The 288,358-nt window shown below is 48.6% G+C and overlaps 1 protein-coding gene across 1 annotated transcript; it reads left to right on the top strand.

Moving 5' to 3' along the window:
• Nucleotides 1-69,054: 69,054 nt before the first annotated feature.
• On the top strand, nt 69,055-191,750 carry GRIK3 (glutamate ionotropic receptor kainate type subunit 3). Its single transcript, XM_062594334.1, has 16 exons — nt 69,055-69,169; nt 131,703-131,879; nt 132,882-133,139; nt 134,446-134,627; nt 138,969-139,022; nt 143,537-143,710; nt 146,395-146,538; nt 150,001-150,108; nt 154,607-154,720; nt 159,426-159,629; nt 170,761-170,984; nt 177,924-178,042; nt 181,047-181,264; nt 189,720-189,942; nt 190,169-190,419; nt 191,556-191,750. The coding sequence occupies exons 1-16, from the start codon at nt 69,055-69,057 to the stop codon at nt 191,748-191,750; spliced, it is 2,760 nt and encodes a 919-aa protein (XP_062450318.1).
• The last annotated feature ends 96,608 nt before the right edge of the window (nt 191,751-288,358 follow it).

Raw genomic sequence — 288,358 nt, 5'->3', positions numbered from 1 at the left:
TCTGCTTCGGACTCCAGGCGCCAGCGGGATGCAAGCAGGAGACAAAACCCTTCGGTGCCTCGGTCCGCGGGGCAGACAGACCCTGGTGACCTCCCGGAAAGCCGTGGGTCTCCCCGCACTCCCGCAGCTCCCCGTGCTGCCGGGCAGCGAGCCCACCCTCGGCGGGAGCCGCGCGCCGGTCCTCCCGGACGGAGGGTGGTCCCCAGGAGGGTCCCCAGCGCCCTCGGGCCCTGCCCTGGCCGCGGGCGGTTGCCGAGCCCTTCCTGCGGCGCGAGCCTGCTCCTCGGGGTTAAAGCCCACAGCGACCGGCATCGCTTCGGTCACTCTCTGGCCGTGCGTTGGAAGCCCCGTCTTAGAGACGGTCCGCGCAGTCCTGCAGGAACACGTCCGTTCACACGCCGTCTCAGCGAGCCTCGCAAGCGGCAGCTGATTTACTTATTAGCATTAAAACGAAATAATGCCTCGTATTTCCCAAAGCATGTAATACAACTGTGTAAAAGCAATACGCAATTAATGTAGTGTAGGATGAAATCCGGCTCTGCCTGGATCATAAAAACGACGATTGAGTCCGTGCTTTAAGGAAGGTTGTTCTTCCCCTGGCTCCTGCTCCCGGGGCCACGCGTTCGCGCCGCGCAAACTGCCAGCGACGCCTCCGTAAACGCCGCCGCGGTGTTCGGGGTGCTGCTGCCGGGCAGGGGAGGCCGTGCCGCGCCGTGCCGCCCCGCCACCGCTCCGGTGGCTGCAGCACCGCAAGGAACCGCAGCTCCCGGGGCAGGCTGAGCTCGGCGGGGCGCACGGGCCCCGCGCCCCCAGCTCCCCCGCCCGCGGGGCCGCGAGGACCGAGGTGCGTCGCCGAGGCCGGATTTTCAGCGAGCCGAGTGACAGGGTACGATTTAATCAGCAGGTCTGTCGTGAATAACGTTCCGACCCGCGGAGTCGCAGCTCCCCTACCCTCAATAAGCCGATCTCGAATATGAAGTGCAAACCTTCTAATTTAGCATCATATCAAATAATAACATCTTATTTAAACTGTCGCTAGTATTAGTCAAACAATGATAGATAAGAGCCAGAGGTGCCTCGGCTCTCTTGCTGCCACATTCCTGCAATTAATATTTATAAAGTAGGAGGGGATTTTTTTAAAGGGAATTTAAAGTCGTCCTTCGTATTTTCAGACACAGGCTGCAACAGTTATAGGCTCTCCTTCACCTTCATTCTCAGAGGCCTACGCTTTTCATCTGACATATTTATAATTCTAGCCTGTAGGGACAGACATGAAGCAAAACCACAACCAGTGATTTCAGAAAGCTTGAGAGGAAAAGGGGAGAAACCAGCCTCCGCCCAGATCCCTGCCTCGGATGATGTGCTTTCCCAGGAGAGGCAGGTTATTCCTCTCTCTTCCTGGATTGTACTCGGCCACAGAAAAAGCAGGCAGAGAGCTCATCTTTTTGATATCGATTGCTTGCCAGCAGCTCTCACCAACGTCTACGACTTTGCTGTTTTGCCGTAATGCATTTCAAAGGTCAGGTCAGCGCTGGACGGACGGAGGGGCCCGGAGCAGCGCCCTGCCGCGCCGTGGTGCTGCACCCACCAGGGCACCCTGCTGCGCCGTGCCAAGGTCCTGCACCCACATGCTGAAGCCTTGTCCTTTACTCATCAATCTAATTCGGATCCCTTTGGTAAAAACTTTGGTAATTGGCCATTGCTTTATTTGGAGTCTTTATAATTATTTATTCATAATACTCCTGAACATCTCATTGTGAAGCTAAAATTAAAATATCCCAACAGGCTATGGTAGAAACCTTTGCATAAACCTGATATGATCTGCCCACAGTAATAAGTCCCCAAGGTAAAACAAAGTACAGAAGAAAATGCTTCAAAATAACCTGTTCCCAATTAAAACTTCACCCAAGGTTTGCAGTCCATGAGTGGTCTTTTTCTTCAACACAATAAGCATAAATGTGACACATGGTGGTAAATTGAGTAATTTATTCACGGTGCCTGTTTAAAACCTGGGCCCCGGGACATGGGCTGCTCTGCCTCGGCTGCACGGGTTGCACAAGTGCGTGCGCACGTCATGCCTTGCTCGCAGCCTCCCCGTGCTGCGCACACGTGCACAGCGCACACGCGAGCAGAGGTGCGCGCACACCAAGACGCACGCTCCAGCCGCGCGTACTCCTGGACGCACCAACACGCCTGCGCCGCGGAGCCGGTCCCCACTTCGGGTGTAGGATAAGGAATTATTTGCAAACTCCCAGTCCCCAAGGAAAGTGCCAGATTTAACAGTGACATAAAATGTCTGCGCTTCCGGCTATGTTCTTGGGCGAGGAAAGCAAACGGGAAGGAAGGAAATGGGAAGAGTGAAGCTTAACCATCTTTTCGATGCCGTCTGGATTCAGTGGCAGGCACGGCCATTCTCTTCCTCCTCGCCGTGCTCCCAAAGCCCGGCTAGCCCAGGGATGGCTGCTCAGGTGCAGGGGCAGAGCAGCCGGCGCTGCGCCTCCGCGTCGCGAAGCCCGGCCGCGGGCCGCAGCGGCGCCGCGCTCCTCGGGGCGCCCGGCTCGGCAGGGAGCTGCAACGCCTGCGCTCCCGCCCCACGCTGCTCACTTCATTACTCTTTTTCATGTTTTAATTAATTTCAATAAAAGATGCATTAGAATTGCAGAAATCATGGAAATGTCAAACATCTCTCACTCTCCTCGGGTAAGAACTTTGTTAAGTGCCGAATGCAAATGTGCAGCTGGTGTCTTTGACATTTTGGTTCCTTCATTGGCACGGGCTAATCAATTCAGTTTCTATTTTTAATTTTATCAGCAGCAAATCTGTTAGATTTCTGGGGCTCTGATGCAGGCCAATTAATTTCTAATCGAACTCCCTATGCCTGCTAGGTTTTCCCGGGCGCTCTCCAGCGTGGCCCCGGTGCCCCGGGGGACCGTCCCCGCCGGTTCTGCCCCGACCGGAGCTGGGAGCCCTGGCGTCCGCCAGACGTGGGCACCCGCAGACGCGGTCGGGGGCCCAAGGAAGCAGACACCACGCACATGTCCAGCAGGCACGTGCTGTTTAACTGGGACAGCTTTTCGATGATGGAAAAAAACATTGAGTTTTTTAAAATATTACAGTAGAATAGAGAATAGAATGGGGAAAAATGTGGCTCATCTCCATTTCAGCTAATTTGCCGTTTATTAGAGTAGAAGCTGTTTTTTTTTTTTTTTTTTTTTTTTAATGTTAGGAAATGTACAGCAGGCGCTTGTATTTATTGCCATTTTAATTCTTTAAGCTCTTTTTATTTTTGCCCACAAGTCTGTTTGACGAAGGGTGTTATTAGTGCTGCAATTAACAAACCCTGCTATCAAACTTGTGCACTGCAGCATTAAAGCAATCTCAGAATTGATTGCTTTCCAGTTTTGAACTGATGTGTGTGTGTGTGTGTACATATATATATATATATATATATACTCATCTATATATGTGAATATGTGTGTCTGCTTGATTGTCAAGTGAGAATGAATCACAGCTAAAGCTTGATTTTGCTCAAAGATCCCTTTAAAAAGAAACATTCTTTCAAATTAGAGCATTAAAAATGAACGTTAGAGTTCATTTTTAAGAAGTATTTCCCAGAAAAAAAAGCTTTGTTTCCAAAGCAAGGACGGCGTGGGTGGTGCGGCAGCCTGCACCGCGGCACGGCAGGCGGCCACGGGCCCTGTCCGGGCAGCGGAGCCGCCGCGCAGCCGAGCGCCCGCTCGAGGGCAACTTCTGCTGGGCGCAGAGGCAGCGGCGCCTTGCAGCACGGACCCGCAGCCCCGCTCCACGCGGCCCGGTGCCGCGGCCCACTCACCCCCGTCCCGGGGAGGCGCTGCCAACGGCAGCAGCACGGGCAATACCCTGGCTGTGCTGGCGATGCCTCCGTGCATGGCGATGTCCTGGCCGTGCCGGCGATGCCTCGGTGCCTGCCGATGCCCTGGCCGTGCTGGTGATGCCTCGGTGCCTGGCGATGCCCTGGCCGTGCCGGCGATGCCTCGGTGCCTGCCGATGCCCTGGCCGTGCTGGTGATGCCTCGGTGCCCGGCGATGCCCTGGCTGTGCCGGCGATGCCTCCATGCATGGCAATGCCCTGGCCGTGCCGGCGATGCCTCGGTGCATGGCGATGCCCTGGCTGTGCCGGCGATGCTTCGGTGCCTGGTGATGCCCTGGCTGTGCCGGCGATGCCTCGGTGCCCGGCGATGCCCTGGCTGTGCCCGCGATGCCTCCATGCATGGTGATGCCCTGGCCGTGCCGGCAATGCCTCGGTGCATGGCAATGCCCTGGCTGTGCCGGCGATGCCTCGGTGCATGGCGATGCCCTGGCTGTGCCGGCGATGCTTCCATGCATGGTGATGCCCTGGCTGTGCCGGCGATGCCTCGGTGCCCGGCGATGCCCTGGCTGTGCCGGCGATGCCTCCATGCATGGTGATGCCCTGGCTGTGCCGGCGATGCCTCGGTGCATGGCGATGCCCTGGCTGTGCCGGCGATGCCCCTGTGCCCAGCACCTGTCCACCATCTCCCCATCCCCGCTCGCCTCTGCTGGAGAACATGCCACGAGAGGTTTTCCCCGAGCTTCACAGGCTGAATCCAGCTGTGCAGGAGATTTTCTCCCTTAACAGGGAATAATTTCGAGGGAGCATGTTCAGGCCCATTGCTTGATGAGCCACAACAGCCACAGCACGGTTGTTTGTTGCCTGATGGGCTGAAATCCCGACCGCTCTTCGTGCATAGCACTTCGCTGCCGGGGTCACGTACATTAGTAACACAGGATATTTTCTCTGAAATTGGCTTATTCCATTTCCCACCGCACATCTTCTCTCCACTCGTGAGGAGGCCAACAGCCCGCACTGCTGCAGAGCTGCTACTACTGATGAGATTACTGATTTCAGTGCTCACAAGCTAGAAAACCACCGAGCCCGAGTCCGAAGGCACTGATCAAGGGCTGGTGGCATTTACCTCCCACGACAGCATCCGGAGGGTCGCTCCGGCTGGGAGTGTTTGACTGTTGGCATAGCTCTTCCAAGGAGTGTGGGTTTTCCCATGAGGCTAACTCTTCAAAACCAGGCACTTAAATGACACGGGCAAGGTTAAGTGTGCATTGCTGCAGTCATACATGCATGTCTGTTCCCACGTGCATGTGCAAAAGGGGATGCTCGGCTGAGCCGAGCAGCGAGCGGGGTTAGCAATCCGCCGATGTGGGATAGGGAGCGGGATCCTCCCGGGGGAGGAGGAGGACTGGCCACGGACACCCTCCGACGCGGCAAACCGCAGAGACCCCCGAGCAACCCGGCTGCTCCCCGGTCAATCGGCCGCGGCCACAGCCCAGGAACGGCTCATAGCGGACATCAGCGAGATCTGCCCACTGCAAAAGCCATCGCCTTGGAAAATCGGCACCGTGTTCTCCATCGACAGAGCGCTGGTGCAGGAGACAGTAGCCTGGACTGGCCACTGCTAGCTCTCCCACTGCCACTGTCTCAGTGGCAAGAACACCCTTGGTCTTCAACTAATTATAATTAACTCAGCAAAAACGCAGGAGTCACATCTCGTACCCGCCTGCAAAGCTCCCCTCTGTCACTTCACCAGCTTTCGTCAGCTTTACAAGAAGTCACCAGGCTCCACGTCCCCCCTCCAGCTTGTTCCAGCTGTGCTGCACTTCTCTGCTGCATCATTCGGTGAAAACACCTGAAGTCTAGTCTCTGGTTCACTGCTCCTCATCCTCGGCGACAACCTCTCTGATGGCGCCAATCACTGGAGCTAACGGAGGGAGACAGCAGGAGTGATGGATCCAGAGCAGGTCAGAGGGTGAGACTGGTGGCCCCGAGGTGCATAAATTATCACTGTTAAGCAGCTGTAATCCTGTTAACTGGCACCGTCTCCTGGGGAGGAAACGTCTCCCTTGAAAAGTGCCAGAGTGCAAATACACTGAACCGGGAAAGCCCTGAAAGCCATCTGCAGGGTAGCGCGCTGCAGCGCTCTCCTGGGCTCTCCTCCCGGCCGGGCCTCTCCGAGAGCAACACGGGAGACGATGCTTGGGTTCGTTTTCAGCATCCGGGATGACGGTGCCGTTATCCTTCCCAGACTCGCAGGGGTCCTGCAATGCTCCCATGCACGATGCTCCTCTCAGGGAAGGCGCGGGAGCACGCTCGCACTCCTCACCAAGAGCTGTGCCAGCCCATCTTCGTTCGCATTACGGCCAGCGGAGCTTTTCTTCCTCACTCTTGTTATTAGTTAGTATTAATAATCCCCCCTGCACCCAGAGGCAGAAGGACGCACGAGCAAAGTCCTCCTGCAAGGGCACCTGGATCTCCACGACTGGCTGGGGCCTCCCTGCCATGCAAGACTGAAGCTTGCACCAGGCTGGTGCTGCTGAGCCCCGAGGAAGGGGCGCTCCCAGGAACGGAAGGATTTCAACTGCTACAAAAGAAAGACCCAGAGAGGGAAGGAAATGCAGAGGCTGGTTGATTTGCATCACCTGCAGCCAGAAAGGAAGCTGTTGGCCGTGCAGAGCCAGTAATGTTTCTGCATGAGCCAACCTCTCAGTCCTGAGATATACCTGTTTCCCACCCTGCCTTTGCTGTGCGTTTTCCCCCTTCTTGATGAAAAGAAGCTCTTTTTCTGATTGAACTAATTATGCTGATTGAATTTCCTCCCTCTCTCTGTCTCTGAGTGTGAAAGGTTTCCTTAATTTGATGGGGGTAATTGTTATGCACACACTGTCAGATGTTAATGCAATTCCTTGATTGACAGGTAATCAGCACATCAGTTGCACAAAAAGAGTGAATAAGTCTGTAATTTTATTTCCCCTGATTCCACTGTGTGGGATGGCAGGAAAATCTAAATTAGCAATCGGAGAGCAACCCTGCTCCGGAGCGAGCTGTTAGCAGTTCGCGCAGAGGGCTGGGGCTGCAAGCGCAGGGTCTCGCTCCGGCGCGCCGGCCCTACCTGCAAGCAGGGCGGTCCCAGCGGCACCGTGCACGGGGCTCCCCGCGGCGCTCGGGGGAGATTGCACTCGCTGCAGCCCCGCGCCTCCGGCGAGAGCGCGGAGCACGGGAGATGTCCGCGTGCGCCTCTGGAAGCCGCAGTACCCCGAAGTCCCCGAGGACCCCGCGAGCGCTGCAATGCCGTGCAGGCGTTGCCGAGTCGAAGCTGCTCGAGGGAGCGCTGCGCTCGGCTCGCCCAGGCCATGCCAGTGCAAGAAGGGAGCACACGCTGCTAACAGCTACCTCTAATAAACAAAGCAGCAAAATAGAAGTGCTGTTGATGACTTAATTGCTGGCTGGGTGCTCTCCTAGACTTCCCACCGCAGCAGTTACAAGTGACAGGGAGCAGGTGAATTTTTATGCTTTGCACCGTCTATTAAGACTGGAGGAGCTGAGTGACAGAGGAAGAACAAGTCCTGGCTCTCTCTCGAAACAGCTGAAAACATCTGCCCATTTTATTTGCTCCTTGTCAGCTGCTGACAAGTCCCAGACAGGCTGGAGGTGAAATACCAAAATAAGTTTCTCCAGAGTATTTTTTCCAAGACTAGTTATATTTTTGCTTTTCTTTCTTTACGAAGACCCTGAGGAAGTTCCTTGCCTTCTCCCCTGGTTTTCAATCCCACTCTATTTGCACAGCAGAACTGACTTCAAATGCAGGCCAGAAACATCTGCTCCCAGCATGATTTGCCCTTGCTGTAAACATCAGGGACCAAGGCTCGTGCCTGCACAAACGCTCTGGGTGCAGCTTTTGTGTGTGCAAGCAGAGCTGCAGAGGAGCACACGAGCACATGAAGATTTGCACCGCGCCGGCTGCTCACCTGCTCTGCCCGCGCTGCCTGCCACCAGCCAGCCTGGCATCCCCAGGAGCCAGGAGAGGGAATGCAGAGTAAGGAAACCAAGCACCTTTTGCAATATCCCAGATAAACCATCTAGTTTCTCCCTTTTCTCCCCTTCTGCTAGGACGGGCCCAAGGAAGAGGCTGCTCCCGTGCCCGAGGAGCTGGCGCAGCCTGCCCTGCTCCCGTGGCTCCTCGCCTGCCCCGGGCCCCACAGGCAAATGCCCTCCTTGGCCGCCCTGCCTGAATACAAGGGCAGAGACCTGCAACCACAGGGCAAGGTGTGTGACAACGCCAAGCGTCCCAGCGATGTGGCATTGCAAGGCTCGCACAACGGCTGATTGGGACCCTAGGAGGAAATGGAGAGGCTGAAAGAGGATTGTCAACAGCATCAAACGAGCAATTAACATAATAAAAGGTCAAATCCCATGTATAAAGTGCTGGCTGTGAACAGCCTGATTTACCATTAGTAAGTTCTATCTGAAATATTTAAAATCCCGTTTGGAAGGATTTTATTCTTTCGGTGAGCTTGGCTCTCTTCCCCAGAGCATGCATGAAACAGGCTATTCAGGGAAAAGAAAATCCGTGCTGATTCGGATGCACAGCACTGCCCTGGACTTCAATAGCATTGAGCAGGGCATAAGCCAGCGAGGAACTCTACCCGTAACGGAGATGATACAGGAGACTGGAGGAGCTTAGTGGTTCTTAGGGAAAGAAATAGGGTGTGAGAAGAGGAGATTAGAGTACGCCCTCTCTGTCACTATAAATCCCAAAGAAAGGAAGGGACTGCTAGGCTAGAGGAGCTAGTACCATATTTTAGAACACAAAAATGCTATCTCCAGCTAAAAGATGCTTGACACTGGAGAAAATCAGATAGATTTTCTTTATCTGCTCTAAGTCGCATGCAAAATAAATTGCAAAGGGCAGAAGCAGGAGCAGCTGGTAAAGACCGATTAAAATCAGGTTTAGACAAGCATCTTTAGGGAAAAAGAGATGCTTAGGGCTAAGCTGCTAATTTCTAGTCACTGATAGGGATAGGGCTGCCTGGGATCCACATCTCCTGGGCAGTGAAATCAGGCCATAGGGAGAGCAGCACGCACTGCATGCACTGCACCCACCGAGGGCTTTGCAGGGCGGGGGCAGCCCAGGGGAGCGTGCGGCTGCTGGGGGCCACGGTCGTGTCTTCCCGTGCTTGAAGAGATACTGTAAATGTCTCCTCTATCCTCGGTGCTGTGTGCAGAAATAAAACCCAGCACATGCATTAGGTTTCTTTTACTGCATGTAGTGAAAGACCAAATACTAACTAAGCCAAGGTCTGCAGCGGGTTAGGTGGCTGGGTGCTGGGTTCAAGGTGATGTAGATACTTCTGAGCAATAGAGATGCACCTAACATTTTCCCCTATGAAGAAGATAATTTCCACTTCAGCACAGCCTTCAATTGTTTTTTTTATGATCTGAATCAGCAATTTTTCTGCTGATTTGTGCCTCAAATACCCTGGAATATTTGTGAATTGATTGGGGTCAGGACACATTAAACAAATCTACTCTAACTCTCCCATTTCATTCCTCTCCAGACCTTGGCAGCCCAGGCCAGTGCGACGCATTAGCACCTGCAGCGACACGCAGGCGCCCGGCCGAGGCTCGGCTGGATCTCTGCGGCGAAAGCGGGCAGCCCTGAGCGCGGTGGGGCTCGGTGTCTCTGCACTCTGCTGTACCCAGAGCAAACGTGCTCCACGCACAGGTCAAACGAGCCCTTTCTGCTTTAACCATCAGCATCACAAAAGCTACTTGGGCTGCTACAATCAAAATCAATGCGAATAATGAATAATAACGGAGCGGCAGCAGCTCGGGGCCCCGGAGGAGCGCAGGTTCGCTTGCTTTTGCGGATTCATGGGCACATCCCGATTCGAGGAGCAGCGGGGGCTCGAGCGCGGGATGCTCCCTGCTGCCGAAGGAGAAGTGCAGGAGCAGGGACTGTAGGTGGCAATCGCATCTTGCCGAGAAGGAGGGAGGCTGGAGCCGGCCCGGAGAAGGCGCTTGGCTCCCGGTGCCGAGGGCGCAGCCGTGCGCGGGGCCATGCGCACGGGACAGCGGCTCTCCGGGGCTGCGCCGCTGCCCGGGCCCCCTGCGCTTCCCGAGCCCCCGGTGAACTTGGAGAGAGCCGAAAAGAAAGCGAAAGCTGGGAAAGCAGGTGCCTGCCCGCAGCAATGCCGGCACATTGCTGAGCGTATGTTAAGTGATCCTATGCCCTCCTTCCGCCTCCCGTCCTGCAGCCAGCTGCCCAGAAAGCCCCGGGAGAGAAGGAGCCGGCAGCCCGGCAGCTGGGCTCACTCGAGATGGTCTGCGGGCGGTGGGGGACACGACTGAGCGGCTGCAAGGCTTGCCCCGTGCTTCTGCATCAGTGTGTGTCGTGCAGTCCTCTTAAAAATATGTGCAAAATGGAACAGCCCCCAACACACACAACTCTCGTGCAAGGAAATAAAATATGGAGGGAACAAAACATAGTAATGAATTACATTATTATTTACCAGATACGCCGTAATTGAAGTGAACTAAGATGTTAAAGCAAAAGCTAAGTGTGAAAAACGAGGCATTGCTGTTGCTGGAGTCATGCTGATGGCACAGATAAATAAGTATCATTCACCCCCTGGGTGCTAAGCCATACATCATCGCTCGGTGCTTCCAAGGCAGCTGCGGAGGGGTAGCCATGGAGCAGGCACCCCGGGCCTCCCCCCCCGCCCTCCTCGGGGCGCTTCGCCCACCGAGCGCCGGGTAAGTCAGAGGGGAGACGCGGTGCTAATAAAAGGCAGGCAGCCGGGAGGAGGCAGCGCCCGCGGCGCCCGCGGTCTCCCGCGGCCCCGGCTGCTGCTCGTGGCAGGGCGCGGGCGATGCCCGGCCGGGCGCCGGGGCCACGGGCACCGGAGCCGCTCTCGCCGCCGCCGCGGAGCTGAACCAGCCGCGAGCAAACCGCTCGGTACCCACGCGCCTTCCCTCAGGGCTCGTCGGGAGAAACTGAGCTTTCGGAAACAAAAATTCCTGGAAATTGTCTTCCTTCCTCCAAATATTTAGTATTTTTGTCCAAGAAAGGCTGGCAGCACCCAAACGGATCCTTCTGGACCGGCTTCTCTCTCTCGGCGGTTTTCAGCAAGCGCTTTTCAGGGGCTTTTGGCAGAGTCTCTGCGTTTTGACAGTTGTGCTTTTCCTGAGGAAAAGCTGACACGTTCCGCTAACATTTTCTAGAAGACTTTGGGGCTTTAGCTGTTGAGATTTGACTCATGAAAAAGTCTCCAATCCCTACACAGCCCGCAGGAGCAGGAGCGGGGCCAGCGGCGCCGGCGGGCAGCACGGCGCCAAGCTCGCGCCCGCGACGCCCCACCGCTCCTGCTGCCCCGTGCCCGCGTTGCGCAGCGCGCGGCTGCCCGCCTCCCGGGACCCGGCCGCCCCGCGCGCGGAGCTGCAGAGCTAATGTGGCCCTGACAGCGCTTCTTACAATTTATTGTATGCAGATGGACTCTGGAAGTGTAGTTGTTTTAATTACAGCGAAACGCTAGACAAGATTGGTTATGCAAGTCAATAAATCACTCGACTGCGCTGATTAAACAGGAGTAATATTTTGAATAAGTGACTGTCTCAGGAATGATCATTACTATATTACATTATCATTCTCCTCTACACAAATATTGCAAACAAAATTAAATGAAGATGTCAAGTTGCATCAGAGACGAGGCACTAATTAAACGCGCGCTGCTAGGTCCTGCTCTCCGCTTTCCGGAGAGGCGGCAGCACGAGCGGGAGCTGCAGCAGCCGCCCACCACCCCGAGCGGCCGGCCAGCCACGGAGGTCCCCCTGCTGTGCCTCGGCTCAGCTCCGTCCCCCGCCAGCCTCGCTGTCTGCCCCCTCCTCCTCCGCACGCAGCCCGCAGGGACCCGGCTGGGAGGCCCCGGGCCGGAGCACGCGCGGCTCTGCCCCGGTTCGCGCCTCCTCGCCTGCGCTCTTCTCCGGACCGAGACGCTCCTGAAACGCTTCTCGCGCTCCAGGAATAGGTTTCATTTTATGCCGGAGGCGTCTGAGCTGAGATGGAGCAGAATGCTTCTGGCAAATATCAAGTTGCATAATCAATAAAAAGAGGGGTTTGATTAATAATTTGCCAAACATTTGCCCTCTGGAATGAGAAATGCCCTATGGACTATTAGCAGAAGAGGTGAGACGCTCTTGCAGAGCCAGGAAAGCAGTGCGTAACTGCAGGTTAAAGAGCCTCCGCCTCCGCCACACTCATTAACATTTAGGGAATTTGGGAGGTTATTTCTATGTCATTCATGTTAACTTTGGATCGTGTCTCATTTTTCTTGAAATAGCATTCAGATATATCTCAATTTTTGAAAATGTTAAGATTTTTAAAGTTCATTCCCATCCAATCTTCTTTTTTCATTTTTTTTCTTTTTTTTGCTCTTCCGTGCGGGGCTGGGAAAGAGCCAGCAGCTTCTCCTCTGTGCGACAAACTGGGTTTGCTGCAGCCAAGGATGCTCCTTGTCAGCACTGTTCCATCTGCCCTAAAGCCCTGGCATTTACTTCTGCAAAATTTGCACCTGCAAACAGGGATTTTGCACGTCAGGTACGTTTTGACGCTGCCGTGAGCACAGCAAGAGGCGGTAAAGCTGGTTTCTCGCGCAGAAGCGCAGGCGCTGCCGACACCACCCCGCCACCGGGCTACCCTGACCACGGAGATCATCGAGGGAGAGCCTTGAATTTACTGCTGATGTGAGGGTGCATGTGCACAAGCAAATGAATCATTCGGGGTCAATAAAGATCCACAAGCTTAACGACGAACGCAGAGCTGGCAGGAGGGCAGAGGTGCGGGGTAAACAAGCTCCCACGGGACGAAGAGGAGGAAATCGCAGCGATGCAGCCGGCGAGCGGCTCGTTCAGAGCTCGGCTGGAGGGAGACGCGGCAGCGCGGCACGCCGCACGGCGCGGAGAGCCCCGGCCGGGCTCCGTGGGCGGAGGTGCTCGCGGAGGCGCTGACGGCCTTCGGACCGGCCGGTGGATCGGCGCAGGGGCTGCGGCCGCGGCGCCCGGGCGCAGGGCTCATCCCCGCGCCGGCCCCGGGGACGCGCTCCAGCGAGCCGCCGCGGCCCCGCCGCCGCAGCCCCGTGACGGCAGGACGGAGAGGCTGCACGAAATAAATGCCTTTTTATTGCTTCCATATTTAATAGAGATTGGCTTACAGACGCTTGTTCTCTTCTTAATTGGCTTTTGGGGCTTATTGCTGATTATGCTAATCTCTTCAGGAAAGGCTGTTTTCTAGCCCATTTGTGCACTTACACCAAAGAGCCCTTGGCAGGGCCGGACGAGACAGGAGCGTCGCAGCAGCCGGGGTGACAGGTCGTGCTTGCACGCGGCGGGTGATGGAGAAACCAGCTCCCGGTGCCTGTGGGACGTGTGCAGCCTGGCTGAGACCTGGCCAAGGATGTCTCCAAAGGCCACCACGATCCCAGGAGCTCACGGCTTCCCCGTAGTTACAGTTATTTCAGCATCAAAGAGAGATGCAAGCAGGAGAGTTCGGATGTGTCCTCCCCTCTCCCTCTTTCCCTCCTGCTGCTTCCTCCTGCACCTACCCTCCTCCCTCTGTCTCCGGCTTCAGCTCTTCAATAGTTAAAATACAGATACTGCCTTTCTGCTCAGTGAACCAAGTGATAGGATTGCAGTTAATGGTAATTTGAACATGTTTGGTCAACTAGAAATACATAACTAGATTGAAACATGAAAATGCCCTATGAATTTATACAACTGATGTATTTGGACGCAGTCAGCTGTTAACTTTATTGCAAGAAGGATGGTAGAAATAATTTGCAACAACCCACACATTTTTTATTGAACCTTTGCAAATAGGACTAGTGTATCAGATGTACCTGTATGTCTGCTCTACACCCACATGCGGCATCGCTGCTCCATTATTGGAAAGCTGCGAAGTTGGGGGTCAGGCGTTCCAGCTGCGGAAGACGGCTCTCTCGCAGGTGCACCCGCGTCGGCCGCCCTCCGCAGGGGTCTGTGCCCCGGGCGAGCGCGTGGGACCGCCCGGCACAGCGACCGGCGGGCGGCTCTGCCCCTCGGCCCCGTCACTTAGAGACGACTTTGCTGGTGTCGCGAGCCCACGCAGCACAACCTGTGCCAAGCCCTCTCCAACCCTGCAGCTACCAAAGCTGCTGGCCAGGATATTACTTGTTTTTCTGCATGAGAAAATGTAAGCTGCAGCGGCTTATTCCCCAGGTTTAATGAAAGCAGGTGGGAACAGACCTAGCTGGGAGTGCCCAGGCATAGAGGGGCTCCTGCGCAGAGCTGGGCTCGCTGGGCGTTTCGGCCGGGCTCTGCTCCCGACTGGAGTGGCCAAGCCCCATCCCATCCCAAGGGGTCTCGGCTCCTCCACGGGGTCTCCTCCGTACGTCCTCCAAGATGGGGACAAAGCTCTCGGCAAACCTGCCCTTGCCTCTCAGATGCTGCAGCCCAATGGATTTTTAATACTCTGGTTTTCCTTATTTACACTTCATTATTTTCTCTTCTCATCTTGTTAAAGGAGGTAATTTATATTGTGTGCGTCCATTTATCAGTCATTATATCCCAAATGAAAGAAGAGACAAAACATATTCTCTATTTAAAGCTTCCAAAATAGGCCTGATTAATATGTCCAATTGATCGTTCAGCTGTTCTACGTAGTAATCTGCAAAAACTAATTAGGCAAGTGGGAAACCAAAATACTGGGTCATTTCCATAATGTGCTAATGAATGTTCTTCAGTTTAGCAAATGTTTTGTTTCTGCCACAGAACAAGATTAACATTGGAGCTAGCTCTGGCTGCTGCATGGGGAAGGCTGGGCTGCGACTCAGATCCACAGCTGACAGGTCTGGGTAGACTGGCCAGGAAAAAAATATGTATTGACTCAATATGAAGCCTATGTTTTGGGGTAGACTCCAAACTAGCTTTGTGGGTTGAATCAATTCAAGCAAGGTTGCACTTTAATCAGATCCCCAAGATAATGGTTCTTCTTTCCCTCTCACATCACACTCTAAGTAATAGCGCCTTTTGCCAAAAGGCTTTTCTCAAAGTGTTCTTGAAGGCTTTTAGATCTTCTGGATTGTTTCCTACAACTTTCCATTTGCACTTTGCTGCTGAATAAGTAGTTTTGCTCTTGGTGTTTCAATTTTGGAGCATCTCCACAATCATGTGCTTAATTACCCCAATACCTAACCAAGCTGGTGGGAGCTGCGTGACCTCAGGCCTTTGCATCCTCAAAACAGGCACCTAAAACATGGACATTGAAACTGGACTCCTCTGAGTTCTACCTACAAGGCAGAGAAAGAGAAAACTGGGCCAGATCTGGGGAGGAATCTGCAACCCAACGGCAATGAGAAGTCAAGTGCTCAGGCTCTGTTTCATTAAGCTAAGGAGAGTTAGTTGAGATGCAAATATATGCACTTTGTAAACAAGCCTTTCTACTGTAGGTTAAAAGCCAGCTTCTAGAATCATATTCAGTGGAGACAATTAAAGCAGCTCCTAGCCTGTGACTTGCATGAGATCAGCACATGCATCACAGACTCGCTCCGAGAATTCAGAGCCCTTCCTTGATCAGCGCTACCCGCTCGTGTTTGATTTGGAACTTACTTACACAATGAATATCTAATGCCAGCGCACTCAGTACCTGCAACTCCTTAAAACCGAGTAACCGATTCCATTAACAGGGCATTAGCACTGTACTCTTATAATTAATCTCCTCAAGAGAACTAATAGTTCAAAAGACTTGCATGGAGGAAGGACATTTTACATCACAGTGCTCATTTATCCTAATTGGCTAATTTAAAACAATCTCTAGAGCAGAGTTTTGTGACACAGAACCTTTTCACCCCACATATGGGAAAAATAAATAGCTATCAGCTACCAGCTGAACCACGTTTCCTGAGTCCTGGGAAAGTGAAGCACACGCGTAATGCACAGGCAGGCGAGAGAAAGGCTTCCAGGGACTCTCAGCCGCGCTGGAGCGACCGCGCACGGGGACAGTTCACACCAGCAGCTGCTTCCTTTTGCTGTGCAGCTCGTCTGCTTCCCCCGATGTCCGTGGGGAGCACGTCAAAGCAGACAGCACATCCACAGCACCCACGCTGGCCGCCTTGCCCCTCACGCGCAGGTGTCCGAGCGTCGCGGCTCCTTCCTCGCACGCAGCCCCGCCAGGCGCCGAGACCGGCCGCGGCAAGGGGAGGACGGGAAGGGGACCCTAAGCCGTGCCGTCCCCGTCGCGGGCCGGGCCGTGCGGAGGGAGCGGCAGCCAGCACGGCCAGGCGCCCCGGGACGCGGGAAGGGCAGCGGGGCCGGCGGGCACCACGGCGCCGCCGGGACGGCTGCTGCCGGCACCCGGCGCTGTGGGAATCCTCCCGACGCTCCCGGCGCCTCGGCGGCGAATGCCGGTTATTCCGGTGCCATCTTGACGCGCTCCCAGAGCCTTGCAGGAGAGAACTTTTATCACGAACCGTGTAGCTGATTATATCAATTACTTTTCAGAACATGGTTTTGATCCCAACGCTGCTTCACTGGATCAGTAAATAGAAAGTGCTTGGAGAGAAAAATGGCCCTTTTTTATAACTGTCAAAACGCAATTGCTGCTGATGAGAGAAACCACCCAGAGAGAGTGGTGTAGCACATATGATACATAACTAACCAGAAGTATCAGCTGCTAAATTGAAACTGCAGTATTTGCTGCTAGAGGTGAACGTTAGCGTGGTGTTCTGCTGCGGTAACGCTCCTGGGGGTGCTTGCTTAGCCGGATGTCGCCATCTCCTACAAGTTATTCGATTAAATTCTTATAACTGCAATTAAGAAATGAGCAGTTTTATTACAGAGCAGTGCTACAGGCACGGGGGAAGCAACAAAAGCAGAAGCGGGAGCGAGTCCCCGCCGCGGCGCGGTTCCTGGCGGGGCTCGGAGGGGGCCCGGGAGGGGGCCCCGCTCCTGTCCTCCAGGTTCAGAGAAGCCACCACCGACGCCGGGCGCCCGCTGCGCCGTGGCCGTGCGCGGCTCCGGCAGCCCGCGCCCCCCGGCGCCGCTCCTCTGCCCAAGAGCGAGCGAGCCCGCCCGGCGGCAGGGAGCGTGGGGCCTGGGACGCGCGGCCGGCGGGGGCTCGGGCGCCGCGGCACCGCGACGGCTGCGGGGCCGGACGCCGCGGGTGCGCAGCGGGACGCGCCGGCGCTCCAGGCGAAGCCCCGCGGCGCTGCCGGGCGCTCCGCCGGCACCGGGTTCTCCGCCGCGCTCCGCGTCACCGGTACGCCGCGCCCTGCTGACAGCGGTGCCTACAAGAATGGGCCGTCTTTAACAGCTTGCTTCAAACGCCGCTTAATGATTTTCAGTTATTTAATTCTGCGAGAGGTTTGATAGCTTTCCGTAAGTCAGAGTTTATTTGCCTTCTCTTGAATGTCACCCATAATTCATGCGGAAATGTTTATTTGCCTAATGCAACTTTTAGTGTCCAGATTATTTATTCCTCCTATTTGTCAGCTAAAAAGAAAGCTACCTTTAGCCTCAAGCCTGATTACTTAAAGTAATACAGTTGCTCAGAGCCTTTCATCTTCTCAGTGTGACTGAAATGCATTTACTGCTGAATGGCTTATCACAAAAAAAAATCTAATTTTAAAAAGTACAGTACATTTTAATACACTTTGCATTGGATAGAAATAATCCACTAACTAAAACCTGATCAGAAACATCTATTTTGTTAACTGTGAGGATTAACTGATACAGAGGACAGAGACAGGGGAAAGCTGAGCGCAGGAAGCACCAGTGCGTCGTCGCGCCCGTGCGTGCGCCGAGTGCCGCCGTGGCCCCGGTCACCGGCCCTGCGCCGTGCCCGCGCCGCAGCCCGCGGCCGCCCCGAGCCGGGAGCCGCTTTCCCGCGTGGGCCGGCCCGGCTGGCTGCTGCCCGGGAGCCACCGCTGCCCGGCCCTGCCTGCCGCCTCCCCGCGGCGCTGTGTGGGCGCTCAGCGCTGCGTGGGTGCTCGGTGCTGCGCGGGCGCTCGGCGGTGCAGGGGCGCTCGGCGCTGCGCGGGTGCTTGGTGCTGCACAGGCGCTCACGCTGCGTGGGCGCTCAGCGCTGCGTGGGTGCTCGGCGGTGCAGGGGCGCTCGGCGCTGCGTGGGCGCTCAGCGCTGCGTGGGTGCTCGGCGGTGCAGGGGCGCTCGGCGCTGCGTGGGTGCTTGGTGCTGCGCGGGCGCTCGGCGGTGCAGGGCGCTCGGCGCTGCGTGGGTGCTTGGTGCTGCACAGGCGCTCACGCTGCGTGGGCGCTCAGCGCTGCATGGGTGCTCGGCGGTGCAGGGGCGCTCGGCGCTGCGTGGGTGCTCGGTGCTGCACAGGCGCTCACGCTGCGTGGGCGCTCAGCGCTGCGCGGGTGCTTGGCAGTGCAGGGGAGCTTGGCACTGTGTGGGCGCTCGGTGCTGCGCGGGCGCTCAGCGCTGCGTGGGTGCTCGGCGGTGCACGGGCGCTCGGCGGTGCACGGGCGCTCGGCGGTGCGCGGGCACTCGGCGCTGCAGGGGAGCTCGGTGCTGCGCGGGCGCTCGGCGGTGCAGGGGAGCTCGGTGGTGCAGGGGAGTTCGGCGCTGCAGGGGAGTTCGGCGCTGCAGAGGCGCTTGGTGCTGCGTGGGCGCTCAGCGCTGTGTGGGTGCTCGGCGGTGCACGGGCGCTCGGCGCTGCAGGGGCGCTCGGCGGTGCAGGGGCGCTCGGCGGTGCGCGGGCACTCGGCGCTGCAGGGGAGCTCGGCGGTGCAGGGGCGCTCGGTGGTGCAGGGGAGTTCGGCGCTGCAGAGGCGCTCGGTGCTGCGCGGGCGCTCGGCGGTGCACGGGCGCTCGGCGCTGCAGGGGCGCTCGGCGGTGCGCGGGCGCTCGGCGCTGCAGGGGAGCTTGGTGCTGCGCGGGCGCTCGGTGGTGCAGGGGAGTTCGGCGCTGCAGGGGAGTTCGGCGCTGCAGAGGCGCTCGGTGCTGCGCGGGCGCTCAGCACTGCGTGGGTGCTCGGCGCTGCGCGGGCGCTCGGTGGTGCAGGGGAGCTCGGTGGTACACGGGCGCTCAGCGCTGCGCGGGCTCTCAGCGGTGCAGGGGCGCTCGGCGCTGCGTGGGCGCTCGGCGCTGCGTGGCGTCCCGAGCCTCCCGGCGGGCCGGGGCACGGGCCAGCCGGCTCCACGGCCCTGCCGCCCAGCCAGGCTCATTCCCCGCCGAGCAGCTGCCTTTGCTAGCGGGGAAATAGGCCTTGTCCCGCTTGGCAGCCTCTCGGGCGCTCTCCTCGCCCTCCCACAGCTCCCAGTCTAGCAGTTCCAAGATAATCCGCTTTTCGCTGTTTTTCCATTTAAAACCTCTCTGGCTCTAGACAATGTGACTTCGAAGTTCAGATCCCACGTGAAAACTCCGAGCTGTGCCTGAGCGCGGAGAGGGCCTGGCAAGGCGACTCTGCTGCCGACCGTTGCTCCTGCCCTGACACCACGGGGTGGGTCACCAGCTGACATCCCAGAACACCCAGCAGCTCATCAGCTTCCAAAACACAGATTGGGTAAAAAAAAAAAATCTGCTAGAAGAAATTACTATATGTCAAAAATAATACTTTGCCCCTGGACTTTCTGCTCCCACTGACAATGAATCATCCTTCAGCATTAAACAGCCACAGCTTTATTATTAACAATCAATATAATTAAAATGCACCTAAAACTTAACTAAATGCAATTAGGGCACATCAAAGCATCAAAGCGTACTACTGCTTAGGCAGTTTCAAAGCCTGCTTAGCGGTGAACTGAAATCCCAAGCCATCACCCGCTGCGTGGGAGACCTTGCAGACCCAACGCTAATGTGGGGACCTTGAGGACTCAATGCTCATGTAGGGAGCTTGCAGACCAAAACACTTGTGCAGGGACCTTGCAGACCTGACGCTCACATGGAGACTTTGCAGATCTGATGCTTGTGGGAGGACTTTTTGCAGACCTAGTGCTCACATGGAGACCTTGCAGACCCAGGGCCTGCATGGGGACCTTGCAGACCTGATGCTCACGTGGAGACCTTGCACACCCAGGGCCTGCATGGGGACCTTGCAGACCTGATGCTCACGTGGCGACCTTGCACACCCAGGGCCTGCATGGGGACCTTGCAGACCTGATGCTCACGTGGAGACCTTGCACACCCAGGGCCTGCATGGGGACCTTGCAGACCTGATGCTCACGTGGAGACCTTGCACACCCAGGGCCTGCATGGGGACCTTGCAGACCTGATGCTCACGTGGAGACCTTGCACACCCAGGGCCTGCATGGGGACCTTGCAGACCTGATGCTCACGTGGCGACCTTGCACACCCAGGGCCTGCATGGGGACCTTGCAGACCTGATGCTCACGAGGGGACCTTGCACACCCAGGGCCTGGCGCAAGGGTCGCGCATGCATGGGTGAAGGTGCGCAGCACCAGCCCCGCATCTCGGGATTGCTCCCGACACATGCAGGGAAGGCAGTGCTCCGTTACCACGGCAATGCTGGGACAGGGGACCGGGGTGCGCGGATGCCGAGGCAAGCGCGCGTCTAGGGAACCAGGGGGTCAGCAGGATTGCTGCCGGCCTGCAGGAAGCCCTGCTCCTGCGGCACGGCCATGGCACACCGCTCCGGCTGGCCCCGGCCCCTGCAACGCCGATGGGCGCTGACCCCACGGGCACTGGGAGCTTGGTTTAGACACAGCGCTGCAGAAACAATGCGTGCAGTGCAAAACAGCAATTAGCATCACAATTCTTCCTGTAATTAAGTAGAAAGGGCTCTGTCCAAGAGGAAATTGCAAAGGGAGGTCTCCTCCCCTTGCTGCCTTGGCACACCAGCTGCTCGAGGGATTTGGCCAGCGCTTTTGTATGGTGCTCCTTTTCCACTCCCGCATCCAGAAAAGGGTGTTTTGGGGATGGGGACAGATTCTTCTGTCTGTAGATTATTTTGATGTGTTATTTGTGCATACATTAAAAACGCTGCTTTGTGCACAGTGTGAGAATGAATTAGACTTTGCAGGCAAGCTGTCACCTGCTCCGAGAGGTGTGAAAAAATTATGAGCTGTATTGTACTGGAAACTACAAGTAGTGCTTACTCCTCGAAGTAAACACATACATTTGAGCTATGAAGTCAAAATTAAATTGTACAAAGAATGTAGATTTATTTGGTGGATTTGCAAGGAATTGGCATATTATAGTTTCACCCACGAAAATCAAGGTTCCTGCCTATCATTCATAAAAATAATCACATCTATTACCCTCCTTCTCCCCAGGTATTTGTAAATCTAGCCCTTTCCGCCAGTTCGGGACTGCGAATGACCAGCGGGCCCCACCGCCTCAGGGGGTTTCCCGCGCAGCAGTCCCACGGGTCCGACCCCTTCGTCCGCCAGCCCTCGGGGCCGAGCGGCCGCCGCTCTGCCCCTGGGGCCATGGAGAGGGGCCGGTTCCCGCGCTCCCCACCTCGGCCGCAGACAGCGCTGGTTTGCGCCCAGCTTGCGTTTCGTGCTCCTAATGCAAGCAGAGCAGATGGGGAAATGTTACCTATTTCTAGCCGCTCATGCTGTGCGCAGGATCTTCCTTGGGACGCGAGCATCAGGCCACCTCGCGCCGCGGCGCCGGGCCGGGCCGGCACGCTCCGGGCGCGGGGGACGCGTAGCACCCACGAGCTCCCGGAGGGGAGGCTCCGGCAGGGAACTTCAAGAGGAATGATAAATTCCCCTGCCAGCAAAGTGGCCGGTTTCTCCCCCGGTTCCAGGCAGCTGATTTTCTGCGCTGCCATCCCCATTTGCTGCAGTAAGAGCTATTTCTGCAGGGAAAGAAAAGGCAGAAGGGAATGTGCGAAGCCTCTGAAGACTGACTAGTCATTCCACAGAAACCCGAATACTTTCTTCTAGCTGCCTGGTTTTTCTTTTTCTTTCTTTTTTTTTTTTTTCCCCAGAAAAAACAGTAACATTTTTGTCTGGAGCAAAAGGGAGAGGGCGGCTGCCGGCGAGCGCGCCGGCGTGCGGCTCCTGGGAGCCCCGGCCCCTCCTCAGTGGCCGCTCCGGCGCGACCCGGCCCCACCAGCAAAACGGCCCATTCGAAGGATCCGCTGCTTCGAACAGACGCCCGACTGCTCTGGTCGCTGCAGGAGCAGCGATGCCTCAGCACCTGGGATCTGTGCAAACAGCGGATGCAAAATCCCTCTCCTTCGAACGGACTTTCAAACGGAGTAGGGAACTTGCTTTACATTTTGCATACGTCCAAACATTTGGAGGTAAACACCATGGGAGAGGTGACGCTGAACACAGCAAAGAGAGAAGAAGCAAGGCCAGAGGAAGCGTCTCAATTACTTCTTACCAAAGGCATAACAAAGAGAATCCATTTGTAGAAAACTCATTATTTTGATTTAAAATATTTCTTCACAGCTGGTCATGAAAGAATGTTTAAGATTATTTTAAAAACCTGAGTTGCTTTTCTCATACTGCAAACATGCAAGGAATAGATGATTATGAACATTCTAGTTTAGCTATAATAGCTAACTGCTGAAATCAACCGGCCAATTGCAAATGTGTGCATCCAGGAGTGATCTCAAGGTTGCCAAATACAAAGCATTATTATTTTTAAAATAATTGTTAAAAAATGAAGCACCTTAAGCATTAAAACTGCTTCTGTTAAAACACATCTTGTTGACATGTTTCAATATTGAGGGTTATTTTTTCTTATGAATCCATATGAGCCTGGAGCAAGAACTGCTGGGGGTTTGTATCATGCAATTAGGATCAGAGTAGAGGCAGGGGGCGGAAATATTGTGCATTCAGACAATTTGAAAATCACAAGATAGAATAAACCCATGAGAGCTGCCAGCCTGAAGGGATCAAAGTATGAATATGCACTGCCATCCTTGGGGTCTGTTGCACAAAGACAAATCTGGAAATTAATTTTCTCACATGCATTTTCCCAGTTTCACAGGCTTCACTGGACTGGAAACATCGAGGAATACTGGGGAGCTACAGAACAGCGATTTTTGGAAAAATCTGTACCTTTTCATGGGGGGAAAGGTTTTTACAGCCAGCATCAGACGCCCCAATGGCAGGGCCGGCATGCCGGGGCTGCCCGCAAGCCCGGCGCCGCGAGCAGGGCGCTCCCCGAAATACGGGCACCGAATTTAACACAGCCCCGACTCCGCCGGTGAGGGGACGTGCTGATGGCCTGACTATTTTAAAACATCAAATTACCAACAAGGGCGAGGAGGAAGGAAGCTGCGGATTTGCCAAGGGGCTACTATGTAATTAATCTTTATACATTAAAAACCACAATTATAACTTTCTTATTGAAAACAGGCATTTAAGAGCTCGCAGTCCTGGAAGCATCTCACGAGCAATGGCAGCTACTCATTAAAGCCGGCAGAGGAAGCGCGGGTCCTAATTTGTCTGTTAGTCAACTGTCGAAGGCTGCGGCGCCGGTTAGAAACGCCAGCCAAGTAATGAAGAAATTAAGGGGGTTCTAAAATTAACCCAAATGATTTTACCTCTGTTGCATGACGTTGACCTAAATGTAAATAGAAGGGAGAACCTATGCTACTTTCTAAAGCATTACGAAGTCCTAAGAATCAATCCTTGCCCTTCATTTTCTAACTGTTATTAAATAATTTCCTTCCACTAAAATGACCAAAATGCTGAACAATTTGTTTCTCTTCCCCAGCTTTTATTATTTTGCTAGAAGTATTATTTGATTTAAATAGAGACCTAAATTTGTGTTCCCCAAAAATGCATTTCGTTGCCAAAAGAGGCCAGCAAAATGGTGCCGCTTGTCGTTTTTCTTTTAAAAAACCCCTCTCCCCCCCAACACGCTGCTGAGTTCCTGACGGACTCGGGAGCCAGGGCAAAGCTCGCGGGCAGCCCCAGCCGGCCCGCGGGCTGAGGAGCGCAGGGAGCCGGCGGGGTCTGCGGGGGAGCAGGCTCTCCCTGGTTAAGCTGACGCGCTCCGCACGGGGCCCTGGGCGCAAAGCGATGCAACGTCCTGACGAGCTTCTGCACACAAGTGGACGGGGCAGCCAGCCCAGCACGATGGGGAGGAGGTGAGACGCCTGCGGACAGCCTTGGAAAAAGGCTGGTAGCGCGGAAAACCACGGAAACCGTCCACCTCTTGGGAGCTAATGCGGGGCTGCGATCAAAGAGAGGCGTCTCGAAGGATTTGGGGCTAGCCCCTAACGGCTTGGCAGGCTGCAAATGTCGGAGGGCAGAAGACGCCGCCGGCCGCTGAGCCGGGCACGAGGAGCTGCTTTAAACGGCTTCGCCGCGGGCTCGTGCCCTCGGGGCCGAGCGCGCCGCTCGGCACCCCGGGGCACGCTTTTGAAATCTGTAAGCCTTAAACAGGCCTGTATGGATTTTCTATTTCCTTTGCATGTCAGGATGGAGATTACACGCTCATTTCGCAGGAGCCGAGGAGCCGCGCACAAAAGCCTTAACAACGTCTATTGTCGGCGAGAAAAACACCCCCACCCGGCTCGATCAGCCTCATCCAGGCCCTCTGACGGGCGAGCACGCTCCCGCGTGCGAGGGCCGCGGGACGGCGGCGGAGGCGCCGCGGACGGGAGCAGCGGGCGAGCATTTCATTGCGGTAAAAGCACACGATTTTGCCTGCAAAAATCGGAGCGCTGCTCTCCCGCCACGGGCAGCCCCCGGGGTGCAGGCGGCTCCGCGGGCGCAGGCAGCGCGGAGGAGCTCGTTTCGTCTCCCGGCCAGCGGGGCCGCGGGCCGCGGGCGGGCAGCGGGTTTGCCGCTGGCTGGGCGGCTGGCCCCCGCTGCTGCCCTGGTCGTTGTGCAGCGACCTACAGCGTGCCTTGCTGCCTGCCGTAATGACACCTTTCATTCGCATTAATGCCGCGTTGATTCTTCACTACTAGCATCCGGAGATTTAATGATTGGCTACTTATTTTAAAATAATTATTTTAATTGTCAGTCGTATAAATCTAGTGAGATAATGAAGCGCCAAGTGATTAGGCAATTGCTGCTAATAAAACACACCACACAGGCAACAACAACACAAACAAAGATGGGGAAGCAATAAAACACGTGACAACTTATTTCTGCGCTTAGCGCAGTGACCTTCCCGGCTCCCTCGCGAGTTTCAGAACGGCTTATTTCCTTCAGCCGCGTAGATAAACCGCGCCGCGACCATCGCTCCGGCCTCCGGCCGAGCGGCGACGCTGGCGCGGGCGCAGGGCCGCCGCACGAGGCCGCGTCTCCGCCGGGGAGGAGGGCGCCGAGGAGACGGTTTTGCCCGCCGGCGGCGCCGGCAGCTCCGCGCAGCCCGTGCCGGAGGGCGCCCGGCTCCCAGCGCCGGAGCCACGCCGGCTCTGCTCCCTCTCCACGTGCCACGTCTGCGTAAAATTTAATTATCTCGGTAAATGACCAGAAAATGGGAAGGGATTAGAAAGCCGAACCGAACCGACCTGCTCTTGGAGGCTTCCCTGAATATCCCTCCCCCGGCGGCGGCAGCGGCCGCGAGGCCCAGCGCTGGTACAGGAAAATGGTTTAACTTGGAATTTAATGACAAACCAGAAACTCTCCTTAGTTAGCATCGTTCATTCACTATTCAGCTCAACCCGTATACAGGAAAATCAGCTGCAAGATTCATTTTCTCCTGGAATGTCAGCTCAGATCTCCTGCCCATTTCTGGGAAACAATTTTATCCCCAACTATGCCGGTTAAAGGAAGCAGGAGAGCGTCATCCCCGGAGAACAAGACGACAGGCCTTTCTGTGGATCACGTTAGCAGCGCTCGCTGTAACCACAGAGGAGGCCGTAGTAAGCTCGTCTGGAGGATAAATCCGGCTCTGAGCGGGTGAGCGGCGGCGGGGCCGCGCGGTTCTGCCGGGTCCTGGCAGGTGCCGCCCGGCGCCGCGCTGTGCGCAGCCACGTGCCACCCGCCGCCGCTCCGCTTCCCAAACCGCCCTGACCCGTTACAGCCCCGGCATCCTTAAAACAGCCCTCTCGTCCAACGAGAACGGGTTCGCGGCGAGGAGCCTGACACCCCCACCGTCCCCTGCACGGCGTGAGGAATCACGGACCCCTGCAGTGAAACGTCTAAAATCACTGGTGGCTGGTTTGGTGCCAGATTATTAGAACCAAATTTCCGTTTGGTGATTAATTGAACCCCAGTGAATGGCTCCATCGTCCGCTTTCGGGGAATTGATGAAACAGGGGAGTTCAGTGCTTTCTGACTTAAGTTCTTGAAAAGCAAATTTCGGGCACAGAGCCAAAGTATAATTTAATTACAAAATTAAGTTGGTATGTACTGGAAGAAGCAGGACTTCTTTAAAAACGTCAGGAGACAACCCATGGGCAAGAGTACAGCACTGAAAGCGTCGAACACAGTGAGAAACGTGTGAGCATTCAGCAAAGCTCAAGTATGTTCCTACTACTTACTCATCAGCTTAAGATGACTGGGCAAAGGAGTAAATGATCAGATTGCTCTCAGAAGTCTGTGCAGAGGAAAGCTTTAGTTTGCTGGGTAAGCCGTACCCCACAAACTGTGGCCCTGCTGTGTTTATCTGTAGCTTAGCGTTGCTTTCATGCCTTAGCCGTGATGAGAGAGCGGGTGCCGCAGGCAGCACCTACTCGCGCCCGGAGGCAGCAGCACGTTGGGTTGCTCCGTTCCCAGCTCCGCTGCGGCTCCCTCGCCTCTGCCCGCACAACGTCACTCCTGGTAGTCAACCTCTGCCCAAGGAGACAGTGATTTCTGACTCTGTCACCTGGTTTCTAAAAACAGCTCCTGCACCGGTGTCAGAAGACCACATCCTCAGCGCGGCGGAGCTGGTGATTAGACTCATCATCGCTAAATGCCAATGTTCCTCCCAGTTCACTCCTAAATCTCATTTTCAAGCCTTTCACTTTATGGCAGCCTCTTGACTTGCAGTGACATTTCCAGCTCTCCACAGTCTCATGTCTCCATTACATACACATTCATTTTGGTGGTTTGAGATAATCAGCCCTAGGATTTACTAGTTTTCCCCATGGCAGAAGAAGGGATCGAGAAGGGGTGCTGGGGACGAGCTCCCCTCTTTCTCCACTGCGAAGCTTGTCGCTGGAGCTCGGTCAGTGAGACCACCTGGGAAACGTGGGCTCAAATAATTAGCAAATCATCACAACACAGACTGGGACTTTTTTAAATAGTTGCCTGTGGTTTTGCAAGGTCTCAGAAGGCTGCGGGGCGCTGCCGAGGGCAGAGGCACGCTGACGGTGCCGCGGGCGCTCAGCACCTCTCGGCACGGCGCAGCGCGCCGCTGCGGTGCCGACGGGACCGCCGTGGTGCAGCCGTGGTCAGACTTGACGGCACCCTGATGAGACGCCTACGAACGTCCACGCATCACTGTATCGGTCTTGTTTTATAGAAAGTCATATCCCCCGCATTCTTATTAATATGATTAATAATTAGGGAAGAACACACCTCAGCTTGGGATAAAATAAATATGTGAAGAAAAGACAGATCTAATAAACCTGGTTAGAATTTATGATGTGCTCCGACATCGCTTTGCGAGAGATAATGTTGCACAGTAATGTTGATTTGCTGGATGAGAACCATATAATTTATCCTGTCAGTGTATATAAGAAATCTTATCTATGCAGGGAGTGACTGATGGTCTCATGAAAACTGGCAGGGAAGCAAATAAAATAATTTCATCCTTTAAAAAATATCTAATTATCATGTCCTTATTTATGACAATGCATGAGGGTGAGGACTGTGTCAATACCTGCAATATGGATTTCTGCTTCATGCTGAAACTTTCTTTTCAGTTCAACCATTTTAAAGTTTCAGAAATTTTAAAACTAATAATTATAGCTGTTAGCTCTTTGCTCTGGCGTAGGCTTTTCTTCAGCAAGAACAACTCCGATACCCGAACTGACACAGCTTTCCTCAGGCAGAGCCGCGGCTAATTTTCCCGAGTAAAAAGCTCACGCTCAGGCCAGCCCCCCACCAGCGCGCTCCCCAAGAGCCCGCGACGGTCCCGGCCGGCCCGGGGACGCCGCCTGGGCGGTTTCTCTCCTGCGCACGTGCAATTACCCGCACCCAGGGAAGCAGGCGCCGGGCTGCAGAGCATGATTCTTGCCCGTGTGGGAAACCGCACCGGATTTATGACTGATACGGTTTGCTCCCTGCATTCAGCTTTTACGGTGGAGCCCGGAGCAGGCAGCAAGGGCGCTGCGGAGCCGCCTGCCCCGGCCCCGCGTCCCACCGCCCCGCTCTGCCTGCCCGCAGCGCATTTCCTCCCCGCCGGTCAAAATGCAGAGCTGATCGACGTTTGTCCCTGCAAAAAACTGCGCCCAGTCTAAAGCAACCTCCTCCATAACAAAGCACTGCTTTGGATTAAAGTCTGAGAGCCTTGGCAGAAATTAACATTTTCCTTTGCTTTTGTTTTTCAGGGAAACAAATCTGTAAGTTGGTATTGCTCTCCCCAGATTTCCCCTCTGTTGGCTATTCAATGAGTACTCTGTAATGAGTAAGAGTAAAGAGAGAAAACAGAGGATTCCCATCACATATTTTCTACAATAATAGAAATTTAGAAATAATAGAGTAGGGGAAGAAAGCAAGGAAAAGCATTTATTCCTTTTATGTCAGACTTTGGGAAGAGAGGGAAAACTTCATCAAGAAAATCCTGATAAACCTTAAAATAAAAGTGCTGGGTTTTTTTTTGACTTTCTGAAATTAGAACAATTTTTAAATTACAAATGGCCTTCCATGTGGTAACATTTCTGTTTCTCAGCTAGTGCAAATGGATTGTGGCGAGTTCCCATTGCAGACAAAACCACCAAATGCCAGTGGATTTGGATCTCGAGTGCACTCCTGCTCGTTTTGGTTAAGCCTGGAAGAATACATATCTGACCCTGCTGCATCCGACCAGCGCTGCCTCCCAGCAGGCACAAACACCCCCAGTTTACCCAGTGCCCCCAGTGAGTCACTGAACCACTGAAACGGGTGGCCTCAAGCCCCCCTCCTGGCTCTGCACCCTGCTTGTTTCAACCTGGGGCTGATGCTGAGGTTTGTCCTGTTCCAAGACTTGGCACAGGCTGCACAGCGCCGGCTGATCCGTACGCCGGCAGGGGATTATCCAGATCGCGTGCGGATGCGAAGCGCCTGGCAGCGCTCCGGGGAGCCGGGAAGGAGGGCTGCCAGGAGATGCTCCGTGTGTTCCCAAAGCTGGTCTTAGAATAGCTTCCTGCAACAGGGAGAGTAAAACTAAAGCAAACAGCATCTGAAAAGTTGAAAAGCAATATGCCAACGAGAAGAGCTATAAAAATCACTGTTTGCTGAAACTCTGGGATGAGCAAGAGAAAATACTCCTATATCTTAAAATGACTGCAGCTGAGAGCTTGAAAGGTCACAGGGTTTGCATTTTTCTTGGTACTGCAATGTCTGCTAATCGCTGTTTAAGCAGGGTTCATCAGTGAAGAATGGTTTCAGTGGCAGAGCTCATTCCTCGCCCAGAGCAGGAGAGCCAGGCTAATAACACCTTATTTAGCAGAAAATTCCACTTCACTGGAGCATGTTTGAGAAGAACTTTGATTTGAATGAGGATTGATATCAGTCCTGTAAAGCAGGGCAACTAAAAGAGCAACAAAATGAAGCATTTATAACCCAACCTCTGGGCTGTGTGTTAAACTGTAAACTTATCAGCCAGGCTGATTAGTTTGCAATAATCTGAAGAAAAAGGCTTGTGCTTCTCTGCCCAGCACAGATGCATCACTGGGTCATAAAGTCTTCCTGGATGTGGAGCTAATTGGTGCAATTATCTCTGATGGATGGCTCGCGTGGGCTGGAGCAGCCGCGGGGCGCAGGGACGCCGGGTGTCCGGGCGTCCCCCGCACCCTTGCCAAGAGCTGGCGTGCCATTTGCAAAGCACACACGTGTGCACAAGGGGCGTTGGCATCTTTATTTATTTATTTATTTTCTTACCTCCATATGGAAGCGGAGAATGACACGAACGTACTTTATTGTCCTCACTTAAAGGACACGACAGGATCAGAAGTGGCAGGTGCATCGAGGTGAAATGTCAGGAAGAAAAATTGAAAATAATAAACAGGTACAACGGTGTGATAAATAAAGGGGATTAAAGCAGAGCAGAGTCAGGTGACATTTGTGCAGAGCATCTTCTTTGAAGATTACTCATGTAAAAAAATACGCCCATATCATCACACACCTCACTGTGGCTCCACGATTAGATAATACTCATGCAAATGACTATTATATTTCTGCTTTACATGTTCCAGAAGTGAATAATCCTGTTTGGCTCCAGAAGCCTCTCTGCCTGCAGCAGAGATAGCTGTGGGCACGGAGGCTGCGTGCCGGCGCGCGTGGGCTCACTGCTGGGGCGAGAGCCAAACCGCAGCCCTAAGATCGGCCCTTCCCCGCAGGGCGGCACGATGAAAAGTGGTGGGTTGGGTTGTGTCCTTCGGTTCAAGGACAACCAGGAGCAGTGACTCCCTAAAAACCACATCTGCGTTATGGCTGTCCTTACCTCTGTCCCCCAAGCCTCCCGCCACCTCGCTGCATCATGGTGTAAGCTGAGAGCAAGGCTTTCCGGGCAGCACAGCTTTTCCTTATGCTTGCATAGCTCTAGGAGGCTGGAGCCTAAGCAACGTCTTCAAGCACCACCACGGCGCTGAGAACCGTGGCGGGAGGGAGCAGTAACATCACGTGTCACCCCTGTGTGAGCCGCAGTGAGGCGGTCAGGGCTGTTCTCGGGAAGCCCTGTGCACAGCGTAGTTTGTGAGCGGTAAGGGCCAATACCTTGTTTTACGTCCCCCGTGCCAGCTTCGGCTCACGCTCCGTGCGGCTCTGTGCCGCTTCGGCAGCGACGTGCTCCGGCCGCCCCGGAGCCGGCCGAGCCGCGCTCGTGCGGGAGGCGCGCTCCCTCTGGCCTGCCGGGAGCGGAAGCACAGATTTCCCTACCGTTGAAACTCGGCTAAATAAAAACCAGGTTAAAAACAGAAGGAAACACAGCTAGCTATTCGCTGCATGTTAAATAATTATTTCCTTATTAGGACAGTATTACTAGTCTGCATTTACACGCTCAGACAACAACTTTTTCACAGGACTCCGGGAAGAACAACTTCTGGAAGAGATGTTGAGGGCCCAGCTAATCAGATGAGCAATTTAATTCTCATGAAATGTCACGTGTGTTCTTCAGAGAAAAAAAGAAGACAGCAAAGCCCTAGGAAAGCATCTAAAATTCCCCTCCCACTTCAACCCAAGATTATTTACCTTGTCCAGACTTTGTCCAGCACTGGGTTTCCTCGTTTAACTTTCTCCTTCACTTAAACTGCCTTTACCCCTTTTGGAGGCTTTAAATTCTTTCAACTGAAAATTTACATTCAATAAAGCCTGTGCTAATGAGCTGAGGTCCTTCATTTCACCCATGAAAAGATTAGTTATTGACAATAATCAAAGAGCAAATCTTTAGCTGTGTAAGTTGAGTTAATCTGTTACACAGAAGAGCATTGATTTGTTGTCACAGAGCATCTGTTAACCAAAAGGTGTCTGCAAGCTGAAAAGGGAAGGGTAAAAAAAAACAGCTGAAGTTTAAAGCTCTTGCAAATGAGGCAAACTTTGTTTCCAAGTGTACTTGGAAAAGTACACTTATTCCAAGGGAGAGACAGCCAGAGACCGAACCCTTTGCTCCCCGCAGTGAGATGCTGGGCTCCAGTGCGAACACCAGCCAGCACTGCGCGTGGTGGATTTTTCTCTCCTATCTTTGCAAAAATCATCACAAGCGTCCACCTACCCATGTAGGTTTTGTACTGCGGTAATTTTAATGGCATCTGCATGCCATAGAAATGCTGATATTCCACTACTAATGATCCCTCCTAATACAGGTTCCCTTTTCTATTCCTGTGCATTGCTCCAGACTCAGAATAGACCAAACTGCTGGGGCAGCCTGCGCCAAAGCAGCTTCTCTCAGGCAGCGAACTTGGCAGTGCCCCAAGGGAGGGCAAGTCCCCTTGCAGAGCAGCCAGAGGGCAAAGGCACCTTAGCATCTCTCCAGCTCCGGGGCAAGAGGAGCAGGAGCCACCGCCGGGACCTGCAGCCGCAGAGGAGTCGCAGGGAGCAGAAGGCAACGCTTCCTCCCGAGCAGCCCCATGCTCCCCTTGCCAGGTGTTCTGCAGAGAAGTTAGTTTTGCTTTTAAGTTACATTTATTTAAATGTAAAATCCTCAGCTTAAATTGCAGCAGGTTTTGTGATATTTAATATCCAAAGCTAGGAAAGGTCATGTCTGTCTGAAAATAAAATGAGGTTTAATCTGCAGATTGTGTGTGGCAGGTTTTATATGAAAATTTGGTTTAGAAATAGATCTTAAATCCATAAGGTCACCAAGAGGAACATTTTTCTTTCTCAGAGACTTATCATTCCCATATCTCAGAGGAACAGGGGATATTTCAGAGGAGAAGAAAACAAAATTCTGTGTCTTCCCTTCTGTTCACTTCTGTACCTGCACCCAGACTGCTTTCTTCAATATCCATTAGTCATGCTCCTCTTCTTCTATTTATTTGAATACTTGCATTCAAGGTGTATCAGATAAGGTACTTGTGTTGTAGTCCTCCAACATTTTAACACGATTATTCAGTATCTTTAGGTTAAGTTCTTGACAATGGCTGTTTTCAGTGACCCTCTTAAATAATCTTTCAGAAACTGCTCTAGCTGAGCCTGGGAACTTCATCTCTCCCAATAAAATCTTCATTTTGCATCCTGTGCTGTGGGCAGCACAGAAAGAGACCTTACTCCCCAAGAGATTTCAAAATCATCTGAAACATTTCAAAATCTCGTAATTCCTTCCTGCTCTGAACAAGAGCAGAAAGCCAATGGGCTGGAATGGGTGAGACAGAGTCACGGATCACCTCACGTCAGCGATGGGAGTACGAAATCCCAAGCAGAGCCCAAGCCCGCGGGCCGCCCGCGGCGCGCGCGGGGCAGGACGTCCTCCTCCCGCCCGCGCAGCAGCAGCGCCCGCGACCCTCTGCAAGCGGCGGCAGCTAATGCTTGGAGGCGAACGCAGGGTCGATCCCAGACGCACGCCTCCAGGGCACTTCTGCCCGCGCCGGCCGCGGTGGTGGCGTCCCTGAAGGACCGGTCCACCGTGGGTCCTCTGCCCGGGCACCTCGCAGCAGCAGCCGCCCCTTTGCAAGGGGAGCACAGCGCTGACTCTGCCAGAAGGGGAACATACCGCAAAGCGGTCCGAAGAGTATCATAGAAGAGTTTTTTCCTAAAAACCTAAATGTGTAGCTTAGCTCTTTGTCCTTAATAGATCAACAGATCTTTAGATCCTCCTGCCTAATGCCCCTCTGCAGCAGTATCTGTGCTCAGCTAATCAGACATTCTGGATGCAGCCATGGCAAAAAATACCCCTTTTTAGCATTGCTTCTTCTGAGCTCCTCTACCTGCACATGCTGAATTCCCCTGCCAACTCTTCTTGCCTTTCTGACTAACACTGAGCTCCATACATTTCATCATTCATGCAGTTAGCATTAGAGCCGGGGAATCACACATAGAGCAAGGCTAAATTACACAACGTGATAGCGTCCTACTTGCGGATGCAGCAGTTTGAATAACTGTTCAGTGCAGATCAGCTGCCAACCCCCGTTACACTGCAGATGAGTTGTATCATGCCTAAATATCATTACTCTGTTATCCTTGCATTTACTCTGAGCAGCCTTATGTCTGTTCATTTACTTGACCTGTTTTATCTTACACAGGCGTGCAGAGCTCAAACACAACCTACAGAACCACGCTGAGAAGGAGAGCATCCAGTTCTTGCTCCACTAAACTCAACGAGCCCGTCACCAGCCAGATGGGCGCCCAAGGCGGCCCAGCCTGGGGTCTTCCCGGTGCTGACGCGAGGGGTCCGCACACCACGGCGGTGGTTTTCCCTCATCCAGAGCATCTGCTCAAGTAAGTGCGCATTTTATTAAACCTTTCACTGATTCTCCTGACATTCTGTTTGATCTGATCAGAGGAAGCGTTTACATCCTTAACCTTGCTCTGCGAAACTGTAGGTGCAGATAAAGCCACCGCAGGCAACATACACTATGGCGTGAACGCAAAGCAAGAGAGAGAGGAACGGCACGTGATCTTCGGTGCCTGACCGAAGACACCACTAAAGGAGCTGCAGAACTGTCTAAAACTGCAGCTGCTCCAAGGCGGCAAGAGACCAACTCTCAAGGACTTTTTCTGGAAATTCCAGTCAATTCCAGAGACCTGATGTCCTGAGAAAGGAAGAGCCTACAGAAATGGAGAGATCTTCAGCTAGAGCTGACAGGAGTCTCAGACCGTGAGACACTTGCTCGGGGGGAACTGCTTTCGTACGTAACAAGCGGAAGGGCTCCAGGCAATGCACGCTTTTCCCAGATGCGATGAAAAGCGCTCCACGGTAAGGCAGTAAGTAAGAAAAATATATCCCTTTTTGTAGCCTTGGCTGCCATGTCCCCCTCTGTGCTGGGTTTAGGAGGGAGTCAGCAGGCAATCAGAGTGTTCAGATGTCCATCCGCGAGGTGCAGAGGCCACAGCCATGGGTGTCTCCCTTGAAAACCAAGCCAAACCCCACGGCCGTAGTTTTACACCTGTTCCCGCTCCCCGGGGCTGAGGGCCGGGCGGACCCCGCGGCGAGAGCCGGCGGCGCCCGCTGCGCCGGGCAGCCCGGCACGCGCCAAGCCCGGCGGTCCGGGGGAAATGTGACACCTGGATATTGCACTGTGTAATGGAACCAGCCAAGTGGCAAATGTAGCTTTTAAATAGGTTTTGTGTTGCCCATTAGCTGAGGTGACGCTGATTAGCTGTGACAAGCGAGAAAGGGCTGGTCAGCAGCTCTTCCCGCTGCGCCGCTCGCGCTCCCGGGAAGCGGGCAGGGCGGCACGGCAGCCCCCATGCAGCCGGGACGCGCCGGGCGGGATGCGGGGGATGTGGCGGGATGGGACAGGACGGGATGGGATGGGATGGGATGGGACAGGATGTGATGGGACAGGATGGGATGCACTAGGACAGGACGGGATGCGATGGGACAGGACGGGATGCGATGGGACAGAATGGGGTGGGCTGGGACAGAATGCTGTTGCCTAACACAGACCTCGCAACACAAAACCTGTCTGCTGGCACCCTAAGCCCATCTGTTCTCCTTATTTTTACACATTCTGGAAAGATCATCTGCCTAACTAATATCTCCTTAAGAATCTGGTTTATTTGTTGCCTCCCCCCCCACCCCCCTTGTTTCCAGCATTTCTCACGTATCCAGCGCGTTCTCCCCTCTACCTGGGAGGAACCGCTCACCCCGAGACCCGAAGAGCCGCAGCCTGGCAGAGAACCAGCACGTGGAGGTCACTGCCGTCTACCCCAGTATCTGCCACACAAATGAGTATTTTCATGGGTTTAGCTAGTGCTGTTACCCTGCCTTCTTTTTCAGCCAGACAAGGTTTGTGAAAAGGTTTTATCTTCTCTCATAGTCTCTCATTAGAACAGAGCTTAGATATCTTCATTGCATTGCTTTGCTTTTTACTATGAGCTTTTCAGTATTTAACAGATTTTCACAGCTATGCAGCAACTGCCTTTATTCTTTTCACTTGGAGTTACTGCTCTCATGTTTTCCCAGGATAAAGCTTATTTAAATGCACAGAGAATAGAGGCTTGTGTAGAAATAAGCGCTAAGGAAATTTTCTAGTTAATCGGAATTTGGAAGGAGTTATACTATCACAGGTTTAAAATCTAAACCAGACTTCCAACTCCAAGCTGGTTAGATTTGCTTTGGCCCAAAATCTGGTTTTAGGAAAAGTATTTAACGGAAGTGTTAAAGGAAATAACAAGTTTGAGTTTCTTAAAATTCTGCACTAAAGAGATTCTAAACAAAAGAGCCATTCTGATTCAGCATTTCTAACTTTCACCCTAAATATTGCCAGTATAAATCTTTTTCCCACCCAGCCTTAACCAGAAGAGATGTTTACAGCGACCACCACCAAACTGTTACCGGTTTTGAGAAGAGCAAGCGGCCACGTTTTCAGCTGTGCCAGCCTTCACTACGTCAAACTGCTGTCCTTGAAGAGTTAGAGCAACCAAATGAGAGTAATATCAAACTGCATTATTTCCTTCTCTCTGCAAATAGTGCACAGTTTTTGGTAAAATTAAGTTAAATTTTGTATTTTAATTATACCATAAGATCTTTCATAAGCAATCACAGAAATCACAAACTTATTTCCTTTTTAAATGAGAATGAGTAGGGAAAAGTGCCCTCTTTGCCTAGCATGACATTGAGAAAAAAATATTGCTTTTTACCAAAGTAATTACTGCTATTTCTGTAAACACCAACCTATTACTGGTTTGCTTGGAATTATCACTGTCTGTTTACGAGCTTTGGAGCCTACAGTCTTGCCCGCTCGGTCTCTGGGGGTCTCTGGCTGGGGTGAAGCAGGGTTCCGGTGTGTGTGCCTCAAAAGCACACAGAGATCAAGTGGTCCATCAGCTCCAGCTGTATGCTATATATAAAATACCACTGGCACAGCTCTGGGAATGGAAAAATTGTTCAACAAATATGCTACACTTTTCTTTTTTACATGTAGCTGCCTATTATTTTCCTCATCTTCTACATCTGAGCTTGAGGCTTGGCTGAGAGTTTCCGTGCTCTGTCCCTCGGACACGCGCCGCGTTCCCAATCCCCCTGCACCAAGCAGCCCCCTGGAAGACCTGGGAGGCCAGACGTGCCTGAGTGCTGTTTTGTACATGGGTTTGGGGGTCTGTTTTCAGTCGTGTGAAGCACCAGTTAGGGTGCTAAAAGGCAGCCGAAATATGCTAACATAGCAAATCCTAAGTGTTGCCTATAAAAGTCATAAATGTAATGTTGATGCAAGGAGTTCTGTTTTTAGCCAAATTGCTCCACTCCTTACCGCCTCTCCTAAAAACCCAAACCCAAATTTTAAAGCAATTATTCCAGCAGCTTGTAATAATGCAGAGAAGAAATCAGAGGGACTTTTCTAGGCAGCACGGCAGCCAGGAAACAAGGGCATCCAGGGGAACAAAACCCAAATCCTTCTTCACAGGCTCTAGCTAAACTGCCTTAAGGGTCTTAAATAATCAATAAAATATCACTGCAGATGTGTCTAAGCTGGAGCCTTCTTTGCCTTTGCTTTGCATTTCAGGCAGTATTTTTGATGTGTTTCTAGCCAGCGCAGTGTTTCTCTGGATTTCTGGCTGGTGCCTGGCACCATGCTGTCACGATCCTCCCCACGCTTGCTCTGTCGGAGTGGTGTTTTTTTTCCCTGAGCCTGTACAGTCTCTTTTAAGTGTCCCTTAAAAATAAAATGCAACCAGGGCTGCAAGCCTGGAGAGAGGCAGATCCACCTCAAGCTGGGCGGCGCGCGGTGCCCGGCTGCGCTCCGGCTTGGCTCGGCGCCGGCACACCTGGCCGCGGTGCCGGCCCCACGCTCGCCGCAGGCGCGGGGCTGACGAGCCCCGCCAGCACCAGCCACCAGTGCATGCACGGGAAAACACCAGGCGCCATGGCTGAACTATTAACTATGGAGCCCTTCTATCCTGATTTCTTCCTTCCAGTAAGATAATAAATAAAATGCTCTCTGGCCCTTACTCCCCCAGGCACTTTGGAAGTGCGGGAACACCACTCTGGTCCGGGACCCGCAGGTCCGAGCGACGTATGGGGCTGGGAGCTTTCCGCAAACGCGTCAGTGTCTGCAGGGCAGCACGGGGGCTTGGCTGCGTGCTGCCTCTGCTCTTCGAATCGATCTGTTCTTCCACTTCACTGCAGCCGGCTCTTCCCCCTCCAAAAGCCCTCGCTGCCGAGGGAGCATCAGCAGTCATTCAGCCCCTGTCTCAGCCTGCCAATAGCCAAGTCCCTGATCCACTGCTCTGCTGCTTTTGCTGGTTTTAACCTTCATTTAGAGAAAAGATGATGCTCAGATGAGCATGCATGTGCCTGGAAAGCGAGCGCAAGGTCGGGGCCGCAGCGGGAGGCGCAAGGGAGTGCTGGCGCCGACAGCCCCGAGCCCCAGGGGAGGCTCGTACAGCCCCTTGAGCCGTGACACGGGGATTTCATAAAATGTGGTGGCCAGCCCTACCAGTAATGGGTACAAAAGAAAGCCCCAAAGAAAAAAAAGCAGTGCCAGAAACTGCAGTTCCTCCTTCCCTCGGCTGGCAGAGCACAAAACTGCAGCAGCTGCACTCGCCCCGGCACGACGCGCGGGAAGCGCCCAGCTCTCTCCTCGGCTTGGGCTGTATTTCTTCTCCCCCGTGCTGGCAGGACAGTTAGATAGAAACATCCAATTTTGGTACTGCAGCTACCTTTTATTAGGCTCACAGAAAAACGACCCTCTAAAGCTCCTGGACCTTAAAGGTCATTTAGTCAAGTACAGGGACACGGCAAAGTGATAAAACACCTCTCCAGCGGCAGGGCTTTACCGGCCGAGCACCGGTGTTTGCGCCGGTGCCGGGGGACGTAGCTCCACGGGGACTGCTGTCACTCACAGGCACGCAGCAAAGTTGGGAAACGTTTGCTGTCCAGCGAGCGCCCACTGCAACGCGGAACGTGTGCCCGGGGCTCCGCCGCGCGGCTCGCTGCCTCGTCCATCCACCGTCCTTCCGCCTGAAGAAGGCAGATGTGCAAAGCATTGTGTGGCTTCAAACTATCATGCATTTTATCCCACTGCCCTCGCCATGTAAAACGTCAGGGGAACTAAGAACAAATATTCAAAGAGTTTTTTCTTTTAGCTTTTCTACCAGTGGTTGGATATAGCCAGAACTCCTGGGATGCAGATGCAAATTTTTGCTCTTCTGTCCTGTAATTTTGCTGCAAGTAGGGAGCATCCAGACTAGCTAACACCCCAGAAAGCATCTCCTACTCACAGGGAAGCATTCAATTTTTTTAAAGGAGAACAAAAGCAGAGAAGAAAAGGAAATGTTGAACCTATATTTTTGTTCAGTCTAGTACAAAATGAACAAATTCCAGTGAAATAACACTGGAAGGAAATAACACTGGAAGGCAGGCTCTTCTCAGTTTTGTTGCTGGAGTATTTATTTTCCTGAAGTCACGAGAACTGCCATAAATGAATCAGCCCTTGGGGCAGAGAGGAAATGCATGGTTTGGCTAAATGCCCTAGAAGCAGAGTAGTGAACCTCAGGGACACGCTGCTGTCCGCAGAGCCCCTTGGGCAGCGCACGGCGGTGCAGAACGGCCCCGGCCCCATCCCCGTCCCCGTCCCCGTCCCTGCCCTGCTCCCGGCGGAGCGGAGCCCTCCACGCTCGGGTGCTGGCCTCAGCTCCCCGGCTGCCTTGCAGACGTGCGGAAAGCCTGGTCACCCTCCAGGGAGGAGGGATCTCGGCCGCCTGCGTCCAAGCGGCCGAGCCTGCGGGACCCTCCTGCCCGCGCTGCAAGCGACAAACGCGAAACGTTTCGCGGGACGGGCTGATGCCTCAGGGCAAAGCAAAACCTGGGGGGCCCTCCCAGGCCACGCGACCCTCGAGGACGTGGGCTCCGAGGCTGCCGGCCGGCAGCGGCGCCCGCGCACAGGGCCGGACAGACAGACCGGCCTCTGCCTGGGGGCGGATGCTCCAGCACAGCTGCCAGTTTTCAGTCTTCCTTTAAGGGGAATAAAAAAAACAAACCTGAAGGGGTTCCCTAGTTTTACAAAATTCTGTCTTCCTAACATGTTTATATTAACAACAAATTGGCTGATTTCCTCTAGCGTGACAGAAATTACACTAACATGGCACATTTGGCTGAGACTTTATGCTCTTGAAATCCGGAATTGCGAGTTTTGGTTCCCACAGCAACCACAGGTAGCAATTATCCGGGTTCTGTACATTTCTAGAACAGAAGGATTTCTGTTTTTTGCAGCCTTCTTCTAAAAGTGCACCAAGGAATGTGTGCATGTGCAAGGAAGTGAATGTATGTTTTCTTTTTCTCTGCTTGTATCTTCTGTTGCACTGTAGAAACCTCTTTTTTATCAACATTTTTTGACATTTTTCCCCTGCTACAGAATATAGAATCTCCTAAAATACATCATGCTTAATTTATTTCCATTTAGCTCTACTCTTTGCAACAAATATAATTCACTGCACTTGCTGCATCACCCTTTCTCTCTGTATATCACACGTAATGAATATCACTACAATAAAATTCATAGTTTGTGACACTGCCTATTAATACCAGCTTCTCACGGAAAAGAAAGATTACTGTGGCCATTATGAATTTATACGGATCTTGCTTTTCCTATTAGAAGACATATAGTGATGTACACTGCTTGTAAAAGGAAAAAAATGAAAGCCCCTTTCATGTCCGCAGCTGGAATGGATGCGGAGGACAGAAACACACGAGCGCAGCCCTGTGCCTGCTATTCCTGCGGCGGGGAGCAAGTGCCCGTCCTTATTTTCAGCAGATTAACGCACACCAAATGCCCCGTTCTCAATAAAGCAACGAGAGCGGAAGAGCGGCGAAGGCTTGCACTAGGATTTTTAAGAAACTCCACGGCTGCCTGAACCATCCCCAGCACATTGCTGTGACTAACGGAGCAGCAGTTTGCTGGGGGATTTGTGCTTCATTTTTTCTTTAATTAGCCAAGCTCTGCCTATTAGTAGTCCTTTAACTCCAGGCCCTGATCTCCTGAACGCAGATCAATTGTAGGAAATGCTGAACAGAAACCACGCTGCTGCCCGGCCTCGTTCGAGACGGCTGCTCCGTCGGCGGAGCTGGGCAGCGCGGCAGCGGCCCGGGAAGCGCCGCTCCGGCCGGACACGCGCTGCCACGCTCGCTCTGCCTCTGCGGTCACCGCTGCTGCCTTCCTGCCCCTCCTGCACCACTGGCCAAATCACAAGGGTTCACGTCTGCTCCCCGGTCTAATCCTGCGTGCTGGGGGTGCGTGAGTTAGCTGGGGCTCCGATCTTGGGCCACCAGTTAAACCAGTTTGTGTCTGTCCAGATCTGGCGTGGGGAGAATCAGCATTAAACAATTCCAACATCCTCTTCCAGATCCTAATGCAAGAGCTCATTTCAGCTCTTCCTCCATGCGGTTCAGCTTGTTGGGAGAGAATGAATAATTAAAGTCTGTAGCTCAGTAGCTTGCCTATATTTAAATTGTATTAGCGTTACAAACTGTCCCGATCAGTACATACATTCATTATGTACTCGGGCCTCCCAGAGCCAAGATACAGCTCCTGATTTAAATTTTTGCTGTCAATGTGATTAAAAATTAAGTTGAACACAGTTGTAGGGAAATTAAATTAACATTCTTTTTGAACAATACCATGTAATTTAATGTAACAATTAATACAATTGAGTCATACAACTGCTAATATATGTTTAATGGCAGCCTGGGGTTGGAAGCAGTGGGAAACCTCGTGATTTTAAACTCCGAAGGAGTTCAGAAGCAGCCAGGCAGAGGCAGGGGCACAAGCAAGGGGACTCGCTGGGATCTCAGCACCCCAAAATGCAGCATACAAAATACAGCAGATGTGGGGCTGGTGCCGAGTTCCCTCGCGAGGAGGCAGGTCTCGTTGGGCACTCCCTCCTTGCAAGAGGAGCAGCCAATTCGCACCCTTACTTTTATATTAAGGCTTTTGGAGAACATTCCCAGAGTCAGCGGAACAACATTTGTGTCCAGAGTTTCCTTATAACCCAACCCCAGCTGGTATGACCTTGCTCCTCCTTTTCCCTGCCTTGCACACACTCCTTCCAGCAGACCATGCAGCACAGCTGCAGGACCGTTATGCAATCTAAAAGGGAGTAAGAATAAAGTGAGTTGTTTCCCCTCACACCAAACAAATATCCAGTGGCTTCACCTACATCTGCAGCAACTGCAACGAAGCACGTCTTGACCGAGTCCCCAGAGCTGCTCATTCTGCTTAAATACAACAGGATCGATGTCCAACTTTTAGCTCTGAGCACACTGGGATGATCGAAAAGCCATCGTGCACCCGCGCAGGAGAGACGGTGGGTGCAGATACGTGTCCCTACAGGATGCCTCAAGCCAGCGTATGAACCTTTTTTGGAAGAGAGAGTCCGATTTTGCCACTCACTGCTAATGAACGAGGGCCTCCCTGTAGCAGTGCCTGCCGCACAGGACTCGGGGTCCAGGCCGGCAGAGCGCTGGCGGCAGCGTGCAAGGAAGGAGCTCTGCGTCCTGCTCGGAGCCGCCAGCGCGGCTCACCCTCCCGCCGGCGCTGGGACGGGGACGGGCTGCACGGCTGCGGCCCCAGCACCTCCCTGGCCTCGCCGGCAGGACAAACAAAACACGCAAAACAAGTACCTCCGCACAGCAAAAATTTAAGCAACTCTTCTCCCAAGTTGCTGCTGGAACCTTTTTGGACTCATATATCCCGTGCACAAAGAAATGGCCAAGAAGAACCGTGATCAAGTAAGACAAAGCGCCGGAGCCTGTTTCCCGCGTAACGCTAGCAAACGCCCCCGGGACGCGCAAGCTGCGGCCACGTAGCTCAGCGCGTAGCAGGCCGGTCCAGCCGTCCTGCCCCGCCGGCCCTTACGGCCCAGGAGCTCGTGGAGCGAACAGGCAGCCCGAGCCGGTCCCCGTTTCCCAGGTCGGGGCCTGACACACAGAGCAGTAAAATAAAACTAAATCACCCGGGGCCGGACGTGCCCGTGATGGAGCCGGAACGGAAGCGCGATACCCTCAGCCCCAATCTCACCAGGAGCCGGGAAACCACACCTGGGCACCAAGGCGCAGCTAAACCCTCCCTCGAGAAAGCGTCCCCTCTCCCCATCGGCCGAAGACGCCGGGACCGTTTCGAGTTTCCAGGTGAACGGAAAGAGCTTATGCATGAGCCTTTCACTACAAGGGCCTTTTAGGGTTGAAAAACACTGATGTGTTTACACACAAAACGGGAGCGTTTCACAAAATCTCTTTCACTCTCTCTTCAAGAATTGTTGTCCTTATTACACTGCAACAGCAGACAACTCGCTGCCTCGCTACGGTAAGCGCGATCAGTTCTCCTGTCATTTTGCAAAAGGGAAGTGGAGAACGGGAGTTGACCTGGAACCTGCGCCGCGAGCCGGAGGATGCCGCGGCGAGCCGGGGCCCTCGGCCCAGCCGCCCCCCGCTCAGGCGGGAGCGCTGCAGAGGGGGCGCGATCGGGAGGCCGCCGTCGGCCGAACTCGCGGGCGCAGCCCCCACGCTGGCAGGACGGATGATTCATTCTGTGACAGGGACTGCCCTAAACATGGCAGCAATTTTCTGCCATTAGCAGCATTCTGCAAATGTCATTCAAACTGCTCACGTTCATTGCCATAACTCGGGGTATCTATTTATAGCCACATCCAGACGGGCAGAGAAAGGTCTGGTTTTACAGACAGCCGTGAATTAAGACGACACCAGTCAGCAGGCTTCCTAGTTCGACCCTCCACTTATTTTCACAGGCTTTCTATAAAGCAGCTTATTTTGGGCATCCCGAGACATCAGCCTGGAGGAGACACCCTGGCTTCGCTGCAGCTTGACAGGACAGACGCTCCGAAACGGAGCTGGGAGCGCTGGATCCTACTCTCCCGTCGCCGGCGCGCGACGCACCTGCGCAGCCCTGCTGCTCTTGCAGCCCTTCGCCCCCTCCCGCGGGCGGCAGGCGAAGGGACGAAGGGCTCGGAGGTGCCGGAAAACTTCAGACCGCTCCCGCTTACTCCGTGAGTTAGTCACGTGCTCCTGCTTGCTTTCTCTCTACCATAGCACGTCCCAGCAGTTGCACCAAATTCCCTCCCACAGTGCAGCCATACTGGGCACTTTAAATCCATTTTATGTGAACTAGAGAAGTCTATACTGAAAAATGCATCTGGGGCTTGCTAGCAAGCTGCTGCTGTGGGCTTCTCTGCCCTTCGCACGTTCGTTCATGGAGCAGGTCGGCAGTGCCAGTCACAAGACTTCCACACTTCAGACTTCCATTGCTATGCGCCAGCCGTTTTGAGATGATAGTCCTTAAGAAGCAAAAGACTCAATATCCTGCTATATTACCTGCTCGGGTGTGCAGCCAGCTAGTGAAACTGCATGACTTTCTAAGCGCCTTGTTAGATTTTATTAATTCTTTTCTAGAAGGTGCTGCCAAAATAGATGTTGTGCAATTAGCTGCAGACATAGCTGTCACCCAGAATAAACAGCTGCAAAGAGGCCTATTAAGAACAACCCTCCTCCCTTTGGAAACACTCGGTCATGAGAACACACAGCAAAAGCAGTGGATGTAGTGAGAGGGCTGCTGCAGGACGGGCAGGACCGGTGCCCTGTGTCCAGAGCAAACCGGAGCAGCGAGACGGGTGGTGGTGGTACGCGGCGCCCCGCCGGCAGGCTCCTGTCTCCGCGGACTGCAGCTGCGCGCTGGACAGAGCAGAAGGGGAGAGTTACAGTACTTATAGACCCTACACAGGCAGACAAACTGCACTCCTCACACTCTACAGCTGGATTTCAATGGGCATTTCTCCAAAGCAAGGCTGAGATGGGCCAAGGCTGGCTGGTCACCTCTTACAGAGAATATTTCACGCTTCCTACTAGGCAGCCCCAGCCGTTTGCCTCGGCTGTTCCCCAGCCCGCAGACTGAAAGGCTTTCGAGCAAGAGGCGGCACATTCCGCATCCAGAAACGGGCGAGACAACGTGGCTGCGCGAACCACCCGGACCCGGCTGCGGCTCGGCCCGGGGGCAGCGGTGCCCGGGCAGCCGCGGCGCGCAGCCTGCCCCTGCCCGCGTCTCGGGGGCCGCCGAGGGCCCCGTCGCTCGTGCCCCAGCCGGCACGCCGGGAGCGGCGCCGACGTTCAGGGTACGCGGCTGGAGAGCGCCGTCGCAGGACGGCGCTGCTACCCCACTGCAGCTCCTGTCACGAGCCCTGGCGATGCCGAGGCAGCAGCCCTGCCTTTTCCAGGGAAAAGTTTCTGTTGTGCAAGCGCGAGCAGTAAAGCAGCTCTGTCTCTCGCTGTAACGGGCATTATCCATTTATTGCTTAGCAGAGGTGCTCAAATTCTTCATCCCTAAAATTAATGCTTGGCTCTTTGAATCTTCTTCAAGGTGTCTTACCCTGTCTCCCTTTGCTCCTTTCAGTGTCTCTGCTCCAGAATATACCAGCTGAACATTTTTGCCTTAGGTCTTTAATATGAGGAGTTTTGCCATAGCTTATTATTGCTAGAATTAAATGTCACCTTGGGTTTTCCTTGCTCACTTTAGCACACTCTGCTGCTGTCTGCTACATCTATAAAAGGAAACTTTATGGCTCTTGCTCTCCGCTTCTTAAAAATTGCATGCAAAGAGAAAAATATCATTTTTTTCCTTCTTTTAAAAAATATGCAGAAATGGTTTGTGCAGTTGCATGTTCATTGCCTAGCGACCTTCGGAGGAAACTGCACAACTGTGCAGTATGATTGATTCAAACTAGGTTTTACAATTGGAAGAAAAAGACAGGGGAGAATAAAGATTCCTCATTGATTTTCCGGACCTCCGGGACTTGATCCGCTAGTTCATAAATGAAGGCACTGTTAACCTGCAGAGCACTTCCCCCAACCTGCTTTTACTGCCTTAGCCCTAAAATTAAGGCACGTTTGTCGACTGCTGGTGAGGCAAAGAGATTCCAGAGATAACTGGTTAGACCTGTATGACATGGGGATATTGCCAGACAAGTATTTCAGAACTAGGAAATTTAAACTCAGATTCCTTAACTGCTTTCCAGTGAGAAGAGTCTCATCCCACAAGACTGCCTGTTGAATTAACCCCCTTGAAACCTCCCGTTTCCTGAGGTTTTGCTGGAGAAAGAGGTGCCATGGAAATCAGTGGCCCTGCTCTTGCTCAGATCCAACAGGGGCACGATGCTTCCACACCCAGGAAGAAAAACCTAATGCAGGAACACAGAGAATTAAAGTAACAATAACTTAGTACAGAAATTAGTGTTTTGTTCTCCTTCTTCAAGGCTCTTTCAATTCCAAAGAGACACGGATTTCAATGGCATAACACAGACTCTCCATAGATACCACTTGGATTCCCTTATCTCTAATCATTAGTTTCATTTCTGCAACTGTACTTAAAAACATAAAAACTATTGAGCTACGTCAGAGCAAGAGCCCTAGCACTCCTCTTTGCAACAGTGGCTGAAACGGATGTGTACAGAAAGCGTGTAAAGGGGCCACGCACAGAGGGACTTTTCCCACTCTACAGCCTTCTAGCCGTGGCAACCAGAGACTCAGGATTCCCGGCTGCGCGAGGGGAATCTCGGTGTCAGCACTCACCAGCGGCCCTACCCTCCACCCCCATTTGCACTCTTAGCTCTACAGCAGCCAGTGGCAATGATTTCCACGCCTGAATACGTACTGCGTGAACAAGCACTTCCCCTCGTGTCACAGCAGCAAGGCAGCGACTGCCCGGACGCCCCGTCGTGGGAGCACCAGCGGTCCAGCCCGCGCGCTCCCGCTGCCCTAAGGCACCGCACGGAGCCCTGCGCCTCCCCGCGCTCTCCCCGCAGGAACAGCCAGGCCCGCGGGCAGCTGCACCGCCACTCGTCTACGGCATCTCCACCATCTGCAGCCAGCATTTTACTGCTTCATTTTACAGAGGATCCGTAAGCAGCCTCCCGTTCACGGGTGACCAGTCCTTCCTTTCAGCTGCTCCCAAATGGACTTTCATCCTAAGAGAACGCAGCTCCTTTACCCGCAAATATCTGGGATACTTTTGAAGTTGTTTTGCCAGCATCCAGATTCAGCTAGGTTCATTTTTAATGACAGCCTTATGCTCCTGTTACTTGGCTACTCAGACTGTTGCAATACTTCAAGAATATTTTACTCACTAGTCAAAATAAAGTACTGGGAATTAAATAAAAACTACCCCTGAATACAGCAATCAGTTATCATTAACACGAACACGTGCTGCAGGATACGATCTAGACAGACTTCCCAATTAGCTATGATATGCCTTGTGCAGGAGCCAACTGCACAAGACATTGGGCTATTAATTAATTACAGCAGTTTTCTTCAGCTGTTGTCAGCTGCTAAATGACTTTTTCTCTAAGCTACAGGATGTTTGTATAAAACAGAGAGCAGCTGAGGAAAACAGGTAGCACTTCCTTACCCTAGAGCCGAAAGCATCAGTAGGGCTCATGTCTGTAATAAAACAGCGTGCCTGAGTTACCTGCTGATGGATCGCAGGCACGCGGAGGCTGCTGCTTTCCGTTTCCCACCCTTGTCCCTGCGCTAAGCATAAAAACTTAGCCAGGTACTTCAGATTATTTGAATGTAAACCCCATGAGCTGGTTTCATGCCGCCAAAATTTCCAAAAGGTTTCATACAAAGTTGCTCGAAGCAAGATGCGGAAGGCACCTTGCGCATCCTGACCCTTCTGGGAAACGGCCTAAGGGGTGGGATGGGGACGCGAGCGCTCGGCTGAAGTCAAGAGCTTCCCCCCGGGCTCCCCAGCTCTGCGCCGGCCCCGGACCCAGAGCGGCAGCGGTCTCTGCTCGGGGACCCGCGGGGCGGCGCGAGCCCCCGCTCGCCTGCACAAGGCGCCGAGCTGCCTCCCGAGCAGGACCCCCCTTCGGTGGGGCGCCTGCCCAGCCGAACCCCGGCAGAGCTGTCCCGCTAACCGAGCGTAAGGAGAACTGCGATAATGAGAACTGAAGCAAGACACCCAGTTTGTAAAGGAATGCCGAGCAGCACTCAGATCCTGAGGATTTGGGGTCATTACTAGCCTCGTGCACCAACAGCCCAGCACCTGAAAGGTGGAGAACACCACGTTCTTCCTGCATCTCTGCAAAGCTAGGCTAGGCTATCTTACACTAGTTTTTATTATTGTTTTTGCTGAAATGCATATGAATTAGTTCTCTAGGGGCTTTGCACAATTTTTTATTTTGCTAAGCTGGATTTTCTTTCCCAGAAACCTTATTTTGATGTAAATCTTGCAAACAAGGGACTAGTTCGTTCAAATGCTGAACACAAAAGCTATTCCAAAGAAGTAGATCAAAAGTCTGCAGTTGGCTTAATGAAAGATAGTCTGACAATTAGATTGAGAAATTCTGAATGGATTGTGGGGGGAAAGACTGATCTAAGGGTTTTATTAATTGCCTCACTGCATGGGGAAGGACAGATACAAGACAGCAAGAAAGGGCATGGGGGAAGATCCCTTCTTCACTTCCATTACCATAAACGCCCTCCATGTAAAACGTCCGTTGTTAAAGCTGGTACAAAATGGCTGTACAAACACTAAGTGCTGAGGCAAATGGAAAATTTAGACCTTTAGAAAAAATGTTCAATATTTAAAGTGTTTTCTTTGCAATCAGGTGTACCCATTTTCATTTCTTTTCAAGTTGCTCACCATTCCTGAAACGACTACTAGGGGATAATTACAGTACTTTTCACAAATGAAGTACAGAAGATACAAGAAAAGAAGCCAAGCTGTCAATATCACGGCAACGATGCACAGACATCGTCTTGGCTTGACACCGAAAGCATTGATCCTCCCCGCGCTGCGACTCCCAGCATAAAAGGCAAACTAGCCGAGGAGGCTCCCGCTGCCCTGACGCGGCTGCTCGTCGCAGGGAAGGGCGGGCTCTTCGCGCGCACAGGCAGGCAGAGCAGCCGAGCCTCCGGCTGAGGTTTGATCGTTCCCGAAAGCTGGGGTCTGCTTGGTTTTGGGCTCTGAGTGGATCAGTCATTTCCTTTCAGGGAGAAAAGCAGGCAGCCGCACTACTGCTTTTCTGCTGGGCACTAGCAAAGTGCGCTCGCACACCGGCGTACTCGATCGTCTCTCCGTGCAAGCTCTTGGGCGGCAGCGGGTCGTCCGTCAGGCGGACGGATGTGCGGGGAGCCTGACCCCGCTTGGCCAAGGACACTGCCAACGGTGAAGGCTCGTCAGGCAAGTTTAGCTCTATTCCTGCCATACGAACAGAAAGGTGTTCTGCAACGTCTGAGCGCAAGTTTAACCCAACTAATTGCCACTTGAGACCAATCAGCAGAAACCTGGCAACAAATTGTTGCTACCTGAAACATTCTGCCAGGAAATGTACAGTTACTGCATTTTAGCAGTACCAACAACCCAGAGGCGGTCACTGAAGTGAGAACAGATTCACTAACAACACGAGTGCTTTCCGTGAGTTTCTGGACGTAAGACTGCCCCACTGTTAATAACAACATAAATTAAGAATGGGAATATTTTTCAACACGATGAATGTGAACCTCACAGCAAGATTATACCAGTTTTAGAAAGGCAGTTACTGCCTTTTTGGAGTCTGAACAGTAACAATGTGCCTGGTGAAACAAATGGACTTTTGCAGATGATGGGCATAGTGCAACTCAGCTTTGTGCAGAGGGCTCATCTGCATTAAATGTGATCAAATAAAAAGTTTTAGATAAAAACAAGCAAGAGCTATCCACTCAGGCTGCACTTGGTTGGCTGCTCTGCTTGGGAAGCTGGGAAAGGCTGGCATGGGCAGCAGCTGCAGCCAGGTGCTGCATCCCTGGCCCTGCCAAGGCACCTGCACCACGCTCCCAGTCCGGCTCAGCTGTGCCAAACCGAAGAGCAATACCTCAGTGCTCACGCATATTCAACTATAAGCAGCTCAAAGCAGCAAAATCCAAAAGGTTTGATCTGGAATTGAAGCCTAGAGCCAACAGCAAAGTCCTGTCCATTAAGCTCTGGGACCTCATCTCTGGGTTAGGACAAGAAGGAAAATAGTTAACATTGGAAAGGGAAAAAAAAGATCCTGCTTGTGCTTTTATCTAATCTTGGCTGGACACAGCATATTATGCAGAATACCAAGACAAGTAGTATATGCAAGATCCTTTAGTACTTGAAGGTATCCGTGTTATCTTAAACATAAATCACGCTGCCTATTGCCCCTTTGAAATTCTGTTACTATTTTTAATCATGGAGTTGGGACTTGGCTCTTTAGGTGAATTCATTGGTAATTTATCCTAACAGATTTCTGCGCTAGTGCTGTACGCACATCTCCATATCTCTCTAGGTGCCATGGCCATGATAACCACAGGAATATTAACACGTTCACCATAAAACCGTAAGACTGCAGCACCGCTGCTCTCCCATTCCCAAGCGGGACCCAGGGCTGCAGTGCGTCTGCGGCACGTACACTGGGTCCGTCCCGCCCCCCACACGTGCTGGCTCAACTTCATAGAAGTCCTTCCCAGAGCCAAAAACATTGCATAAATGCTTGGAAAAACTAGAGATTTTTCTTATTCCTCCGACAGCTCCGTGAGACCGTGCCTTTCTGTAAGAAGAGCGCGTCGGTGATGCAGCCCCGGAGCAGCCAAAGGGCCGTTTCTTCAGCCGTAGCTGCTCTCCCTAAACCCGCGGCACTGAAGCCGCCTCTGTCACACTCTCCACCCCACTTACAGCCTCATGTAAGAACAGCACTATTTTCTTTATTGACACATAAAAGAACTCCCTATAAAATGTATTAAAGTTATGATGCTGAAAGGAGAACATTTCAGCAAAACCTCTTTGCAAAATAGAACAGCGCAAACTAGCAGCAAGGCGCGTTTGCACAGCTATCCCACGGGCTGCGCGGAGGGGCCCAAGGCGCTCTCTCCCCTCCCCTCCTCTCCCCTCCCGCTGCGGAGGCGGCCAGCTCCCATCGCCACGCTTCGTCTCCTCCGAAGGGCAAGGCCGGCCCGAGGCCGAGGCCGAGGCGGGGGACGTAAGGGGCTGGCTCTGCCACGCACGGGTAGGCGACGTCCTTTCCCGGCGTGGCGGAGGCCCCCGGGCACGACCAGAACCAGCTACAGCTTTCACGTCACGGCGCGATTCCTGTAGACGAAACAACAGGCTGCTGCCTCCGATCACCCACAGATGCAGTGCTGCGAACGGTTCCAGTATTACTGCAGGATTCATTGCCCCCTCTTCTGTCCCACTGCCCTTGGTTTCCCAGCTGCATCCGCTTAGCGGGAGCAGGCAGCAGCTCCACAGCCTTTCCTGCTCTTCGGAGGTATATATTATCCCTCTGTCTGTACAACTATTTCATCCAGATCAAATCTATCCAAATCCAAACACATACGTTTAAAGAGGTATTTAACTGCCACATTTGTGACAGGCAGTGACAATGAAGTGACATTCATGAAAAATCAACAAAAATGTTATTTGCTTATTTTTTGAATGACAAAGGTAAATGCAGGCTTCAGGCTCAAGTCACACGCATCAAAATTTATATTAATCAAACCCAGACACACTTGGTTGACCTTAAAGCCTATAAATGAAGAGCTCTCTACATTTGATATCAGCACACAGGGATCAAAAACTTATTTGCTTTTGCCTGCATAAATCATGATACCTAATCTTTGTTCTATAACGACCGTTGCATATTCATGCCCAAGGAGGCTGCAGAAGTTGTACCAGCAGACCCCAGCCATCTGCTCCTGTATGACTAAGAGCAGCGATAAAAGGAGCTTGATTGTCCTCTGCTGCTTCCCTGGGTCAGAAGTTAAACCAAAAAACCACAAGAATCTCCCTCTTTGCTTTTCTTTCTCTGGCTCAAGATAACAGTCTGACATCTTGACTTTTTTTTCTTTTTTAATATCCATAAGAGCATCACCTCCAGGTGTTTTTCAGCTTTCACTGTCACTGGAATGTCACTGCCAGCAAACGAGGATGTTCCTCTCTCGTAATTGCCCTGGCACTTGGCCTTGGTATATTCAAGGATCATTTCTGTCAGGAGCATAACAAGCTAATCTGTTTAGCTGGAATTATTTAGCCAGATGATATATGTAAATCTGACCATCTTGCAGCAGCTTCAGGCCTTGAAATGTCTGTGAATCATTTTGATCCTGCAATAATTTTGCAGTTTTGGATCTTTACTGCTAACTTAACGCGAGGCTGCGGATAACGGAGCCGCGAGAACCAGTGCGCTGAACGGAAGCCAGCTTCGCCGAAGGGCTCAGGGCTGAAGCACATCTGGTCTGTGCTTTGAGAAAATGGGAAGAGGTGGATGTTGTTCCAGCTTCTCCTATCACTTGGAAGGCGGCAATCCCGGCCGGCCTCCGCGGGGACAGGGGACGGGCCCCGAGGGTGCCGCCGCGTCCCGGACACCCCGGCCGCAGCGAGCGGCCCGTTCCCAGCGCCGCCCCTGCTTCTTAACCCCTCTGAATGCGTAACGCTGTTTCTTGCTCTCTGATCTGCTTTCCAGAGCCCTTCTCAGAGCACACCGACGACTGCGGCGCTGCCAGGAACTGCCCGAGCACCGCACTGCTACAGGAGATGCTGACCGAAAACTATTTTCTTAACAAAATTCACACACTTACAGGGTTCTTGACAATTAACAATAAACATAGAGAGTGTTCTCAGAAAAAGTTTCACAATTCCAAGCAGGAATGATTCTTCATTTTTTTTGACTATTTCTTTTTTGAAAGTGCTTAAATGAAAGAAAATTTTAAAGATGATTGCAAGGTCAAATTGTGCTTCAAGTTGCAAGGACACAAATATGGAACAACTCTCCCAAAGCCGCTGAAGCTATTCTTGGTTTATACCAGTTTTGCACAGAACAGAACTGGGTCTTATTTTACGTTCCTGTGAAAACTGCCTTCCCAGCCCTTTGCAGGCTAATCACATCCAAAGGCAAAGCACGACACTGGGCTGGAGCAGCTTCAGGTGATATCTGCATAACATTAAAATGTTCTGTATTAAGACTACAGCTCCTATTTGGAGATAGCGGGGGGAAGAGCCTTTCTGGCAGTGTGGAATTTGGCCCCTTCAAAGTTCAGCCCAGCTAAGTCTGCAATAAATGCAGAATGGGATTGCATGAGGGACGGTGGCAGGGGAAGGAGAAACAGCCGGAGCTTTTGGTTTTGGCTGCCTGTAAGCAAGAGGCGCCCGGGAGAGGCGCTGGCCTGTGCCCAAGCTGGGCAGTGACTGATCGTTGCTGGCCTGCGAGGCTGAGGTTTCCTTCTCGTGCGGCCCCCAGGCCAGCACAGCTCCGCCAGCATCAGCGCTCGCCCTCCAAGGGCTGCTCAGGAGCAGGCTGTTCGCGGTGCTGGCGCCACGTCGGCTTGCGTGCCCACGTCCCTGCCCACCAGACCTGCACAGCCACGGGCTCTCGTACCCATCAGCTGCTTGGGGTGGTCCAGGATGGGGCAGGTCTGACTGAATTCATATCCTGCACTAAGCATATCCAGGCAAACCCATCCCGCGTGCAGCACAGCTGGCATCATGGGGAGCATGCAGGTGTTTCTGCTGCAGGACAGTGCGCTGGCCACTTCGATTCCCACTTGTGCCAGCTTCCCGCCATAACCTTGCCGGCTCCAGCACACATCGTCTGGAGCTAGGGAGCTGGGTCTCAAACCTGCAAAGCCAGCGGAGCGAGGCTTTCCATTAACCGCAGCAGGCTGTGAAGTTCCTGCAAACCCCAGTGTCTGCTCCTCTTGCTAACCTCTACTCTACCCATTTGTCTCACGTGACAAGATTATACAAACGACTGGTTAAATCATTTCTGGAAAATTGCTATTCATTTCTGCAGGGTTCTCTTATGTGTCCTCAAAGAAATAATTTCAGTAGATATAAGTGAGGAATCACTTCCACAGTCTGGGGATCTGTGCCTCTGTGATGGCCCTGCCTGTGAGCATCCCACACAAACTGTCCTGCACGAGCATGCGGGCACGGGGCAGCAGGGCTTGCTTCCTCCTACCTGCCTTCTCCTTTTAACAGCAGGCACTAAAAATTTGAACTGAACCAGTTTAATGCAGAATAATGTGAAATGAATCCCCGCAGAATATCTCACCCGTGAAGGGTGATTACACCTCTTTCACATGTAAGAAGGACCTTAAATAACATTAGGTCTTACAGGCTTTGCTTATGGTGGTAGGAGGAAGAATAGATGCGCATCCTTCATGGATGAGGGGCTGTGTATTTATTATCCGGCTATAGAGGGATGGAGAGCAAATAGATCTGTTTGTAAGAAAGGCATGTGAAACGAATCAGACCCAAATGGAAGCAATAACAATATTATCAGAGGCCAGGCGCTGGGGAGGGCAAGCAGAGCACGGCTGCAGAGCAGCCCCAGCTCGGACGGCTCCCTCGAGGTGCCCAGCTGGCTTCCTCCCGGCAGGAATCGCCCCGCTGCCCGCTGTGAGCGACGGCGGGCCAGAGCGATGCCTTCCTTGGGGGTCTGCACCCCTTTCACACCCAAATTCAAACCCTGCAGAAGGAACGAGGTTTGAACTTGGATTTTCTAAGCTCCGCTCAGAGCTTCATCCATGAACACCACAAACATTTCCTATTGAGCAGGACACCTTTTCAAACACAACACTGTCCATTAGCTAGTGAGATCGCAGGTCTTCTGGATGCTGGTAAAGCGAAGCCTAAATTCTTATTTCACCAAGCTTGCCAGCTTGTCCTCGTTGAGACAGGACATGCCCACTCTGCCCAGGACCTGATGAAAAGCCTGGAAATCTTCCCTTCTGCACACTAATAATAATCATTTAGGAACCATACTTTAACCCCCATGTTTGGAAATAGCGGTTAATATTTCAGGCTGAAAAGGCTTAATGATAATAACTTTGATGTAGAGGAAGGGCAGTGAGTGAGAGTCTGATTATATTGTGGGAAAAATGAACCTGGTGGCAGGACACCTTGAGCATCTGCCAGAAACAGTAGTATCTGCTCTGTAAAATATATATTGGACTCTGGGTTTTCTTTTGCCCTCCAGAGAATCTGGGAAGTGCCAATTTCAAAGGAGCTGTCACCTTTTGGCATAAACTTTCCCCAAGTTTCAGTTCAGTTTCTATGCCTCTCAGCCTCTCCTACAGTCACAGACAAGTGGCAGAGAAAGAAAAGGCATTAATAAATCCTAAATTAAAATCAGATCTCAAATTCTACTGGATGTTGTTCAAAAGGAAAGAGAATCAATTGCAACCTGTTCCCAGTTCTTTAAGGCAGTCTTATATTGTTTCTAACGAAACAAAATCAATAAGAAATGCTTCTTACGGTTCATTTTTTTAAGCTCAATACCAACTATGCAATTTGGTTGACAATTATGAATGATCTGTTATGTCATCCAGCCCTTTTTTGCTATCCAGCTTGCCAAAGCCTGCAATCTTGTATTATTGCTTGCAGGTACATCTTTAAATATTGGTTTGCTTTCCACTTTTCTACAATGATCATTCAGAAATAAACTGAATTGGCTGATCAATTCCATTGACTTGAAAGCAACAGTTATTAATGCCTTCAGTCTGATGCCGATTTCTACACTTTTCCAATCCATTAGTTATGAAACCTCATTGATTAAAAACATACATCTTCATAGCATTGTTTTTTCAAGGAAAAAACAAAGAGCTTTTTAGAGTCACTTTTCTCTAGGAGGCACTACTTGGTTTTTAAAATCAGCACGAGAAGATAATACAATTTCACCACAATAACTTCCTTTGTAGGTAAAAACGACATAGCTATTTTTGAAGCCCTTCATTAAAGATGATTTCATTTTGTTTCCACATCATGCAGTCTTCTATTTAGTCTGCTGTTTTGCTTTTTGCTAGGTCTATTCCCTCCAGTCTGGAAGCGGATGGATCTACAGCTACACAAACACAGAAGGTTTCCTGGTGGCTTTGTGCAGCACTTGCAGGTAGGAAGTTTGCTTGCTGTGAAGGTCCCAGTGGACACGGTGAGGACTAGCAGGCCCAAAGGCTCTTCCATGTACCCACATGCTCAGACAAGACTTGTCTAGAGCCAGACACCCCTGACCCAAACCAGCTCAGGCCCCCGTGGGAGGACTTCTCTCCACGCCAGTGGCTGTGGTGTGCACAAGAGAAGAGATGGCCTCAGCGGCAAGGGGTTGCTGTCTACTAAATCTGAAGCTCTGGAAATGACCTGCCAGGTATCAAAGTGCTTCAGTCAGAACACTTTTCACATGTGGACTATTTTATATTAAGATTTCTTTTCCTGCAAATGTCTCCAGATCACTTTCATATAAATAATTTTTTAAAAAATAAAAGCAACATTTTGTTCCTTTGGTTTTCCCCTTTGTACCATATCCTCTACCCCCCAATAAATCTGAAACAATTTTTTTTTCAGGTCAATAAGACGACTAGAATATATTAACTTTGGACCAACATGTAATCAAATACTATGTGTCCCCACTGAAAATCATCAATGACCACACTCCTACTTCTGCCTCGGAGTATGACACAGGAGACATTACTCCTTCCTGTTCAGGAGAGAACCCTGTCACTATTAAACATACTTTTCCTGTGGCTTTGCCCCAGCTACACATTACTGGGTTTATTTTTTTCTTAAAGGAAGATTGCATTCAAATGGCAGCATACTTATCTGGAGAGCTATTCTGTGCATCAGCGCAGAATCACGGGGTAGAAGCACCTAGACTCTGCTCGGAAGTAGGTCATCGTAATTGTCACAGAATTCCTTTAAACCTGTTAAATAGCTAATAAATCTAAGGGGAAAGACTCATAGAAATATATCTAATTTGAAAACCACATTGGCTGGATTCAATTTTGCAAATCATTTAAGTATGTTCTTAACTTGAAGCAAACGAATCAACTTACTGAAATCAAAAGATACTTAGAGGTCTTTGAAGATCAAATCTAAAGTGCTCAGGCATCTTGCAAGATCAAATCCTTCAAGAGGTCAAGTTAGTCACAGTCACTCATACAGATGTTAATGGAAATCACACAAGCACGTTGCACAGACAGCATGTACATCCCCACAAGCCATTCCAGCAAAGTATCTCAAAGCTTACTGTGGGCTAATTCAGAAATAACAATTTCTAAATCTCCAAATTACAAAATTTAACCATTTTCAGAGCAATTTACAGATCATTTTGTCTCATTCGGTGAAAAAGAAAAAAAAAACTTCATAATTCTCTGGCAGCTAAACGTCCGTAAGTATATCTACTCATGCCTGTGAAATCCCATGCTCAGAGCAAGTCTAACACTAGTTGCTGTTCCTTTCAGCTGAAGACATCCCTAAGCATGTCCTGTTGCTCCTGGGAGTCGTTCGTTCTCCCCGCAGGCTGAGCTGGAGAGACCCGACTTGCTGACGCAAATGGGAAACGTGCAGCGAGCGAGGGCCAAGCTGCCTCGGCCGGCCGCGCCTCGGAGCAACCCACCCAACTCCCTGCCCCGCGCCAGAGGCCACGGTGAGGGCTCACTGCCAGTCCTGCCGCCCTGCAACAGCCCCCACGGAGAAGGACCATCAGGGAGGAGAGGTTTCCTTCGGAGGTGCAAAAAGAGACGAGGATCCGGACACGAAGTGGCGGTGGTGCCTGGCAGAGGGGAACACTGATCAAACTCTGCTTACGTGGCTGGTAATTTTAAAAAATTTGACAAGGTGCACAGAAGTTGTGCCATGTACGTTTTGTTTTACAAGCTGAGAAAAAAAAATTTCAAACTTTGACCTGAATAAGAGAGAAAGAATCTAGCCCTTGAGACTGTCTCCAGGAACACCTTCCACTGCTAAAAATAAAATCAACATGAAACACAGCACAGTCGCATAAAGGGGTAAGAAGGGAGAGTGCTTAAATTACCAGGAAGCATGAGAGACACCTCACCGAAGCAGGACACGGAGAATCGAAGCGGAAAGCCGAGACGCTGTGCTACCTCCCCGGCAGCCTAGGGACGGAGTGGGAGAGGCACGAGACGCGGCACTTGAACTCCAAACAACCCTCCTCTTTCTGGTTGAAAGCCACCCTTGACACACCGAACAGGCATCTATTTCCTTGTCACCGTTTGTGCACAACCTGTCCTGCCTATTGCTTTTGTGAACTTCAGAGAAGATGAACCATTATGAAAAAGCAAACAATTTTTTTTGAGAAGTTAGAGCCTCAATACTTTTCCTCATTAACAGCTTGTGATCTGGAGCATGCAATGCGTGCATTTGATAGTGGGCTGGCCAAGGAGGAATGAGGGAAAGAAAAATCCCCTGTAGCCCTTTCCACTCATTCTCTTTCTTGCTTTTTGAGCATCCTTGGGGATTGTCCTTCCCATGGATGAGTACGGTTTGGAGGAGAAAGAGGGTGACACTTTCTCAGTGAGGTTATTTACAAGTGCTCTTTTGCTAGAGATCAATGTGTTGAGCCCAGTGAAGAATGATTTCCATTTTGCCTTTAAAACCTGGATCAAACAACGCTGACAACGCAAACTTCCCTGCCATCCAGAGATTAAACTTGTTGTGCTGTTTTTAATAGGGGGGCTGAGTGCATTCCTTGCCAGCAGGCTCTCAGCGCTGTGCTATTCGTCTTTAAGCAGGTTCTGAGAGCTCATTACAGAAATAACCGATCTGTGTCTACATATTGCTCGAGATGCTTCTGACACATCAGAACGGTGTTGCACCTGGGAGTGCCCTGCACGACAGAACGGAAGAAACATTCTGAAAAACGGGAAAAGTGGGTGTGCGAACATAGAACAAAATTACGGAGGCCAATCTGGATTTAGTTCTGAATTGCTACAGGCCTTTGTTAGGACCTTGAACAATTCACGTAGCGATTGAGGGCACGATGGCAGTGTAAGGACACAGGTGTCTAGGGCAGTGTTTGAGTATAAGAGGTCTATATTCAAACATCCAAAGCAATTTATAGCAAGAACTAGCCTTGGCATACAGTATCTCCAAAGCAATTTATAGCAAGAGGTACCTTGGCATAGAGCATCCCCTGGGAAATGACTGTCTGGCTGAGGTTGATCACCCTTGACTTCACCTAGAGTTGTTTATTCTCCAAGCCAGCAATTAATCCCACTATATTCCCCAAGTCTCAGTTATTAAAGTGTACATCCAATAAAAGCAATAGGGAGCTGCCGACGTGAATGACATCTGTTATCTAGCGGGTAGCTGCACCTGCTTCGGTAAGCCCCGTTTTCCCATCTAGGCAATGCAGGGCAATGCAACGGACCAGGAAAAATCCCAGGGATGCGACACTTCAGTAACTGCAGAATCCACTTCAGCTGCCAACTAGCAATGACACCACTGAAACCCATCACGTCCCTGACACAGCTCATTGCCCAGGCAGAACCAGGTCGAACCTCTGGCCCATTCTGTTAAGTGTCTTCCAGTCGCGTTGCTGAGGCGCACGAGCAGGGGCAGGCTTTGCCAGGGCCTTTGCGATCTTTTCTTTCTGAAGAGTAAATATGCTCCTGCTGTTTATTCCTTATCTAAAGGACAGAGCATCATCCTCTTCCAGGATTAGATTATACTATTTTTGGTTTGCTATGAAAAGATGGTCCATGGCCCAGAAACATCCTCCGTCTAAGCTAACAAGCTAGAACTCTGAAAGGAAGTTCTCTCTCTTGCCTTATTCCCTTGCGGCCAGCTGTAAGCGCTGCCAGCACCGCGTACGGGGTGCTCGAGCCCTGGTCTCCGATGGGGCACACGCCCGTTACTGCAATGCAAATAACGAGCAACGACGCACAAGCAACGCTCCAAGCTCTTCCCCTCGCTCACAAACGCCGACAGCACTTTTCCGCTCCTGGCTGAGCTCAGCGTGGGCGGCAGGGAGCCCCTTCGCCGCCCTCCGTCCCTGCTGACCAGCGCGGCAGCGGGCTGCTTTGCTTTGCTCTCTGCTTGCTCTTCGTTTAGCCTCTGGATGTAGAGTGCTATTAAACGCGTCCTCAGCCGCTTCGGACCGGCAGCGAGGCTGCCGCGCGTTCCCCGCGGTTGATTTGTTAGTCAGGTCTGTAAGACTAATCTTACTCGGAGGGCTTTTCCTTTTTTCTAATTCACAAATGAGCAGCTTCACGCTCAATCTCCAGCGAAAGTGCTCCTTGCTCGAGCCTCAGAGCGCCAAGACGAGGGCGGGCGGCCGCGGGCCCGGCGCTTCCCTCGCTTGCAGCCTCCCCGCTAGCGCCGCGACTGCTCTCCGGCCTCAGATCTACACCCGCTTCCCAGCGGACCGGGACGGCACCCGACTTCCCTGCTGCCCCAGCTACCGCGGGGCGGCAGACGCTCGCTGACGGATTTCACGGGATTTTGGCCTTCGTCTCTGCAAAGCAGCAGCGGGGAGCAGCACGCCGCGCGCGAGGGCGGCCGGACCCAGACCGGCACAGTCTGACAGGCACCCACGCGCCTCGGGTTTTAAAAAAATAAATAAATAAAACGTTGACCAAATTAAAAATGGCGCAGAATGCATAATTTTGTTAAGACATTACTTTTCTGCCCAACAAATGCTTATCAAACAAAAATACAGTTATCCAAAATGATCTGCTTTCTTCTTTTACATTTAAAAAAAGCCCTATCATAACATATTCCTACACAAAAGTAAGTTTTATTTTTAATGTTTACTGGACACAGTTCTTGTTTCTTCTTTTACATTTGAAAAAGAACAAAAGTTTCCCATAGAAAATAAAGAAAATGAAATATAAAGAAATGCTAATTATTTTTTCACAGGATTTTTCATAAGCTTTCAATATGCAAGTCATGTTCCCGTCATGAGAAGAATGGTGGTGCAAAGCACAGATACAATATATATTGGGGGCTGGCGTGAGAGAGGAACCGGACTCAGGCAACCCAGGAAACAGAAAATTCCCAGCACGTTTCACGACGTTCTTCTCTTTCCCACTTGAATTTCTGGGGTTCTGTTAGCTGAACTAGGGTTAAAAAAGAACAAACTAAATCAAAACTGGCCACCCACAAAATCTCACCAGCCCTTCCTGCCTGTACTGAATAGCAGACATCCTAGGGTTATTGATAAATAAAGGAGATGAATTCTATCTTAAAATAAATAGTTCTGCTGCCAAAGGAAAGGTGTTGCAGCATTCGCGCCGTGACCTGACACGTACGGCAATTCCTAGAAGTCACCGGAGCAACTCAGAGGAATTAGGAAAATTGGAGAGAATCTTACAAGTTCAACTCCAAAAACCAATTAGTTTTCTCTCTTTTGAAATTCATTTTCTCTGTTTTCTTAACACCTTTACAATACCAAATAAATATCAGATAAAAAAAGATAATAGAGAAGCATTTCTCTCTTCTCTGTGAATAGAGCCACAATGCATGCAGGAAGCCTCCTACACGCCGGCTTTCAATCCGCAAATACTACATGCTGCACAATTCTTTTTCAACAGGATAAAACATGAAATTATTTATTGCTAGCTAAGCTGAAAAGCACTCAAATTAACCTCATGCCCAGGCACTGACAGGCATGAATAACAAGTATTTATGTGGTGCAGCGGCCTGGTTTAGCACCAGTTTTAACGGATTCGTGTATGAGCTTAAAATAAGGCCATCTGAAATCTTTGCTAGAGAGGCTGGTGCAGACGGCTCTCCTTGCGGCTCCTGATCCAAGGCGCGAGGCAAGTGCTGCTGACAGCAGCTGACAGAGGTTTCCCCTCTCTGATCGCCTGGATCTGTGCAATCATGTTTTGAGACAGGCGCCTTGATTTTCAGCAGTGCCGAGAGCGCTGCCCGGGTGCCTGCAGCCGCTCGGCGCCCAGCACCCTTGGAAAGGCAGCCCGGGGCAGTCTCGGCCTCGCTCAGGCGCTGAGCGCGGCCCCAGCACCCCGAGGGCCCTGCAGCCCCTGGCAGCTGCGGACGGGATACGACCAGGACAACCTATCGATTCGGGAATTGCTGCTAACGCGGCATGCAGGGACGATGCCTTGGGAAGGTTTTGCTTGCAAGCGTTTCATTTTCTGCCAGGAGCCCACACCAAGCCAAGGTGCTTGAACGGGAGGGATCCAGGCAAAGCAGCGCGTGCTGCGGGACCGCAGCGCGGCGGTTCCTGGGAAGCTCCCTGCTGGAGAGCTGCTTTCCCTCGGGCACCCTGTGCCATGCCACGACCTTCCTGAGGAAGGCACCTGCCGATGCCCCCAAACATCAGATTTTCATCATAAAGCAATGCCTCGTCATGCCTTTATTTCATTTTATTTTTAAATAGGTAAGGCCAAATCTGGCCCCAGCTTCCCCATCCAACACTGAAACTTTCTCCGAGTGTGCTGGAACAAGTGAGAGATTTACTGTGAATTGGAAATAGGCCTGAGTTTGCAAGAGGATTGGAAAGACAGACTGGCTGCAGCTGGCCAAATTAATTCCCAGTATAATTTCACTGAAGTCTGATCTTACCAAGCATTTGAAATAACATGCTCTTTTCTTGCCCTTTGCATGCAAGGGAAAAAAAGAAAAGGCATTAAAGACTCATTCCAAATCTTTGCATGGGTAATTAGACACGTGGGCAGTAAACTGCCCTGTGCACCCGCAGGCTGGCAGGTGACCAACCTTCTGCCCAGCCATTTGGTGTACTTCCATAGGAGAAAAGGATAGCCTTCCTGCATTTCACACAATGGACCACACTTCGGAGCTGACAGGTCAAAAATAAATCACTTGAGAATATATTAGAAAGCCAAGGAGCATACCAAATAGTTTTTGTAAACTGGTTCCATGTAAAGATAATTGCAAGCAGAGTCTAATTCTGCAGTCTCTAATTTTCTTGTCTGACTAAGCAGGCATAATTTACACCCATCAGTTGCAAATGGCTTCTCCCACCAATCCTAAAGATAGAGTGTTTTTCTTTTCTAAGAGAAAAAAAAATGATTTTCTACCTCTGCAGAAAGAGGATGAAAAATGCATTGAAAGACTGTCTGATACGAATACGTATTTCCACTCAGCCTAGTTCAAAAGATTATACTGTAGCACAGCAAAGGGAACACTTGATGCAACCAACTGGCCAAAACAGCTTCTTCTTGTCAGGTGACAAACATGTAGTGTGATAAAGATAATAATTTAAACTGATCCTACTTATTCATTTGTTCCCTGTTGCCCTTTCCAGGGTATAAGACAGGCTACAATTTTATGAAGTGGCCTGCTCAGCTGACCGGCAGCTGCTATGCTGGTCGAGCGCGATGCTTTAGCCCTCCAGGTGCCGCGATGACTTGTCCCGTGCTCACCAGCCCGGCACGTCGCATGCACGGGAGGCCGGACCCATCTGAGCATCTCCCAAGCTTCTGCTGCTTCGACTTCGCTGGAGCAAGTGAGGACTACAGCCCTGGGGAGCCAGGCAGCTTGCAGAGAGCACGGGGACGGGGTTCCCAAGCGAGGCACAGCCCCCTCTGCTCTGCACAGCCCCACGTGGCTCTTGCCCCAGGCCCCCACAACCCACATTTCTGCTGTCTCTTCCCAGGCGAAGGCAAACAGGCTCCTAAGCACCAGGCGGGTTGCACGCCGGCGAGCACAGGGCCACGCGCAGTGCGCCAGGGCCACGGCTGGTCCCAAACCCAGCCTGACTCTTCCCGCTTGCTTTATGCGGGTGCGAGCCAGAAAGTGACCCTAGAAGAGGCCAAACGTGGCATACTAGCACAGCCCTTGTTTGCAGCTCCGCTCCACGCCGGCTGCGGAGCCGACCGGAAAGCCGATGCTGCCGAGATGCGAGCTGGTTCCTGCACCTCTGCCAACCTCAGGGCATGTGGGGCCAAAACTTCCCATGTGCTCCTAGGAGCCTTCCTTGCAGAGACACTCCAGCTGCCCGGGAACAGCCCCGACCCGGAGCAGGAGCACAGCAGCCTCCTCAGCGCCCGTCGTGGCACCCGGGCCGTGAGCAGCGCCTGGCTGCGCAGTGGCTCGCACAAAGGCAGCTAATGCCAACCACTTCCCAGAGCCAAGACAGAGAAAGCTTTTGATCTGTTTAGATGCACCAGCCACACACCAGGCTCTGACAGCAGCTTTCCCTGTAGCACTGGCCCCCTGCAAACACCCATGCAAAATTAACGGCTATACAGCAGCAGGTATCAACTCCCCTCCTAGCTTTCACAGTTTCTGCAGAAGAATTTCTGATCTCTGGTTTGACAGGAACTTGCATTCTCCCAGTGTGCTTGCCTGACTTCCACGATAATATATTCAGCAGAACTGGATGCATTTCAAGCCAACGATTACACCGCTGTATGTTCCAACACAAATATATGCAGTGTAGTGCAGCAACAGTTCTTCCAGGGGTATTATTCTGTAACAGACTGCAGAAAACATATATTTTCCTCCCTGTTCCCATGTCCACTCTGCCTGCCTGCACAGCAGCGACCGTGCCGAGCAGATGCACTGCAAGACACACTTTCCTGGCAAACGCAGCAGGAGGAGGGAGAATAAACTGACAAGCACCTGAGGTGTGGGAAAGCTGCAGCCCATCAAAGGATGCTGCCCTTGGGACACTTCCACGGTCCTGCGGCCTCGAACACCGCATGCAAGAGTTTTCTGGTATTTTCTGAAGTCCTCAGCTCCGTGGGGTGGGGGAAAACAGAATTGTTGGTGAAGCAGCAGCAGCTGAGTGTTGCCTCTTCCACGCTGTGCAGAGAGCGTGGTATCACTGTGGTTAACCAGCAGGAGAGAAGCCCCTGCTCACACTGCTGCCAAAACACGAGCAGCAAAGTGTTTTCCCGTTTGCAAATGAAGTGCTGAGTAGGAGGTCGTGTTTTTGTCTCTGAGCACAGGAAGTGTAACATGCACAGAATTGCTCTATAGGCTCATGGAGGACACAACCGTTCCTGGCTGTTTGCTCTTACTGTGCTTCCACAACATGGGTAGCGCCATCAGGTAACCCTGGCTGTTTGCAAAGAGTTAGTTATGTTTATGGTAATGAAGCACTAGAACAGATTGTAAGCTTTTGGGGGGCAAAGCATGCGTCTTCCTATGGGTGTCAACAGCGTCTAGCATAACGGAGCCCTTGGCACCAATCGGTGCAATTACAGCTCCCCAGATGATCATTTCAAAAGCAATCCTGAGTGCATCCAAACGCAACGTGTTTCTTAAAAAAACAACAACCCACTGTGGCACATACAGGGCTACAGGACATGTCAGAATTAAGATTAGAGAGTTAAACGAAGAGAAGGGAGAAGAAAAGAACATGAGACAAGGCAGGAGAGGACAGACAGACAGAAGGCATTTTTCATAATGGGTGAACCTGTAAGCTGCAGGAGTAAATTTAATTTAGCAAGCTATCAATCAAGCTGCTAGGTGTCAAACTTAAGGGAGAGCTGATAACGTTTCAGTAGAGGGCACTCAAGTCCTAGAAACATCTGCCAGGCCCTGCATATTTGCTCGCTGGTATTTTAGAAGACTTTAGCACATGAATCTCAGTAATGTGAGCTCTGGGCCTCATAACTCACACTGATTGTACTTATATTACACTTGATGCATATAAATCTAAACAAAATACATGTGGATGTAGCTAATTCAAATAAACCAGTTCAGATACCATTAAGAAAAAAGCCTCTTTTTCTTCATTAGCATGGAAAAATGTAGCCATAGAAAGGCTTATAACATCTTTTTTTTGTGGGGTCATCCCTCATCTGTTGTTCTGAACATGAATCTTGTTTGAAGTTGTCCTTAGACAATCAGTATTTTTCCCTAGATATTAATGAAGTAATTTCAACATTTTTTTCATTTTTGTAAGCAGTCCCCTTTTATACTTGAAAAGCCTTGCATTAAAATTCATAGCCTCTAGAACTTTCATAAATCCACATCTTTATTTGTGGATGACAGAACTGAGATTTTTATGTATATAAAAAATGTAAAATGTACATGAGTGTCAAAGTCCTATCTGTGTAATAAATGGAGCTCTAAATACCATGTGTAGTCCCTGAACAAAAATGTAGTAAGAAAATCTAACATATCTGAATAGCCTCATAATAAAATAGGAGTAACCAAATGACTTCTTAATTCATAAATGGCATTCTATGTTCATAAACTGTTAACACAGCACAGAAATTGCACAAATTGATCACAGATATACTGCAAAATGATAAATTACTGCAGTAAAACTATTTTCACAGTGGTTGTGAATGGGGCACACACACTATTTTTAGAACCACTGTAGTAAATCCCTGAAGAACTCCCAGGTCCTTCTGCAATGTTGGATTGTCCTTCAACAGGACAACAGCAGTCTCAAACATCTGAAAAAGGTCTGAATAACTCACACCAATGTAAGTTCACCCTCTCCTGAGCCTCCCAGAGAAATCTGCACTGCCCACGTACTGAGGCAATGAGTATGTGCACCTGTGCATTTCGTACAGCACCCTACACATAGCAGAACTGAATGAATAATAGTGGTACTAAGATGGAGTTCTGCTCCTAAGAGGTGCTCCATTAATTTTGCAAATACTTTCTCATTTTTCCAGTCATTTTGTCATTGCCATAATTATAGGATAATGATGTAGCTCAACCACAGCTGATGGAGAACTTTGGCCTAATTGATGAAACCGTCTGTCACAGATGTGGAGATCACACAGCCAGAGCAGTATATGAATATGAAACACACCAAGTCAAATACTCTTCCTGAAAAAAAAAAATGAGGCAAATACGATGCAACATCTGAGATTAGTTTCTAAGGCATGTCATTTGTTAGTCATGACATGGCACAAGCCTGGAACCCCTGTCAAGCAGGGCAGGATCACTGCCAAGGCACACACAGGAGACAAGGCCCGGGAGATGCGTGGGAACTGGAGACCGTGGAGGAAGACCAGACAGGAAACCCGGCAGAGGCTCGCTGTTCTGCTGCACATGGCTCTTGGATGTCGTAGAGAAGGAAAGAACAGGCAAACCCGGAGAAGGGCCACCTCTGCCCTGTGTCTGAACGTGCTTATCCTGCTTGGTACCTGCTGTTGTGAACGATCACCTCCTGCCTGGTTTTTTTAAGAGCGCAGGTTGCCCTCTTCAGCCTGCAGAGCCAGCACCATCCACGACCTCCGCACACCCATCCAGTACTAATCAAACACAACAGTGATAAATGAGCTATTTCTGCTGTTATTACTGCAGGAGCCATTCAGAGACCGAAACACAGACTAGAGCCTTATTTGTGCCTAGTGCCAAGAAGAAGCAGTATCTTCTTCCTAATGAACTAACCGACTACATCATGCTAGCTGCTACTCTACTAATGTAGAGAGTTTACAAAATCAGAACCTCCTGTCCCGAGTTACTGAAAAGCAACCTTCTCTGCATGCTACAGAGCCTGAAAACAGTAAGAAAAAACAGCCAGAGCAGAAACAGCCCCCTCTACTCACATCCTCCCAAGAGATTTTCTTTCTCTCCAGGTGCCGAGGATCCCCAGCTTGTGCCATTTATTTTTATAATAAATTCACATCAACAGCTGTCCTTCATTTAAGCAACAAGAAAATTTCTACCATGCCCTTTAGCTGAATATTAACCATTTAGGTGCCATGACAGATAAAAATATCCTTAGCATGAGACATCCTTTTGTACACCCCTATCTCTGACACTGGCAAGAAGGTCTCTGCCTCAAAGTCAGGATTTCAGTCTGTTCACAATAAAGAATAACGAAGGAATTCCTCTGTGATTTAACATTTGCACAGTGCTCTGAAGATGTTACTTTGTGACCTTGCCTCTCTCACTTGACTCTTAGGTAGAAGTAAGGAAAAGTCTCCTCCATCATGAAATAATGCTCTGAGTCAAGGCCATCCTCAGCAGAAACTTCCCACTGCCTCAAGTGAAGCACCAGAGAGCTAAGTCTGGGCACTGACTGCCTGGGGAGGTATCACTCAAGATTTTAGGAGGAGTTACACCAGGACCTTCAGGAAGGGCTGGGGACAGCTGGTCCTGCCCTGGGACAGAGCCCAGGATCTTCCAGCTCTTTCCTAAGATGCTGCGAGGATAACAGAGTATTGGCTATCCTGCCCGAGGCAGACTCTGTTCCTGCTGCACGGGAACGGGCAGAGGGACACCACCGAGATGGGCACACAGGGATCCCGCCCCGGCTCTGCCGTACTGCAGCAGTGCACTTGCCGACTTCTGTCAGATGCAAAGTCTGGGAACTTTCCCTTGACTTTTAGGCAGGTAGCAATTTGTGTACATCCTCTCCAGCAGTTCTTCGAGAGGTATTACATTTCGGACACCCTGCCCTAGTCTGGGATGAGTTGCTTGCAGACAGGACAGGGAGTAGCAACTCTGACAGCGTGTAGCCTGGTGGGCTGCTGCACAGGAAAAACACAACGAAAATTAACACGATAAACAGATACGAGCTAAGAGTATGTTTGTAAGAAAATTAAAGATTTGCTCTTCGGATGTTCCAGGCAATGTAGTTAGCAGACAGCTGGCAAATGGGAGCGACTGGAAATGATGGAATAGATCAAATTATTCAAATGAGAAAAAATAAATTCACTCTAGCCTAGCCCAGCAAGTTGACAAAGCAGCCTACTTATCTGGGGCACTTGCAGCGCTCTGTCTCTGTCACCGAGGTCATTAAACTCCCCCAAGCGCCGCGCTCCTGGCTGGGCGCCGGGCCCGCAGCCGCCCCCCGGGCGGCCGCTCCCGGTACCGAAACACCGGCGGCGCCGGATCCCGGTCCCGGTGCCAGTCCCGATCCCGGCCCAGACCGCCCCGGCCGCGGCCGAGACCGACCTCGGGCACGGGACGGTCCCCAAACGCGAGCGGGGCCGCCCGCACCTCGCCTTGCACCAGCGGCGGGGACCCGCCACCGCGGGCCGCCGGCGACACAGGGGACCCGGCAGCGCCGGGGACACCGGGGCCGCCGGGGCCGCCGGGGGGCGGCGGTGCCTGCGCGCCGCGGGGAGGGCGGGAGGCAGGAGGAGGGGGGAGGCCGCTCCTGCGCTCGCTGCGCGCACGGGGCAGAGCATCTCCCGCGCCCCGCGCCGCCCCGCGCCCGCGGAGCCCGGCTGCGCGCTGCCTGCGCTGCCTGCGCTGCTGCGCACTGCCCCGCGCCCGCGGAGCCCGGCTGCGCGCTGCCCCGCGCCCGCGGAGAGCGGCGGCGGTGGGGCCGTGCGCGGGGCGCGGCTGCCCCCGCGAAGCCGCTGCCGCCCGGCGCGGGGCGGCCCTGCCCCGGCCCCCCGGGGTGCGGGGCGGGTGCGTGTGAGTGTGAGTGTGAGTGCGTGAGTGTGAGTGCAGGACTCCACTCCGGGGCTTTGTGCGAGCCGCGCGCATCAGCGGTAGGAGGGGACAGAGCCGCTCCTGCGGGCTGCACCGGCAGCCCCAGCTCCGCAGGTGCCGCCCGCCCGACCGGCGCGGCTCGGCTCGGCTCGGCTCGGCGTGGTTCAGCTCGGCGCGGCTTGGCTCGGCCCGGCCCGGCCCGGCCCAGCCCGGCTCGACTTGGCTCGGCGCGGCTCGGCTCGGCGCGGCGCGGCGCGGCTCGGCTGGACTCGGCGCGGCAGCGCTCCGCACAGCTTCCACGGGACGTGGGACGGCGCGGGCTGCGGATCCCAGTAAGATGTGCCATGAGCGCTCCGGCCTCGGCGCCGACCGGCAGCTCCGCCTAGCCCCCGGGCAGCAGCCCGCTCCCCGGCTACCCCTGGGGCCGTAGAGCCGCCCGGCGCCGCCGCCCTCCCCAGCGATGACCCCGCTCTGGCCGGCGCTCCGCCGTGTGCTCTGGGAATACTGGGCAGCGCTCCTGGTCGGCGGCCTCTGGGGCCCCGGCGCGCATGGGATGCCGCATGTCATCCGGATCGGTAAGCACCGCGCCCCGACGGCCGCGCGTGGGGGACAGCGCCGCGCGTGGGGGAGAGCGCGGGGCGAGCAGCGGGGCTGCACCGCCGGGAGGGTGCTGCGCTCGCACGGGGGGTGCTGCGCGGGTCCAGGGAGAGGTGCTGTGCCCGGTGCAAGGGGGGTGCTGTGCAGTTGCAAGGAGCGATGCTGTGTGCGGGGCGAGGCGAGAAGCTGCGTGCGGTGCCGGGGGATGCTGCGCCGGTACGAGGGGGGATGCTCTGCCGGTACGAGGGGGGATGCTCTGCCGGTACGAGGGGGGATGCTGCGCCGGTACGAGGGGGGATGCTCTGCTGGTACGAGGGGGGATGCTGCGCCGGTACGAGGGGGGATGCTGTGCCTAGTGCAAGCAGGGCAGCTGTGTCGGTACAGGGAGGGATGCTGTGCCCCTCGCGAAGAAGGATGTGGTGCCGGTACAGTCGAGGTGCCCTGACTCTGACCTGGGAGAGGCTCCCGCCCGGGATGGCTGGACCTGCTCTGGGACCCGGGCGCTGGGCAGAAGGGCCGGGCGCCGTGGAGAGCCCGAGGCACCGAGCCCTGGTGCCCGGAGGGTGCCAGCGGGCTGGCTACGTGGCAGCCGCTGCTGGAGCCCAGGCATGTTTCATTAAATAGCTGAGGTTCTGGGGAAAATTAATTTTTAATAATGTTACATAAAGTAATTGCACAGAAAATGAATTGGGAAAGAGTCTATGATTTTTCCTTCTGTAATTAAAAAAGATGCTTGTTTTAAGTATGTCACATAAAGAAAGTCTCTGTTTTCCTGTTATATCCCATGTACCTTGCTATTGGTACCCACTTCCAGGGATTTGCTGTCTGCCTAGTAAAAATTGCAAGGACAGGTTTATCTGCTTTTCAGAGAACAAATTCTAACCCAGAGAAAACAGTATAGATTTGCATGCATCTTTTAGTGAAAAAAAACCAGATCTTATTAATGCCAATGCAACGACACAGCAGCAGTGTGAAAGCCAGTAAGAGAAAAATGCTCGTCCTGAGCGATAGCTGCTTTCTGGAGTGAAGCGCTGCCGCCTCTGCAAGGCTTTCAGGCGGCGGCGAAGCCCAGAGCGTCTCAGGGACGCGGGCTCGGTCCTGCAGGGAGAATCTGCCCTCGCGCAGTCTTCCCGAGCAAGCAGCTGCGGGCGGACGCAGCCCTGCGCGTGCGAGCGGCAGCTTGGCGCACAGCTCGGCGGGACTTGCCTGCAGGGTTGGGGCCCTGGCGACTTCTCAGCTTTCCCTAGAGCTTTTCCATCGGCTAAACGTGTCTCAGCCACGGCCTTGGACCGCCGGACGTATTTTGTGCTACAGAAAAACCCACCCCCAGACAAGCTGCTGCTGGTACTGGTGGGGCAGCCCAGGGCTTCCCTAGCAGCAGTGCGCAGCCCCATACTGCACCGCACTGCACTGCACAGCCCTGCACCACACAGCAGTGCACTGCACTGCACAGCCCCATACCACACAGCACGGCACTGCACTGCACTGCACAGCCCTGCACCACACAGCAGTGCAGTGCACTGCACAGCACCACACAGCACCGCACTGCACTGCACAGCACCACACAGCACTGCACAGCTCTGCACCACACAGCAGTGCACTGCACAGCCCCATACCGCACAGCACTGCACCGCACAGCAGTGCAGTGCACTGCACAGCACCACACAGCACAGCACTGCACCGCACAGCACGGCACAGCCCTGCACAGCTCTGCACCACACAGCAGTGCACTGCACAGCCCCATACCGCACAGCACTGCACCGCACAGCACTGCACAGCCCTGCACCGCATAGCAGTGCAGTGCACTGCACAGCACCACACAGCACAGCACTGCACCGCACAGCACGGCACAGCCCTGCACAGCTCTGCACCACACAGCAGTGCACTGCACAGCCCCATACCGCACAGCACTGCACCGCATAGCACTGCACAGCCCTGCACCGCATAGCAGTGCAGTGCACTGCACAGCACCACACGGCACAGCACAGCACCGCACAGCACTGCACAGCCCCATACCGCACAGCAGTGCACTGCACAGCACAGCACAGCACAACACTGCACTGCACCGCACTGCACTGCACAGCAGTGCACTGCACAGCTCTGCACAGCATAGCTCAGCACAGCACAAAACTGCCGTGCCACACAGCACAGGACTAAACCACGTCACCGCCCAGCACCGTCCAGCACCGTGCCGTGGGCTGCTGGGGCCTGCACCGAGCTGGCCGTGCTCTGCCAGCTCCATGCAGCCGCTTGCGGGGCAACACGTTGTGGTCACTGGGGGTGGAGATGTTTAGCCTCAAGTCCAGGTGGCCTCCATCATCCTGAAAATGGATTTTCTAGACCGGGCTTCAAGCGGTAGCACAAAGGGCTACAAGATGCTTCAGCACAGGGCAAAAACTGCAACACTTTCACCTCTTTTTCAGTTCATGGGAAGATCACACCGTCCCCCCCCCCCCCCCCCGCATTAATTTGGGCAAAGCTGTATTGGCTTTCAAGTAATGCTTCAAATTAATAGGTTATGCCAAAAGTGAAGAACACCTAAATGAGTATTAGTTTTAAACTGAAATTCAAATTGGAAAGAAAACAAGTAACTTTTCAAAGCTATCTTTTTTTTTTTTTTCATATGAAACTGTTAACATAAACACAGTTTTATTTCTCTAGGGCAAATATCTACAAAAGGAAAGAAAGAGCCAAAAGCACTTTTTCTCTCACAAGTAAAATATAAATATTTCATCTACACATATAAACATAATCTACACATATATATGTATAAAGAAAATCTGTGCCTCATTGCTGGGTTTCTTTTATTAAGTAGGAGTTCGTATCTGCAGCTCATTCAGCAGCTGTTTGGTTATTATGCAGTCCGTTAAATCCTCGAAAATATCATGTCAGAAAACACCACCTAGCTCTGCTGCACGCTCAGGGTGTTCGACAGAGCCGGACCGCGGCGAGCGGCGTCCCCGGGGCTGGGAGCAGGGTCCGCGATACGCCAGCCCTGGCTGCCGCCGCGGTCGCGAGGTTGCACCCGCCGCCCAGGGAGCGTTGGCAGGATCGTGCCCCCGGCCCAGGGTCCGAGCAGCCCGAGGACGCTGCTGGGGAGCCTGCGTGTCCGCGGACGAGGACGCGCCGGCAGCTCGCCTAAAGGGAGCATTTGCTGGGCAGTGCTTTTGTTGGCATTCAAGTGCTTTTCGGAGCTGACTACAAAGCCTGCGACTGACGGCAGCGGGGTCAGCGCCGCGCCGTGCCGCGCTGTGCCGCGCCGTGCCGTGCCGCGCCGTGCCGCGCCGTGCCACTGCAGGGGAGCAGCGCGGGGGCCTGGGCCGGGACCATCCCAGCCCGATCTCCCGAACACCCCCGGGCCCTTCCTCCGCGGGGAGCCCCCGCCTGGAAGAGGCTCGTGTGGACTTCTAAATTTATGAAAAGATTTACCTTCGTGTCTGGATTTTTGCCCTTTTCTAAAAAAATTCAGATTGTATTCCTTTTTTTTTTGTTTGTGACAACAGACTGTTATACTTCAAATGTTTTGGAAAATCCCAGTCCTGTGTTCCTGAAGTTGCTGTGAACGGGATTGGGCTCCAACTAAGCTTTTAAACAAACAGTCTTGCAGGAAGGATTTTATTGGATTTTATTTGTTGTAGTCTCTTTTTAAACTGTGTTTGCCAAGAGAAGGGGTCAGGGCATCGATTGCTTGTGTGATTTGCAAATAACACATACAAGAGACGCAAATTGGATTGGAGACTGGGTGAAAAAAATCATTGATTATTTTATATAAATATATAGAAAACAAATTCTGTGGATAATTATCTGCCTTCGTATGACTAGCTTTTCTGGGGCTTATTATGTCTGTCTTGTATTTTGTTTTAAAACCACCTTCCCATACTCTGCAAACTAAGTTTTACAGAAAAAAAAGAGAAAATTTTCTAGGCTGAAAAAAGCTGTGTTGAAAGGGCTGGGAACTGCATGGCTGTGCGGTCCGTGGGCGCTGCAGAAGGTAATTCTGGAAAAGGCAGGTCAGGTACACGGGACGCGCAGTGGGCCGGCGGCGCGGTGCGTCAGCGCAGCCCAACGCGCCCGAACGCTCCCCTCCGAGTTTGGGAGTCACTGAGCGTAAAACGAGGAGAAATTTCTATCGGTGCCTGGTGAGGCGATGAGACATCGCGGGCAGGAGCAGCGAGAAATTGAACTTAGATCAATATGTTTCTTCTCCCCCCAGAAGCAAATAGCTTTAGACAAGTGGCTTCACACCACCTGAGGCCAGCACAGCGACGCAGAAAACATCAATTTGAGGCCCCTTCCCTTCCGGCCGGCGCGACTGCACAGCTCTCCTGAACGGAGAGAAACGGGCCGCGGGGGCGGCCCGGCCCGCGCCGCGCCGCGGCTGCCTGACCGGCAAAGGGACGTTGGCGTGGCTTCGCTCTATTCGTGTCGCCGGGGCCGAGCCCCGGGACGCCCCGGCTCCTCGCGGGCCGGGCGCTGGGGCAGAGCTCTGCCCGGCTGCCTTTGCCCGGCTGCACGTCAGGGGCTGTCTGTCGTTCCAGGTTTTCCTGTTCCTAAACCCCACTATTGCCTCTGTGGTTTCTTCTGCATTTCCATTTGTATTTCGGCGACCACACACCCATTGCTCAAGCATTTTATGGCGGATAAAGTTATTTCGGGTCATGAGAGGCTTTGTGTGTCACATATCGTATTCTAGTAATTTCAGCGGGACGTAAGGATGGCAGTGCAAATTGTTCGGTGGTAAATTAATTCGGAATACATTTGAATAACAATGTTACCTCTTTATCTCAGAAAAGTCTAATTATTTGATCTCAGCATCCTCTTGAGAACCTCATACAGGAAATTAAGATCAAACTGCAAACAGAAAAAAACAGGCCCTCACTCATCACGGGGGAAAGAGCAGAGCCGACACAAACAGACCTGCTCAGTGCGGCGGCCGCTGCCGCCGCGGGACGGACGGACAGACGGACGGACTCGTGCTGCCGCCCGTGCGGGGGCTGCAGCCCAGGAGCTCTGTGCGCTGCCGTGGTGGCCGCCTCCTGCTTTATCACCAGCGGGGCCCAATCCGCTGCTGCTACTGTAAACTTAATTTCTCCATGTCTGGATATTTTTATAGACAGATCTAAATGAAGGTTGATACTATGAAAAGATCTTTTAAAGCCTTCATGACGCAGCCATGCGCAGAACAGTACCAAGGATAATCCACCCCCAAAGAAAGTCGGGGCTCGTCCTGGTCAGTGAGGTGCTGCGTCGGTACGAGCACTGTTAAGTGCAGTACAGCTGCCCTGCTCCAGCGCTCCGCCGCTGCCGCGGCGCTCGTCCCCTCGTCCCCTGGGGCAGCAGAGGGCAGTGTTTTTCATGGACTGCTCCGAGGTGTGCGGAAAAACCCATTTCTGGGCACCTTTCTCCTGCCAGTCACTGACCGCTGCTTTCTTGTATTAGCTCTCATCGCTATTCCCCGGCATCTGCGTGGAAGAGCTCTGCCAGCGGAGCTGCAGCGCTGGGGTCGCTCACGGAGGCACCACATCAAATAAACCCCGCCGCTGCACAGCCTGTGTGTAGCGAGCTTTAAGCCTCATAATCCCGTGTACTGCACCTCTCCAGTTATGCTGCACAATCTTCTTTCCCTCTTTTTGGCTAGCGGTTTAATGCGGTGCTGTCTAGACTTTTTCTCTGCATTCTTTGGCTGGTGGAAGTCTCTGGGTAAGGCAGATAACAAGCTGAAAGCACGAGAGCTCAGTGGGGGACGGAGGGGGAGAGAGACGCCGCCGGGGCGGAGGGACGGAGGGCTGGCTGCGAGGCTAAAAGCTGCACTGCCGCCAGTGCTGCCAACGGAATGAAGGTGGGTCGAGGAGCGCCGGCTGTCTTAAAGCAATTCGAGTTACGGTGACTCTGCGTCCTGCTTGCACTGCCTGCACTGACAATCTACCATTGAATATTGTAGGCTTCTGTGGCTCTTAAAAATTCAGGAGTGTTGTTTTGGGGGCAGAGATTGCCTTATCTTGCACTGATGCAGCGGGGGTTCAGACGTGTTGTGGTTTCAAGGCACTACTACAGTTGTGCATCAGTAATAAAAATAGCGATAATCCCGTGCTCGTGTTTATTACTCACAATAAAGCCTAAAATAGATGCAGATCATTACCAAGGAGCTCTTAATGCAGGTGAGAGGCTCAGTTCACTGCCTCATTCCTGCTTCTAAGTGCTGTTCTGTTGCCTCTCGCCGGCCTCCCGTACCACAGCCCGCGCAGCAGGGACCGTCCCCTTGCACCACCGTGTCCTCTCTTGGGTTCGCACTAGGGACGCGCGACATGTCGAGCGTGACCCGGGCGGTCTGCAGCGCCGCTTCGCGTGCGCTAAACCCGCAGTAAGAGGCTGGGCGTAAACACAGCCCGAGGGCCTGGGCTGTTCTGTTCCTGGAGAGAAGGTGACGAGCAAAATGCCGTGCTGCTGCAAACACCATTTACGGCGCAACCATGCCGTCAGTGCACAACGCTGCTCTGAACCGCGCCGTGCACAAGCCAGCTCGCTCAGCCTCAGAAACAGCGTCGATAAGGACAGACCAACAAGTTATTCCACTTCACGAGGCCGGGGCTGCGGACAGGCGGGCGGCGCGCGGGAGCTACGGGGAGCGCTGCCGGGAGCCGGGCTCCGAGTGTCCCCCCGTGCGGTCACCACCGAGGTTAAGATAGCAAGATGAAGACGATGCTTGAGGAGGGGGAGGATAAATCCGATGCCGCTGGCACAACGCTTCCGAGCGCCAACGGGAAAGAGAAGGCAAAAGGACAGAGAAGACGTCTGGCTTCCCGACCGGAGGCGGCCTAAAGGGAGAGCGCGCATCGGGCGCGCGGAGGGGCCGCCGCTCCGCGGGACGCGCGGCGCACGGCGCGGGGCCGGGCAGAGGAGGTGCGGGCCGAGGGGCTGGCGGTGCTGGGCCAGCGCCTGGGGCGGGAGGGAGCCCGCCTGGGAAACGGGATGTCTCCCAAACATGAACTCGGTAACACGAAGGGAACGAAACGAAGACTTGAAGTTCCATGAACGTTCAGACGAATTCCTGAAGGCAGGACTCGGGCTTTGCTCGGCGCAGGGGAAACCGCCCGCAGAGGGACCACCGCGAAGGGCAGGCGGGTTCCCTGGCACCGCAGCGCCGAGCCCGTTACGGAGGCCTTGGAGACCGATTGATTTAAGTTATCCATCCATCCCTGACTTCTGCAGAGAGCGGCCTCGGGAGCGTTCATGACAGCCACCGCCGCGGTTCGGTTGCAGCGGAGGCTCGTGACGTCCCGCGCGCAGGGGGCCGAGGCTCTTGCCTGCTCTCGCGTAGGCCACTGGATACTCGTTAGCTGCTAATGACACTTGATTGCTACAGCGTGTCCTTCGTTCGGACGAGGGGCTTCGAGGTGAGAAGCGCAGCTCGTCCAACCCAGGAGCAGCCGGGTGGACACCAGCGCCAGCCGCTCTTCAGTAACAGAGCTGGTACGGCAAAATCCCGTTCAATTAAAAATGTGGAAGTGTACGGCGAGGGAACCCGAGCGAGCTGTGGGCGGCTTTTCCCCCGGTTTAATGAATAGACGCTGTCATCTCTTACTTATCTCTCAGGATGAAACAGTAAATAAAATCTGGTATAGCCCACAAATTTAGCTGAGTTATGACTGTCTAATGGGACTGAAGTGTTAGACTTGTTGGGTAGTTTTGTGGTGGATTCAAAGCACACAGAAGCAAGTCTCAGCAGTAATTTTAAAATCCACCCCCTGCTTGTAAAATAGGAGCTTCTCTGCTAGATACAGCAGCTGTTTGGGTACACAGGCTTACGTAATTTTTCCACTGGCTGCAGCAGAAGTTGTACATTAAAAACCAGGCTGATTTTGTTATGAATGGGGTAAATGCTTACAGCACATGCTTAGCATAGGATTTGAGAATTAATTTTCCCAAGAAGGAAGGACCAGCCTTTGCTTTCAGAGCTGCACATTACACCTGCAAGCATCTGCAGATACATTTTTGCATTCCAGGTACAAATGAGCTTTGCCTGCCTGAGCAGTGCCTCAGGACTGCACGCTGCAAACGTGTTGAAAAGATGGTTTTAAGCTGTCAATAAAGAATAATGTGTGTGCATCTCTGCAGTGATCAGAGTCTGAAAAAAAGATAGCTGTTTTCATCGCCTTTATAAATAAAGTTTAAATAAATCAGGCACTGTTAGGTCTGAAGATCTTTGATTCATATCTCACCTTAGATGAATTATTCATCCTATATATTCTGTGTAAAGATGGCTGGTATATTTTCTAGTAAAAATTGGAGCAGATCAAAACCATTTCCTAATGGTTTCTAAACCCATTCACATTTTTATACAAATTAAAAGGGTTATGACAATGTAACAGGACTTCTTTTTTAAGGCTGACAATCTAACCACAGCTCTGGTAGCAAAAGGTTCTTGATCCTCTGTGTTGGAGAATGGAAGAGGCAGAGCAGGGCACAGCATCAGCTAGTGTCTCCTCGCCTTCTTTGCCTTCTACTTCACAGTGTAACTAGCAGAATTTCTTCGTCAAGAATCCAGTTTCCCAGAGAATTCACGGAGGAGCCTTCTGGGGCAGTGTCAGACCCTGCTGTAGGACACCAGGCAAACAAGATCTCCCGGCCGTTTCCGTCGCTGCCCACACGTGCCTGGGAGCTGTCGCTCTCGTCGCTGCCCTGGGCCCTGAGGCACCGCGCTGGGACCCGGAGAGCTGCAGAAACACCTAAGATCTGTAACATGCTCCTGAGTGGCAGAAATACGTGCGTTCCTTCGCTGGACTCTGGTTCCAGGAGGTTTATCGCAGACCATTTCTGATGCTTTTCCCCGGAGAAGGCACCCAGTTGTTGGGCATTTCCTTCCTAAAATGCGTCGGTTACCTTAGCTTTTGCTGGTATTTACCAATCCTGCTGTAAAGCTTTTCAATGCATACGTTCTTTGCTTGACTTTTTACAAATTCTGTCACCTCACCTATCTCCTATTTCTTTCCTTTGGGAAGCAGAAGTCAGCTCACTATTGACCTACAGACCTAGGGCACAAAAGAAACATGAGACAAACCTGCCAAGCACAGGCTGAGAAAAATTACTGGGTGGCTCCCCGGGATGACAGTGTGGTGCGTGTTTTTTCTGAGACCTGTGTATTCCATTTTTCGTTTTAGTTTTCCTTTATTCTCCTTTTTTGCGCGTGTTCTTGCTTCCTCCGCTCCTCCTGCCCCCGGACCGCGCTGGTCGCTCGAGGCCGGTCGCTCGGCGGAGGAAGCGCCGGGGCTCCGGGCTGCTCTCCGTATCCTGCCCCTTCCCGGCGCACTGCTCTCTGGCCCTGCGCCTGACGGCTGCCGGCGGCAGTACGGGCCGCTTCCTGGGGCGCTTTGGGAAGGCAAATTGGTAATCTAATACCGCAGAAATCCAAGGTGTTTTTCTTTCATTGGACGTAGCAAAAGGCACATAATGATTAACCTTAAAAGTGTAAGCTTTTCTTTGCCTGCGCAAGATAGATTTATCATATTTTCTCTTTCTTTTTTAATACTGGATTCTTAGTGCAGGCAATGATTTATTGAATAATCAATTTCCTTATCTACCTAATACATTGAAGTGATCCATCAGTGCCAGATAATCAATCCAGCTTGTGATTTTAAGTGTGCGAGAGTGTATGTGTGTGTACTTGTATATATATTTTCATCCTGAATCACAGCATATCATTGTCAGGCTAAATAAAGTCTCCCTTTTCCTTCCGTCTTCAGCGAGGCTTGTTTATGGTGTATAAAAGGAAATCATGATGTTATATTACACCTTGTAAGTTTTACGGTACTTGAGAGGTTTATGCGGTATGAATGTAAAGGGCAATGCAATAATACAAAGGGCAGTGAGACATTTTTAAGCACAGAAGGATACACAGGGAGCTGCAGAGATAAATCTGGGTGGATAATCATTCCAGAGCGTCGCTCCTATTTACGAGAGAAAAAGACATTCGCCGCAAATCATGCCTCAGGTCACTCCTGCCCTGCTCCCTGCCTCTGCTTTGCATTATAGCCAGTTAAATTGCTCTTTGTCTAATTCGTGGTCCCTGCGCTCGCACACAGCCCGTTCTCCGCTGCGCCCTGCGCCCAGGACAGGCCGACTCGCCCCGCAGGAGGAGGACCTAATTTCCCAGCACTTAAGCAGCATGTTGGTCTTGGCCAGTTCAAGGACTTCCGTAAATAAGAGATCATTGCGCTGTCCTCTGTGAATTAGGAGAGGCTTCATCTAGAGGCTTAACCATGGCAGAAAGCAAAAGGAAGGAAAATTTCTAAGACTGGGGCTCCTAGAGAGTTCAGATGAGGAAGAGGAGCCTGGGTTCAAAATCGCTTCCCGCTGGGGGTGTTTGCGTCCAGGAGCCTGACCAGTCCGCGCCGAGGAGAGAACCGTGCCCATGAAAGCGGGTCGGGGAATTTTAGGAAATTGCCTGTCTGTATTAAGAGATAAATGTCATAGCATCTTGCTGGTATTAAAATTTTTAAATAAACAATCAATGAATTCTTCTCTAATTTGAATATTCAAAATTCTGCTTGTCTAATTATAAGCTGAATTGGGGAGAAAATGTCATTACATTCGGAGGTCAAGCTAAGCTTTGTACGTGGGTCACTGTGCCATGTGCTTCATTCAAAATCTAATTTGTTTTGTGGGCTTACAATGGCAGAAACACTGATTTTTATGCTATCCCCACATGTTCACTACTTTCTGTTGCAGGAGAAGATTTTGCATTAATTACTTTCAATTTTAACTCTCTGGCACACAGACAATATTTTCATCATTTGAACCATCGCATTGGACGCTGAGAACTTAAATGGAGACTGGAAAGCTAGAGAGGCAGAAGAGCAAACTGGCGTTTCCCAAGCTGCAGAACGGGCCAAGGCCAGCACCTTGTTTCCCACCCGTTTCAGCAGCAGCTAGACTGTTTTCCTGCAAGACTTTAAAGGCTGCACAAGACAGCTCAAATGCAAGGCATCTTTGGCAGTCTGCATCCTGGGGAGGGGAAATCTCCTCCCCCCCCCGCCCCCCTGCTCCTGGAGCTCAGGGCCAGAGGACCTGCAGCCTCCTCCGCGCTCGGCCCAAACGGCTTCACCGTCTGCTTCTGGATGCAATCACTGGTCAGTTCTTCTTGGCTGTAATGCTACTGCAGTTTTAAGCAGTAACAGGGACCTTTCAAAAGGAGGTTTTTGGTTTGAATTTCGACTCTATAAATTCTTAAAGATCCGTTGTTCTTTTATAGGGAAAGAAAACCACTTTCTTCCTCATTTTATACACTTTTCTTCTTACAAATTTTTATTTCTGCTAGATCAGTTTTTGTCATCTTTACTTGGAAGAAATTCAAAATGGACATTTAGCTTCAGGGCGGAATCTCGATTTAGCTCATAATATTTGAACAGAAATAGGATCTTTAGTTTCTTTTCTCATTCATCCGCATCATGGGGAATGGGTTACTCAGAAAGTGTGTTTCATGATCTTAGATGAAGCTGATAATGTTTTTTAAGATGCAGAGCTTGTCTTTACACAGCTCTCAACTTAATTTAAGATTAAAGTTATCAATAAAATGTTAAATGTAAAAACTCTGTGTTCTTTTAGCAGATACTTTCAATCCCAGTGACATTCCAGTAGGCAGAATGGTTCTGCACATGTGCACATCTGTTTATAAAATGATCAGTAAAAAATTTGTTATATCCCTATTTACTTCATTTTCTTATATATTAATGCAGTGGTAGTTATTTGAGGTTTGAGGAGGAACACGAAATATTTTCCTTTCTGCAGCGTGATTTTATATGTTAAGTATGGCAATTTCAGTAGCTGGATCCATTTCTTCCAATTAGAAGAAGAGCAATGGCGTACTAAAACCTGAAACCCAGCCTGATTTGCATATCATTATCTTTACATTATGAATTCACATTTAATTTTAGCACTTTTTGGAGGCAATTCTAACCTAATTAAATTTCCCTTTTCCCCTCTCTCTCTTACTCCAAGAGTCTGACACTTCCCGCCCTCTTTGACAGCTGAACCACAGAGAAGAACCCCAAGAAGACCACATGACACTTGTTCAGCTTTAACCTTGGCAGATGCGACTTGTCATTTAGTCTTGCTTAAATAATAGCCCCAATTCCCTTTCAGTGTAGCTCCCTTGAGGCCATCTTCATTCAACATTTGGATGTGAGCTCCACTCCTCGACCTCACGCCCCAAAAGTGGAGGGAAGAAATTAATATAGCTTAAGTCCTGGACAAGCTGTTCTTTCTCCTATTTTAAGAATAAGTTGTGTTCACAGGCTTCCTTAGCAGCTGGTTGGGATTTTTGATTAGTGCCAGCACTTGGAAATAAAACGTTCGGCACGTTCCCTCGCATCCTAAAGGTCCTGAAAGGTGCCATCACTGTGGGCGAGAGCACAGCTTTTCAAAGTATGCCGCAGTACAAAATACACCTCCCTGCCGTTCCACTAAGTTCCCGTGGGATTTTCCCCCCAGCCATGTGACCAGCTATATTTAGTACTGGCCCATGAGCCTGATATATGTTTTTTGACTGCATTATTAAGGTCACGCTATGTGGCTACATGGCTTTTTGTGCTTGGTGAGTGTTGGTGGGAAAACCTATTTCCATATGAATTATGAAAGTTTATGCCAACAGGACTGTAATTCGTAAATTGTTATGACAGCTGCATTTTGAAAGAAAACACAGAGAAACCAGGGTAATAAAACTTGTCATCAAGGGAGTGGACTTGTGAGTCCTGGAAAGAATTCTTGCCCAGGGATTATTTATGATCATTACCTAACAAAATGTGTTTTTGCATTTCTGTTGGTAGCAAATTACTTGTAAACCCACTAGGGAACTAATGATTTTTCCTTTGTGGCCATGCTACTTTGATTTGTTTTTTCATATATACCTCTTTATGATTAGTTCAAGCTATCACAGTTGATTTATAATAACGATGATCATTTCTAAGTAGACAGCATGTTAAAGGGTTAACCACCTCTCATGTCAGCTGACAAAAACTAGACCCTGACGATAACAGATTTCACAAGGGTAACGGTTAGTGGTCTGTGTACAGCCTCTCTGGATTGCTGCGACTGGTGCTAACTGCCTTTAATGGAGAGCACTGGTGATTTGTGTTCTTCAGTAGGTCTTATTAATCTGGGGGTTGAACATTACTGACTTCTTGTTTTCTTTACTAGCGTTGTGTGTTCAACAAGGCAGAGTAATGGCAATGCCTTGTTTCTGAACACCTTCTGCTCCTCTTTCTGTTCAGAATGGCGCAAGTGCTTCCATGTCAGCCGTGACGGGAGAGCCGGGCAGAGCGAGCTCCCCACCCCAAAATATCACATTTTGTGTGTTGCCACAAACGGAATTTCTATTACAGTGCTTGCGTGAATCACACATGGTGGCAATCTCCCAGAAATAATTACGCATGTCGTAGAAAAGTATATGTTAACGTGGTGCCCTACAAAGCTCCCTTAGATACTTCTTTACAGGAGGAGAGAGGGAATACGAAAGCTATAGGCAGCTCCAATAAGAAAGTGGGAGCATGAGCATGATTTTAGAGACTATCTAATCTTCACGCCCAGCTGAGTACTGTCAGCACCTTGTTGCTTAAACCACCTTGACCACAAAACATACGGTGGCTTTTCCAGCCCAGCTTTTTAGCAAAGGATCCCTGTTCACACTGCTACAACCACCTCTGTCCACTACCCATGCGCAGATGTGTGCTCGCACTCTTTTCTCCTCCAAGCACTGAAACATTCAGTCTGCACCAAAGATGCAGGTTTTGGAGTAGCAGCAATTCACCCAATTACTCCTTAGGATACATGGATAATTCACTGTAATAACACCATCGTTGCAGAAAGCAGCAGGAAGCTCAGTTCAACCTTAATATGAAGGTTAAATGATTCCTAAATTATTCATTGCCATGGTTACCTCGATGATTACACCTGTTGTTTCTAACATGCTATCTTAAAAAGACCCTCCCGGTAAGGCGCAAGTGAGAGCTGCCTGTCAGGAGAATCAGAGCTCGATGGTGGTCCACAGAGTTACTGTCCTTCCGAGAGCCCTTGACTCCGTTCTTGCGCTCTCTGGACACGAGCAGCAAGTGCGCTGTAGCAGTCACTAGTTTTGGAGAATCATGAGACCTTTGTATATCCATTACTAGTGTCATTGACTAAAACAGCATATGACTAATTGTGTTGTTTAATAATATTATAGCAATTTGTTAGACTTGCATTGCCTTTACAGGCTTTCAAAGCTCCTGTTCCGCTCTGTAACAGACCCCCTGTATGGCGTTGAACAAATGACTTCAATCTTCTGTGCCTTAATTTCTTACCCATAAAATGAGGCTAAGAGAGCTCCTTGCTTCTCTGGGATATTGCAGTGGTGAGGGGTTTAAAGGCTGATGTGGGCATGTAAAAGGCTGAGACTTAACACAGGGTCTGCGAGGCACAGGCAGTGTGCGAGCAGGCACAGCCCTGTTAAACCAGTGAAATGCTGAGATTACAACCCAGGACTCTGACTTGAATCATTCTGAAAACCCTAAATATGCTTAACTGCTTATTTAATGTAGATTTTTAAAGTTATTTATTGAAATTTAATGACTATTTACTCAATATGGGACTGTAAAGCCTTAAAAATACACTCTTAATAATCCCTTGGTATTTAACTAACATACAGTAGTGTGTGCTATTACATCCCAATTAAATCCCTATTTGAGACACTTAATTGAAAAGAAGACTATAATAAGCTCCTGATCGTTTGACTCCCTAGTCAGATCCATACGATCAGGGACTCTGCGCGTCAGTCAGTGCCAAGCGCGTCCTGCCGCAGCCGGTGCCTGCGTGTTCGGCTGCGCTGCAGCTGGCTCTGCCGTCGGGGCGGCTGCGCTCTGCTGCGGGGAGGGGACTGGCCTGCACCGGGCACCGGTGGGAGGCCGTCTGGCGAGATGGTGACTGTGGTTTCTCCCAGGGCTTGGGAGGCAGCACCTTCAGCTGTTGGGTGGAGGAGACCCGAGGCGCAGTGGGACGCACGCTGCTCCGTGGCCCCGATACGCTCTCCGGAGGCCAGAGCCCTCCAGGGCCAGGAGTCTCCCTGGGCTTCACTAGGGTCAAGGATGCTCTGCAGAGGCAGCAGCCCACAACAGCAACTCTGGCTTGATCGCTGCAATGGGAAAGAGCAGGAGGCCATTCCCTGGTGGGAGATGTCCACCAGCTTTGCAGCGTCTTTGTACCAGAAGCTGTGGTGTGAAGGGGCTTCATCCAAGGCCAAAGTATGGTGTGGCACCTTGCATGGGCACCTTGGACACCCTGCACTGCCGCCTCCCCTCTGGGCATCTGAACAGCGTGCTGCCCTGATCGCTTCTGCAGTTGGTAATAATGGACTGGGAAACAGTGACGTCCCTGTATCATCATCCTGTCCTGTGCCAGCCTTTCGCGGGCAGCCTGCGTTAGAAGGAGCCCTCAGGACATCCGTGTGAAGCCAGCTGCTTGCCATCCAGCTGAGTGACTTCTCGCTGTCTCTCTTAAAAAAGCCCAGGCCCCTCTAATTCAAGCATGTTTGAAACAGAAAGTGACAGTAGCTTTGTGCTAGCTCCACAGCATGACGTGATGTTAATTTGTATAAGTGAATTTTTCCTGTTTTTAATTATCAGCCTGAGATTCAAAAGTAAGGAATATGGGGACCCCATGAGGCATGCTTTACTGTTTCAAAAATGAAATGTGTTTGTTTTTTCAGTGCTTAAATATAGCTCTTAATTGTGTAGCTGATACTGCAGTACAATGCAAAAAAGGGGAAGGATATGAGATTGGGATCCAGGCGCCTCAGGTTCAAGTCCCAGCTCTGCCATAGAGCCCACAGATAGTCTTAGGCCAAATACTTAAAGAAAACGGCATTCCCGTTTTGCAGATGGTGGGAAATGCTACTGAATGACAAGGAAAGTGTTCCCTTGACTTGGAGTGGTGTGTAACTACCTGTTCCCTCTCACCCCAAGTACAAAGTCTTTTCCAGAGACTCAAGGTCTCATGGCTTTGTAAGATGCATGTTGCACCAGGAGCGCTCGTCCACCGGCCTGGTAAGGTCTCAAAGGTGGTGACGCTGCACTGGAATGACGGAGGAGAGATGGGGACAGACAGTTTCCCACAGCAGATCTGCCCCTCTGCTCTCAGCCGCCAATACCCCAGTGCTGCTGGGGTCGATCTGCTGCAGCAGCTCAGTGCTACCGAACTACAGAGCAAACCAAATGGATTTACAGCTGCGGTGTCATTTCTCCTAGAGAGAATTGATGCTCCTGTTTCCTTTTGTAGGCAGATAAAATAAGTACTGACAGATCTGCGATGTGGCAGCTAGTTGGATTTTGCAGAGGATTTGAGGCAAGCCATGGTTTATGAGCAGCCCATTAACAGAGTGCATACTGTGTCTCATAAAAATCCTGTTTTCCCCATTTCAGCTCTACAGTAGTATTTCATTTGCAGTCTAAATCTAATAAGAGGATCAGCAGAGATTTTGGCAGGGGAACTGCTCCTGTCCTGGGAGTACTGATGGAAGCAGCAGCGTCCCTTCAGCGCAACGGCGCGAGGCTGCGGGGACGCAAGAGGGAAATGTACCCTTGCAGCCCGAGCTGCCGGCCCCGGGCGAGGGGGACCAGAGCAAGCTCGCAGGAAAACGACACTTTGGTTAGGAGAGAAAAAAGCTTCAAAGTGAAAAAGAAGTACAAACAGCCACTCCTTTTTTCTTCATCTCAACCCCTTTAAAATAATGTTTAGATTTCTCGTATTGCTAATTACATACGCTAGTATTCTGTATTATTTAATGCCAGCAAGTGATGGATGCTCTATCATCTTCTACAAGAGCAAGCACATTTGTTTTCTAAGGCTAACTGCACACAATCTGTTCTTGTGCAACGGTGAATACTTTGAGGGTTGGTGTCTCTCGGTGTTGAGCATAAAAGCCAGGCCTCCCCGACAGTAACCTCCATTAATCAGCCTTCCCCGGGCTGCGCGCGCTGGAGACCGTCGTGTCGTCTTTGTGTGTCAAAGCTTGCTAGGATTACTCCTTGAAAAGGCTCCTGCTGATCTTCCATTCTTTTATTTTTCTTTATTTGACTTAAGTGGGAAAATTCCCTCCCAGTGCAACTACCATCATTTCATTTTATCTCCAATTTGGTAGAATTTCTATTTCTTTTAAACTTACAGACAGCTTAAAGGAAGGGAGGGAAAAGCAGCTGCAACTTGATGTGAGAGCATGAACGTCACTTAAAGAAAATTCAGCTTTTTTTTTTGTTTTGTTTTTCACAAGAGTTGGTGAGTGTTCTGAGCTCTAAAAAAATATGGCCACTTATTCAGATACCTGAAACACAGATTTAGGGGAGAGATGTTTCTGAAGGCTTTCAAGAGATTTAGATGCACAAGTGAAGGTCATACAGAGTTGTGCTAGCACGCACTCAAGTACTTTGACAAACTCCGACAGGAACCTAAATTTTGGTGCTTCAGCTTAGGTTTTCATAGCTTTCTTGGAGCCCATAGCTGTATTTTCAGCTGTATCCCAAACTCACTAACTCCTCTAAGCACATGAAATTACAGTACTAGGATCACTGGAAGATGAGTCTGCTCCTATTTAGGTGCCTAAATATGTAAGGGGCTTTCAGTATATCAAGGCATTTTTCTCATGCCTCATTTTTGCAACAGAGAAATTCTCAAAGGGCAGCACATCAGGGACATCAAGGCAGAAATAATGTTTTAGGTAAGGTCTTTATAATCTGGCTATCAAGTAATGATTTGGGAAATAGCTGCAAATTCCGTACTCTCAGTCCCTTTGTTGTTAATGGTGTTACCGCACAGGGCTACGCCAGGAGGACGAGGATATGAACAAGAGTATTTTTCTCTGCCTGATAAGAAATGGGAAAGGTGCTGGAGAAGACAGTGTAACTGAGTGCTGGGGAAGGACGCGTTAGTCACTAGGCTGGGAAAATGAGTTTGAGGAGGCCCCAAATTTATCTCCATGGGTGCAACCTCTGTCGGGCCACTTTGCCCTTGATTCTTTCCACGTGTTTCTGGTCTTCTTTTTTACTTTTATTTGTTTCATCAGGGCACCTTGAGAATACTCCTACTAGGTAAACTGCGCGTGAATGGCAAAGGGAATGGGGTGCAAACTCGGCAACTTCAGAGCGGGCGTGCACAAGCTTTGCAAACGCAGCGCACAGCTGAACTACTGCCCCTTGGCTAGACTGCAGGCGCCCAAGGGACAGGGAGGGACATTTCACTGCCTTCCTTAAGCAGAAGGACTTGCCACGTTGACTTAAAGCAATAAAAAGCAAACAACCAGACTCTGACTGCAGCCAAACACTTGGCCAGTTTCTCAGCTCGACCTCCTCGGGGCCCTCCTTGGCCCCTGGGAGTCGGTCTCGGAGGTCCCTGCCTGTTCTGGACAGGCAGCTTCTCAACGCAGACCTCCTAGCAGCTAGCCAAAATGAAAGTAATTATTAGATTGTGCCTCAGCAACTCACAAAGTTGCTACTAATAACTATCTCATGCCACTACAACCAGCGCAATTTTAGCCGTAGTTGCTAAAATTTTGCTAAAATATTGCTTTAGAAAGACCGGTAGTCTTCCTGCACAGTTGCTCTCCCAGGTTTCAGGACGCAGTGAAAGTTTTGCGTTTTTTTTTTTCTTTTTTGCACTGTACGTTTTCAAATGCTTCATTGTCAAACCAGTTAAAAGCCCTTATTTATAAAATGTGTGCGTCTCTTTCAGCTTAACTGAAAAGGCATTAAAATAACTGCAGCTGTGGAAAGAATAATTACTGCGAGATTTTGTCAAGGACTCTCTTGTCTGATGTTGCCATCTGTGACATGGTGAATGCAAAGATCATTTTAAACATAGGCGGTTAATGTAGAGAATAATTTGAGAGTTTTAGATATTTATGGTAAATTATTTAACTTTATAGTTTGGTTTTATAGCCTCATTATTCCACGTAGTAAGTATTTCTGCATTTTCTGTTGCTCTGTGCTTTGATTTTCACTTTGTGACAGAAAAGTAAGCTGCAGTAGAAGTAACACTTCACCCGTTCCAGAAATGTTTGAGGGAGACATCGTATTAATCGGACTGTTTTCATGCTGTTCAATATCACCGTTAATTCTTTTTTAAGAAAATCTTTAGAGGAAGATGCGGATCGTTGGCAGGTGTCGGTAGCCGGGACAGGGACGGGCTCTCGCCAACACCGCATTTTCGCAGTAGTTGGCTGCTGCCCCCGTCGCTGTTTGCTGCGGGCTGCCCCGGGAGGACACGGCTGCGCGGCTGCCGCTGGCGAGCCCCGGGCTGCCGCGCTGGGAGAGAGGAACCGGCCGCCGCGAACGGAGCCAAAGGGGACCCGGCAGGGCTTCACCGAGGGTCGCCGCTCCGCAAGCGAGGTCGAACGCGCTTCTCCGTCGAGGGAGGGCAGGAGCAGGCAGCGGGGACGGGCTGGGCGCGCCGCTGCCCCGGGCTCGAGCCCTGGCCGCCTGCCCGGGGCTTCTGCCCGCCGGCCCGGGGCAGCGGGCGTCACGGGAGGGTTCCCCGCGCTGCGGCTGCAGCGGTGATTCCTTGGCTCGCAGCTCTCTGCGAGGAGGTTACCTGCAGGAGGAGCGCGGGCGGCGGAGGAGCGCGGTGCCCTGGGGATGGTGCGTGCATCCTTGCACCTTCTGCACGCGTTCCCCTCCGCAGCTCCTCAGGATCAAACAAGCAACCAGCTTTTCATAGGCAATTTCGAAGATGTTTCTGCTTACAGAGGATGAGGTTTGTACCTTGTGGGAAGCTTAAAGCAGCAACACCTGAAGAACGCCCAACAGGATTTCCCTCCGTGGCAGCGCACAGCACATCCCTAAGCCTGCCCCGAAACGCAGCAGCTGCCCCTGCTCGCCCTGCCAGTCCGGGCTCGTACAGCACTTCTGCAGCCCCGAGGATAGCCAGGACGACACTGAAGAAGTGTTCTGCGGGGTGTGAGCGTTACAGTGGCGTTCACATCGTCTCTCCGACGGCTGAAGGCCACAGCACAGTTGCGCGGCTGGAGTCCTTGCTCGGCCACCTCGGGAACAGGCGAACGTAAATGGGAAGCGAAGAGGAATCGCCCGCTCGCCCCTACGGACAAGGCGACAAGGCCCCTACGCCGCCCGCCGCCCTCTGCGTCCTGGGGCTGCAGCTGCCGACGGCCGGAGCTCCTTGGGGTCCCGTGCGGCCGGGCCCCGGGCCCCCAGCCCGTGCCGGGCGCCGTGCCCAGGCCGCGGGCACCAGGAGAGCGAGCCCGGGAGCCCCTCGGCACGCCTGCGCTTCTCCTGCACCCCTCCACGGGTGCCAGGGCAGGGAGGTCGCCCGTCGCCCGCAGGCAGCTTCCGTGGGGCCGCTAGCAACGGGGCCGGCAGCTACCTCCACGGACGGCCGGGGAAGCCGGCGGCCGGCCCTCGTGCCTCGGTTTGAGGGCTAGTTTGTGCAGCCTCGTAGTTTCTGGGCGTTGAGTAAAAGTGACGACGTGATTGCTTTGGCCGTGCGGGGTGGAGGAGCGGGCTGCGGCGGGCAGCGCCGGCTCCGGGCGCCGAGGCCGGAAACCTCCCTGCTCTCTCCCTGGCGCACCGCGAGCCGAGATCTGCGCACAGCCGCTGTCTCAGCCCGTGCAGTGCACGTATCACTGCAGCTTTTTGACTAAATGCAGTTAAAAGACCAGTCATGTAGGAGAGAAACCTTTTTTGCAAGAGCCCCAGCTGCCGGCGCGCGGGGCAGCTGCTTTTGTCCGTGCGTTTCCTCTGGCCGCGCAGAGGCGCAGACGGCCGGGCGCTGGCGGCGGGCGCGACGGGGAGGAGGAGCGCGGGGCTGGCCAGCGCCGCCGCCGCCGCGACGGCACAAACTCCACCCGTCGGCGCGGGTGAAGTCCCGCCGTTGACCTAGACAGCGGTTTTTCTGCTTGGCTCAGCTACGGCGTAAAGGTGTGTAAATAGATATTTGTGTGTACGACAAAGCTAACACACGTCTGAGAGCTGCAAAGCATGTTAACCAGGTCCTTGTGCCGGAAAGCTTTGACCTCAAAACCAGATACACGGGAAGACTCCCGTGGTCCCGCTCCCAGCGTGTGCGTTGGCTCTGCTGCGACTGCCTACACGAGCACTGAGGAATTTAGGGGAGCTTTAGCTTCTTTGAACGTGACTTAGCAGCTGAAAGCACGGGAGACGGGGCAACGCCACGAGACCCGAGCGCTCTCGGCGCGTGCCTCGCCGTCCGCAGGGGCGGCCCCACCTCCGTCTCAGATCACCGTGGGGCAGGCCAGGGGCTCCCGGCAGCGCACGTGGTCGCTGACGGCACGAACGCGTGGGACCAGCGGTGCAGGACCTCCTGCTCCAACCCGTCGCCACTGCAGCCTGCTGCGAACCCTCCCAGGTACCAGCCTGGATTTTCCAACGCTATAGTGAAGTCAAAGAATTGATCCCAGTAAAGACTTTCGCTCACTGGCCCAGTTACTAACAGGAATAGGCAGAAAAAGACCCAGCTCCTGTTCAGGAGAAGTTAGGAGTCCTCACGCTCCTCGGCTTCTTTTCCTCTAGCTATTGTACTCGTTAACTCAGATTAACATTCATAATGCAAAATCTCTTGGAACATGCCTTCCGGACCCACAGACATTTTTGTTATGGTCAGGATTAATCACAAGGGATAATTAGAGTATTAAATGAAATAATTATAACATTATGACTCTGCTAACCAAATTCATGGATATTAGCTTCTGAGAAAAGACAAATACAGGAACCAGGCAAGTCTTGACAGATACCTCTAGCTGCATCTATTTTTCTATTTAAAAAATCTCTAACAACTGCCATGCTGAAAGAGCGCACCTTAGCCTGAAAGGTGCTGGGGAGTTTTCTGCACTGCTGATACATGCACAGCTTCTTTCCAATATTCTGTCTCATGCTCAGAGGAATAAATCAGTTCATTGATGTATTATGCAACTGTGAATGTTTAAAAATACCAGCTATATACATTTATGTAAGCGTACATAAGAGTATATAAACGCTCTGTAATTTGCCGCTACGTGCATCTTACGTGCACTTAGGCAATGGCATGCAAAACACAGAACCTGGAAAGCAAACCTAAATGCTTGCACGTATTTTGCACAGAGCAAATCCCAGCACAGTTAGTATGGTAAAAATGCAATGAAATTCAGAGTACTCAGACTAAATAATTTCTTCTTTTCAGTATAAAATATTAATTCTAGATAATAAATAAGGATTTTTATCATATCATTCTTCAGTGACTTACGAATACAGCCAAATTCATACTAATATTGAATACTTCCTCTATCAGGCAACAAAAAAGATAGTGCCTTTTGGTATCTGGAAGCAGTACCTGAAATCTATGAAAGGAATCATCTCAGTGTGAACTATTAATATTCTGTACTCTGCATATAGCCTAGTATCTCTGTTTGCAGCCTATATATGCTAGTGAAAGTTTTGGTATCACTTAGTTCCAGAAAAAGGATATAATTTAGTGAGCAGCTACGTATGATAACATGCATTTACATATACTGGGCCGTAGGGACATACAGTACCCTTTCTGTACTGCATGCCATCACGTTCACGCACAAGTTGGCTCAGTGCAAAGCCATGCAACAGCTATTTGCTTTGCGTTTAGGTGCCACTCTTGAGTTCACTGCATGGAGAATATATTACACCGCTTTAGTTCCTGAATTTCTTCATAATATTAAATGATAAAAAAATTTTTTGCATAGTTCTGACAAAGCAGTCAAAATCCAGTTGCAAATGCTATACTGCTTATTGATAGCTCCATAATACAGGCAAGGTAGGTTGCCAGACAGCTGCATTTCCTGGCATTTAAAAAGAATTCACTGTAATGTATTGTAATATATTAGCATAATAATTGGTAAGCATTCGCAGATGAATAGTTTACTGACTGATAGATTTTGTATAGAAACTGTGAAGGTTACATGGAGGGTGAAAACATTTCACTGTGTCAATGAACATACTTAATTTTTCTGGAAGTGCTATTGAAATTGTGCAGTGCTAGGACATTAGCATAACAAAGACATAATGCATTAGTTTATGCTATAATGGGGAACACTGCCCTATCGTTGCTTAATCAGGCGACCCGTAAAAGATGGGGGGTCGGCGCCTTCCCATCCCCGGCTGTGGAAACACGGAGGGAATCTTGCGACTCCGCAGTAGCGGGACGGCTGCCCCGTCCCCAGCGTGCCCCCGTCCTCCCGGCGCGCGCGGCCCTGCGGCTGCCCGCGGGCTCTCCCGGGCGAGCTCCTCAGCTCTCCTCCCCTGCCCGCTGTTATCTCAAATCGAGATAATTCGGCAAGGTCTGACTCTACTCCAAGTTTTCTCCGGCTCTGCTCTGAGTCCCCTCTGGATACACGTAACATCCTGACTAATTTACACCCTTTGGCGTCTGCCTCGTTCTTCCCTAGCCTCCGTTTTTACAGCCGACTGTCAGTGACAACTTTGCAATTAACTTGGAGAAAACTGAAAAGCTAATTGAAAGAGACAGAGCTGAATCTTTTGGAAAGAGTGTCTGAAGGCATTTTAAGTGAGATTTTTGCTTGCCATTATTTATGTTAATTCCATTATCATTCGGAATAAATTGGGGAAAACAGATGTGAGGAGGAATGAAATATTCATGCGCTCGAGAAGACAAAGCTTTTAACTCCCCTGTGACCAAATGGGAGAGGATCAGACGCACGCCAAGACTTTCCTGCTAAAGGATCACAGTTCATTTTGTCATGTGGTTACCCCTCACCTCCTATCAGAAATATATAAAAAAGAACCCAAACAACCCCCAAAACCACAGACCAAAAGCACTTTCTTTCAGCACAACTACTGGACCTGCAGTTTCTGTCAGAACTGTACAGCTTTTAAGTGTTTCCAGATTGCATCTGAAAGCTTTACCTGCAGCAAACTCGGAGTTCAATGCATTCTCCCCCAGAATGATGGCAGAAGGAGTCAAATCTCATTTACAGAGATCTTTCAATCTTCTTGCCATTTGTGGCTTTCAGTTTTCTTTTTCAGCAAGTCGTTAGGGGGTAAAGAGGGTAGGTGCCGACAGGATTTATGCTTATCTTCAACACTGTGAGAAACAAGATCTCCGTAGAGGGCTAAAACCACCGTGCGGCAGGCAGCACGCGGGACGGGAATCGGAGATCAGGGGACCTCCCGCGCGGCAGCGCTGAGCACCGCGCGCCGGGGCCGGGGCCGGGGCCGGGGCCGGGGCAGGGGCCGGGGCCGGGGCCGGGGCAGGGGCAGGGGCAGGGGCCGGGGCAGGGGCAGGGGCAGGGGCAGGGGCCGGGGCAGGGGCAGGGGCAGGGGCCGGGGCCGGGGCCGGGGCAGGGGCCGGGGCCGGGGCAGGGGCAGGGGCAGGGGCCGGGGCCGGGGCCGGGGCAGGGGCAGGGGCCGGGGCAGGGGCCGGGGCCGGGGCAGGGGCAGGGGCCGGGGCCGGGGCCGGGGCCGGGGCAGGGGCAGGGGCCGGGGCCGGGGCCGGGGCCGGGGCCGGGGCCGGGGCAGGGGCAGGGGCAGGGGCCGGGGCCGGGGCCGGGGCCGGGGCCGGGGCAGGGGCAGGGGCAGGGGCAGGGGCCGGGGCCGGGGCCGGGGCCGGGGCCGGGGCAGGGGCCGGGGCAGGGGCCGGGGCCGGGGCAGGGGCAGGGGCCGGGGCCGGGGCCGGGGCCGGGGCCGGGGCCGGGGCAGGGGCCGGGGCCGGGGGCCGGGGGCCGGGGCCGGGGCCGGGGCAGGGGCCGGGGCAGGGGCCGGGGCCGGGGCAGGGGCCGGGGCCGGGGCAGGGGCCGGGGCAGGGGCCGGGGCCGGGGCAGGGGCCGGGGCAGGGGCCGGGGCCGGGGCCGGGGCCGGGGCAGGGGCCGGGGCAGGGGCAGGGGCAGGGGCAGGGGCCGGGGCCGGGGCCGGGGCCGGGGCAGGGGCAGGGGCAGGGGCCGGGGCCGGGGCAGGGGCAGGGGCAGGGGCAGGGGCCGGGGCAGGGGCCGGGGCCGGGGCAGGGGCCGGGGCCGGGGCAGGGGCCGGGGCCGGGGCCGGGGCCGGGGCAGGGGCCGGGGCCGGGGCCGGGGCCGGGGCAGGGGCCGGGGCAGGGGCCGGGGCCGGGGCAGCTCTCACTCTCGCTCTCGCGAGCCGAACTGCGCGAGCTCGTTTCTGACAAGCGACATACAAACGTGACCTGTTCGACTCTCTTAGTCTAATTGGTAACAAGGAAATTGAAATGTGATTTGTAGTAACAGATTTCTCCCGGCTTTTACAGTCACAAAGTGTTTCATTAACGCTTCTGCAGCAATTTACAGTATTAGGAATATATTTGCTTCCAGTAATAAGAGATAAAATTTAACAATATGGAGCATAATTATAGGGTCAACACAACACGTTTCAGCAGTGTTGTAACATGCCAGGTTTCCAAGAGGAACCTGATGAGCTGGAGTGGTGCTAGGCCTCCTCTAAGAAATTATATTACTGGTACATTTTGTTTGTGTTACTGTACTCTCTAGAAGCCCTAGATAAGGGCAAAAACCTTCCTGAGTACAGGCGCTCGCTCGAGGCACACAGAACTGGCGTGTAATACGAGAGATAACGACTGGCCCTGCAGGCAAAAGTTTCACCTCCCGCTAGTCTCAGCACAGATTTCAGAGTCTGGCTCTTTCTCTGAAAACTGCCCACGTTTCTAGGAGTGCATCAATAAGTACATCACAGAGGCAGCAGGGTTTTTCGTGTTCTTTCCTCCACAAAACACCATTTCCTAGAACTGTAATGTAACGTTGTTATTCCGTCATTTATCATTTTCTTCCGCTTCATAACTTCAGTACAATTTTTAAGTGTGAGGAAAAAACCAGCAAGCTCTGCCCACAGGTTCTCTAGAGGGAGGACTGTCCCGCGTCTGGCCCGTCTCCGACTGCCGCGCTCGAGACCGGAAAAGCTACTTCTCATTCTCCCAAAGCCCTTCTTGGATTTTTTAGTATCAGAGAAATCTCAGCCTCCTTGTGCTAAATAAAGATTTCTGGAGAGTTTAGAGCCGTTCAGAAAACAACAGTGGGAATTGCGCCAGTACCGAGCTAGAGTTTTCCTGCGTATCTGTGTCAGTATCGTTTTCAGCTCTCGGCTAAGGCTACGCAATGTAAATCAGGGAAGTTTACTTAACGCCCCAAATCGCACTTTAAGGGCACCGCACCGGGAGACCCTCTCTGAACGCCGGCCCCACGCCGCCCTCTTTCCCGAGGAGCCCTTCCAGCGAAGGCGCGAAGCTCGCTTGCGAAGGAGTGAAGCCGTGCGGGTCCGGACTCCCGCCGGCCGCGGCGGCGTGGGCTCGAGCGGAGCCGGCGGCCCGGACCGTGCCCGGGAGCCCAGGCGCGAGCCCGGCGCGATCCCACCGCCGAGCGACGGCGGTCAGGGCAGCTCCGGCAGCCGCGAGGTGAGGCGGGAACGGGAAGGGGGCCGCTAATGCCTTGTCCCGTAGCAACCCCCTTGGGCTCCTGCGTGGCATCAGGAGGGACCCGTGCTCCCTCCGAAGAGCCCGTGACAAGGGAAGGGGCCGCTCGGCGGGCGGCTTGGCGGACGGACCGAGCATTTCTGAAGATGCAGCCTGCCTCGGGGCAGCTCTACGTCTTGTGTTTTGTCCGAGAACAGTTATAAAAAACCAACGCATTTATAGCTGAGGACTGGGTTTGAGGGAGAGCGTGATTACTAATGAGAGGGAACAAAAGCAAACGATTGCCAAAAACAAGCACGTATGGAGGAAAAGTGTCAGGAAGAACAGTTGCGAAAGCAAGAGGGCCGGCGAAGTTCAGAACTCCAACACTTCACTGCCAGTGGGAAATACTGCCTGCAAGTCAGGATGTATTCAGGCTCCTTCCACTTCTAGGGAAAAAACACACCAAAACACCACACACTCATTAAATTTTACTTCTACTTCTTTAAAACAAATCTATTATTTATATCTATTCAGATATGTTTAATAATTAGTCTGAAAGAGAAATCTAGCAGCAGATGGGGACATTCCTGGGGAAAATTTCAGTGCTGAATATGTCATTATGTACAACTCGCAGCCCTTTGCTTTAGACAGAATGTGGTTTGCAGACAATTTGGGAGGCTGCAAATGAAAAAAATATCTGTAGTTTGTTTAATAATAAATTGGGCTTATTAAGAACATGGGTTTTTAAGTAGTCCTGAGGAGCATGTTAAAATTCATGTTAACATCTTAATGTTATCCTCCAGATGACAACAGACCTCTTCTGCAAATGAAAATGATGTTAATCCCTTGATTATGTAGGAAAAATCCGGAATAATGAGTGTGGTGCCCATGACTGCAGTAGTCTCCCTTTGCAAGGAATCTCAGCGATTTCAGAATTGTTGGCCATTCTACTCATTTTAAACATGAAGCTCGTAATATTTTGGGTTCAAGCTAAAACCACAAGTGGAGGTGCTCTCTATTCAAGGGACAACCTTGTCTTTCTTCAAAAAAGAAATACAGTTCTAGTCATTTTTATTAATCTAGACCTTATATGGTCAAATCTCAGTGAAGATGCAAAAACAGTCTGAAAATTTACGAAGTTGAAAATCTCATGACTTTCAATCCAGTCTTGTCATCTTTGTAAGCCTGCCCCCTGACTCAAAAACACCCTGGTCCTTTGGTTCATTACGTGGAAAGCTTGAAAATGCGGGAGGGCTTGACAACAGGCTGCGCCAGCGCAATCCCAGATCCCTCCTGTCCCCCCGAGCAAGCGCCCTCCTGAGCTTCTGAAAGTGGCTGAGCTGAAGAAATGACGCAGAGAGGAGGGTCTGCCCTGGCATGACGGAAGCAAGGCAATCCCTGCTCTGATGTGCCTGTGCTTCACTGCAGCACGGCGAACGGCATCGCCGCCGGACCCGCTTCCCAGCTCCATGGGCAGAGCTGCAGAATGGTCACCCTGCTTCTTCCGCGCTCTCTTGGGAAGCTTCTTTGGTTCAATACACGTCTGGAGTGAGGAGGAAATTCCTAGGGATAATTGTGATTTTGCGAAAAGAAAGGGAGACATTTGCTGTGATATTAATCTTGCTACCTCTTCAAGACCAGCGGGGCATGTGAGCCGCATCTGACTGCAGACAGGGATTAATTAGTTTCTATCCCAAGGGAAGAAAATTGAAAAGTCTCATTCTTGCTTTTGTTACTTGGGGTGAATCACGCTATTGCTCAAATTGTCAACTGTCAAATAATAATCAGAAAATGATAATGTGCCTGTGCAGCGGCTTCACAGAGCCAATTGCAACTGTTTGTGGAACAAATCTTGTTTTTTCGTGATTAGAGAACTGGTGCTACTGAAGAGCGGGCCAAAGCAGCAGAGCCAGGACCTGGCTGAACCCCTACTACAGGCTTTCCTACTGTAGCAGCTCATTTATACACTGATCCTGGTGCTTAAAATACCCATCCGGATATAAGTCCAAGTTTCACCACTTCTTTAGAGCATACTTTTATACAAAAATGTATGGTTTTCATCCTCAAAATTCAACAAACCTCCATCTCTTCCCTTGTGTTGTTAAAAATCCCCAGAAAATTGTGTTTTTAAAAGTTAAATTGTGGCATACTGTGTTGCAAATACACTTGAATTTGCCAAAATTATTGATAGTCTGCAACTGCAAACTATACAAACATTGAACATTAGATTAGTGAAAGAACAATACTTCCCCCCCACAGGTTATTATCTGGATATCAAGGATTGCTTCTCAAAACAAGTCCATTTTCCCCTAGTGGCTTTTCTATGAGCTCTCAGTAAGTGCTCGGTTGCTGGGGATCCATACATCTCGTCCTAGCGAGGGCTGTGTCATTGATTTAGTGACCTCAAAGCCTGGATGCCATGTCCTGTGTTCCAGGCATTTATCACAGTGTATTTTGTACAGGAAAGTGGGACATATATCATCTGTTTGGAAAAGAAAATAAACCAAATACAGTATCATCTCTAACTTATGTTCATCAGCGTTCTCGCGAAGTCTCTTTCCAGTTCTAGAATGACACGAGGGCAAAGGCACACAGAGTAAAGGCATCGCGCGGATGCCTCCTGTAACGCAGTGACCGCCAGCGCTGCTGGCGCGCGAGGGAAGCAGGTTTCGAGCCTGCTGAGGAGGGGCAGATGCTGATAAAGGTGAGGGAGCTGCTGTCAGCGGCCTCGTTTCACGGCCCTGTGGCAATGTGCCTGCCTTACTCGCGTCGCAGCCGTGGGTGCTTCACGGGCACGTGTAACAGCGTGAGTGAGTGCATGCTGGCTGTGGTGCTCAGAAGAATGATGAAATGTTAAATGAAGAAGAATGATGGCATGTTAGACTGTATCTAAGGTTACATCGTCAAGGCATTTTCACGAGGCTTGGATTTCATTTGAGAAATATAAAGAGAAAAGGGAGAGTGCTGATAGAGTTTTGAAATGTCTATAGCGTTCTTCCTTGAATGCCGTTTCTCTTCCTGGGTATATGAAGTGCCACGAGCACTCTTGATGGAATGCTTCAGATTACCTCTTCGGGGGGAGAGACATCCTGACGTCTCGCAGCTGGGAGCAAGCCAAGCCTGGGCATCGTGCGTCATGCATGTATCGGGATGGAGGAGGGAAGGAGAAGCTAAACCCTCACGAGCTGGGAGAGGCAAAGTCTCCCGAGAGCCACCTGCATCCTGTGCCTCTGCAAAGTCTTTTCTGCCCTGTCTTGCATCCCCCTCCGAGGGTGGTGGGCTTAGCTGCTGCCTTGGGCAGCTGCAGCCCAGAAAGGCAGCTGCAAAGCAAAGCCAGGAGCAGGGGCCCGTGGCCGGCTCTGCGGCCGAGCGGCTCCGACCCCCGGGCGTCCCTGCGGCGTCTGGAGCACCGGGCGGGCCAGCCGAAGCTCCGCGCGCTCCCGGTGGCGAGAAAAATGGGCCCGGGATACTCCAGTGTCAAGTGGCTGGTACTAGAAGTGGGAACTAAGTGTTGTCCGTTCCAGGCTGCAGACAGGCTTTCTGGGCGGCACTGTCCCATTTTTAACCCTGCAGCAACCTCTTTGCAACGCACCCGAATCCGCCTAGCCCAGGCCCTCGCTGCGCTCCTGCAGCTGCCAGCTGGGAACAAATTAGTGCACCCAGGACTGAGAACAATGCAGAAATGAATAGTTCGGTGGTATGTATGTCGTAAAGTTGTATTCTGATATTAGATGCTTTGTGTGCACAACACACTAGGCTGCCCCCATATATATTGGATAATAAATGCCCCTTTAGTAGAGGAAGACAGTATTTCATTGCAAAAGTAAAAAATAATAAGAGGGGAAAGTGCTATCTCAGCTTGCTGCATAAACAGCTAAAATAAGCAATATGCAGGCATATCATTTGGAACACAGATTAATAATTTCTGTTCTGAGTAGTGGTAGCTAGTTTGTTTTATTATGGTGATGGTATTATGGTCCCAGACTTTATTGTCCTTTAAATTATACTGCAGTCTATACACAAGGCAGACAGGGCTCTAAATCAAGTATTATTGCCTGTAAATTTGAAAACAAATAGTAGTTTTCCCACCTTTAAATCACTGAGTTTGTGGGTTTTATAAGGTGAATGTTACGACTTTTTATGTGATCGAAGTTTTTCTTTCTCTAGTTAGCTTTTCTCACCTTATAGAATCCATCCGTTCGCTCCGTTCCCTCTCCCCCCTCTCCCCCCGTTCTCTGCTGTCTTTACAGTCTCTGCATTACAACAACTTTCTCCAGTTTTCTGTGGGGCAAGAATGGTTGAGGAATTGTACTTCTTCAAGATTTTTGCATAAAGGAGATGGTTTCTAACTGGCTCAAAGCCCTGCACATTATCTAAGTCCATGCACATTATCCGGTCCAACAAACATTGGACTTGTCAGTCCAGTGTTTCACTGTGGCTCCCTTTCCGTATGCAAACACCACGGAAGCAATCTTTGCGAGCCCGTGTATCGGTGTTAATTTTGCATAAGGCAGCCAGAGCCCGCTGCAGGGGGAAAGGCCCTTTGCTGCTTGCAGGGCGCAGCTCCTGCCCGCCCGGTACTCGGGGCGCCAGCCCGGGTGAGCCCGGCAGGTGCAGCGCGGCAGGCAGAGCCGCACGCCGGAGCCAGCGGCGCGAGGCGAAGGCAGCGAGGTCTCCCTCGCCCTTCGTGCGAGAGCAGCACAATGAGTAGCGCCAAGGGGCCCGAAGGAGCGCTTAGAAACCCTCTCGGCTGGTCTTTATTCCCCACCTTCCTCGAGGAGAGGGACAGCGCTGGCCTTTCAGCCGCTTTCTGTAAGGGGCTGGGACTTGCGTGCTGTCTCTGTGAGTCTGCTTCTCAGCAGGTAACTGAAAAGACGGTAATAGGAGCTGTCACGCTGCCCGTCAGCTCCTCTCGCCTGGCTCCTGAATTGCAATTCATTTACAGGCACTAGCGTGCTGTTTATGTTTTTGTCATCTTATACCCGCACGCCTGGATCAGACTCTCTATTTTTGCCTTGCCCTTTATATTGCTCAGTGTACTTGCAGCCTCCCCGTCCGCTTTCCGCTTTGATTGCCCCGAGCAGCAGGGCTCGCAGCCCTCCCCGCTAGCGCCGGCAGCGCAGGGCAGAGGCGCGGGTGGGAAGCGCAGAGCCGGCGTGCGGCGCGCTCCGTGCGGCGGCTCCGGCGGCAGCGAGCCGGAGCTCCCGGCCCCGCACGCTTGCCAGGGCTGCCGCGGCCGCGCCGGGAGGCCGGCGGCAAGGCGCCCTGCCGCGAGGGGCCTCCCCGACACGCGGCACAAGGCGGTCGGCTGGGAATGGCTCGTATGCCGAAAGCCGAGCAAGACGAAGGAGGGGAGGAGGGAGGGAAGGGTCCGAGCCCACGGCGCGGACTGGGGTACAACAGAACGTGCAATACGACGGCAAAGCCAGACCTGGGGAACGGGGACCCGCCTCCGTTCCCGGCTTCCCGGCACGTAGGGCTTTAGCTGTCGGTGCAGCAGACGGGACGGGGCAGATCTACTCCTTAGGGCCCCAAGGAGCCCTTAGGGTGGCCAAGGCGACACTGTGGCCCTCTGCTCTGTCCGGCGTAACGCATTTGCTCGTGCAAAACCGGGGGAGCTGCTGCGCTCGAGCCTGGAGCACCGACGCGGGCCCTAGGCGCCGCCGGCCTTCCCGCCCTGCCCGGTTATCCCGGCGCCGCTAACCGCGGGCTCGCCGCGGGTCCCGCGCTGCTGGAGCAGCAGCACCCCTGGCCCAACGCTGAGGGGGCTGCGGAGAGCCGAGCGAGAAGGGGGTCGGCACGCTAGCCTGTCTGCTTGCCGTGCGCGCCGGCCGCGGTGCCTGGCCGATCGCCGCGCTCTCGGCGTGTCCGGGCTGCGCTCGCCCGGCAGCTCTCGGCGCGGCGGCCGGCGCAGCCCTGCCACCGGCGCCCTGGCACGCGGGAGCGATCGCGGTTTGGTGATAAGCGAAGACGTTGCCGGGCTGGGAAGGGGAAGCAGGGCGGAGGGATGGGATTCCCGTCCTCGCGGCCTTGGCCCAACCTTGGGTCTCAAAGCGGCCCGAGGTCGCCAGGGAGCGACTGCACAGGGACGAAAATCCATCTCTTTCATTCATTCACTGTCATCGCACTATTTTTATTCTAATGAAAAGCTTTTCAATCATGCTGTCTCCCATTCAATATAGTATAAAACAAAGGACTACATGTAAATAAACACAAGAAAACTTGTATTATCACATAACGCACTTTTTAGTGGAGCAAAAGCTTGAGTTATGTGCAGCATGAAATGGGCTTTAACTGGAACAAGTAGGCTAAAATCCAGATCAGCAACCTTTGCTGGTTTAAGTGCATGGTGCCCTCACAGGGGAGAAGCAACTATGTTATTTTAATACTCAAAGTTTCTGAAATTTCTTTTAGTATTCATTATTCCCCCCCTGCTTTTAGGCAGTTCAGCTTTAACAGTTTTCTGGCTAGCGCTGTGCATTAGCCTAGGAGAGCCCCCGGGCGCAGCCGAGCAGCGGCAGCGCAGGCAGAGGCACTTGACCTGCTTTGTTGTTCTGCTACACGCTGAAGTAGTGCTCTGCACTCGAGATGCAAGAAAAAGGTGTAAAATACAGCCATTTTGAGGTAGAAGTGTCTTAAACTGCCCTTGCACAGGAAAGACAGACGATAAGAGGCCCCAAGCCTTGGAGAATTGAATGTTTTTCTGCTACCCTTTTCTTCTTTATTCAGTCACTCACAGGTATGACACAAACACAGGCAAGGCTGATCTTAAATTAACTGAGCTGAATGCTGAGCTCCTGCTTTTTGAGTGGGTTCGTAATTTAGGCATCACGTGATTTTTTTTTCTTTTGTGATCTATAAAAAGCAGAGTGAAAAGTGCTCCAGCAGGGCATCAACACCAGAATGTCACCACTGTGAAAGCAATTTCCCTCTGGCTCCTATTTTTACACAACCTCTTGGAGTCCATTCTGCCCATGCTCGGGTGAAAGCTCTCCAAAGCTTAACAGCTTTGACATTTTCATTTCTGTTTTCCTCGAAATCCCCAACATCATCTGATTGAGTATTACAGCTTGTTTGTGTCCTAAGCCTGCAAATATATATCGCAAGCCCTAACACCAGAAACACAAGGCGATGAGGCTGTGACAGAGACATCCCAATTATGTGAATGATCGCAGATTAGCCGCGGCCGAGCACCCCATCTTTGAGCTGCGCTCTCCTCCCTTCCTTCCCATCAATGATTTGATTTCTGGCTAATGGCTTCTGGCACGTGGCGCAAGAGGCACGTTTCTATTTCCTGAGCGCTGCTGTGCTCCGCCGTGCCGGTAGCACAACTTTGCACTTCCCTCCCGCCAACTGCAGCTGCAGCAAGCGTGCGACGGCACCGAGTGAGCTACTCACCGTTACGCCGCGGTGTCCCGCACGTCTGCTGCGGTCAGCCTGGAGAGCGATGCCGCCTCCGCAAAGGCAGCGTTGCCCTTGGCTGCACAGCGGTGCTGCTGTGTCAGTAGATGGAGCTCATTTCAACCAGTTTTACTGCTGGGCGCTCTCTAGATAAAGAGCTGTTGTTGGAGACATCATCCCTGTATCAACACTTTACATAGCTACACACCCCTCACTGCTCTCCTCAGTTCTTCTCCCGCATCTCTGATCCCCAGTGTCGTCCGGGCCTCTGGATGTGCAAAGACCCTCTCCCCGGGGCGAGGGAGAGGAGCAGGATGAAGGCCCGGCGGCTGTGTGCGCCTGGTCCTGCTGGCCGCAGCGGTCGCCCAAGCTGCAGAGCGCCGCGTACCCCAGCGCCGCGCCGGTGCGTTCCCGGTTCACGTCCGGCCAGGCTCTACGGCTGCCTCCAAAGACACCCGGAGGGGCAGGAATATGCTGCCTTCAGAGCTGCACCTCTGACTCCACAACTTACCATCCCCATAAAGCTGATTTTCCTGTCCCTTTGCCTTTGGCTTCAGCAAATCCATTACAGATAAAGTGAGGCTACAAATTCCCTGCCGTTCCAGAAGCTTTTCCAAGTCCTTTCTTGCTAACATGCCTGACATCATGTGGTCCTTGTGTCCCTTCCATGGAATAGCAACTAATTCTGCCAAAATTGATATTATGACTGTCATAGTTTCAGTGCGGTGGGTTTCTCACGTGAAGTGACAGTATGGCAAAGAGTGGCAGACGACAATATATCCCCAGGGACATGCCAGTGTCCCCTTCACAGGACGCAAGTTCTCTGTATTAGCACATTTAAGAGATTCATTCACCTTTGATCTCTTTTCTTTAAATTTCTCATCGGCAGAGATTCAGATCTGGATGCGGGCCCAGGCTCTTCCCTCGAGGCCCTAGCTTCCTCTCTCCAGCAGAGACGGCACCTATATAGCTGTGCTCACTTCTGCTTTCCTTTACTCGCCGGGGGGGGGGGCAAAGCACTGCGGGGTTCAAAGAACCCCTGGCAATGCAACCACATGCTATCATCTCTGGAAGCAAGATTATAGCTAGTACTGAAAATTGCACAAAATACCTCCCCAATGATGAAGATTGCAGAGAGGCTGGGAAAACTACCTTTTTCATTATGTCTTAAAAATACTGCAATCTCAGCCTGTGCCTCAGATGCTAGCAAGGGCTATGCTACTCAGAATAGCACTGCTGGAGCAGGCTTGCAGAGAGAGCAAAGAAAATGGAGCCTTCTCTCAGTCAGACACATCAGGACCCCCGAGAGTGCTGGTTTTAAATCCCAGTACTTTGAATTTACCAGCATTGCTGAACAGCTCCCTACAGCTCCCACTAAACAGCAGTAGATGCTCTAGACATCATGGAGGAGCTTTAGAAGCGGAGAAAATGGACCACGGCAGAAGCTTTTCCAGGATCTCAGAGGGCGCTTTGCAGTGTCTGAGATTCCCAGACCCCTCCACTAACCCAGGAGCAGCTCTGGAGAGGTTGTGAACACCAGAGAGTCCCGCGCAGGCTAGTGCAGAGAAGAGCACCGATAATTCCCATTAGCAAAAAACAGCGTATGCTAACTGGCAGAAAGACGTGTGCTGAGGTGTGAGTGCCGAGGTTGCCAGCCAGTGCTGTGCACACCACCCTGGCTACCGTCCGTAAAGATCTGCCAGCAGCTCTGGCAGCCTCCTTCCCCCGCTTTACAGAGAGCCTGCGCTGCATGCTGCTTCCCCGGGACAGCTGGGGCAAATGCACCGCGCAACGGAAGCGCAGGCAAAGGCAGAACTTGGAGCCAGGCGGTCAGGGCACCTGCAAGGGGTTGGATACAGGCTGGCTCAGCGCAGCTCTTACCTGGCTAGAAAAGAAAACTTACTCATAAGTATATGGATCAGGTCCTTTACAATCACAAAAGTGGCTCTTTATAACAGCAAAGCAGCATCTTTTTACTCCTCTGAGCTGTGTTTGGGCTCTGCAGTGAAGGACAGTCACACAAGGAGAAGACCTTGCCCAAAAGGAGCTGGAAGCCCCCTTCATGGCAGTGCAGCATCTGGGATTCTGCCCGCTTAACATACAGCTGTCTCACAGCTGACGCGCCAGGTCGTGCGAGTGCAACGCACCGCGGCATCTCGTACTTCCACGTAACTTCCCGTTCTGGGCGTCTGGGCGTCTTACGCGGCACTGGCGCTGGAGTCCCAGCAGGCAGCCCTCGCGAATCTCAGGGACTCTCGTTCGAGCAGGAAGAGCACATCTGCAGCAAGTGACGTATCGACCTGGTGCTCTAAGAGCACTACTTCTTTCCTCCAGATCTTAGGGAAAATTTAGAAGGACTGTGCATGAAATCTGGGAGTTCTGGAGAACTGCCTAGAATATGGAAATACATTTTCTTTGGCACACCAGAGAAGAAGATAGCTCTGGCTAGGAGCCTGTCCTAGATTATTGCTGAACTGAAGCCAGTAAATTAAAAAACAGAAAGAAAACAGCAAAGGCATAAAGAAATGGAAAATTATGAAATTGGTAACAATAAAGATAAATTAGAAGCTATGCAATGTAGAAAACTTAGAATGTGATATAATCATTAACCATGCAAAAGTAATACACAGAAAGGTTTAATAAACATTTGCGATCTCTGTATGAAAAGAAGGATGGCTTCTTGTACCAAAGGGGGACGATGAAGATCATTTCTCTCCATTAGTTACTAAGGGGGAACCTGGACTGCTGTTAAAAGGAAAGACTTTTACAAAATATCAGCACACCCAGAAAAGCTCCCCCTAGGATCCTGAGGAGGTGGCTGAGGATTGCTCTGCTTAATCAAGGCCAAATTTTAACAAAACGTGTAACAGCAGGGAAGTTCCAGAAGTCTAGAAGACTGTTACAAAAGGGAAAGTGGGATAAACCAGTTCATTTAAGCTTGGCAGAGCTGACATAAGAGTCAATTAAGGAAGCCCTTAAAAATAGTACTAATTTAATGCCTGTCAATGCATTTTTATTGAAAACAGTTGTCAAATAAATCTGACTCATTCGTTGATGAGATCTGGGGTCTGTGTGATACAGCCCTCTCTGTAACTCAGTGTTGGATTTTACTTCTAGCATGAAGGGGGGTACACCACTGTGCAGAGCCTAAAGAGAAAGCTTGGCAAAAACTAATACAAGAAGTCATTACAGAGGATGGTAAAAAGACACAAAAGTTGGTAAGGGGGGTGTGCAGGGGCTTGCATGGCTCAGGTCATGGTTACTAAGGAGGAGTCAGGCATTTCTTGTATTCTAATCAAATTTTAGAAGAAGTCACTCTAAGAGTAACTCTGAAACCTCCCTAGAGAAGACATCACCTTGGAGAGCTACACAAGTTGAGATTTCATACAATTTTAAGAGCAAGGGATGAAGGTTTCTGTATTTTTACATTTGATATCTGAAAATTTCTGCTTCTTCACTTCTTTTCTTTAAATCATTCTTTTTTCCCCCTCACCCCTCCCCATCTCTGGGAAGTAACACACCCTGTGTTTCCTGGAATGAAGAACTCTAAAGGATGTGCCATCTTTAGCTAACTGCAAATAAAACAGAAGCCAGCACATTTTTAAAGCTGCTAATGGTTCTGCTATAAACAGAAGTTTATGTAAAACGTAGTGGTGTGTGGCAGAGCTGTTCGGGTTACTGCTGCGCTGCTCCATACATGCTTCCCATGCTTGGATCAATTTCTTGTGTCATTTTTATCATCTAGTGAATCTTACTTCTTGAAACAGTATAATGGCAGGGTGCTAAATAATTTTATTAGGGTAGGTGAGAACAGATACATCTCATTTTAAAAAGCATTTTTTCCAATTGAATCAGCCAGGCGAATTCACTCTCAGGTAGTCTGTGCAATAGGGACACTTAATAATAAAGATTCCTCTTCTTTACTTGCTTTTGTAGGGTACAAATCTAATATATGACTTCCAAACTCAGATTCCTATTGAATTTGCACTGACTTTTTTCCTGACTATCAAAAGCAAGAAAAGTGGCTGCAGCCTCTCAGATAATTTGGGGCTATTTGGAGAAGTCAAGGAAATCCCCCCTCCAACCCAGATGTTTCTGGGCACCAAGAATCCAGCTGTTTCCCATGAGTTGTGCTTGGAGATGACAGCAGATCTGCATACCATTTAAACCAGAGATAGAAAACCTGTCACTCAGAGATCAAATATAACTAGCAGCTTCATTTCAAAAGGCTTGTAGATGTGTTACTTTCCATGTTATTACTGGAGATACAGTACAGTGCATATTAATTTGTAGTCCACCAGATATATTTGAAAGACTCCTTCACAAGAAGGTAAAACTATTTGTTGGACCTGATTTAAATCCATGAAGCACACCTAACGTTGCCTGATAATAATGTCATCACTTAATTGCTACTTTTTCAGTTTAAACTAGCATTAGGTAAAAATATCATCCGCTCCCCTGAAACTTGCAACTAGTATTTTCCCAAACAAAATGTAGTTTTGCTGTTCTAAATGTCTTCCAAAAAGTGGCTTGAGATTGTTATTTTTCAGGGGGAAAAAATGAAAGCAAATAAATCGGTTAATGTTTTCTCCTCTTGGAAAACCTATGTATTTAATTGTTAAAATTTGCCACTACTAAATGTTTGAGTGTTTCAACTACCATACCCCTAACGGTGTTGTTCAGAGAGCACAGTGTAGCTTTCACACTATTAAAACCAGAAAGGCTTTTCTGCACAGAGAGGCCCTGGTCCCTCTGGGTAGGTTGGTGAATATCAGTATAGATTAATTGAAAAGGAGTCCTCTCCCCATGAAGCATTAGATTAAGAAAGATGCACATCAGAGAGCTGCTCTGTTGCCATCTGACCCTTATGCATTTGGTCTGTCTTTTTTTGTTGCACAACTATAAGAACAAATTACATGCCAGATTGGTTTCCAAATAACCGCATTTACTAATGCTGCACAGGCGTGCACTGTCAGATACATTCATATTGCCACGGATTGATCTTTGGCTGCTTCCCAAGCGTGGGATGCAGAGGACTACAAGAGGTCGCGCAGACCTGCTGAGGAGAGGCGGTCCGGAGGGCTCCTGCACATCACGGGACCAAAGGAGCGCACTGAGTACCGGGGCGGGAGGCCCTCAGCACCCGGCTTGCAAGGCGAATCTGTGCTCTCTTTCTTTGCTTGCTATTTTAGAAGAATGGATGATCGACAGGTGAAATTAAGAGCGTTTGAGCAGCTGCCAACATTAGCCTCAATAACAATTTAAATAAGCCTTTCCCCCTCAAATCCCGGCCATGTCCCTACTCTGCAGCAAACCCCCGTGCATCCTCCCAGCCGCAGCCTGAGTTACAGCTCTGCTCTCCAGCCAACCCTCCTCCTGGCTCGGGAACCCACTGGAAATGGGCCCAGCTCCCTAAATCTCACATCACCCTGCCCCAACCCTGCGGCAGAACTCAGTGAGGAAAGACTTCTGATGAGCTCCCTGCCCTCCGCACCACAGCTCCCAGCACAAACATGAGAAAAGCCCCTGCAGCATTTCCATTTGGTTTATAAAACCGAGCTCTTTTCCGACCAAAGGAGAGAAACAAAGTGGATGATTGCTACAAGACCTCGTGAAGGATGAAGGTCATGGCTCAGATACGGGAATGACCCAACAGCTGGCTGATGGCTTGAAAGGACTTTGCAAAATATTCAACTGTGTCATCCTGAGGAAGAGACTGTAAACAATACTACTACAGTTGTTAAGGACAGTACGAGAGCTCTGACTCCTACAGACTGATGTCTGGAAGTGTTAATTCCATGCACAGTTAATTAGAAGGCCTGGAACAAATTGAGATGCAAGAGAGGTTCCCAAAGTACCTCCGAATTTTATTTATGCAGCCCCTCGTTCATCCCCACCTTATCCGCCCTTCCCTGTCCCTTGCTTACTGCACCACACTTGCATAATAGATTCAAAGCCTTGCAGGGCATGACCTTGTCTAGCAATTTGCCCCGTGGAGTCTCTGAAGCACAGTTCAAAATGATGAATAATAAATGTAATCATAAAATGTAGAAAATCACTAATGGAGAAGAAAAGAATAGGAAGTACACACAGCCTAGCTGAGAAGTAAGGGCCGGGTTCACCAGTGGTGGAAGCGGTCTGCTTCCCAGTGGTTACCTGGCCTTCCTCTCAGCACCAACAAAATCAGTGTGTAACACAGGCTTAGAGATCTGCAAAGATTTGTGGCATAGATTATTGATAGATAGTTGGGTTAGGGTTATGAACAAAGCAATACATTTAAAATTAATAATAATAGCAATATCATGTACTGTGGAAGAGTTTTGCAACCTGTTTATCAGGTTCCCAACGGTGCAACTGTTTCTGCTCTGGTTCCTCATTCCCGTGTGTCATTCCCGCAGCTGACCAGTGCCCATCGATGCTCACTAGATTTTCCATTTTGACTTCTGCTTGTTACGGCCAATTGTAGTCTCGTACAAGACAAAGTGTTTTCTCTTCCTTGCTCTTATTTCCAGACTTAACCAAATACTCTCTGTTTGCCAAAACGTACCAGCAAAGAGGCACGTATCGTACTAATACGTGAGAAAGCTGCTTCTGTGCTCCTGTCAGCAGGATATGCTTACCCGTGATTACGTATTCTCATTAGATTTTGGTGTTAATTGAAAATGTTGTTAGAAGCCGTGCAGTGTTGCTGTGATGTAGCATAAGTGACCTCAGTGAGATACAAAAAAAGGAGCTTTTTCCTTTGAAGAACTAAGGAAGAGATGTCTATGACCAAGATGCTTAGATACTTCGCTGTGTTTTTCATTATTTTAGAAGGAAAACAAACCTAGATTTTGCATCATCAACACCAAGTGTCTGGCGTAGGTCAACGTTTCGTGTTTGTGCCTTGTCCCTCCAGCACAGAGCATGTGCGCTGCGGGTCTGCAAGCTCAGGTGAAGCCTACAGGCAGGATCGCAGGTCAGACTGTGCCGGTAAACTCCCTCCTTAAGACAAAAAAATAAAAAAACCCAAGCGTCTTCCTGGCCCAGAGGATCCTCTCTTGCACCACAAAAATATTTGTAATTACCAAACGGCATCCAAACTCTCTGGGAACAGTTAGTGTCTTTCCCTTAGTGCCCACTGGAAATGCAGGAGCAGTGATTTGAGGCTGGCCTGGACTGTTTCGAGCACATAGCGTTTCCCTCTTATTTGCTTGGCATAATAAACACAAAAAAATACTTGACAGTAAGTCAGACGTAGAGTTTCATGAAGAAATCAGGTAAAAGTGTCGTATAATTTTTCTCTGGTGGGAGGCAAATATAGACTAATTTTGGCTGAGTTTTCCTTTAATATTTTTCAAAAATTAAACTGGAAATGACAGGGAGCATGAGAAGAGAAAAATTGTTCATACTTCTCTCTGGAAACCGAAACTGCTGAGTATTGCAGAGAGTCACCAAATCCCCTTAGTCAGGCCATGCTTGGGCAGCATCGTCAGGCGGCGCCGGGGTGGGATTTGAAAATGTCACCAAGGGAACCACGAGCAGGCAGGGACTCTTCCCCACCCGGTGTGTGCGCAACGCCGTGGTTAGGCAGAGTGTTCCTATACAGAAATTTGACTTTGAAAAACGAATCCGTTTTTGCCATTTGTGCGTACTCTTTCTGTATATTCCTACAAGAGGTAATGTTTTACAGGCAAGAATGTTTGAGGCAAGCTAATTCTGCAGTCGCATGAACTCATATATTGACAGAAAACTGGCATTTGAACAAAACTAAGAGCATACAGGCACCATAGGTATTTAGTCTATCTCCCTGTGGAGCAGAGAACATGTACTCAGCAACTTCCTAAGCGTTCGTGGCTTTTTATGTCTTGTGAGATGGGATGATAAGGGGGAGTGACCACCACCTCATCTTATCTGCATGTTGTCTAGAAGACCGCCAGACTCGGTGAGCCAGGGTTCACTCCAGCACAGCGAAGCTTCTCACTCAGTTCTGCGAGGGAAGGCTATGATACGTACCTGCATGCTTTCTTGGGCCTAGCTCTTGGCTGGATCTGGTTTTTTGATGAGATTAATAACAAAGCTCCTCTGCCCTTGGGTCACTGCTTGATACACCATCCTCCCTCAAGCCTGCGCTGCAGAAGAAGGTTGTGCTAACACACAACAGGCAGTAGGCACCTGTCAGGCGTTCCTAGAGGGTGTGCTTTAGAAAGGACACGAGAGAGTGCCTCCAGATCTGGAACACCACGTACCATGTACATGTCCGTGGGTTTAGAGAACAGGCTCCATGAACAATGGAGCATCTGTCTGCAAAAAGCAGACAAAGCCAATAATCAGGCCTGTGCTTATTTTTATATCATAATTCACTGCTGCAGTGTGCATGTTTGTGGCTTGATTCCTGATAAGCTGCAGACAGACAGAAACGTGGGTCCCAGCTGTTGCTGCTGGCACCACCGCCAGCACTGCAGCACAGCCAGAGCTCTGCCAGGGTGGGAGCATGGGGGAAGAGGTTGAAGTGCATGAAGAAAACATTTGCAATTCTGCCCCGCATGTAGGAAGGGGGCGAGCGGCTGAGCTTTGCTCCTGATGTGCGGGTTTACTCAGGACCCCTTGTTGGCTGCGGCAGCTGGGGTGGTGCGAGCAGGCTGCAGACGTGCGCAAGCTGCGTCCAGGGGCCGGGCATGCTCTGCTCTGGAAGTTGGTATTGGGAAAGGCACTAAAGATTCAAGAGCTAGAAGAACAAAGTATTGGCACAGAGAAGAAAAACGATCCAAATACAAGTGACAAGCAGTGTTTGAATACGAAACAGTGTCTTGCTGAACCCTGCACATAAAACAAGTGGAGAGAGTGGAAAATGTCTAAAGCAATTTGAGGACGTTTATTGAATTCCCACAGGGAGCTCCAGATGGTTTGTGGCTAGCACGGCTCTTGTTGCTCACGCAAAAGCTGCCCTGAGTTCTCAGTAACATTTGTGGTAATACCGGTGTTTGCTTCTCTCTCCCCTCCTCCACGGGTGCTGGGATTTCCCTGCTCTCGCTGCCGGCGCCCCGGCAGGCAGGTCCCGCTCTCTGCTGCCCGGTGCCGACGCCAGGCCAGGCTCGGTCGAGGGCTGAGTGTCCTCCCGCTCGGCACGGCAGCCTGCCTTCCCCTCTGCTGCTGCCCGTGGGAGTTAGAGACTCGTGCTCAGATCCGCACTTCTGGTTTACATGCTGCTTCCACGTGTTTTTGTGGCCTCTAATTGAGCAACCTCTGGTCGCTGAGCTGTGAGTTCCTTCACTGGTTTTACTAAGGTTACTGCTGGGCAGAGGACTTCCTCGGGCGGGCATCGCCGCGCAGGCTGAGGGCAGTCTGCCCGCTCGGACCTTGCGCCACGGCTTCCTCTGCAGATGCTGCCACAGGCAGAGCCTCCGCCCTGTCCCTCCAGCGCCAGCTCCCAAGAGCTTAAATGCGCTGGGTTTAATGCTCTGCCTATATATTCCCACACAGTTCTCTTCTGCCTAGTGCAGACATCCCTGGAGATGGAGTCCCCTGCACAGCCTGGAAAAAGACACAGCGCAGGCGAGGCAGCGTCTCCGGGGCTCCGCTTCTCATGGTGGCTCAGCCTGGAGCCGGAGCATCAGAGCCAGGCGTGTAACTGGTGTAAAGCAAATAAATCATCTAAGTCTACTGCAGTCGGTAGCTCTGGAGCAGACTGTGACTTTGCAGGTTGTCTCAGAGGCAGAGGAGTCTTTAATCCCTTACACATTCAAGCTATTCATTTCTTGCAGTTCCCAATGGCTCGTTTCCCTCCAGACATGCTATATTCTCACTGTATTCTACCTACAGTGAGAAGTAGGGAGAAAACTAGTTGAGAATTTTTCCCTAAGTCGTGCATTTTTAATTGGACTATAAATTCCACTTTATTGTGTTTTAGAATGTTATTTTTATTTTCCAACAGAACTGTCTCTTCTTTGATGAGGGCAGAGATTTATTACCCAATTTCCAGTTTTATGTTTCCCCTTTGGTGTGTAGTTTTAGTTGTTTCCTGGTTATACAGATACCTCCTCTCTTCCAATTTTTTTCTAGGTGAATTTCCTCAAATCCTTATTTCTGTGCAACCCATTAATGTTCATTTTTTTATCCACTCTCCTAGGGATTCATCTTGGATCCATCCATAAAGCTGTATTTTCATTTTATATCTTCTTATGGATGTCTCTGAGACTTCCATAATTAGAGAATATACTGTCATCGAGCTGTGCAATGTTACAATGATTTTACAGTCGTGTTTCTGCTCTGGTCCTTGGCCCTTCGCACAATGCCTGCACAGAAATCCTGAAAGGACAGGTTATGTGTTTATTTTTGTACATCCACGGAGACCATAATACTGTGACCTTCAACCCAGCTTGTGGTTATTAATCAGGAGGTGAAGTCACTGTCGCTTACTAGAGAAATTGTTAGATGCCTGCACTACTGAGCGGTGTTTTAACGAAGTTTGTGTCATGGGAGGAGAATGGAGACGCAGTTAATTTAGGCACAGATATCTTGTAACCTGGCAATTAAACTGGCTCCCAAGTGCTCTGCCCTAAAATGCCTCCTCATTAATCGGCGTAGGCAGCACCCCTGCAGCCTGGCACAAGTAGGACAGAAGGTACGCGGGGTGGAGCAGGGTGTCTCGGCCGGGGAAACGGCGTCCCGTGCCCGTCCACGCTGGGTTAGCCAAGCAGATGTCCAGCGAGACCTTGAGTATTTGTTCCGCACACTTGGTTAGCAGAAGGAGCCAAGCGCCGTGAAGCGGAGCTGTGCGCTAGCCCTGCGGCACGGGCACGGAGCAGAACAGCAGTCGCTGCTCCGCCGGGGTGAAGCCCGGGACGCGTCGCCTGCCGTCCCAGCTGTGACCGTGGCACGGCCGGGCCCCCAGCTTGCTAGGGCACGTCAGGCATGGTAGGCAGCCCTGGCGGGATGGGGAACCTGAATACCGGCATCCTCTGCCAGCGGCTGGGAAAGAGGGACTCAGAGGCAGAACCATCCCGGGTCAGGTGGACTCGCGCAGCGTGCGGGCGCTCGGGGCGCAAGGCGGTTCCCGCAGACCGGGCTCCCGGGAGGAACCCCTCAGTCCTCTGTGAGCACGGGCCCCCGGGGAACTGCCGGGACCAAGTGCTCCGGGGAGCCGGTGGCAGGTTGACCGTAATAACCAGAGCGAGAACAAAATGTTTTCGGGCTTTTTGTAGAGCTCGTGTGAGTGCTGGGGAGCACGACCTGCGCCGGTCTCAGCTCCAGGACCGGTGCGCACAGCCCTGCCCAAGAAGACAAACTGCACGTGGATATGAAGGCACCATCGACCTCCCCGCGACCAAACTGAAAAGAGCCACAAACACTCGCAGAGCACGGCATTCGTCCTGCCAGACGTTACGAAGACCTCAGCCCCCACTCCCCACCCTGGGGGTCGGCTGTCCCGAGATAACCACAGAGGGGCTTCGCAGGCACAAAGATGAGGACAAGCAGACTCCACACGGACACAGTGGGGGACACCTCCAAGAGGACTGTACCCATCACAGCTATGTTCAGGCTTCAAAACCCATTGGGTTTTAAATACCAAGCTCTTAGTGTTGGCTATGTGACTCAGGTTGCTGACCTTTCTGCAGACACTTGTTGTATTTGTTTAAGAAAAGCCTTTTTTTTGTTACTAAACTGAAGAAACACCTTCATCCTTCAATATTGTTTTAGTCTTTTTACACGAATTGCATCTCAGTGCAGAATTCAAAGGTCACAGGAAAACTCTGGAAGTTAATTGGCCCCACTGTTTCCAATGCAACATTTGACATAGGGAGAGTTCCTTGTTATTAAACTTGGAAAAGCCTTTGTTATTAGTATTTGATCCTTCTTTTTTAAAAAAATGAAAATTTGCAGATAGAGGTTCAGAACATGTAGCTCTTAAGCACAGCAGGGATTTTTTTTTTCCCTGTGGAATAGGTTGCATTACTTCCTCTGGTGGTGGGTGAGCATCCAGAGGATGAAAGAGAAAGTCAAGAAAGGCATTAGTGTTTATCCCCTTAGCTCCATATGCAACCTGCGTATGTTCTCCCTGTGACCTTTAGTTGATGCTTCTCCTGCAGAAATAGGGCTTTATGTATCTTTGTTTTGGTACTTAACAAGCAAAGATCATTTGAAGAGCTCTTTGGAAAAAAAAAAAAAGAAAGAAAGAAACGTTTCTCATTCTTATCGGGTATACTGTCCTGGTGTGCATATGCTTCAATTTGCTAGCAAGGTGCGTTTGAAAGAAATCAAAAATACATGCTTGTATGAGTTCTGGACAGGGAGCTAAAAATGGCATTATTAACAGTAAGATCTGCAACGAAGGAGAAAGCAATGCTTAAGCACACCCGTCACCCCACGCAGCTCTGCAGCACATGCTCAGCAGCTGACGCCTGAGCACCAGGGTGGTTCGGTGCCCAGCAGCGGGGCTGAGCCAGCAGCCGGTGGGGGCAGATGCTCGCGGTGCCGCTCGGAGAGCAGCTGCCCAGCGCCGCGTGCCGCAGCCGAAGCGAGGTGTCCCGGCTGAGCCAAGCCAGGGCGTACGAGAGAGGGGCCGAACCCATTTTCTGCATGTGCTGAACACAACAGCAAACCCTGCCGGCTGCTGGCTCTGCCGGGAGCTGCCCTCCTGCAGCCCCCGAACGCGGCGAAGGAGCCCGCAGAACCACCCAGGCAGCTGCCACTACATCACGTTTGTTCTGAAATCAGGCAAATTGGCTGGAAGTGCCCACCACGAGAAACGCAGCCCACTTAAACCTGAGCATTAGAGCAACGCTCTTTGGTTCTTTGATTGAGGCAGAGTTACGACGGCAGTGCGTTGCTGCAGGCAGCGATTCCTCAGCATTCTGGGCTATCTGCTTAGCCATGGCGAGTTTGGCTGCACGGGTGAATGATCCGTCCCGCTGGCGAGCCCCCGAGGGACCCGTGCTCGCTGCACGCACCACCGCACCCGGCCAGAGCAGTCCCAGCTGTCGGTAGCACACACGCACCGTGCGGGACAGCACCATCACGTCGCCGGCAGCGCCGGCGCAGCCATCGGGGCAAGTACCCCGGGCTGCTGACCACACTAGCAAGGTGATTCCCCAAATCAGGGAGTACTCATGAGCTATGATTAAGGATTAAGGGATTAAAAAAAGAAATAAAGCTAAGTGTTTCTGCTGCCCAGGCCAGCGATTTCCCCCTTCCAGTGGATTCCACTGCCCAGCTGCAATTGCTGGAGAGATTAACCTGGCCACTCCTAGGGTTTGCATCTTTGCATCGGATGACTCCGCATGTCCTCGCACAGGTGGGGGAAAATAAAAAGAACAAAGCTGTGTTTCACACCTATTCACCGGTTTTAGCAACACATTAATGAATTAAGTTCAGACAAGCTCTTGTGAGCTCAAAGTCTCAGCAGGAATAAACAGTTCAGCATGCTAATCCAGTTAAGGTTTCCATATTCATCTCTGAGAGGGTAGTGCAATATCATTATTGCATTAAGGCTCAGCTGCACAAAACAGACAGAGCAGAGGTTGAACCAGTGGGATTTTTTGTTTCATTGAGCCTGCCGTCTCTCTGAGATAACGCATCATTTTCATCTCCATTTGAAAGCATTAATAAGAATTAGTTAGTTCAACATGAATGCTTTAGGAAGTGCCTCCCTAATCCAAAAAACTGAACACAGAGCTTGAATCCACCCAAATTAATTCATGTTTATTGTGGAAGTAAGCACTTTATTACTACAATATGGAGAAGGATTATGGCAATTAGAAGTCTTATAGAGAGCATGGAAGGGTACAATCACAGAGATGCCACAGGTTTTGCAGAGGAAGATTTGCAAGTTATTTATTGTGCTTAAGTCTGGAGGAGGAAAAGGGGCAGCAGGTCTCCTGGGAGCTTATCACATGCAAACTGCCAGCCTGCAGAGACTTGTCTGCGCACCAGGAGCCACTCTACAAAGCTCAGGTTTGGGCAAAAGGCTCACCTTGGCTAAATGGAGATGGATTACATGACATTAAACTGCGAGCCTTCACTCTGCTTTCCTCTAGGTCTTCAAAAGACAGTTCTCTCCTGCTAGGAGGTCCTAGTGTTAGCCTCAGCATGTCTAAAGCAGTCAAGAAAGAGTAAGTAAGTACAGCTTCTACAATCCTCTGCGTTTCTCCTGGATCACAGAGCTCAGCATTGCAGTTTGGATTAAGTCGCAGAAGTTATGATGCATTTGCTAACACTTTTAGTTACAGAAACAGTCACTTTCTGGATCATCATGCTGCCATCTAGTTACCTGTTCTGCAAAGCATCTATCATTAGAGGATCTTGTCAGGATGCACATGCATCTGAAAGGATTGCACAGGCATGGCCAAACAGTGTTTGAGAGGAAAGAAGCCATCCAGTATCAAAGTCCAGGCAGCACTCAGCAAGAGCTCCCTTTTGCCCACCTTGTAGATGGTTTCCCCATCTTATCATAGCTTACTGCCTTCAATCACCCTTCCACAGGAAATGCCCTCTGAAACGAGCTGCTAATGTCAAGCACAGCTTCCCTTTCCCCATTTGACTCCATGCTCTTCAAGGGTAAGAAATGCCCGCAGAGCACTAAGCCACTGGAGAAAGCTGTTGTCTAAAGCTAAAAGCATGAGCGAGCGGGGGGCCGAGCAGAGCATCTCCTTCGGCTGCGGCTTTCCTGTGGGAACGCAGACGCGCTGAAAGCTTTTCCCTTACAGCCCGGGGAAAGCCCCTTGCAACGTCTCCGTCTGCATTTCAGGAGTGAGACAGGATTTCCCCCCAGCTGCTGAATATGCTAACATGGCACCAATCTTCTTCCCAGTTCACATTGCTATTTCATCTGAGAAAAGCAATTACAGCTGAGAAATTCTCCACATCGCTGTGCCTGTCATCCTGGGGAAAGGTTTCCTTACATTCCCCCCCCCCCCCCCCCCGCTGTACTGCTGTAACTTGCTAATGAAGGTGCTTCATCTCCAGCCAAATAACTAGAGCAAAACCCTCTCCAGAGGCCACCTCCAGCAAGCCCCACTCAGCCGGGCTGGCGGGCACACCCGTGCTACCTTGCATCTTCAGTCACTGCTGGCAGGACCACAGGAAAAGCAAGGAAGGGAGCTCTAAATTTACGAATATGGATGATTGGAGCCAATTTCTGCCCTGGGAATATTTGTCCTTTCTGCGAGTGTAGCTTTCAGTGTCCTAAAGTTTCTCGTATTAACTCAAAAGCAACATAAAATCCCGGGTTCCTGCGGAGTACACATGAGATTTTTCTCCCAGTGATTTTCCAAGTGCCTTGCTGGGTGGCAAAGCATCATGTCATAACATCACATTTTAAGACAGAGAAGGACCTGTTTGTTCCACTTACTCTGCAACATTTCAGGAGGGCATTTTACAGTACAGTTCCTATCTTTCAAAATGTAAAAGTTTGGGGTTTCTTTCACTGTGAAGTGACAGGCTGCTTTTTAAGAGAGGCACTCCCGCCCCCAACAGCCCTCCTAGCTGCCCCCGCGGGCTGAGGAGCTGTCGTGACAGCCAGCAGCGTGACAGACAGACACATGGCACGGCGCAGGAGGAAACCAGGGGAGCGAAGGTAAAAAGCAAGAGCTGCTAGTCCGACTGTGCACTATCCGTCTGGCAGGGATCTGTCTGCAGCCTCCGTAATTACCAGGGAGTTTTCAGCTGGTGATGATACAGGATGCAACACGAGCAGAGCGGGCTGCCGGTAAGAGCAGGGCGCAGAGGGACGCTGCACTTCAGTGAACCCGCCGCTGGCTCGGGCAGGGGCCGGGACAGGGACAGGGACGGGCGCTGCGGCCCCGCGTGCCAGGAGCCCCGGGGCCGCCCGCCAGCACAGACACCAAACGGGAAGGGGCCACGAGGGCGGGTGGCTCAAAAGCGTGGGAAGAGAGGGAGAGAGAAAGGTCTGAGCTGGATCTCCGAGGGAGGAGAGGATGCTGAGGAAGAAGAGGAGGCAGTTCTTCAGACATCACAGCAGGTCCCCGACTTTGTGACTGAGACTATTCAATGTAGCCAGCTTGGCTGTTACGTTAATCCTCTTTCACAGTCAGTTTAAAGACAGGGAATTGAGCAAGCTGATTTATTTAATAGAAGTGGAGCGTCTGATGCACCTGAGATGAGTTTTCCGTGAGCCCAGGAGGTCGCCTGGTCTACAAGGAATAGCAGGACTTTGCCAGCCTGCAGATACCTTGTTCCTCTGACCTTCCTATGCAGCTCTCATGAAATGAAAGACTAAATAAGCATTTCGCCACACACCCATTGCGGTTTGGGGTTGTCCATCACCTGAAAACAGGCTTGCCTGGCTGCAGCGGTGCCCGGTAGCCTGATTTATCCTGCCCAGTCGCTGGCAGGACGCTGCTGAGGACAGGGGCTCAGGACACAGCAGAAGAGGCGACACCAGGAAGACCCCATCCCAAGCAGCTGTGCTTTCAGTCTTCTGGCTTGTGGCAAGGAAGCTCTTCCTGAAGCTGAAGTTCCCGAATCTTCCTGAAATTTCCATCTGATCTCTGCTATCTCAGCGCACCCCTCTGGGACCTGTACACCGAAGAGCTGATGCCCTCGAAACACTTAGAGGCAGTGGTCACAGGTCGACTCAGTGGCCGCCCGGCCGGGCTCAGCCCTGCCCTCCTCGGGCAGCGGGGAGGGCCCCCGGGCGACGTGCCGCGCGGCTCCCGCGGGCCGCTGCCCTCGGCTGCTCCGCTCGTGCCGCGCGGCGGGCGCCTGGAGCCGCTTTGCTCCGGCACGGGGAGGACGGGCAGGATGCCCAGCGCCCCCGGCCAGCAGCGCTGGGGAGCAGCAGCCCCGCAGCGCGGAGCAGGACCCGGCGCGCCGGGCGGGAACGCTGCCGGGGCCGGGGGTCTCCCGGCGGGCTGCCACGGCCGCTGCCAGGACCGGGCGGCTCGCGGCCGTCCCGCGGCTGGGCGCCGGGTCGGGCCTGAGCTTCTGCTGTGAGCAAACGCTCACCTGCCCGCGCCGCGATTCTGCCTCGGCAGAACAGGTCTTACAGACCGTTTCCTTCCCCCGGCTTCTCTCTGGCGGCCGTTTTCCTCCGTATCCTACGGGCTGAGCGGAATACCGCCCCGCGGGGCTCCCCTGCCTGGCGAGGGGCGACCGCGGCCGGCCCCGTAGGCAGCACCGAAGCACTGAAACCTGAACCCTGAAGGGGACCTGAGCAACGCGGGGCGAGCCGCGTGCCCCCCGCTCAGGGGGCCGCGGGGGCCCCGGCACGGCCGAGAGCACCGCTGGCCGTCGCCTCTCCCGCTCCCGGAGGCCTCTGCCGGGGCCGGGGCCGGCGGAAGGTCTGTGCCGGCCCCGCTCGGCGCCCCGGGCTGCGGCCCGGCGCGGCCGCGTGCTCCGGGCCCCTCGCTGGGGGACAAGCTGGGGCCACGGTCCCAGGTGCAGACCCACGGCCCCGTCCTCCAGCCCAGGCTCGTCGCACGTGCCGCAGGAGCAGGAGGAGGAGGAGGAGGAGGAGGAGGGTTGCACTGCCCAGCTCTGCGTAGTTTCCCCACAGGCAATCTGGATCCTGCAGACACGTTGCGGAGAGGAGCAGGAACATCAGCTAGCGTTCGGCGGTTTATAAACAGGGCGGTAAACGGAAAACCTTCGCTCCTCAGCTTTCCTGTCTGTCAGAAATCTTTTTCTTGAATACTCATTCTAATTAAGGTCAAACTCAGCTCAGCTGCATTTTAAGCTCCATTTGCATTTATTTTTACAAGTATCAGAGTTTTCTGAACTTCCATCATCAAATCATTTTTTTCACTGAATTCACACTGCTCAGTTTATAGCTCCCAGATTACTTGACACGACAGAGCCTTTACACCGGAGATACTGATGCACTGAAAACGGAGGAAATTCCAGAAACAACCAATTCCACAAAAGAGCAAGAAAGTACAGTTATTTAATGTCTCGTGGGAAGCCGTTAATTCTCCTCTCACAGTCACATCCGCAGCTTCCTTCCTTGCGTCCTCTCCCGGTTAGACCCTGGGCTAAGGTAGTTACACGGCAGGACAGAGATCTCCGTCTGGGTCTGAACTCTCCAAACTCTGCTTTTGACACCAGCGAGCTCCTGCTCCCAGCAGCAGAGCAAGAGCCCAGCTTGGAGGTACAGTCCCAGCCTTTACTAAGCGCCTGGACCAAACCCAGCCCCTACGGAGACTGCTTATCACTGCCGAATCCCTAATCCTTGGTACAGTTCGTAAAGCCGTAGTGGAGGAAATGGTGCCCTTCGCATTAAAGCAGCAGTCATCGCTACGATAACTCTTAGAACTACCACAAAATCCCGAAGCTTCTTCGGGCCATGCGTGGACGATTAAGTGTTTAGGTCACTGCTGAGCGCAAAAGTAGCGCAGTTAAATCTATCGTCATTTATGACAAAGGTGTGAAGTGTTATACAATGACTAACACTTGTTTTAATTGGGTTTGAATCTATTAATGAACTTTTCCCATTCCACCTCCTCTATAATTGGAACGTTCTTGAAATTTCCCCTTTTTCTGAGCTAGCAAACTAATAATTTACCCACTTTGATTTGTGATTCACTTAGTTTGTTTATTCACAGTAATGAATATTCAGCTTCATTAGCACATATTTGGTTCAATTCATACTTAAACGTATTGAGCTCTGTCAACGTGACAGTTGGATCGCGGCAAAGAAGCGGCTCCCGGCTCCCCGCGGCGTCGTGCTCGTGGCGGCCGTGGCGGCTGCCTCAGGCGCGGCGGCGGCGGCGGCGGCGGGGGCTCGCGGGCGCCCGCCCGGGCAGAGCGCCGGGCGCTCGCTGGTGCAGACGCCCCAGCGCCGGCGCTGGGCGAAAGCCCCGAGAGCGGCCGCCGCGGCCAGCGCCACGCCGAGACCCGCGAGAGCAGCGAGTCGTGCTGAGCGCGGATTGTAGCCCCGCGCTAGCTGCTCTTTCATGTGCAGCCTTCCTTTAAGAGACAGCAAAGATTTTTAATAGCTGGATTTGATAATTCAGGTGAACTTAAAATTCTTACTCTCGTGTTTCAGTCATGCTGCTGGGCAGTTTTCAGCACGTCCCTCTGCATTCCCTGCTCTCTGTCGAGCTGTTTGTAAATACAGGTGACAGGAAAATAGTGAAAGCCTTTTTGTTTTCAGTTTAACTACATTAAAATAGCAGGTAGAGAGGCTGAGGGAGGCAACGAGATCTCCCAGGTGCATCTTGCGCCTGCCCCGGGGGCCCGCGGCACGGAGCAGCGCCCGCCGCAGCCCCGGGGTCTCTCCCTGCACGGAGGTTTTCCGTAGAGAGTAGAGGGGATTATGCAGAAACAATTTTTCCACAGAACTTTTTTGATTTTTTTTTTCCTTTCTCTCCTTGTTTTCTGTTAAAAAAGAGGGGGAACGAAAGACAAGATGCTAACAGACAAGACCCTGACAGGCTTCAGGACTGCCAGCTCCTGAAAGGAATCCATTTTGTCAATCACGGTGCGGCGTCGGTTTGAAAATTCAGCATCTATCAGGAGCAAATTCACAGCATGTGGCATAAAAATCTCATAAAACTGAACTGTTAAATATTTAGGGCAGATGACAAACAATATGTCATAATATTTGCAGAATTGCATTTGCTATTCAATGCATCATCTCTCTTAGAGCCCTGATTTTTGGAGGCATCAACATAAGAATGAGAAACAATCAGTTGCTGCCGGTATTTGGTTACATTGTAAATGAAGTGTAGGATTTAATTTAGATTTCTTAAGTCGAGTATTGTATGCTATATGCCAGGTGGATATTAACTTTTATTAGCTGGGGCTTAGCAATAAATAATTACATAGAATTTAATTAACACACGCTAATTTTAATTTACCTTGGGTGGAATTTTTGGGACTTCATTTCTGAGACTTGGCGACTTCATTTCGGTACAGGATAGCTTCTATTTCTTTTTTGTACCGGGTTTTAGCTGCGAAACGGCAGGTAATAAAACAGCAGAAAGCTTCAGCAAGCCTCGGCGCTTTGCCAGCTGCCAGCGCCTGGCGCTACCGGGGCAAACGCGTGCCGAGCGGCGGCAGGCGACGGGGGCATCAGGCCACGTCAGGCCCCTGCTTCCCACCAAACGTATCCCGTAGCCTAAGAGATGTTAGGGGTTAACGAGGGTGCAGAGCAGCCCGGCTCCGGCGGGCGCCGGCAACTCAAGCCCGGCTAGCGCGCGCGCGGAGGACGCGGGTCCGGGGGGAACCGCCTCTCGCGCCCGCCGCAGACGGGAGGCGTTTTCCCGTGCCGGGTTTGCTCTGTGCAGAAACCCGACCACAGCTACAGCTGCGTTGCCTAAAACCCGTGTTATAGATCCTTAATAATTTTAAGCCTTCAAACATTTTTTTCTCCCGTACATTACAGCTTAAAATGTGCTTATAGCCCAAAACATGACTATAAAAACGACATCCGAGCATGCCTGATTTATTCTGTTATCAGTGGTTACCAGGACAAATTTGCCGAGTTTACACAGTCAGAATAAAACTTGGGGAGCGATTTTCCCCCTCATGTGCCGCCGCTCTGGGCACCTGGCGAAGATTACGAAGGGCTCAAACGCCACTGGCCCGGCGGGGAAGCAGCCTAACGTGGCCCGAGCACGATCGCATCCAGCCGGTTTTCCCCAGCCGCGGGAGGCAGCTCAAAGCAGAGGCAAGAGCAAATTCTGTGGTTTAGCTACGCCAGCGGCAACCGTGCAAAACCCAGGTCTGAGTCGCTAATTCATCACAGTAAGTCGCGGCATTTGGTTAGCTATCTGTAAGCACGACTTGAGCGTGAGCAGCAAAGCTTGCGAGATCGCGTTTTGCAGAGAAACCGGCCAGTTGAAAGGGCGCTGGCAGAGCCTGCGGGCGCCCGCCGGCCCTCGGGGCGCCCCGGCCGGCGCCGGCGGCCACAGCTGCACGCCGCCGTCACTGTGGAGAGCTGAGCTAGCCTGCGATCCGTTTCTCTGGCAAACTCAGTTTCTTGGCATTTTCATTGCCGTTATCTTGACGAGAATCTACTCCTAGGAGATTACGATGCGGCTCTTTTTTTAATTAATTGATGCTGCTTAAAAAGTAAAAATGCCTATTTCATTTTAATCATGTATTATGCAAATTATAAATGTAAATATCATTAACAAATCTGTTGCTAACTTAATTTATTTCTGTTGTAGCACTGCTGAAGGCCTTTGATCTCAGATTAGCGCTTTGATCCGCTCCCTCGGTCAGGGTTACGCGTTGCCGCTGCGGTAAATGCTCTTTCTCAGATGTAAAACATGCAACAGGAGAAGGGCTGGTTCAAAGCAGAGGCAGAGCAGACGCTGCCGGTTAGAGCCCGCACGGAGCCCTCCCAGACTAGCAGAAGTTTGTTCCCAGAAGCTGCGAACAGCGCGCGCCCCTGCACGCACGCCCAGTCCCGGGTGCCGCCCGGCCGAGCCGCTGCCGGGCGAGCGCTGCCGACACGGCGGCTCCCGCGGCCCCCGCAGGCGCCGGTGCGGCCGGTCGTGGGGCCCGGCACAGCCGGACACAGGCACGGCACAGCCGGTTAGATGCAGAGCACGGCACAGCCGGATGCAGGGCACGGCACAGCCAGATGCAGGGTATGGCACAGCCAGACACAGCACGGCACAGCCAGATGCGGCACGGCACAGCCAGATGCAGGGTATGGCACAGCCAGACACAGCACGGCACAGCCGGACGCAGGGCATGGCACAGCCAGACGCAGGGCACGGCACAGCCGGACGCGGCACAGCACAGCCGGACGCAGGGCATGGCACAGCCAGACGCAGGGCACGGCACAGCCAGACGTGGCACGGCACAGCCGAATGCAGGACACGGCACAGCCGGACGCAGGGCATGGCACAGCCGGACGCGGCACGGCACAGCCGGACGTGGCACGGCACAGCCGAATGCAGGACACGGCACAGCCAGACGCAGGACACGGCACAGCCAGACACAGCACAGCACAGCCGGACGCAGGGCATGGCACAGCTAGATGCAGGGCATGGCACAGCCGGATGCAGGGCACGGCACAGCCAGACGCAGGGCACGGCACAGCCGGACGCGGCACAGCACAGCCGGACGCAGGGCATGGCACAGCCAGACGCAGGGCACGGCACAGCCGGATGCAGGGCACGGCACAGCCAGACGCAGGGCACGGCACAGCCGGACGCGGCACAGCACAGCCGGACGCAGGGCATGGCACAGCCAGACGCAGGGCACGGCACAGCCGGACGCGGCACGGCACAGCACGGGTCCCTGCGAGGAGGTTCCCAGTGCAGCCTTGCCCCATCCCTGTGCCTCGGACATGCGCGGAAGCAAATCTGTGCCGTTTGCTGAACAGTCCCGAGGAGGCACCAAGGCTGACGTGTGCCACAGACCTACACTACCGTTTCTGCTAAAGGTGTTGTACCCTTTTAGACCATCCCACTTTTCATTAAAAAACAAGCCGCCTTATTCCATTAATTTCTCATTTACTGCAACTAAAGTGCTGATACGTACATTTTACCTACAGTGCTTTTAATCAGTTAATTTAACCAGAAACATTAATAATGTATTTCTTTGCCACTTGACTGCTCATCTGTTAAAGAGCTTATACATAGACGAGAACGTCACCCTTGTGACATGAAGTACCTAATACAGTGCAAATGAAATAAGATTTTGCATATTTAATGTCAAAATGAAAAAAGAGAGAGAGGCTGTCTCTTGGGAACACACGCTTTGGAGTGGATCAACCTACACTTGAACCTTCTGTCCTGGCAAACAAGAAATTTCATCCTTAAAGAACACACACATTTTGCATATCTGATTTTCTGCTTCAGTTCATTTTCTTGGCATCATTCAGCAAATACCCAGTCTTTCATTATGCTGCAGAACAGGGTTAAATCTAAGGCTCTGGGAACGCCAGTCCCAGCTCGGCAGCTTCACCCTTAGCTGTGCTGATGGCCGCGAAAGCTCGCGGAGCAGCGAGAGGGCTGCAGGGAGCCGTGCCGCCCCCGCCGCCGCCACGACGGGAACGGGAACGGGAACGGGAACGGCCTCTCTGACGCAGCCGGGAACGCCAGGACTCCCCCTCGGGAATCAGGATTTTCCCCTTCGCTTTCCGGCAGTACCAGGAGGGCGAACAGGGAAGCTGCCGGCTGCCCCAGGACCAGCCATCCCTCCCTCTGAGTGCACGAGGAGGTTCGAAGCAGAGCTGGAGCTGCAGCTCCTGCCCTCCCACTGCCACCTCTTGCCTCTTTTGAAGGCTGTTAGGAAATAAATTCAGCCACACCGGCCGGAGCAGCCAAGAGCCACCCGGCGGCAGGGCAGCAGACCACGGCAGGGCTGCAGCAGGTATGGTGTATGCGGAGGAGATTTCCAGCTGGCCACGAACATCAAGGTCTTCAGTCTGTGGCTGCAAGGCTCTTGCTCTGGAGCACTCAGAAAATACCACGTACACATAAGCCGAAGAAACTGCTGAAGGAGAGCAACGTCAGACTGTCCCGGGACCAGCCCAATTCCTGTTTAATTCTTGTAAAGCAAAAGGATAATGAATACAGGCAAGGTATAATGAGCCCAGACGCACTAGCTTCGAGGTGAATCCAGAGCCCCCTCCTGCGTGTTGTCACTCGGCACGGGCGGGGAGCGCAGCCTCCCCGGGCACGGCGAGCCTGCGCCGGGGGGCAGCGGGCAGCGGGTTCCTGCAGAAGGCCTCTCCCGCGCGCTGCGGGCTGGGGAGGCCGGAGAGGCCCCGGACACGCGGCTGTGCTGCACCACATTAAGCAGCGCCGCTCTGAAGTGACAAGGCTGATGCATGATCAGCAGCAGTTTAAGAGGACACAGATTCAGATCCTTGTTTTCCGTTGTTCTGTCAAAACCAGAAACCGACTGCCATTCCTAAGAAATCATTTCCACTCCCAGGTTACGGTTATGGCTAGGGAAGGTGCTGCAGCTCGACCCTGCGCTTCCGGCACTCGGAGTCAGGCGGGAGATCGCGAAGGATCGGGGGAGAGGGACCGGGGATGTCGGTGGGGTGCCGGCCCCCCGCGGGCGGCACCCGGGCCCTGGGCTGAAGCGGGGCCGGAGGGCGGCGGGTCGCTGCGTGCCGGCTTCCCGCAGCCAGTCCACCCGGGAGCTGCTTCTGGAGCAGCACCCCGGGGGCACGGCTGCTGGGCGCAGCGGCCACGCGGCACCTGCCCCAGCGCGGGACCCGTCCATCTTCAGCGGCATTTAGCTTGAGGCTCTTCCCACAGCAGCTCCTGGAGGGAAAATAGATTTTTTTTTTTTTGTGAACAAATTAGTTACTGCTTTTCCTCCTTTTTTTTCTGGGTGATTTTATTCCTTCTGGATTTTGCTGCTTCCCTGGCAGTCCGTACGATAACATTGGAGCCGGCCTTTGCCAGGCTGAACGGGCCATCATCTCGGGGCTTCCGCTCGTTCCCCGGGGCGCTGGCCCCGTGCAGGGACAGCTCTCCTCTACCTCCTGCCTGCGTTAACTCGCCACAGGCACCGGCCCTCGAGCAGACCCGGACCGTCGTGGTGACATTCAGCCCACTGGATAAGGAGCAGCACGGCTTCCCGCAGCCTTGCCCCGGAGCGCGGCTGGGGGCTCTCCGAGCATCGCCCGGGAGGACGAGGCGCTCACTAACACCGCCCGGTCCGGACTCGTGCAGAAGAGGACAAACCGTCGTGCTGCAGCCGCCCCCGCGGGCCCAGACGCGACGTTTCGTGACCTCAGAGGTGCACTGAATGCAGACCGTGGGCGTGCGAAACCCAGGAGACTGCGGTGGGACCGCTCGGTTCCTCCTCCGGAGCCTTGGGAGCAACTCGGGCTGCCTGTACCTCGGTAAAAGCTATTTCCAAACAAGCATTTCTTCCAGGATGTCGCATGGAAAGTGACTGTCAGAAAGCTGTCTAAATGTGTTAACAACACTGTCAGCGGGGGAGAGAAAAGTGTTATCAGAAATAGTTCTTCAAAGCTAAATAACTCCGTGATTTTATAAGGAGTAAAAGATAAGAGATCACACCTCTAACCGAGTGCTGTTGAGATTTTCTTCTGAGAACGAAGCTGTTTGTTTTGTTAAACAGGGGAAGGGGAGAGAAAGTAAAAACCTAAAATACCTTGCAAAGCTAAAAATAATTCTGTCTGCATTCAGGCTGAGCAGTGCAGCCAGGGATAAGCTCAAGCACGAGGACAGGACTCCCGTCCCAGCCACTGAGGCTTCCTTTTGGTTCACTCACGGAGCCATTTCAAAGGTCTTTTTCCAGCACCATCGCCTCAAGAGTGGCAGCTATATAGCGGATCTTGGCTAGATGCAAGCCTAGATGGCCTAGACCTGGGACAGGTCTGATTGACATCGGTGGGATTTTTGCTCTTTCATGGGATCTGGATTTTACCCCAACTAATTTTCTGCTGCTCTGGCAGAGTGAGATCCTCCTGCGTCTTGCAGCTGTATCTCCCTTCACGTGCAGCTCCCTTTCATTCCCAGTGGCATGGCCATATGATTACTTTTCTGATTTGAGATCTAAAGGTAGTTTCAGACATTCACTTTGGATTTTCATTTTGAATTTTAAGAAATCTCCACGGCTCTGTCCGGCAGCCAGCGGCACACTGCACCCGGGGCAGTGCGCTTCCCGGCCAGCGCGATCCGCATTAGTGCCACCGTCCGAAGATGCTCACTGTCACTTTGGGGAACAGCCGTCTTTGGAAGCTTCCTGGCTGCTTCACTCAGCAGCATTTCACCATGTCCAGTGCTGATGGAAGGGAGTTAGAAATGGTGATTCACCAATAACTACCTAATGTTGTTTACTGCCAAAAATAGCAGGTATCCAGTGTCTTTTATTTCAAGGAAAAACAGTTTTCTACCTGGAAATAAAAAGGCCTATTTATCTACTTAAAAAACCAAATCCAAAACAAGGGCAGGAATCGAAAAGTCTTGGCTTTGCAACGGGCTCATGAGTGTCTGGTTTCTCACCGCTGGCAAGGAACAGCTTTTCTTATCAACACAACCTGGGGAAATGTTTGCTTTGGAGCAGTAGCAGGGTATTCGTTTTGAGGACGAATGAACAATTTCAGGAGTTGTGCTGACCGCGCTGCGTTGCGAACTGAAACGGCGCGGGAGGTTTGCTGGCCTGAGCGCTTTGCAGCAGACCGCCAGCTCTCATCGCTTCGTTTCCAGCCGTGTTTTCCCGGTTGCCAGGCTGGCGCGGGGCCGTCTGGGGCCGCAGCTCTCATTCTCTCAACAGCGCAAGCTGATAGTCTCCATTTCGCTAACATGGAAAAGCTGCAACAATTGTTTTCATAATTAGCTGGCTTTTCAAATTAATGCCGGCTATGGCATGTAAGCACGATGGAGACGATACATTAATCAGTTGTTTCAAGCTGGTTATTAGGCTCTTTAACTAATGATTGAAACAAACTTGTCTGAAGGAGAGCGGCACCGCTAAGAGAAAAGCAGCGAGCGCCGGCCGGAGACGGCAGGCAGCGCTGCCAGGCGCCGTCGCCTTGCTCTTCCCAGCGCGTCCGGGCGCGAGGGAGAGCCCTGCCAGCAGCCGCCTGCCTTCCTCCAGAGCCTCGCGGGATGCGGTGGCTTCTCTTCAGCACCACGGCAACGGCAGGAGGCTTCGCACCATCCCAGGGTGTTCAGCAGATGCCTTATTTGAGCCTGTCTGCTTGCACATTGCCTGGCATCAAACTCAAGTCAATGGGTGGTTGAACAGAAAACCCTTTTCTGTCAAGAAACTTGCTATATCCAGAAGGGTGTCTGGAACATTAATTTATTTGGGATTGAACATCAATAGTCCGCAATAGTCCTTCCACTAGATCATAACAAGAGATGCTCAAGAGCAGCCCCGAAGGCTCTGAGCAAAGAGAAACCGTAAGGTCAGCTGCTTGACAGTCCAGGCAACGTGAACCCAGGTGTTTCAGCATGATGCTGGAAAACAAAAATTCTTTTGCTAAAATGTTTTGCGCAGTAACCCTTTGAGCAGAAGGACAAGGGTGAATCTTGTGTTCACTTTAGTTCCGTTCATTGTTTCTGGTGTAATATTGTGTACGAACTTTCCCTGCCCTATGAAACTTAGATTGTGGCACGAGACCGTGCAAACTTTTAAGAGGAATAATTTTCCTTGCAGTGGTCAATAACTGAGTATTTTGGCATGATCCACTGAGAATCAGGCACTTCAACAATTTTGCTAGGCTCTTGTCTACATTTTTAAGCAGTCTAGATTGAAAATCTGGTCACAAGTGATTTGCTGAAAATTACAAGAGATTGAACTACATCTCCAGAATGAGCATTCAGTGCCCTTTTCTCCCCCCCACCGCTTTTACCCATGTTAGCACTGAGATGAGTAATATTTTTTTCTCCCAGAGACATGCAGTGAATAATTCAAATGTTTACTTGGATTTTAGCTTGGTTTTTTTTTCGTTTGGACATTTATGAATGTGAATTAATTACTACACTCGGTTTACAACTGGAGATAAAGATGCATGAAGTTTGCAAGAAAAGAGGAGAGAAGTGACTGGCCAAGATTGGGGGGAGTAGAAAAGTCAGAAGCAGGGCTATGTCCCAGTGCTTTTAACACTGTCTAGTGTTATTTCACTCAGCCTTGGACAAGAGGCTGGAAGTACATCTGATCCCTCTACTGCCACGTCACTGAATAAAGTGAGAGCGATGGAGGAGGATTCATGCAGTTGCTTAAAAAGTAGGAGGGCTGACTAGACATCTGTTGTCTATAACAAAACATTTTAGGGCTACCTTAAATTGAGGAGGAAGATTTTCTTTCTGCTAATGAACCCAGAGACCATCTGTTACCAATTGCACTTGCTTATCTCACTTATCCATTAATTTTCAGTTGCTTTTTAATAAGATAAAACAAGGTTTATGTGTCTTTCCATATTCTGCAAGGGGCACAAGATCGTTCCCACATCTCAGAAACAAGAATATACAATTACATAATTTACGTGTGCACTGAGTCACTTCAATTAGAGAGACTGCCAGTGGGGAACTGAGGACAAGACTTACAGATACAGAGCCAAGAACGCTAGCGATACCGTGACACGAGCTCGTTGCCCTTGGGGAGGTGTAATGGCATTAACAACTTCTGAACGCTGGGAAGCATGCATTCAAGATGTGCATTATTGAGCAGATAAGCTGTAGGGCAGGCAAATTCAGAAGTCTCTGCTGGTCTGAATTAAGAACTTGGATAAGTGAACATGAGGAACTATAAAAGACGAGAAAGGCCCTAAAAGCGGCACTAAAAATAGCGATCAGCATTGCTGCACTGCCTGCGTCCTCTGCGAGGATTCGGAGATGGACGGACACGGCAGGGAAGTGCCACAGCACGGCCCCGACGGGAGTGCAGGGCAGCAGGAGCCTTACCTGCGGGAACTCCACCCAGTGCAGACCTGGAGCTTCTCTTCACAGTGATAGTGCTCAGCTCTAAAGATCTGGTCCTAAAGTTTTATGGGATGCCACTTTTCTGTTTGTTCTGTTCTGAATATTTCAAGATTTCAATTTTTTTCCCATTGTGCCCTGAAAAGTTAACATTCTGAATGCTTTTATGAACCTCCGTGTTACAAAAAGGATCAGCTTAACCAAATGTTTCGTGCCTTTATGTTGGTCGAGGAATGCCCTGGGAGCGAGCCTTGTTTACCTTGCAAATGTCACAGATCTGTCCAAAAATCTTTTCTGGTCCTTGTTGCGCAAAATTATGAACCAACCTTTGCAAAGTTTAATTGTGTTTCGGTCTCATCTTGTCTTTCAGGAGGAATCTTTGAGTACGCAGATGGCCCCAATGCCCAGGTTATGAGTGCTGAAGAGCAAGCCTTTAGATTTTCTGCCAATATTATTAACAGAAATAGAACTTTGTTGCCTAACACAACATTAACCTATGACATTCAGAGGATACACTTCCACGACAGCTTTGAAGCAACTAAGAAAGGTAAGAGCATATCACACGTTACCAGATTTGTGGTCATTTGCTCAGCAAAAAACAATTGCATGGGTCGGCGTGCGACGCGGCAGCCCATTCCGTGCAGCCGCGTTCAGTGATCCGGGCCGCCAGTCCGCCAGGAGCTGACCTTCCGGAGCACGCGAACGCTCGCGAACAGGGACGCTTTTCCTCTGCAAACCTCACACAACTCCTCTGAGCGTTTGCTTCTCATCCTGAGCAAAGGTCCGCAGGCCATGCCTCTGATTGACTGTACCCCCAGCAATTCCTCGTGTGCAAATCCCCCTCTCTTCCTAACACACCAGCATGTTTTATTATCGGGTAACAGCCCATTTGAATCACTTGTGAGCGAAGCCCTGAAGGGGAGGACACAGCCCTCATGGCTGTTCCAACCGGGCAGGCTCTGCCCGTAGTCACATCGAGCAGCAGTTGCTCTCTGGAGCATCCTCAGTTAAGATCAACGGAAATGCAGCCCAAGTGCTGCTGAGGGCCGGTGAAAGGGGCCGTGTCAGGCCCCGGAGAACGTTTCATCCCTGCAGCCTCGGTTATCGGCCCCGCAAGTTGCTCAGTCCTTCCCCAGCACATCTGGGGGCTCAGCGTTAAATCAGCCCTGGCTGAAGAGCTGCCCAGAACACGAATGCACAGGCAGCTTTCTGAATGCAAATTCACGACGGAGAGGTATTTCCTCCGCATTGCTGGAGGCTCAACCGTCTCTAGCAGGCTGTGGCCGTCATTCCCCGACCTAGAAACTCACCCCGTGCCTCTCGCCATCGTCGGCCACACTCCTCTCCCTGCCTCCCGTCGTTACTGCAGCGTCCAGTACCCGTCCCGCCGGCAGTGCCCGGAGGCTTGTCCGTGCCAGCCCCGCTCCACGCTCCGGGCGAGGCTGAGGCGCTGCCGCTCGTGCAGTCCCCGGGCGAGGAGGTGCCCCGGGCTCTCCGCTCCACACGTTGTCCTTCCCTTCGCTGACCGCTCGCTCCCTTCCCTTTCCAGCCTGCGACCAGCTTGCTCTTGGGGTTGTAGCAATATTTGGACCTTCACAAGGCTCCTGTACCAACGCCGTCCAGTCTATTTGCAACGCGCTGGAGGTCCCCCACATCCAGCTTCGATGGAAGCACCATCCCCTGGATAACAAGGACACTTTCTATGTCAACCTGTACCCCGACTACGCCTCTCTGAGCCACGCCATTCTGGACCTGGTGCAGTATTTGAAATGGAGGTCAGCCACCGTGGTTTACGACGACAGCACGGGTAGGCACCGGAGCCGGGGGAATCGGGGAGGTTCTTCACCATGGTCCCATTTAGCACAGGAGCAGAGGGCCTCACGCAGAGCTGGCAGGGCACGGCCGCGGGCGGCGGGGGCCCCCGCCCCCGGGCCAGCGCTGCAGGAGGCCCCTGGGACTCTTCCTAAAGCATTTCTTCCATAAACTCTTTAAAAACCGGGTAACCGCGAGCACCACCGCAGCCAACAGCGCGTCGGGGGGATTAATTGTCCACCGGCGAAACCCGGCTCAGCTCTCTGCTGTCTGGCACTGCAGCGGCGTCTGCGCATGCAAAGGACTTGCTCCGGGGCTGCCATTTAGGATGCAGTTTCCCAGCTAAAAGCAAAAGCCGTTCAGGAAAGTTTATTGTTTCCTGGCTAATTCTATAAAACATAGCTGACAAAGTTTTTCACATAAAGAATACTGTTGACAGTGAAACAAAGCAAAGCACTGCACAGCGCTATAGATTTAAAAAAGCCCCAAAACAAAAGACGTATTGGGTATCCTGTCCAACCCAATTCCACAGAACCAAGTGGTTTCTTTAGGGGAGGGCTGATGAAAATGCAGCTTGACACTCCTGTTTTGCAAATGTGGGTCACAGTATGTTCCCTTCATGGCATATTCTAATGCACTTTTTCTACTATGCACAGGGACACGCTGCAGTCTCTGTTCCTCCTTGCACTAGGCTTCTTCCCGCAATGTTAGACCCAGTAACTCCTCCTCAGCTGCATCCAGCATAGCTTTGCACCTTGTGCACAGAACAGAAATGAATTCTAAGGGGAGCAGGAAAATTGCAAGTGCTGATTAAGGGACCATTACACACTCTGCTATTCACAGATCTAAGCAAATTTTGATTCTTTTCCTTTGCTGTTGTGCACGGTAAATACTGTAGATTTAAATTTATAGCTGGTTAGCACATTCTATCCTTTTCTATGGGCACATTTTCTTATGAAAATATGCCATGACCCCTGAGATGTCAGAGATTAGGACTCCTCCTAAGAAGTGCAGGGACCTGAGCTCTACTTTAGCTGGATGCAGGGCCAGTAGGGAAGTGCCAAGAAAAGCCATTCTGCCTGAGGAGAACCGTTCTCAAAATAGCGGGTTTTTTAAGTGATTTACAGATGACAGCTTTGCTTTGATATATCTTTAAGAATGTTCATTTGAGGGAAGGAGGGAGAGCTTGATTGCATTCCATTAAAAAAATCCAAAAGCAATAGTTTATCCTGACCCCGCCTGCATGGCAAAGGCAGACTTTCCCGTAATGCGGTGGGTTTGTCTCTGTGCAATGCCCGAAGGCCTTATACGGCTGCAAGAGCTCATCATGGCCCCGTCGCGGTACAATATCCGGCTGAAAATCCGCCAGCTCCCGCTGGACACCGATGACGCCAGGCCTCTGCTCAAGGAGATGAAGCGGGGCAGGGAATTTCGCATCATCTTCGACTGCAGCCACGTGATGGCGGCTCAGATCCTCAAGCAGGTGAGCTGGCGGGGGTGACGGGGACGAAGGGCGCCGGGGAGAGTCCTGCCCTGGGTCCATCGGGAGACGGGCAGACCTGCAGCTTTCTGGCAGCCTTCCACAGCTACGCTACACGTACAACGTGTAAATTTAGTTTTAGATCTAATGACGCAGTTTTTGAAACAAAGGGCCATCTTAGAAAAATGTGAATGTGGCACCATTAAGTACTGAGAAAACACCAAAGTCAAGATCACGCTGCAGCTCAACATTACCACCGAGAAACACCCCCTGCTCCCCAGTCACAAACATTCTGATATTTTCCTTTTTCAGCAGCGTTAGCTGAAACACAGATACACAGGTAGCAATAAAGGCGAGGAAATAAACCTGTCTACACTGTTTAGTCAAAACTTGCAATTTTCACTGAATTTAATTTTTTAAGGATGCTACTGGATTTCTGCAGAAAATGTAGCCATCATTAGAGAACGGGAAGTAGCAAAACGCAACTGTCCATAAGAGCAGACAAAACCGCTGTGGGAGGAGAAGGCGCGTCCAGCAGCTGTGCGCGCGGTGCGGCGCTGCGGCGGGCCGGCGGCTCCCGGCGCACCGCCGCGGCCGTTCCCGCGCCCGGCCTCCTGCCGCCCCGCGGCCCCAGCCGCCCGGAGCAGCCTCTGCTCTCTCTTCTGCCAACAGCAGATCAGGGAAAATTCTGCCCCGGGCCACTTCTGTCACTGCTCATTTAGCCTTCTACCGGCTTTTGATGCTTGCTGATTTTAAATATCTTTTTTCCCTTCCGTGCTGCTTCAGCCCCCAGGTTTGGGAATACATGAGCCTGCAGAGGGCATTGGCTCAAACGCTTCGTTTGGGCTTGATATCACCCGAGTTACGCCCATACGCATGTGTCTTGATGCAAGAAACCACAGATTTGGGCAGAACGGAGAGTGACTGCATTCTGTGCCCGTTTACGAGCGCTGTGTGTAATTCTTGGACTTCAAGCCAGATGTCAGTGATTTTCCATTGATTGGCCTCTTTTCTTTCTGCCTTAGTTCCTCCACTGGCATCTTTCACATACCAGAAGGTCTGAGGCTCACCTCCTCATATCTATGTGCCGTTACGGTTCAGGGTCAGCACGAGACAGAGGAAAATGCTCTCGCAAGGAACTCTAAAAAGCAGCCAGTAGAAGTGTTGCTCATATCAGCCAGCAAGAGACTACCAGATAGATTAAACGTGTCCCCTGAAGGGCTGCAAAAGCGAGCGCAGAGAAAGAGGCTTCTCTTGCAACCTGCTTGATGCAGAGTGAAGGAAAGCGCTCAGAGGAATGGGAAAGCCTAGGAGGGGTTATTAAACAAAGCAATATGAAGGACTCGTTGCCTCCTGCCTATTATTTTAACATGCTGGCTGTGTTTGGTGCTGTTCACTTATTACGCAGTTTATTATAGTTTATTGTGCCATCTGCTCTGCTCATCACTGCGAGTACAGAACGAGGGAAGACAGGAGAGGGGGGACTAGAGGGAAAGAGGTTTTCCTGAGTCCTTCTGGCTGTGTTTCTGTGCATGTGGCTTTTTTCAGGACTCAAACCAGGGATTTCTGTTTTGCAATATTATACAGTATACTTTTGCTCAGGAAAAAATATTAAATGTCTTCAGAGTTTGGGAAGATGTAGAAACCCGAATCACACGCTGGCTGGCTTCTCTGCCTATCTGTATGCATTATGGTTTAACCCTGCCACAGCTCGGAGCGGAGTCGACCCTCCTGTCTCAGTCACTCTTGGCATTCATATTTGCTGAAGGATTAGCACATTCAGAAACTTCGTTTTTTCCTAACTTTTCTCTCTGGAGTGAGGAATGCACATCTGCAGCAGCTGTCCTCACTTGTGAAACAGCTTTTGTCTTTTCCATAGGATGGACTAGAAAAACATGCCTCAAATGCTCTCCTTATGCTGCAATTTGGATGCTCAAAGTCAGAGCTGAGTAAACCCAAAAGTTTCTGCACAGACCAGAGCAGTTTTGCATTTGCTTTGCACTGCTGGAAGAACAACAGCACACAGAAAACCTGAGCCGTGAAGGCAGTAGGGAAAGAGGCCCCATATTTTGTTTGTCTGGAATTAATACTTCACGGGCCTGAATCCTCTCTGAAACACTAACAGTTATGTATTTTTATTATTCTTGTTACTTGCCCTTTGCAGCATTTTAGTAAATACATCAGTTAAATATACAAACATTTGACCTCTAGTGTTTCCTCTTAGCAGGCAAGACCTGCAGCTTTTTTACCGCACTGCCAGCCCTAATGCAGCACCGGTGACAAAAAAATTCTCCCATGGCTTGCACTCAGATTTCCAACACGTCCTGTTGTTTATAACTGTCAGTCTTTAGGCAACACAAAATGGCCAGACAGTTGCTGCCGTTATGGTAGCTCAGGCTAAGCGCACAGCCTCAAGGCTGTCCAGATCTTGCTCGCACTTTATTTAATGCAACACTCTCCCAAAAGACAGGAGGAGCACGGCCGTTCGCAGATAACCTGGGCAGTATTTTGAAACACGAGTAATCCATGAATCGTGACACAACAGCTTCCATGGCACCAAGGGGTACAAGTGAGAGTGCCACTTGTTTAGCAAGTCTGATTTTCTTGGAATGACAGAGATATCAAACTATTCCTTATTTTACCTTCTTGGACAAACAAATCATTTCAGAAAACTCTTAAAAGTGTTAAGCCTGTTCATAAGACCTTCCTACATTATCCAAGTTTTTCTGGCCTTGCTCATTTTTGGTCACTTTTTAATGATTTACATCTGTTCCCTAGATTCCCAGCTTCTCTCTTCTTCCTGGCAGCTGGTTTTGAACAGTTGCTGCACTCTGCACCGCACAGATGTGCCTGCCTTAACTTTAATGGAGCTCCCATTCTCCTCCTGGTGTTTGCTTGTATTTTATCCACCAGGTTTATCATTTATTGATTCCGCTGCAAATCCAGATGTATTCTGCACACAGACTGCAAATACACGGCACTTGTTTCTCATAGCAAGACTGGAATTTTTATCCTCCCCGAGATGAGTCAGCTATGGAATTACCACCTTGTGAATCAAAATCTCATACTTTTGCTTTCTCTCGACTGATTTTGCATCATCTCTTTGGCTACATCTGCACCACTGTCCCCGTGGCTGTGATCCTGACAGCGCACATTGGCCACATATCAGGACACGATTTCATGAGCTCCAGGTTTTGCACTCTGGTGTGCAGGTCAGGAGAGACCTACCACACAGCCCTGTACATCCACCACCTTGGGCAGGGGAGGAGGGGGACTGCAAGCACACAGCTGCATGGACACAGCTTCTATAGGGTATTCCAGGCCACAGAACACAGAATAAAGTCCCACTCTGGACTTACAATATATAAGCTCATAATCTGGATCCTTTCTTTTTCTCATGTTGTTTGACATCCTGCTTCTTTTCAAACTGTCACTTTCTTCCTTGGAGCCAAGTTCTGACATAGTAATTTTAGCAAAACCAAACAGAAAACCAAGGGAAGCAAGTATTTCCTAGGGGGACTTACAGCTCCTTTCCCATCAGTGGAGATTTTAAAGCACTCTTGCATGTGTTTACTCCAAAAAACATGCTTACAGAATCAGCCCCACAATCAAAACCACAGGTACGTCCTTCATTTGGAACAATTTCAAGGTGACCCTTTTCATAGAAACGTATTTCCATTCTGTGTGGTGAAGTCCTGGACAGAGTAATCCCCTCGAGGTCCCTTTGGACCCTAATGATTTTGTGATAAACCTCACAGAACAGCACATTTTTCCCATGCTCACCTACACAAATCCCGGCAATGTGCAAGAACCACCCCTTGTGCCAGGGCTGCGCCCACAGAGCTTCATCTGTCTGAGAGCTGGCCAGCACGGACACAATCTCCAAGGGCTGAGGGATGGGAGATGTCCTCGCTTCTCCCCATACCTTTACTGTCCCAGGAAGTATTTCTAAATCCAGTCCTACATGGTAATTAGACTCTTTTGGCTATTATACTCAGAAAGGATTGACACACAGACATTTCTATGCATGTGTTGTATGCAGGGATGCTGAGGGACATGAGGTGCAGAGCAACAGAAATACAAATATAAGAAATAAAAAACCTTTTATTCTAGCTTTTTAAGCCAGCACATAGTCTTGTAACCATAAGAACAGGCTGCTTTATTGGCATTCTGTGCAGGTTTGTGTAAGATTGCCTCTTGTTTGAGTAGGGAAATACAACCCCCCCCCCCATTTCAGTTATGCTTTGCTGCATGCACCAGATCAGCTGTTTAGTGGTTTATTTTGCACAGTTGTTATATTGTTGTATCTGCTCACACTAACCTCCTTTCCCTACTCTCCTTAAGGCCATGGCAATGGGAATGATGACAGAATACTACCACTTCATCTTCACCACTCTGGTAAAGTATCTAATCTGTGCAAACACCTTTCACACTCGCTGCTGAGCCTCAGTGGAAAACGCGGAGGTCCTTTAAAGAGCGGGAGGGCTGGCGGGGTGCCCTCCCTGTGTGCATGTGGCACGGCTGCAGGACGTTACGGTGGTGGGAAATGCAAGGGAGAAGGATGTCTATATTTCCCCTCTCAGTCATTTTGATTTCATTGCAACTATACAGACCCTGGAAGATGAACGTACCTGTGAATCTGCAGCCCAGTGCAAATACACCTGTGCATTTAAGCCCCAGGACCATCTCTACTGTGGTCAATAGTGCAACATTACAGGCTTATTTTGTGTGAGAAGAACTCAGCTTGAAATTAACTTCAGTCTCATTAACAGGGGCCAGCTCTTCTCTGATTCCAGGAGGCATTTTGGTTTGGGGTGTTTGGCATGCCACTTTTATTTCCATTCAGGATGCTACTGTCTAGTATTCTGCTGAATTTTGTGCGATTTTGAAAATCCAATTTTTCTTTTTGCCTTTAGGAAAGAAACAGACTAAACTAACCCTTAAAAACTGCAACATTTATTTTTCAAATGCAAAAGACATTTTAATTACCCCTGCTGCCATTATCTATTCCAGGCAGCTTTAAGCATTTCCCAGATAACCTCCTATTAATCAGCCCCAGCTGAGCCTAGAGTTCATTTCATGTGTAGGTACAGCCTGGAGGTGGAAAAAAAAAGAATTATAATAAATTAATAGATAAGCAATCACAATTAATGCCACTTTCCTGAAATAACAGTTATATCTTGGGAAAGATATTTTAATCTGTCATTCCTTAAGGCGATGTTTTCCTAGCTTGCAATGCATGTGCTTCAGCTTCTACAGTACTAGACCCATGGGGTGCTAATGAATTAGTCTATTATGTTATACTGAATGTTTCTAAAGGGTCCCTAGTCAATACTGAGTACAGCGTATCAACACTTGGCATGAAATGCTTCAACATTTTGCTAGGCAGCAAGAGTACAGTTCACTGCCTTCAACATGAAGGGCCTTATCTCAGGCTTTCCTAACAGAGAAGGAGAAACCCTTCTGAGTCGCTGTCTAACGTACGCACAGCTTTTACATACCATAAAGTCCCGATCAGTGACAACCCCCTTAAGATCGACACTTCTAGGGATTTCTCAGCCGCTTGTAAAAACGAGCCCTTACAAATACAGAAGTTTCCCTAATGCCTGCTGTCACTTCTGCTGCGAGTTACAGAAAGCCAGAAGCCAGCACGGCTGCGCCGAGCCACTGCCCGCGCCCTGAGCTGCCTTCGAAAGTACGCGTCCAGCCTGGCTGCTCCCGATTCGGTGCTCAGTTAAAACAGTTTTCCACTGGTGTTGATAATCAGGTATCTTGTTAAACTAAGCATACCTGAGATCCATGACGTTTTGAGTTCGTCAGCGTGATTTCTATTCAGATAGTGAGGTACACAGGTAACTGCCACCACCCTCAGAGCAGTGCTGGGGGCTCATCTGAGGCCGAGGCCATTACGCACGGTGCTGTACAAACACGGCCTCGACCTTGCCGCGCCGGCTGCGTGCACGAGCGCTCGCCGCACACCGACCCGCTGGCATCGGGAGCGGGGCTTCCACGCAGAGCTTTCCCCCGACGGCGCGCGGGCCATGCCCGGCTCCGGACTCCCGCTTTCGTAGCGTGTCCCAGCGTCCTAGCGCTGTGGATGCTACATCTGGTGAGGATCAAGTGTCAGCATCACCTCCCAGGAATGATCTCAAGCTGAGGGTTGTAACTGGGAGAGATGAGAGCGTATGTAAGAAGGGGGAAGGGCCTCACAGAAATGCTGAGAATAAAACTCCCAGAAAGGCAGTAGGCTGGAGGTGACAGTTAATCTGCAGCACAAAAAATAATGAATGAAGGGAAATGTAGATGAGGTGGAAAACAGACCCAGACGTTTCAGTTTGTAGATCATGGCTGCGCAGGAGCACAAACTGATAGGGCAGCTCTCCCCAAGCCCCAAACTTTCTGAAAATCACCTTGCATTCCTAATTATCCTCCAATTCCAGGAGATGATAAATCAAATAGCAGCTGAGAGTTAAACTGGAACCATCAAGGGAGCTAATGGGAACTTGGCTTCCCCGGGAACCCGGTGAAAGGCAGGGGCAGTGGGGAGCAGCCGGACGGGGAGGGCACCCACAATACGGGGAGGATCTGAAAGGTGGCCAGTGCTGGCAGTGTGACAGCAGTGCGAAGCAGACTGCGAGGCCTGGAGCTCTGCAGATTAAATTTGTCGCATGAAGCTACATCTTGAGGGGTTTTTTGCAACCAAATATTAATTCCCCACAGCTGTTTCCAGAAAACAAACTGAAATGTCTGACAAAAAGATATAAAAATCTGAAAGAACTGCCCCAGGGGTCAGGTACTGCCCGCTGCACATCCTGATATCCAGACGATACAAACATCTGTCTGAGCTTAGACAACTCTATTTGTCCTTAGTTACAATAAGTCATTTAAAAGTCAACATCATGGCTTGGTTTGCATGATGCCCTTTAACAAGACATGGAGACTTGCAATGTTTCAGGTGAAAAAAAAAAGACAATAAAAAAACCCCTGAACTGTTCTGTGGGTGTGATTAATGACTTAGTCCCTGGCCGCACCTGCAGATTAAAACACGGCATCCATCAACAGTGCACCTTGGGGGCGCAAAGTCAGAAGCCAGCGTTTAAGGAAAAGATCAAACCCCAAAACTTATTAAAGGAAAACAGCTGTAAGAATTCCCAGCTCTCCCACTGAAGTTGAAGCCTCGGTCGCCCACAGGTGCTGGTTTTGCTATGCTCTGCTCAGGGCGGTGCATTTTGGGGCGACTGCTCCTCCAGCTGCCCCGCCGGCCCCGGGGCGCGTGGCGCTCGGCCGCGTGCCGGGCGGCTGGCAGCATGGCTCTGCCTCCCAGGGCAGCGATGTGCGCCCAGCAATTCCCCTTGGTCCCTCTGCACCAGTGCGGGCCACAGCATACAGAACAGCAACAGCTACATGCTCTCATACTGTATTTAAACTTGGGGTTTTTAATCTTTCATGAGAGCAATGCATACAGTTGCCATATTCATCGCCATCCTTCTATCACAGTGACAGTGATGTTGCCTTTCCACTTGCCCACATTTTTACTACCAGTGAACACTTGCAGAAACTGTTCAGGATAACATCTGACTATATATGCCCCATTAAACAAACAGCTCGTAGCTCCCCTGGGTCAGCTGCTCTGGGTTTTGCTGAGCAGAACAGCTGTGGGATGCTCTTGGCGTGCAGTCCAACCCGAAACTACTCCGACTAGTCACGAGGCTTCGAGTTCCAGACCTCCCGAACCTGAAGGTAACATTTAATGTGTGACGGAGCCAAAAGATGCATTAAAGAAGTGCACAGGCCTCCAAATGCCCTCTTCCTTGCCGCCTGCCAAGTGATGGCTGGTGGGCTGGCTGCCAGCAGAGCTGAGGACTGCCTGGCTGGCATTTTTTTTGAATTGTATACAGGGCACACTCATTCACTTGCAGACTGTGTAGGCTGGTCGTAATGTCAAGAAATGAGTCTTAGTTCCTCTTTGATAGCAGTCTGCAAATTGACATTCCAAATTTGGAGTTATTCTGTCATCTGCAGCACCTTGTGGGCTTCAGCACTCAGAGCAAATTCTCCCCAGAAAAGCCCTAGGGAGCTTCACATACACGAGCTCTGCTTCCCCCGCCAGTGGTTGCAAGCCTCATTTTTCACGGTTTCAGATAGCTGGGAGCTTTGGAGATGGGACTGAATGGTTCAGCCCCAGGGAGCACATGGGGAATGGAGAATACCACCAGAGAGTCACTGCCCCTGGCCAAGGCTTTCAGCTCATGCCCTGATACTTGCACAGTTCAGGCACACTGTCATCATTGCTATTACTATTACTGTTGCTGCCATTATTAATTGCCTCACCCCCAGCACGTGAAACGGCACTTCCCAGGCAATGATAAAGCTGTCCTGCCGCCAGAAGCGGCCCGGCCCCGGGCACTGCTGCCACCCTTGCCAGACGGGGTTAGGACCGCCCCGATCAGCGGTCGCTGCCGCAGACAGCCGGGCGGCTGCAGGCCGTGCCGTTAAGGGATCAGCCCAGAGGTTCAGAGGGATCAGTTCCCGACTCCTCTGCAGCGATCCCAAGCTGATCCTAACCATTTCATCTCCTACAGAGCTCCCAATCCTGCTTTTCTCCCCACAATTTGCTTGTCTGTTTTATTTAGACAGTGAGCTCTCGCGCAGGGGCTTCTCTTTGCTGGGTGCAGGTGAACTCACACGTACGACACCCTAATTCCACCAACACGTAAAAATCCTGTCTTTTGGCGAGTAATGATTGCTGGCCATAGAGAGGACAAGTCACCAAATTCATTAGGGCACTGTGCTCATTGCCGCCTCCCATGGGCTCTGCCTCCTCCAACTCCATACACAGATACATACTGACACAGAAAAGATGAACAAAACAAAGCTAAACAAAATGTTTAAACTGGTTTCTCTTTTTTAAGGATCTTTATGCATTAGACCTAGAACCATATCGCTACTCTGGAGTGAACCTGACTGGCTTCCGGATCCTCAACGTGGAGAACCCGCACGTGGCCTCCATCGTCGAGAAGTGGTCCATGGAGCGGCTGCAGTCAGCGCCCAAGGCAGAGCTGGGCCTGCTGGACGGCGTCATGATGGTATGAGAAATTTAAACAAAGCATAGGCGAAGTCTGGGAACTAAACCAGTCTGGGAGGGATGGCAGTAACATTCAGTAAGACCTAAGCAAATGCTGTATCTATCAGTTCTTGCACTAGTAACAGCTAATCTCTGGCACCCTTCCCAGTGTGGTTAGTTGCACACTTTGGTAACTGTCCTTAAAATGCAGCGAGCTCTTCTGGTGAAACCCCTGCACGGTACTGCCTTATTTGCACCGTCCTTTTGCAAACCCGACTGCAGAGAGACTGTCACTTTGGGGAGACAACGCTGTCATCTTAAGCATGCAGCCAGCTCTCAGGGCTCCTCCACTCCCCTCTCTTCTTCCCAGTAAAAAGCTGACCCCAGGACCTGCAAAATTCAAAGCTTTCAGCTCCAGAAAGGGGCAAGCTGGGGAATGCCAAGCACAGCGGGGAAGTGCCCTGGCTATTTTGTGCTGGGAACAAGAGGAGAGGGAGCTGCAATCAGCTGGATATAGTGCTCTGTGCTAAAGTGCAGCAGGATTTGTCTGCACTCGCCTGATGTGCAGATGTAGCGAGTGCTCACTGACCTGCAAAGGTACCAGCTCTAAGTGCCACAAACTCCATGTACCCGGTCTGGAAAGGGAATTTGCTCTTCCACCAGTCTGGTTTCCAGGGCAGGGTAGGGTGATCGCTCTGCAAGTCTCCACTCAAGCGCAGGGAACAGCGTGGGGGAGAAGGAGCGCTCACGTCCCACGAGATGAGCCAGCTGCATGGTTCCCCGCAGCCTTGATTTCCCCACGCAGTTGCTAAAAGGTGCTAAATGCCCCAGCTCCCAGGGACTAGGAGCACAGCGCATGGCTAGGCTGGGCCAGGCAATTCATTAAGACTGAGTTAGGGAAAAACAGCCAAATCCGTGTCCAAAAATGGACTTTGCTGCAGTTTTGATGACTCCTTTCAGGGTCTGATGGCAGCTCCACTCTGCTGAGTTTCTGCTCTGAAGGCAGAGCACCTGCTCGCCCATCTGCCTTCCCGCGAGGCTGTGTCCGACCCCCGCAGTTGCTGGCTGCCTTCCTCCTTCCTTCCCTTCGCACTGCCAGACCCCTACCCCAAAGCAGCCTCCCAGACCTCCAACTTGAAACAGCTCCTTCACGTCCCCCCCTGTCCCTTGCCTCCCTTAGAGCAGAGCCCCCTCGTTCGCTCTCAGCCTGCCCCACAGCGCTGCCCCATTACAGCGGCGTGCTGCCTGCCACACCGCCCCCCGCGTCCCCGGCTCCTCGCCCGCTCTTTGCCACGCACCTCCCCGGGGCATCCTGCCCTTCACGGCGGTTTGCACGGTACCCAACCCAGCGGCGCCCCGACCCAGCGAGGCGTTGCAGTACGTAATTCACCACGAAGGTGCTCACACGTACGGCGCGCCCTTCGCCCCCGGCCAGCGAATCCACCTCCTGTCCGTAACGCTACGAATTCGAGCCCCCGGCGCGAGGTCGGGTGCCTGCTCTTCACGCTCGGGCGTGAAGGGAAGGACGGTCGTGGGGACGGCTGCCAGTGCTGCAGGATTTTCTCTACGGCCACGTTCTGCTGGATATTTGCCCTGCTGTTTGCTGTGTTATTTTGTTTGACTGTGTTGCTGCTGTACTCACATCTGTTTTCTAGTGTTCTTGAAAGCCAGCAAATAATGTATTTTCATTAGCAGGACTTACTACATCAGGGGTGAAAAATAAATCCAATTCTGTTGGTCAGTGTTTGGAGGTGAGAGGGGGCACCGCAAATTGAATCTAAAACTATCACATTATATGGCAGGGGCAGGGAAGTGTGTGTGGGGGGGATTTCTCTCCAGTTCAGATCACTGAAATGCAGAAAGGTGTTGCAAATTTGTGATGTTCTGATTTCAGTGAAAGCCTGGGTCATTTTGGAAAATACAGTCTGCCCATGGACAAGTCATCTGATTTTTCTCATTTCTCCATGTATAAAGTAGTCTGGATAACATTTTCTCCTGTTAGTTTTTTTTACGTTCCTTAGAAAAAATGGACTACATACGAAAATCCTATTATTATATTCTACGTATAGAAAAGCAACTTTCTTTGTTTGACAGCACTGTAGTGAATGCATCAGAAATACCCAGAATAGCTGCACACAGACAGATGACATTTTCACAATCTATGATTTTAAGCGAGAACGGTGATCTTTGAGTCCAAAGAGCACGTAACAGAAAAACGCTTGTGTTCATTAGGCTTTGCCATGTGCAGAGGTACATGTTTTGAGAACTTGCTTTGCATGAGAGGTCAGCCTAGGGGTTCAGAACCACCTCATCTTGTGTAGAGGCGAATGTGTTCCTGGCAACTCCTCGAGATGCCGGTGACCACCCTACGGTCCCACCTCGTGCCTGCAGAGTCCAGCGGGCCGGAGGCGCCCGCCGGCTGTGCCAGGGAGCTGCTCGCAGAGCAGGAGCCTGGTCCTGCGGCAGGGCCGGGTCCTGCTGGTGCAGAAAGCTCTTGCCTTTGCAGAGCTATTTGCAGATTTAGACACCAAGCAGGTGAGGAACTAGGAAGGACCAGGACAGAGAAACCGTCATGTCTGTTAGCTGCCGGGCAGGCTGGTGATTCAGAGGGGGAAATCTTGCAGCTCCTCTAGACACGCGTTAAGACTCCGCGATGCCTTGCTGTGGAACTGCTACCAACACAAATGCTGTTCCCCTTTATTTTAGACAGACGCTGCCCTGTTGTACGACGCAGTTCACATCGTCTCGGTGTGCTACCAGCGAGCCCCTCAGATGACCGTTAACTCCCTGCAGTGCCATCGGCACAAAGCCTGGAGGTTTGGTGGCCGCTTCATGAATTTCATAAAAGAGGTAAAGGCATGATTTGCAACCATAATTGCTTCCCACTAATGCAAAACTTCCACAGCAGGAGCAGTGCAGCTGCTCAAAGCACAGGTACGGCGGCACATGGCAGAGTTCTGCAGTTACGGGATTATAAAAATCCTCCCCTGCTGGGGTCAGTGCAAATGGATGGAAGCACAGACATACATCAGACTGCTGACTTTACCCAGAAGGGAAAAATTCTGTGTGGGAGAAGAAAGCAAAGATGGTAGCATATCAGCAGGCACTACTTTACATGAAATAGTCTAAAAATTAACCTTAAATTTTCAGGGTTGAACAAAGCCGTGAGGAAGCTCTGCTGACTTTGAAGTTCCCTGAGAGGGAATTCATCTGGCATGTTGGAGTAGCTCAGGGTCACATTTTGACTTGGGACCCAAGAAGCCCAGATTTCTTTTCCTCGTTTCCTGCTCAGACCACTGCATGATCCAGTCTCCTTCTCCTCCCAAAACCATGACAGAGAAGCAATGTTTGGGTGCACAGGGTTTCACTGAGGACCCTTCAGGGAATTATATCACTTGTGTATACGAGCAAGTATCTAGGCTAGGTTTGGGGACTGCTTATTTAATTGTAATGGTGTGTTACTTTGGCTAAAGAAAAGATGGCTCTTGAGGGCTTAATATCTTTTAAGTATTAGCTATTAAAAGCACCTACCCTCTGTAAAAAAGCCAGCGCTGAGCTTCTGCACCATCCACACCCTGTCTTTGCCTTCCAGATAACATCAGTGCAGGCACAGCAAAACATCCAAAACATGCTAAATTCCTCCGTGCTGAGACTTGCCCTTGCCGCCTCGTGCGTCAGGAGCAGTTGGACCACTCTCTTTACAAGACCATTTCCTAGCAGAGCAATAGCCATTTGCCTTTGACAGGAACATTTGCTGGGGGCCACAAGAGGCCTTCGGTGCAGCTAAACCCCGGTGGCAAAGCTGGCCGCGCTGCACAGCTGTGCCCGTGTGCCGACGGAGGCCTTGGCGGAGCGGTGGGGATAGCAAGAAGGGAGCCAGGGGAGCAAGGAGGCAGCTTCATTCGCTCTCTGCTCTGAGTCACTGTGATTTTCCTCTGTTCAGCCCACATAACTGTTTGTTTGCATCTGGCAAAAGCATGCGAACAGGCGCAAACCACAGGTGTTCATGAGCAATAGCTTACCAAGGGGCTGCAGCAGAGGGAAGCTGCAGCAAGGGGTGGCCAGGAGCTCTGCCCAGAGTCGCCTCGCGTGCACACCCTGCACTCACCCCCATGTCTGCAAAAAAGGAGGGGGAAAATGGAAGCTAGAGCTGCAGGAAGATATTACAAACCCCACCAGAGATCTTTGTGATGAAAAAGCCCTGTTTACCCTGAGGCCTTTTTAAACTTGTCTGCCTGTGGAAATTATGAAAGCAGCTGCAGTATGGTATACAAGAGGAGGCTGCGTTGAAACAGCTGGCCATAAAACCCCCTAAAGTTTTTAAACATAAAAGAGTAGAAGTACATTGTTAATTGTTATTAGGGTTTGAGCTGCAGCATCATCTACAGACCCCAGCCGGGCCAGCGCAGCGAGAGCACGCCTGCGCCAGGTGCCTCCAAGCTGCCCGGGCTGCAAGCCCTCGGGGAGCAGAAAGGAAGAATTGTTCCCACTGCAGCAAGAGCATGAACTTTTTTCTTAATAGGCCCCGAAGATTGTATCTTTTCTCCCTCTGCCTCTCTCTCTCTCTCTCCTTTTTCGTGTTTTGTTCCCTTCTGCAGAAAGCTGCTCCAGCTGGCTGCCAAAAGACAGTGTAAATAATTTGTTTGGTTGGCTCCTTTTGCAAATTACCCTGAGCCTCACACTCGAGCGCCTGCCTGTTGTTTCCCTCGCTGGCACGGTGTCAGCTGGTTGCAGGGATAAGCCTCCTCCCCACTGCAATCAGCACACGCAGTAATTGCTCCCTCTAAACTCCGGTAGAGACCGAGCAGCAGCAGCAGGGAGGGAGGCTGCAGCGCGGCCGCCGCTCCCCGGCCCCATGCGCGGGTAGCGGGCGCCCGGCGGGGAGGTGCCGCGCTCAGCACGCGCTGCGCCGCTTCCCGCGGGCGCGTTAAACACGCCGCGGCTTCCGCGCTCCCGGGGCGCTCCGCGGCCCACGGGCCACCGCCTGCACGCCCAAATTAGCAAAGCGAGCGCAGCCTTCCCCACAGCGCTGGGGTGGCAGGGCTGAGGGCGCTGTCGTTATTCCTTGGGAATTAATGAGGAAGAGCCAGAGGAGCGTATTTGCAGGGAAATATGCCAGCCGTTCCCCAGGAGGATACATGATGCCGCCTTCCCCACGCTGGGATGCGTTAAGCTCCCCTGCCCGTAGAGGAAACACGTTCCCAGGGAAGGAAGGACCCGCCGCGTCTGAGCCGCTCGGCAGAAAGAGCCCGAAACCGAACTGTCTATTGCCGAAACAGGGCTGTGAAGTAGTAACTGCTGTCGACAGCCGAGCACTATTGCAGGAGTATCCTACGGTCACAAAGTACCTCGAGGAGGGGTCACAGCACATCCCACAGTGACCCGCAGCAGAGCAGGCATCATACACCATGCTGTCACTTAGCACCTCTTTGCTACCACTGCTAGCGCCTCGTGTTTGGGGTCTTCTCACCTCCCAAATCGGACAGGTGAATTCTGGTCTGGTGTGCAGAATACACACTGGGAGGGAAATGGAGTCATGGAATAACTTTGGCTGGAAAGGAGCTCTGGAGGCCTTTACTCCAACAGCCTGCTCCAAGCAGGACTAGCTCCCAAGTTAGGCCAGGTTGCTCAGGACCTTGGCTAGTCAAGCTCTGAAAATCTCCAAAAATGCACTTTGATATCATCTCTGGGACCTGCCCCAGGGCTTAAGCTGAACTGCCGTAAACTGGACAAGGAGCGCTGACCCACCACTGTCCTACCTGTATTCCCATGCCTGCTCTAGAGTGACGGAGCCTGTCAGCAGGGACAAAGTCTTCACTTCCTAGACTCTCATGCTCCACTTCCCATCTGAAATAAGGGAGGGAAGTATTCAGCACTTTTTAGCTTCCATGTGCCTTGGAAGCACCAGCAAGTTCATGCAAATAAGGGTTCTTTATTTATGGGGTTGACTGGAATTGTCCCAAACCCAGGCTCCCCACTGCCCAGCACTTCTCAGCACTACAAGGATAAATGCCGCGCACAAGGATGCCATGATAAATGCAGGTAGTTTTCTACTGAGTCATCATGTCCTGAACAGCTGTTGAACACAAAAGGTGCTAACAAAAATTGTGGCAAGGACTTTAAGAGACTTATGAAAATCTCCAGCTCAGTCTGCAGTCTGAGCAGTGATGGAGATGGTTATTAATTAATCCTGCTCTTTAGGGAGAAACTACCAGTGCAAGGACTAAGTAAAAGAGAGTCTTGTACAGCAGAAGGCAAAAGATTATTTATGATACCAAGTAACAGCCCTGCTATTTTTTCTCCCTTTCACAGGCCCAGTGGGAAGGATTAACTGGACGGATTGTCTTTAACAAAACTAGTGGTTTACGGACAGATTTTGATTTGGACATCATCAGCCTCAAAGAAGATGGGCTTGAAAAGGTAGGCAGAGTTTGTCTTACGAGAGCTATGGGCTACCCTACCTTTGAAAGATCTGCTCAGGCAACAGAGAAAATGGTTGGTAGCCTTACTGTTTCCATGTTTTCTGTGTTATATATAAAAGGATATTTACTTTGTGGGATTTCTCAGATCCTTTTCCATGCCTCATCTGTGACTCACTAGCCCTGAAGCACTGTGTGTGGGATTAGTTCCCAGTTGCATAAGTGCTTGTGGCACTTTGCTGGGATATGGCAGAAGAGCGGAGGCAGAATAAACTTTCTGAGCAGCCCTTAACATCTCCTTGCCCAGGCAGAAGATGGAAGGAATAAAACCTGTCCCACCCTCCATCCTGCTGCACTTGCTTGCAAAATGCTGGTATTTTCCCAAGGAGGCAGCAGCTCGTGAAAGCATCAGCTTGGTGTGACTTCCTTGAGTAAAAATTGCTGAAGGCTTGGAAATGGTACCAGCTTATTACAGCCTAGATTTTAGAGGAGGAGACAGTGCGTATCTTTGTTTAATTTTTTTCTGTGTTATTGAAGGAGCAGTAAGAGGACCTGCTTGGGCCTGTGCTGGCCTGTCTGGCCGCAGGGTTTTGTCCAGCGGCCGCTGTTCGCAGCCATCCAGAGCAGCCGTGGTGGTGCAGAGAGCGCAGGCTCCCTTCCTCCTAATTAGTGCAGCTCTCCCCTGGGCACAGAACTGCAATGCTGATGTGCAAATTTGATTCTCAGGTGTTCATGGGGTTTTCATTTCCTTTTCTTCAATTACTTTTCAAAAAAAAAAAAGCAATATGCAAACCATTGAAGCTGCTAAAATACCATTTTCAAGGGGGGATCAATTAATTATATAGACAAAATAGAGCAGCAAGTGGCCTAAAACGAAGAGCGGACTGCGCAGTGCACAGCTTACGCCAACCGTCACCAATTCACGGGTGCTCTGCTCTAATCCGCCGCCAGGCAGTGCCGGCCGAGGCCAGGAAGCACTCTGAGGAGCTGATGCCTCCCTGGGGTAATTCTGGGTCCGCAGGCTGCTATCGAGTGTCTCGCCTGCAGCTTTACAGGAAAAAGCTGGCTACTGGGGAGCAATTCCCCTTCCAGAGCAGAGCTGCTTCAGACACTCGCACGGTGCCTCGCTGGCAGCTGCGGACGGAGCGCCGAGTCCTGCCGGCGCTGGGCATGCAGAGAGGCTTCGCGCACGGCAGCAAGTGCCAGCTGGGAACGCAGAGAGGGAGTTTTCAACCAGGCGCGCAGCAAGCAGCCCGAGAGGCACGCACGACTTCCCCGGGGAAGGCCGGGGAATTAATGACGCAGCGCTCGGGGGCAGCCTCCGCCGGGCTCCCCGGCTCGGAGCGCTGCGGCTCCCGGGGCCGAGCGCCTCCCCTGCCCCAGCCCGCTTTCTCGCCGCTTGTTTTTCCTTCTCTTTAAAATAAATTGCTGCCATGCTTTCACACCACAGTGGTAGCTCTTTGCCTCGTGTAAAAAATCTCAAGGTCACCACTGCACTCTCCTAGTGGATTCATTTTGGTGTGAAACGCAGAATAAAGAAAATGTTACTTCAAAAAAACCCAGCGACCTTCAGTCTCAGCTGCAGCCCGGCAGAGCTCTGCGCAGGGACGCGGTGGCGACGGGGCAGAGCGAAGCCCTGGTGAAAAGCTGCCTTTTCACCAGAATGGAGTAGGAAATGAGCTCTGCAGCTTCATTTTTTTCTTCAAACTATTGAAAAATAAAATTTTCCACTTAACATTTAACAGGAAATATTGAGACACTTAAAATATTCCCAAGCCAAGAAAAGAAAAAGTTGTATTATTCCATTTGGATTTTTGACAGCTCTAAAGTAGTAATCACCAAAAATGTTCAGAGTCTAAACTGCATCAAAATCACCCTGTCATGCAAAATTCTTCAATTTTGAAAAAACAGCATTTACCAAAGACTGAAAGTCTCCTAGACAAGAAGAGATGGATCCAGTGCTTTTTTGATACATGGAAAAGAAAATGATAGCTCAGAACATTAGCGCTTGAGGAAGAGGCCGAGATCGATAAAGCCAAACCGGAGAGTGGAAAAGCTTGCTCTGCCGATGAGGTTTTCCTGAGCGTATCCGGCTGTCCCGTGCCTGCGGCGCCCAGTGCTGCTAGCGCCGGCAAAGTCTCTTCTCTGAGCAGTGCCTCCAATGGGGACACTGATTTGCAACACTAAATTGACGGGAAATTCACACCTGAATTTCTACCCCCCCCCCCCCCGACAGCTACTCGCCTTCAGAAATCCCACAGAAACTCCCCCGCGCCGGTTTGGAGCACAGCGCACCGACGGCGAGAGCTGTGTGCGGGTAAAATACTAGAAAAATGTGGCAAGTATTTGGACACCGTATGAATCTAATGTTTATGTACAACCACAGCACCTATCTGTCAAACTAACACTCTTCAAGTGTGCTGCAGACTGGCACTAGCTGTATTTATTACTAGTGTGTGTCACATAAAGCCCGGGGGAAGCCGCCAAACCTTGATGCATATTCTGTGCAGTCATTCAGCTTTTGTGCTTGATCTCCATCAATTCAGAGATTTCACAATTCCCACTATTATTTTTTAAAAAGCTTCTTGCCAACTCTAGAGGGATTTTAAAGTATCGATGTCAAATCTCTGTTGATACTAGGTTTCTGTCAATAGCTAATCTGAAATAACAAAATGCCAAACTACAAACAAATCCCACGCGGATCCTGCATTATGTATAATAGCTTGTGTTTGTTGAGCTTCAGGATTGAACTCCTGATCCTTATAGCTCCTGGATGTTCCAGGGATTACAGCAGTATTAACCAAACATAATTACATGTAGTTTGACTATCTGACTCACACACTTAATGCACTTTTTTTCTTTTTCTTTCCTTTTTCAATATTTAAAACTGATTGAGTCAGTCTTAAGTTCCATGTATTTCATTTTCTTAAAGCAACTTAGCTGCAGCACTAGTAGAGGTCTCTTAGATTCCTGCTTCTTTTTTTCCATGCATAGTAATAATCTTTTGACATTGCAGCTGTGCTGTGACTGAAGGGAGACAAGGAGAATTGCCTGATTTACCTGAAATATTTAGAGCCTTTCACAAAGTTCATGGAAACTCTTTCAGAATTTATGAATTTTTTTTGCCAGGCAGCATTCCTCATTACAAAGTCTCTTTTTGGGGATGCAGTAAAACCAAGTCCTCTCCTTGGACTGCTGAAGAGGTTGGAGTATCTTAAAAATAAGAATAAATAAAATATTGGAAGCTCCTGTCTCCCCGGCGTGTTTGAGCTGTCTGCTGCAGGTTTCTCTCTCACTTACCTCTCCCAGTAGGAACCCCGAGATGGACGATCTCTTCCCATCTCCCCGCGGGTATGTGTTTTTCTCGCTGCCAGGCCGGCCGCATGGCCACCCTGCTCCGTTCGTTGGCAGCAATCCCATATCCCCGCAGCTTTCGGGGCGTGTTACCTCCCTGTCGCCGGGCGCTAGCCAGTGCTGCCTCCAAAGACTTCTCTTAAATAGAAACATGTTTTGCTATTTCTGGGTCAGTAGATCTCTTCAAAGTCTAAAAATGCATTAAAATTGACAGCCTGGGAAAAAAAGAGCACCTCGAAGAGATGCGGAGCGGAGCCGATGCGCCCGTGCCCGAGCAGTCTTCGCCCCCGATGGTTCTGCTCGGGAGAGGCACCGCTGCCTCCCGGTAGATGACTTCAATGTGCCTCTAAGCGGGACAAGCACAGCAGAGGCAACTGCCCCGTCGCAGGGAGGGAAAGCACAGCAGCTCCCCGCTCGCCGCGCCTGCGGGCGCTCTGCCTTTCCCGGGCGCCGCCGCGCAGGGGGAGTCCTGCACCCGCCTGGCCTCCGCCAGGGACCGGACGGAGGTGTTTCTGCTCTGGACAGAGCAAACCAAGAGTTCAGTCAATAGTGCCCTACACCGCAGCCCAGAGCGCACTTGATCACGTCTGCTGGAGATGCTGGGGCCGAGGCCCTTTGAGGGGAACGCGTTATAAAAGCGAGTCTGTGCCTTTGTGCAGAAAATAGAAATGGTCCATATCAGCGATTTGCAAAGCTGCTCAAATTGTTTTTAATTCTTCCCATCAAAACAAAAGAATTAAAATGAAAGAAAACGGCCTCATAGTTTTGCTTGTTTACTTTGTTCTGTTTTGCTCTTGCCCAGAGTTGACTCTTCAGCACATTTCGATTGTGTGTACTCCACAAAACCACTGCAAATTGTTCATTCAGCTCCTAAATGGTAGTTATCGTGGTCTTCTTCAATGCACCTGTATCCTTCTAAAGGCAGCATAAGGGTTGGGTATTATACACGTGCAGGTGGAGTGACCTGCAACTGAAGGGTTAATGCAAATCTTCTATTCAGCTGATACAAGATGATAATTTCAGCTTTGCTTCCATTTTCTACAGATGAGGGAAGCTACTCCATTTTTTCCAGACCAGTAGGATGCTGAGAGCGACTGAATAACGTGAGCTAGGTGTTGATTCATTTGCTTGCTTGCTTCTTCCAGGTTGGAGTGTGGAGCCCTTCGGACGGCTTGAATATCACGGAAATCTCCAAGGGACGAGGGCCAAATGTCACCGACTCGCTGAGCAACAGATCTCTAATCGTCACCACTGTCCTGGTAGGAGACTGCAGGCCTCTCTTTTCCATCTACGTGTAAATCTCTGGGACATGCAATCCCCCTGACAACTCGCAGCACGCCACTCCCGACTTGCCAGTCCCTCAGAAAGCCGCACGAGGGCACGGAGAGCCCCGGGTGCAGAGCTGGGCTCCTGCTCTCCGCTCTGCCCACACCTGGCCTGGGTGACCTGGTGTGGCACCCGCTGTGGCCGCCCCCAGCAAAGGCGGCCGGCCCGCTGGGGCTGGCAGGCGCCGGTGGGCATGCAGCTCGCTCCCGGGGCTGCTGCCTGTCCCTGCTGCCCATCTGGTACCCCCGCTGCAGGGGCTTGACCGGCTCTCCCGTTTCCCCTTGCTCGCTGCGCGCGTTGAAGGTTGCGGCAGGTTGTCTATGCTGAGCTCCAAAAAAGCTCTTAAATCGCCCAGGGCCTTCAGCATGCAGGTGTCTGGCTCGTCAGCAGCGGCGGGCATCGTCAGCTGGTCAGCATCTCTACCTCAGACAGAAATACCCTTGCTGCAGGAGCAAATACTAAGAACAGCCAGAGACCTTGGCTTAGCTGTAGCAATCGTGTTTCCTTCCCCCTCTTCAGTACATATTTGATAAACTAGCTAAAAGTAATGCAGTTATCCAGCAAACCATGGTTACTTAACTGGTCTCCTCCACTTCCAACTGTCACACCGCATTTTGCTCTCAGGTTCACTATTGGATTTGATGGCAGGCGTCAGATCAGAATGAATTTTTATTTAACATCTAATGAATTATGACTAGTGGCATTAGTTTCTATATGTCTGCATTACAGTGTGGGCTTGTGGCGTGCTTACAGGAAGCAACAAAAAATACCAGCACTTGGACAGCTCGCTCAAAATTGGTCTGAACCGTGTTTTTGCCTATGTAAATTTTCTGGCCCTTTTTATATTCTGTATTTTCAGAGAACCTAAAGGTAGAGATAGTAAAGAACTGCCAGCCTGGGGTACGTTCACAGTGCAGAGCACTGTGATCCCTCATTACATACCTCCTTGCCATCCTAAAAGGATGCATCTTTATATAGAGTGAGGTTTCGTATTATAGAAGGAATTGCAAGACTGTGAGGTCCATCATCTCAGCTTCTCTCTACCCAGAAGAAAAGAGAGCAAGAAGATGCTTGATGCAGGGTGTAAGAAAGGTTGGAAGCAAAGGCCTTGTTCCACGCAGTAAAGGGTTAGTGAAATGGGAGCAAACTGAATGCCAGAGCAATACAGATGTTGCTGCTGCTCTCCGTACAAATTAGCCAACCCATCTAACAAAAAGAAAAAAAATGCAACTCAGAACTTCCCCTTCACCACATAATATTTGTTCACTGCAACATTTTGTTCCAGTTCCTCCCCAAGAGTTGGGTACAGGATGCTCTCCCTGACTAAGCTGTGCAACATGCTGCTTTCATGTCCCAACATGCAAGGGAGACTGAGAAAGTTCCCTTTCCCATCTGAAAGTTTTATACTGTGCTACCCTGCAGGACTGAGATGGGTCATGCTCACGGGGGCCTGGCGCAGGCGCGGTATCCAGTGCAATCTGCATTACCAGAATCAGTGGCAGCAACTGTTCCCCACTGGCTACGGTTATTCAAATGAATTGTCACATCTGGAGTGACTGCAGAAGCATTAGAGAAATGACAGAGCAAAAGGCACTTTAACAATTCAACAAGCATCAGACAGTGAAACTGCCTCTGTTCAGCCTCTTGCAGGAGCCTTTGCACAGGCACACTACACATGCAGCTTGCTTTCCTTTCATTCTTTTGTATTTAAGCATTTTTGGTGTGTTCAAAATGCTTATGAAGAGGAAGTTTAAGTAGTTTTTCCTAAGAGGCCAAATGGAGAGCCCTACCATGCCAGGTTTAATTCATTTTGACAAGGTAAGCTGCCAGCCCCTATACATGGGGGATGCAAATTTTTAGAGCAACATGAATAACACATCACATCAATCCACTCTCAAGTGGAGGCTCAGGATCAGCTACAAGGGAACTGCTCAACCCATACTGCAGCCTGATAAAACTCCCCAGAAGTTACACAGTGACTCACTCCCCCGTCTCTAATTAGAACTGCGCGTGGTATGTTGGGGAAAATGACTGCGGGTGGATGGCTGGTGCTGCTGCAGAGGAGGCTCGAGAGGCAGCAGCGGAGCTGCTCGGACAGAGGCAGCAGCGGATTGTGCAGGGCGAAACCGAGGGGCACCAGATATGTCCAAGACTGGAGTACTGGTGAGACCTGTATGGTGAGGACTGACAGAAATCAGAAAAGATGCACCTTCTCAGGCATAAGATACATGGCTAGCGCTGTGGAAGTGCCTAGCTCTAGAATAATACGATTGCTGTACCTCAAGATTAAAGTATAATGCAAAATGACGGAGCCAGAAGGAGACCTATCAGCCATCTGTCCTTGACATACTTCTTTCAGGCAGCATTTTCATCTCTTACCCCACGAGCACGTATAAATTATAGAATCTACAACTGTGATATCAGTTCCCATTAACTGTGTGATTCCTTGGGCCTGCACACATGCGACGGGGTCTCTACCCAGAAACCACATCTGTCCTACAACTCTGTTGCCCGCAAGAATAAGAAATGTGCTTAGATCCAAGTTTTGCAATAACTGCATTTTCATATACTGGATTCTAAAAAATAAAATACAACCCTAAACTTTATTTGCAACTTCCTTTGGTGCTTTTGCATTACTGTAAATGATTGCAGAAAAGCCATAGGAGGATCTCTGAAAGAAAAAGCATGAAAGGTTTTTTCCCCTCTTTTGCACATATTGCACTGACTTGTTGTAAGAGAAATATTACCCCAGCAGCCAGTGCCACTCTCCCTAAGCAATATGGGAACTGTGAAGTTATGAAATTGAGGGCACCTTCACTGAGAAATCGATTAGCAAACCGAGAGAGCTTGTGAATTGGATGTCTGGCCATTTTCAGTAATAAATTGTGAAATAGTCCGTGAATAAGTGGTTCACAGAGTTCAGAATTACCCCCCAGGAAATGTCTGAGACCTGGAGATACATTACTAAAGCGAGTGGCATCCTAATGTTCAGTGCTTCAGCTGTTAAATATGCATGTAATCCCTACAGCGCTTCCCAAAATTAATTGTGCTTTATGGCTGCACTGGAGCGGGTGTATTTATATCAAGATCCACAGATTCAGCTGATTCACAAACAAAGCACTAATTCCAGAGAAGAAAGCTGAGGAGGAGGCCAGAGAGAGCGGGATTTAACTGAGCTGCGTGCGCCAAACTAAACTCTATAGGCATGACGTTACCAGTTTTGCTTTGTAATTCTGCAGATCTGGTTGTGCGTGCTCCCTCCGTCCCCTCCCGAGCCTGCCCCAGGCCCGCAGGCACCGCCTGCGCCCGCGCGCCGGAGGCAGAGCCTTCCCCCGCGGCGGTGGCGGGGCGGCCGGCAGCCCCCGGCCCGGGGCGCCTGCCCCGTCGGGGTGCCGCGGGGTATCCCGCTGCTGTTGTAACCGGGATCCCGGCTCTCCGTCCGCGGCGGTGCACCCGCCTTGCCCCCAGGCAGCACCGCGGGAGCTCGGCCAGGCTGCCCTCTCCCGGGGCAACCCGAGCCTTCTGCGGTGACTGCACCTCCGTGCACCGGCCACCCCACAGGCGGGGACGGCAGCCTTGCGGGTACCTTTAATCTGAGCCATTTACTAGCTGCTGTTGATCTCTCATCCTCCTCTTGCCTTCTAGCTTTTGCCTGCTGCCTACCATGTTTTCCCATTTCCATCTGTCCTCTACATGTTTTCTCCCTCGGGCTTCCCTCCAGTGTCCCTTGCCCTCAGTCCCACCGACTGCCTCCGCCTGACACTTCACGGAAGGGCAGTGATGGCTGTTACGGGGCTGCTGACTGCACGAGCACCGGCTGGCCTCAGCTAAAGAGGCAGGGATCCGCAGGCAAAGCCCTCTGTGAAGTACTTCCTTAGGGTTTTTTGGCATGTGGCAGTGCTTGGGACAACTGTGATTAAAGAGGCACCCTTGACCTTCCCCACTGAAGCTGCAAAAGGAGCAGAGGGCAGACACCAGACCTATGGGAGAGGCTGCTATAGCTCAGAGGACACCTGCAGTGACAGCACGTTCAACAAGCTCTTCTCCTTCAGACTTTCTCCAGGCAGCAGTAGGGCCCCTCTCCCACCCCCTGCCTCAGCTGTTCTCATGTCCCATCAGCTCGTGGGGGAAAAGAGAAAAATGACCTAAAGTCAGGGAAAGCTTTCAGCCAACCACCAGCCAAGCATGGTTCCTTCACTTTGTGTTTAATCCACCAGCCTCTTCCTTGCTGCCACTGCAGGGAATGAAAGAGGCACCACGGTGTGGGTCAGCTGCATTTCTGCTGCGCAGGAGTTGCAGTTGAATTTGTCCTCCCCTGCCCCTCTTATTGTTTCTCAATGCTCTTCATTTTCAAAGCATGAAATGGTTATTTTTCTCCCTGAAATCCACCAAATGGAAAACAGTTGGCTGCCCAGAAGAGACAAAATTAAATTTTGTGGGGTAAACAAGGTTGCTAATTAGCTGATGCACTGTGCAAAGTTAATTTATTCCAAACATGTCACAGTGCCAATGCTGCCTGAAGAGTCCAGTCTCATTGCTCAGGTCTACCTGCCGAGCAGCCCTGCCTCTGGCGCTTTGCTGTGGAAATGGGACTGGCGGCTGGCCTGTAATGGTGACTCTTTGCTTCCCGGTGTCCAGGAAGAGCCCTTCGTCATGTTCCGCAAGTCAGACACGGCCCTGTTTGGGAACGACCGCTTCGAGGGCTACTGCATCGACCTTCTGAAGGAACTGGCCATCATCCTGGGCTTCACCTATGAGATCCGGCTGGTGGAGGATGGGAAATACGGCGCACAGGACGACAAGGGGCAGTGGAACGGCATGATCAAGGAGCTCATTGACCACGTAAGTGAGGCACATCTGCACGTGCATGCAGCTGCAGCAGCTCTCTGCCAGGGGTGGGACTGCTCTCTGGCTCAGGGCACCTGCAATGAGCTCATATCCACTCTGCTTAAGCCCTTGTGGGCTATGTTGCATGGTATGTAAGAGGTGTATCCCTGCCACCAGCGTGCCTTCTGACTCCTCCAAATATTCATTTGCAGTCTTCTGAGAATAGATATTTTCATAGCACAAAAGTGGGCTCTGCAGCTTTAGCCATGGACCGTGCAATGGGGCACGGGCTGGGCACGCAGGCAAGCAGGACGGGGCTGCTCCAAGGCTCGGCTGCCCACCGTCAGCTACGAGCCAGCGGCAGGGCCTCCTGCCGGGGAGCAGCCACTCTGCTCCTACAGACGTGGGCCAGGTTCAGTGTGGAGGGGGCTCCGGGCTCCGGGACGCCAGGCATGTCCCGGGCCCAGCTCAGCTGGATCCAGGTGACATAGCCAGGGAATGCTCTGGCTGACAAGTGATGCTGTTCTGTATGTTTAGATACAGACACCCAAATCTTTTGCATCCACTTTGCTTGCTATGAGACCATGGAGTCCAAGAGATCTCCTTTGCCCATCTAAACAAACAGGACCTTGTTCCTGATATGGTAGAAGATTTGTGCTGAATGCTTGAGCAATGCAGTTGCTGGGAAATCTTTACTTTTTTTTTTCTGAAATTTTGCTGTACTATATAAAGTCATTGGCTGACACAATGGGAAGGATCTCAGAGAATAATGGTCTGCTACAGGAGGTGTGTGCACTACCAGTTTGTCGAGATGGCCCTAGATGTATCAAGAGAGGTGTTCTCTGTGAAACTAGGGGTTTACAGCCTCTGTACAAGGCATTGGTGAGATCTGCATTAAACCTGGTGAAAAGGATGACTACTGGGAAAACCAGGGAAAGGACAGCCCCCCCCGGAAACTCAGGAGGAGGTTGGCTTGCTTAGCTTAGCAAAATAACTGCTCTCTATAAACACATCCAAAGACACACAAAAAAGAACGAGGAGATTTTTAGGCTACAGAAAAACATTGCAGTTGGTATGAACAGGGCATGGTGCTAGTGCTGGAAGTCAGAAGGTAGCTGCTCAGCCAGCGCTTAATTGAACCAGGGCCTAGCCACAAAGCTAATGTAGGTCTGATCTCTTTTCTCATCAGCATAAGAGATCCTTTACGAGAGCCCACCAAAGCCCCTGCCCGAGCACAACGGCCCACCGCCTGCCTAGACCTGCCATCACCCTCTGGCTGGGGAGGAGAGGCGAGGAGCACGCTCAGCCCACTCAGTCTTTGATTATACCTCCGAGCTTTCACACACGTGGCTTCTCTGCAGGGTTCCTGTCACTCAGAACGCGCGACACTTACGCTTGAGAAAGCGTGTGATAATTTCTAAGTCTCAGCTGATCAGTTCCTAGGGAAAAATACTGCAATGCATGTGAGCAACCACCACTCTGGCATGTTCAGAACAAGAAACTCCTTCAGCCCAGGGGAGGGTGGCCCCATCCTCAGAAACCTCTCGTGCCCCAAGTCCAGAACCAGGGTGTGCTGCAGGCAGGCAAACAGACAGGGGATGGATTGAGGCAGAGGTCTGGAAACCCTCGTGGTGGAAGAGTTTGATAGGAAAGAAGGCAGGGGCTTCTCTGAAAGCTCCTCATCCACCTCCCATGTTACCAGGCTGTTTCTCATCTTCCAGCCACCCCTTCCCACCAGCAGCACCTCCCAGCCGGATCACGCACAGTGGCATGATGAAAAGATCCGAGGAGAGTAGGGAAAGATTTCCTTGAGGGAAAACTGAAGCTCCTGCTGCCCCAGGTCCCTCCCCTGTTTCTCTCCATCCAGCTGCTGAGGGACACAGACTCCATCCCATTTTTGCCCACCTCCAGTGAGGCCCAGATCCCTATCCCCCCTCTCCGCTTAGCAAATCCCGCTACTCCACTTCCCATACTGACTATTCAGGAGAACAACGTGTGGTTGCGTCTCCTTAAATTTTGCCCATTCGTTTGGACTGGTTTGGAGAGTGATGCTCCATTAATAATCACAAATTACTGTGCAATGCACAGCTTGGCCATTAACCTTATTTTCCTGGCTTTGAATCCACCAACACATTTGTATGAGAGAGCACAAAGCACCCAAGTTCACAGCTTGGCTCTAGCGAACAACGATTTTGGTGGGATTTGGGACAAACGTGCTGCAGCCCGCCTGGAGCGCGCCGCAGCCAGCGAACCAGGCACCAAGTCTCACTCCAGCAGATGTGCCAAGGCGGGCAGCTGGGAACAGCTCTGCTCCGCGGTCTGGTCCCAGCCCCAGCGGCATCACCCGCCTTAACGACACACTCTCCTGGTTTATAGGCCACCCTTCAGTGAAATGAGAGAGCACAAGCAGGTGTGCAGGGGACAGTTTAATATATATATTTTTTAAGAATGCAGCTTATTTTCTAAGCTCTCCTGAGACACGGAGCTCACACCCGCTCCGCAGAGCAGCTGTGCTCTTCCTTCCATGGCCATTTATAAAAGCCTATTAAACACTAGCGAAACTCCGGTGGCAGCTTTACCCTCGCAGCTGCCAACAAGTCGCATCGTCTGAACCCTCTGCTCGTGGCCAGAGGTTGCTCAGTTTCCTAATGAGATATTTCGCCTCTAGCACATTCTGTGATCCCAGAAGCCCACTTAGGAGGTGTGGGAAGCTGGTGCTTTTGTGAATCCCTTATTCCCCAAAAAAGTCTCTAGAAGAGATCAGGACAAAATTTATCTGTTATCTCACATATCAAGGGTAGCAGTATAAGCATTCCTGGAGCTGAACTACATCTCTCTCCTCCTCAATACCCTGTCCAAGTGGTGCAGTCTTCGGACCACCTCTCAAGTTCCTGGCTGCAGCTTGAAAACATTGCCTAAGCAGAACCGAGACAAAAGCAACCGCACGTCCGCAGCAGCTGCGAAGCTCCTGCAGCTCATGCGAGCAGAAAGCATTTGCTGGGTGAGTCACTTCAGCAGATGAGCTTCCCTGCGACCACATAAGGGAGCAGTGGCTTGCAGGGAGACTGCAGAGCTGGGGCCCGAGATCTACGCTGTGTTTCCAGATTTGGCTTGTCTGCCCTAAATGACATTGGACAAGTTGCTTCTGTGCAATACTTCTTCCATCTGTAAAATGCAGATGCTAATGATTATGCCCCTTACAGGGAGAAAACGGTGCTTAATCTGTTTGTGAAGTGTGCTGCAGTCCTTGGGTGGCTTGCCCTGGAGAAGTGGGGAGCATGGCAAGGGCATGCAAGGACAGCCCGTGGGTGGAACAAGACACTTGCTCTCACAGGGGAATATGCCACAGGTGGCACAAATCTGCCTTTGCATTTTTGCTTCCAGAGAAGTCCACACAGCTCATACCACAGACTTTAGCAGTTTCTTACACAACTGCCATGCTAAGTTAGACACCTGACGAGCTTCACAACAGAAGAAGCTGGTGTTTTGCCTCACTGAGTGATGGATCTAACATACATACACACAGACACAGACCAGCCTGTGTGCTTTGACGTCGAGCTCTGAGACCCTGGATCCCCTCTGTCCCCCCACTGAGTGCTGGAAGCCAAGTTTATGGCTCTTACTACAGAGCATCTGCAATGTAGACAAAGCCTAAAAGGACTCTGAAGGAGTAAATAGTTCCAAAGCAGGAAAAGAGATACAGGGAGTAGAAGCTAGACTGTCACCAGCCTGAACCCTGTCACTTCCAATGTCCAGCAAGATGTTATAGGGCTCACAGGAAGTTTTTGGCATTTCCCAGTGCTGTGGTCAGCTAAAAGAGCCACCCTGAGAAAAAAGATACAGTGAACAACCTCATTAAGCAGCAGTCTAAATTCAGGGTCAATCTGCACTAAAGTATTTCTTGGCTACCTATTAAAAGGGCTAATTAACATACAAAGCAGGAAAGGACTACATCCCCCTCCCTTTTTTGCAAGTTTTGCTGTAGCATCAAATTTGAACTCACCGTTCTAACAGGTGTGGTTCGGTGCCTGTCTGGGGGTGATTTATAGCCATTGCCCAAGCCCCATATGAAGCCATTATTTTTTTTATCCTCATGTCATTGCTTTTTATAGTAGTGTTTATGTAAAGCATTAAAAAGTGAAACTGCAACCAGATGGAGCCATTCCTCAGCAGCAAAGCATCGTCAAACCATGTGGGGAAAGGAACATCAACTGATCGGTACCGTGCAATGGGAAAGTTCAAACTCATCTCACACCTAGTAGGAAAAGTGTTGAAGACAGCACTCAAACAAAGTTGTAGTGATGAAAACAGGGCTGCTCACACTAGACATTTAATGTCTGAACTGGCTTTCCTCCATATGCATTGTGTCCTCTCATAAAAGAATTGGGAACGTTCAGGTGAGAGCAAAATGCAAATACCCAGGCCAGGATTAAATCTAAGCAATCTAAAAGTCTGTGCACTGCTGAAGAGCCACTTCGTTCACGTGCATTCGAGACCGAGCCCCCTGTATCTGTTGCAGTGCATGACCTTTGGTGGGCTGAGTTGATGTGTAGGCTTGGTCCTGAGTCCTGCGTACAGGAGATACGGCTCTTGAGGTGAACTAAGAGGCTCAAATGGTGACTGTCAGCGCTTGGAAGGGCTGAGAGCCATGGGAGCTGTGGATGCTCTGTACCAGGAACAGACTTGATCTCAGGTTGTGATTCAGGGAAAAACGAGACGGGCAAAGCAAGGGACAGGGCGTTACTCAGGACGGCCTTCTACTGGGGCTGTGAAATCCGTCGAGAGAGGGAGCTGGGTGTAGGTCCCAGTCAGGGTAGCCCAGGACGGTAGGTAATCACAGAATTGCTGGGATTCTGGTACCTCTCATGCAAAGCTGCAAATCACAGGGAATGTGACAGAGGACGAGCTGTTTATCCAGCCAGCTCTCGCTGCTCCTGTTGGAGTCACGCATCACCCTCCTTCCACTGTCCTTTCTTATGCAGACATGCCTGGCCATGGGCAGTAACGCCGTCGGCTATGATCCTTTGTAAAATTGCTCTGTTTCTAGTCTGGCCGTAAGCACAAACAGGAAAAGCAAGAGCAGTCAGAGCAGCTCACAGCATGACCCTATCTTCCAGGTCCTTGTAGCAGATCTGGAACGGACAGCCTCGTGCTGCGAAATGCAACACAGCTCACCCTGCCCCGCTGCCTTTTATGTGCTGCTCTTCCTTCATCACAGAAAATCCCCGTTTCGGTGAGCTCAGCGCGTTCCCAGGAGGACAGGACTCTCTTATCACTACAGCTGGTTGCTTATCATGCCCCTGACTGGCCACTTCTGCAGAGGCCACGAAAGCTCAGCTCTCTCCAACCGTTAGCATTTTGGGCAGGTGTGGGGCACCCAGGTGACACAGGGAAGCTCCTGTGCCATCCATCCACAATAACCAGGGAACTGCCAACTGGCAGATCTCTTCCTTTCATCAGCAGCGAACTGCTACTGCTGTTTATTCACAGAAATTATTATTGATACAAGTAAAACTATTTTGTGCATTGTGGCCCAGCCATTCTTATTTATAAATTCTAGTTCTCTGGCAAAATGATGTCTACAAATCTCTCCTATTGTTTGTAGGTAGAATCCCATAAAACCAGCGAAGTGAGTTGTTCTGGAAATTTTGCACAAACTTGCTCACAAATAAAACTTGCCTTGTACTGAGACAGTACATATCAAATTTCCACTCAGTCTGAAACTTCATATGGGAATAAGAATGACATGAAAAATAATAGGGTTTCTAATGGTGATCCCTGCCAACTGGTAAGTATAGAGAAGATGTAATATCTATTCTTAGAGACAATTTATGACAGTTGATTTAACACTTCCACAATAAATGGGCATATATTGACAGTAAATTCTGGCAGAATTACATATCACACCACCTTGCCACATTCCCATTAATGCTCCTGCACTGGGTGGATGGTTATTTCAAGTGCCGGTTAGCTGGGGATTCATTTGGAAGCCACGGGGCCAGGAGGAGAAAAAAGTAATTTCTGTCAGAGGCGGCGCCTCTTCATGTTTGGTTACAGACTGCAGAAGCTCGGCGTTAGGGCAGAAGCGCCAGGCTGCGCCTCCTCCTCCTCCCTCAGCGCCTCTAACGGGGGGCTGCATGCCCAACCCGCGTGCTGGACGGGAGCGGGGGCCCCGGGGGCGCCGTGGCTCCGGCGGCTCTCCGAGCCGGCCCCGCCTCGCCCTCACCCGGCTGGCCCTGCGTCCGGGCGCGTCCCCGGAGCGCTGCGGTTCCCACGGCCCCCGCCGCACCTCGAGCAGCCCGACGGCACGAGAGGCGCGGCGAACGCTCGCTGCCCCCCCGAGGGCGCCCCGGGGAGCCCCGCGGCCCCTCTGCCTCCGGCCGGGCGGCAGCGCCAGCTGCAGCCCTCGCCCCGCGGGCGCCCGGCGGGGCCGCACCGCTGGCGACGGCCGCGGCAAGGGAGACCGAAGGCGCCGCGATTCAGGGCTGCCAGGCAGGCTCCGCAGCAACAATTAATTATATCAATGAAATATGCATTATTTACCCATCTCTCAGTCGACACATACATAATTAGTTTATATAAATACGAACTCAGATTGACAAAATAAGCACGGAGGCAGCTTATTTTCTTGAGCAGGTATTTACCCCGGTGCTCACGCCGGGGCGAGCGGCTGCCCTGCAGCCCCGCTCCGGCGGGCCGTGGGTCTGTAGGTTTCCACAGTGCCGTGCAAGGGGTTTCTGACCGACGGGCAACGTTCCCGTGAAAACCGAGAACCTGAAGACAGACTTCGCGTTTCCTGATAAAAGACAAATCTCTCTGCAGGGAATATGGTTCTCCATCCACGTACGCTTAGTAACCGCGCATCAGTTTCCCCATAGTTAAAATGCTGTTACCACTGTGAATAAGTGCGATCCAAACCCTTTAAAAGGTGTGTTAGAGAAGTGCCTTCATTTGGTGTGCAGCTGGCTTGGCAAAATTCAGCTTTTTGGCCTCGATTCAGCAGAACACTTAGGAAAACACATAACATTTGGAGCGTATGCAAGCAGCAGTAAGGCATAAGCATGTGCTTAACTGGCTTTGCTAGATATAAGCCTTTAAGCCATTGGCACTTGCTGTAATTCCTCATTTTTAATAAAAAGCCGTCTTATTGTGCAACAGCATAAAAGTCGGGGATGAGCGGAGGAGGCGTTCGAGGTAATCGACTTCCTGGTTTGTAATGTCAGAGCCTGACAAATGCAAACTTCACCCGTGGTGGCGTTTGAGTTAGATCCTCTCAGTCAGCAAATCCTTAATCAGAGGCCACCTTCAGAAAAACCTGCATTGAGAGAAAGGATATCGAAGCGCAGCCCCATACGGCCTTTAATAGCTCCGGACACACGACCAGATTGGGCTCCCTAACAACACAGGCTTCGTTCTGGTTGTGCAAAACATTTACTGCCAAGGACATGGGGCTGCGATCAAATCACAGGAGCTGCAGAAATGACACAGTAAAATTTTATTCTGCTCTAAAAGCATTTTGATCCTTGGGCATCCATGCAGATTTTTCTCTATTCATTTGCTGGGTTCAAGCATAAATTTCCAACTGTTATTCAGCTTTCTATATCATTTTGAAATACTTGGCCTAGGATCTTTCAGACAAGCAGTTACCACCACACAATTGTTCATTTATTTATTTATTTTTAGAAAAATCAGTAGCCAAATCCTTCACTAGCTTCTAAAGGCACCACTGCCAGAGTCAGGACACGCACGCACAGAGAAGTGACGTAGGAGCTAGGATTCTGCCTTTCTTTTGCCACTTCTGCATTAAGACTTTGAGACTCGTAAGCCAAAATTTCCAAGTTTTCTCTAATTTAGGGAGATGCCAGTGACCAAGCTACACACCTGCTTGGCATCCTCCACCACGGATATATAAAGGAGATGCAAACTTGGCTTCGAGATTTAGGGCTCCAGTATCTCAAGCCGGACAGCACTAAATGTCCTTCAGTTGTCATCAACGTCATCCCAGCCGCAGCTGGCACAAACTGTCTCACTGGGAAAATCTTGTTTCTATTTTTTCCAAGTTTTGACAAATGCCAGCAATTCAAATGGGCACTTTCTGTACTAAGCTGATTTAAAAATATAATTCTATTTTCATTTGGAAAGTGACAAAGAAAGGTCTGGGAGCATTCAAGAAACCACAGCTCAACTTAACAATAGTCTTAGAAGAAAATACATATTTTTGCCCTTGTTAGAAAATTCTTGAAACTTCTCTGTTTAGGACCTCTAAAACTGTTACTTGGAGAGGAGAACCATTTGTTTTTTATGTTATGGATAAAAGCTCTTGTAGAGGCTTTTGCTATAGGAAAAAAAACAAACAGATCTCTGTATTTAAAAATATTCCACTGACTTTCTTCACAGATTTTTAAAGTCAGAAGAGATCGCTAGCGTGACCTTTCTCCACAGCACAGGCCACAGATCTTCACCAATTTCTACAGTGAACCTGTAATTTCTGTTTAAGGAAAGCATGTTCTAGCAAGACAGCTAATATTGATTTAAAGGTTGCAAGTAAGACAAATCCACTATATCTCTAGGTAATTATCTCCAATGGTTAATTTAGTATTTTAATTTTCAGAACCAGATGTTAAATAAATCTTGCACAGGCATGCTAAGCACCTGCAGTGGGGGGAAGTTCAGCTCAACAGCAGCAGTGTAATTTATGCATCTACCTTTCCTCTGAAGTCAACGGTACCGAAAGAGTGATTTGGAAATCCTGAGTAAAGCAGCTGTCGCTAAGGTAGTCCTTAGATGCATTTACTTTTTTAAGGTTTTTCAAAGAGCCTGAATGAACATTAGTGGGAGCAAATGAACACAGCTCTTAAGCAAAGACAGACCAATAGAAAGAGGTTGTATGAGGCTGCTCACTAAATCTAGCATAGAAATTATTAAATAACAAAAAGAATAGAAAGAAACACAATTGATACAAGAAGTCAGGATGAGAATATGCTCAGCTGAACTTCCTTCTGCATCTCAGGCAGTTCCACCATCACCATTAATTAGCAGAAGCATTTGCTCAGTGGGGTGAGCAGTCACAAGCATGGAAGAAAGTAGTAATGCAAAATGTGTCGTCTTTCTGGTCACTGCCTCCTCTTGGGCACGCTTGCTAGCGTTGCTAGCACCCCCAAACGCGGCGCTGCTGCCCCTGCCAAAGCTTCCGCAGGATGAGTCGCTCAAGTTCCACCATGAAGCTGATTGATGGGAAAGAAACTGAACCTTTTATCTTGTGCTGCTCGAATATTACTTCCTGCAACTTCACCTCTGGAGTGGCCCTGCTTTGTGACCATCTGTACTCGGAGCAGCACTGAAGGGAAGGCCAAGGAAAACAAGCAGCTCTGCAAACAGCGGGGTTTGCACACAGCAGACTCACGGTTGTAGAGACCTGCTGCAAGAAGCGAGCACAGATAGGACCAGGGACAACTTTTATGACATTTTAAAATACAGTTTTTCTGACCATCTTACAAATGCCAGTTAAAATGAGCTTAACACATCTGGGCAATAGCTGCAGAGGACCTAGCATCTCTCTGTTGTCTGCACTGTACTTCTGTAGCTAAAAGCAACTGAGAATCTGTACAATGGAAGTTATACTCTATAACTACTAAGCTGCAGACCAGTTGTTCAGTGTACTGAAGAGCAAAATATAGTGTATGTTGGAGACCCTGCATCTGTGCTGGGGTTGCATTTAGGTGATGAAAGGTATTTGTCATAAATAGACTGCATGACATCTGCTCCACATTCATCCGTGTGCTCACACAGAGCGATCCTGGCTAGATACGCTGTGCCTGCTAGTGCTCCCCACTGCGGGAGCCGGCCCCCCAGAACTGCAGCGAGGATCCGCGGAGCCTCGTACACCCCCAAGTCCACGGCAGCTCACTACAGGCAGCGGCTCCCCTCATCATTAAATGGTCTTCCAAAATATGTAAATGGCGAGGAGCCAGGGAGAAAGCAAAGTGGCAAGGGAGGTTGGGAACCGACCAAATCAAGTAATTAAAAGGCGAGATTTCCCTTTGGGCTTGTTAACTGTGATAGCAGCACAGTGAGACGAAGCTGCGTTACAAACCTGAGGCTCTGCACCGCGCTCCCTGGGCTGCCCGTCTCGCCCTGGGAAGAGCCTAGCGCTGCGCCCGCGCTGACCGCGCCGCGGCCCGAGCGCCCCGGTGCCGGGGACGGGCACGGACGGAGAACACCGCAGTGCTGGGGCAAAGGTGCTGTGCACGGCGCAGCGCCCTGCCCTCGCGGAGGAGGCAGCCGGGCACGGGCCCGCTGGGATTCGCCTCCCACCGCGCTCCTCCGTCCAGACGTGCACGCAAGACTTCAGGCGCTCCTAGTGCCGCTCAGTGGAAGCCCTAGGTTTCGCTCCTGCCTGCGAGGTCCTGTGTGACCTGTCTGTGCACCTCAGTTTGGGCTATAAGCACCTCACACATAATCCCAGCTGGATATACGAAAAATAAAAACCTAAATCAGTGCCTAGAGTACTCTGCCCAGCCTTCTCTTCCCTCTCTATTTTTTCCCCTCCATCTCATCTTCCTTCAAGTAAGCCTCATCTCAGAGTAACCCTCATACCTCCACCTGACTTCTGCTTTGAGCTCTGGCGAACTATCTGCACCTCGCTAACTGGGGGAATGGGAGCAGGGAGGAAAGACTGGCTCTGGAGCAGAGAAACGGAGCCGAACCCCTGTGGACTGGTCCTGCTGGGGTTCGTAGCTCCCAGGCGAGAGCAGCAAGGATGAAACCTTCGAACGCTTGCAGCTTGGTCTCTGCTGTGCTCTCTGACCCAGCTGCAGCGGGTGTGTGCTCACGCAGCCCTTCGAGGCCCGGCATTCGAGCAGAGCAGCGAAACGTGAATCCGGCCAGCCTCACAGTCCTGGGGTACGTCTGCTGGAGGTCGAACCAGCTAGGCTGGCCCGCGTAACTTGGCAGAGCAGTCTGACAAACGCTGGCTCCTGCCGCGGGAAGGCTCTGCCCCGAGCTGCTCCCTTGTGCCAAGAACGAGCTCGACCTGCCCGCGGGTGTGCCAGGGAGGCAGAGGGCTTCTGTCGGGGTGGAAATGCCTCGGTTTCTAACGGCTTCTTTCTTTCTCCCTGTGTCTCTCTCCCTCGGCATTGCTGCGCAGAAAGCTGATCTGGCCGTTGCTCCTCTCACCATCACCCACGTTCGGGAGAAAGCGATAGACTTCTCCAAGCCCTTCATGACCCTCGGGGTCAGCATTCTCTACCGGAAGCCCAACGGGACCAACCCCAGTGTGTTCTCCTTCCTCAACCCCTTGTCTCCTGACATTTGGATGTACATCCTCCTCGCCTACCTGGGCGTCAGCTGCGTGCTCTTTGTCATAGCCAGGTAAGGGGCCCCCCACGCCATGCCACCAGCCTGCCTTCACGCCGCATCGGCTGCCCTGCGGCCGGGCGCTTTCCCCATGCTCAGAAGCATTTTGCTGCCTGGTGTGTCGCAGAGATCTCACTACCCGGTGGGAGCCTCAGCATTAAACCTGTTTCCTTAATGAAATTACTCTTGGTCCATTACCCCCAAAGGCAGGCTGGTCTGCTAGCGCGGGGTTGCTCACGGTTATCAGACTGCTGCTCTGTTCTGTTTCTACCCTGCTTGTTGAAGGATAATCAAAGCACTAGATGAAGCCCAGTTTCTTACGGTTTGTCATGATTTGCAGAGAGTGCAAATGGCTTTCTGCTGAAATGTGGTGTTGCTCTGTATTAAGCTACAGTGGGTCTAGTTTTGACCCTCTGTACGCAGGTTAGACGCTGTGCATTCAAATCAATGAGTTTACTCAGTTCATTCCATTCTGAGCAAAGGCACCGTCAAGGTTTGCTGTCTGAGGCCTCACGCATTTATTCCTGGTGGGTTGTGCTCTGAGCTGAGCAAGCTGCTTTGCTGCTGGGAGGAAGAGGAGGCCCCGCTCGGTCTCCAGCTCGCTGCTGTGGGGTTGGACCCTCAGGCGTGCTGCAAAGCGGAGACTGCTCTGCTCTGTGCATTGAGATCTCTCATTAAGGTTAGGGCCAGGCTGCGCTCCAGTTTCGGCGTAACGGCTCAATGCTGGTAGCTTGCTCTACACGAGGGTTTTTATTTTAAGGCCTCAGCACACAGAAGCTCCCTTTAAAACTGGAAACAAAGAGATTTTGAAATAGATTTTGCCAAAAGGCAGCAGGCTGCTGAGCACAGGATCTGTATCTCGGAGTGGTTGGAGAGGTGGTATGAACCCTGTAGTGAAAATGAAAGGTGGGCTCTCCACAGGGGAAATCTGTTTTCTTCTTTGCTAGATAAAGTTTGTGTCACACCCGTTGTACTGCTTTACCATACTATATGCAGTTGTGTTTGTTTGCCTTATGAACATACACATATGTGGGCCTCTTCTGACATATCAGGGCAGGTATTTCCAGAAATTAAGTATATATCCAGTAAAAAGGAATTAAAAATATGCTTTTCCTTCTATTATTTTAGAAACTCTGTTGCCTTTCCATTTTCTTGGCATCTCCCTGGCATGATGAAGGGTACTGGGGTACCGCATTTTCCTGCTCTGTATCGTTCATCACTATTCATGCTTCAGTTAGGTCGCTTCTCACCCACCTTCTCCAGAAGGACGCCAGCCTCTGCTGCGTCCCAGACACACAGCTCGCCTTGTCCCTCATCATTTCCAGCTCCTGTCTCTGAATCCTCTACAAGCAAAGCTCCCTATAAACTTGCCCGTATATCAAAAGAATAGAGAACTCATTGCTATGGACCTAACAATGTATCTGTTTATGAAAATTAATACGCATCTAATTAGCATGTTTAAAACCTCAATATTTAAAAGTACTAGAATTTGCATATATTTGCATGTGTTACTAATTTCATAGAGTCTTTGATGAAATGCACAGTCCAGGGCTGCTTTGAATATGTGACTTTACCTTTTCAAACCCCAAAGTATTTGCATCCCTCCCGTTGGGCAGCAGCCCTCCCTGGCCAAGCACGCGGGCGCCGGGCCCTTCTCCGCGACCCGTGGGAGCCCCCGAGGGTGCAGTAGCCCCCGGCCCTCCCTCCTCCTGGGGAGTATCCCCAGTCAGCTCAGTTTGTAACTGCTCTGCTTCCTGGAGTAAGCCCTGTGCCCGGGGAAGTTTCCTAAGCACAGTTTGCAGCTAGATACTCATTTCTCATTGCCTTCCAGCACGAGCTAAGCCAGTGGTGCCCTCCGAACCTCCCCACCCGGCCCCCCACGCCTGGCAGGACTGGGGCTCTGCGCAGGCCCTTTCCCCAAGAGCTAATGTGCTGTGTTTTCTCTTAGAGCATCCTCCAGAAAGCTGCTCGTATCTAATCCACTAATGCTGATCAGATATTCAAAGGGAACACTGAATATGAAACTGCAGTAACCAGAACCCATTAACCGTCATGTTACAACAAAGCTGCAGTTTTCAACATCCATCAGGTCCCTGGCGGCGTTCAGATACGATTTCCTGAGTTTAGTATGTCATATCCTAACTACACCGAACAGCAGTTGTCACAGAGCACTCTGCTTAGCAGGCAGCGTGTGCGCTCCCCAGCGCAAACCCCGGGGACGGCGGCGCAGCTACGTCGCCCGCTCCTCGCTGCGCAGGGGCTGCGCTCCAGGGTGAAAGGACGCAGAAGGCCCCAGCCACTCGCTCCTGGACTGGAACCGTTCTCCTTCCCTCCTTTGCGATGTATCGCCAACAAATGGAGATTTTAAACTGACTCAGGCACCAGGCGCCAGTCGCGTCGCTGAGGTTAAGGAGAAGTTCTCCGAATGGGAGCGAGGTCCTGCGCTGCATTCCCGGGAACGCCGGCCTGGGCTGCCGCCGAACGGGGCGGGAGAGCGACCAGGCGGCTCGCTTCGGCACGCAGGCCGTGCAGCACGCAGCAACGGTAACGCTTCCCGCCACCCCGCCGATTTACAAGAGGAAGAGGCTACTACAGCGAGCGCTAACGCCGCACCCCAGCGTTTCGGCAGCCCGAGCCGCGGACCTCGTCCCGCAGGCGCGGCGGGGCGAGCCGGGCGGCAGAGACGCAGAGGGCTCTGGCAGAGCGCAGCCGCCGGCCTCGTCCGGCCCGGGCGGCAGGCGCTGGGCACTGCCAGCGGCCACGGCGGGAGCGGGATGAGGCCCGTAACGGCTTCACTCCTGCCAGAGAGAGAAAGCGCCAGACACTCTCAGCAGCGAAAATGAACCTAAGGCAACGGCGAAAAGGAAAAATACTGTGATGATTAATAGAGGGCCCTCACTTCACGTCCCTGATAACCATGCAGAACATAGCTAGATGGGATCTGCTGCCATCATGCATTTTGACGGTGGTGCCATAAAGCATCAGACTGCTTGCACAGCTTGGAACTGGAATTCAAACACAACTCTACTGTTACGAGTCTGTTCCTCCCTGGTCATAGGAGGACCAAAGCCAGCCCAAATTACCCAAATGCTGCTTTCAAAGCCTGTTAAATACACAGATGAAACCTAAACATGAAGTTCACTGCAGTAAATACTGAGGACAGGTCCGAGGGAATGCTAGGACAGGCGGACTCATCCCAAGGGGAAGTGCCCCAGGGCCCCCTTCTGCAGAGGGGAAAATCTGGATCGCTGGACGGGAGGAGAGAGGGGCCCGCAGAGCCGTGGGCTCAGCCCCGGGCTGGCCGCCGGCAGCGGTGCCCGTCCAGCCGCCCGCTCCACCCCAGCCTCTGCTTCGCTCTGAGGTCTGAAATGAGCTGCCAAACCTCTCTCCTCCGCCGTTTCTCTCCGTCTCAAAAGAGGAGAGCAGCAGTGAAGCTTCCCGGTGCCGGGGCAGCAGCTGAGCACGGGCTGGTTCCTGCCGCGGCGGCAGGTGAACGGCTGCTTTGCATCACGAATCTTGTCACTGTACTTTTAAAGGGAAAAAACAGACGGTTGAAGCTTTTCTGTTTATTTTCAGAGCCCATAAACCCCATTTTTTCCACGCAGCCAGCAGAAACAGGTCCTGCTCTGAGCTACCCGTCTCGCACGCGTGTTCCTGCTCTCCTTGGGACTGAGAGCGCCCGTGCGAAGCCTCCCTGGATGCCACCAGCACGGCATCAACAGCCTGTCGCCTCCCTCGTTTCATTAGCGCGGTCGAACAACACACGCCTCCGACGGCGAAGTCCAGCGCGGAGATCACCACGGAGTTAACGGGAGAAGCGCCGTCAGCACCGCCGCAGCTCCGCACCGCTCTGCGCCTCGGCCGCGCCAGGCCGCTTCCCTGCAGCGCTATTTCAGCTAACGCCGACTGCTCCCTCCCTGAATTTTTATTGCTTTCTTTCTGTGATTTTCAGCCTCTTTCATTCTTCTTCACACTGATAAAATGAGGTGTTCTGCAGCAAAACATAGCAGTTACAATGCAATGTAACGTTTATTTTTTCCTATCAGGCTACTTTTTGGCTGAAAAGATTTGCAATTACTTTCTTTTTCTTTCATTTTCTAACTAGCATGTTTTGCTCCTGCCATTTCTTCTGCCTTCAGATACTCCTTTAAATAACATCAAGCATTCAGTATAATTAAAGCTGTGCAGGAACAATCCTTTAACACACAGAGCAAGAGATCTCCCAAGGAAAATATGGGTTATAGTTATTTCATTCAGTAGTAATGGAAACAGTATGTGCTCTTGACCCCAGCAAGGCCTCGAAAACTCAGTCCTCAGGAGGAAAACAGCCAAAACAGCAAAGCCTTAATTCAGAGACATGAGTCTCCTGAACTAGGCACCAGAGTCCTCTACTGATGCTATAATCATAGGTCAATGCCACTTTAAACCAACTTAGGGACTATTTAGAGGCAGGCAAAGGACGTATTTGATCCATCTCCTCTTTTAATCAGTCCTTCTTGCTTATTGATGGAGCCTCGGCTCCCAACCGCAGCAGCCTCAAGGAGCTGCAAACACCAGCAGTCTGCACGGCGCCGCGGGGCAATCTGCCAGGCGGCACTGGCACCGGTGCAAGGCTGCAAGGCTGCAAGGCTGCAAGCCGGCGCGTCGCTGGAGTTGTCACCGGCTGTCCCCAGCTTCACCTGCCTTCCGAGTACAACCCATCACCGTCTGGGGCACAACGGGCGGTGAGGGGCTTAACAGTCGTTTTAATCTTAACAAGCACTTGGTCACCCATAAAGGACTTCTCTGTTTAGGCTCAAAAGTACTTTGTGTTAGACTTTATCTTTTTACTAAATCTTCTTTGAAATGCTCCCCTTTCCCTGCCAATAAGATCAAAAAAGAGACAAGAAAATAATCATAGTTTTTGATTACATATTTCTTAAAACCTGTTCTGCACACAAGGAGGAGGGAAGCCAGCAGAAGGTGAAGCCCAAACAGCCCCCATTTATTGTGGCTCCAGCTACACGGGGTCAATGAGCTCCGCTCACTTGTTTCCTCATTATACTTCTGTTTCCTTTAATGGTCCCTCCAGCTTTTCAAGCACTGAACACTATGCCTCTGCTTTGCAGTTTTCTGAATATCTCTCTGTAATTTGAGCAGCACCAGTAGGTTCTCACTCAGAGACCTTGAAGTCCTTCAGTGTGTCGTCTTGTCAGGCTCATTTGATCTTACCAATTGCTCTTCTATTTCATATTCTTTCATTGGCAGAGAAATTTTTCATCTAATTCTTGAACTCTGGCGTAATTCAACAGATAGGGCTTAGGCATCATCTTCTACACACCTCTGGCATAAATTTACAGCAAGTTTAAAGGACTGCATACAAAGCCAGGTTTAAGTTCAGCCTAATTTTTGTTTTTTCTTTCTGATTCTTCTTCTTTTAAAAAGCAGAGGGAGGTGGGCAGGAAGGATGGACTGGCTGTTACCCAGATGAACAAGCAAGGCTGTCTGGGCGCAATCGTAGCCAAATCAAGACCTCCCTGCTTCCACACTCCGGAAATGCGTGGCAGGCAATGGCCAGCTGCGGAGCGGGACCTCCGGGGAGGCATTCCCGGACTGCTACCCCGAGTCCTGCATGTGGAAATGGCAGCAGGAGGTGGCATAGATGTGCTCAGAATGGACTTTTCTAAAATTGCAACTAGAAGTCCTGTGCAGAGAGCAGAAGTGAGGGATAGTTGTTTGGGGGAGATTTTTGTGCGAGGAGGAGCATCTAGGGGAGAGTTTTACTCTTTTCTCCAAATACATCTGTCTGACTGAGGGCTCCTGTGAAGTTGAACGACATGAGATCTCCTTGAATAGCAGGATGTCTGGCAGAGAATTAGAGAAATACCTCCTAATACAAATTGTGGGTTGGGCTTTCAAGAAAGGGTTGTTGTGAAGCTGCAGGGATTTCAGAAGGAAGTAGAGAAGATAATTGATGCCTGGTTCAAAAGCGATTATGACAATTAGGTTTTTAATTTAGTCTCTGCAAAATTTGGGATTCTTAGAAAATGTAAACAAACAGCTCTAAAAATATTAGCATCTCTCCTGTTGAGCATCCTCCCCAGATCCTGGCAAAATGAGCTACCTGCAAGGCTATGCTTGCCTACCAATCTTGGGCAGGATTTGCAGAGAGATATCATAGAAAATTCCCTCAGTTTTGTCCAAAAGCTACAGGGCTGTCCAGGAAACTGAAGAAAGGAGCTAACCCCCAGTTCCTAGAACTAGTCTCAAAGAGGGACAATCTGTGAGCTGTCACTGCATCACCACTGCAGTATGCACAACTGGTAGAAGATGCATTGAACAGCTATGTCTAGTGCTTATTGCAAGAACTCCATAGTGAATCCACACCGATTTCCACAGTGCGGGTGCTCTCACAGTACAGGATTTCTGCTTGACAGGTTGGTGGAAATATCTGCTTCTCCCTGTAGTTGAATCTTGCACAGATCTTTGTGTGCACTACGGAAAGAGCCCCCTAAAATAGTGTAATTTGTCTCAACTAGGACTGCAGCATCTTTCCTTGGTCAATAGAAAATGACCTTTTCTTCCTGCGTTATGGAACTGTTGTGAACTAGGGCTAGAGATCGTGTGTCCGGGCCACATCCCATCCTGCAGTCGTGTGCTCCTGTTGCTGTTCTGCGACGTGTTGCAGAGATGATCAGAAGCGACTGCAGGCTTTGGGGAGCAGCCTGGCCCACTTCAGGAGGAGCTGGTTCCCCAGGTTTCCTTGCTGTCTGTGCTGCAGGGCATGGAGCTCACAGCCATGCTGGTCACTTTTGAAAATCTGGGTTGAATTTGTCTTTTACATTAAAAGGCCACACAACCGAGGGGTCAGCAGCCCCTCACAGCATTACAAGATGTATTACAGCTTTTTTTCTCATGTTCCTTTTCATTCCACATCCCGACTAATGAGCTCTCGTTTTCCACGTGCTGCCACAGGTTCAGCCCGTACGAGTGGTATGATGCTCATCCCTGCAACCCAGGCTCAGACATCGTAGAGAACAACTTCACCCTGTTGAACAGCTTCTGGTTTGGGATGGGAGCATTGATGCAGCAAGGTATGGTGGCTCCCTGCCTCCTCCACACCCACTCACCCTCCTGCTTTTTCTCCAACACAGATCTTTTGTTGTTGCTTTTCAAATTTAAGTTTTATTTGTGACAGGAGCAAGATAAAACATCTTTGTGCCTGTCAAAAGCAAGCAGCTGCAGCAGAAAGAATAATGTTGCAAGCCCTCTCCGGGCTGTCAGGCACAGCGCAGCGGCGCAGGGGAGCAGGGCTGCGCCGCCGCTCGCTGGCAGCACCGGCGCGGCCGGGCTGGCCGAGGTGTCTCCCAGCGGTTATGGAAGCGCTTGTCAACCCCGGCTTTTCTCTCCTCGCTGAAAAGGCACCTTCCTGTGGGAGAGGGGAGACGGCCCCCGTCCGGCAGCCTTGCTGCTCTGGGAGCCCGTGTGCTGGCAAGGACGCGTCTCCCGGCTCTCTCCCCGATGGAGACGTATCACAGAGCGCAGCCTGCTCCGAACGGGGCAGCTCGCGGGCGCCGAGCGCGCGGGGGGCAGCCCCGGGCGCTGCGCTAGGGGCTCTGCCGCCGGGAACGGGGCCCAGAAAGGGTTAATGAGATAAACTGCTCCAAGAATTAATGTCACCGGTGGGAACCAGCCGTGATCCAGAGCTCGGAACGTCTCGGTGGCTGCATATTGACATCATTCGCTCACTCTGAATTTCATTTTCGCGTAGACATCCATTCGAGTCAGGCTGGTTCGTCCGCGCAGCTAGGATGGAGAAACAGGGAGGGGACAGGCCCCAGGGCTGAGCCTCGTCTGCGGCAGCCCAGAAGAGGCTCCCAAGTTTTTTCTCCCACAAAGCCCATCAGATTTCTTCCTGAGAGGAGGCCGGACCTGGCTGACTGCCTTGCCAGCCCTAGAGAGACCAGGAACATCGCTGCGCACGCTGCCCAGCCCTGGAAGAGCGAGGCGACAGACTGCTCATCTCCCATTTTTAATTACCTACAGCAAAACGTTTCGGCCGCTGCACAACGCGCGGTCCCTCTGGGAAAGTCTTCATCCCGGGCAGAGGCAGAGCGGACAGAGCCCTGCCGCAAAGCCCTCGTCCTCCCTGGAAACCCGAGCAAACGAGCCTCCCTTGCAGCCTTTCTCTCTGGCCCTCGCCTGTATTTGTGCCTTGCGCGTGTCGTGGGGCGCAGCCCCGGCGGCAGCAGCTCGCCCCACGGCCGCGGGGCCCGGCGGGGCGGGGGACCGCGAGCTCACGCGCTACGGCAGAACAGTAACTGCTACGAACGACGTGCACACGCTTCGGCCGGCGTCGCGAGGAGCCGCTGCAGCGAGCGGCGTGCCCGACGGTGGCTGGCGCGGCGACGGGCACCGCCACGAACGCCCGGCCCGGGCCCCGAGGAGGCGCCTTTCCACGATCCCTCTCCAGACTCACTCTATCTTAAATCAGAGGGGCTGCTGGCCCTGTGCTCCATCCCCATTTTTATCCTCGTCTGGTCATTCTGCACGTTGTCAAACGGTCGCGAAACCCTCCCTCGAGCAGGACGACGGCTGCTGCGGCAAAGCGGACTGTGCGGAGCTTTTGCAAGCGGCTCTCGGAGCAGCCACTCTGTGCTAGAGCAAACGTTTCAAATCTTACTTCTATCAGACACCATAGTGACAGGAACCTTAGAAATCAGATACATGGATGGAACAGAGTAGATTTGTTAGGAAAAGAGCAGAAGGTGAACTTGTGAGTAATTCTGAATAAAGAACAAAATTCAACCGTGATCTAATTACAGAAAATTCAGGAATAGCAATAAGTGGAAAATGTCAAAGACTTGTCACACTAATTCTATCATGTATTAGCGGTTATAGACAGAGTAAAAGGACCATAGCATCGGCTCGGCAGCACTCACAGTAATACTGCTCTGGGCTCTTCCTGCTGACACTGCTGCAGCTTTTAATAAAGATTCTTCCCAGATCTCGGCCGCCCTGATGGACAGTGACAGTTCCCAGCAAGATGGTTTAGCAGGATGAATCATCCTCTTATCAGATGCTGATAAATGAAAAGAGCTGTATGCTTTTTAACTCTATTCTGCATCTAAGAAGAAAAATATTTCAAGGCCAGACTGATATCACACCTTCCAATGCATCAAAGGACAAGAGACAGAATGGGAAAGGAGCAGGATCTTGACAAGCACTGAAACAACCCTTGAAATCCACAGCTTCTCTGCTTCCTGGTGCTTCCTTGCTGCACTTGGATAGCAGAAAAGCTACGCTCCATGCTATGCTTTGATGCCATGCTGTTTAAAATTGCTTTGCAAAGCCCAATCTTTGTTGCAAGTTCCAGGTTGGACATATCCTCTGAATGCAGTTGTTTCAAACTCAAAGCTCTTTCCTGGCTTTAAAAAGTGTCTTGGGTGATTACAAAAATAGCACAACCCATTTAGTCCTTCATGTCTGCTCAGTAAAAGTTGTTCCAGACCTGTTACACCTTTTTTGCTGTAACATCTCCTGCTTCCCTACTTCTAACTGCTATTCAAAGTACTGGACCCTGATAGTTCCTTTCTCTCACTGTTTGATTAGGAAAAAAAAAAAAAAAAAAAAAAAGTGTGTATTTGAACACAATCCCTAGAGTCAGTCCTTTGAAAAGTAATCCATAAAAAAGCAAAGCACTTTTTAAATGGCAGAACAAAACACTCATAAAAGTTCATAAATGGCTTGCTATTTAAATCTCATAAAAGCAGCCTAGTTAATTACTTCAGTTTGAATGTTTCCTGTAAATTGTGCACTGTACTCAAGGTCAGTCATAAAGGGAGAAGCTTTTTCTGCAAATGCTACAAAAAACCCCACTGATTTCCTTGCATGCAAGATATCTGGATAATTTGCCTCTGAAACAGTTGGCTTTAATTGCATAGCTGTTACATTTTGAAAGTGAAACCTGGTCCTTCAAATATATATATGGAGATGCACACACACATATATATGTACAAATATATATATAATGCATACATGTGTATATAAAATGGGTCCTTTCTCTCTGTTTCCTTTTCTATCCTTCTCCTACCCCAGGCTCTGAGCTGATGCCCAAAGCGCTGTCTACACGGATCATTGGTGGCATATGGTGGTTCTTCACCCTAATTATCATCTCGTCCTACACGGCCAACCTTGCCGCCTTCCTGACTGTGGAGAGGATGGAATCCCCCATCGACTCAGCAGATGACTTGGCAAAGCAGACAAAAATAGAGTACGGAGCAGTGAAGGACGGAGCTACTATGACCTTCTTCAAGGTGAGCTCAAGCACAGGCTTTCTGCCATCCAGGCAGAGACGCAACGTTTTCAGGCCAACAGGAGCGAGAACAAAAATCCAAGACAAAAGTGCTATTAAGCCACTTCTCCTTACAAGAAAGTTGCGTCTGTCTTGCCTCTTTGTCCCAATCACTGTAGCTTACCTAGATTCACATCACGACTAACTCTCCTTTCCCAGTTGCTAATAGAAGTCATAATTATTAAATTATGTTGATTTTATATTTTACTGTACCAAATATTGGATCAGGTACACTAAAATGTTGCACATGCTAGGCACAGCAGGAAGGGGTAGCTCATATCAAAGCCCTACAGAAAAATCACGTTCCCCAAGTATCTCACATACTTTCACATCCCACCTGCTGCCGTTCCTCCTCCTGCCGCAGGACCAACCCCAGGGAGCTCTCGGCTAAGCCCTTCACCTTGCAGGGACGTCAGGATCCAAACAGAGAAGAGAGCATACAAAAGCTACAACTAAAACTGTACTGATGCCGCAAAGTGCACTCCCTGGCCATGATTTGTTTTACAGCTGAAATACCTTTCTTTTCTTACAAATACTCACATTAATGTAATCAAGGTTCATTAACCAGCACAATTCAAAGAGGATGAAACAAAAAGCCCACAATGGATAATACTGATTGAAAAGCAAACAACTCAAACTAGGTGTTGGGTTTATTTTTTGTTCATGCTCATCTTCTCTCAGAGATGCTGAGAAAAGGCATGGCTTGCACATAGAAAGATTTATTTTTTATTATTTTTTCTTCATTGTTTTTATTCACTCTTTGGTCATTATCTGTCTACTTTGATATGGGGCTTGTCTAGCATTTGTTAGCATTAATAATTAAAATGAATGATCTCGTACTAGTACCAGGATTACAGCAAGGCAGATAAACATAAATAGAATTACATCCCTTATAAATCAGAGATTAATTAGCATAAATAATTTGAGGGGAAAAGTTACTTACTTATGTTCAAATATAACGGAGAAAAAAAATCTATCAGAGTAACTCAGAGTCAAAGAAACTCCAGAGAAACTTTAATCTGGAGTCGAAGAGATTGGAGTTGGGTGTTCCCACTTTTGCGTATGAAGCACGTTAACGCACGGCTCCGGCGACGGGCGCGACAGGGAAACGTCGGAGCAGCAGCATCTTCCACGCGGCCCAGCGCCCCGGGAACGAGCAGCCGCCGCGTGTCGGCAGTCGGATACTGGCTGCCTCTGCGGCACCGCGGCCACGGGCAGCTGCCCCTCCGCCCCCCAGCCAGCCCCAAGGCCCCTGCGAGCCACCGCCACCCATGCGCCGCAGCCAAAAGGCCTTACTGTCTTCCCCCTAACGCACGGCTCAGAGAGGACTCGCATTTCACCATTGCCTCAGAACTGGAAAGAAGCTGAGAGAGTTAAAAAGACCTTTGAAACCACAGCTGGGCTGTAAAAATACATGTCAAAAAAAGAGCAAGAGAATGAAGGAATAGAAATGAGGGCGATTAATCTAAGGAACGATCATCTTGGCAAACACAAGGCTCGGAGGGGAATTTAAATTTAAAAATGAATTTTAAAAACCGTCCTTCAAGAGGAGGATTTGGAATAAGCCAGGCAGGCTGCGCGGGGCCCGAGCACCGGCGAGGCGCGAGGAGCCGCGAGCCCCACGGCGGGGCCGGCCGCGGCGCAGCGGGGACACGAGACGTCCCCGGCCAGCTCTCTGCCAGCAGCAGCCCCGGCAGAACAGAGCCCACCCCGAAAAGCTGCTCCAATTTGCTCTCTTTCGCCTTAGCACAGAAGTCCGCTGTCGGCCCGAGCTGCCCCAGCCCTGCGGGGACGGGGACGGCGACGGCGACGGGGACGGGGACGGGGCGCCTGCCGCTGCCGCTGCCCGGGCTGAGCCTTCCCCCCCCGCTCACCCAAACGCCAACGGAAATATATGCGCCAACGCGTGACACAGCTCACGCTCTAAAAAGCGGGTTGTATCCGGAATACTGCAATAAGTTGAATAGTTGCAGTGTAATGGCAGCGAGATTAGGCAGTCAGCAGTTTAATTGCCAAAACTCATTAAAGGGAGCCAACGTGCTGAATTTTAATAACAGGAAAGAACACAGCATTTTTCTGCATATTTGTAACTTTTCTTGGCTATGACTTGGCTTCAGAGCCATTACTCTTTCCAAGCCCCCATGCTTATTTTGACAGCAGCAACACAGATTGGTAAGGAAACATGAAAGATTTTGTTTGGTTTGGTCTTTAATTAATCCTGGGAAATGCAAATACGGCATGGAATAGCAGGTTGCCACTGATTAGTTTGCTTTTTGCAACAGAGCTGGTGCATGCAATTTTGTCTTTGGCATGGGCAGATGCATTGTATTACCTTCCAAAGGCAATATCAACCTAGAACAGCTATTAGGAGAAGACCAACTTTTACTGTTGTGTTTTAACTACTCTTTCCAATAGGAGTTTTATATAGAAATAGAAGAAAACAGTCTTTTTTTTTTCAGATCATCAAGGACACAGTATCTTTTATCACTTTGTATCAGTCTCCATCAGAGCCATTCTTCAGGCTTCTAACAGGCATTTGGCAGGGTTTATTTATGCAGTGTGTTTTCCTTTTTCTTTTTTATTATTATTGTTGCTCAGAGATAAATTATCAGGGATGTCCCTTCTGACAAGCATTTCAATTACTGGAGCAGCAGGAGCGCTCACGTGGGACGCTACGTTCATCTGTCCTTCATGCAAAGGGAAATCGAGGAGCACGTGTCTAACAGTCGGGAGAATCTCCCTGCGCCCCTCAGCCTTCGGCCGCACCTTCGTTCAGCGACAGGCCAACGCTGCAGCGACTCCGGTGCAGCTGCTCGGCCAGCGCTGTCTTCGCGGGGACATCTGCGAAACCAGAGCACCGGGCGAGTCGGTGACCGGGCTGCCAGTGCGGGCACCCGCCGCGCCTGCCGAGGCCCGTGCTCCTTCAGCGGGGCCGGGGGCACAGCGGAGCGCAGCCCGCCACGGCAAAGCCCCGGCAGCCGAGCGCGGCTGCGGCGTGCTGCGCCCTGGTTCGGACCCCGCCGCTACACCCGTGTTACGGATTACCCGCAGTGATCAGCGCTCCCCTGCTCCGGGCTCAGCGTTAAAAATCCCGCCGGCCGCCCCCTTCCCGCCGCCGCGCTCTGCCGCTTGCGTCGAGACGCGGCAGCTCGTGGGCCCACAGCGATTCGGGGCTCTGGGGTCCCGGACCACAGGAGAGAGCGCGTGTCCGCCCCGGGAAAGCGTGGTGCAGGAGCCGCCACCGCGGGAGCAGTGGGAAGCGGGCTGGCGGGGAAGGCAAACGCCTCCGGCTTGGTCTCCGGGAAGACCCCCCAGACGTCAAACGACGCTGCTGCCTGCTGTCAGGGCTGGGACGGCTGAGGGCTCATTCTAAGCTCACTGAAGCCACAGTCGAAGTTACCTGCTGAATCAAGTCGGTGCGATCTTGTTCTCAGAAAGGCTTTTTGCCTGCGAGGCTCCCTAACCAGCGAAAGCAAATAGGAATCACGAGTGAGAGTTTTAGTAGCTGTATTGGCAGATTTCAACTCCTTTAAAAGAGCGTTTGAGAAGCTATTTACTCCCTGGGATGCAGATTGGGTTACAGGAATAAACACAGATCAATTAGCGTGGGAACAGCATCTAGCTTCCACTACAGATCATGCCAAAAATCCTTCACATCTCGTGAAGGATGCGGCCTCCCTCTGAACAAATGCTGGGTTTAATGTGCAGTCCAGAGTATAGGTGAGAGTGTGTGCGTACATATATATTCACTTGCACAGAAATGCTAAATTCTCAAGAGTAAGTATCTTCAGTTGGTGAAGATCAATTTATTTTTTCATAGAGGCTGGAATTGAAAATCGCAAGCCTGCACGTTACTTTCTTGCCTGATAAAAAAGCATATATGTCTTGGCAAGATGCCTTATATTGGCTCCTCTAAACTATTCCATTAATTTATTTGGTGACTGGTTTGAAACACTGGTTATTAAAGGTAGCTTCTGAGCTCTGACTCTACGGGATGAAGTCAGAGGCGTTCGCTGCACTCGGAGGGGCTGTTGCTCCTACCTGCGTCGCCTTTCGACCTGAGCAGGGTTTCGGTAAGGTGCAGGAGGGAGCCGGTGGAGCAGGCTCGGATGCTACCAGCCCTGGCCAAAACGCGGAGCGGCTCCACTCGCGGGAGGCAGCAGCAGAGGTGTAAACAGGAGACAGACGTGTCACCCTGATGGCGCTGTGGCTGGCTGCATTAGCAGCATTAAACTACCGCCTTTTTTTATTGGCAATAATCTGTCATCCCGAACGCTCTGGGATTTTTCCATCGGGAAGGAGTCAGTGTCAGGTGATTGCCTCTATCTTAATGCTTTGGAGCCACTGAGCAGTTTCTCCTCCCCTACCTTTGCAGCAGAGCTGAGGTCTCTTGGAGGGGATCTGGAGATGTGACCCTGGGGAAGCTCTGCCCACTCCTTTCCTCCCAGGGGACGCAAGGGGACAGCATGGCCTCTCCTGGCCACCATTTCAGATTTTTTTTATGCAGCCCATAAGTAAAACGGCGATTCCATACAAAAAAAATGCACCCAGCCATTACACTCAGCCCCTGCACAACAAACATCGGTTCAAACCTGTAATTAATCCCATCAAAGATTTTTTTAAGGTAAATTACTCAATATATAAAATCAGAGGGGATAAATGTCCAGCAAAATAAACACAATCATATGCATTCTTTACTATTTATTTATTACCAACAAATTATCGTGCCTGATGAGAAGTTTTTGCTCATCCAAATTGTATGTTCTGAATTCCCCATAAATAAATGGCCACTTTTGAAGCGCAGTGGAAGTACCCGAGAGAAGGGGAGGGGGGATTACACCCATGCGACTGTAAAATCGCTGCCTCCGTCCATCCTTCCAGGAAACGTGGAAAAGGTGCAGCTACAGCAATTAGTTCCCTGGAAGTGAATGGCTTTTGCCCACAGAAAGAGGGAAGGGCAGTGGCCGGGGCCGCCCGGACGCGGGCGCAAGGCGGGGAACCGTGCCGTGCCGGCTGGCGAGCGCTCTCGCTGCGACCCATGATTGCTTTTAAACTGGGCTTTTAGCAAATAGCCAAATCAATTAACGTGCTCGTGCTGCGCCGAGGGTTGCAGCTGGTGAGCTTGCTCTGGGGGGAGGCGTCCGGCCGAGCCGGAGAAGTTAACACAGCCTAAATCCCCGGGCAGGAGGAGGAGGACGGGCTCCCGGCTCCGCGGAGAGGCAGCCGCTGCCCCGAGCGCAGCCCGCGTCCGGGCGGCCGCAGCCGTGCCGTGGGCCCGGCCCGTCCTCGCGGCGTGTGTCAGCGCGCCCCTGTCTTAGGGGAGAGGGGCCCTCGCTGCGGGAGACACGAGGACCCGCGGCAGGCGTGGGGCAGGAGAGGGGCGAGGAGCGCCCGGTGCCCGCAGGCAGCGTGCCGCCGAACGGCCCGGCCGCGGCAAGGGCTGAGAAACCAGGGCCATCCTGGCATCTCAAAACACGGTTAGCTCCTTTCAGCCGGGCAGGAGGAGCGATTCAAGAAGAGAGAAGTGTTTTTTTCTGTTGCAGGGAGCCCTGTCTCATGTAATTTAAGCTGCCTGAAGAGCTACCGTGCCTCATGCAAGTCCTGTTAGCTTCACTAAATGCAGCCTATTGATTTTTTGCCAGTTTATTTTGCTCTCTGCTTTAAGCTGGGAGAACGCTGATGTTGTTTAAGAGTTTTGTGTCAACACCCAAGGAGCATTAAGCGCAGGAAGAGAAAGAGCGAAAGGGAGAGCTAGTGAACTCAGAGGCCTCTGCTGTGAACTATATAAATGTTAAACAAGTCGTTATCAGCAAGTCCAGTACGTTATTCATTTCAATTACTCGTTGTAATGTACAGATATTTAATAATCCTTTTGGAGGCTACATTTCTTGCTGCTCTTTGAGGTTTGATAGATGCCACAAATCTACCTTTCAGGCACTGGGCCAGATTTTCAAGTGAGGGGGATTATCCTGTCTCTTGAATGGAGTTTGCTTCAGAACCTCCAGCACAGCAAGTTCATCAAGTGGATTATAGCAAGCATGAATTTTAACCAAGAAGAAATAAGTCCATGGATAGTTGAGTCAGGAGAATGAGCCAACAGGGTTAAAGACAGAGAAATAGCCTTTGTTAATGCACAATCCAAACCAAATTTGGGATGTGTTACATACCATAAAAACAGGTCAACTTTCACTGAACATTTAGAAAAAGGAGGAGGTCAAGCAAAGCATTGGAAATATAAAATATTATGAAGGGTTTTTCATTTTAGCTATATCTTTTAATTATTTTACCATGCCTTGAGTTTTTAATCAGAAAAATCTCTGCAGGCATCTTTTAGATGGTACCAAAAAAATGAGGAGGAGATGTGGTAACAGCAGCTGAGATTGGCTAGGGCTCCATGTCCTGATTTGTTGTTTTGTTTTAAATATAAGAGCGTGAATGTAAAAGAAAGATAAAGAACAGCTAAAATAGAGAGCGTAGCTCGTCCTGCAGCTGCAGGTGAGCCTTAGCTTTACTCTAGGCAAAGCACAAACACTTATCAGCCCCTCTGACTTATCAGCCAGCTTCAGGCTTTTGCTAAGTAGTGTTGCGGGGGAGGATGTTTTGGCTGACTAAGCTGGCCTCTTACTAAATCAGAAGGAAAAAGGAGATCTAGGAAAAACAAGAATTTAGGCAGAAAAGAAAAACGGCTCATAAAGGCACAGGCAGCAGCACGAACACAAGCCTCAACGCCCAAGTGCTCTTCCAGCCGCAGCTGGGTGCGGAGAGGAGCGATGCACCGATTTCCTCTCTCGGGCTGTGTCTCCGCTCGGTACCGCTCCGGTGAAGCTAAGCATCGCGGGGCCTGGGAGAGCACCCTGCCCTGGGGCTTCCTGCCCCAGCTTGCACCCCTCCGGCCAAGAGAAGCTTATCCGGCCTTCTCGGCACAGCGGTAAGGCAGCCAGGGTTGTTGGGTCTGTTTTTCCTTTAAACAAGGACGGAAACACAAGCGACAGGAGCTCCTTCCCGCTTCCTTATGGCGTCTATTTTGAGCAGGGATTTTTTCGAGGAACCACTGCAGGGGCAGCACGATGAGACACGGAGCGCAGCGCTGTTCGTTTGGATGGCTGGGGACACCACGCTACGTCGCCACCACAGCACGCGACAGGCTCTGCCAAACACCCGTTGGCTCCACGGGTTTGCGAGCACATGCGTCGACCATACGGACGGGCAAATGTGGACACTGACAAATAAATTTGTATCATTTGGGAAGGAAACAGGTACTTCCCTTCAGGCCTGTAGGCCTTCAGGCAGGTAACGCTACAGAGCCGTGCCTGCGCTTCCCGCAGAGCTCGCCTATCGGTCCCACCGCCAGAGTCCTCCCGGTGCCCGCTCAGGGAGACCCAGGCTGCTGCAGCCGAGCTGACATTGCTACCTAAAGCAAGTATTTTGGTATGAGCTACGTCACACACAGGAATACAGAGACCAAAGCAGCAAGTATTCAAGAGAAAGCCAAAGAGACTCTTCCTGCAGTATCTTCCTAGATTTTGTGCAGGTTAAGTCTTTTTTGACAAACTACATAAAGACAATGCAGGAGGAGGTCACAGATTAATCAGTGGTATATTTAAAATGTTATGGAAAGATACTGAACAGCTGTGTATCATTCCACCCAACACATTTTCTAATGAAAAATGAAAATTTCTAATGCAAAATGGAAAAGCATTCATATCAATAGTAACCTAGAAAACATAATCCCTTTTTTCTAATAGACTGTATGCTGATAGTGGAAGAATATCCATGCTTATCTTTAGCTGTAAGAAAATCTTGAGTATTTCTGTGCCTCTGTTTATGTGGATATGTTAAATTTGTTTGGCAGTTGCACAGATCTCAGAGGAGACATGTTTTCTTGTGAGGCTTGGAGGATAGACAAAAATATAATAGAGAGTGTGCAAAGAAGAAAAACATGCCCTCTGAAATGTTCTCTGTCTTCTCTCATTGTGCAGAAACATCACAGGATAAACAAAAATCTGGTTAGGAAACTAATAAGTTTAAACAGATATACTGATAGTCTGTCACTCTAGCAAGTTCTGCAGGGCATCAAGGCAAGGTCTTGCTGTACCTTACTGATGCGAATGAATATTTCCACTTAAAATATAAGGTCTCTGGAGCAGGGACTGTATTTTTGTTCAGTGTTTGCACAACATGAACTACAACGGAATCATCTTCTCCTGTTATGGCAATTCATTGGCAAACAATGCTGGGCAGAAAAAGTAGAGAGATATTTAAGACATGGCCAAATTGATAATAGTTTCATTGTACATGTGACCTGTTCTGAAACTGGTATTTTTAATTTACTATAAAGATTCTAGGTTTTGAGGGTGTTTCTGGAGCAATTAGAATATTAATTCTTATTTTGGGTGCGGGGTTTATTGTTTTTCCAGAAATCTAAAATTTCCACCTTTGAAAAAATGTGGGCATTCATGAGCAGCAAGCCCACAGCACTCGTTAAAAATAATGAGGAAGGAATCCAGCGAACCCTCACAGCTGATTATGCCCTGCTGATGGAGTCAACCACTATCGAATACATCACGCAGAGGAACTGCAACCTGACTCAGATTGGAGGGCTAATTGATACCAAAGGCTACGGGATCGGCACTCCCATGGGTAAGCGACGCTGGTGGGGTTTCTATAGGTAGCCCAGGAGGGGAGCTAGCTACCATAAATACAACAGATGGGATTGAGATAAGCCACTCCCAACAGCCTATTTCCAAAAAACAGAGCTCACTCTGTCAGCCTGTAGAAGAGAGGTCTGAACAGCCCTGCGTTCCCTAGTTCATGTGATGTTTGTCTTCCTTTCCCCTCCCTGTGCAATGGCTTTCCCCCTCGCCAGGGTCACCGTACAGGGACAAGATCACCATTGCCATCCTCCAGCTCCAAGAGGAGGACAAGCTCCACGTAATGAAAGAGAAGTGGTGGCGCGGGAACGGCTGCCCCGAGGACGAGAACAAGGAGGCCAGTGCTCTCGGCATTCAAAACATCGGGGGGATTTTCATCGTTTTGGCTGCAGGCTTGGTGCTCTCGGTCTTTGTGGCAATGGTGGAGTTCATCTACAAGCTGCGCAAAACGGCGGAGCGTGAGCAGGTATCGACTGCCTCGGCTTCCCCGCAGCGCTGTCACGCAGGGTTTCCTGAGCTCCCTCCAGGATTCGGGTATTTTGGCCCCTGGCCCCAGACGCAGGCAGGGAGCCGGTCAGCGGGGGTCAGCACTGAGCGTGCTGCCTGGGGGGCACCCAGCCGGGAGCTGCCCCGGGGCTTTGCTCCAGCAGCGCAGGTGAAGGCTGAAACGCCCTTCACTAAGGCTCCTTGCTGCCTCCCTGCTCCCATGGGCTAGGCAGGGGCAAATTGCACCCAGCCTAACCCGGGATGACCTGTTCCCGCAGCAGCTAGGCTAAAAAAAGACAAGTAAACAATTTGGGGGTAATTCTGAATAACCTACACATGCACAAGTCAAGAAAAAAGGGGGGAGAAAGCAGCATTGGAAGTCAGGATTGGATAGGGCCTGAGTTGTTACACCCAGGTACCACAGTTACAGGCAACCATACTGCATATTCTATGCAGAAGTATATAAACAAATGCATAAAAGTATTAAGTCTCTATCTTATGTCCCCACTCCCATTAGAAGATTGCTCTAGAACATCAAAGAACTGGTCAGGAAGCCTCATACTATCTTATCAGCTTTTCAATGCTTTTCACAACACCATCCCACCTTAAGCAACTGATGAGTGCTCATGAAATAAGATGGCTTTTGCACTTATTCCCTCCTCCTTGTGTGACACCTACAATACCTTGCAAGTGTATTCACATGCATGACCAGAAATCAAAGCTGGCTGTGTGATGGACTAGACAGATAAATTGCCCACTAGCAAACCAGCAGGATTCCATAGCCCCATGATTCTCAGCACATAAATCTACCAGCATCCTTCTCAAACAGCCAGCAGGGAGCACATAGAGCACCGGCCCTCTGACAGAGTCACCTATGGCTCTTCATTTTTGCAAAATTTACTATGTCAAAGGTACAATTCTTGCTAATGGGGAGAGGGTCAACCAGAGGTCTGTGCATCACTGAAGGCCAACCAAGGCCAGCTGATGTTTCAAATGCTGCCTAAACCTTGTGCTTACCCTCTGCAAAGAATCTCATTTCACCATCCTCCTGCTCATGGAGAGGTTGTTAACAAATATTTTGCTAGGAATAACTGCTCTGTCCCTGCTTCTCCCCAGCGCTCCTTCTGCAGTGCCATGGCTGACGAGATCCGGCTGTCTCTCACCTGCCAGCGACGGGTCAAACACAAGCCTCAGCCCCCCGTCATGGTGAAGACGGATGCAGTGATCAACATGCACACGTTCAACGACCGACGACTGCCCGGGAAGGACAACATGACTTGCAACACTGGATTGACGCCTGTGTTCCCATAGGGAGTCAGAACTGGGGGGTGGGAGGGAAGGAATTGCTGCAGATGAGGCTGCTAGCACACTTAACTAGGGAAGAAAGAATTAAAAAAAAAAAGAAAAAATAGAAAAAAATAGAAAAACAAGCCTGGTTTGGTTCATTTCAAGAACAAGGCCTTTAAAACACAACTGCATCAGTCGCCAGCATAGGAACAAGAACTTCAAAGTATGGACTGTAACGTGGGTCTTGGGGCTTTTGTTTTATTTTTGTTACTTTTTTTTTTTTTTTTTTTTTTTTAAGCTTAGATCCTACAAGCCTCATGGAGTCCAAACATAGCACCATCCACAAGTCTGATGTTTACATATTGAAAACACATGGAGGCAAGACAGAATTGAGCCAAACTGCCCCTTGGTTGGTAAGCGGGAGCCCCCAGAGCAAGGCTTCTTCAGCACGGCAATAAGAGGAAACACTTTGTCCATACAGGTGTGGCAGAAGCAACAGTCTGTGAGCATCTATTCCCAACTGACGTACCCAGCACATTTAGGATACGTTGTCTGGGAAGGGGAAAAACACCCATGAAATGCTATCATCGTCACAGCTGTGCCTTCTCTCGAGCAGCTCACCGTGGCCTTTTACCTCACGGCTGTGCGGGCTCTGGCCATCCACAGCAGGAAGTCCACGTGGGTGCATGGTGGGAGAAGGCCAACAAGCGTTCGCAGATATATCCAAGACAGCTAACTGTGAAGGGGCGAGCAAGCTTGAACGCAGCCGAGCTCCCAGCCACCAAGAAGGGGACAGGGTGGCGTGTGGGAACTCCTGCCAGCTCTGAGCAAGACCACCCCAATGCCCTGCACCGAATGCCAGCCCCTGCCCCAGTGACACCACGACCTTCAGGTTTTCAGCTCCTTCACTGTCTCTGCAAAGGTCACTCCCTTCTGCCAAGAGCTGCACAAAGGAGCCAAGTCCACGGGCTTCAGCAGCACTGAGAGCGCTGTTTCCAAGAGCTGAATACTACTGATTTCCATGAAATTCAGCAGCGCTGAACTGCAGCTCTGCTGCTTTCGTACTCGCATCAGGAGAGGACTGTGTGTTTGGTTTGGGAATCAGCGTTCCTTACGCCAGCGGAGATCCGAGAGGGGAAGCCTCACCTGCAGGGCCGGGGCCGGCCCTGGGACACACAGCACTGTGTGAGCCGAACCCGACACCCTTATCGCTCTGCCCAGTGACCCCGCGGCCCTCCAATAGCATCCGGTAGTGATTTAAGCAAACACACACTAAAATGTTTTTAAGAAATCTTCCATGAACTACGTTCTTATTTTCAGGTTGCTTAACCCAGAAGGCTGGTCCTGCAGATGCATTTAGTCAGAACTACCAAAGACCCCTCTGCTGACCTAGAAGCAATCCTGGACTAACATCACTCACTTCCACCCTTTCACAGGAAAAACACCTAGGTGGCCAGCGGGACACTCCGCTGATGAATTCCTTGCTGGCTGTTTGCAAAATGAAATGAAATGAAATAGTTCTCGCAACCTGGAATAGCACGAGGACGCTACTGTAAAGGCACTTAAAAACTCTGATTTACACACTGGTATTGAAGAAGACAGCACTCTCCCTCCTTAGCAAATGCAAGGGTGCCCGAGCTGCCCGGGCTGCAGCGCTGCCCGACGCAGGCACACGCCGGGCGGCTCCGGCAGCGAGGCCGGCAGCGCGGGACGCCGGCCGGGCTCGGGCTCTGCGCCGGGCGGTTAGCCGCGTCCACAGCTACCGCAGCGCTCAGCGGCTAAACTGACCTAATTTGCCCTCCCCGAACTGCAAGGCCTTTCTGGAAAGTTTGCCTTTGCCCAAAGGGACAAACCTGTCCATAGCTGAGTTAAGATTTTCTTTCCCCACCTGTTTCTTTCTCAGATGTAGTAAATTAGCTCAAGGGGAGATAGCTTCCACCAGGGAAAATAATTTGCCCTTATTTTGTTTTTCCATAATGACAAGAAGCTACATAGTGATCTGAAATATAAAGGTGGATTTGTTGCATATCACTGCTAGAGTCAAAACACAAGAAATTGATGCTTACTTACATCTTTTTTCATATAAATCATGAAAAATTACAAGTGAAAGCTACCAATTCAATGGGCATCATACTCCTAATAATTTGCTGATAAAAAATAAAGCTCACATATCCTTCCAACTTTCAAATAGGTTTTAAGCAGGACATGCCTAGGGCATAGTCTTTTTACAGATTCCTGCAATGTGAAAAGAGAAGTCCAGCTCAAATTTTAAGCTCGCAATGGTAACTATTAGCTTGCAAAAATCAGAAGTTTAACTGTGGCAAAGCAGGATTTTTTCCTTTCTGGCACTTCCCCTGCTTCCCAGCAACTCTCCTCTGCGTGCGCCTGTTCCCCGCATTCCTGGAGCGGAGCTCAGAGTCCTTTTGTCTGATGCCCAGAGAAACGGCTGAATTCCAACCTGCTTCTTACGAAGTCCAGAGTCCACCAGCACCATCACCCATGCCTCCAAAGCCACTTAAGCAACATAAAATCCCAACAGCAGAGTCTAGATTGGGAAAAATGGGTTTATTCCCCACAGCTAATGACTTTCTGTACCTCTTTGCAAATCCTTAGGCTTGCCAGAGTAGCACTTTGTTTTCTTTACAAATTCGTGAGCTCTTAAAAACAGATTTTTACAATCAAGGCAAAGTTAAAAACAAAGCCTGAAACTGGCTTTAAATATTCTGGGAGTAAAATACCATGGAAAATTGCATCCATTTTGCTGCTTTTTTAATACAAATATTACTAACAGCATAAACACCATTTATTCACTTTTGACACAGTCGGATTTGGTTCTCCTCACGTGTCCCAGATTGACAGGTGAGCATCTGGAATTATCAGTGCTATCAGCCTGCAAGAAAGAGCCCTGCAGATTAACCTGCTCCCTTCTCCCTCTCTCTACACCGACACTAAATCAGCCATGAAATACTAGACAACTTCATGCATCTACTTTATGGTTTTATATTTAAGATCCTGATTATTAAAATGCTTAACAATTAAACCACAAGGTAACATCCTGCACAGCTGAAAATCGTGTGCCACCAGGCAGGAGAGCTGCCCAGACGGGGACCCCAGCGTGCTCTGCTCTTCCCAGCTGCGGCTCAGCGGAGCAGCGGGGAGGCGAGACGGCTTCTGACCTCTGCCGTCCTGCCGCCCACCGGCGGCAGCTCCACCCCGAGCACGTTTCGGCGCGCTCTCTGCTCCGCTGCCCGGCAGCCGGCCGTGCCGCTGGCGCCAGCCTTCGCCCGGGAGCAGCGGGCCGGCCGGGCCGCCGCGAGCAGCGCGGAGCGGAGCAGCCGCGGCCGAGGCTCGCGAGGGGCAGGCGGCACGGCCGAGCCTCGGGCAAGCAGTTCTGCCAGCTGCGGGTGACGCCTAACGACTCACGTCTTAGAAATCATCCGACTTCCAACTTTGCTTAAATCACTTCTGTTCTTTGCTTAGTGGGTGGAGGGAGCAAGGGGACAAAAACCAAGCAGGTTTTGGCTATTAAACTGCACCTGAACTGTTGCCATTTCTCTACCCGCTGTCCCTTCCTTTTGCATCGCTCGCTTTTTCCTCCCAGGTCTCCTGTGAGACAGAGCAGGGACATAACGGGTACGTTTCTCTGGGTTTCCCTTTCCTTCTAAAACTAGCCCGTAGTAAGCGTTGGGTAAGACATCGAGACTACGAATCCGCAGAGAAACCGAACGCGCAAAGGGCAGAAAGCTCCTCGGCACAGCAGGAGGGCAGCGGAGCCGCGGCCCGGGGCGCTCGCCCAGCGCGAACGGGCGCTGACGAGGGAAGCCCTCTGCTCTCTGTACCTTTCTTTGACATGTTTCTCAAAAAAACCACAAAAAACAAAAAAACAAAAAAGAATGGGGAAAAAAGGAAAAAAAAAAAAAAAAAGGTCTCCGTGACATTCAGGGGATTTTCCTTTGTGGACATGCAGAATTTCTATGAATATAGTTTTTTGTAAACATTTTGTAATAATTTTGGTTTCATAGTAACTGTGTTACTTGCTGATCATTCTAGGCTGATGTAAATAAAATTTCCAAAAAAAAAAAGAAAAAAATCTGATTATTTTCCTTTTTAAGACACTGTGATATATCAAAGTGCACAGTTTGCTGTATGAAGTAATATGGTTTTAAATTTTAAATAAAATAATTTCTAGAAAAAAAATCAAGTTTGTGCCGGTTTATATTCAACAACTCCCTTTTCTCTTGTTGAAACTCTATTCCTGAAAGAAAGCCGTTTAACGACACCCCCATCTCCACTGATACTCAGCCACGCAAATCCAGTGACAAGCCACAATTAACAGCAACGCCCGCGGGGGCGGCAGAAGCGAAGCCCTCGAAGCCCCCCACTCTGCTCCTCGGAAGGAGCAGAGGGATTTGTGCCCTTTTGCAGCGACGGCAGACTTGACCGGCATCGGGGAGAGGAGCACAAACGTCCCCGCTCGCTTCACCTTCAGCGAGGGGGCAGAACAGAGGCTGCAGCTCTGGCTCGCTCTCCCTGTCCTCAAGGACTAGGAAAATTTTGTGTCAAGCAAATAATAAGGTCCAGATGCCCCACCAGGAGCCATCTGCAGAAGCGCTCTCCCAGCGCGACTCAGCCTCGGGCTGCGCGTGGCTTTTCGTTACAGACAGAGACCCTCCAAGATCACAGGCTCCCCCTGGGCTTCAAGGCTCAGAAAACCTCTGTTTACCTCTTTTCCTCTTTGATGCAAGGCAAAAATCTCATTAGCTTGATAAAAGCTGGAAGGACTCTAAATGCCGATGTTTATTAGTCTGAAATCTTACGATTCTACTTTATTATATTAAGGCCAGGAGAAAATTTCCGCAGTTTTCAGGAGGGGAAACCGCAGCAGAGCTGAGCGTGCCGCTTGAGAATACAGTGCAAGGAACCTGAAACGGCCCCGGGAGAGTCGGGGCGACCAGCCCGCGGCGCCCCCGCGTTCGTGCTACGGGACTGGCACGGCCCTGACGGCTTTGCGAGCAGAAAAGACAAACAAGAGAAAGGACGGGAGAAGAGGGCTTCTCCTCCGTTCCGCAGGTAGGGGAAAAGGAGCGCAGCAGTACAGGTAGGGCCAGGAGAAACACCCCGACTGGAGGGGTGCGAGCACCAGGCTGCAGAACCCGGACGCAGAGTGGGAAGTCGGAGACCTGCTTCGAAGACTTAGAGGTTTCTGTTGGGGACGTTTCTCTGAGAAGAATCCAGACTGAGTACAGAGAAATGCTGAAGTGACTTCAGATCCTGAATTCCCCTTCTAAGAACTAAGGCATATTTGAGGAATGTGTTCAAAATACTCTAGGAATAAATTCAGAAGGCCTTACGAGTACCTTTAATATGTGAAGACAACCCATGGCAATATTAAAGTGGGAATCAAGCTTCTAAATGCATAGGCACACGTACTGGTGGGATTTAGGTGTCTCAGATCTGGCTCATTTGGAAATGCTTGGGATGCAAGTATGCATTTTATGCAGTGTAGTTTTGCATTTATTAAATAATCCCTAAAAGTTGCCGCTAAGATTTAAAAGACAATTCCTTTCCATTTTAATTACTTTTAAGGGTCACCCACACACGCTTTCCTCATTTCTATTCACTCAGCCCTCCTGGAAAACAGCAGCCTTGACAATCGCCCCGAAGGAGAGATTTTCAGAGGACAGCGGAGTTTCGCTGTCATATTCTGAACTCCGATCAATATGCAGAGAATATGTCAAAAAAATAGGGGAAAAAGGTAGAAGCAACTGATGTCTTTGCAAAGCTTCTTCTTCATTGCTCAGCACATAAGACTTGCTTGTGCAAACTGAATCCATCCTTGTGCGCCAGGTGCTGCATCAAGGAATCAGCTGTTTCGATCTAACACGGAAAGCACAGGGCAGGGCACCGCGGTCTGACCCAGCACCGCAAGCCGATGTCTGCTCTAGAAATACGAGGAATTGTCAACATAAATCATTATCGTCAATAATCCCAGACAGCAATTAACCTTGTCATTCAGCAGATCACCCTTCTCTGACTGCGAACGCGCCGCCTCAAAGCTGCCAATCACGCTACACATGAATAATTGATCAGGCAACAGATTGCACTCATACGGAAAGAAGATCCATTCCCTTTGAGCACCGATCATCCCTCCGGGCAAAAGAGGGAGAAAAAAAAGGATAGTAGGAGATGCAGCTTGCCTTAATCTCTTCGTGTCCTTGTTTTATCCAGGTACCATTAGACATTTTAGATTTGCAACTCAGAGAAAACAATTTTTAACCCGTTGTTACTTCAGTAAAAGCCCCTTCTAAAGCAGTAACTGTTTGGGTACATCTCCAAGCAGGTCTTGGATTCTGGAGCTCTGAATCGCCTCTGTGGCTGCCCGCTTTGCAGCCGACGGCAAAAGCACAATTCTCAAAACCCAGCTCCTCCGTCACGCTCCTGCTCTCTGCCCAGCCGCTACGAAGAACAACACTTTCATACTTCCCTCAACCTAAACCAAACAAAAACTTTGGCCCTCATGAAGGACTTGGGCAAGTCTGGATGTAGATTTTTGCCACGAACAAAACAGATCTGATTTTGTTAAGGAAAATTTGGGGATGGGAGAGAGAATATGAAGGCACTTTATTTAAGAAGAGTACATGGCAGCAGGAAAATCCAGTTGCTCATCTATAATGCACTAAGTGGTGGGTCCAACAGACCAAAGAGACAGAATAATTGGGTACATACCATTAACAGATAGGCCTGTAACAACCATGAAAAATGGGAGCTCTAGCTATGTATAACAGAGTAACTTTTCTCTCGGAAAAGCTCTTGCATTTCAGGATCTTGATACAATTTTCGGAAGTGGCATTACCTTCATCCCCTGGGCGAGCTTGCTGAGTGTACCAGGAGTTAGCATGGCTCTTGCACCTCTGCCCCTCCAGCACAGATAAGAGACAGCAGGAAAGTGACTGCACCTAGTATTTTCAGTCATAAATCGAAATATCAAGCCATCCATGGGGTCAGTTGTTGTACATTAAAGATCTGCGTTTAACTAGAAAAACCTGGGACCCTGGCTAGGGTGGCTGTGCTAGTGACTCTTCTGGAAGAGTTTTTGCCCATCTCCCAGCAGCCCAGATAAACAGAGAAGGAAAAAAAGCAGAACAGACCCTAAAAAACTTAAGAACGTGTCCTACCAGAGGGAGGGCAGGAGACAGGAGTCCTGCTCCATCAGCAGGAGGGTGGGCTGAGCGCGTGGAGGCAGGGACGGCGTTTGGAGCTTCGCCCAAGCTTCCCACCAGCACAGGCAGACGGTCTGCGTGCGCCGGGCTGCCCCGGGATGCGCCTGTGCTCCCCACTGGCACTGGTGGCTGCTTCTCACACCCCCAGGAGAAGCTGCTCTTCTGCCAGCTGCTTATAGCATCAGCAACTGTGGACATTTGGCTTTGGCTTTCCTCTACATTTCCAGACATAAAAAAGCACTAAGAAAACAGAAAAGAAAATGAAATTAAAAACAAACCTTGAGAATAACTTTCCTAATGCTACTCCTGCTCTGAGCACTCCCTGGGGCCGCATGTGAACTTGCACTCCCAGGGGATGGGGAAGGCACGTGAAAATGGTCCTTTACAATGCCAGACAGCACCGGAGATGTGGTCAGGACTAGGGAAGAGGCGGCCCCACTTCCTCCAGACCGAGTGAGAGGAGTAGCTGCAGCTGGAGGTGTTAGTGCAGAGGGACGTGCTCAGAGAGCTATAAGTGCTGAGCAATTTGCTGGGGCAAACAGGGTAGTAGTAGTATCAATGGGGCCATTTAGCACACTCTGAACACGGAGCAAAAGCAAGATCTTAGTAAACAAGAATTCTTTTGGCAGCACTGAAGTAACATATGGGCTCTGTATATAATGCTCCTTGAAATAGTTTTTGTAGCTTTACAAAGTGCCTGCAATACAGCTAGTATGTCACAACCCCAAAGATACTCTGCTGTGGCAGAAAGCAGTGCCGGGTGGGGGGTGCTTCTTTTTGTGGGCACTAAAGGGAACCAAGCTGAACCAATGCATGTTGTTGCCAGGGAAAGGGGGAACACTGCAAGAAGTAAGAGGGACCAGAGAGGAGTATAGGGTTGGATAAATCATTGCACAAAATGTCTGCAAGTGTGCTGCAGAAAGATTTCAGGCACAGGCTATCCTTTCCTTTAGGGCTTTTTACCCTTCAAGCACCGGTTATCTTATTTTCATCCTGTCCTTCCCTTCTGCAGAGAATCGCTTTCCCTTTTCTGCATGCATGCTGTTTACTCGCATTATAGCTTTTGTTCCATTAATGTGTTTATCTTTCTCCCTATGCTTTGTTTTGCTTCTTTATAGTGAAGTGTCTGCTAGCCTTGACAGTAAATTTTGCTCAGGAAAGTTTAAGCTGTTGTTTACACAGTTGCTTTGCTGGTATCATTAACCATGGAGATTTGCACTATTTTTATATAATAAATGGCAGCCTCCTGAGTCCTCCAGGCGCCTGGGGAATGCAGTGACGCTGTGCTGCGGGGTACCAGCCCGCAAGGGTTTGCTTTCCTGCGGGGCTGGGCAGCAGCACCAGGGCTCGCACTTGGGTCCGCAGCAAGTGGCAAACAGGCAGGAGAGCAGTCAGTGCCAGCAGCCCCGCGGCTCCCAGCTGGCCTCCAAAAGCTCAGGGCAGGCAGCAGAAGGCACCGTCCTGCAGCTCTCGGGTGTCTGCAGCACACACAGCTGCCTGGTCTGTTGCCTCTTCTGCTCTTGCTCAAAGCTGGAACAAGTTAAGGAGGTGACAGCAGTCTCCCCACGCAGGGATGCCCAGGTCAGCACTGAGGATCCCGCTCCCTGCAAACCAGGTCACCCTGCTTCCCCGAGGCTTGTCTGCCTGTGTTGTGTGTCCTGTCTCGGGACTTAAACCAGGTGTTCCCTGAGCCAGAAAAACATTTGAGCAAAGAAGAAACATTGCTGTTTGGAAGAGAGTGGCAGGAAGGGCCTGGGTTTTGTTGCAAGTGTTTCAGCTACATCGCTCTCCCTTTTTGTGGCCTAGCTGAAACTGCTCTGAGAGACATAATTAAAGTGTTTAAAAAGCATCTGTCATTATTAAAACAAAGTTGCTTTGCAGTTTTACTATTTTGCTGCAGTTTCATTATCTTATGTAAATGAGCTGTCTATTCCCTTCCGCAGCGTGGGCTGCAAAGGGATGGAAGCCCCAGTGAGAAAATTTATTACCAGCCTCTTGCTCTTCAGATTATCAATTGCAAATGAAGAAGCATAAATACATCTTCTTTAGCTGCTAATGCCACATTAACGAATATGCTGCAAGTTAATGGCTTCGCCACTCTTGTCTATTCAGATGTGAGCAGAGCATGGCAGAGGAGGACTCCGTTAGAGCATGGGAAGCATTAGGGAGGCTTGAATAGCTCAGAGTTAAGCAGCAGGTTGTTACAACACTAATCCCAGTCCATCCTGCAGATGATTATGCAGCTACAGCAGGTAAGATGACTGGAATACTCCATCATTTAGAATGAATTACTTCCTCTTGATGCACTGTAAACTAATCACACCCCAAAGTCCTGGTGGCATTCCTAGCTTTACAGCTTGTTTATACACTTGTCTAAATTTCCATTTTACCTTGCTTCCTTAGCATTTCCATGGCACAAAATATATGCTTTCTCTCTATCCTGATCTATGTATTTGCTTGTCAGACTGCTACCCACAACCCTAAACCCTGCAAAGAAGGAATAGAGAAAGAAGTAGGAATTCACTGGCAAACCTGAATTTGGCGGGACTTGCTGGCCGGGGGAGCGAGCCGTGAGGAGGCCCACGGCAGGGCAGCACCCGACTGCCAGCCAGGCTGGGCGCTGCCGGGCGCCGAGCCGCGGCCCCTGCCTCCCTCCTCGCGGCGACCGGGGCGAGCGCGGTGCGGGCAGGGCGGATGGGCTCTGGCCTGTTCACGGCAGACACCTGAGCACGGGGAACCACTGCCCTGACGGCTGCTGGACCCAGCAATCCCGAAGGAACTGGAAAAAATCACAGGCAGTTGCTGCCTTCTTCCCTGCCTGGAGATCTGTGCAGCACCACGAATGTGTCGGTGTTACAGATCCTCGCTCCGTCTTCCCGGAGAGACGCTGCAGGGTTTGGCTCAGCTACAACACGCCTTAGTCACTGCCTGCGCTGACCCCCTCGGACTGCGGTCACTGCTTGTCGTCCGCGCTTGCAGCCTCCCCCGAGGACGCAGGCGAAGGCCTTGCGGTGCTCCGCAAGCCCCTGTTGCTGCCAGCGCAGCCGCACCAAACGTCCACCAGCGTCGGCCTTCAGCCGCCACCAAAGAACGTTAGAAAAGAGGCAGTTAGCTAAGTAGCCTGGCCACAGCCATTCGGGCCCAACGCTGCAATCAACACGCGATTTGACCGGCTGCCAGCGCACAGGCTTCCCGCTCGCTTTAACAGCGACGCCTCAGCGCCCGGCTCTTCCGCGGCGGCTAATGCTGCGGCGCCTTCACGTGCCAGGGATCACCAGCAAACGCCGAGAGCTACGTTTTCTTTAGAGCATTTCTAGCAGACAGAAACAGCGGCTAATACTGTGCAATCTAAAGCTGGCAGCCAGCAAGCAAACATCGCTCAGAAGTGGGTAATTGATGCTATCTAGGGCCAGTTTATTCCAATCAATATCACGCTCCCTTCCCATCGGTATTCACCACAGCCCTCTCGTGTTCCAGAGGGCTAGAAAATGTTATTATCCAGACAAACCCCTAATTCCAACAAATTCGATTACCCAGGCAAATGAAAATAAAACAAACAAAAACGGCTGAGATTCTGACGGCTGAATTGCTTGTTGGGGTTTATTTATTTATTTCCAACAGGATTTACAGTGCACGGGCGATGGGTGCATCGGGTTTAAAAGCAGCCTGGAACGAGCAGCCCTCTGGCATCCACTTAGACAAACACAGAACAGTGATTATCCTAAACACTGTGCTGCAAACGGCCTCTCGGAGGCGGCCGCTCTTCCAGGCTAATTGAGTGAGGCTTTTTCTCCCTCTCATCCATTTCAGCCTCATCTGCAGAAGGCAGGCTCGTTCCGCAAGCTTCAAGCATTCCAGCTTGGATCTAAAGAACTATTAAAACGACCATGAATTTCAAACATGAGATTTAGAAACCTTTCGCATTTGGTCTTACTCCCTCTAGGCTTTTTTGTCAGTGGATGCTAATAGCTAGAAAGGTCCGGTAAACAAATTTACAAGCCTGAATGTTTTGTAGCGAGTGCAATTTAGCTGGATGCTGCAGAACTGTCTCAGAAAGTAAAGTTAGATTTGGGGTCTTTCCCTGCCTCCCAATCAGAATCAAGGTCTGATGAGACAGTCTGGACTAACTCACCCATGGAAACACACTAACTTCTGTATCCAAGCACAAAAACTGAAATTCCAGTTTTCACACCCAGGAAAGCTGCCATGCACATCCCTGAAATGAGCTACCACGCAAGGAGGATTGATGAAGTAAACAACAAAGCCAGGTGGAAAGGGCAGTTTTATCGTTCCTCATAGGAAAAAAAGAATAGAATTTTCACTATAAAGTCTCCCATGAAAATTTTAAAACAATCTAAAATTGTTTGTATTCTCCTACTTAAGATGTTGTGGCGAGAGAAATTCCCCTTTCCCCTGCCGGGATCCCCGGGCTTTGGGCCCCCCAGAACGGCAGCGGGGCCTCCCCGAGCCACCCCCTACATCTCCTGCCGGGCAGGGGAGGGGATACTCCTGGAGCTGAGCTCCACCAAACACTGCCTGTGCAATCCGGCCACAAAATAAATAGCCCCATTTACACACAGTTGTTCTTATATCAGAGCTACCCTGTTTTTACTTGCTTTCATCCTGGCTTCCTAAATTCTTCTGGTGCTTTCTGTTGTCTGAGATCCTCCCCCATACCACCAAGATGCTGCATAACACTGGTATTTGCTTTTGCAAGGCTTTGCTGTTGGAGCCCATGAGAAAGCACTGCCTTTCACACGCCTCTGGATACTGCCACCGGGGAAGAAGGGAGAACAACGCTTACAAATCCTTCTGGCACAGTTCTGAAAGTCTCTGCTATCAAAGTGTGCTTTCAGACCATCTTCTACTGACTTCCATGTTTTTCATACAGAAGCACACTGGAAACCTTTATATTTAGCTGAACACGTTCCACAAAGAGATCTGATGTCCCTGCCCAGCAGCAACATCACATGGGCTGATGGGCCTTGATCTCCTCAAAAGGCAAAACACAGCACGTACCTGAGAGCTGATCTAATGAAAAACAGACACACTGAGGAAAACTGCAGATGAGCACTGAGAGCCAAAGCACAGGACAAAAAGGCACAAGCTTGCACAGAAATGCAGCAGCCTTCATGGGCACTCTGTGCCACGCAACACGCTTAGCTTCTTTCCTGGGGCTGAGCTTCTCTCACTGCTGCTAAAAATGTTAAGAAAATCTAACTGTATCTATTTTGAAAGAAAATCAGTATAGATTTTGGAGGCAAGGGAATTCATAAAAACAGACTGAAGCAAAATAAAATTGTTTTCTGTACTTTCACTTTCCTCCTTTTTCTTTTCTCCCTTTTTTGCCCTGGAGCAGGAACCAAAAAAAGGACAAAAAAGGCATGAAAATTTGATTTTTTGCACCAAGTTGTCACAGCCATTCAAAAGTATTTCTATCAGGCTAAAAAATGTCTCAACAACTTCTCATTCCAAAATCAGGACCTTGCATGTCAGCTTTTCAAATGGCTCTCCTTACCCTGGCCATTTTGTTTTCCCTAGACTCTAGGTCTACTGAAATCTAAACAGTAGGTGCTCCCTTCCTTCTAGCAAGATCGTTTGGAAATGCTTTGCTTCTGTTATGCACTGGAATACGTAAAAAAGTCTTTCATAGTCTCATGGCAGGCCTAAGGCATCTTTCTAATTAGGCCATCAATAACCCAGAGCAGCTGCTCAGAAAGAATTCAGCTGTTCAAAGATGGAAAAGTCCATTAAGTTTATTGCATGAAATGTTGGACATGGCTTAGACAGGGGATCACTGCCAAATTATATAAACTACCAGAAATCTGCCAAATGAAGGAAGCGGAGGCAGGACAGGGCATTTTTAAATTGTTGTTACCCCTGAAGGGAAAAGGAGATCCATTTATCTAATGTTGCTATTGAAAAGCAACACGTATGGTAATTGCAGAGTCAGTGTCACTATTGCACGGTTATGTTTGGAGAACAGAGCTTTTAGGGAAGGAAGGGATGGGCTAAAATACATCTTACAAGAGGTGTTTTGGGGGGAAGCAGACAGCAAGATAAAACCATAAAATGCTAATGAAAATAATGCATATAATCTTTCTTTGCTAACAGTAAGAAAATCTCAAAACTTAGCTTTGTTTCAGATGAGCATCCAAAAATCATCAAAAATCAAAATCAAAAAGCATTGCTGATGCTGAAGTCTGGGGAAAACACGGAAGAGGATTTCTTTCATCAGGTTTCCAGCATGACCAGTTCTTGTTCCAACCAGAGTATGGGTGTACAACAGCACACACAAAACTCTGCTTCACTCTGGTTCATCATGTACCAGACCTCCCAGAACGTAGGAGAGACTCTGTTTGGAATAAGCTACAGAGATGAGCTGAGACACCTCAAGGCACTCTACAAAAGACATACAATTAACATAATTAATAGTATAGTCTGCAACTGCCAGCTAATGTGATATGACTGAAACCAGCAAGGGATTCCTCTTGTGTTCCTTTCAGTAAATGGAAGGGATGTGCAACGCGCTAGGCAGCGAGGCTGTAGCAGCTGCCCAGGAAGGCTCAAATGGGATCTGCACGGCACAATCTACTGCCTACGCAGCTGTGAGGGCAAAAGCACAGGCATATCATTTTGGAGTCCGGTTCACTCCATACTGACCATTTCATTTCTACACTTCTTAAGACTCCATCCTTGGGTCTCAAGCTCTTGTGATTTTGTTACGTGTCTTAGAGTGGCCTCAGCTCCCTGGCACATGTGATTAAATAGAAATACTAGGGTATTGCAAAAGATATTTCTTGTCCCCAGGTTTGTAAAGGAAAGTTGAACATAAGCATCTTCAAGTAACTGAAAAGCCTGAAGCTAAAGAAAAGAATCTCAGCATTGTTTAGCTCTATTACCAAGTTTAGAGGGAGGTCCATTAGGAGCATTTTTGAGCAGTCAGAGTCTAGCAAGTCAGAGCACTGAACCAAGACTCAAGGGTTCTCATTGCAGATTTTGGGCCAGACACTGGAGTTGGGCACTGAAATAGTTCTCGGTGTGGCAAAAGTGAGAGTAGACTCAGGGACCTGAAAAGGCTGGAGACTCTTTCAGTGCAATGGCCACCTCCTGCCAGTCCTCCGTGTGGTGCGCTCTGGGGTGGAGCAGGTCTTGGTGGTGACTTCACTTGTGGGGAAAGCCACCTGGGGACAGGCACAGTGTGCCCGTGCACTCAGGCAAGGTCATTCACTCCACGCAGGCAGACGGGGCTTTCTAAGGAAACCCCTCTGCCTAAGAGGCTAAATATCAGGGACTGTGACTGAAAACATCCAGAAAAAATTTTGAGACTAAAACGGAATTAATTTGCCATATGGAACTAAGACAAAAATATACGGAGGAAAAAAGGTCTAGAAAAAAGCATACAATTACCATTAAGTATACAGGAATATAAGCTAATTATTAAGTATTTCAGTATCTGTGGAGTTTGAAAACATGTGGCGATACAAGAAGAAATACAAAAGGCTTTAAAGTTCTCAAGTTGTCAAGAAGAGGAAGAAAGTTACACTTCATCTGCTCATAAACATGATAAAGTACACACTGTATTAATTGGCAGCAATCAGTTCATGGAGTGAATTTCTCTACCAGCTCTTAAAGAAATGAACCCCTGCACCTAAAGGATCTCAGTCAGTAACGGGAACTTGTGTTAGGGTGGCACATGGTCCAGATAACTATCCCAAGAGTAAAATTTATGATCTGCATCAAAGCCCCAGTCCTTCAGTAGACCAGTGAAGAGGATATATTTTAATATTTCAGTAAATAAAGGACTAATGCACAACTCGGTAGACAAACCTCTTCTCCAGCTAGAAGGCACTGCCCAACCTCCTTCCCCAGCAGGAATGCCACCGCTGTCCTCGGGGACCACGGACTGCTCTGCCGGCACCCTGATCCGGCCCGGGCACCCAGCGCCTGCTGGTTCAGCCCAGCCCGGGTGCCTCTGCTCACGCTCTCACGTTCCCTGTCCCGGTGGAGGCGTGAATACACGATGCAGCAGATTCACGCAGACTGCTGGCCTCCGGACAGCAAGCCTTACAGAAAGCGGCTTGCAGTCATCTGGCAAGAGCACACCGAGGCAAGGAAAAGGCCAGCACAAAGGAGACGGTTACGGACATGATAATGACGGGGTAAATCCAGCTTTCGGGGCACATCGCCTGGCTGCTGCGCAGCTGCCAGCGAACAGGCAGCTCTGCGGGGACCAGCTGGGCGACATGAATGAGCAGAAAGGTGCAGCAGGGATCTAAACACACTGCACAGCCTATAGGGAGGTATTAGGGTATAATACAGGGCAGGGCCTAGCAGCTGTTAAAAGATAGGATAAAGACAAGAAGAAAGGAAGAAACTTTAAACATCTCAAAAGATGTCCCGTTTTTAGGAAGAGCTGAGCTCTTGCCGTTTGGCGCTTAGGCTACCTTGCAAAGGCTGCGGGTGGGCACTCCAAATCGTTAGTCGTTTCTCAAGAGGCATGCCCAGAACCCAGGAACGAGCTTTCTGCGTTTGGGGTGCTGGGCCACACTCGGCAAGTCGCAACTAAATCACCTCTGCAAGAAAGAGCTAGGCATTTTCAATATCTACTTTTTATAACTAGCAAGATTAATTTATACAGTAAAGATTTCCATCAAAACTAATAAATAAAAATCAAGCCCACATCTTATCAAAAAAATCCTTTTCTTTCTACTCTCAAAGCTGTAAATTCCCATCAAACTAAAAAAATAGAGAGCAATTTTTAAATACTGGTCTGGCAATAAAATAGCGATCTCTAAGAAATGGAATTCGGAACATACAACAACGGGCTATACATTACCCTGCCTAAAAATTCCCTTGGGAGGAATGAGGTTATCAAAACTTTCGGGAACTTAATGCAAACGCTGATCTTTCTTCAGTGCGAATGAACAGGTTATGAAGGTACTGATATAGCATTTTTCTCTGCTGCAAAGAGGTTGGTTGGAATTTGAACTTGCCGAAATAGCCCTATCGCCTCTGATTTTTCATTCACACTGCAGGTACTCCCCAGAGTTAGGCATTTATTTGGGGAAGGGTTATTTTCATGCTACTCTTAGCATTATGATGCAAGTTACTGTAGAGTTCACAGTTGAGGTTCACATAAACAGTATGCTTAAATTAGGAAAATCATTAATAATACTATAGGCGAAGAGGAGGAAGGATCCAAGCAATGGAAAAGCACAATCTGAAATTTCCTCTCAAGCTGCTTGCAGTATTTGATTAGAGTCCGTTGCAACCTGCTTGTTCTCCGGCACGCTACCGAAGCGGCAGAGCAGCCGCCTCTCCCCGCCGGACATGCCCCGGTGCGAGGGCGGCTGGGCAGACAGGAGCAGCGGGTAGGCGCGGGGGCCACGCTCTTGTGGACTCACTAAAGAACAGAGCTGGGGAGCCACTGCCCACGGCAGGGCCGGGCCTGTCGCAGGAGTCGTCGTGGCAGGTTTTGCTGAACGTCTACAAAGCCTTAACAGACTTTTTGTTAATTGCCACGGACCTGCATCGGATGGAGGACCGATCTGGGATTGCATGGAGCTGCATGGGCAGACTAGTTTTAAGAACCGTTTCCAGTCCAGTCAACACTGGCAAAGCAACAACTTCATAAATTTGAGAATCATGCTGCTAGTGCAAGTTTTTATCAGATTTCCCAGGCAGGGCCTGACCTTTGCCTGATCCAAAGGAAGCCTGGACTCTTTCCAGCGGGTGCTGACATACGCCCTGTCACCTACCATCACTTCTGCATCTGCCTAGTACAATCTCCTACTAAGAGGCCGTAGTTTGTCACATCTCCAGTGGCTGCCAGAACCACATTAGAACTATTTATCCAGCTGTATTTTGAATTAGGGCACATGTTGCTTCTACCTGTTCAGATGTCTGCTTTAAATGCCACACATCTCTTTGGGGTGCCACGAGAGACTGCTGTACAAAATACAGCATGGGAGTGTTTGTTTTGCTCAGCTGAGAAACAATTTTGCCATATTTAGCAAGAGAAGACCTTGAGAAACATAATTTGGTTAGAAGAAACCAACTTGTATTCTCAAGAAGGAGGTTTTGCCTGCTCCACTCGCTGGATGCGTTCCAAGGCTTCGCTGCGACGGGAGACGAGGGGAACAGAACGGGCTGTTATATTTGTACACTTAACTGCTCTGAACTTCATGGTGATGTATTGCCTTGTCTCAAGTGAAAGATCCAGTAATCAGCGGTGCTTATTTGGTGATAATTGTCATGTAAGTCATCAATTTTAAGACACTTAATGGATTTCTTTTTTCACTAAAACATACAGAGTAGAAAGCTGAGCATACTAGAAACATTAGGAAAATGAAAAAGAATGAAAATACTAAACAAAGTAAATGATTAAATCCCTGTGCTCTGTAGCAAAAGTAGGACCAAGAACTCTTTGTCTTAGGATAGTTATGACATTTCCAGACTGAAAATCATAAAGATGTTTCCTTGGTCACGGAGAGCAAAGGGGTTCAGTAGCAAGGAGCACAGTGAAACCCTCTGGAAGGTGGGGATGTTCAGAAACGCTCCTGCATGGACTCTGCTCCAGCTTTGCTGGTTGCTTTGCTCTTCCTTGAACCCAGGCAAGCCTTCAGAAGAAGTCCCCACTTAAGGTCACAGACAGCAGACTAAGCTTCTAAGTTTAGAAGAAAACGGGATGTTTTAATAGAAAAAAATAGAGGGAGAGGAACCAGTAGAGAATTTAGGGATGAAGTTATGAGACTGAGGGTGGTGGTAGGGGGTTAATTTAGAAAGAACATCCCAGAACTGCACAACTGCTTCTAGCACAGTGATTTCTTACGGCCTTATCTACAGAGGCAGCTGGGCCTTCTGTCTTGTAAAGCCAGGGTTACAGATATACCCGTTTCTGTTAAGGTGGTTGAGAGGAAGACTTCTGCCTGTCTCGTAGTGGCAAATGGGACAGAGAGGCTGTTGTATACCAGCCTATTTTCCCCAGCAATGCTTTATGCTCATCTTTGAATGCACATTTAACAATTTTAACAAAAACAAAAGCAAAATCTCACAGCAAATGCCTCCGGTGCACATTTCAGAGCGCCGTCTTAACAGCTTGTGCAAAGTTAACTGAAAATGTTTCTGCTGCACACAGTCAGAGCAAGATATCCTCTGCCCAGATGTCATTTCTGGTCCCAGGTAACAAGTTTCATGACATGAACTTTTTTTGTTAAAAAGAAGAAAGTTGAAACAATATTTTAAGAAACAGAAGACTGATCTACAAGGCAATTTCTGTTTAGGTTAGAAGCTACTTTTCTTTAAAATATTTTTCACTGAAAGATCTTTCTGACCATAACAAATGGTTAGTAATGCCAATTATGATAGGAAAATATACTCTAATCCTGCTTATGCAAAAAGCTGTGTTTTTGGTGCTATTATGCATTGCCTAGAAGAAAAAAATTCACACAATCATGCTGAAGGAATGAAACACTCTGGAAGTGGGAGACCGCTCCTGGCCCCCCCCTCAACCAGCTTAATGTTTTAGATTGACTTATCAGCACTCTGCAACCCAGCCAAAAGCCAGGAAGCAACATAGGTGGCAGCAGCACTACTAGCGCTGATTTCTTCACCTGCAGAACTTGCACTGGCATGTCTCCAAAATACGGGCAAGATAAAATAAAAAATTCAGGCAGCAAAGCACTACCTCCCTCCCCACCTTGTCCTGCCTGCTCCCACCACGGACGTGAGGGCGGGCGACGCAGAGCCCCTGCGGCTCCGGTACCTTTGCTGTTCCCCCAAAGCCTTTCCACGAGCTGCCTGCTCTTTTCTGCACGTGAATTTATGCCTGTTCTCACATTCAGCAATACAATGCCTGGCAATTTGTTTGGATAGTCCCTCTGCTGCCATAAAATACCAGTTACTTCATCCTTACCTGTGACAAAAATACCCCCTACCAAAGTTACCTCCCAGCTGGCCTCAACGAAAAAGTTCTCAGTTAAAATGTCAGTCGATCCTTTTCTAAACTTTCATTTCATTTTAGACAGGCAACACGTGCAGATTTATGTATAAGCCTCATGAAGAAAATAATAGCCAAAATATGTGTTTTCAAAGAAAAAAAAAAAAAGGAAAATATAATTTGTCATTTTTTTTCCTTGTTGTTCACAATTGATGAGACTTCCTATTCTCTCCAAAATGTAGAATGATTTCTTTTCTGATCTCATGAGACACATTAGACTTCTAGAATATCAATTGAATTCATGCCTTCCTGAGATTTTAAATTAATCACACTGATTACAGCTTTATTTACTCACTGAGGTCTACTTGGTCCTTCCTTTGTTGCTGTAAAAAGCTTGTTATTCTCTTTAATTGAACTGCTTTTGTAAACTGCATGCATTCTCACTAATTATTTTCCTTGATGAGAGTGGAGTTCCTAATTACTAATGCTCTCCTGAAATCTGTCATCTGACAAGGAACATTAAAATGGCATGTGGGCTAACTCCGGGGTAGGAGGGACATTGAGCAAACCAAAGGGAATGGAAAAGCTTCCAGGAAGCACTGGGTTTCCGACGCCGCTCCTGCTTCAAGCCGTGCCGTTGCTCGCCCCATGCCCGCAGCACGGCAGCGCTCCCAAAGTCCCACGTGAAAGCTGGCCGGCCCGTGCTCCACAGTGCCACCGACGCAGGAGACAGGAACTGTGCAGTGCTTTGCATTTCCAGAACATGCAATGATTGGAGAAAAATCTACAGAGATGCACATTATCATGAATTTTACTATACTTATAGCCTTCAAATGAAAGGTTAATTTGATTTAAAATGTTTCATCTATATCAAAATTACTCAAAAACTCATGCTGCTTTGTTGAAGACATTTGCCTTTTAAATTTATTTTTAAAGAATCAAAACGTAGTAACTTTTTTATGAATTTTATTTCAATAAGATATTTTGAGTTAATTTCCCTCAGTCTAATGCAACATTAAAAAAATCAGAAACATTTGTTTCAACTAACATAAAATAAATATGCCATTTGATCAAAAAAGATGTACTATAATTTTTCATTTCAGCAAGAAATAAGCTTTTACAGCAGAACATGCCGAAAGGATTTTTATCTTAAGTTCAGCCAGTGCAGCAGAAACAGTTATTTGCAAGAAAATAATTACATTACCAAACAAGCACAAAAGTGTATCACTTTTATTGAAAATCTTGCAATCTAAGGGCAAAGCGAGTGCAGACAGACCGGAGACTGTCAGAGAGGGCGACCCTCGTGCGAGAGAGGGGGCACCCGGGGTACCTGGCGGCCCCAGCACCAAGAGGCGTCACAGGAGTCCTGGCAAAGGCGAGCTTTAACAAGGAATTCACAGGAAAATAATGAAAGGGCTTTAGAGCTCCTCACGGGGAGCTTTTCTCAGCTGGGAGGAGCAGCTGGGGGAGACTCAGAGATGGCTCTGAAAATGGAGCAAGTCACCAGCTAAACGCAGCAGCCGGAGCCAAACGGAGGCAGGGCTGGCCTTAACCCTGAGCGAAGAGCACAGGCAGAGCGGGGATAACAGCAGGCACGTGGAGGCGAGCACACCGCTCGGTTCAACGGGAAATGGAGGAGCAGCGGAAAGATGCAATGGGCCATAAAATGATGGCTGTAATAGTACAAGATTGCCTTTATTAGTACCTGAAGAAAAGCAGTTTCAATGATCAAGGCACGAGGCAATGAAAACCTGGACAAATTCAGCTGTGCAGACAGAAATAGCTTCAAGATGCTAGGCAGAAAAAGTCTACAGCACTCAGCACAGCCTGGACGTGACTCACTAATGAGAAATTCAAGTCTAAAGTTTGAAAGCCCTAATGCCAGGCTCAGAAGCAATTGCTTCTGCTATAAGCGCCCCCACCCCCACCCCACAATGGGGCAGATATTCTGGAAGTCATGGTGGATTTGCTCAGAAAAGGGAGAGCTGCCATTTGCAGAATCACCGATGACAGTTTGTCCCTCCGAGTTTCTCATCCAAGCACTCACTCAATCCAGCCTTGCTTAATTCGTGAGAACAGGTGAGTTTGCAGTTTGCAGCTGCTCTGTTGCAGATACTGTCAAAAGCTGTAAATATGCTGTACGTGCTTGTTCACATTTATCTGCTTGTGTGTTTATTCTTCTTCCCAACAATTACATGGGTTTCAGGTCAGTAAAAGTGTTGTAATGTTTGGCGAATGGGACAGAACAGTTTCTATCTCTAGTCAAATGTATAAAATATCAATATTTCATCTTTGGCTGAATACGTTACACAGGTCTCTTGCAGAATGGATCTACTAACCAGATTAGATACCATTTGAAATCTCTGGAGAGCACTCGTAAATACATTACTGGATTTGCATAACAACAGGCAGTTTAAGTGGCACACAGAGGGAACAGATGATGATCCGCAAAACAAATCTGCATGTCTGAAAACTTGGTACTCTGTTGGTATTCATACCATACAGCATTAACCCACACCTCCCAGCAAGCAAACAGCAAGCGCTCTGACTTGCATCTTAGTGAGGCAACAATAATCTTAAATAATCTCTCCTACTGATTAACCAGCCAAGATTGAACCCAGGACCTCTTCTCTTAGCCCCAGCTAACACCACTGCTATATGCAGTAGCTAATGATGGACAATCAAGGGGGAGCCTGTTTGCACAGCACGCTCGCCTGCATCTTACGGAGCGGGCAAGGGTACAGCTAGCTAACGTGAGCAGAACAACCCAGGCTGGCAGGCGACCGGCAGAGCTCACAGCTTCAAAGGAAAGGCCAGTCTGCACACGGCCTCGATGTGTCCAGGCACCAATGATGAAGACAGAGGAGAAACTTGGCACTGAGCAAAAGATGCAGAGAGGCATCAGGCAGAAAGGTTTCACTCATTTGCATCGTTTTGCATCTTCTCTCAGCATTATATATTTTTAAGAAAGTACAGAACATTCGTTAGCTTAGTTCAAATAAGGTGGTGAGCCCCTGACAATTACTTTAATAAATGCTATATAGTTTCTATAAGTAGGTCCTGAGGTGCAGTGGGCATTAGGCCGTGAACAACTGTCAAGACGCAGTAGCATCCAGAACCAGCTGCAGTCACAAGCTTGAAAAAGCAGGGTGAGCAGCAGAGCTGGACATAAGTACAGGTGCCAAATGTGCAGCAAAGCAGGGTCAAGGATGCAGACAGTAGCAAGGTGCACCAGAAAAACTGTATAGGTAGGCTAGGCTGAAAACAAGCAAAATTTTAGCAGAGCTGCAGAAAGAGTCTTAGGTTTTTATCTAACTTGTTCTGTCTTTCAGTTCCACAAGCACTAGAATTATCCCCTCTCATCCAAAGGTGTATTCATTTTTCAAAGAATAGCCTACTGGAAATGACATTTTTCACTGTGACAGAGGACAATTTGCATCCAATTACATATCTCCTCCTTTCCAGATGTGGCTGGAAAATTATATACTCAGCTCAGGAAAACAGCTGGATGCCATCTCCAGTCTCATCTCTTCAAAGACTAATGAGACGCTATCAAGATGGGGGCTTTGATAGCTCAGCACATTACAACAAAGAATCTCAGGTCATGCCTACAGCCGGGAACATTTAAATGAGACAAACCCGTTTTTAGAACAGGGCTCACTAAGTGGAGGGCTTTCTATTTTCGGTAGACACAGAGGAGTCCCTGGTGGATTTAGAGCCTTAGGATGACTGTCACGATGGGCAGTTCTAATGGAACCTCAGCTGCAGAGCTGTTTACACAGATGTTTTACCAGCACATAGTGCAGCAGGCTCTGCATCAAGACCCTCTGATGGACCCAGCTGCAATTATCTGCCAAATGTTCTTCAGCTTTCCTCTAACTAGCACTAATGGATCCACTTACAGCTACAAATAAAAATTGCTTAGTTTTAAACTGGAAAAAAATACTTTTCTGTGCATTCATATGGAGGGCAGGGTTGGACTGGAAAAGCAGAGGGACAAAGAGGAGCAGCAGGTCTCAGCTGGATTAGCAGAATATAAAGGAATGAAATATGAGAATTACTGCAAAAGCCCCATTTGAAGTGACGATCACATCATGTTTACTAAGAAACTGTGCAGCAGTTCTGGAACGCCCTTCTTCCAACAAGCACCCACGCAAGCAAACAAAGCAAAGACGAAACAGATGGGGAATTAGCAATGAAAGGAGAGTTTCCTATCTATATTATATATTTTCTCCTAGTCTGAATAAGCATCTGCGTGGATGCTTATGTCCCCTGTGTGAGGCAGCCCAAGCTGAAGCTAAAACTTGCTAGCTCGCTCTGTGGTAATTCCAACGGTGCCGGAGGCTAGAACACAAAGTGAATGTTGTTGCAATGATCTGGGATGCACTCACAGCCCTCTGGGTGAAGCTTCCGCCTGGCAGCTTTAGATCCAGTTGTTTGCAGGTATTTCCAGTAATTTTTAGGAACTGGAATGGAACAAGCCATTTTTGTCTGTACAATACAGAGGCCAGACTGCAGATCCCTCATTTAATCTTGCTTTTTCTTTCTCTAAATTTTGTTTGGGAACTACTACTTTACTTGGAAATTTTATTCAGCTCTGCTCCTGCCTAAATCTCTACTACTGTTTCCTCCTCCATCTTGCCATGGCATTTCCTCTCTAGGCACTGCACCTCCTTTCATGCAAATCTTTCCTCTTGCACCATTGCCTGAAGTTTTACACTTCCCCATTTGCTTCCTCATTCACGTTCTCTTGGAATATTCCCATGACAACAAACTTGACAAAATCCCTCAAAAATCCTAAACCGCCAAAATCCCATCCCTCAAAAACTGCCTTCAGTTTGGCCTTCTCTCTTGGATAGTATGGCCTCTGCTTGTCATAGGAAGATAGGTAGACAGACATTTGCATTTTTAACGAAATTGAGGGAAATTTTCCCATTTTCCAAGACACAGATTCCTCATGTGGCTGGGTCATTTAGGGAACGACCTTGATTTAGTTATGCTAAATATCAAAAACAAGGGAGTAAATATCCAAATTTACAATCCATGCAGGTAGCACCCTCCTTCACCAAATCCTTACACTTTCCCAGTGTTATTGCTTCACCTGCTGGTTATGTTTTACCAGGAAATAAGATTTAGATTTAGAAAAAGGTTCATATGCCTAAATCCACATGAAAAGCCAAACTGACCCATGAGGCAACCCTGTTTTCACCAGAAAAACATTCATTGCACCTAAACCTGCTGCCCAGTCTGGGCACATTCCCAAACATTTCTCAGCGCTGAATTTAGCAGACGGGTGCCTGTACCCTCAGCTAAGCCCAGCTAGAAGGCACCAGCCAGGCTTTTCCGCCGCTGTGCCGTGCCCCCGGGAGCCGGGCTGCCTGCCCCAGCGCCAAGCAATGATTTCGCAGCACAGCGGCCAAACAGGGAGCTGCAGCTCTGCTCCAGGGCAGGGTGCCCCCGTCTCTGCATTTCAGCCTCAGGCACGTTAAAGAGCCGGCTGCTTTCTGCTGGCCTGACTGGAGTCACCCACAGAGCATCCACGGCCACCACCATTTAGCTCAGGGACGTCAGGATTTTATGCACACTGTTTCCACGGTGCCCGGCACAAGCGGGCCAAGTCAGCAACGACTGACCGTGGTAGGAGCTGCAAGGGAGAGACTGCAAAAAGGAAATACTTGTTCCGACCGTGCTTTAGATAACTGCCTCCTTGCCAGATAATCCAGTGTTATTTTTCTTGAAGGGCTTTTAAAACTCAAACAGTGAGTTAGAAAACTCACAAACTGTATTTGAGATGGAAGGAGGTAAAAATTAGTAGCTGATATTAGTTTTACGTGAGTGGTTCAAGGAATTAGGATTAATAGAGCTTCTAATTTGAAAGCTAAGGGTGTTCGTGAACACTTCTGCTGCCCCACTGGGTCGCAGTGGAGAAAGGAAACGCAGCAGGGTTTGAGATGAACCAGGTTTGTTCAGGAGCCGGGGCTAGAGCTGAGTGAATAAGGAATCAGTTATTCACAAAACGTCAGCTCGCTTTCTTCACTGAGTTATCCCGGCTTCCTCTAGTTTATTCTTTAGCCAGCTAATGCACGTGATGAAATATCAGCTGTAATTCACTCGAGAGCAGTTCCCTGACATTACAAACAGCTGCAACTGGGCCCACAGGCCACAAGATGCATCATGTTTCTAGTTGAACGATCATAACCTCATGGCCCTTGGCTTCAATCCCAGGAGATCTGCTCTGTGCTCTGGGTGGAAAGGAGGATCCAGCCTCTCGGACGCCTCCGCCCCTTCTCCATCACACCTCTGAGCCTAAAGCACACCGCGATCGGAGCCTGGCTACGTCTGGCAAGCCCCCAAAACTCACAGCCAGGGGCCACCTAGACTGCTCAAGGTCCTGGCCATCCTAATGAAAAGCCATTTAGGGAGATTATTATTATTTTTTTTTTTTTGGTCATTGCTTCATCAGAAAAGCCGAGCACAGAGGCAATTCCATGTGTCCTCATACACAGGACAGCTCCCTTGACACCCACCTGGAGAGCTCTAAAGCATCAGAGCTAAAGGAAAGCCAAAAATTTGTAGCAGCAATGGCCCTTGCTCCTAAGATCTACCCTAGTTTATAGAGATGGTCCATAGGAACTGAACCACCACGACCAACTCACCATTCACAGCAAAAGCTTTATCTCCGCATTGCTCCTGTACTTGCAGTATTCGCTGATCCCTTTATTATCTCCACCTGCCCTAAGAGCGCAGTGTTGTATTCAATGTATTTATAGCTGGCTAATCACAGCTTAATTACAGAAGCTCAGCAGGCTCTTGTATGAACACTAAGTCTGAGGCAGTTCCACCAGGAAACTTTTTATGAGATAAGCAGAAGCATCAAATTACTACAGACGTGTGAGAAAAACCTATTTAGTGTTAATTGGGACAATTACCTTTTTTTCTAATTTACATGTGTCATGAATATTAAAATCACAATAAAAAGAAAACACTTTCACTGGCTAGCTACTGCCCAAAGTAACAGCTCTGCAGGGAGGAGAGGAGAGAAGTTCAGCTTTGGAGGAGGGCAGAGCTTGCCCGGGCCCCGCACACCTTTGCTGCAGCTTGCATCAGGCAGCGTGCATCACTGCAGGTCAGCCAGAACGGGAATCCTCAGGAGAGCAAAACAAACAGCAAAAAGGCAGCGCCATCCTTCTGTAGGTGTTGAATGGGAATCAGAGGACCTTGATTCTGTACCACAGCATCTTGGTCACGTATTAAGCAATCCATGCCTCCTCTTTGCACCTCTCTATTCTTGTCACTTTTTATTCAGATAAGGGCCATCCTTTATTGCATGTTTACAGAAGCACCAAAAATGGGTTTCTGATCTTTAATGCCTATTAGGGGCACATGAATCCAAGTAGCTCTTACGGACAGGTGACAGAGATGAGGCTGACTCGAGAAGCTGCTGCTAGTGCCTTGTGCAGGCCTGCCTCGTGTATCTGGATATTTAGAGTATGTTGGTGACAGACACGTCCCCTCTCGGGGGGGCGGAGGGGGGCTCGTGGACACTTGACCACAACTGCAGCCTGGGATACCAGATACAACAGAGATGGAAGCCAAAGCTGATGGAGCAGAGGAGCCGACACTGTGCCCTGTCCTTCAGCAAATCCCTGAAGGTTGTAATAAATCCCAACTCTGCACCTTCCTCCTTTACTCTGAAGGGATTCAAACCAGGAGTTCAAGGCTGACTGCTAGAGAATAACATCCCTTCCCTGACAGCTGATGAGGAAGATTTATGGTTAGTGGATTGCTGTGTGGATGCAGATGGAAGCTGTGCCATTTTCTCTCCCAAGGATACATGTTTTTCGTGTTTAAAACTCATTTTGTAGTCTGCCGAGAGCAGATTTCAGCTCCGCAAACATCCATTTGAAAACAGTTTAGAAACTGATCATTTTATTCTAACACCACTTATCTCCTTCCCAGCTCTGTGGGTTTTACACATGGAAAAGCTGGATCCCCAACTCCCGGCTGAGGGAACAGCAGTCAAAGAGCTCAGCAAAGGACAAGCACCAAATGTGTGGAAAATTTGGAGCCAGAACCCTCACTCCTGATGCCTGGCCCATTTCAAGATCCTTGGACCATGCAGCTACATTGATTGTATGTTGTCATATGACACTAATAATTTGTCATTGCTTTTATTTTATTTTTTAAGGTAAGCAGCGTTAATTCCCCAGAGTGCTGATGCAACTGGAATTACTGAAATTGCACCATGCTTGTCATATGTCCTTGTGCCACTGCCCTGCTGCAGCAGCCACCTGCAGTCTCCACTTGGGTGTCTCCAGCATGACTAGCTTATTGCCATGCTGAAACCGTCTGTGCACAGCGCCTGGGAGCAGCTGCAGGAGCGCTGCCGTTTCCATTCCCTCCCATGGCTGACGGAGCCTTCGCAGCTCAGGGATTCTGCCGGAGGTAACCTGGTCGGGACTAACCCAACTCATCACCACCAGATGGTCAGAAAAGCCCTCCGTCCGATGTTTAGCTCACTCTTATCAGCATAACCTCAGTAAGCCAATTTGGATTTGCAACTCAGCAGGCAGGAGAGAAGTCAGAGACCGATCCGTTTGCACAGCAGCGACCGCTGCAGTCCCTGCTCCCCCTTTAGATCTGAACAGGTCCTGCCGCTCTCTAGCTCCTCAGAAAAGGAACCTCTTCCTCTTCGAAAAGAGGCAGCTAGCAGATACAATTGCCAGAACTTTGCTGCCACTTGGCAGGTAGTAGCTTCCCTTAAGCCAAACAGCAAGATGTATTGACCTACAGATAAATATTGACTAAGGCAAAGCCTGTGCTATCCGTCCAGCTGCAGCAGTGCTTCAGGGAAAACTCTTATCAGCCTTCAACGAGCCCTTCTGATCAGGAGTTTGCACATGTGCCTGGATCGACTAATACCGTTCGCAGAGCGCGCCCGTCTGACCTTCAGGGAGCTGTGCAAAGGAGGATCTCCTAACTCCTTGCGACTTTCAAGCCAGCACCCTAGAATGTTTTTTTTCCTAGCACATAGTAATTATTGATGCTGGTGGGAACCCAGCTGCATTGCCATGGTAACGCCGAACCCAGGACAGGAACGGGGAGGAAGCCAGGGTGTTCCAAAGTACCAAAGTATACTCCAGCGAGAACTTCCACTGGCAATAATCGCATTCAATAGCATGGAAGTAAGCCATTAAAAATGGGCAAGTATTTAAAAATGTTTTAAAAGCGTCACATACATCAGTGTCACTTCTGAAAACATGCTTTATAAAGGAGAGAGCAAGGGGAAACATGGGACGAATTTCCTTCCCAGGGCTACGCTAGCCACCAGGAGGGGGAAGCCGCGGCGGAGCAGCCGCCGGCCGCGGTCAGCCCGCCCTGCTCAGCAAGAGCGGGAAGGCCACGGCGATGGCTCCGGCCGGCCCTGCAGGAACGAACACCTGCCTTGCTGCTCCACAAGCGGAGGAGCATTAATAAACACAGAGCAAAACGTGGTAGGGGCCCATCGAGCCCAGCGAACACACTCCCTTTTCCTGCTGGAGTGATAGCGCATCCATGAACGAAGAGATCTCAAACTCCTGTCAGCTACTGCCCAGCAGGGCCAGGTAAGCTAGAGGGGCTTGGTGGGGTGCAGGCTAGGGACAAGTGCAGATGAATTGACCTCTCTAGTGCTTTCATAATTTACCTCTACTAAAGAATCATAACAGAGCTATTTACAGCAGCCATTAAATAAGGCAATATTTCAGCATTGATTTTGTGTCTTCCCCACTAGCGCACACAGCTTTTGATAACTCAAGCCTTATTGAATTTTCTATAAACAAAAAACTAATATCTGCAGCAAGAGAGCGTGTACAACTGATTACAGTAGTGACAGTCCAGCAGCCTTGTGGGTGATGGCAAAAAGAGAGAGAGAAAGGCAGGGACGGAGGGAATGCACTTGTCGCTTGTCTTTCTGGGGATTAAAAAGAAGCCAGAAAAAGATGTTTGGAGAGCAGCAAGTGACACAGCATGATCTGTGCTGACCTTTCTATTGCCCATGAAACACTCAACTTTTCATTCACTTTATTTATATCAAATTCTAACATTCATCAGGAAACAATGAGTCAGACTCCAGCAGCCCTGGCACAGCAAGAGACACCGCGCAGAGCAGCAGCTGTGGCAAGGAGCCCGGGGATGATAAGGGAAACAGAGATCCGCTTTCAGTGGGACCTGGAAATGCTTCTCCCTCCTGGACCTCACTGGCTTTGCTATGGCAGCACCTATACAAGCAGTGTGCAAGCAGTGCATGCACCTGGGGCTGATGTGGAGATCCCCCCAAACATGCATCCAGCAGATGAGAAAAGGGGTTGTAAAATCAAGAACTGAAATACAAAAAAGGGAGAGAGGGGGGAGATGCACCGTTTTGGTTTGTTACGGCCATTTTATTGTTTTCTTTACAAACAGGAAAGTAAGGAGGAAACTTTGATCAGAATTACATTTTTGCTTAGAAAACAGGAGCTTGTTAAAGATTTGCAAGAGGAAAAGCAATCAATTCAGAGTCAGCGTGTAGACAAACTTCAGAAATTAAAGTCAGAAGTGTATCAGCAAGGTACAAAACCCAAAGCTTAAGGTCAGCACTGCGGCTTGGAAACAAAGTGCTTTTCTCACAGCTGGTTTTGTTTGCGATTTGGCCAAGTTCTTTTATATCTGTTTTTCAGTAAACACTAAACAGACCAGGAGTGAAAAGAAAGGCTGAATGAAAGGTACCACCTTCACGAAAGCTGCAGTCTACAGGAATTGCTGCAGGACAAAGAACATCCACAGAAGCAATCAGACACTTGGAGGAGAGGAAGCAGTGCTGGAGTTGCAGCAGGAAAGGACGGAGACCAGGAAGCCTGGACTAATCGTCTGGGCTTTGGGAGCTATGAGTGTGCCAGCAAGGCCCATTGGGCTCCACAGTTTTCCCCCACTGCAGTAAAGCAACAACAACAGTAGTAAACCAGGACTCCAAGGCTTTGTGTACACAGCCAGGCAGAGCAGACCCCAAGGCAGTCTGGCCATGCAGACACATCTCTGCAGTCAGCTCAGCGATGGTGCACCCTGTTTGCTAGTGCCTGCATATCAGGGGCTTTGCTTTGCTGTGCCTCCATATAGTCAAAGACCAAAATGTGATGGCACCTAAAGGCATTCCCCAGGCCTCTGCCTCAGTCCAAAACCCCCATTTTTTTGCTGCATTATACTGATAACCTATATGAGCAAATGCACTTCTCCATGCCTAGCTGGAATCTGACCGCTTTAATCACCTTAGCTTGCGAGCAATACCACTGACTTAACAGGGGCGGCAACCAGCTCCAGAGGCACGGGCACTGGTGCAGGAAATTAAGACAAATTCAGTGACTGCACATAGGGAGTGAGAAGATAATTATACAGACTGGTCTCATCTCACATGTACATGGAATATTAAAAAAAGGTGCTAAGAGAAGGAGGAAAAAATCTTTAAAATCCCCAGTGAGAAATGTTACAAAAATACTCAGAACAGCAAGAATTGCAGGGTAAGGAAATACTTTTGTTAGCCAGATGGCAGGGTTCCTTCCCCTGGTCTTCCCTCCAAGGTAGTATTTCCTAACCATTTTTCATGAGATCCCTTATGTGTTACTCAGTAAATGAGAGGCTCCATCACGGCTGAGATACCAGCCAGCACAGTGTATGTGGCCTGCAGTGTATCTCTTCCTCAGTGCTATTAGCTAGTGGTCAGTAAAGGCCTGGACAAGGCAGCAAGCTCTCTGAGATGTGCCTCCTTCAGGCAGCAGCCCATGCTCCCGCAGCTATCGTTAAATGCCTGTGAACATCCGTGGGCAGGGCTGCCTGGCACAGTATCCCACACGGAATCCTACAGCAAGCCAAGATTTCATCCCACTGTTTGCATTTGGAAAGGCAGCGTTTTGCAAGCCCTTCTCTCCACATTGCCTGCTTAGGCATGTGGAGGGGTGGCAAAAGGGCAGGGCCAAGACGAGCTGCCTTCCTGCAGCAGTAGCAGCTCTGAAGTCAGGCTGGCTTCGCCTCTTTGCACTCCTGCACTCAGCATCCTGGGTTGCTTATGGCTGCGGCCATCACTGACAGATCATGTGCACACCGTGCCACTCGGCTGGGTGACATGGCACATGCGCCACCGCTCCAGAACCCTTCACCACATGCACAGATACCCCCAGCTCCCCCAAAACTGCAGGGCTTGCAAAAGAATGGATATACGTAGACTGCGTGTATGTGCATTATGCTTTTCCTTCTTTTATTAATGTTTCTGCTAGGTTGTTTGCAAACTGCTTCTGGTTTTTGGCTGGCTTGCTTGAATCACACAAGTTCCTTTTTTGGTAGGAATGACTGCTAGAACAACAAATTTAAATTAATAAAATAATAGAAAATTATAAGGCAGGCCTGCCATGTGTTTTTAGGAAGATAAAGGGTCAAAGGAAGCTATTGCATTAATCATGATATATATTTTTCTCTGTGCCATAGCATTTGCACACAAAATTTATTGCAAAACAAAAATTATTTCTTTTTAAGCAACAGGAACCAGCTCATGGGATCAATCACAGAACAAACAAATTTTCAACTCCTTCAGACATGTTCCTTAAGAAAGGCAACTAAGAGCAATAGAGGCTTTTTCAGCTCCCCCAGTTTGGGTGTCATTTTTTTGATTCTTTGTCATTTTGTATTAGCCTGATTCCTTTAGGAGTTATAGTAAAAGTAATAGGCAGATAAAGGGATCCAACCAAAATGGAGATAACAAGGTTTCTTTCCATTAGCCAAATGATTTGACAGACGGTAATGGATTTCATACCAGCCTGATGTAAAGCTTGTATTAGACTGAGGATAATTTAGTGATAACAGTTTATCAACATAGTGATGGAAGATAATGGGTAACCACCAGACACAGCCCATTCTGTGCAAATACCTTCTTCCCTGCGTCTCGTTAGCTATTCCAGGCCCATAGCATGCGAGTCTCCCTTCCTTATTTTGATCCCCATTTGCACTATATGCCACAGGCAAGGCATGACACTACATTAGCATAACACCTTTTTACTTTCCCAATAGCAGAAGCCATCTGTAATCTATATTCCAGAACACTGAAGGACATGTTACCTAACCTGCTACAGCTTTCTATTTTAGGAAGCAGTTTGGAATAAAGATTTCATGCTAGCTCTCTCCCTGGAAACGTCTCAGAAGTGGCAAAAAGTCAACCCAAATTTAAACTGCACTCTTGACACAAATAAATACAAATTTCATTTTAAACATGTAAACTAATCTAGGTAACTGTTCAAACAGCAGCTAGTCCAGTGTGGGATTTGGATTAGTAGTTTATGCCTTTGTAAAAACATTAGTGAGTCTCAACAGAGCTGAGGGTTAATTCAAAAATAAATTTGTGTCTATGAAGATGCATAACGCAAACTGCATAATATTCTCCCAGCCCCATGCATCCTCTGTTCTCGTGATTCCCTCAATTAGACATGTACTGCAAGCACCACAAAAACAGTTAGGCTGTGTCAGTGTTTTGTTCACAGACTACAGATTCTTACCGCTGTGGGCTCAGTGAGAACAGATCCATCCCAGAAAGCATCTGCTAGAAAGGGTCCCTACAACCCGCAACAGACTTGTCATATAATCCCACTTGCGAACAGGTGAAGATGCAATTTATAATTAATCGCTCATACGTCTTAACTCTTTCTTTTGGAAGGCTTCTCCAGGTTGTATCTCCTCTGCCAGGCAGAGACCTACTTACTTGCTCATTTTCTATCTAAACTTATTCTCTGCCTGTTTACACCCATTTGTTTTGCACTAATATTGTCTGGGAGTTAAGTAGCTTTATTTCCTCCCCAAGTTCTTCATAGAAAGTGATCATGCTGCCTCTAAGGTTTGTATTTTGCTCAATCAAAGCATCCAAGAAAGCCAGGATTTTTGGACACCACATGGGGCTTGTCTGTTCACATGTGACAGAGGGACGAAGGAGAGCTGGTGGAAAAAAAAAACATTTCCACAACGTTTTTAGAAAGGACTGATTTTCACAGGGAACCACCTATTACACTACTATGTAACCCCTTCAAACAAATGTGATTTTTAAAAAAGAAAATTTCAAAAAGCAACTTCAACAAAATAAGGATAGCTGTTATTTTTTTTCATTTCATTTAGTGGATAGGTAATGCTTTGACTCGTTGTTGAAGTAGGTAAGGACCTGCCTGACACCCTACCGGAGAGCTGTGAGAGTGCTGGGATTTTAAGACAGCTTTTTATGTCCCTGTCCAGAGTGTCAAAACTCTTCCTGGTTCCTGGTCTGTGCTGACATATTCAGGCTGCCCATCCCGAAACACCACGTACAGGAGGGGTCTCAGCCGTGCACTTGTCAGGATGCCCCCTCCCTCCCAGACAGGAGCAGACACCCCCCGATCCCGCGTTTGCAAATCAAGCTCCACAGGAGCGTAGCGGCCCCCGGTACGCAGGCTGCAACGCCGCAGCACGATGCCAGCGTCCGACTGCACCCGCTCGGCGAGCGGCCGGGCGCCGGGGCAGCTCGGGGAGGCGGCGGCCGGGGGCAAGCGCGGCTAGGAGAGCAGCAACTCGATGCCAGCGGACCCGGAGCACCGGGGCAACTAAACCGCCGCAGCAGGCGGCTGCGCCAGCCTCGCTCTGCAGCAGCAGCGCACGAGGCCGGCGCGATCGATACGCTCCGACTGGAGCCCGGGAAGGGCCGGGCGCCAGCGGGCTCGGCAGCCCCGCTGCCCGCGCAGACGAAGCTGTGGGGCTGCTCCGGGAGGACTGGAGCCGCCACGCAGCAGAGATCGCTGTGCACAGCGCCCGTGAGCCTCTGAAACCGCTGACCGGGTGGATGCCGCACGAGGGCGGGACGCCGCAGTGGTGCCCGCGGCTCCCGGCCGCGCTCCCGTGCTGCGAGCGCGCCCGCAGCGGAGCAGCGCGCCCTGCCCAGCCCCGGCGCAGCCGAGGCTGCAGAGCCCATGCGAGCAAGGCCGTTCGTCGGCGTTCCCGACACTGCCACCGGATTAGACAAAGCCCTAACACAGCTACCGTGGCAGATAAAATGTTTCATAATGTTCTGGGTCCAATTTTCAAAATTTGTCACCAGCTAATGCCAACATTCATTTTTAAAGGGTGCTTATACTCTAGCTCGTCAGGGGCTAAAAAAAACAGGGTATGAGACATTATTTGCATCTACAACTCATTCTGAGATGGCAGTCTGCAGAAAAGGAGCCTTTTTTGTTCAGACACGAGGTGAGGAGTTTACTCTAACAGCTTTCTTCTAATGAGACTATAACTCCAGTACAAATAGGAGGAATTTTTCCCTAATCGGCCCCTTCTGCTTAGAAATATTTTCATAAGGCATCCCAGCCAGCCTTGCAGAGAGCCTCTAGCATAGCACAGCATGACACTGAAGATGCAGTCCTGGGCACAGTACACCCAGGAGCACAGCCATCAACCTTCCCCGCATCTCTCGGGATTCTCAGCCCCCTGACACTTCCTGCTGTTCATCCACGGAGCCTGTCACCAGCAGAAATTAGTGCTTGCTCTGTGCTCATAAATCCCTCCTGCTATATGCAAATACAGTATCTATTCAAAAAGTGCCTCTCTCGCCTACTTATTTGCACATAAAAGTGATGTGTTCAGCCTCAGGTAGTGCGTGAGATGGAAGGTGTTAAATTCTGCATTTCAGTGTGAGCTTTTTTTTTTTTTTAGGGGCTGGTTAGATGCAAACCAATGAAGAAAAATATGCATGCAAGCTGGTGAACAAAAAAAGCATATATACAAGTATACTATATATTATAACCACAGTATATCAGCCATTTTTCATCCACTGCTTGTTTGCTTTTCAAAGATTTGGGGGTTTGGCCATGGCCCTTTCTAGAGGTTCTGCATTCTGCAAAGGCTCCCGGAACAGTTCTGTGCTCCATCCCTCCTGGGGAACGGGCACAGGGGTGCCCACATCAGCCCTCTGACCGGCGCGGGGCTCCCAAGGGAACTCGCTGCAGGTGTGGGGTTTGTCTCCCCCACCCTCCCTCACCCAGGCAGGAGGAATTCACCTTCTGAAGCTTTCTGCAGAGACAAAGTTACTGATTGTTTTGACTATATGCAACAATAACACCCAAAACTCAGCCGTAGACAGGCCCTTCACAGCACACTATTAGGTTTGGCATCTATAATGCTGTTTCTCCTGCTCATACCCATATGCATAACATGCAAAGTGTATAAATAAATAGCCAGTGTCACACAATTTATCATCATTTGTCAGGAGTGACAGGATAACTCACTTGTGACTACCCCACTCCATCCTCTCCTCACTCACAAAGATTGATGTTCTTACAGATATTCCCCATCATGTATTTTTATAGCCATCTAGACTCGGGTAGTTTCTTGCTTGCCAGGAGTTTTGGCAGTCGGCAGGAACCTCGGGCCGGACGCAGGAGCAGCGCCGGCAGCCCATGGCTCCAGCAGCACAGACTCCCCTGCACTCTCTGGGTGGGTGTTTGTTTTATTTTCCCCCTGTGTTATAAGCTATTACCACTGTTTTGCTATGGCAATTTGTCCTCCACGTCAGCATGTGTTCTTCATCACACTGTCAAGCTTTGCCTCAGCCCAGTGCCTCCAACTACTAGGTCGGGACAAAACTGTCAGGTATGATGAAGGCAGCAAGAGACAGATGGGCACCAGCCTCCAGCGCTGCCTCGACTCCTGCTGGGCCATGGCTGCGATGCCGTGTGTGCGATGCTCGGCTCCTCTTCCCGGGATTGTACTTGTCCACACTGGACCCAACGGGGGAGAAAGGGGAGCGATGCTCGGATGGACACAGGCCGGGCACAGCTGGAGCACAAGCCCATGTCGGACACCATCACCTGCTGATGTTTCCATGCCAGGATAAAGGAAGCCCTTTGCCTTTGGCATTCAAGTTTTGGCCCTTGAAGGAAGGATTTTCATTTGGATTTGTGGGGTAGGACTTGGGGCAGGGGGTTTGCGCAGCTCGAGCAACCTGCGTGCCTCCTCTCCATCTCCAGCTGTGCTGAGCCTGGTCCTTGCGCTCTCCCTCCTTGCCTACAAGGGAAGGTTTTGCTACAAACAGGACATCATTCTACCAAACATCTTTTTCTAGACCTCTCGAACTGCAACACGCTGCTCTTCTTAACACAAAGCTGCTCCTCGGGCAGAGCCTGCAATCCCTCTTTTAAAACACCAAAGGGAACAGGGCCTTAGCTGCCTGGTCACCGGGGAACCTTTGCCCAATGCCTAGGTGCACGCTGCTTTTCTGAACCAAGCCCCAAAGGAAAAGCAAGAGACATTTCAAATGAGCTTCAGTAAGCTTCCCCCGTTCTGCAGGCACAGGGGCCTCAACGCTCAGTTGCTTGGTCCAGTGGGTTTGGAAATTACCTACCAAAGCTTTTTATTTCGAACACAGCTGGTGGTAAGGAAGCACATTTCAATACTTTCTTACGGCCTGCTAAGATCCCAGGAACACTCTGTGCCTGCAGTTTTGATTACTGGGGAAACACACGTCAGAAAGAACAGCTTAACCTAACACACACCTGTGTAAAGACAACATTAGGAGTTGCCATGCAGCATAATGAACACGGTCCCTTACCTGCTTATATAGGCGCTCCCCAGGTTTTTAAGCAAGATTGCATGTCCTCTGCAATTATAGTACAGTGCTTGGTGTACGGGTAACACTTCTAGTATTTCTACCTAGCAAAAATATCTGAAACTCCCCAGAGAACAGGATTATCTTAAAGATGGCATAAAGGATAATGACGAGATTACAACTCACATAGTGAAATAATGAATTAAGGTGACGGTATTTCTCAATTCTATTTCCAGCCTGTATGAGTTGAATTTGTGCCAATTTCTGTTCTTGCTCCTGGCTTGTTAGACAGGATTCTGCTAGAGATGGAGAGTGCTGCCTACATGTTCGAATTGCTACAAAGTTAGCAAGTTCTTTGTTACGTTACTAAGAATGCAGTAGCCGAATTAGTATTAGAAATTATCCAAAAGTTTAACTGCTGATTTTGTGAATACCAAACTTAGTTTATATGTTATTCATTTATTTTCCATAAAAATAGAAAGAAAATAATCTTTCTTCTCTTTCTCTCCCATGAAAAAATTGCTGCAGGTTTCAAAACATGGTACCTTTCATTATATTAATTGTTAAAGAAATGGATATTTTTAATGCCACATGAATGCATCTTGGCATATTTATCTGACTGTTGCCAGGGCTTGTTCATTAGCTGTTTCCACTGGTCAATAATCTAGCATTTTACCACAGTAAATGGTGCTTCACTTTTATCCCCACTGCTCAAATTTTAGCTTGCAAATAATTTAACCCTTTCTTGATCTAGACTTAAAACATGCTCTGTCTATATCGGATTTGACAGATTTGGCTAAAAGGTGCAGTGTAGTCAGAAGGACTCACCCCAGAGAGAGGAGCAGAAGTCAGGAGAAAAGTTTGGGTAAAATAATTTTAAGAGCTGTCATGCTTTGAGTAACATTACTGCAGCTGACCCAGCTAACAAACATTCCTAGTGCAAACGCTTAGCATTAATGCATCTGTGGGACTCAATAAATCTATTTAGGCTCTCAACACAGCCTAAAGAACAAGCCGTGAACATTCAGAGTTGCAGCTCTCACACTGTGAGGCTGAATGAAAAACAGGCCTGGTTTTATGCTTATTCCTGCCAACACATGCTAACTTCAAAATGCTTTTAAGCAATTTTGTTTTAAGACCACTGTGGACCAATTCAGAGCTAAACCTAAATTCATGTAACAAAACATAGAAAAGTAGGCCTGCTCTTCAGTATTTATGCATCTTTACTGTGAATTTAGGAGATAGGTGTTTCAATACTGAAAAATAATTCAGTGCAGGAAATGGTATCATATATACACATAAAGTTAAGCATAAATGTTATGATAAACTGGGACCAGGAAGAAATATCAGATCTCTCCATGGCACCAGAGACTACCAGTCTCAAATTACTGAGTTATTTTTTCATCTCCTGGACCTGGGTTTTGATTCAGCAAGTACTGAAGTGTGATCCAAGCTTTCTTGCCCATGATGTAAAATGGGGAAGGATTGCACGGAGCCCAGCGGTGTCCCACGGGTCCGAAGAGTCCTTTGTGCAGCCTGCCTGCAAATACGAGTGACGGTTTCTCAGTGCCATTCTTCTGCAAATTACATAATTCTCCGAACAACTATTGTAATAGCGTTATTCTTTATTGCTAATAATCAACTGCAGAATGAAAAAGATCTTGAGATGCAATATGTGGGAAGCAATGATAGTTCCCTTTAAAGAAAATAAGGCATTTACCTTATAAATATAAAATGATCAAATAAGGTAATTAGCCCAGAATTGCACATATAAAAAGCGATACACCTTTAATTGGGTTGTTCTGGAAGAAAATTAACTTTGAAATGGGGAATATTAAAGAGATCTAAAAATACCAGGACATCCTAATTACTGCAGATGAAAGGGTTTGGCAAAGGTTAACCAAACACTGACACAAATATGCACACAAAGTATGATTTAAAAAAAGGTCCTGGCCTTAGCTGGTTTATTTTTTAATCTCAAAATGAAACAGACACTTCCTGAAGGACTAAAGAAAAGAGGCTTTTCTTTCCTCCATGAAAGATGACTCATTTCCAACTAGTCCAAAGTCACCTCTAGCGTACGGGAAAACAAGTTCCACAGCGGGTCCCACCGCGGAATGGCAGCGCCTGCTCCAGGCGCCGCTTGCAGCCGCGGCCCGCCATGGCCCGCCGTGGCCGTGGCCTGCCGTGGCTCCAGCCCGCCGTGGTCGCGGCCCACCGTGGCCCACCGCGGCCCGCCGTGGCTGCGGCCCGCCGTGGCCGTGGCCTGCCGTGGCTCCAGCCCGCCGTGGTCGCGGCCCACCGTGGCCCACCGTGGCCCGCCGTGGCTCCAGCCCGCCGTGACCGTGGCCCGCCGTGGCTCCAGCCCGCCGTGACCACGGCCCGTGGGCAGGCTTCCCAACGAGCTGTGCAACGCGCTGGCTGAGAGCGACTAACACAAGCTCGGTGCAGACGTTCTGCTCGCGGGGAGCTCTCTGCCCTCGCCGCGCTCCGTTTACGGCCGGTGGCAGGAAACCGCTGATCACACGTGAGCAGGGCTCACCATCGAACCTTGTAGGGACGGGCCTGCAGCCTTTGCAGCCCCTAGCCCAGCAGGGAGCACGCCCCGACGCTCACGGGGCACAGGAATTAAGGAATTGTGCAGGAAACCAGTTTTGAGACCAAGCCTCTGCTTTTCTTCTTCCCCCCAGGGAGCCCTAGCTCAGGGTGACGGATGTCGTATGAAGAGGCTCATTCATTTCTGTCAGCTGGCATGAAATAGGGGCTGACAAAGCACCCAGAGAACGACTCACCCTAGAGCCTCTGCCCACTTGTTCGGCTGAAGCAGATCAGACCCCTCCTGGGCTGCGGATGTGCGGGGGGAGGGACTGGGCAGGGGCCACTGCCGACTCCACGCTGCAGTAAATGGCATGAGGGACGCTGCAAAGCTCAGGCGTGAGTCGCGCTGACGAGCCCAGCCCCGAGCTGCTCTGCTCGGAGGGCTCAGGCCGGCAGGGGAGCGGGATACGTGGCTATTGCAAGGGCCGAGGCAGCACAACTGCACAACGCTGCCAAACCTCGGAGAGGTATCTCCAAGCCAGTCCAAGCCCCACAGCCATTTACATTCTCCAGCACCAGTTCCGTATATTGGATTCAATTAGATTCATACCTACAGCCATTCTCCTCCTCGAGTGTTCTGATTGCAGTTTATACAACTCCGAGCAGCTGAAATTACATTGCCTACAGCCTTGTATTGATAGACTGGCAAGGTAATTAAAAAGGAGGCTTTTTTTTTTTTTTTTAGTCTTGTATAAACATTGGAAGAATAAATCCATATTATTACTTTTTAAATTTAAGAAGGACAGAGAACATCCTCACAGTTATAATGATGTTCTAAAAAAAAATCTATTAAAACCAACAGTGCCACATATATCACATGTATTATGAATGTATTAATATGTAATAGTTTTTTATAAATATTAATAGAAGCTCACATCTAAAGGAGGAGGCTGAAACTTACATTCTTAATTAACCCAAAATTCACATCATCTAAAAATACTCATGCATTTCATTATTTCAGACCAATGCCTAGAAGTACATAGTTGCAAAATCATGTACCAGCAATGAATGCAAACACAACATCTCCCTCCACCACACACACTTTCTTCACAGTCCCTTGTCTTGACCTTTGCAATGGTTAAAAGAAGAAGCCCGTGAAGACACAGGCGCGCGCGGGTCTGGGGCGCAGTGTTCTGCCCTGGCTGGCCTGCATCTTCAACTCCTTGTTGAGACTGAGCTTCACAGGTTTGACAGTGCTACTGCTGATCAATGTACTTCAATATAACCCAGAGAGTAAAGAAAGTGCACTCACCAGCTGAGTGCCATACATACAAGGGAAGAGACAATCTCTGCCCCCTCCCCAAATGACAAGTTAATTGGAAAAAAAGGCTGTGGTAGAATCCATCTGGCATTAGCTGCTATCAGGTAATATCAATGAGATTGAGAAAAAGCAAGAGATTGTTACTAAAAGAAACTTGTGATTTAAGAAAATCCAGCATTGTCATGAGCCAGGAAGTTAAACAGAGCATCTGTCCATAGCCTGGCTAAAACAGATGGTTTTGATTGTAAAAGTTCAAGATGAGAAGTTGCTTACACACAAAATTGTAGGAAATATTTCACTAGATAGAATTACTCTTTTGTTTAAAATATTCTCCTAGCTCTTCTTCCATTCTTTCCCTGCTAAAGATAGTTGGTCTGGATAGCAGAGAAGACTAAGAGTGGGATAGCAAGAATTTCACCTTTTGCCACCAGCTGCAATTTGGAATTTAGCAGCTCAGAAGACCTATTTTCATTAAACAGGTGCATAACTTCATGTGGACACATTATATTCCATTCAAGGGGGGATAATGTAGGCAGATGAAAGAAAATAGAGGGATGTAGTTAATATTTCAGTATTTTATTATTAAGCACTTCCACAATGGAACCTTTAGCTGCATACAGCTCAGCTGTCCAGGCTATGGACTATCAGAACTGCAGATTATGTGCCTGGATGGATGCACAATGAATTCCCCTTGCATTAAGATAAATCTACTGTTGACATCTGAGAAGGAGGAATAAGTTCTTTGTGCTATTATTAAAAATACTATGAAGGCACTATCATTACAGTCTTTTATTGCTAAGTGACTTTAAGATAAGTCTTACAGATCTTTCTCCATTAATCAATAAGATAAAATACTAATTATAACCACGGGAAAATTTTAATTGGAGTTCTGGTGAACATAGAACTTTTCTTGGAAAAAAAGCTATGTATTAGAGTATTGACTGTTCATATACAACAGCACTTGCAGGAAAACATTGACCTGAATTTTACCCGAGTTAAACATCTTACATCCTTTAGGCAATCTAAAGGATATATGACTAAAATTGATATGGCAGTTTTTTTCCTTTTTTTTTTCTTTTTTTTTTCTTTTTTTTTTTTTTTTGTGGCAATAGATCACTTTGCTTAAATATGAGATAAAAACTTGATTCCAGTTCTGTGTGTCTTATCAGCTTCTTAAAATTAGATGTAGCAGAGAAATCAGTGCTATGACATTCATTCAGGCAGTGGGAACATAGCTTGGCTTTAAGACAGAGTACCAGTGGAAAGAGCCTTGTCCTATTTACAAGACGCCTGGGAGGGCAGCAGCTGCAAACAGCATGAAGACCACTCTTCTCCCAGGAATTTTTGTCCTGCATCTAAAGAATCATACAGACCAACAGCAGCAGAAAAACTATGCACCTCTTCTCAGGGCCAAACATTTGCTCACATGCTAGAGAAACTCAAACTGGAAGACTGTATCCACAGCAGCATCGCGCAACAACTGCCACCATTATACACAAACCAGCTCATAGGAACCCTGAGCTAGGTGTTCAGGAACAGTGGTAACAACGAGTTCTCATGTTATCTCAAGAAGACCTAAGTATCAGAAGTTGTATGACTTTTTATAGTAGTATAGGTTAATATAAAAAATTGCAAAGAGAACAAAAGAACATAAATAAAACATTTTATCTTATTTGACCTACTGTCAAACTTAGGTATTTTATTTCACACAAACTCAGGATTTGGTGTTTAAAAATTAAATCTCCTCTCTCTGTGTGAGTCACTGTCTCGTTAACTGGTGACCTACTTAGCTGTTGGGCTTTACCACTGTTTCGGTCTGTGTTCTTGATTGATCAGATTTTTGCTGCAAGTGAAATCGCCAAGACCTTTCTCCTGGGGTCACATTTAACTCATTTCTTGCATTTTCCATGGGTTATTCTAAGAGGCGCTTTCACACTGTCAGCCCGTGCACAATCTGATATCTTTTAGTTGCCAATTGAAACATTCTCCTTTTTCCCATACCTATCCTATTATGCCTAATATAGTCCCATATTAGATGTGCATTCAAAACCATTTACAGGGCATGAATACATGAAGATCATTTCATTGAAGCACATGCTATGAATATACAGACACTTAAATGTTCTACTTTATCAAGAGCTGTCAAATAATTAAACATGCCCATCACCAGGTTAAACAAGCTTCATGGCAGTAATTTAATTCCTTATTCCCAGTAGATAGTGGCACTTCCTAAGTACTGAAGATGCAATTGTCTTCATAGCAGATTTGCCCAGATCAGAGAGGGGTTGTGTTTTTTGTTCAAGTCTACTACATTCTACTTTCAGCTTTTCATTTTTTTCCAGAGAAGAGCAAAATCTGGAAGACCACGAGTTCCCTCGGGGCATGGCATCCTAAGCCCCCCTCCCCCCCGCCACTCCCTGGCCCGCAGCGCTCATCTCATGACACCTTTGGCACAGACTCACTTAGCCATTGCTTTCCAAGAGCTGCTGGAGCAGGACGCCTGCTCTCAGCACACCTGTCTCAGAGTTAGCAAGTCCCACTGCTTCAGCATAAGGCACCTTTGGACAACACTGAGCAGCCGAAGCTTGTCAAGAGACATCCCTCTGTTTGTACATTTCTAGAAACACCACCAAAAACTACTAATGAAGAAAATTCAAAACATTCCAGAACTTGTTTTCTCCAGAAGTTTTTCCTTAATGGGCACTTCTACCAAATAAGTTGGGAGATACCTATTTGTGTTTGTAATTCCTATTATAGTTTCAAAGCATTATTTACTCTAGAGATTTTAAAATATAAGAGGGACATGTTACATTGTAAAGACCTCTTCACTGATTTTCCAAAAAGATGTTCTCTAAAAAACATTCCTAGTGATCTTTATATGCAACAATTACTATAAAGGCTAGCATTTCATCTGACATAACTCAGTTACATTTGCTAAATGCCACTTAATTTTTTCTAATGACCTTTCTACTTTTCTTGGTATTTCAAGAAGATCCCTCAAATCTGGGGTGAAAAGGAAATCGAATACTTTTGCTGTGGCACTGCAGAAAAGTGGTCTCCAGAAAACCTAACCTCTACCACCTTTGGAGACATAACTAAATGTCACCAAGGAACTTCTCATCTCTTGAGGCAAATTAAAGAGAGAATGGTCACAGTTTTACATTTGACAGCTGCCACTCAAACTCTCAGAAAATCTCCTCCCCGCCCTCCCGCCGGCACGTCATGCTCTGCGGAGTTTCAGGCAGGTCTATGCCATTTGCTGCACTGGCACTATTTCACATAAAGTGCCAAAACCTCAGTTAATGCATATCAACACTGAAGGAAGAAAGTACTTCATATAGTTTTGCCTAGTGAGGGTCACAGTGTGTTTTTTTTTATATAAAATTTTCTTTCGTTAAGTTTTCCTTCTCTTTAAAGGTTTATTTCCAAATAAACCATTTTCAAATGCCACAGCAAGAACTCTCCTGTTTAAAATAATTACTATTTACTTTTTTTTAATACTTTGCAGATGTGAAGATTATTGTCCAATTTTTACTGAGTTTTTATTTTCTCTTTACATGTAATGACTAGAAGGCAAAACAAGTTAGATCATCTCATGTTGAATATATGCTGTTTACTGTCCTTTGACTGTTCTTACTAAAGAAGGTTATTCTATACTTACGGTTGATTAAGAATTTGAAATTCAGTAGATTAGATTATTAACCAGACAGTAGAGCTAACACGGTTGCTTTCCACATTTGGAGGAATGAGCAGTAACATAAAACTTGAGACACAGAACTGACCAGTTGATGAAAAAAGCATACATAAATTTTGCCCTGATCTGATTGGTACCATAGGTGGTGCAACACCTGACAGCATGCTGCCTGAAATCTGTCCTGGGCCACGGAATTCTGCTGGGGAAATTCCACCCCAACTTCTTGATTAGCAAGGCCAAATCATTTTTGCTAATTGCCTCTTCAGACAAAAATGAAATCTTGTGCAACTGCAGACTCGGTACTCCTCAGCATGGCTGGCCTGAGACTCTGTGGTTGTCCTTGAAAACAATTTGTGTTATGGACATTTTGTGCTTACTAGTTTAGAAACCAAATTCTGTATCTGCAAATGATGGAAAGGTTTCTTCTGGTGATTACTCCATCCTAGGAGTGTCCTTCGTAATCTGATACTTGGTCATCTCTCTTTGCAGAGCATAGCTCAGTCTGTGTCAGAGTGACACAGCTGAAGCTTGTGCTAATGCAGTAGTAGATCAATCACTCGACTGAAAGATCCACAAACACAGAAAACATGTTTTATACCTGTCATATTCAAGGGTAAACTTCTAGCACTGAAAGCTGCTTAGATAATTCTGAAATCCAGACAGTTGTGCTAACCTCAGTGTCTAATCAAAAGAAAAATTTGTTGTCTGTTTAACAATACCAACAATTTGAGACTCCTCAAAGCAGTTAACCCCTGAATGGAGATCAAATGCACCTGAAGTTTGGCTAAGAACCTATATGATTGAAAACCCGTGATGTAAATTTTAGTCATTGAAAAGTCAGGCTGAGCCATCACACAGAAAAATAGTGTCTATATCCTGACATATCAGGGAACAGAGATTGTACTTTTCAGGTGATAAACAACCAGAAAGCACAAGCTTCAGATCATGAGAAATTCTCATACTTTATACTGCAGTCTCACTATATCAATGGGAAACTTCAGAAGAACTTTATTTTAGAGTATTAAGAGTTGAAGGTCATGCTGCATATCACCAGAATGAACGAATTTTATTCCTAGTAGAAAGACCTAGAATCATCCCTTTTGACTGATGCTGCAATTATATAGAGTGGATTAAGAGACAAAATGTGGTGTGAAATAGCTGATGAGATCTTTTAAGCATCTGCCTCTGTTGGTAAGGCAGAACTTATTGAACAGAAACCAATGGAAATAATTTCATCAACATCCTTCTTTCAAGGAAGTTTTTTTTTTTTTTAAACAGTAGCACTAATTAATAGCACTATAAGTTCGACTTATAGCGACATTTTCAATTGTTATTCATAAATCAGACCTGCAGGCTTTGTCACTAGTTCCCCATCATATCCTTGGTTATGTCACTGACCCTTCTATCTCAGGTTGCAAAAGGAGCTAACAGCATTCTGCTCCCCTGTGAGCATCCCCTGGACTGACCTGAACTCCTGCCAGCATGGGTGAGGGATGCCATCGAAAGGAGTGGAACATGCAAGATGACTGCACAGATGCCTTTCACCAGGAGTCTCCTGTGCCACAGTGATACTGTACGTTGATCTGTGTGGCACAGAGTATTTTATGTGCACAAGTTCAGAGTTCATTTTATGCTTTTAAATGAGGCCAGATCCATCCTCAGTACTTGGACCTGAAACAGCATGTTAATACAGACCTTCTATATGTTCCCGTCTTTAAATGAAGCTACGGAGATGAACACTACAGCCATGAAATCAAGCATGCTCATGAGTGCAAGTCCCTTGTACATGTCTAACCCCAATGACATTACACCAACACATCGGGATGGCACAATGTAAACATCCCAGCCCCTAGGATTCGCAGGGTTGGCAGCAAGGGAGAGACTAGATAATTTACAATATGGTCATGTTGCACAGGGAGCTGGAGCAGTGGCTCCTTACACCTGTGCCCAGGGACACACTCCAGCCTTCTGTCCCATTTTTGTCTTGTTTAGAGTGAATATTTCTAGTTTGCTCTCCTAGGGAAATGAGAGAATGTGACTTTGGTCAATGCGAGTCCATTTTTATCGCCTCTTTTCCCCCTGTAAATTTTTAAGTCACCAGCCAGTTTCAGCAACATCTGAAAGAGCAGAAATATCAAACTTGCCTCATAACTGAATTCACAAAAAGAGTTTTTTGTGTACAGGAGAGATATAATAGTGGTACCACTGAAAAAAAAGGCTTTAGATTGTGCTCCAACCTTTATTACACACCAGAGAACCTGCAGGGGGGAGGAAAGGAGAGATGCTTTGAATCCTCCAGACAGAAGAAAATCTGCAAATCAGAGCATGAGCTCATGCCTCATTAGACAGCAGAGAATCCAAATACAAGATGTACATCTATAAATAAGAATCAATACACAAGCCTTGTTAATTCAGCTGTTCATGGAACAATGTGTTTTCATTACAGTCATGAATTAGGATTTTCTTCTGTTATATAGCAGTCCAGTGAGGATAAAAGGGTGAGCTTTCAAAATACCATTATGCCAATGCCAAAGTCAAGGCTGGAGGAACATTGTCAATAAAATGTATGTTTAAGTCTGTTTTTCAAAATAGAGTTGACATCTGTCCAATAGACGCTGGCTGGTTCTGACTCCTGTGTTGATTAAAGGTCTTTTAGACCACTCTGCAGTATAAGGAAGCATTAAAGAGACTAAAGGCTGTGAGACTCAGGCCCACTCTTAGTTTAATGTGTGAACTACAAAGAAAACGCAATTAGTAGCTGTTAAGTTACACTGCAAATTGTTAGCACCTCTTTGCTTTGCTTTATTAACAGAGGCAGGATTGATACTGCACTGACAAACACTTATTGGAGATGTTATTAGGTGCTAACTGGACTTAATTTGCTTTAAGATTTTGCCCATTTAAAACTATATCTCTTAAAAACCCAGTCTCCCAGCTTTCTGGCCTCAGGGTAAAGAGCACTAAATACAATTATTTCACAACCTTCTTCCTCTCCAGGGAAGAATCAGAGCTTTTAGGGGTTGCAGATAGATAAGTAAACAGTAAACGGTAAAGGGTGGGAGGTAAAATGCCAAATTAGAGTTTCCATTTATGACCAGTGGGAAAATCTTTATTTAAACTGGGCAGGTTCTGTCGACAACGTGCAAATTGTAACTGAGGAGGGAGGACTTTTCCCTTTGCCTTTATCAAAAGGATTGAAGATCTCAGCATTTTTTTCACATAGGAAGGGTACTGATGTTGAAAGGATATGAGGCAAATTCATCACTACCATGTCTTATTTAGACACCGAAAATATTAGCCCAGACCTTCAAAAGCACTTGGACACTATATGCCCTTTCTAAGGAGCCTAAAAAGAACCATGCATGTAACCAATTCCAAGTTTGTCCTCAAACAACATTTGCTCTGAAGTTCAAAGCAGTGAAAAGTGAGATGAGAACTATTGCGGTAGTTAATGAGAAGCACAGACCGAAGGATCAAAAACTTGTAGAATCAAGACCTTTCCTTGCAAAAATCTAATATTAAAAATCTACATTAATTGATCACATACATGTGCTGTAACACAAAATAAGATTGCAAACAGTCAAAGAGAAATCTTAAAACAATTCCAGCATCTGTATTTTTCTGTCTTTGTAACAGTGACCTCCAGAGGTACTAGATAACAACTGAAGTTTCCAAGTAGGAACTGACAAGATTTCACTCCTACATGACAGTAACTGCAGTTCATCCATGAATCAGTTACTGGGTTGTATACAAGAAGCATAAGATGGAGATTTGATTGAAAAAAAGTATAAGAATAAAACCTGCCTCCTCATCTATCAGCTTGCCTACAAAAATGAAAGCTGTGTCTAATGGAATACGCTATTTGCGTGACAGGTCCTTCCTCCCATCCTGCCACTAGCTCCAAGTGCTCCAAAATATACTGTCCTAATGATGGTAGAGATGGCTGCACAGCACACAAGAAAGCAAAATAATACACGATATATTCTCCCTCTTTATAAATAACCAGTATGTTTGCTGAACGAATAGAAAACGGCATCGATGCTCCTAGAACGGATTCATAATGAAACTACAAAATATTTCCTCTAGAGAACCTGGTCTTCCCGGAGGAGGGCTTGCGCTCCGGGCATGCAACGGCAAGCAGCCTCTCCAGCTGCACGATGGGCTTCCCTCGCATCCTGAGCCTGGCACCGTGCCCTGCTAAATAGGGAAGGAAAAAAGCCATCCTTTCTCTCACCTTTTGGTGTGCTGCTTTAGACCGCAAAAGGCTTGCTCTGCATACGGATGGCTCAGCTAGCGGCCAGCACCAGATTGTTTAGGCACCCCTGGAAACCCAAAATGACCTGTGGGGACTAGGAGAGGTTCCTAAGCCCCACGGCAAGCAGGGTGCCGTGCAGAAACACTCGCTGCTACAGCGCTGCTCCACACCGGGCCAACTCTGCTACAGCACAGAAACCCAAAAAGAGAGAGGGGAGAAAGTAGCCTGCCTGCTTAATCGTATCAGCTTTAATCAATACTTAAGGTTAATGTACTACAGGAGACACGGCAAACTGCTCTTTCTTGCCATGCGTTCCATCCTTCCTATGGGCACCAGTGCTGCGGTTCAGCAGCGGGATCATTGCCCTTTCCCTTGGAACACCATTTTCTCTTTTCCTCAGATAAATCTATCCTGTGCCACTACATTTCACTCTAAGCTTAATCCTTACCAGCTTCATCATCATGCAATAAATAAGCTGCCAGCAGATTTACAATTAACATTCAATGTTTGAGATAAGCTTTTACATGACAACAGCAAAAACTGAGTTTCTATCTTTGTAGTGGGCTCCTAGCTGACAGAAATCAGTAATTTTGTGACAATTCTACACAAAATCTTAGTGTTTTAGGACATTCTCAAGATACCCGTCTTGAAGTTATCTGCAAGGACTTTCTCGGAAAGTTATGAGAATACAAGGCTAAGGAACAGCGGTTACCCGAAGCAGGCACTCCGACTTGGCACCTCCTCCATGTGTCCCAGACCATGTCGCTGCATTACAGATGCAGCTCAGAGCAATACTCTAGCTAACGCAGAAATGAGATAACCATCACACGGGATTTTCACTCCAGCTCCTCTGACAACCACGGCAGACATGCAATTCCCATTCACATTAACTGAATGGTATTAACACCGAGTTACAGCTGCTGTAAGCAAGAAGCTGTGCAAGGCTGGATTCGGTTGCATTTACTAACCTAGTTCTTACCTCCCAATAGAATTTTGCATCTATGATAGTGTTTATACAGAACATTATGCAACAACTCATTAAATTCTTCATAACTGCAGTGTTCTATTCCAGTTTAAATTGCAAACATAGTCTATTTTTATGCAAACAAATACTTTCTGAACAACTTTGAGCTCCTATGTACACTAATTAAATGTCACATGCACAGTGGAACCTTAAATTATATTTGCTCAATCCTTCAGTGGTAAACAGTGTTTGAATCGAGTACATGATGAATGAAATTACATTCCTTGGCTTGCTTAGGAGAAAAGGAAGAGGATTTCCTCCAAAACATCTAAACAAATTCAATTCTTTCCATAGTTTTCCTGTTGAATCAAAAAAACCAAACAAACAAAAACAAAAAAACCCACCCAGCCTGCTGGACTCAGGCACAGGATTTAAAGATCTCCTGCTTCATATGGATGTTAAATAGCGTCCGCAACATTTTCTGCCAGGCCAAGCATACTGGTACGGGGGGTTTGGTGGAGTGGATTTCCTTGGCTGCAGGGTTAGTTTACGTTAGTGGCCCTGCTGCGGAAGAGTTCGTGGGGAAACCTCGCGAGGCACCTGCACGCTCCAGCATTTCAGCCACAGCAGGAACCCCCCTCCCCGAGTCAGACTGAGCATCCTTTCTTCTACGTGCAAAAGCTCTCGCTCACTCACTTTAAACACTTTATTAGTGTATGGGGAATAGCAAAGCATTAGAGTTAAAGTGGTGACTGACTGGGAAAACACATTGCACATTTCTTACCTTTAAATAGTAAAAGTCAATGGGAATGGTCTTTAGACTCTGTTACAGTAATGTGCACTGTGTTTGCCACGGACACAGTACATTTCTGACTACCCTTCCTGGGAGACCAGCATGCATTATTCATAGAGGGAGACTGAGTTAGAACAAAAATATCCCTTCAGTTTGTATCATTGACCTGCAGAAAACTTTTCCCTACCAATGCCTACACTGCCTTTTAAACACCTAGAATGCTTAGATGCGTATTCTCTGCAAAGCATTTAGCACATATTTGGTTCAAAACAAATAAAAATGCTCATGTAGACCAGGACTCCTCCCCATTTCATTTCCACCTTTCCCCATCATAGATTACCTCTGCGCAACAGGAAACAGCAGGGGCAATGCTCAAACCACCTTATGCCCTGCGCAAGCACAAGGATGGGCCCCATCCTTGGGAACAGAGCGGAAAGCTCTCCATGAGAGATGGAGAACTGTGTTTGGGGAGGCATACTATGCTTATTTTTCTTCTCAAGCACTAGGAAAATCATACACAGAGGATCTGAACGGCAGAATCAGGTCTTAACTTCTAACTTTTCAGTGTTTCCTTTTTCAGAATCATGTTGCCTTTACTCAGTAAAAGTCTCAGGGGCTGCAGAGTCCAGGCAAGATCAGGTGCACGCTGCCCCATCTGCCAAAGAGCAGCCCAGATCAACAGACCTCTTGCAACAAGGAATGGTCAGCCTCAGCTCGTGTTCCTTATCCAGGAGGAAAAATCTTGCCTCTTGTTGAAAATCAGACCAACCTCTGCAAGGACACAGTCAGTTTCCTTTAGGGTTCTATCAAAAGAGCTGAAGGATCCACTTCTACTTACTGGAGGTCCATAATACCAGGCACCCCCCATTTCCTAGAGCAGACAGACTCAGTCCTCTCCATAGACACGATTCCTCTGAAATAACACTTGTGGACCGAGACACGCTATTCTGGTTAGAGGCAGAATATATTTCTGGGAGCCGCATCGCTAGAAAGCAATCCCTATGAACTGATGATGCTTGAACACATCTTCCCCCCTCCAGGCAGCAGGAGCTCTATAACCCTGCCATCCCGTATCCAAATAATCCTTTCATCTCATAACATATTTTTAGACATCCTATTAATATTTAATGAGACAGCCCACAGCAAGTTAGATAGCATAGCAATTAATTTTTAAATGGTGACATTTATTACATAATGTAACTGCTACCTAACTTGCTGTGGGCTATCTGGATAAATGTCAGTTAAATATCTAATAATTCCTTGCAATTTAATATGAGCATTAAAAAAATAAAAAAGCCCTGTAATTATCCATTATTTGCAAAATTTAATTGAGGTTTTAATTTTGGCATTTAGTTTTTTCTCACACATCCCTGCTTCAGCCTCAGAGGCTAAGTCGTTTTTGGTAATTTATACATTGATTAATTTAGTTTCATCTAAGGTTTAAAATTGTGCAAGGCCTAAAATACAGCAGAGAAAACCCTGATTAACATTGCAGCAGCCTGGAATTACATCCTGCAGCCACAGTGACAGACCTGCAATAACCGAAAGTCCTAACGTGGAGAGGAAGGGAACGAAAGGAGACTCCAGACCCAAGTGCAGGACTCACAAGGAAACGCTTGGGCAGACTCAGGCCTAGCAAAGGCAAGCGAAGCCCTTCCAATGTGAGCACCAAGTAGCTGTGCACGATCCTAGCAGCCTCCAAAGCAACATCGGGCTCAGGGTCCCAAGTCCCATCACCTACGAGAGGATTATAATCCAAACTGGTACTGGAATACTCCCTTCCTATTTTATATGCTAACAGGATGAAAAGGGGGAAGAATTAACCATCCAGCACTGTGTCCGCCCCTGGAGATCTGATAACAAAAGAACAAAACAAAACTTCAAATTGGAGTCCAAAACTCTCCTTTGTCAAGCATTTTTCCCCAGGAACATTTCACTCATAAGTGTTACAAAATGTTAGCACTGTCTCAAAACATGTATATCCATACTTCTCTATAAAATAACCCCGACAATCTTAATGAATAACAAACATCCCTTTTTTTTTTTTTGGAAGGGGGGAGGAGTGTGTAGCATCCTAGATGATTAACAACCAGCTTTGAAAAGACAAGACAAATTCATTTAGAAAATAACAGTCTTATCAAAACAAGTTGAAAATAAAGGAAAGAATGAATTAGTATTTGCAAGGTGGCAGTTTAAAAGCTCATGGATAATTAATCCATCTGATTTGCCTTTTTTTTAAACCCAATATTAAATAAGCCTGCCTGCCTTTTTTGTGTTTCAAAGACTGCATTTTGTATAGTGAATGAGACTACATTATGGTCAGAATACATTAATGTTTTTTTTTTCTTTCTTTGAGATAACGTACTCTTCATGCAATATTCGTAGTCAAAAATATATTAATGGAACAAAATGACAGCAGTTTTGAAAGAGGTAATTTTATGGACTTTTTTGTTTTGCATAAGCCTTAAACTGTATTATACATATATATATCTGCACACGTACAACTTCACGAATCTAAGTTTGAGTTAGGGTTTTCATATAGACACCCCTGTAACTTCACTTTTCATATATTCCCATCTTTCTAAGAAATTCTGCTTTCTGTTCAAGTTTTCCCAAGCTTTGGTTCTATTTCAGAGGGAGGTGTCCTGGAAAAACATGAACACACTGAGATCAGTCTTTTTTGTTTTTATTTCTTCATAGTCTTAGAAGATTTCAAACTCGTAATATGAGATTTTTTGTTGCAGATAGTTCAAGACGAGCTCCCGAGTTCTCCACAAAGGGAAAGATGACCGATAAAAACTTTTTCCAATGTGAGCAGATTCAGTGTAACACTACCGTTAAAAAAGCATAATCTTAATGGCAGGGTTCACTTTGTGCAACGTAACATCTAACCCAGAGATACCTCAGGCTGAATTAGTCACTGGGCTCACTTTACAGAGACTGGAGAAAAACCTGACCTCTCTAGAGGAGAGCTCATCTGACCTTTGAGATACCTATCTTGGCATGTTAGCTTGCTAAAAAATTGTCCTTCCAGACATGCCCTGTTTTAATTCTGTCTATAGTAAATACAGAGGGCCCAGATCCAACTAATATATCTAACACTGAAACCTCTACAGCTAGGAGAGATTAATCATACCTCAAGTGCCTCCAGTTAGTCACTGTTCCCATAAATTCCTTATACCTTGGTCTCAAACAATGGAATTAGGCATTCATTAAGTTTTGAAAATTAGGAAAAAACATGCTAAAAGATTTTTGCTTTGACATGATCTTAAAATTATTTTAAGATAAAGTTGAAAGAAGAAGAGTTGCTCAAGATTTAAAACTATTTTTCCATTTCATAGAAGTTGGAACAAATGTTTTCTTTCAAAACCTATACGAAGTGTTTCCATTTATTCAAGCAAACAAATCAGGAAAATTAACATCAAAAAAAAAAATACCTATATATTCCTTATTTTTTTCAGAAAAAAGGGTTGCATGCAAAAACCTGTCCATTTAGGATATGTTTGCATTAAATTATTTTATCTCTAAACAACTGAACACTTCGAGCATGAGATAGCAGCAAAAACAAAACACATGGATTGGAGGCACCTGTGAACTGGCTCTATTTAAGGCAAGCTGATTCCTGATGACAAGTTAAAGAGGTGAGCACAATTCTTACATATTTCTACTATAGTAGTGCCATAGAAGCTCTAATCAAAGGACTTCATAGTGATGCCATGAAGAGGGGAACAAAAGGAAATAAAATGGTAATCCTTGTTCAATCCACATCCCAGGTAATGCAGCCATGCTCTGGGCTTCAGGAATTCTTAACTTGCCAGGGCACGAATTCATGCCTGGCCTTTGAAGCTTTCTTCAGCTCCAACAAGGTTTATTAGCCTGAGACCACCGAAACAGTTTGAAATAAACTCACGATGTAAACACTTCCTTCCACAGAAAGGAAACAAAACATGTTCCAGGATCTATTAATCTTCCCTACAATAAAAATGATAAACATCTGCAGCACTTAAGACCTATTTTGCTGTGATTATTCCTTTTCTCCTGCAGCGCTGTCTCCCTTAGCCCCCCTTGCTCCCAATACATATGCCGTTTGGAAAGCAATCATTAGCTTAGGCAGCAGGGAATGCTCCACATTCTCATAATTTATCAGCTGCCTACAGAGAAGTGAACAGCTTTCTCTGGATCATCTTGAAACACTGAGGGCATTTTCCCCTCAACACAAGAAGTCAGAAAAGATCACTGAACATGGACTGCATCTTCATTTCCATCATTTCCAGGTGTATATTTCCATTAATATTCTTAAAAAGGAAAAAATAAAGGAGAGAGCAACATCTCAGTCTTAAAATCACGTTGGCGCTTATCAGGAGCTGTGATGGTGTGAGCGGAGCTGCAGGCTTTCTGACCCATTACTGCAGACAAAGGATCATCTAAGTCTGTGCTAAACACGTGCAACATGCAGGAGCTATTTTCCTCTTACTGGTCCTAAACAACGTGGTAGAGCTGTCTGAAGGCTGAGACTATGCCCGTAGTTGTATTTCAGCCTCGAAGTGGAGCTTTAAATGAAGCTCAGATAGTATGGATTTGGGTAACGCTTGCAACAGGAATCAGGGCTTTCTCATCTACTTCCAGTCACTACTGCTACCTTTTCTCTCTTGGCACCATTGCTTTTTTTTTTTTTTTTTTTTTTTAATAACGCTAAAATGAACTTTGAAACAAGGGGCTGATCTCACAGCCTTTGCATCAGAAAGCTTTCCCTTGTCTTCATACAAGACTGGAGAAGACCGTTTCTAGAGAGACATGGAGCTACTGGAGAGAGTCCAGCGTAGGGCTACGAGGATGATCCGAGGGCTGGAGCACCTGCCCTGCGAGGAACGGCTGCGAGAGCTGGGCCTCTTCAGCCTGGGGAAGAGAAGACTGGGGGGGGAATCTTATCAATGTGGATAAGTACCTGAAGGGAGGGTGTCAAGGGGATGGGGACAAACTCTTTCCAGTTGTCCTGTGTGACAGGACAAGAGGCAATGGGCAGAAACCAAAGCACAGGAAGTTCCGCCTGAGCGTGAGGGGGAATTTCTTCACTGTGAGAGTGACGGAGCACTGGAACAGGCTGCCCAGAGAGGTTGGGGAGTCTCCTTCTCTGGAGACCTTCAAGGCCCACCTGGATGCAACCCTGTCTGACACACTCTAGGTGACCCTGCTTGAGCAGGGAGGTTGAACTAGATGATCTCCAGAGGTCCCTTCCAACCTTACTGATTCTGTGATTCCATGATTCTATGATTCTATTTAAAAATCAGTGTGAACAGCACAATCAGTCGCTTCCTCCATCATCCTGTTCACATGAAACCTGATCTTGTTTTGCACAACATGGCCTGCAGGATAAAGAGCTATTGAGGCTTCATGGAAAATACACTGCTTTGGAAACAATTCTGCTTGTACATCATACATTTCCCTGTCATTTTTATTCCCTTGGTACTGTATTACAGAGGAATATTTGCATGAAAATAGAATCTTTGTTTCATAAGAATTCATCTGCTTCTGCGGTCCTGGAGGAATTTACAGTGCATGAGCACACTATATTTCTCACATTCTCACATACACAAAAAATTGCCAATTATTTAAATTATTGTATCTTCTGGAGGCTTAATTTCCCTCCACAAATCTCCTGTTCAATCAATGCCACAGTAATCTTGAGATCTGAATGGAAAGGAAGCTGCTAAAGAAACAGTTGTATGAACCAGACAGCAGATTTTTTTCTAAAGAAATCTGAGACTCTGAAAATGCTGCAATTACCTTTTGCACAGCAATCGTCACAAGGACAGGGCTGATGGGAAACATTAGGAGCTTTAGGAAGGTTCAGAAGCAAGGTAACTTTGGAATTAGACTATTGTTTACCTGTCAAAACCTTCCAAGGCTAAGAGAGAAGGGGCCTTCCACCCAGGAGAGGTCAGCGCTCCAGAAAGCAGTGGGTTTAAATGAACACATGCACCTTTTTCATAAAGGGATTACTTTGGAAGACTATCCATAACAGCACACTTTTCACATTTCAGTTCTTAAAGCTTTAATCAAAATGTGCTTTGAGACACTTTTCAGAAGTATTTCACAGAAATATTGTATTTTCCAAAGGTGGCAGAAGAACACTAACAACTGAGGAAAAAAGCAATAACAACTTTGGAAACCAACATGATTCAACTTTCAATTAAAGTTTTGGTTTAAAACCAAAGAAAACTTCAAAAAGAGGAAATGGGAAGATTTAGATCCACTAAGAACTGTATCAAAATTTCTGAGGTTTTCCATTGCACTTAGGCTTACCCTCTCTTCTCCCAGACTGCCAAGGATGCGGACGTGCGAGCGGGGCAGTAACCAGCCCATCTGCATTTTGCAGCCGCAGGCCGTTCCCTATAACACACAGATTCACCTCACGCATGCAGACATCAGGTGCTCAGGTCTGCTCTCGAAGCTCTGCATCTGAGCTGAACCAAAGGCAACTTCAAAGCTGGACTTCTGACATCAGTCCATTTGGAAAAGAGAACTAATGTATGTTAAAATGCCTCAAATTGCATCAGCAGAGAAGAGCAGCTCCACTGCTGGCCTTCTTGAACCTACATCTTCTACAGAGTACTGAGCACTGCACAGGTCTCACAGCAGTGAGACACTGCTTTGCTCAACTTTTCCTTTTCTCTGCTGAAGTACAGTGCAGCCTGTATCTGCTAAGAGAGCATCTCTTTTATCCTGGCTCTCAGTTGGCTATTATATCTTTGTTCTGTTTTGAGTGGGCTCCCCCATGACGAAAAAAATAATTTTTAATCCCAAAAGCAGACACATTAATTCTTAGCCCAATCTGAGTAAATTAGATTGAAACCTCAGTGTATGATACTTTTGAACAAGCATTTTGTTCTCCCATCTTTATTAAATTGAAACAAATGTAACCATTTAAATCTATGTATCTTCAAAATTTCTAAAGCCTCCCATAATTCATGCCAATCTTTTATCACTTGAAAAACAATCAGGTTCTTTCCTTGCCTAATTTTGTTTTGCTTGCTCCCAGGCAATTTAGCTCCTGAACCATCAGCTTGTGCACATGTTCATTAGCCTCATTCATTTAGCTGTTTGGGCAGCTGTGCTATTTAATGGAGCTGAAAAAACTGCATGAACGCTCCCTCCCAAAGCAAGCTGCAGACAAGGAACCTGCAGGATTTCCTCCTGCAAAGAAAGTTCTCCCTGAGGCAGCAAATACAAGTGACATGAAGCTGAGTTCATCTTTTGTTTACAACAAGGCTGCAATTTCTTGGGCTTTTTGTTTAGATTTCCATTTCTCCTTGTGTCAGCTGGCAGTGAGAGGATCTCAGTTCTCCTAGATGTCAGGTTAGAAACAAAACCGAAATGCAACTTCACTGTGCAGAAACAGGAACAGAGAAGAGTAATCGAAGAAGTACTTACTAGAAAGTGTCAGGATTTTCAAGCTCTCTTACATAATTGAGGAACTTGAGCTTAGCAATAATGAAAATACTAGGAAGGCAAAATACCAGTGATGAAAATGAGCTGCAAAATAAGCCTTTGTCTAACCATAAAACTGCAAACTGTGAATTCTGCCCTTCAAGGCAAAACTTACTCATGAGCAGCACAATACAGGCCAGGGGAGAGCACACAGGCTTCGTGCTGCCTTCTCCGCAGAGCTAGGCTTCACCAGCACTGCAGTTGTCAGGGGCTTTCACTGCCTTGCAACCCATAATATTAAAACATATTTTACCAACTTCTCTGTACTACAAGGAATAATGAGCCAGAAGACATTTGGAGCTCTCTGAACATCTTGCGAACAGATGGAATCAAAGAAGCAGTCCCACAAGACTGCAATATTCCTGCTTCTGATGCTCACACGAATGGGAACATACCAAAGGACTAACCACCACCCTGGAGAGCCCACACCAGCATCTCCTAGACACAGCAAAGGAGAACACACCCAGCAGCGTGCTTACAAAGATATAAACTCCTAATAGTTAAGGATCAGCTTTCTCATTCCTTCCAGTTCTCCAGGTTAGGGTTGTGTCCTGCTTACCCTTCAACATCCAAAGAAAGATGCAGAATTCACATGCAGAATTACATATGCTGCCAAAAAAAACCCATTAAACCATGTGCACAGCCACTTACAAGGTGAAAAGCATTTAGGTTATAGTTTACCAATAGGCTGGAACTCAGATAAACTGCTTTTTGTTTAGGAGGGGAGAAGTTTCTATCACAGAAACACTGCGAGAAAGATTTTGCATGAGCACTCTGGAGAGACTAAAAATGAGCTAAAACTAAGCGGTTGCAGCTATGTTCTGGACTGCTCTGTCCACAGAGATGAGCCTAATCCTAATTCTGCATGTACCTCTTCTTATTTCTTCAGCGAATGCAGGACAGCAAGGCTCGCACTAATCGGCGCGAGCATGCCTGCTTCCCTCTGATTTCCCACAGGCCCTCTTCCCCCGTTCAGAGCGCTGCATGATAAACTGGCAGCAGGCTTAACCTTTTCCAAAGGGCATTCCCTCATCATGCACTATTTCCACCATTTCACACAGCGAGTCCCAGAAGATTAGGGGACTAGGTTGTGCAAGCAGTAACCTTTGAAAGCTTCCGAATCTGCTGGGCCCCTGAATTACTGAATTAATGGTTGGCCTTACCTTTAAAAAGGCAAATACACTAGGTAAATAAAATGAATCTGAGCAGCCATCAACTACAGGGCACTGAGAGGTATTTTCTAAGTCTCTTCACCCACTGATGCACTCTAAGCAAAGAATTCACTGAATTCTACCAGAGGGGGAGAGCTCCCTGATCACATACATCAGGAAAATGAGTTTCCTGCCTTAATCTGGATGCGTCAGCTCCTCTCTTCTGTAAAATGGTGACAGAGGCACCACAGCTCTTCTCTGCATCTGCTGCCTGCTTGCTCCTGGAAGAGCCTCCTGCTTACTGTGAGGGGACCCAGTAAGAGCCCGCAGCTGCTAGTTCTAGGTGAAAGCATTAGTAACAGACCTCAAAGGCACATCCACAAGGTTTTCATTCTCTGCAGGGAAAAGGTTTTCATCAGAACTTCTCTTACTACTTCGCTGTAGTAATTAGAAAAGCAATGAAATATTTTTGCTTCTGGCAAAGCTCACCACAGACAGTCTGATTAAACCCTCAGATAAAATGCTTAATCTGGTATTCAATTTTATCTTCCTTTTTTCTTCTTCTTCTCCAACTGTGATAGGCTATTCTGAAAGCACGGTGAAATTGCACATCACAAACTCATCCAGCAGACTCCTTTTGGAACACATGTGGAGGTTTGCAAGTTAAAGGGTTACTTAAAAAAACAGAGGCCATCTCCATGTGCTAGCATGCTTGAAGTGAGCTCTGGGCAGATGAGAGACCTATAATCTGTATCCCACAAATATTTCTAAAATATCCTAAAGTCTCAAAACAGAGCAAGATTCAGCTAGCAACCCAGTTAAAGAAAAAGCAGTATCAACACCTGACCAGGAGCTCTTTATAAGAGCACTCTCAGGAGAACGGGTGCCATGCGGGCAGCACAGCCCAGGGTAGACAGTGCACCGAGCCCCCACTGCAGCCTCCTGCCTATGGTTAAGGGAACTTCTCATTTAAAGCATCACAGCAAGATTTTCTTCAGCTTGCCTCCCAAAGTCAAAGCTTGTGTGATCATGCTCCCCACATGGGCACGTGCTGCTCTACTGCCTTTTGAAAATGCTGAACAATTTCAGCTGAACTTGTTAGACAGAGAGGTTACAGAGGTTGGAGTATCCATAACTTACATAGCTGCCCACAGCCAGGGAAGACATCCTCCTACCTTAACGTCCCAGAGATAAAAATCTCCTTTCTAGACATGTGGGAAGCCAGACGCAAGGTCACCTCACGACCATCAACCTGCAGCCAGGACTTCATGGAGACTGGGCTAGAGATAAAGCACCACCTGCCGGTCCCATAGGACCTTCATGGACAGGCACTGCTCCATAAACATCACAAAACCAACCCAGATTTAGAAAGCCTGGGAAAATCATTAGGAGAACATAGGATAAGAAAGTAACTACAGTTTAAGATATTTCACATTATTTTCAGATTGTTCTATTTGCTGTTTTAGCCAGTTGCAGACATCACCTTGGTTGAAGGAAATCAGGCCCTTTCCAATGTTTGAGATGATAGTTTATCACTGCATTTCCTTTAAGGATGCATGCAGCACCATGGGAATGTATAAATATATGAGCATCTGAAAAAAGTGCACATAATTCACTAGACATAAAAAATTGTTAGGAGCCTATCTATTCTGACAGTTATTTTCCTGTGGCTATCCAATTATAATACAATGAACTAGAACCACTAAAATCCTGAATGTGAAAATATATATGATACAGAAGTGAGCTTTACACTGCAATTTAAAAACCATGCATGCAATGTGCAGATACAGGATGAATTCCAAAGGTGAAGGCACCAGAAAGAAATCTCCAGTACTGAATACAGATCTATTTGAGAGAGACTATCACGTTAACCTGACACTGAAGTGAGCGGTGCACCTAGCTTGTTTAGGGTTGTTCAGAACCATTACAGCAAACTGATCCATGTAAAATATTCATTACAGCATTAAGAGTCTTTCTAGGCAAAGAGAGTGCAGTTGAAAGACAATATAAACAGAGAAACAGTATCTTTATAGAATGTGTTTTTAAGAACTCCTAGCAAACATTCCAGGAAGGAATGGTCACAGCCACAAAATCTGTCAGTGATAGTACAGCACCACTTGTGAGAAGGAAAGCAACATCTCCAGCAGGTGGGTAAACTTCACTCGGGTGAACAATGCAAAAATTTGTCATTTGTCTTTTGAGACTTTCTACTGCCTTCCTGCAGCTATTTGCAAGGACAAATATTTGCAAGTAGCTTACATCAGTCACCTGGTCACCTCATATTCAAACAGTGCTGGACCTTGTTTTCATATTAGAGACCTTTTTCACGGACCCTCTAGCCTCATTCCCTGCACTTGGAGCCTCTCCCGGTGGAAGGGGCTGCCACTGGCCAGAGCGGGCAGCCACAGCAGCTTTGTCTCAGCACATGGAGCACCTGATGCTGCAGGCTGTTCTCAAATATAGGAAAGGAAATAGTTTGTTTTCAAACAAAAGTCTTTCCGCCTGAATTCTATCCCAGTCCTACTCTGCACCTGATTAAGTGTGCTAATTACTTCACCTGGTGCTAATCAGACCAATGAAATATTCCTCATTGTTAAACTGAGTGATTAATTACAAGGATTGCCATGGAAGCCTGCCACCAGCATCATAAATTCACAGAATGCATTTTGAAGCATTTGCCAATGCCAGAACCTGAAAAGTAAAATATTACCTCGTTATTTATCTTTCCCCATCACATGGAAAGATCAGTGAGCACTGGAGATGCAGCTAAGGTCTTTGTTGATTTAAATTACTGGGAAACAAGCAATCTAATACAAGGATTTATTTTTACAGATTTTATTCAATGAGAACATGTCAAAATATGTTATATTATATATTATGTAGCCTGTCCCTTAGGCCACCTTGTCCTACAGTGTTTCCTAGGGCAGAACACTGTATAATTGGCCATTATAGCACAATCAGAGGCTTGAATATCACCATTCTGGGCAGGAAAATATATAAAAAATTTGAAATGACAGTAAGAGGCAAAGCATAACACCAATCTCAGCTATACTCATTCCCCAGTAGGGAAAAATGCAACATTTAACAGAGTCTAGATACAGCTGTAAAAGCTGAGGTTTGAGTAAGGGGATTTTCAGTACACCTGGGGGTCCCAGTCTGGGACCAAGCAATAGAATTACTGAAGAAATGATTTTTCCATTATTTGATTTACAAAACTATTTCCTGAAAGGAGAATCTGGTCATTTTATTTGGAGTCAATGGGGCACAAATTTTTAATCCTTGATCAAAGAGTTTTTAATAACTGTAAAATCCTTCCTCATGATGAAAAAACAAGCCATTGAGGGATGGATGGATTCTCTGCTGGCAGATGTGACAGCACCTGGCCTCTTAAATAATTGCTACCCTCATTCATTAAGACAGCAGAGGCAAGGAAAAACCTGCAGGTGCGAGAACATCACAATTCACTTGGACAAAGAACATGCAGTGCAAGCTCTACAAGTCATGCTAACATTGTAACTATTGCTTTTCTCAAATACAAAATATACCAGCCACTAGAGGTAACTTCATCATTCCCAATCACTTAGAACTGAGGAGAAAGGACCAGGTATTTTAAATGCCTAGAACTGCTTTTCTATTTCTCTTAATACTAACTGCGTCCTTCTGAGATTTGGCACGCCAAGCCTGGCTCATACACCCCCAGCTCTGGCACACACAAGAGACTCCTCGCAGGACAGCTCTCTTGGCAGCAAAGGCCTTCTTTCGGCAACCACTTCGCACACCCACGCCAATGGCACATCCAGCTTCCTTTGTTATGGTGGACCCCAAATTTTTCACTCATCACTGGTGCCCACTGTGCTAGTTGTCTGGCAGACTGGTGAAGCTGAGCCATTGCAGTGACTTTCTCAGAGGTTCTATGCTAGCTGTAGTAATTTGGGAGCCTGCTTGCAGTAGCAAGTCTTCCTCATTTGTGTGTGCCCTGGCACTGACAACCAGGAGCGGTTCGCTGAACTGTCCCTTACGCGGCAATCTCAGGAGTAGCCCAAAGTCTCTCTTTGTATCTCGGCAACATGGCACAGAGTTGCAGCAGGATAGGAATTCAGTTTAAAACATTAGGAAGAAACTGCCCTGCCAGACCATTTGAGAATTTCACATATCCACAGATAAAATGTCTGTGACTAACAATAGATGCAAAATGCTGCCTTGATTCTGCTTTTAGCTGGAAGATTTGCTCAAGCTCCACCACCAGAAGAGTGTCATTAAGTGCTTGTTCAGACTGCAACTTGTTCAAGTCACAAGAAGCAATTTCAGAAGGATCCTGCCAATTACAGTAAAGCACTAATATGATGCAAAGGTGCCTTGCATACAGCCTCAAAGCATACACTCAACCCCCCAGATCCTTCACAGGCTCAGGAATCGCTATTAGGTAGAAAAGGAAAAAAGAACAAATGACTCCAATGAACTTGGCCACATACCCTTGTCACACAAGCATTTCAGAATTCAAACGCATGGTAGAGGGCTTATGTTCACGAGCAACTGGGCATCCATTTAAAGATTTGTTTCCATGCATCAACCATACAAGACAGTTCACAGCATGCAAGTGTATCTTGCAGAATATTCATTTTTGTTGCATCTCAGGAAGCTGAGAACAGGGAAATTCTATAGGGGTCAGCAGCAGTGACACTCATATACATCTTTTCAAGAAAAAGCATGTCCCTTTCTGTCAGCTACAACTGATTGCTTCTTAGAGGCCAAACTTATCACTTGTGCAACATGAGAAACTTAGGCTCTTCACTTCAACTGTGCCTACAATCTGAGAAAGTGTCAGCATAAAATGGACAGGTTTCATATGTTCTCCAAACAGCGATCAGTCCAAATTTGTTCAATTCATAAGTTCAATGCCAATTTTTCTATTAAATTGCACCTGGGGACAGAAAAAAAAAATCAAGATGTATTATTATTACTGCACCTATCATCACCAGTAATAGACTCTGATCTTACCTGAGAATCATGCTGCTGTTTAAGTAGAACAAGATGCAATTCATTTTTCTCGATGTGAACTAACTTTAGTGTAAAAGAGATTAAAGCCTGTAGAGCAATTGTGGTCAGCATCATGTATAATAAATGTCAGTCTGACACAAAAGGAGCACATTTTAGATGACACATTTGCATCCTTCTTTTTGATTGTATAGGTCCTGCTGTCATTAACAGGATTTGAAGTCACTTAATTCCACCAGAGAATTTAGGATTAAAAAATAAGTTGTCAACACAGTGTTTTCAAATCCTCCTGCCTAGCCATTTCAGAAGCTTATAGTACAGCGTATGAAATGCCTAAAGTGATTACGTTCTGTTAGCATGGAAGACATGGCAAAAAATTGATTACATGGTGATAACAGGAATATGCTGAACGTTTAGGTGTCAAATGAAACATAGTTTTGAAGAATAGTTTTGCCTTTAGAATAATGCATCATCTTTCCAAACTGCCACAAGCTCCCCTGTTATTAACACTCTTCAGAATGACTACAATTGAAATGATAATGAGTTTCTAAATTAATATTGCATCTTCCCATTTCAGTATTTGATGAGCTGTATCAAAACTTCATTAAATCACTCCCTGTTTCACCAGCTACAGCTTATAATCAGGCCAGAGACACACATCTGCCTTTACATCTTAGTCTCTGCTCTAAGCCATGCGCTAACTCAGTGTTCATGATGACTGGCAAACTCCACTGCACGATGAACTATGTTAATGGGACAAATAACAGAGTTAATGATGCAGTGTTCAAAATATGACAGTAAGATTTGACTGGTAAATAAATTCTGGGTGGAGAATTACCAGGCTAACGAGATAAGACTGTGACAATCAGCTAAGAGTTCTTCCTTTCTTACTCTTCAATAGTTCAGGAGGTTCTGTCACATTCCTCCAACTTCATATTAGTTATAAAAGCTAGATATTGTTCATATTCTCATGATAATTTTTCACTAGGCATAATATTCATCCCTTTCATCTAGGGATATGGTACACTTAAAGCTTTTACTACATCCTAACATACCTTTTTTAATGCAAGTCCTGCCTCCCAGAGTCAGCTGATTGCTTTCACTCCCCATTACAACCAAAGTCTCCCCTGCTTGTTTTTGTTCTTGGTGGCTTCCATACCTTAAATGTGTAGTAAGCAAGCACTCCCTTTTTCCTTAGTTTATTTTTTTGCATTTAAAAACACAACCCTAGAACTTTCTCAGTGTGTGGAAACCTTCCTTAGAAGTTCTTTATTTTACAGCTATCTATTCAAAATGCATAAAAATAAGTCCCTGGGACTGCAGACCTGGAGAAAACTGTTCCTCAGCATGAAGTGCAAAAGGTACCCATCCAAGCAGACTCCTGAGAGCAGCTGTGAGCTCAGCTCCAGCATATAGGAAACATTCACAGCATATGAAATGTGCCCTTACCCAGCTCCGCAGCATTAGCACACACCCCAAAATATGAAGGAAACTAAGACACTGAAATATTAACTTATATTTTTACGCTTTGGGATGATGTGCATCTGAAAAGAAATTGAAAATAAGAAAAACTGATTTTCTAGAGATTTCAAGAAATCTGTAATAGTCCACAATTCAAACAACATCTTATAGACAGGACTGTGGCTTTACTCCAATAGTTGTACTTACGTTTTTTGAGACAAGTGTTTAAGTTTGCTGATTCCATTTTTATTTTGTGGTAATCTACAACTCCTTGATTATTACACCTAAAGGCAGTGAATTCCCTGTTTACTAATTATTCGTGATTTAAATTCCCCACAGCTTTTTAGTGATGACAACTTTTGCTCTACTTTTCGCTCAGTTTTCCAGGCAGATTTCCAACAGCCTGCAAGACTAAATTCATTAAATTTGCCTAGCAAAAAGACCTCTCTGCTTGCATTAAAAGACAATAAGCATCTCCCCAGCAGGTTCGGCACCGCCCCAGCCCTGGAGCTCTTTGGTTATTTCACTAGGATCAGAATTGCTTTGCAACTCATCTTACTGCAGAAGCGAGTTTGGCCTGCACAAGCGCCTTGAGCCCCCAGGTCAATTCTACAGTGTAAAGCTGATCAGGTGCCTTGTATGTAGAGGTCAGGTTTCAAGCAGCATATGACAGTAAGTCTCTGCTGTGGTGCATTGTTTCACAGAGGACACTGGAAAGCCCCTTCCATGCTACTGCCTTCAAGAATCATCCCTTAAGAACATTAGCTTTGTCACACTACTGCTGATACCAGCGTGACTTGAGTCCGCAATGCTGGTTCTCCAATACTGCATTTGAAATACTTGTGATCTTACTCAGTTTTAGGGCATTAGCTGTAAGTCTCTGCTCCTTTTGAATTTCCATATTCAAGAGTACAACAGAGATGCTGAGATTCATTTATGCTAATTCTTAGAACCAAAGAAAGCAAAACTTGAGTGAAAACAACTAGATGCACAGGAAAACCACTGCAGCTGTGCAAAGTAGCTCCAGCCGTTCTCAGTAGCAGTGAGTGCCACACTCCACCATATGGGTCACTCCCTCTAGCCTCTTAGACAGCAGGCACAAAACGAGGTGAGCCTGGACACCTTTGAGGCATCGGTCAGAACTAAACCACATTAAGCCCTCCTGAGCAGTGCTCTTCTTGGGGAGCACCACAGCCTGCCACTTCTTGGGCTGTTGGAAAACCCATGCTAGAAGCAAGGGGCTAGCCCTGCCAGGAGCAGGGGGTCCCGAGCATCCCCACAAGCTGAACCCCCATTAGATGCCTCAGGCTAATACTTCAAGTTTAAAATAATTCAACTAAGAGATCCAGCTAACTTCCCTCAACAGGCATACTATTAGGTCAGAGTCAATTAATTAGAAAGCAATTTCAATACTTCTAAAATAATTTTTAAATCACAGAGCTGCATAGGCCAGGCTCTGGTCTCTCCTTGTGTTTTTGTTTATTGTCAAAGCTGACCATAATTAAGCTGTATGTGCCAAGCCAGGAATATATCTAGCTTTTAAATTAAAATAGCCCCTTCAGCACTTGCCGATATATGCAGCTAATTCATTTAAATTCTCATTTCAAGACAGACTTTTCAAGTTTGGAACCTAATTACTTGGCCTGAGCCCAAGAGACCTTTCCATTTTAAAGTAAACTTATGACTTCCAGCCTCTACCCTTTTAGTATTCTTGTCCCTGAAATACTAACAAGCAGTCAGGAACTAAGACAGCAGAGAGAAGCCCTCACTTTCCTGATAGCCTTTTCTCGAGAACCAGAGAAGCATCGGTCACCCTTGTTCTTACCTCACTCTTCTATTGCTGATTTTTTTTTGGAAAATCAAACAAAAACCTCAACGTATTTAAAAGCCTTAGCAAGGATTTCTGATCTTTAAATCCAACACCCAACTCAACCCAAGCCACAATCCATCCAGAACCAGCTCAGGCTAATAGCTTCTGCAACATCCTGCAGTCAGTGCTCACAGATGCTTCATCTGCCTGCAGATTAACAAGGCTGCTGTGATTTACCTTTAGTCAGCAGCTGGCTGGGTGAGCTAAACAGGTTACCAGGCGCTCCTGGGGTCTCTTGACAGCTGCCTCAACAAGCAAAGGTAGGTCAGATTCAAAGTTTCTTCTTATATATGCGCTAGATCTTTCCTGTATTTAGTCCCTGACTCCTTTCCATTACTAACTCTGGTCAGAATTTCACCTTGTTCCCTCCAGTGGAGAATAAGGGAGTAGAGCACAACTTTGCTGTTCAGGGCTTAGCTGGCCCAATCAAATCCAAGCAGAAAAGCCACAAATCAATTTGTAGTAAGCACTGCAAAACTCATTTTTTTAAAAGTTGCTGTATAATGTAAGTTCATGTGATGGGACTGAGACTCAGAGAAAACGGATCATCTGTTAATTTGCATTCATGAGGCTTAATGGTGTTTGCCAGAAAGTGATTAAGAAACTGTTGTGTACTAGCCTCAACTTCTGTCAGTAGCACAAAAGCGCTGTCAGAGGCGTTCAAAGGCAGGGAGTGGAGCTGCGGAGTGGGGCACCCTGGCATTGTATCACACTGATGGCTGCCCAGGCAGGCGAATGACAAGCTGCCTGCAGAAGTTGTTCAGGCAATGTAAACCTTGCTTTTCAGAGGTGGTCAACAAGTGATGGTCCCACCAAAGACAGATATTTTTCTCCTGGCATGCAGAAATGTGCTGGGACACTGCCGGGCCTGTCTGAAGCATATGATAACTAGTATCCCCTCAGAAAACTGACTATTCTCCATTTTGCAGAGAATGAAAAACAAATCTTTTCTCAACTGAGCCAGGAAGTCCTTTCTTTACAGATATTTTCAAGCAGCAAATTTCACAAAGACTCAGAGGAGACTTAATCAGGACAGGGTAATTTCACTGAAAACGGTAAGTATGATTTTTAAAAATGCTGAACTTTGGCAGCTGTATTAAATAGAACCGTTCAGCTGATCTAAGACATTAGAAATTTTCCAGAACTTAACACGAAGTTTAGAACATGGTCCATTTTGAAGGTGTATTGGTAAACTCTTAGTTTAGCCCTGGCAATTACCTTAAGTCCTTGAAGCAAGTTAAACAGAAAGAAGGTATTCATGACCCCCATCGCCTTTGCTCCTTAGCAGTGTCTTGTTTTGAAAAACTCCCCATGCAGCTTCCAAACTCAGATGGATTTCTCTTCTGGGCTTCCACACCTCCACATTCAGCCATTACATGCCCCAGGGAATAGAACTTATCCTATATAGTACAGAAGTGTTTAAATTTAATATTTGTGTTGGGGCAGCAAAGATGCTGTCAGATATCAAAGATGCTGTCAAATATGCCAGGCTGTGTTCCAGGGGTTCAGAAATGGGGGAAAGGGAGGAAGGTATTGAGAGTGAAACAGAAAATTCCATAGGATCCAAGAGCACTACCAGCTCTGCCACAGCCAATCTGTGTAGCCATGGGCAAGTCCCCTGCACTAGATCCTCAAAGGGGTTTAGTTCTTAAAAATTTATATCCAAGCCACAGTATTCATATGCCCAGATCACCTTTTGTGAGAAATTCTTGCTGCTTTCCTCCTGCCCATGGCTCTCTTGTCTATTCAGATTAGTTGTGGGGCAGAGACTAAGTTTCCAACCCATGATTTCCCTGGCTGCTCTGTCCCTCCAGCTCTCCTCCTGTTCTGTAATGGCTCTGCCTCTTATTCCCCACTGCCCAAGCACATCCTACTCTCTCCATGTGGCAATCAGCATAAAGGGCTTTATAGGGTTGGGAGAGGAGGCAGCAGAGAAAAGAGAGGAGGGCCAGGCATAACCTAAAGCTGATGAAATACTTCTGGGCCATCTTATCCTTCTTCCCATCCTTACTCCTCACTCTTCCTCCCCAGCTGGCAGGAGACTCCTGATAAGCTCAGCCCCATACGGCTTCAGCTTAACTAGCCCCAAAGCAGTTCTTCACCACAACGGGTATACCTTAGCAGACACTCACATCAACAACCATGGGAACAAAAATTCCCAAAATCTCTCCCTGCACAGGTACAGAGAGGAGGGAAGGGACACTAGCCCATGGAAGTCAGCACAAAGACTCACAACCAACAAGTTCTGGGTCAAACCCAGACAAAGCCGCACTAGGATTCTGAAAATACAGGTTGGAGGGGTTTTAGGTGAGATTTAAAATGAGAAAGTGAACCAGAAAAATTAGAGTTAGAATGGGTAACAGTTAGTGGAGGGAAAACAGAATATGTAGAATCAGTAGCAGAAGAATCAATTCCAGTAATGACTAAGAGTCACACACACAAAAAAGAAGATTCAAAATCCAAATCCCATGGCTCCTTAGTAGACAGAAAAATCCAGAGACACTTGGTGTGCATCTCCTGAGCTTTAAATAATTTGTTTCAAGTCAATTACTGTGTGCTCCCAAGACCGAGGCAGCACTTGGTGAGTTTATCCTTAATGGAAGTATTTGCATCATTCATTAGGATGCTCTTCTGAGGGCTAAGTACCCCGCCTGCTCTGTTTGAATGTTTCTCTCAAATACTCTTCTGCAGCTCTGCTCAGGCTCATGACAGACAGTGCTCCAGGTTAGGTGGCCTCCTTAACCAGGAGCCATCGCTGCAGATGTCCAGCAGTGCAGGGGGAAAGGTAGCCTGCTCTGACTCCCAGGATGTATGCAAGCAGTGCTGGCACCCAGCACCATGGACCTTCTTCTCAACGCCAGGGCTTTACATGCCAGGCCCATTTCCATTGCCCAGGACAGGGTGCTCTCCCCATGTGGCACCAAGGGGTCCCAGGAACAAGAAAATCTTTTGAAACACTGCCACTAAAAGCTCCAGTGATAGTCACACTGGGAGTCCATAAGATATCTGCCTAAATGCCATCACTCAATAGAAAACAGGACTAATAACTACCAAGCAGCACCTCAGAGAAGTTAGCCCAACTCTGAGGAGCTTTTCCCATGAGCAGGGTGCAACAGACATGGGTCACCTGCCTGATCAGCTGGACCTCAGCATTGTGGCCATACTCACTGGGCATGGAGATAGATCAACCATGCACACACCTCCTGCTGAACACTGCCAAAGCACGCCCCTCGGGCAGAGGCATGCAGAACAGAGCAAGCCAGTATGCAGAACAAGCATCACATCTGCCCCATCTCCAGAACTTTTAGGTGGGCACCACGTATTAAGTTGATATAAGAGTTCTGTTTTAAATTGCTTCTAGAGACCTGTGGCCATAGGTTCCGAGTCCACTAATCCAAAGCCAAATCCATCAGCTTTCAGTGGACAGGCTATGGCTGCCTTTATTGACTTGCCAGGAAATTTCATGCTGAATGGTTTTGTTTTGACAGTGTTGCCTGTTACTCGGGTTCTTGAAGCTGGGAACAAACAGCACCTTTTCTTTCCAGAGTAAATATGCACTGTTAAAACAAAACACCAGATCTTCTTCAAAAGAAATAAGATATTTCACTTGCCCCTTAAGCTACTTAGGTCATTGAATGAGGGTTTTATTCTTTAAACTGAAAGGACAAAAAAGAGGAATTATTAAAATACATGAAAGCCTTGGCTGAAATGCACATTTGGGAAGTATGGCTGCAGCAATGTTACATAAAAAGGTTTAATGAGCTCTGTGGGAAAAACAGACAAACTCAGCAATTCAGCTGCAAGGTATTTTAGCTCACATGCTCATTAAATGGGTTGCACAGGGACTTAAACTTATTTTGTTAGTTATTATAAATTGTAGCCCTATGTTCTCTGGGTTTTTTACCCATTTTGTGCATGCTCCTTGACTCTAGGGTCAGGAAAGCTGCTGGCTGACATGACCTATTATTTAATGTTATGTCAAAGTGGCCATCCCAAGCAGTATAAGGAGAGTTGTTATTTAAACATTTTCAAGTGTGCTGTCCATATTCGGATAGAAGTACCCCGGAGAGGGCTCCACTAGTTCTTTAGGAGTCTTAGACTGATTAAATTTGATATTCAGAAATCTCAAAAACAGTTAGGTAAACAATGGATGTTTTGGGGAATTGAGCTAAAGAAGTTGGAAACCAACTGAACCGATATTAAGAAGAATTTCAACATGAATTTAAATGTTTCTTTGAAATTAAAAGTAAAAATGGACATTAAAATCATTTCTGAAATGGAATATGTCAAAATGATTTTTTTTTTTTAATAAAACAAAATAGTATGACCTTTAAGAAATTCCACACATTTCTCTGAGGTCAACTTTAGTCCAAATCCAGCTTGGTTTTACTTTTTTTCCTTTTCAGTCCATCAAATATTGATTACAAAGCAAATATATTACTCAGTCCTAAGCTGACATTGTTTAGGAGATTCATTTTCATCCACTATTCTGTGAATTGGCAAAAAAGTTTAGCTGCTTTGACCTTATAATGTTCTGCTGAGATGAATTACAAAATTTTCACTTGAGTAAAAAATTCTAAAATTTGATCAGTGTATCTGACCATCTCACCTGACTGTCTTTTGTTCATGTATGCACCTAACAAACAGCAGCTCCCCAGACCTACCATGGGATGCACACACAAGTCAGCATGCATGAGCAGTGCAAGCCCAGCTTGCCTACAGGACGGACACTGTGCTCAGGCTGCAGACCTACCAAAGGAGGCCATAGCTCATAGCACCTCTGCAAAGCATCGTTCTTCAAGTTCATCTTCACCAATATAGACCCTTTTGCAGAAATCCACTCTGAGAGGGCACTTACTCTTTTATAAAAATTTCAACGCCAGTAACACACAAATATGAAGAACTCATCTAAAAGCTAGCCATGTTGTTCACACAAAATGCAGTGCTGTTTCTACTTTGCAGGCACACACACAGAAAAAGCAAAGCCATTTTCATGCAGCTTGACAGCTGGCTCTTACAGTTCCATGCAGAAGCAGAGTGACCACAAGCACAGAATCAGCATCATGTAACAGGGTGCAAGGAGTGCAGTGTGTTACAACAGACAGGTATCACTGCCTGGAAAGATCCAAAGAGCCAGGTTTTGCTCAGTAACTTGTTTCCAAACCAGCAGATCATTTTTGAGCACACTGGGAGCAAAATAGAGAAAGAGGGACAAATAGGCAAATGCAGGGGGCAAGTCAGTATTCCTAAGTTTAAGAAGGCACAGTTGTCAGCAGGACCTACTCAGGCTGTGACTTGAAGATAAATGAATGGCAATTTTCCTCTAAGGTATCGAATTTATAGCTTTTACACATCCAGGCTATTACCCAGTTGTACACACAGTTTGGTCAGTGGGCTGCCAGGGAAACCCTCTATTTAAATGTTAATGTGTCTGGATTTTTACACTGGAACTATTGCTGTGGTAGGCAGTGCCTAGCACATCATTTGGGCCTGTCAAATCACTGCTCCTTAGGCACCCTTCTTGTCCCTTTCTCAGGAAGACATCTGTATCTCAAAGTCAGTGAAAAAGCTTGGGGAGAAAGTTTGACTCCTGAAGAAGGGACAAAGCAGGCAAACAGGAGACCTTCCATTGCCAGGCTTTGCTCTCTCCTTCCCCATCCATATTGTCATTACACCTCTAAACCCTCATGAAAGAGATTCTTGTCAATATTCTGCCAATAGGTCCATACCTGACACACTGGGGCTCGGGTTTAGGAGCTATGGGCTAGCAGTAAACTGAGCTTTCAGCACCACAGCTACAGAAAGTTATCATCATAATTAAGGTATGATCCTAAGAGTAACATTCTTAAAACCCAGCACTATAAACCACCTCTTCTTCTCCAAAAATCTTTGTAAGATTTCCAAAGAGGGGCACAACTGTTTTTCCTTTGGAGAATCCTGATGGAGATAAAGAACAGTATCTATAATGGATCGAAGTTGGCACAGCTCTACTGAAAATTGTTTACATCGGTTAACAAAAATGCCTTGTATTTCTCACTGCTACAAGTCCAGCAATAGAGAAAGGTATTTTCAGAGATGTCACTACTTTTGGTCCTTCTCTGGGAACCACTGCAGCTCTGCACTTTGTATCAAAGAGCAGCCTGAGCCAAAACTATGCAGGTGACTGAGTCCTGAGCTCTTACATGCAGCAAAATGGAAGGCGCTGCTCAGACAACCACAAGAAGTGGCCTGAAAGACAATTCCTTAGGTACACAGCTTTCACAAAGTCACATACTGTGCTGCAGTACTCCCACCCAGTGAACACTGGAAGGGTTTGCTTCACGAGGCTGCATAATGCCAGGCTTTGTTCAATGATTCATTATTCTGAACTGCTGAATAATTCAGCATGCAGGATTAATGGCATATGCCACTGAAACATGTTCCATATGGAAGCTCAGTTCCCTCTGGAACAGTTTCCCCAAAGGCAACTGCACATCTCCCAAACCACTGTGCTTGTGCAATGTGCATAAGCTTTGCTGCAGTGTGACTATTGGGAAGCTAGGGGCTTGCACGCGTCCTTTGCCATCCCAGGTAGAGTAGCAACCTAGGGTCTACAAACAGAGCTGGCAAGGGATGGAGGGATAAAGAGCTCTCCTCTTCTAAAGCAGGAACCTCAAAAGCTAAGATAGTAAAGGACCATGGTCAACCAACAGCAGAAAAGCTTTAACCTCATCATCCCAAAACATATTTAGCAAAGTTTTGCATAAAATCTGGCAGGAGACGTACTTAGAGCAATTATCTTTTCAGTATGAGACACCTTATCTGCCTTTTAGGCCCTAGCTTGACAATGCACAAAAGCATGAGCTTAACTCTAAGCAAGTGCTTGATATGCTTGAGGACTGAGTGCATCCTTAACAGTCTTCTGAACATGAGGCTTACAATGTTCAGGCCAATTACAAAAGCCATTGAAATCAATGGAGGAAATCCCACTGCTTTCATGACAGGGTCATTCCTCTTTCTGGACCTCAGAATTATGCCAGAACTGCTGTAAAACACAAGCACTCAGCGTTGGTGAATCTGGCACTTAAAGCTGCACACTTACTGCTACTCCACATTGTGCCTTTCCTTCACTCTTGGTAGGAGACAAGAGTTGGGTGCTATCAATACTCACAAGAATGGTGCTATCCAAGAAGGCATGAGAAGCAAGATGAAGAAAAGTTTTGTCCAAAATACACAAATGAACAGGAGCATGAAGATTTATTTTATTTATTTATTTCAAACTGTCTGGTAAAGGAAGCACTACAAGATGATTTCACAGAGCCTCAGGCTTAAAGGCCAGGCTGCCTGTCCTTTCTTCCGCCCTGTTTTTGTAGCTCATTAGCATGTTCACTACCTGGGACACAAAACTGAAGTTGTTCTTTGGAACTTTACTCCCTTCCTATGCGTCCCAACATCTACACAACACATCCTGAAGCACAGGCACATCTAGCTTCATGGAAGCCACAAAAGCTTAGCACAATACACGCAACACAGACATCTCCTTATACAGTATTTTCTCCTGGAATTTTTAAATCTCTATTCAAAGAGCATTAGGAAACAGCAAAAACTGACTGGTATTTGAGCTGCTTGAGTTTGGAATTACAAGATCAAGTCAAATTTAATTAAGGTTCATAATATCTGACTTTGTCAAATCAATTATGTGGTGAATTCATGAGCAATTATACTTCAGTCTAATATGCACTCATATTTCTTTCTCTTCCACTAAGCAGAGGGAGAAAGGAAAGCTGTATGACCCTTCTACTGCTATCACAAAGAGTAATACTCATTCCTGCGACTGATGAATGGACTCATAAGCAAATAAGAATGAAAATTTCCCTTCCTTCATGCTACCTACCAGGGAAAGGAAGATACTTCTTTACAGTAAGTTAAAGGTTTAAAGTTGCTGAGAGGAGAGGAAGATAAGACTCTGCATCTCCAAGGGAAAATAGATTTTCAGATGAGAATGTCAAGTATTAACACATTTGAGTGGTGGAGAAACCGAGACACAAAGAGTAGCCACAGTAGGTGTGGTCCAGGAGACAGGGGACATGAACATCTGAGGATCTGAACATTGGCTTTAGTCATTCCTCGTTGGATGTGATTTTTGCCATTGGTGAAGAGGAAAGGATCGAGTCCTCAAAGGGAGAAAGAAAAAGTGCCACATGCTAGATGCTCACAGGCACTGTGATCAACCAGTTACGCTGTGTGCACAATGCAGTGGACCTATGAGCTCCAGAACATACCTGGTATTGGCATCTTCCCATAGCCTAATCAATAAAGCGGAACATGCTAACAGATTCAGAAGTACAATAGAGTGATCTCACTAAACTAAATTAATATGTACAGTGTAATCAACATTCATTAAGCCAATTTAGTCAAGTGATGACCTCAGCCACTTTTATTTAATCACATACTTAAATGTCAAATCAGTATGCAAATTTCGTGCAAGTCATTTCCAATTACATCCCATTAAAAACTTTGAGGTAAATAAATGTAACTAGAGTTAGCCATATCCAATGAATATAAAGACTTACACCAGTTGGTTATTAGTCTCAGCACCATACAAATACCTGAGGGCATGCAGTAACTATGTGTACTTATTAGACATCCTGCATAAGTACCCAGCTCACAAACACACAAGGCTTGTTCCTTGCCTCCAAGCTCGCATTTATAGAAGTGGTTACAAGGATTCTTCACATAGCTGGCAGACATGTGACAATTAAAAGAAGTCATGGGGGGAACTAGGCAACAGCTATCTCCAATGACATCTGTCACTGTGGTTGATTTTATGCTATTTTCTTTCCTTCTGCATTTGTTATCTTTACATCACCTCTGAATCTCACCCACAAGACTGGAAGAACTGAGAACTTCTTGTAAAAAGCAGGATTTCTCCAAGTACATTCCCTTTGTAAGAAATACATGGCTTTGAACTGTGAGGAGAGGCTCCAGTGCAGCTAAACACTCAAGTTCTCCTTCTTCAAGCTGTACACAGAGTTGAGCTGGCCAAGTGTTTCCACAGCAAAGGTCTGCCTTGCCATCATTTTGGACAGCACAGCAGGGACAGCAGTCTTCCTGTAGGCGCATGTGTCAGCAAAGGTAACAGAAAACTGCCACCTTTTTGCTTCCTACCCTTTTATTCAGGGTGATTGTAGGGCTGAAGTCTGACAGGTAAACACTGGCAGCGCTTCAATAACATCAGAGATTGAGGAGTGCAGACACAGCAGTAATAGGCTGACACCAACCCCTTTCCATGAGCCTCACCCCAGTGCTGAGGCCAAACTCAGCTGCAGCAGGGCTGTCAGTGAGCTCATTTGTAACACACCAGGAAGGGTGAACCTGTGGGGAGAAAAAAGGGAATCCCAGGACACAAAAAAGATTATTTTTTTTTAACCCTAGGAGAAAATTTGTAATAAAGGTGTGGGAAGAACAAATCACAAAGTACTGGAATCCAAAAAGCACATGGATTTTAGAAAGATAAGCAGAAATCCAGCAATGCCAGATTAGCGCTTTACACCGCCATAAAGGCGCACGCACCTCCTCTGGGTGTTTGGCTGCCAGGCTGCACCAGTCCCAGCACACGTACTCTGCGGTTGTGCTGGGGAAGGGACTCTCACACGAGCCACTGCTCTACTGAGCAGTCTGCAGCACTGGAGGAGCCAGGGACACCTGGCTGCAGGACACACACCTCCACACCTAGCACGGCGAGTCAACAAAACCTGCTGCTTCAAAGGAAAGTTGCACCTGCTTCTTACAGCAGCATTTAAACAATTTTGTGCTACGTCTGGCATATTCTGCTGCCCCTCTGTGCAGGGTGGATTTCTGGAAAGGCAGGCACAGATTTGCAGAAGTGCTGAGGACCCCGAACAAAGCGCACCATCAGTGTCACGAAAGCCAGCCTTGGCAGATGCTCCTGATGTCACAGCAAGCAGCTCCAGGCCCAGTTGCTCTCCCTGGAATGAGCACCATGAACAAATCCTTTCCATTTCAGCTTCTTACAGTCTCCCATGTAGTCTTCTGCAAGAAAAACATACCCTGATCCTCTTCCTGTAGAAAAGTATAAAATTGTGGATAATTTTATTTGTGGTGCAGTCATTTGAACACAGCAAGAAGATGAAATGAAGTGAGATGAGGATAGTGGGGTCAGCAGGCGAGCTGTGCCCTGCTTGGCACCAGAACTCCTCATGGTTAATTTATCAGAGTTCTCATCAAAATCTCCCTGATGTGGGGAGTAAACCTGCTTTAATGTATCATACCTATTGCTAACTCACAGAACTGAAAATCTCATTTCATGCGCTCCAGGTTTACCAGATTACAATTCCACTACAGAGAGTTTCTTAAAGTAATACAAACTAATAATAAAATATTAGCTAGTAAAAGCAGCATTTTTCTCCTGGTTTCCGGCTAGCAGTGGATGCTGTGAAGAACACAGTCCTGTCTCGCCAGCACTGCAGAGCCCTGCTTTTCAGGCATGATGGGCAGGAGGAAGCTACCATCCCATGGTCAGCTAATTGGGACCAGCTTTCCATTTGGGTACTTAAAGGGAAAAAGCATCTCCCTCAGTGATAGTTGTGAGTTTATGATCAAGTCAAGATGTCAAGACTGCTGCAAGACATCCTCTTTAAGGCTGCTGTAAATTGTTTAGACAATAGGAAATGCCAGCTTCTTTTATAGCTTACAGTGGAAAAATTGAGGATAGATTGTAGATTTACTATTTTGCAGGTAATGAGAGCACTGAATGAATATTCCTCATGGCAAAGCATGCATCTCTATGCAAAGCAAGCATATATTTGATTATGCTGCATTTATACTCCTACTCCATTCAGAAAATGTTCTGTTTAGGAGCTTCCAATAGCACTTAACAAGAGCTGCATTTTTACTGCAGGACTGCAGTAGGTTTCTGAAGTATTTTATAGTTTATGTCTGTTACCTACACCAGGGAAGTGTTATCATTTGGAAGTAAAGTCCCTGGTTTTCACAAATTAAATCTAACCAAAACTCAGCTGAAATCAGTGAAATGCAAGGGCCCAGAGTTTCTGGAAGCACAGCACTAGGCACATTTTCTAAAACCTAACTGGGATATCCTAAACTCTGGGGAATTTTGCTCACACTGATGTTTCTGAAAGGCTGAGGCCTCTGGCTTGCCTTTACTCCAATTTCCCCCCCCCCTTGCCAAGCAACCAAAAGAATCAAATTTATCAAACAGATTTCATCATGTGGAAAGCATAGTGATGAAGCCTAAATTGCAATTGACTGAACTTTGAATTAAGCAATCAACTGATTAATTGCTTGACTTTTGTCTAATAAAGCAAAATGTAAATGACACTGGCAAAAAAGTTACAATTAATTACTGTAGTTTAGCTTTCTCCGGCTGCATGGCATGGAAATAAATGCTCCATTGGAATTACCAGATGAATGAAGAGATGTATGAGACTCACAAAATCCCTAGCTACTTTAGTCTGCTATTTTTTCTTGCTGTATAATTTCATACAAAAGAGGGAATAAAAAATGCATATAAAACCTAAGTATTCTGTTTCCCTATGCAATAAATAGCAAGTGCCAAGATACTCTGTCAATTCTAGCATCTTCCATCAACATTAATGTAGATGCAACCCACTGTATCTTTCAGATTGATTTTGCACTGATGAATGTGAGATTGTCAGATTGGTTAGTGCTCCCAAATGCATTCATCAGTCCTGAGGTCGTCCTGGACTCATTTAAAATGCCTTTTAATATCTTTCTCTGCCCTGTGATACCTCTGATGAATAGCCATTGGAAGAGAGAGAGTCTATCCTGCAGCATGTCAAGGCCACAAACATGAGGGCTGTCAAAAATCAGCATTAAAACTTGCTCAATGTGCTGTTTTTCCAAAATCCTTTAAATGGTGCTCTCGGCTTTCTGACGTTAATCAAGGCTGACTTTGGAGGGCTGAGTATGCATGTCAAGAGAAACTTCTCCAGATCCCGAAGATGTAAATCACCTGAAAAGCAACCCCAGCACCTTGCTTTGATACAAAGGACTCTTCTCCAGTTGGTGGCTGCACAGCATGTAGCCGAACAGTAGCACAACAAGACAGCCTTTGTAATTCTGCAGTAGTGGGAGAAAGCCTGTTGCTTCCTGCCATGAGGTTGGACAAGCCTCCCCACTTTGAATCCCTGTTCCCACCATATGTCCTGTGCAGCTGGGACAGCAGCTGCCTCTCCCTGGGTTTTTAGGCAATCCCTAGCAGATGGGACTCAATCCTGTTAGCACTTTAGTTTCTTGTAGAGTAACAAATTCCCTATCTCCACATTAAGCAGTAGTAGCTAAGAACACAGTACTTAGCACTACTGTCCTTCCATGGCAGTCAATAAAGAAAGAGGAGAAGGAAGGTCCCCCCTTATAACCATCTCAGGGAGGAGGCAAGGGCAAAGAAGATCCAAAGCCTTAAAAAAAGATTTACCTGAAGCCTTGATTTTGGGAAAGACATGATATATATTCTAGTATTGCTTGCCTTGTACATGTTACATTCATATATTACTTTTTGCTGTAACCTGTGCATAGAAGTTCAACAAGTTCAGTGTCACATCAGCATCTCTTTCGAACACCAACTACAAGCATATTTTTAAACTGAATTCAGTTGTGGTTTTGATGACAAGAAACAAAATGCTCAAAAGGAGGTTACTCTTGAGCTCAGAGTCAGAGTTTCCCAGGTAAAGTTCTATCCTTAAAAGAATCAAAAGACAAAATGTTGTAATCCCACTTCATTCAGTTATGCAAGATGAATCATCATAAAGACTTTAATAAGAGATCTTGGAAAATAATGATCAGAAGGGACCCAGAAAGGTCATTTTGTCCATTCTCCCTTGCCTTCATCACAACAAAAAAGGTATTTATTTTTAGCTGCTAAAAGCCCTCACTTCTGTGCCTTTTACTGATTCACATCCCTTCAATCCTCCTCCACTTTTCTCCCCTCAAACCTCAATGATCTAGGAAACTGAAAGCTAGTGACACATTTGAGTGCTCCAGTAATGCCCACTGCTAGAGAATCCCTTAGAGAAAGACCCTGCCATGGCTAGCAGCTACAGCTGGAGAGGAAAATACATGGTAGCACTCCCATAATAAAAAGCAGTTCTAATTTTAGCAAATGAAAAAATAAATGGCTGCAGGCCTATATAATCTACACATCAGCACAACAAGATGCTTAGTCAATAAAATAGTTCAGCTAAGTGATCTCAGCATGTAATTCCATAAGGACTTTTTTCAGGAGGAAGTGCTATCATTTTCCATTTCTGTTTAATGAATCATGTGAATTATAGCAACATTACAAATGATTTTCTTTGCAGCCTATTAGTTTGTTTCTGTAGGGTTCTAATGGAAGACATGCTTCATTTAGATCTTAGCTTGCCCTCAAGCCATAAAGAATAAATTGTATTATAAGCAGTTACCTTTTAAAATGATCTTATCAGAAGAGTATTCTGCATTGTTGTTGAGGAGGGTTATCACCATTTTAGACAAAATGCCCCAGGCACGTAGCTTTCTTTAAAATATAAATAATTGCAACCAAGAGACCAAGCGGATGAAACTGTCTAGGCATCCTCCTGGCATAAGAATGAACATCTTCACAACACTGTTGTTCTCATCAGCAGTAAATTGAATCATTCACAGGTTCAGAGTTTAAGGTCAGAGGAGAAGGTACATTTTTCCTTGCATCCTGTGTAACAGAGGCCACTGTATATCACCCACTTGCTCCTTTACTGAAACCAGTAGCTAGAGCACTTGACTACAACACAGCTTGTATTTACCTGAGCATAGCTTTCCAGACAGCATCCGGTCTTGATCTGAACATTATCAAGAAAAGCGGGATCCATCCCTTCCACAAGGTGCTTATCAGCATGAGGGATTGCCCTCACTGCGTTTCACATTTTTTCTTGAGACTTATATAGTTTATGTATGAAAGTAGTCATTGAAGATGAATGAGAAGAAACTTCAAAGGTGTCCCAGCAAGTGCCAGGCACCCAGCTGATTCAGTCTGGCCAGTCACTGCACACTGACACTAATTTTGGGCACCCGATGGCATCGCCCCCAGCCAAGAGCTCTGTTCAGCAAAAATAGCCTTGCAACGCTAGATCAGAGACATAGCAGCCCAAGCCAGACTGCATCCCAAGGGAGCAAGCAAGCCTCTGTCGCCCAAGGCTGGATCAGTTCATCTCACTCAGCAGATCCTCGTCTAAACTGTTCTAAAAAAAGTTTCCAGTGACAGTCTCAGTACTTTGCAGGCAAGCTAATGCCAGGGTCGCCTAGTTTTAACACTGGAAAGGTTTTCATAATGTTTAAATTAACCTCCTGTTTTGCAACCTAGTGCTATCTGCAAGAGGAAGAGAATTTCTTCCTCTTTGCAGTTAAGTTTCATATTTAGAGATTTACATTCTGCTCAGTCTTTTTTTTTTTTTTTTTTTTTTTTTTTTCCTGGGCTGAGCAATTCCAAGTTTGACCTTTGCACATGGATCAGCATTCTGTTGGGGTTAAGAGATTCCTTTTTCTTATAATCTAATCCCCAATTAGGAACTAGAAGGCATCAGGTGTAACTTCAAGTAAGCTAACTTTAAAAAGTAAAAATAAAAATTTATGTGCCTGTTGCTTTCTGAAACCCGCCAGGATCATTTAGCTGAAAAATGCTATATCCTGCTTTTTTGAGGATACAGCATCTTTGAATTTGATATGATTTGAATATCCCATATTGCTACAAGTCTGTGACCTTTCCACTCAGCCTAATACATATGCTCTGAATCAGAAAATATTGTGGTCCAGGCAAGAATTTAAACAATAGAAGAATCACATCTAAGTGATAATGTGTATATATTGATGGAGTGTTCCACTTCAAGACACTTCATTTCACAAGCTACTATCCAGGTCACTAACACCAAGAAGCCTCCATTTCTTGTGTGAATGAAGTGATACATATTCATAGTCCAGCTGCTATTTAGACCATCATAGTCTGAACAGATGAACAGCAGCAGCATAAAAACACCAGGTAACTCAGTCACCATGCTTATAATAAAAATGCAAATAAAATAGGAAGTTTTTGCTACAAGAAAAAATAAATTAAAGTGCTGTCAATTTAATGCGGTTTTGCTTTTTCAGAAAAATAGCATCTGTTTCATCAAATTGAACAGTAATAATACCCTCTAAGGCACAAGGTCAGAAGCCTTCTAACAAGGCATAATGAAGCACACATTTGGTATGCCCACCTTGTGAATGACACTTATTTGAAGTGAAAGGAAGGAAGAAACATTAATTATATCACTATTGTAGTTCTGATACTGGATGAAGACAGACTGATCTGGACACTTCAGCATACAAAAAAAGGTTTTTATTTCTAAAGATGTGTGTACATATATACATCTACAAATACATATATGTATGCACCCATATACATAACCTTGGAATTGAGGGGTCTGGAATGAAGACTGCCTTTGAAAATTCTGCTCCATGAGTACAATTGAAAGGTTAAAATTTCTGAGTATCAGGTCAAGAATGTCACGAACTCACCAAGCATCAGTGGTCATAAACTTCCTCTCTTTAAACACCTATAGCTAGCATTATTTGAAATGTCCCTCTGCTCAGGAGGACATCTTTTATCCTAAAAGATGGTTCAAACCCCACTAAATGAAAATTTCACATCAAGGAAAGGGCCTTACCATAACTGAAATTTCCTTCTGAGAAAGGATACTGTGGGTTGTACCTAGAGAAACTATATCCTTAATGTCTTAGCTCCTGACTCCCCCCAGACCTTCACAGCTCACCATGCTTGAGTCCTGTCAGTCTGAAAGGTAATGCCTTCAGAGAAAGGATATATTTGATGAAAATTTGAGCAGATTTATCTCAAAATCCTTGAAATTTTTTCCCCTTAACAGTAATGTCTCCAAAATTCCTGTCAAGGCTCTGCCTGCATTCAAGCTTAATGGATTTTCACACTTGGCAAAATTTATCAGAGGGAAGTAGCAATTTAATTTGTGCATCAGATTCTGAACAGATAGACTAAGTATGCGTTATCATTGGTTTCCACCTTTTCTTCAACAGCAATTCTCTGCAAGCCTTTAGCAAGACATTTCAGCATGTCCTGTGCTATTAACAGCTGAGCAAGGGTACAGCTTACAGAGGGTGAGGCTGCTGCTGGGGGGGATGTAAGCTCCAGGTGCTGGGGCCAAAACTTACCTCTGCAGGAACCACAGTAATACAATAGGTCTAAAAACCCACCCCAGGAGCAGCACGGTGTGAAACAGCTTCTTAAAAAAAGAAAAAAGATGCAGCAATGTAGGAGCTCTGCTTCACATTCCCTCAGCCCAGAAGCACCAGTCCTATACCCCTTGAGGCCATGCATCCCATTTCGGATAAAAACCATTACCTGTGTCCAGCCCTGCCCCTCCATTTCTCACATCCTTCTTTCATCCCACTCTTCACTGGGGATCAAACAGCTCCAAGAACTTCTCAATGTCTGTGAGCCCAGTACAACACAAGTTCCAGCTAGATAAAGGCAAATTCCAGCTAGATAAAGCTAAAATAGACATGAGGGACCCTGCACAGACAAAACTGGCACCTAGATGTCCCCTGCAAGTCCATGAGATGAAAGAGCCCTTCCAAAGGCCTCTCCAGCCTTGCAGTAATTTGAAAGAGAAAACCAGTGCAGGCCACAGGTGCCCTCTGTCCATCTGGGGCAGCTAGAGTCTACTAGCCCAGCAGTATACCAGTATTAGGGAGTGGGATATTCTCAGCCACCACACATTAAGGAATCTATTTTGCTCAAAATTTGTGTGGAGGCCAGCAAGAGGGGCTGACATTTTCCAACGCTTTTGCTCTGAGATCATAGCTCTGTATACCAGCTACTCCCTACTCACCTCATTGCTTCATCTTGCTGAGCTCCCAGTTGCAGAAATACCTGCACACCAAATTCCCGGGAGCATAATGAAGGCTCAGTATTTGTCTGTCAATATCTCACATCCATGCTTCTTGCCTTCTCCTGGATAGCCCTGGTTTTCCTGTCCCAGTGCCACACAGCTTCTTCCAGACTCCAACTCTCTTGAGAAGGCTGAGACCCTGGCTGCTGGAAACATCTGATCAAAGGCAACCATACCTAGGAAGTGTATCCCTGCCCTCAGTGTAAATATTTGTGTTTACTATCAATGAATTGTAAAGCTGCATCTCTGATCAGATACAACTTGGGATACTAACTGATCAGTTTGAGTTACAAGGCAACAAAATTGTTTCAGCTTGAAGTTGTCAAAGGGTAGTATAAGACACAGGGACTCTGCAAATTAATCCATACTGGCAACCTCTTAAAAGGGTTCCTAATGGCTTTGGCAGCTTATTAATTGAGGCTTATGAAAAGTCTTGCCATGGGGAAAGGGGTTTCTTTTTACGAAACACTGCAAATAAATATTAAAAGCTTTTTCTCCATTCTAAGAATACAGAATGCACAGACTTGCTATACAGAAACATGGAACACAAAACTGCCATAAGAATCAAAAAAGATACAACCATTATAATTTTAAAAAAATAAATATGTTTTACTATTAAAGATTTCTGACTCCTAATCAGCAATCTGGAGTTAAGATGCTAGAGACTGCACATGCACACACATATACAAACACTTTGAGATGGCTTTTTTGTTTTTAAATTAACAGTAGCTAGAAGTGGACAAGACTTCAAAGTACATGGTTCAATACACAAACAGCCTGACTCCTTTCCCCTTAACTTTGGGTTTTGCAGTAGCAAACAGACCAGCTGTATGGAGTTTGGGTTGGGATGCCACTCACAGCAAAACCCCAGGCAACATGCCCACAGTTCCACTGTGCCTTGGATGAGCAGCTCTCCCTCACTCACAGGATGAGCCGTGCTGCACTGAGGGTGCAGGCTCCCTCACTGAAGCTTGGCTAAGGGCAGGGAGGGGAGTAGGGATTAGAAGTTTTTGATTCCCAGATGAGCCCTTCTGAGTTCTAGAGTTATGGAGAAATTCCCAAGGAGGGGGAGGGGAGGCCTCAAACAACAGGAATAGGATTACTGCATTAAAAATCTTCAGTTAAAGCAAGAACATGCACATGGGAAACAATTAGAGCAGAAAGCTCCAAGGAGCCAAGGGAGCAGGGCAGTACAGTGACACTCAGGGCACAGAGCACTCCCTCAAAAGGGCAACCCCTACATCTCAGCACAGCCCTGCAGCCAAGAGGATCAGATTCCTTACGCAGCAAGTATTTTGCTATTTATACGGCTTCACAAGGGGAGATTTGGGACTTGCCCACAGAGCAGCAGCCAAGTCAATTGAATGAGATTCTGCCCCACTTGCACAGCAGATTGGCAGTGTAGTTGTACCTACAGTACAGGAACTCCAGCTTCCAGCTCAGGAAGCCAAAAGACATTCCATGAAGTGCAAGCACACAGATAAAGCAAGTGACGGTATATAAAAAAGAGCAACTCAAAGTTAGAATTCAGACCACAAAGATATTTTTCCTGTACTTATCTTCACACAGTTCTGCCCACTGATGCCAGAGTCACGTATCTTTATGGGACCAAAACATGATCTGTTCATAATTGCAATAACCTCCCATACACCAAGATTTTAATTGTTTCTATAAAAGTTTTGCCCAAGAGCTATTTTAATTCCAAGCAGCTGTCTTAAAAACAGCAATAAAAAAAAAAAAAAAACAGCTTAATATGTAGGGTTTCACTGTGATGGCTCATCATTAATTGAGAAAACAAGAAATATAATTAAGTTGCTAAAAAAATACATACTGTCCTTATGTGCAAGTTTCACTGGAGATCAGGCCTTAGATTCCTATTCCCCATTCACACTGCCAGGCAAGTTTGCACTTCTCAGCACAGCAAGAGAATCACATGAGCAAACTTGATTTGAGCAAGTCAACCATTTCTTCAGTTCTTGCACAGGTACAAGACATAAAACAGGCTATGCAAAGTATAAATAAGAACACATGAAAGCAGCACGCCTATAGACCTAGTTGATATGGATGGTGCCTTGAGTGTGTGTATGGGTGTGATTTACACCGCCTGGCCTGTTGCTGCAGTCCAGCACAGTACCAGCCTCTGAGGTCCACACAGGTCAGTCAAGGGCCAGCACAATGCATTTGGGCAGGTCTAGCCCTTTCAGTGGCACAGACCTGGCTGCCAACTTCTGCATGAATGCAGTCTGCGACAAGCCCAACCCCATGTTCACTCAGTCCATCATACACTGCCAAGCATATGGGTCAGTGAAGTTCTGGTTTGTATCTTCTATCCTAGGCCAGTTCAGATCATCACGTCTGGGTAAGAAACTTGCTGGCCAAAAACTAAAAAGTATTTCCCCCACTGTTCCTACAAGATGATTGGAACTTCTACTTTGAGGCGTTTCTCATCAATTATCTCAACCCATCTGGCTCCTTCTCCAAGTTGCACTGATCACGAGCATCTTGTGCCCTAGAAATAAAAAACACCAGCCCCATTTCCCTCCCATGCAGTCTCCATATTGGCTCATAACGTGATGAGACTGGTGATGAATAGCCTGCTGGGAAATCAATAAGAGCACCAACATGTCACAGCCCCAAGATTAATGGAACTGACTTGGCACAGAAAGCTTTCCTTCATCTGCACAGCCAGCCCACAGCGCTTGTCCGTTTCAGTTTCATTAACCATGGGCATAGATCTGACCTGAGTGGCCATTCCATAAAGTGGGGTTAAGATTTCCGGAATTCCACTTTGAGTCACCAGTAGAAAAGCCTATGACAGGTCTAAATCAGAGAAGTCCATGAAGACTGAAAAAAAGTATTTTTCTTAAGTATAGTCAAGAGCAGAATAAAAGGGGCTAAACAAGAGGCCCCGAACACTGCCTTCACAGATTGGATCTGGCAGGTAACAGCTGTATTTTGTTAATGATAGATAATAATTTCTGGGAAGGCCAATTAACTTTTCTATTAATCCATCAAATCAGTCCCAGACCTTGCTCTACTAATTTTAAACCCAATACAGTTCAGAGGTAAAGTCTTCTCCAGTGTGATATTGCTACAACTGCAATTTATAAAGGAGCTCATTGCTATAACCCCACATTCCTCTGGAGTCTGAGCATCCAATTTCCAGGTACCACCACCCTGACAAGCAGGTGTTCCTTTGCAGCAGTATCAGAAGCTGTTCTTTTAGTCTGTAATGGAAAATCATGAAATTATTTCTGTAAAATCTAGAGAAAAAAATCAAATAGACTCTTCCGTAAGCAACAACTACGTTTGTGGGTGAATTGAGTAGCAGTGAGTATTCAGAAAAAAATCAAGAATTGGTGGGAGAAACAGCAATGAAAGGAAAAATAGAAAGGTAGAGATAATAACACACTGTCAGTTCTAGTTCAGCTTCCAGTTTCAGCCTTGACTTAAGATATGGCCTCAGATAAGGTCAGTATCTGTTCCTCACTCTCACACGGTTATTCAGGAAGCTCTGCAGGGGCAGAGACTGTTGCATACAGCAAGCTGGCAGAACACTCATCCCTATAGATCAGCCTTGGAAGACACACTTGGGAATTGCTGTTAAACCATAAGAAAGAGAGAGTGAAGCACATTCAGTGCGATAGTCTGGAATGAACACACATGGGTCATTTTAGCCAGTTTAGCTCAAGGATATATATTTTATATCCATGCAGTGCAACTTGCAACCAGTGCAGCTGTAGCTAGTGTCTTAATTCCCCTGGCTATCTACTTGCTGTGGAGGATCACATTGACAGCATTTCCAGGGCATGCACTACCCCCATGCACAAACCATTGGAGCTGAGATTTTGTGGAAAATGTCTAGAAAGAACAGTACCGATGAAATAACATACCAAAATGGAAATCTTGATGAGAAGCAGAACACACAAACCCCTCCATCCTACCCCGTAATTCTCACATGCCCTCTTTGTACAACTGTAACAGCCCTCTGAAGCTGTGAATTTAGTTGCAAGGAGTCTGAGCTGATGCACTTAACCTGCTTAGCCAGGGATCTAGCAAGCTGCCTACCAGGATTGCCTGAGAGCTTCAACCTGTTAAGTTTCTTCCCATTACCAGTTTAGCACTCTTGATTAGAGACAGCTTTTTTTACCCTCCCCTGGCTAACTGAGCCCCTTAACAGCAATAGCCCTGCTTTATTCACTTCACTTGAGCTGCTCAGATGTCAGCAAAGAGTTAACCCTTCAGTTAACCCTATCCAATTTCAATAATCCATCTCTTGCCCAAAGCACCCACACAGACCTGCACAGGACTAACTTTCATAATACGTTTATAGGATTCAACTTTCAAGCCTCAAAGTTGCCGATTGAGTACAATACTCAAGTACAATATTCCTATCCAGGAAAAAAAAAATCACAAAAAGACACTTCTGTGGCCAGCTATGGCAGTTCCTTCATCTATTACATTATGATAAGTAATAAATGTTTTTTAAATTGCCTAGATATGTATTTCTCCATTTCCAGAGGCTTCTGTGGTGCTGCTTCCATAGATACAGCTAGAATATCATCTCCACCATCTACAGAAGAGGCAGAAGAACAGAGCACAAAGCATGTGTTCAGACAAGTGCACTAACTCCTGGGTTCCAAGGCATCATTAGGGACGGCATTCAGACTGTGAGGTTATATAGACTTTGCTCTTTCCCCATCAGCTTCAGCCTTCATTGAACCCCTCTTGGCTTCAGCAGAGTGTCAGAGAAGTTGAGTTCACTCTGGTTTCTCAGAGCTACCTGCAAGACATTTCTAGAGCCAACTCTGCTTTCACTGAACAGCTTTCAAAATCTGTAATATACATGGGAACATGTCAAAACTCAAAGAATATAAAATTAGAAGTACTTTTGATCAACTGTTAAATAGCAAATAGCTGCCATTAACTAGAGATTAGAGGTCATACAAACTCTAAGAGGCTGTTCCAGTCCCTATTTTCAGCCTAATATGATTTTCTTGCTCGCGTGAAATGCAGCCAGAGGTTGCATTTCCAACATGCTACAACAGAAGCAGGAATATCTGCACCAGGAATATTTGCACTTTAGTGCTGTTTAACAAAGCCAAATATTTAACTGGACATCAGACTGCAAGTCCAAACATTTGTCTCCTCTGGCACTTAATGCCTATCCTCCAGTCACCTTGTAATAAGCAGAAATGTGGCAGGGTGTGAACATAGTGACTCTGTTCATAACTCTTGATGAATATCTTGCTATTTTAATAACATGAATTATTCATTGATCATTCAAGAGGATGCGTAACTGCACATAACTCTTCCCAGCAAGTGGGGTAGATAGAAGGTTTCATGGTGTTTGTTAGAACTGTGCCACAACTTTTTCGTGAATTTCCCTTCTTTATCCTCAACCTTAACTTCTCCCAGAATATATATATTGCATAAACAATTATACTACACTGCAGAAGAGACCCTGGTATAGTCCAGTGCCATGCTGTACTCTCCTAGCAATGCCAGCCTGCAGTAGCACACTTCAGCTCTCAACTGGCATCCAGGGAGAAAGATTTCAGGGTGTTCATATACTTTCTGCTCATCACTCTGCTTGGGCCTTTTCAGCAGCTCAGCATACACTGAGAGCAAAGCATGTTTAAGTCCCTCAATCTGGCCTCAATTACTTTGTCTTAGAAAATGCTTGGTTCCTCTTTTAGGGAAGGGAACAGCCACCAAAATAATGACCATGAGACTAGCAAGTCTTTCAGCAGCACCCACACAATATAGCTCATTTTGAGGAATCAAACCAGAGGGAATCCATATGTGCACAGAAGCTTGAAGTTTGATCTGTAAATGTAGAATAGAGCAATTACTGCAGCAAAATCTGAGCACTGTAGACTGACTGCTCCAAAGCTGGATCTTCCACTACAGCTCAGGAAAGGACCTCTAGCAATACTTACAAGAGGAAGAGCCCTCTGCAGGCCAACTTGTCTTTAATGCTGCCAGTTTTAGAGCATGCAAATTAAAGAATTTAATTTTCCATCAGTATCCATAGGGCTTAGAAAATATGCAGTACAAAGCTGCCCCATTATATGCAAATTAAGTGGAAGCACTGAAAAACCAACCTGGATCCTGGAAACATAAGGGAGCACAAGGGAAATGAAAGAGCATGTGTGTGAAATATAGATAAGAAAGCAAATTCCTGCTGTCTTCCTTATCAGCCCTTCCTATTTCTCTGGCAAGAACATGTAATTTTGTGCCGTAATAGCAAAGGTTGGAGTGACTGCTGTCATATTTGAATGATACGGCTATAGCTTCCCTCTTTATATGTATCTGAAATGGGAATCTTGGAATCTACTCTCTGGGTACCATTTGTCTTTTCCAGCACTTGCCTTAGTCCCTCCTTTTCTATAAAATGCACCTTTCTGAAGCACACAGCTGAGATGAATAATAGTGTTTTGCATGTTCTGAGCCTTTCAGAGATGTCATATCATTTATCCTTTCAGTGAGCTACAATTTGTGCTCACACAAACATACAGAAAAACTGAGGCCAGGAGAGTAAGATTTACTCAGGCCAAGAAAAAAATCACTGCTGAAACTAAAGTTTTTTCTGCCAAGTACTGAAATATATATGTATTTTTCATTTCCTTCCTTCAAAGGACCAAAGAGTATGTTTACAATAAAGAGCATACAGTAACAGCCAGTTAAGTTTGTATAAATGGTAAAAGTACAAATGATTTCAGAGAAGGAACGATTGTAGGTCTAAATATTTGATTAGAACAGAAATCCCCTCCTTTGAGGGGAGCTACTAGACCCAAGGACTCCACTTGAGAAAGTTTATAATAAATTGAGAACAAGTGGCATATACAGGCTGTCACAGTTAGTGTCAGACTAAGTTTCCCTTAAACTCTGTCAAGAATCTCTGTTTTAAAGCACTCGTGCAGTCATAAGCACACTTTATTCCCATTCAGTTCTCAAAACTTTTATTTTCCTCATCATAAGTGTTAGTATTAAATAGAGAGTATTACATACAAACTTATGTGAACTAGAAATATATAGATTTCTAGATAATCAACAATTTTGCAATAAAATTTAAGCAAGAGTTGAATTAGTCTCATTTCCAACTTAAATCTTTACTTGATGTGTACCTAAGGACCTAACTTAATTCTGCATGTGCTCAGTGAAGATTTTTGACCAAATATGGTAAATAGATGCAGAAAAAATTAGGAGAAATAAATTCAGAGGCTCATGCAATTACAAAGGCATTCATATTTTCTACCTAAAGTTACAGAATAGAAGCTATAGTTTCAGTTTCAAGCCCTCAGAAAATAGCTCTTATAAATTCATATCAACCTCCCTTATTTTGAAAACAAAGGCCGCAAGGTTTTTAAATGCACCGATATTTCATTAAAACAAAATGCACCCAAAGCAGTGGTCCCCTCTAAAGGTGCCCTCTTGACAGCAATTCTGCCTTGTTACTGCACCCTCCACTTCCCGTATGAAAAACGTCTCTTCCAGCCCCAGTTTGAGCTCCGCTACTTTTGACTGATAGCATGAAATTGAACTGCACTAAGCACACATTAGAAAATCTGATAAATATTGTTTGGAAACATAATTGAAGTTTAACTGGAGCATGAATTTTTTACTCTGAAGCAAAGATTTCTCCTTTTATTTATAAGAAAGATTTAGTGTCACAAACAAGGATGATTGTTAAGAAAAACATTAACCTAAGTTGTGCTTTTCCTCTAACATGTAGAGCCTCAAGTCCTTTAAGTCAACAATGCACACATTTCTAAGCAGACATTTTTCTTTAGGTTTTTGCAGCTCCAATATCCCCATCTTCTGCTCTTTTCAGGTGAGGCAATGATTGCAAAAAAAGATCAGAGAGATCTAACTTGTTCTTGGTTCAAAATTCTGGGGAATGTCTGAGCCACAAGTTGGAATTTTTGAAATTTGGGTTATCCACAAATCAGGTTATGTCAGCAAGACTTCCCTGGGTACCTCCTTTGAAAACTTTACTCTGAATATTTGAGAAGACTAAAATGTTCAAAGCTGGGTTTTTACAGTAAATAACCACTCATTTTACATGCCAGTTTGGCTCTCACTCATACAACACTTCAATTGGTAAAGAGAAACCATATTGCAACCATTATCTAGATTCCTAGAGGTAACTAAAGAAGATCAGTTTTTAATCTAAAACTTTATTTAATACATTTTAGAAATTCCTTATCTATGATGCTGACAGATACATTGGTGATGAATACTGCAGAAACTATGTTCCTGTAGTTTTATATACTATGTTTTAAGTTTATTATGTTTTTATTTGCACTGTATTACATGGTTTGTCATAGCACTCAACAGTCACGTGCAACACATTGTGCTAGGCTCTGTAAAAGCGTAGAAAATGGACAAGCCTGAAGCCGAAAGAATTTATAATCTTGGAACACTAAATAGTAATATTTTTATATAGATGGTGAAAAAGCTAATTGCATTTGAATATTATCAGACTGGCTGATATTAATCAAGATTCTTTGCTTATGTGCTTTGCTTTCCTCTGTTTTTTCCACAGGTTTAATTCTGCATTTGAATGCAGCAAGCAATTGCACTTAAACTGCAAAAACATGTGGTGCTCTAATCAGCCTCACTAACAAGGAACCACTAGTATCAACCAGTGTTATATTAAATCAAGGATGCACATAAAAAATTCCTATATAACATCAGGTCAGAGCAGGCACTGGACTTGAATACTAAAGGCTTATCCTTCCTGCTGTATCTTTCTATTAAAACTAGTTTTCAACTGTGCAAACAAGATAGTAACAACACTCCACTACGCAGCAAATGCTAAATTCAAATCCCAGCTCCATGCCTCATAAATTTTCATCCTGGCATCACTTCTTGTTCTTTTTACAGCATTTTAAAAATGTAGGTTATCCTTTGCATTTTAAGCAGACATGATTGTATCAAATGCCTGGGTTTTACAGCAGCTGAGATACTCCTAAGTTTGATGAACTGATCTCAAGTGAGATAAATTATGTCAGCTGTCTGCTTTGTCAGTAAATCAAGAGTTGACATTTCCCTGATTTGTGAAGGTATAATGTTACAGTGAAGAAAAGTATTCTCTTGAAAATCTATATGGCAAGGTTAGATTAATAAGCAGTTTAAAGAAAATGTCCTAATGTATTGGGCTTGGAACATCCAAACTCAATTCCAGCTCATTGGTATTTCTAAGGTTCTCTTTTAGGAACTTTGAAAATGCTGTATAAAACATTTAATGGAATATTCCATCTATGTGCACCTTTGCTTTACAATAATTGACAACATTAACATATATTTCCATGCCATATTATGCCATAAATTTGCATAGATTCAGATGAAATTGTTCAGATTTAAACATGCTGCTTCAATGAATTTCAGGAGCTGAATCACACTTCAGATCCCAAACCACATTGCTCCCAGAATTCCCTCTCCAAGAACAGGGCATAACACATCCCTGGTTAATACCTCTGATGCTGCCTTCTGCACTCTTTCGTGATAGGCAGCTGCTGCTGCCCATTCCTACCCCTTGGGAATATGGATGCAGCATGAGGGCATAGATCATCTGATCTGGAGAGCCGTGCTTGCTCTGCACTCAGTAGGAATAACTCCTCATCTCCCTTCGCAGTAAATGAGAATTCTTCTTTCAGCAGCTGCTGGCAGAGGGATAACTCAGCCCCTATACTTCAGTGACAATCACTTTTCTGGGGATCTCTGCCTTTGTCATAACAACTCCCTGGGCTTTTCTTTCAGTATGCTTAATTGAAAGAAACATGGGGCTTTGGGTGCGGACCCAGGATTGTTCAGGATGGTGGCATGTTACACTGGAAGGGAGAACTGAAGAGTGATTCTACCAATTTCATATTGTGAAACTGCCCTTAAATTTTAGCCAGATCAGTTTGTTCATACTGCTTTCTGGAGCTATTTTACTACTTTGAAGTCATGCTTTAAAAGCACAGATGGTTCCTGAAATGAACAAAAGCAAACCCTATTTGAGCCGGACTGAGAACAGTTATATTAAAGACTTGAATTCTTTTTTTTAAACGTTAAAGTAATTTAAAGTTGTGTTTTGATTTACATTAACTAAAAATATACTGGTTAGAGGCAGACATAGATGCCATGAATTTAAATGTGACATTTGGCAAACACACAAACCATCTGGCCCCTGTAAAGTGTATACAGGGCATCTCCCAGACTCTCACTAGGAAAAATGTTCATTGAATTACACTTTGATCATCAATAATTTTTTTTATAGGACAAGTCATCACAAAATCTGATTAAGTGGAGTTTTTTTTCATTGCAAAATTAAATTACTGCCAATTGCTCAGTAGACAGTAAAATAAAGGGACATTACAAGTCCTATTTCTAATATTCTTTTGCATCATACAACTCAGATTTTCAGAAAAGACTGATGAACCATCACTTATACAATGAAATCTTAATGTTTTGCCTTCAGGGACTAAAGCCAGAATGCTAGCTATGATGCCTGCTGATGCAAACTCATAGTAAGGCACAATCCCTTGATATGGAAGTGGATGAGACAGATAGCAGAAAGTAACAGCTTCATAAGAGAGGCAGAGAGGCTTCCCACGGTCTCAGAGCTCATCACTGGCAAAGATGCAAGTAGCATACAACCCTGACATCTATTCCTTCCTATTGAACAAACCAAGCTGTCTCTAAAGGCCTCAAATCTCCCATGAGTTTAAGGCAGCAAGTATGGATTCAACTGAAGGCAGCATTTAGAAAAATGGGGGCTTTGCCTAGGTAGAGAGCTACCCAGGAAACCAGGTTCTACTCTGAGCAAGCATTTTTAATCAGAGACAATAAAGCCACAGAAGACAACTGAACCAAGGATACTGACAGAAAAAAAAATGTGTCCCACCAAATACATTTAGCTCTTCATAGCTCCAGCACACTTTTTCCTTGACTAGCACCATATAGCCATGAAGGCTTTAGAAACTGATAACCAAACCAAATCCCCCTAGCAATAACCAGAACCCTGAATCAGTATGAAAATTAAGAGAAATTACAGCCCTGCAAGGTTATTTATAGAAACAAAATGCATCTCAGATTGCTAAATGGTACCAACAGCTCTTCAACTTGACCTTCCTTTATAGTATTAGTATTTGCATCACAACAGTACTGGGAAAATGTAGAAATGAGCATAGTATTGTGCTGAGCATTTTCATAAATAGCAGAAAGATGATTCCAAGCCTTGGAGTTCACACTTACAACAAGGAAATGAAAGATAATAATTACTTTTTACTAAAATGAAATACTTTAGCTAATACATAGAAATTAAGCTCAAACTGACCAACATCCAGTTCAAGTTCTGCACCAGATTTCCTCCTAAGTCTGCAAGACTTCCCCCCGACCCCCAGATATCTGAAAGATGAGAGTTAAAGTTCAGTTCTCTTCAGTCCTGTGGAAGACATGGAAGGCCACAAGTAGTTTTATTGCAATCTAATCAATTGTTAAAGGTCTCTAGAAAGAGAGCCCCCTTCCCTTCCAGAAGCCAGGGGAAAACAAAAACAAAACACAAAAACACTACACCAACTTAGACCCTGCCCACTGCAGTGATGCAGCCACCAGAACACCCTCCTTTCCTGGATGTGGCTTCAATAAGCATTTAGCATTAAGTTCATAAGGGTGCTGGAAGAGACGATGACACCAGAGAAAGACTCACAGTGGCCCACAAACAGAAACGGTGACAGTTGGACAGGCAGCTTTAATTACTACTTCCTTGCAACATTTTTACTCAGAGGGGTCCAATGCATGATCCTCATCTGGGTGGCTGTCACATAGCAGTTTCCTGCCCAGAGCTGTCCAAGAAGGACATGAGGATCCTTCTCCTCTTGCATCAGGCTCTTTGAAAGTAAGAAGGAACATCATTGCTCATATTTTGGACTATATTTGAGACCAAACTCAACTCTGCTAGCTTAATTAGCTAACCATAAATAAACATCATTTACAAGACCTAAACATTTAAAACACCCTGTTAAGCATCTGAAACAAATGCTTTAATTATAGACTAGCTCAAGATTTAAATAACTCTGGGATAAATGCTATAGAGCAGCTGTCTATGAATATTTTACAATGAGACTGCTCTCTGTTCTCCAGGTCCATAGAGACTATCAGGTTAGGAAGAACACATTCTTTAAAATGCCTGTTCTTTCCCTGTAGTGTATGACTGCCCATCTACCAGTGGTAGCTCTGCTAGAGCTTGCTAAAAGCTTTTTCCGCAGCGAAGGGCCCACAGTGAACCCAGAGACATTGGGGGGTTCTCTGCTGCTGTGCTAAACTGTCAGTCATCTTTGGCTTTATTCAATACCCAGCTAAGTCTCTATGGTTCCATCAACTGCA

This window comes from Rhea pennata, chromosome 23, assembly GCF_028389875.1.
Source record: "Rhea pennata isolate bPtePen1 chromosome 23, bPtePen1.pri, whole genome shotgun sequence".
NCBI lineage: Eukaryota > Metazoa > Chordata > Aves > Rheiformes > Rheidae > Rhea > Rhea pennata.
This window is presented reverse-complemented; position numbering and strand designations above follow the sequence as displayed.

Bases quoted from the DNA above. Each gene is read 5' to 3' on its own strand.
- GRIK3 (XM_062594334.1), top strand. From the start codon at position 69,055: ATGACCCCGCTCTGGCCGGCGCTCCGCCGTGTGCTCTGGGAATACTGG. The intron at 69,170-131,702 runs GTAAGCACCGCG...CTTGTCTTTCAG, and splicing joins GCCGCATGTCATCCGGATCG to GAGGAATCTTTGAGTACGCA. The intron at 134,628-138,968 runs GTGAGCTGGCGG...ACTCTCCTTAAG, and splicing joins CGGCTCAGATCCTCAAGCAG to GCCATGGCAATGGGAATGAT.